General features: G+C 39.6%; 6 protein-coding genes across 11 annotated transcripts; 4 read left to right on the top strand and 2 right to left on the bottom strand.

Annotated features, from left to right (window-relative positions):
• Positions 1 to 5,212: 5,212 nt before the first annotated feature.
• pcgf6 (polycomb group ring finger 6) lies at positions 5,213 to 13,085 on the top strand. The gene is made up of 10 exons (XM_044373298.1): positions 5,213 to 5,827; positions 6,448 to 6,547; positions 7,226 to 7,322; positions 7,532 to 7,587; positions 7,690 to 7,749; positions 8,263 to 8,380; positions 9,126 to 9,153; positions 9,461 to 9,559; positions 11,767 to 11,853; positions 11,961 to 13,085. The coding sequence occupies exons 1-10, from the start codon at positions 5,753 to 5,755 to the stop codon at positions 12,009 to 12,011; spliced, it is 771 nt and encodes a 256-aa protein (XP_044229233.1). The 5' UTR covers positions 5,213 to 5,752; the 3' UTR covers positions 12,012 to 13,085.
• A 1,668-nt stretch (positions 13,086 to 14,753) lies between these two features.
• Positions 14,754 to 21,628, bottom strand: LOC122997256 (alpha-internexin-like). Its single transcript, XM_044373297.1, has 5 exons — positions 20,066 to 21,628; positions 18,841 to 19,071; positions 17,460 to 17,987; positions 15,374 to 15,498; positions 14,754 to 15,258 (listed from the first exon to the last, which is right to left on the bottom strand). Exons 1-5 carry the CDS (start codon positions 20,357 to 20,359, stop codon positions 15,072 to 15,074), a joined length of 1,365 nt encoding a protein of 454 aa, XP_044229232.1. The 5' UTR covers positions 20,360 to 21,628; the 3' UTR covers positions 14,754 to 15,071.
• Positions 21,629 to 26,274: 4,646 nt separating this feature from the next.
• sertad2b (SERTA domain containing 2b) lies at positions 26,275 to 68,270 on the top strand. Of its 2 annotated transcripts, none has more exons than XM_044372767.1 (2): positions 26,275 to 26,486; positions 62,891 to 68,270. In XM_044372767.1, the coding sequence occupies exon 2, from the start codon at positions 62,895 to 62,897 to the stop codon at positions 64,194 to 64,196; it is 1,302 nt and encodes a 433-aa protein (XP_044228702.1). In that variant the 5' UTR covers positions 26,275 to 26,486; positions 62,891 to 62,894; the 3' UTR covers positions 64,197 to 68,270. The 2 variants fall into 2 exon arrangements, with proteins under 2 accessions (XP_044228702.1, XP_044228701.1); XM_044372766.1 differs by lacking the exon at positions 26,275 to 26,486 and adding an exon at positions 52,401 to 52,554.
• A 3,101-nt stretch (positions 68,271 to 71,371) lies between these two features.
• Positions 71,372 to 98,097, top strand: slc1a4 (solute carrier family 1 member 4). Its single transcript, XM_044373054.1, has 8 exons — positions 71,372 to 73,444; positions 82,186 to 82,228; positions 85,446 to 85,511; positions 89,896 to 90,062; positions 90,215 to 90,448; positions 91,546 to 91,740; positions 91,835 to 91,969; positions 94,354 to 98,097. The coding sequence occupies exons 1-8, from the start codon at positions 72,930 to 72,932 to the stop codon at positions 94,583 to 94,585; spliced, it is 1,587 nt and encodes a 528-aa protein (XP_044228989.1). The 5' UTR covers positions 71,372 to 72,929; the 3' UTR covers positions 94,586 to 98,097.
• A 2,148-nt stretch (positions 98,098 to 100,245) lies between these two features.
• smap1 (small ArfGAP 1) lies at positions 100,246 to 212,487 on the top strand. 5 transcript variants are annotated; one of them, XM_044372800.1, is made up of 11 exons: positions 100,246 to 100,557; positions 121,291 to 121,424; positions 124,302 to 124,387; positions 131,395 to 131,470; positions 145,525 to 145,590; positions 148,723 to 148,800; positions 174,354 to 174,417; positions 185,863 to 185,984; positions 200,999 to 201,191; positions 204,400 to 204,635; positions 208,954 to 212,487. In XM_044372800.1, exons 1-11 carry the CDS (start codon positions 100,440 to 100,442, stop codon positions 209,098 to 209,100), a joined length of 1,320 nt encoding a protein of 439 aa, XP_044228735.1. In that variant the 5' UTR covers positions 100,246 to 100,439; the 3' UTR covers positions 209,101 to 212,487. The 5 variants fall into 5 exon arrangements, with proteins under 5 accessions (XP_044228735.1, XP_044228734.1, XP_044228737.1 ...); XM_044372799.1 differs by having other exon boundaries at positions 145,522 to 145,590; XM_044372802.1 differs by lacking the exon at positions 145,525 to 145,590 and having other exon boundaries at positions 100,248 to 100,557; positions 204,403 to 204,635.
• Positions 212,480 to 267,106, bottom strand: b3gat2 (beta-1,3-glucuronyltransferase 2 (glucuronosyltransferase S)). The gene is made up of 4 exons (XM_044372804.1): positions 266,056 to 267,106; positions 238,448 to 238,592; positions 225,297 to 225,445; positions 212,480 to 214,483 (listed from the first exon to the last, which is right to left on the bottom strand). Exons 1-4 carry the CDS (start codon positions 266,587 to 266,589, stop codon positions 214,397 to 214,399), a joined length of 915 nt encoding a protein of 304 aa, XP_044228739.1. The 5' UTR covers positions 266,590 to 267,106; the 3' UTR covers positions 212,480 to 214,396.
• Between the last annotated feature and the right edge of the window lie 21,252 nt (positions 267,107 to 288,358).

The following is a 288,358-nucleotide window of genomic DNA, read 5'->3' as shown; positions in this document are numbered from 1 at the left end:
TGCTACATATTGACATTTCATTGTAATATATGGACAGGTTATACTGTTGTGCTATTTGTGCCCACTCGTTGCTTTAGGTGGGTTGGATTTGGTTGATCTTGAAATAGATTGTTGTCATTTTTCTATTGAAATTCAGCACTGGCAATGCTGCCCACGATGTTACCGTACCATGCTAGCGGCATGGCTTTAGAGTCATTTGGTTCATGTCAATCTCTCAGTTAGTCAGTCTATCAGTCCACCACTTAAGTCTTGACTGAAATATCTAAACAACTATTGGATTGTTATTGAAATGTTGTAAACACATTCATGGTTGCCAGAGGATGAATCTCATAGTAATCCTCAGACTTTTCCAACACCATCACTGGATTCAAAATTTACATTTTTTCAGTTGGTTTGTGTCCAAATGCCTGCAAAACTAATGACATTCTCATCAGTGAGTTGACAGTTCTCACAAATATTAATCCACTCAGGTCTGTCCAACAAAATCTTCATATTTTCTGAATCTTCAGCTCCCAAAGTCCCGAAAAATAATATTTTTTGATCTTGTGCACAAGACCTACACCTTGTTTGAACAAGATAATTACTTTCGAGCAACATATTAGGCTATCTGAAGCTGTCTCATAAAGTTATTTTGTGCACACAAGATAAATCTCAAAACTTCAGCTATTTTATCAGCAACCTCATTTCTCTCAACTCCTGAGTGTCCTGGCACACACAAAAATTCAACATGACAGCATGTATTCTCAATTCTGTATAAGCAGTATACAATCTAGAGCAGGTGAGACTGGACCTTTGTTGGCTCATTTCTCAAAGCCAACAAGGCTAGAACTGAACATATCACACTTCAGGGAGGTTTAACCATCTCAGTGAACCTTATAGCCCATAGAACTACCTGCAGCTCAGTGTTAAAAACAGGTTAATTATCTGGCTGCATGGACTCATCAGTGAAAGTCTGCATAAACTCCCATTGCAATTGATTTAAATGATTATATACATAACTGATTGAAAGGTTATTGTCTTTACTCAACATGCAGCTGTTCAACCACTGTCTAGCTCAGGTTCTTGGAGAAACCAGACTAAACAAATCCAATCACATCATCTTGTGTAAGACCAGTGTTTCCTGCAAGATGTTTTATGAGGTGGAAAAACTTTGTCTTCTCCCTTCCTTAAAATTTCCACCAATCCTCCAAAAGACACTTGACTGTGGTGCTGTATTTATCGCTTAACTCAAACCAATAGTGAAGTCCTAACTTACTCCACCTAACTCTTTCCACAAGAAAAGTTGGCTCAGATAGGTTATCAGTGCCTTCCAAAAAACATATGAGCATTTTTGATCTGCATTATGATGTACATTTGATCATTATGTCACTCAGCTGTGTAAATACAAAGCATGCATGCAGGTATGAAGATGCACATGACTGCTAAAATGCCACACACAAATACACAGACACAAAGCTGTTATACACAGTGAGCAGATGTCTGGAAATTCCCTGCTCAGGCTTGACATTAGGATATTTGCACGGATTTTGCATGACACAATGAGTGTGTCATGAAAGGTTTTTGGAGATTGCTTATCTTATAATATTATCATAACTAATTACATGACTCCTAAAGAAACACTTAAGAAGACTGAAATCCCATTTGTCTCCATAAAAAAACAATACCGTAGAGTGTTTAATTCCATTCCCACACACATCCTTCAGCAGATACAAAGAAGTCCACACTTCCTCACAAAGACATCTCTGAAAAGTAAATGTTTAGCCATAAGAAGTCACAAATATCAGCAAGCGTTCAGTATTCTGCACAAAGACTGACTGATTATATTGAGTCAAATGTAATGTTTGGAGGATAAAGAGGATCATCATGAATGGAGATGACTGAGACTGATCCAACATCTCTCACCAACATTTCTTAGATTCACCAGCTCTCATTATGGATTTATTTTTAAATCAAGCACATATATATTAAGGATCATATTGCTGTATATTAGGCAGCTGTATATTACCATGAACAAACAAAGGCGTCTCTGGGGTCTTTTTTCCCCATGTGTACCTGGTGTCTAAGTAGCTACTATGTGCTGTTTTCTCAGAGTCAGCAAGAAAGCTGATTTTTATCTTCTACCAGATACAAAATGACCTGCCTCTACCTGCATAATCTGACTCTCTCACTCCTGCTGTTGACAGCATTAACAGAAATCTGATCATCCATGAAGCTTAAAAAAGTTTGATACAAATGTTCTCCTGCTTTGCATTATAATACAACATAATATGCATCATGCGTTATTGTTTTTTACCGGCATGACAGGAACATTTCAGTTTAAACTACACAGTACTACATGTTGTCATAGTACAGTACAAGCTAATCGAATGTAATTCCTGCTTCTTACTTCCCAAGAGTCATGCAGATGATAAGTCAACCATCACAAATTTGCAGTGAGCAACTTCATATTTTTCTGCAAAGCTAAAACAGCATGAAAACACAAATTTTTAGCGGGTGGTACTATTCCACTACATTTTACAGGGGAATAGTGTACTTTTTACTGCACTACATTTATCTGGCAGCTATAGTTACTTTTTGGATTAAGATTTTACAAAAAAAGAGAATCCAGAATGAGTACTCTTACTTAAAGTATAGTTAGCTGATGATATTTCTGTTTCTGGTGTTCCAGCCTGCAGCATCTTCACACAGGTTGATTCAGTAACGCTGTAGCAGAGAGAGGAGGAGGAATAATGCAGTGCTCTTAGATCAGATACAGATTAAAATAGAGGCCAAAATTATTATTTATATCTGCAAACACTGAAAAAGTTGAAGTGCAGTATGCAGACTTTTAATTTGGAAAAATAAAAAAAGTTGGAATAATTTGATATTGTTCTTAGATTATCTACAAATGTAGTTGGATAAGTAGACTGATAACTGAATTAGCTCATTTTATCTATGAAGATGACCTTTCTGTGGGACCTCTTCTCTTACTGTCAGACCATCCTTACAGTCCTTAAGGAGAGGAATAAGGTGAGATGACTTCATGCAGATCAATTAGAATCCCGCATTCAAACATAGACTGTAAAAAAATATGGATGCAGTCACCATTACATCACCCATTGTTTTGCGGACTGTCCCACCTCTTTTATAGGATGTTTGTAACAGGTGGAAGGGGAGGACTTGGTTTCCCCCAACTGATGTTAGTGCTAAGGCTTGTTCAAAATGAAAAAAAAAACAAAAAAACATTTTAAATACACAAAATTTAAATACACAAAACACTCAAACATGATGTTTATGTTAGCAGATTGGGGCTCATCTCTGAACAAATTTGACAGATTATGATGCAAAACTGAAGGATGATGTTACACCATCTGGTCATTCTGTCCAAAAAAGATTTTGGTGAAATTGTCATTGCAACATTTTTTTACAAGTACTGTGCTTTTAATTTGTTTCTAATTTTTCATATCACAATATGTAAAATCTTCTTAACACTCAGGATCATAAGATTTACCATGTAGGTGTTGTAAAGCCAGACACTCCCACCAGGATTTGAACCCAGTACTTCCATTAAAGAAGCATTACCAATACACCACACCTGATAACCATGAGCCAATCACGTCCAATTTAAGAGGATGGATGACATCAGCTGCAGCTTAAAAACCATTTTAATGTATGAGATGCTGATGGGTTCCCAATGTCCCATAAACAAAATGATGTAAATCATGAGTTCTTGTGTCGTGATGGAGGAATGCCTGCGCTGCTTCGACATGCTGCTGGGATTGTCTGTTAGGGGATGTCCCGACTCTAGCAGGCATGTCACTGCAACATTTAATGTTACTACAAAGACATAGGTGGGGTTAGCTCTTGATAGAAAGTCAGAGATGTTATGTATGCTTGATTATATAATGTTGTTATGCTTTTATCATGCTCACAGCATAGGAATTATATCATTACTCTGTAGGACTAATCAGACTGCTTACTGCACGAAGCCATGTGCAACTGTAGGAAACCAGATACATCCATATCTCTATGATATAGATGATTGGTGGCTCATGATTCATGTACTGGAATATGCTTGCATTATGAGGCGATAAGATTATGAATTGATTTAAAATACTGCTGTGTGCTTTATAAATTACTGGTTTATAAAGCACTGAATGGTTTAGGGCCAGAATACATCTCTGATCTTCTGCTACATTATAAAGCACCTAAATCTCTCAGGTCATCTATGACAGGTCTGCTTTCTGTTCACAGAGACAAAACTAAACATAGACAAGCAGCATTCAGTTTTTATGCATCACGTATCTGGAAACAAACTCCCAGAAAACTGCAGGTCTGCTTCAACTCTTACTTCTTTTAAATCAAGGCTGAAGTCTTTTCTGTTTGCGGCTGCTTTTGAAAATTTGAGGCTTTTTATTCATTTCTTGCACTGCACTGTACCTTTAATTCTTTTATTCTATTTTAGCTTATTTTATTTTCTATTCTCAGCCCTTTAATAACTATTTTTAATTGTATTTAAATATCCTTTTATAATGTATTTCTTTTGCACTTTGTCTTATGTAAAGCACTTTGAGTTACCTTGTTGTTGAAATGTGCTATACAAATAAACTTGCCTTGCCTATGGGTGAATATTACACACATAAATGCTTAATTTGCTGCTGGAGCCCCTTTACTTTATTATATTACAGGCTATTTACATTTAGCAGAAGCTCCAGGTAAAGAGATCCAGAAACAATCATAAAATACAAAAAAACAAAAAACAGGAATGACTTCTGTTCTTCATAAAAGTTTTTTTATTTTTTATTTTTATTTGTTTTGCAAAATCTAGCATTGACCGTAAATGTATGCTTAGAACGCCCCCTGCTGACAAAATCTAATAATCTAAATTGATCCCCATTTCCTCTTTGAGAGGCGTATGCAAATTTTTGTTTCTATGATGGCGACGGAATGTTCCGAGAAGACCCGCCCCTACGTTGCCTCTGATTGGCTCTCATCCTGATATTCTTACTCTAACCCAACCATTTCATTCCTCATGCCTATAGCCGTATATATGGTTTATACGGCTCTGCTCATGCCTAAATCTAACCAACCTGACCAACGAAGACAACGAGTACTAGCCAATCAGAGGCAGAGTAAGGCGGGTTTTCGCGCCATGCTCCGTCGCCATCCTAGGAAAAGAAGGCGGGAAAATACGTCATTATGCCTTCAAAATAAATGTGTAAAATCAGCAGCTTCATGGGCAGAAAGTCTTAATCCAGTTCCTCACGGTTTGATTTCTACAGTTCGTGGCTTTTAGGGCTTGTATTTTCATTTCTACACAACTGGAGATTAAAGGAGAGCTGGAGGATAAAGCCCGGGCCGGTACATTTAGACATATAAATTATTCTGAAAGACAGAGACAACACAGCAGATAAAGTTAGGAAGTTATCTTATTTCTTCTCTTGTGGTAATAATACGGACTGAGGCACATGCGCTAACCCACCTTGGGTAACATTTGTAACTTTGTGATAGCAGCAAATAATTCGCGCATATATATGTTGATGTTTTGAGCACCAACGATACTTATAACACGCACGTTAAACGTTAGTCAGCTAAACGTTAGCCAGCTAAGTTAGCCAAGCGGAGCTGAATCAACAACAAGTTGACTGAAAACTACAAGTAACTTTGTTTGTTTAAAGCTGAGTTGTACGTTTGAAGGAATTACATAATTTACTGTTTAATTGAGGTAACTTTGAGAGAAAGGCAGGTTTGCTGTCGTTAGTAGCCGGTTGGGATGTCATCGCCTCCATATGGTCACAAGAGTCATGAAGAGTCAACGAGCAGAGCTGACAGCGACTCAGAGGACGAGGTAACTGCGTTTATATTATTATGTCAAAGGTGTCTGGGAGCTTTGTTTTATTCATAACGAAGAAGTCTTTAAACCCTCCATCCCACTGACAGTTATATCTTAAATGTAGGATACATGGAACTCAGTGGTTCCCAACCTGGGGGTCGGGACCCACACAAGTGTCACTGGATTCATCAAAGGGGTCGTGAGATACTAGGACAGGATAGGATACAGAAACAAAACATATTTTTGACACAAAGTCGTGATTTCTTTTTTCAGGCTCTCTTCTAATTTTTGCATAAAGGACTTTAATATTTATTGTAACTCGATGACTGGCTGTTTTTAAACTGAGTGCATTCTAGTTTATCTTTTCTCATATACATATTATTCTAGACATGTTTGTCTGTTGCACTGTTTTGAACTGGGAGGAACAACATTTCGTTTTTATATACGCAAGTACACAAAATGACAAATAAAGGAGTCTTGAATCTAGTAAGCAGTGGTCTAAATACTAACTTGTAGTTGAGTAGTGTTGCTTTTCACTTTTAGACAGACATGAATTCATGTATTGTGGCTGCATTGCCTCTTGTGGGGCTGTAACCCTTGACATTAACATGGTTCTTTCCATATGTCTTCTACAGCCCAAGCTCCCCCTCAATCAGTTCTACCCATACATCCGATGTGCCCTCTGCTGCGGCTTCCTCATCGATGCCACCACCATCACAGAGTGTTTGCACACATGTGAGTTCAAACAGATGTGTTTTCTGCTCTGTGGAAATATCAGGAGAGATTTTGAGAGGATTCAAGGGGTTCTAACTGAACTGGGTGGTATAGTGTGTAGTAGTTTGTAGAGTGTATAGCTGTGGTCAAAAGTTGGCTGGTCGTCTCCTGTGGGAATGTAACTTTTTAGACAGCAGGGAAACATGGTGAATAACGTGCCACACAAGTGTGAACCGGTGATGTTGAGTTTACACGCTATTCCTCCTTGCTCACTAGACTGTCAATACACTAATATTGACATTTCACCCCTAGCATGATGTCCCCGTACCATGTTTCACAGTTAAACAAGACCACATACTTGAGCCTGGCTAGGCCAATTTATCAGCCCATACTACCCTATGGCAGGTACTGTATAGAGGTATAAACATATAGAGAGATGCGTAACAAGAAACGTCAAAGATATGTTATGTGAAATGAAACTGGGATCATTGACAAGTTCATTTATCAACTTCAGAACCTGTTGCTTACTGTATGTCTTGGTCACAGTTTAACAATCAAATGTAAGGGGTCCTTATCAAAAATATGTTTGTAAAAAATAAATATTTGCTGCTTTATACAGTAGGTATAAGATAATTGAAACTCTCAAATATTAATATCCATATCCAATATGTCTTACATTGTGATTGTGTCTCTTCCCAGTTTGCAAAAGCTGCATCGTGAAACATTTTTTCTACAGCAACAGGTGTCCCACATGCAGCATCGTAGTCCACCAAACACAACCCCTTTACAACATCAGGTAGGCCTGTTCATTCCTGTAGTATCTGCTCATTTGTATCACCTTTATACCTGTAGAATGAACAGATGGCTGTCACCCAAGGTTTTGATAGTTGAGAGGGAAAAAGCCTCAGGTCAGACATTTTGACGTAATGATGTCTAAATTTTTGTGTGGAAATTCCAGGATTTTAGGAATAATTCATTGAGAAATTTTCCTCTGTCTTCCTGCAGGCCTGACAGACAACTGCAGGATATTGTTTACAAAATGGTTCCATTCCTGGAGGAGTGTAAGTATATTGTATATACAGTCAGATTAATTTAATTCATCCACTGTACATTATGTCATTTTCAGTTTAAATTCTAATGTGATCTCTTTTTCTGTGCTCTAGTTGAAAGAGAACAAATGTGTAGCTTCTACAAAGAGAGAGGGCTGGACCTGCCAAAACCAGGTAAAATCGCTTCACTTAACAGGTTTGGGGAACCGTTAGCTGTGATTGTACATATGTGAATGTTTGTAACACAGTATTTTACTTTGTTTCTGTGTTAATGTGTTATTGAAGTTTAGTTAAATTAATTGCATCATTAATGCAAGTTGGACAAAACTCCAGTCAACACTCATGTAAAAGGGGACAGGAAGGATATCCACTCACTGAAGATAAGATCATCACAACCTGCTGGTCAAAGACCTTCATCAGACCTGAATGATGCAGATGTCGCTGTTGTGCCCTCTTTGGCTAATCAACGTATTTTGGAAAACGAAACAACTGAAGTTTTATCAAACTGTGGTGTGCTATTTGTTTGAAACTTTTTATTTTATTTTGGATTCAAATCTACAACTTCATGAACTGGAACTAAAAAGATGTTGAATTTCAGGACAATAGAAGCAAAAGCGTGAGAGCTCATCAGTAAAGCTCTTTCCTTCTCATCTGTATCTCCTGTCTTTCTTCTTTCCTGCCTTGCAGTGTCCGTCTCCCCACCAGGTCCTGCTGTGGGGAAAAGGCAGAAGAAGGACAATATAACCCAGTCTGTGTTCACCATCCCTCCTGAGCTGGATGTGTCACTGCTACTGGAGTTTGTAGGGTGAGGATCTCACTGGACAGGCCTCTATGCATTAATTACACCTGTATTGTCTATGAAAGGTATTCAGCCCCTGCACATTTAAAGTCCTCCCCATGACCTGTAAACACACTTTGGTGTGTGATATTGCCCTTTCTTCTCTTTAAGTTCCCCTATAATTACTTGAGCTTTAATGTTCTCAATGGGGAAACACTTCATGGTATTTTCTTTCTTCACTGTGTTAAACTAACCTGACAAGCTAGATGGTTTGTTACACAGAACCAACTGAGAAGTCCATTTTTGTTATCTGTTTCCTAGCAACAGTGTTCATACAAGTAGGAAAATCACAGGTGTAACTAATGACATTAATGAGACCCTTGAACTGGCACTCCTGAATGAAATGAAGCTCTAATTAATGTTTTTAATTACACCTCTATATTTGCTGCTGTGACATGTTCAAATGTCTGTCATGTAAAAGACCGTCTGCTAAACATATTGTCTACTTAAAAAAAAAAAAACAACAACAACTCACAAGTTCTATATGAATGCAGTTGTTTTTACTGTCAGTGTTAATTGGGTGTAAATCGTTCCATAATTAGCAGGGTCTTCTGGCTTACAACAACCATGTCTTCTGCTTTGAGGAAAAACGTTTTTAGCAATGAATGAAATCACCATGAAGTTACATAGAAATGCCACCAGATGGTCCCATAGTCTCACAATGACAAATTAGTTTAAAATGTACTTACGTTGACTCCTGCTGTGTTTTCAGGGCTGAAGAGGGGATTAGCAACTACAAGGTAATTACTTAAAATCTTAAATCTTTATAAAACAGCTGTTCTTATTAGAGTATATGGACTATAATAGAATAGGTTACATGATCAATGTTGTACTGTAAGCTGGATCCAGACCTGCTGATACATTAAGATAAAAATATTGTGTAAAGACCAATGATGATGTGTAGCTAATACGGGAGTTTTCTTTTTCAAAGTTTCATGGTTTGAAACGACACAGCTCCAGTTGTATTATTTGTACCGTACAGTTTTTGATGAACAACATTCTTCTGAAAGACTTTGATTCAGTCTCTTCCACTCTTTCCTTCATTAGCCACTAGAGAGGCGGTACGTCCGTGTTTCAGGCGAGGCCACCGTTCGCCACGTGGAGCTGTTCATCAGGAGGAAGATGGAGCTCAGCCCAACCTGCCAGGTGAGTCTGCCAGGCTTACAGCTAATCAGTCCACAAAGTGTCATGACCACTGTCTTGATCCTGATTGTTGCTTTAGACAGACTTGGAAGCGTGACAGCAAAGGAAGTCGGCATTACAGTGTAGCGTAGGCGTGCACACTGACCAGGGACACACCGGTGTGTGTAAGTGAGTGGGTGAATTTATTAAGAAGACAGAGCACGGACAAAGTGGTTGTGACATTAGAAGATCCCTTCATTATGCACTTACAATGTAAGTTGGGGACAAAGTCCACAGTCCTCCTTCTGTGCAACAATGATTTAAAAGTTTATCTGAAGCTAATATGAAGCTTCAGCATCCAAATGAGTCAAATCAAGTATATATCTTTCAACATTACAGTCTTTTTAGTGCCAAAGTCCCTCTTTTCGTTACTATACTTCCACCACAGCTCAACAGGGAAACACTGTCCAAAGAAACAAAGAGGGAATTTTATGCTAAATAGAAAATAACTTTGTTAATTTCACTAACTTGGACTCCTGACACATCATAGTAGCTTCAGATAAACTTTTAAATACATTTTTGAACAAATCGAGGACTTCTCCCCAATTACTTACACCGTAAGCACATTTGAAAGGGATCTTTTAATGGTCAGTATGAACAGGAAAAATTACAGTTTCATTGTTCATATGAGCACCTGACTGTTGTTTTAAGACAGACTTGGAAAATTAGGGACCTCCTATCCTTTAGATTGGGCCCAGATTGCTTGGCTTTACTTATGCCGAGCTGCAACAAGCCATGAACACTCACATTTCCAGTGTGTCCTCACAGCAGGGGATAGCTGCACTGAGCCGCACTGCTGTGGTCCTCCTTGGCTTTAGGGCCAATTGCAGCTGACCTGTAACAGTTATTAGGAAGCAGCTAAAGGAGATGCAGTGTATTAATCAATTAGCTAGTTAGCTGAGCTTCATTAGCTGTGTTATTCTTCAATGAATCAGGTCTACACACCAAGACATGGACATACTCTACACTATTTTGTCAATCAGTTTTAAACACTGCAGAGAAGATTAATACATGCAGAAATAATGTGTTTAGTTACATGTATTATTTACATTTTATAACAACACAGTTTGGATTTATTCAAAGAAACTCAGTGTTGGCATTATTATATGTGGCGGCAGATTGAATTGAAGATTTGAAGACGTTTCCTCACTCATCCAAGAGGTTTCATCAGTTTTACTGATAGGAGCTTCCTAACATTTCACCTCTGTGGGAGATTTATAAGTAGCCACTTATCCAAGTTTAAAGTTGTCCACCAAAATCTAACCATAGCAACAGTATATACGCATTGCAGCACAGTGAAGAAAGCATATATGTGATGAAACTACTGCTGAATACATACAGAGTCCAGCATGGTGGGCTCACCTGCTCAGGTCAAAACTCAGCAGGCTACCAAAATCTAACGGACAACAGACTCTTTTAACAACGAAATTAATCAAACTATTGTCTGTCTCAGCTCAGTCTTCAGGTTCAAGATTACAAGTATTAGTCTAACACTCAGATCTGTGGTCCTTTCATTAAAACACTGATGAACAGAAAGGTTCATGAGTTCAGTTTGAGGGAGACAGCGTTCAGGTGTTGATGTATTTTGTGTTTAGTAATCCTCAGTAATGGATGAGGATTAGCAGCTTATGCTGATTACCTGGCCTCAGTGCTGCACTGCCCTGCTCTGTCTGGACAAACCTGGAGAGGATGGAGAAAGACTGACCTGGAGTCACTGTTCACTGCAGCAGAAGTCACAACACTTATATAACTTCAACTCAGTTCAAAAATACATTGTTACAACCCTTCTTGAAAATGTTGATCTGACTTCTTTTCCTTTTTAGTCTTCCTCCATCATCTCCATCCAGTTTATTAAATATCCAAGGCATATACAGCATACAGTATTCAGTGTTCTGGTCAATAACTACATTTATAATGTGGCACTGGGTACAGTTGATGTTTGAATTTGGTCAAAATCAATCCATTGCTGTTGTCGTCGAGCCTTTATGTGTTGTTGCGCCAGAATTTGTTTGCAGAGGACCCAAGTTTTGTTTGTCACAATGGTAAATGATGGCAAAATCATCAGAAACACACATACGGTTCTGTGTAGACATTACAAGACCTCCGGACAGATCAGCTCTGTGTGACTCAGTGTCTGATGCAGGGGTCTAAAGTGTCTGTGTGTCCTACAGGTGGATGTGGTTTGCGGAGATCATCTCCTAGATCACTATCAGTCACTCAAAGACATACAGAGCTCTGTGGGAACAGAGGCACTGCAGGTGAGCACCACAAACACACACTCAGTGGGAACAATTTTCATGATATTGAAGGCCTGTAACTCCAGTCATGTTAAAAAAAAATGTTTATTTTTTCTATTTTGCTCCAGGACGGTCTGTTGGTGCTGCACTTCGGTTTGGTCCTGCCCTCCCAGTCTTGAGTCGCAAAGATGGATGCAGAAATACCTGAGGGGACTTTTTTTTTTTTGCATCCTGTCTTAGTGTGGAGTGAAGTTTTCACATTGGCATTATAACTAGTCCAAAGCTGTCTTGGCACTGTGTGCGAATATAAAGTTTAATTTAAATTTCTAACTTAAATATTACTACAAAGTAAATGTAGCAAGTGGCCGGCAAAACATTAAATGTGAAAGAGAGATTCTCAGAGCAATATAGTTGGATTTCTTTACTGAGAAGTATGAAAATGTGTAAACTCTTAATGTTCACACTATAGCATCTAATTTTCAACTCCCAAGATGATCACTTGTATTCAGGACGGCCGTGTGTCTGCTGCAGATTTGCTGGACACAGGAAGTATATATTTAATTTAGTGAAGTGACGTTGTGTTGCAATGAACTTTTCTGTCACGTTGTGGTATGTACCTGAAGTGACAATTTCCTACAGAACTGTGATATCTTCTTTTTTTTAGATATTATTTTGTGTGCTGACACTCAAGGATGTGACCAATACTGTAGCTAAAACTGGACCGAACCACTGTCAATGGATCTTAAACTCCTCACATCTCCAACAGATATAAAAGCAATAGTGTCTGTTCTGAAAAGCTGCATCAGTCCCATCTTTTGGGAAACCAGGGATCTCTCTTAATACTTTTCTATTTATGGGTTTGAGAGTCGAGTTTACTGTCTGGGTTTCATTTCAAATCGAAGATTGTGATCTTAAGGGCTTGACATAAAAGGATTACCACTGCCAAAGGTTTGTGTGTGTGTTTCATAGAGCTTAGATCTACACTGTATCTTTAGAGTGACTCGCTTCTTGTTGATTTAATCGTTTAATTTAACTTTTGTATTGATCACTTATTCATGCTCATGTTGTCTGACTTAAGCTGTTGATGTAAACTGATGTCATTGTTTTGATAAAAATCTGCTTTCAGTACAAATCACTAAAAAAAGCTGTTATTTAAAGGGAGCCTGTATAAAGAAATCTTTGGTAGGGTTTGATATAAAATACCTTTACTACTTGGTTTATAAGTTTGAATAAATAAATGACGACACAACTGAGATGTTTCCCACTTCATCATTGCCTCCCGTGGTTTAAGGTTGATATCAGCATCCATCTGCTACACACATCAGGTAACAGAAAAAATGCTGGTTTAAAACTGAAACATAAAAAAGCATCTTACTGATTACATTTTCATTGTACTTTTTCACCACTGATGCACCCATTCATATTGTACAGATGACACTAGCTATAAAGTAGTGCAAGCCAACCAGACATTTGATTGAAGTTTGGGTTTCTCCCTGACCACAGCTAGAGAATACAACTGAAATGACATTCTACCCTCTTCATGATCTTAACTCTTCATTTGAAGAAGCCTGATATTTCTGTCATTTGCAGGGCAACAAAGTGAGGAATTATTAAAATATAACTGAACTGAGTTGTAATCGAGTTTGAGGCTCTGTACCAATATTGGAGAGTCATTTTTAAGTGGATCTTTAAATCAACTACCCCATAGGTTCTAGCAGAACATATTCTCACTGACTCACATATGAAAGCAGAGAAAACAACTTGCCAGTCATTTAATTTGTTGCATCAGACAGTGCAAATGAAACAACAGTGAGTACAGGAACAACACTGATAACTCAGCCAAGTAAAATGTACGCAAACATTTTGATTGCTTGGTCTACATGTACAATTTAATACTTTTTACTGTTAAGCCGTTGAGTAGATGGTGCTGATAAATCATGATGGCCATTCTTTCTGCCACTACTAACAAAAGATTGCCTAACCCAAAGAACTTGTACTTGCAGAACTGATTGCAGTAGCGATGGGGACCATTTGTAATGCCAAAACCAAAATGGTCCACAGTCTCCCTTAAAATGTTACATAAATATTACTTTTGAGGATGCAAGAACAATATAACTCACTGACCAGCAAATGCAAACAAAACAGTTTCCACAGACTGATTTAGCCTTGACTAACAGAGAAGAGGCACTACACTAGTATTTGGAGTCCATCTATAAGAATACACACACACACAGGTTTCATTGCAATCTGACACAGCAGCAAAATGGAAATTCATCCAGGAAAACTTCAGTATTTGGTCACAGATTTATTACAATGATAAAATATTTGCAACATGCAGTATATGTGGTCCAGGTTTTCAGGTCAGGGTTCTTTAACCTTTTAACATCCAACGGGTCACCCGCAACCTGCTTAAGTCAGTTGTAAGCGGTAGCATCACGCGGTAATGAGTCAAAGCAATTGCCACAATTTGGCCAATTGGAGATGATTGGAGAGGTTCGGGGACACCAGTGACACCACAAACTAAAAACTCACTTGCTCCCACAAGGTTAGGCCTAGAGGTCTGGTGGTGTTCTGCATAGTTCTGGCATATTGCATGTCCTAATCATTGTTATTCAAATATGACTCATTATAGACGATTACCAAAAACACTTTTTTGGGCCTTAATTGAACTGATGTAGTTTTGTGTTTTAGCCACATGCTAAACAAACACATTTCCAGAAACTAGAAGATGTCACTTGTCAAATGAAGCCTAATACATGCATCATGGTCTTACAGTTCGGCTGTTATGAGCTTTTCCATTTGGGTATGCCAAATAGGCGAAAATTCTATAAAAAGGGTGGATGTAAAGGGGTTTATGTTGATGGTTCATATTTTAGTAAAATTGTTCCTTTCTTTGCAAATACAGTAAATGAGTCTGAGCGTTTTAGAGTCCAAACATGGTTTTAATGCTGTTTCAGACTTTTGCAACAGGGAAAACACTAAATAACATTATTTTACATGTATTTTGAGACGAAAATAGTAAAATACAATATATATATATATATATATATTATAACTATAAAATATTTTAGCATCACCCCCAAAACAGTTTTATTAATGATGCCCTTCAAAAATACATAACAGTGAAAATCTACCATCATGTTGATGCTCTGGATCTTATTCTGTACAGATGCAGTATGTAACTATGAACTCCCTACACATATACAACACATCTCTTCTCCCTGTTTGTGTCTCTGTCTTCAGTTGTTGGAGTTGATGTCTGCTTCATCCTTCTCCTCTTCCTTGAAGCTTTCCTTCGTGGCTCCACCTTTCTCCCGCTGGCTGCTCCTGGAGGAGCCGCCTGAGGCTCGTGGCTGGTAGCTGTAGCTGGCCGCACTGAACGACATGTCTGAGTTAAAGTGAGTCTCCTCCCCCTCCAACAGTTTCCTTGTAGGACCAAAGGAAACACATGTCAGTGCTTATACAAGCCACAATGCTTAAAAACGTTTGGATAAGTCTTCTAGTCTTTTTTGTTCAGTCTGTCTTTTCATGCAGTCAGCACCTGTAAGCAGCTATCTCTATGTCCAGGGCCATCTTGACATTGAGCAGGTCCTGGTACTCTCTCAGGTGTTGCGCCATCTCACTCTTCAGGTTCCTCAGCTCAGTATCCAGGTGGCCAATAGTGTCCTGTTACATTGGAAAGAAAAGAGGAGTTAGAGGTGCAGGCATAATTAGTGAGCATGGGATTTCCTTTTTTCTTTTCTTTAAATGAATACACTAACCTCTCAGGCTTACTTAGCCTTACCTTCCCTAAAAAGCCAGTGAGAGCAGATGGCTTTCCTGTATCCGATTTAGCCACGGTCAGAGGTTAATCTAATAGTCATGCAGGGTGAATTCACTAAGAGCTGTTTCGGTCAGTCTCATGGTCACAGACTTCAGACCTTGAACCTGACTTACGGTAGACTTTTTGTGTTACAGATGCTAAACTGTCAAACAATGAGAAGCAGGACTGTATTTGAGACAGGTTATTATATGACACAGATATTTATTTTTATTTTCCCCTGTTGTATAAGTATGTGTTACTGCAAACTGAACACCTTTCCACCTTTTTTAAAAAAATGCTTTCAGTGTATCAGAAGTCAGAGTACCTTCCCTTTCATGGAAGGCTTTTATTGTTTCTGCAGGAAATGTTGAGTGGCAGAATTAATCGCAACTGAGTAATCAGTGAGTGACAGTAACAGTATTTCTGCTATTAAAAATAGAAACTCAGACCATCAAGGTGGTGAGTATGGCATAACTACAGTGTTGTACAGATGGAAATAATGGTGTAGATATGAACACTATGCTGAATTTACCATTTGTCATTACAGTTCAGGTACCAGTAATTTCATTTTTGTTCTGCTGGCTCATATTTGAGACCAAATGATTATTTGAATACTGGCTTTTATTGGAGAATTTACTGCTAGGCTGCAAAATTGACGTCTGTAGAAAAATATTTTTTAAATATATATGCTCCTTAGAAATGAGACTGTGCATAGGGATGATTGTTTTGATTATCAGATTGACAGTATGCTGGATTCCTTTCTTCCTCTCTGGTCCTCGACATATCAGAGTTGGGGCCACCCTGCTGTGTGCAGTTAGCTAACAGCTCTACTGGAGCTGTGAAATAATTGATGAGGAGCTTGATCCTGAGATTTGCTCACTTCCAATCCTATTATTCTGTAGAGTTGTAGACAGTAGACTGTGCTGCATATACAGAGCAACTGGGCAATCAGAATAATTAATAGTGGTACTTCTAGCTTTTTCAGTTCTTTGCTGAGAAAGTGTAGTATTTTTTTGGATATTGGCAATATCCTGCATAATCCCTCAATTTCCAAGGATTGTATCACACTATTACAGTAGTTTTAAACTTTTGCTGTTTTTAGTGCCTGCTCAAAAAGCTACATGGCACTGTGTTTGCTCTATATCTCCATCATTAAATCAAGTTTTTGTGGACAATTTTTTCTTTTCATATTATTGTGTGTTTACATGGTACAATAATGCCACAGCAACTTTGTATGCTAAGAAATGTTTGTGTAATTGTACAGCATATCTGTATTTTTTACATATTAAAGGATTGGTTCACCCAAATGAGAAAAAAGCACATTTTTATACCTACCCCTTCTTATTTGTCCAGTTTTTAACATATCTGATTCTCATGTTTTTTTCCAATATCCCAATACAATGGAGGTGAATGGAACTACTTTCACCTCCATTGTATTGGGGTGGAGGTAGAAATCTCAGATTCAAATATCTCAAAACAAATAAGACAAATAAAATCAAAACTATCTGGCTTCATACCACTGAGAAATATGTGTTTGTGTTACTTGGGTGAATCGACACGAATTGCTACATGTAGTTTAGAGACATTAAAGAATGTTATCCAAACAGCTAGTGAGAAAAGAGCAACTTAACAGCAGCATAAAAACTTCTCACCTTGCTACAGTGATGTAGCAGTGTACTCCAGGGTGTGTCAGTACACAGTAACATCACTGTTGTGGGTGTGGTTGTGATCACACTGACAAACTTTACATTTCAGCCACAGAGGGCAGTGAAACACAGCTCTTCAGCTGTTATAATGTTTTTATTTAATGACTGTCATTACTTGCCTGCATTGCTGTGGCCTCAGTGTTGTGTGCATCCTCCATCTCTGTGATCTGCCTCTCCAGAGACTCGTTGGCGCCCCTCAGGGTCTCTATCTCGATGGTCTTGGACTGCAGCTGCCTCCTGAACTCATTGATCTCCTCTCTGCTGGCCCGCATGGCCTCGTTGCTTCTGGTGGCCTGCTCGCTGAGGCTGGCAAACTTGTTCTTGTACCACTCCTCGGCCGACTGCAGGTTCTTGGAAGCGATGGACTCGTATTGGTTGCGGATCTCCTTCAGGGCTGAGGTGAGGTCGGGTTTGGCGAGCTCAAGCTCCACAGAGACCTGCTGCTCCTCCATCATGCTTCTCATCTCCTGGATTTCCTCGTCGTGGACTTTCTTCAGGAAGGAGATTTCGTCCATCAGTGAATCAACACGGCGCTCCAGGTCCAGGCGGACAGCTGCGGCATCATCCACGTCCTTCCTGAAGGACCTCAAGGTCTGCTCTGCTTCCTCACGCGCCCTCACCTCCTCATCATACTTTACACTGAGTTTCTGAAATTTAGGAATGAGAGGAGAGTGTAGAAATGAGATTTGAGAAATGAGATGAGATGATAGAAAGTAAAGATGATAAGATAAAGATAAAAGATATGGAAGATGGCAGGAACATTGGGATGATTGGGACATGAGATGTTAGATGACACAAAGAGAAAGGTGATTGGGAAGATGAAATAATTAGAGATGGGAAAAACTGGATATTGAGAGGGGTTAGGGGTTTTTCAGATGCATAGACTGATAAAGAAAATAATAAGATTCTACAATCATTCTAGCGGCTCTGTGAAGCTATACTAAGGCACAGCAGTGCTTTAAGCTTACTGCTAATATCAGCATGCTAACATGTTTACCATGACAATGCTGCAGCAATTATGTTTACTATGTTCACCATCTTAGTTTAGCGTATTAGCATGCTAGCATTTGCTAATTAGCACAAAACCAAATGTCATTGAATTGTACTGAACAAATTAAAAATTTGACCTGCTGGTAGTGCTACATGAAATTTCATTGGTAATCCAACCAATAGTTGTTGAGGCATTTCACCAAGAACCACAAATGTCAACATCATGGAGGTGCTAGAGGAAGAAGTCAGGGGTTCACCAAAGTCCATAGGATTCATCCTCTGAGGAACCTGAATGCCTGAAATAAATTTCATGCCAATCCACCACATAATGTTTGAGATTTTCCTGTCTGGACCAGAGTGGTAGAACAACTTGCAAACCGACATTGCCATCCATGTAGCCATGCTGGTAGAATGGCAAAAAAATACTAGAGAACAAAAAAATACTTACATTTTAAATATGCACATATTTGCTTAGTCCTAGTCCTTTTCAAAATCATTCAGTGGTTTTACCTGCAGTTCATCCTCCATGTTGTTCCTCTCGATCAGGATGCGGTTCTTGTCCCTGCTCAGGTCCTCCAGCTGTGACCGCAGCTCCCTCATCTCCTGCTGGTAGATGTGAGCGAGGCGGGATGGCTCGTTCTGCTTCTGCCGCAGTGTCACCAGCTCCGTCTCCAGCACTTTATTCTGCTGCTCCAGGTGCCGGACTTTATCGATGAACATGGCGAAGCGATCATTCAGACCCTGAACAGGAGAAACACATTTATGATCAAAATAAATGTCATACAGTGAGTCAAAGTGATCAAGTCCCTTATCCCTAAACTTGCTATGAAATCTCCTGCAGCTATAGCTACCCAGACCTCTTACATTACATTAACAAGGTGTTAAATAAAGCTGTACCATAAGTTTAAAGCAACATTTATTGATTTTTTTGGCCACTTTGAGCCAGCATTGACATATTAGGGCCTTGTTAGCAAACAGTTGCCTACTTACACGTTTATTTGGAATCTTGTTTCTGGTCACTTAATAAATTGAAGTCCAGTATTCATTCTCCTTTTAGCTCTGTTTTGGTCTCCACCAATTCCTGAGAGAAATATCTGGCTCTATGGCTGCTAATTGCTTGTGTTCATCAGCTATTTGCTAACTTTGTCTCTCTGATGTTTGGCACTGGGCATGTAGTGTACAGTGGGTTTATCAGAGTTTTTTTCAGTGAAAACAGCTGTCTGCTGCAACCGGAAACACACTCATGAGAGCAGCAAAACTGAACCAAAACAGTAAGTTCCTCGCTAAAAACCAAAACAATGAGCTGAAAGATGCTCAAAAGCTCCATAGAGTTTCGGGAGTCATTCTTACTGGGTTCATCGCTATGAATGACTCTTTTCACAGTACACAGTCATTTGATCCATTATTAATATAAATATAGTGATTAGTGTAGCTTTAATTCACAAAATGAAACAGTTGATCAATTGAATTGATCACCTCTGTGGAGCTGATTAGACATGTGAAGCAGTTAAATTAAAATAGTGATTTTAGGGGTAAAGTGTTCTTATAATCCCTGGAACAAGCCGAACCCTGGGCTTACTTCATTCACTAACTTCACTTTATGCTTTTATTGGACTTAAATTATGATTATGAAGAACAGTTTCAAATTATCTGCATTTCTTGTGGAGTAACCCAACATTCAAAAGTGAATCATTTTGTCTCATTCTGCCCTACATGTCATTGTAATCACACCTACCTGCAGTTGCTCTTTCTCGTTGGTTCTAATGACTTTTAATTCATTGTTGACCACAGACGTCTGGGTCAGATCGAGGGAGTCAGTCGACATCGAAGAGAAGGAGGTGGAGGTGCGACCGATCCGTCGGTACAGGCCCACGGATGTCGCGCTGTTGCGGGACATAGCCATGGACCTGTAGCCTGAGGAGCCCCGAGACGAGGCGCTGCTCATGCGAGAGGAGGAGACGGGAAACCTGGGAGAATCCCCGAAAATCTTCCGGTAGGAGGACGAGGTGTAGCGGTCTCCGTAGCTCATCTTTACCGTGAGTCAGAGATAAAACTGAGGGACTTAAAGAGCTTTGCAGACGCTTATAGACCACAGGGCTGCGGCTGGAACGAACCATTTTACGCACGGATGTACACGGTTTAATAACATTTGTGCAGTGGACTGAAGATGTTGAATAAAGTTTTGTTAATTGAAGTGATCAAAACCAACACTGATGTACATTTTTTTCCAGATTTCATCCATCCCTCGAGAGTCATTTTGCGTGCGTAAAATGATGGAACTGTCCGGAGGATCATGACCTCTCTCTCTACGTGCGTCACGTATTTCACTTTTCATGCAGGCAGTGGAGCCCTGTAGCTGCGTTACATCAGCTGTACAATTAAACTGGTTCTGTCAAGTGTGTAGTTTGTGGCAATTCGTTTTCCAAAAATGTTTTGTATTAAGCTGAAGTCTCAAACGTCCAAGGGAAGTGAGAACGTAACATTTGGTGTAGGGGTTATGGTTTGGAGGAGCACATTTGTTTTTCTCCATCCTCTCCTCTGCTGTGTTTGGAGATAAAGACAGTGTGTGGTAGTGTGGTTCCCAGCCTCGCGGTCAGGACCCTCACAAGGGGTCGTTGTACGATGACTAATAACTCAGAGAGCTCATAACCCAAAAGCACGAACTCAGAGGCAGTAGCAGAGTCCAATATATTTTCATCAAGTCCAAAGAAACAAGCAGGGATCACAAACCAGGCAGGCAGACAGAAGTGAGGGAAGCAGGCAAAATCTTCAAACCGGTGATCAGACAGGGTAACAGGCAGGCCGAACAACAACAGGTAAGGGAATGCTGGATAGCGAGGCATGAACTCTAGACAATCTGGCAAGGTGTAAGTGAACCTAGGCCAGCATATGAGGAGTGACTATGAGGATAATGGGATCCAGGTGAGGAGATAGACAGGGCACTCAAATGAGGGGAATGAGGTGATTGCAAATTTCTTTGCTTTTTTGGAGTTCTGATCAGTTTTACCTCTTCAGGGCTCTAAAATGAGAAAAATCTGAGGAGGGACAATCACTCTTCAGTTGAACTTCTCACAGAGCATAGATGCACAGCCTGTGATAAGTAAACATGGCTGTATTAAGGGGTCAAAAGGTTGAGTACCAACAAGAAGAACACATTTTGACTCAGGGTTGTGCTTACCTTTCATTCTGTTCTGCAACTGTATGTGTAGTTTTCTCATATTATATCTGTCTGACTTAACGTCCTCTTTCTTCTTTTGTGGTTTTCACCCTCTGGACCTAACTGTCAATGCTACCTTTAGTTTCTTTTTGGACATAATTTCAAGTTGCTACAGATTAGTGGTGTAAGAATTACTCAGATCCCTTACTTAAGAAAAGTAACAATACCACACTATTAATTCGTCTTGCATTCAAAATTTTACTTAAATAAAAGTACAGAAGTATTATCAGCTAAATGTACGTATCAGAAGTAAAAGTATTCATTATGTAAATGCCACCTTTCAGACTGGTATATTACCAGATAATTGTTATTGATGTATTAACATGTAAGCAAATTTTTAATATAGTTGCTCAATGCAGAACCAATTTAACTATGTATAAACCATTAGGTTGGTATCAACTGTATGATGATGCATGTCATTTTATATGCTGAACAAGTAAGATCTTAAGCTGCAAAGTATCCAGTAACTTTAATTGTCCCTTTTGAAATGTCAGTTTTATATGCTGTCAATTTGTCTGTGTACTTACTACTGTACCCTAATAAAACACACTTAATTGTGGTATAATTGTGGTATAAAATGTATAATTTATACTCTAATTTAAATAAATCATCACTAATTGCACACATAGACATATAAAATATACAGAATATCATACACTACAATGGATTTTTTACATCATTGTTGGGAAATGAATATCTTCTGCTTTACATATTTATTGTGTTGATCTCATGACAATCAAATTGTAAATGCACCAACATATTATCTCCAATAATCAATAATAGCAGAAAGAAATACTTGACCAGGCCTGAAGGTGAAGGAGGCTTCCAACTATTTCAGCTTTCACAATGAGAAAAAAAGAGAAAAATTTGCCTTTGTGATACTGGGTTCTGTGCCGTGGACCACAACTCCAGTATGGAGGTAGTGAGCTGCATACACAAAAATACGGCTGAGTTTAGTTTATCTAGTGCACAGTATTCCTTCTTTCTTCACAAATTGTCATTGATCTTACAGATTTCTTCCAATGACGTATGAAAAGCTCAAATCCAATAAACTTTCTTTGGATATCACTCTGTAACATCTCAATTCACTTTACAATGAAATAACAAACGGGCAGTAATTTAAATACATTGAACATTTTCAATATATCTCTACCCTTTAGCAAGTATGAACGTCGATGGGCTTTAAAACTGTTTATCCAGCTTGTAGTTTATTTTAGAGGGAAAACACCTCCACCCTCCTACAAAGACACTCAAACTGGCATCTGTTGGATCAATGCTCTCATTGATTTCTTGTGTAACCTAATGTGTTAATTATTCATATCTGTCAGAGTCAGTTATGTGTAAACAGGAACAGGAGCTGTTACAGAGAAATAGTGTAGGAGATAAGCGCCATCAGTGTTGTTGCAGTTCTCTCTGACTGCCAGTAGAGGTCAATACAAATCAAGGGTTTACCATCATTTTCTGTCTATAACTGCATGTCAGTCAACAGCAAATACTGACAAACCCATTGGGTGGTTGTGGAGCTGTGGGACGTGAGAAAAAGCAGGTGCGGGCTTGGATGAAAACCAAATGTAGCAGTTATGGCAAGAGGAGCTTCCCCTGCTGCTTCCCATGTCAGCCTGCTCAGTTAGATTTTAGAAGGCAGAGGGCAGCAGACCCTCAGTAAGCACCCTCCATGTGGAAGAACAAATGTACAGTATGTACACTTACTCTGTGTGTGTGTGTGTGTGTGTGTGTGTCCTGCAGCTGACTGGTTTGATGAGAAGCTGAGCAAAAATAATGTTGAACAGAGAGAATTTATGATTGTGAAAAAAGAAAATCACTACAATATTCCTGTAATCCTACCAGTTTGTAATGAGTCTGTAATCTCTGCAGTACCATGGTGACATATGCTGTATTACAACATAGGTTTTATATAACCTGTCAGCCCAAATATAGTGCAAAAAATTGCAAATTGCAAACAAAATGCATTCTTCCTTATAAAACATTTGCAAAGCCATTTTTTAAAGAATATTTAAGAACATTACTGCAACCAGTTGTTGAACAGAAGAACGGTGAGAAACGTTGGCAGGATTGTGTGTGGCATTGTCTATGTGCTAGTAAACAAGATGCAAACTCAGGCCTTTAACATCAAAGGCCTGAGTATGCTTTATGCAAAGTACTTGTCGGATTGTCTAATGGTATCTAACACCACCTCCTCTAACACATTTCAGATATTATAATTGGGGGGGGGGGGGGGCTGCATCTATAATTTTTTGTAACTTTGCAAAACAAATAATTTTGACACGCATGCCCTCTTGGAAGGGGAGCTGTATTGTGATTGTGCCTGCTTTTGCTTGTTCTGACAGAGTTTCTTGGGCTGAGTTTGTAGAATATGAAGGGGGTGGTGATGAGAGTGAACTGGTTCAAGACTCTTCCATCTCTATCTGCTTCAGCTCATCTTGAACCCTGTCATACAGGCCCGGATGTCTGGCTGGTTGGCTTTCCTCTGGTTGTGGTGGTGACTGGTCTGGAGGCGGATCTGGCCTTTGGCATTGATGGACAGCTGGCATTGAGAGGAGGTCCAAGTCTTTCTGGAAAGAGAACTGGGGACATTGATTAGTACCCCCACCCCCCACCTCACTTTTCCCCTGATTTTTGTGTTTTAGGCTGTCTTTCATTGTTTTGTTCTTTTCCCCGTTCACATTTTTCAAGTCCTTTCTTTAATTTCTCAGTTTGACTTGAACTGAAACTGCCGGTTTCAGGGAAACCACAATGTTTTCATCCACAACTGTAACTGCCTACAAGTGTCTGGTTCATGTTTGTCACTCATTATTTTCACACATCCTGTGAACTTTGGAACTTCTTTACTTTGACCTTTATTCATTTATTATGCACTACCCAGAGACCTCACCCTTCACAGACATTTACAGACATTATTCATTCATTCCTTTGTCAATAGGTCATCACCCCTAATGGAATGTCTTTACCTTTCAGACATCTTTCATGGTCTCTAATATTGTATCTTCATTTAATTTCAGATGTCATGTCATTCAGAGGCAGTCCCTTCTCATGCCGGGACTCATTTGCAAGCCTTCCTCAGGAAATGTTGACTTCCTGGGTCTTAGGCATTTTGTAGTCCCTTCACCAGCTGCACAGATTTGACCTGTATGGAGAACAGTCAAAGGAGATTGGCATCACAGACGAGCCCCCAAATTGTTGTGGCAATATACCTCTTGCACTTGACTTCAATGAGGAAAGAGACAACTCTCGATATAGTATTGTCACACTTTTCTTTAATGCTCGGAGCATGGCTCACCCACACTCGATACAGACATACAAGCTGCTGTAGAGGAGTGAGCCCTGAACAGTGGGGGCGAATACTTCTTAATCTGTTTCACACCAGCCTCTAGGAGTTGTTGTGACTACTCTATGCATGATTATACCCAAACAGACATGGCAGGATGTGTTCCAGAATAAGCAAATGTTTCAGTCAAAGTGTGACTGAAGGAAAGAAGTGGTTTTGCTGACGACACACTGTGTATTTTAAACAGTCAGTGGTCTCAACACACTCACACATTCGTATTCAGAGATTCAAGAGCTTTTATTATCACACGCACAGCAACACAGTAGGTAGCAACACTGAAGGCATTGAAATCTGGCTTCCTCAAGCTCAAGTTCCAATTAGAGTATACAATCAATATCTAAAATTATTTAAAAAAAAAAAAAAAAAGAGATAAGAAGAGAGAGACAAAATATAAAAGAATATATACATACAAACATACATAAAAGCAGAATAACCGACACAAAGTATTAAAATATACACAAAACCTTACATTTATGATTCTTATTAAAATCCCTGTATGATGTGGGGAGTGTTTCGGTGACTAAGAAACAGGTTGGTGTTGTTCCTTTCCTGCATTCATTCTGTATGTGATGCAATTCATCTTTCATATGTGTTTGTTCATATCTATGTCGCATATGAATATGTAACATCTAAACCCGCCCACATGCCTTTAATGGTCAATGGGAATGATTTCCGTACATGGCCGAGCGGCTGGCGGCCCTTTAAACTGCACACAGCGGGACTGTGGACTGTGCGTGACTGCTCGCCACTGTGCCCGCTCCCGCACGATCGCGATTGGCCGCCACCGCGGTGTGGGCGGGACACGACGCAGTGACTCAGCTGTGAGTCACCGCACGACATGTCTGTCACACACAGAACGCTGATGCATTCACGTACTGTGGGAAGTTTTAGTAACCGCGTGTTAAAGAAATAGGCTTTTCTCTACACGGAGGGAAAAACAGACACATTTCCTCAGCATGTCAAGATTTACAGGGAATTGTAGGGGACGTTATGCAGACCTCAATGAATAGCTTTTTGTGTTGAATGCACGTAACACATACGTAATTTTCATATACCTAATGGGCTTAGCGGGATGTTTCTGATGGCAACAGTCAGAATTTCAGTAAATTAGATATATCTAAGTTAAATGACCCCTCCAGTGCCCATACTGTGCATTTTAAGTTAACATTCATCATGTCAAAGCCATTATTACACTATTTAAATGGCAGCCAAACCACATGAAAGCTAAGGTGACCTGTAATTTATTATCGCATTTACCATCTAAAATCAAAAGCCAACCGGGATTACAGAAGATATTGACCACCAAACGGGCAGAGTAGTAGGATATTCGTATTTACTATCTGTCTCATGACACTTGAATGCAGCATAGGCTGGCTGGCTGTTCTTACATGACTTCGCATTGGCCGAGATCTGTGACATTGGAGACGTTGGACTGAGTGTGAACGCAGTCCATCAGTTTTTAGCTAAATTAGAAATTAGACATCCTAACAGTAGCGGAGTGAGCTCTCTGACGTAAACTAAATCTCTAGAGCCATTTCTTTTCAAATCTATTTTTCTACTTTAGCACCGTGCTGGACGGATCTGCCATAGAGGGTGAGTGTCTTAAACTGCATCAGAACTCCTCCACGGTTGTGTCCGGTGTTGATTGTGATTGTGAGTTATGTATCTCTATATCTTTAACCGTGCGTGAAATTGTTTACGTCCTCGTGTTTTAAACATTGTCAGAAAGTAGTAGTAGGTAAACACAAGACAGGTTATGTGTCCAATGAATGGACAGCTACTATTGCCTGTCTACATCAGTGAACGCGTTCACAAGAGGAAAGGCGCAGCGTGGAGTTCCCGTTACGCACCATTGTGTCGCGCTTTAACAGTGTTCCACCAGACTGCACTAGAAAAGTAGCTATTTTAACGTTTCTCGCTCATTTTCTAAAGTTGATACACAGTATAACCAAATATATTATACTTTTTATATATTAACAGACGCCTCTCTTTACATCGGCATACATCTGACACACCGAATACGACTTATTATCATAAAATCTTAGATTTCAGAAATGGTGACCCTTGTACCGACTTGCTTATTCTGCTGAAAGAGACAGTGGAGCCGCCGTGAGGAACAGTGTTAATCAATTCTAAAAGTTGTGATTTTATGAAAATATGTAATGTTTGGCACATTATTTGTATGCCGAATTCAGCACAAGACTGGAAAAATGAACAGGCTCTTACAATTTAATTTATAGGCTACTTTACCGTTAGGCAAGAACAATAACAGAGAGCGCAGTTGGAAAAATGTTTCTGTTCAAGAGAGGACAGAACATTTGAACTGATCATGGTGTTCTCTCTTGTTGCTCCGAGGGAAGCAGCGCACATTTGCTGCTGCTGCTGCTGCTGCCGGCATTATATAACCAAGTTGTCTTTAAGCTCACACACACCATCACTGACTGACAGATGCATCCTGATCTGCTGCTGCGCTGCTCCAGTGCAAACCAGCATACACTATCACTATATAGACCTGATCTATTACATACTGGTGTTATACACCAATAGAAAGTGATGGCGTGTGTGTGTGTGTGTGTGTGTGTGTGTGTGTGTGTGTGTGTGTGTGTGTGTGTGTGTGTCATCAACTTCAAATTCCAGGGAAATTGTAGATTTGTGAAATTATTATTTAAATGATATATGTTTTTTCGATTTATATGGGTATCACTTAAGGAATCCCACTGTATAATGTCCCTAAAGTCTGTGTGTTAGTTCATACTTTATAGTACTGTGAGCTCATGTTTTCCTCTCTGGTTTTATAAAATGATATTTCATTGTATTGTGAGCAGTTCATCAGTCAGTCATTCTGTCTGGCCCGTGTTGGCATGTCCTGGCCTGAATGAATCGGCTCCCGTCAAATGGCCTTGGGGGCTGCAGGAAGTTTGTCAACGGGATTATACAAGCAACCAGGCTTCTAATTTAGCAGCTAATCCAGATTAAGGTGCCATGGTCGTCTGTGTTCCCGGCCCGGGGCTCAGACGCTGCGGCTCGTCTGGCAGGCAGAATCAGCAGCCATCCAGCCTTCGCTGTCTCTGTCTGAACACCAGGATGAGACACTCAAGACCTAGACTATGGTCAGGTCTCCTCAGTACATCTGAAATCCTTTGCTGAAGTGGAGTTTCCTAACCCACACTGTGAACAGACTGCAACTGGTCAGTAGAAATCATAGCTCACCTACCGGTCATTTTACAGGCAATGTTGTTCCTTAATGATGCCCTAAAGGATTTGCTTTGATCTCCAGAGAAGAGTCTTTTAGTTTTTGCTCTCTTTTATGATAAACAAAGTCATAGATCCAATATGAAATCAGTTTGGCCTAAAAGTGGCAAGACTTTACCTTGTCATACTGAACTGATGCACATGGTTTGTTCAGAAATTTCACAAGAAGAAATTAAAGCAAAGGCAGGTTTGTTTTCACCTGACTGAATGAACTGAATTTAAAGACATAGTTCGACATTTTGGGAAGACATTTAGTTGGAGCTAGCAGCTGGTTAGCTTAGCTTAGCATAAAGACTGTAAAGAGGGGGAAACAAGCTAGCCTGACTCTTAAATTGTTAAAACGGCAATTCACTGTTTTATAGGGGTTATGTACTGGACTATTTCTTGGGAGCAGTTGCCAGGCAACCAGTGGAGACTCCGGGAAGTTATCCTGTCATGTAACCCCCCCATAAAATGGTGAATTGTTTATACATTCAGATTAAACAAATTAGATATAACGTGAGCTTTACAGGTGCTGACAGTGGATTTTGTTACCTTTGGACAGAGCCAGGCTTGCTGTTTTCCTGTTTCCAGTCTTAATGCTAAGCTAAGCTAGCATTAAGAGCTACACACAGTAAATACTATACAGACATGAGGGTGGTGTTGATCTTCTCATCTAACTCTCTGCAAAAAAGTGAATTAGCATATTTCCTAGAATGTCAAATTATTCATTTAAGAGTTCCAATAAACAACTCCACATATGTGGTGTGAATCCAGGTCGAAATTTGCTGAAACTAAATGTTCTATCGAAACAATAAGCAACACAACTGTGCACAAAGGTGTACCTGTGGCTGCTGCTGGTCCTGCCCACAGGACTCAGACTTGCTCACTCACTTTAAGTAGCTCTGAATGATCCACCAGTATCCACTGAATTATCGACCCATGAATATGTTACAACATGTTCTGACCCCTGTGGTGAAAATTTTACATGCTTCATGCGTGTCATATGGGGGGGACACATAAAGTTAACCGACTTCAGTATTGAGCTCTATGAGAGATCGGGGACAGGTGCTGTATTTCTCTCTTGGGTTTGAAACCAGTAACTGCTGGTTAGCGGTTCTGTTTTTTTCTGACCTTCTCCTTTTAATACATTTGGCATTCAGTATGGAGAATCTGACAGAGAGACTGAAAGAGACACACACACACACACACACACAGAGAGGGAGCTCTGTGAACTATAAATAGACAGTGGGAGAGTGGTTGTGATGATAGCATCACCGCACAATAATCCCTCAGTAGGACTGGCGTTACTCCACTGCACTACACTGGCTCTAACGGGGAACAGGTATCCCCTCTAATTTCCCCTATAAGCAGGGTTATCTCATGAACCGGGACCTCTGACCCTCTGCTCTGTTTCTCTGGGGGTAAATGCTGTATTAAGCTTGTTAATATGGACTTCTGGGTAAAGGGGCATGTTTCAGTCTGTCCTGAACAGTCTAAGTTCAGAATAATCCTTTTAAATTTGTCGTGTGCGGGGGCTTACTGGTCAGTCCGTCAGCAGGCGGAGGTGTAGATCATGTTCCTGCAATGCTGTGGGCTCTAACTGCCATTTGTTGAATGTCATACTGGACCCTCACTGTGACTCCTATCAGCTATCACTCACCAGCAAAATACTGGTTATCATCATCTTCAAGACCTAAAAATATTGTTTTTAACCTTGGGTTGGTTGAGCCCTTGTTGCAAATACTACAAAACCCTGTTATTACAGCGTTATTGTGAAATTGCCTTTCAGAGCTTTAGTGTTTTTTTGTTTTTCTTTTGGTTGGAAAAATAAGGAACACATGAACTTTTTTCTTTCAGAAATAGAGAGTTAACAGAAAGGCTACAAGATGTCAAAGTGAAACTCAAAAATTTGAATTTCTCACTTTTTGAGTAAGTAGATATAACAATACTCTAGCTATAGTGCATATTTTTTCCATGTTTTAAAAAGAGAATAAAAAAGCCTTTGGCAAGCTACAAGCATGACATCTAAGAGGAGCTGTAAACATCTGTGGTACGCTAATAACCCGGAGCATGTAATAGACCATAAATACCCTCAGAACGTTGATACAAAGGTTTTTAATCCCCCTTTTCAGCAAGCCTACATAAAACATCTGTCTCTTTACAATATGCACACTTGTTAGCTTTATATTCCACTCGAAAAGTAGAAGAAGCTAGAAGCTAGTAAAGTGATTAGCTAAGTGCTAGCTTAGCTGTGATTCCCACTTTTCATCTGTATTTTTTAGCTGCGTTGTCATCGGCAACTGCTGCACATTCAGCTCTGCATTCATCGCATATTTTTAAAACAGAAGGGGTTCTAGCTAGCGTTAATTCTTTTTTTCATGGGTCAGTTTTGGTAATGGCACATGACTAGACTGTCAAATCTCATAGCAGTGAGTAGTTGTGTAACCTCAGCACTACCTATGTTACACTATGGTTCGACATTGAGTTATATGTGGAGCTGGGGAGCAACATAAAGAGTGCTGAAATCAGAAGTTTTTATTATTATTCCAACTTGGGACTGTTCGTACATTATTCCAAGATGCTAGCCTTGTAGTCACAGATAAATAGCTTAAATTAGCTATGTTTGCTTTGTCACATATTTTGAGTATTTAGAGAGTTACCAAGTGAAACCAGATACAAATTAATTATGTATAGCTCTTTTTAAATTAGCTGAATTGATGTTATTAGTGTTAAAATTGGATTTTATTTAGCTGCCAGTGACGGTGGTTGTGCAGCCATTTTGCCACCTGTTTGTTGACACCTGTTTTTACCAAGTGTGACAGAAATTCAGATTCTCTCCCTTAGATTTATAACTAGGAAGCTGAAATGAAAGCTGTCCGTACGTAAGGTCTGAATCATAGGACAAAGACGCAGCATTAGCAATAGCTAACAACATCCTAACCCAACTGTCTGCATATCCACTGAAATTTCAGTGATACAGAACAAATTTTAGTGCCCGGCCACAGAGATCACGCACCAATCAAATTACCAGTACTGACACTGTAAGTCTGGAACAGAAATTCATGCCCATTGGAGAACATAAATCTATCATGACAAAGAGATTAAGAGAGCAAAATACATTTCTTCCTTTTTGTTATTACAATTTTTGACCAATAAGTCCAAACACCAAGGATATATATACTGATTTATAGACTGACTATATAAACTGAGTGGTTTGACTTTACAGTAATTGATCGCGGTGAAAGTGACAGATCAACATGACTTGATCCAATCTACATGTACGCTGGCAACTTTTTCATCAAATGCAACGTCTTTTATAATTTTAAGTCGTAATATAGCAATGGATATGAGAGGGTTTTTTTTTTTTTTTACAACATTTAAGTGTACTGTGAATATTTTGTAGGATTTATAGTAGCATTTGCAACTTATCAGTTGCTTTTAAACCAAATGCAAAGATGAGCCATGCAAATTTAGTACGTCCCGTCACTTGTCAATCCACCATCATAATAGGTGATCTAGTGTGTGTGAGTCTGTGTGTGTGTGTGTGTGTGGCAGCTTTACATTCTCAGTGCCTTTACTTTGAGCAGAGTGTTCACCATCGCCCCACCCCTTCAGGCACTGACCTCCTTTCCATTATTCACACGAGCACCACCTTTTCTCGCTTCTTTCCTCTCTCTCTCTCTCTCTCTAATAGTCTGTGTGTGTGTCGCCTCCTGTCTCTCAGAAGTATCAGAGAATCCAACTTTACTGTATATTAACAATCACACAGATGAAATATGAGGCAAAATGTATTGGAAGACAAGACATTTCCACACTCTAATGTTTAGACATGTTATACTTTGCCTTTGTCTTCAGTGTGTGTGGATGTACACTGTAAATATGTGGTGTGAATGTTTAAAACAATTGTCTGTGATAGAGTGCTTCCCTGCTGATTACATGAACACCAGTCTTTTTCTTATCTTCTGAGATCTTTTAACAGCCAGGAAGTGGTTAGAAAGGCAAACTGGAATTGTTTTTCAAAGGCAGTCATAATAATAATTCCATGCTAAACAAAACAGGCTTTAAAATTTCACAATATGCAAAAACTTACAATTAATATGTAGAATTTTAAAATATACTATTAACATTAAGCATGAAATGTCATTCTTGATGTTAAATAGTGGTTTGACAAAACAATCCCACACATAGGTTCACTTCCTGTTGTTTTCTGGAGCTTTCAACAACATCACACAGGCTTAATCAGCAAATGGAGTTTGCTCAGTTGTTATGGAGACAGACATCTGTTGACTTGCAAGTTCAGTTGCTGTTATGATTTCATCCATAGCACCTTTAGGACCTAATGTTCATGTTGCTTTAGAAGTAAAGCTAAAAGTTATTTACAGTGATGTGGTTGAAAGCTCTAGAAAAAAGTTAGTAAGCGGATCTTGAGTTGGGATTCTTTGTCAAACTATTAACTATTCTTTGTTTGTTTTGTTTCAGTATTTAATTATAACATGCTTGTAACATTATATCAATTCAGGCCACAAATTTGTAGTTTTCATTCCTTTTTTATGTTTTTTCATTTCATCATTTATTGCGATTTCTTTGGTTGTAATTATAAGACTGTTATTCACATATGGTGTATTACTGCATATGCTGTGTTTCACCATTGTTATTCACCATTGCACCTATTTTAATTAAACATTAAGATATTATTGTTATTTGGGGCAGCTTTTTAGCTCGTAGGACAGACCTCATAATATCAGCATGCCTCATAACAACATTATACACACATGCTCTAGTCTGCTGTACTTAATGTTTATGATGTGCATCACAATGCACTTAGTGCAGCATCAGAGCTAATGACTGTTGAAGCATTGCAGTGCATTCGGAGAGCCGAGAGCCAGGCGAGACTAAACAAATATAGATCTGAGGCACATATACTGTACATGTAAAATACACACACACACACACACACAGGAACACATAAGCACACATTAGCAGGGGGATCGGATGTCAGAAGAGCAGCGCTTGCAGAGCAGGCCTCTTAACAAACTAATTATTAATAATGTATAAGCCTGCATTCAAAGACAGGAGAGGATAGATAAATACAAACACTGGAAATGTGTAATTACACATTGGAAAAGTAGTTGACATGTATTTATTTTTTCTGTTGTGAACTCAGAGACAAAATGAGCTGTTATGGTTGGCACTTTTGCAGATGATAAAATGACATCCTCTGAACTCTTTGTAACAAAGCCTCACACGCACACACACAGATGTTGAGTCGCACTGTGCCCAGGATGTTATCATGTTACCTCCCTCAGCACAGTGACTCACTGCTCCACTACCTGTATAGTAGTCCATGTTACATCATGTACTCTGTTGGAATACCCCCTCCCACACACTCTCTGTCTCCCACTCTGTAAGTACGTGTGTGACAGTGAGAATATACCGCTGTAAGCTTCACATAATGGTGTAGATTCACAGACATCAAAGACAGTTTGCATGTCTAAGAGCAGCATCATACATCTGAACCATCATGCAGCACAACCTCTAGTGTGTTTCTTCCACCCAACATGTGTGTTCAGCAGCTAGTTTATCTTAATGTCAGCACAGTTTTCAGATGTGATGAACATCTGGACTGTTACATGTTAGATGGAAATTATGATGAACACAAGGTTCTCACTTTCAAATGCTACTAAAGCCAGTTGTCAGGTGGTATCTAGGAATACTGTGTTTGCAAGTAAAATACATTTAGTCAAGTGTCCTTAATGATATATTCAAAATGAGTCACATGTCTTGAATGCATCAAAGTCAAAGAGAGAGTGTCAAAGTGTCAAAGAGTGTCAGTGGATCAAAAAGTAGTGATCATGAACAGCTGTTCAGTCCCACATTTTGATATATTGCTGATGATGCAGGAGGAAGGAAGACTTCACTCACTTATCAAGACTGAGAGTTTGCTAATTAGCAACTTAAAGTACAGCTGAGGATGATGGAATGTCATTAGTTTTGTAGGTATTTGTCATATAAATCAAATCAAAGTAGTGGACAAACAGTAATAGAGCCACGCTGCTAGCATGGCTAATAATTATATGGATGAATTTCCACCTCAATAACCTGGAATACTGGTTGTAAAGATTTGTATTCATCAAAAAGTGTAATATTAGCACACAAAAGACAATCCAACTCAGTTATTTTAATATTTTAAGTCAAGTGATGACTTACATTTAAAGGACTGTTTCACAATTTTTCAAGTCTGTCTTAAAACAACAGTCAGGTGCCTGAATGAACATTGAAACAGGTTCTTCTTGCTATAATCGTTCCTCCTGTTCATACTGACATTAGAAGATCCCTTCATTATGCACTTACAATGTAAGTGATGGGAGACAAAATCCACAATCCTTTGTGCAAAAATGTATTTTAAAGTTTATCTGACGCTAATATGAAGCTTCCAGATTCCAAATGAGTCAAATCAAGTAAATATCTTTCAACATTACAGTCTTTTTAAGACCAAAGTTCCTCTTTTTGTTAGTATACGTCCACCGCAGTTCAACAGGGAAACACAAAGAGGGAATTTGATGCTAAAAAGACTGTAAATGTGTCAGATATCTGCTAAAGCCTCATATAAGCTTCACATCAACTTTTAAATGACTGTGTGGACACAGTGTGGATTTTAGCCTTCATCAGTTACATCAAAAGCACATTTGAAGGATCTTTTAATAGCCAGTATGAACAGGATGAATGATTACAGTGAGGAAAACCTCTTTCACTGTTCATATGGACTCCTGACTGTTGTTATAAGACGGATAAAATCATTAGTGTAGCTGAGATACTTCATGCTTATATGTACCTTTTTGAGTATTTCAGTCAGCAAACTGTTCATGCAGCAGATGCTGTGCGAAAAGCTTCTCTGTCTTTAGGACATTTTGTTATTCATTCAACCCCTATATGGAAAGGTGTGTGCTCAGATATTATCTGTATACTGAAAGTGTCTACTGGGATATTTAAAGTGTGTTGCGTGCTCAAATAACAGATACTGAAAGTGTATATTAATACAGTGTACATACTTAAATGTTTGACATTCAGGACAGCCTGTACTCACACTAGCCTGTACAGTATGACATACATTCCCTTGTACTTGTTACTAACACAATATTGCATTGGTGAGTTTTCAGTGCCAGCAGTGAAAAAAACAGCCGTGGCAATGTTGAATGAGTGCGAGAGTGTTAACAGGTCAGCTCTGATATTGGGATATTTGGCTTGCAGCCGCTGTATGATTATGGCTTAATGATTATATACTTTTGTTATACAGTGCTGTGTCAGCTTGGCAGCCATTCAAGGGGCTGATATCTGTGTCAATGGTGCAGCGTAGCATTTGGGGAGATTACTGTTTGGGTCTGACTGAATGATGGTGATGTGTGTAACACCATAATTTTGGCTTTGTGTGGAAGCAAGTGGTGTGTGTTTGGGGTGGTGACCTCACACAGCTGGTCATGTACTGTATGCACATACAGTAAACAGTTGAAATGCACTGGGCTACTGATAGACGGTGTATTTCAGTGGTTCCCAAAGTGAGGTCAGGACCCTCCAAGGGGTTTGCAGGATAGATCTGAGGGTTTGAGAGAAGATTAAAATCACAGTAAGAAAGGGAAAAGACATTTCAAAACTAAATTATGTTGATTTTTTTCTTGATTTTCACAAATTTAGCATGCTAGGGATGCCAGTTTGTTGGTCCTTCGAGATGGTGGGTAATGTGTTATGGCCCAACACTGGACATATGCAAAATGTGACGATGGGTTGCAAGTATATATTAATTATCTAGAAAGGGTCATGAGCCAAAACATTTGTGAACCATAAAGTACTGTAGTTTGACACTTTCATTTTATGTTTCTCGTTTTCACATCCTTATTAGTCACTCCTGAAGAAGAAGTATTTATGTAAACATGCACATTTGGCTGTGTGTGCTATGTACGTGTGTGTGTGTGTCTGGATAGCTGAGGCCACTTTTCATGACTCTTGGCTGGCTTGTTCTATAGCGGATTTTTCTGTTCAATAATTAATGTGGAAGACATTGAACGCACCGCTCTAGTGTGTAAGGACAATGTGTGTGTGTGTGTGTGTTTGTGTGCTCAGGTGTTTGTGTTTGTGCCGGGTTGTATTGTGTTTCTTTGTATTTACTGGGACTGGTACTGGGACAGTAATCCAGGCCAGACTGGGCTGCGTCAGAGGGATTTGGTTGAGATTGTTGTAGACATGACTGGGACATACTTGTTTGGATCGGACAAATGAATAGTAGCTTAGGTGTACTGGACTGGGCTCGCCCGGTCTATCCTGGACGTAGACCATGTTCGAGCAGTGTGTTTAGACTGGATCGGACCAGATGACTCTGGACTGGACTCAGTTCGGATCATTTTTTTCCCCAATTTTCCATCCAATTTGCTGTTATGTTCCTGAGGCCTGCAGAAGCTGCTCACATCCTCAGGTTTTCCACGTTGTGTTGTTTCCAGAACATCTCACTCCATTTCACTTTCCCTCTGTTTGTTTGTTTGGGCAGTTTGGGAAGCAAAGCATTTTTCTCACAGGTTTGGTTTGGCTCACAATTGCCGTACTGAAGGAGAAAGTTAAACTAAATATTTAGTAGTCCGGATTGTTTTTTTTCCCCACCAGTCATTGCCCTGCTCTGACTGCGCCTGCTCTCATTTGACAAAGATGAATTTTGTTTTGTTGCACAATAGCTGCTCTATTTTAGTCTGTCTGCTAGAGCTGGGCCTTAAAATCATGACCATATGATACAGAAACAACAAAATATACTATCAATAAGAATATAGAAAGTTGAGGTTAGCATAATTCAACATCAGAGAGTGTTTATTTTCTGGACTGCTGCTGTCCAGTTGTTTGGAATACAGATACTAGACTAAGAGAGATGAAGATGATGACGGTGATGGTGATGAAATGAAGATCATGCACGGAACAAAAACAGAACATTTCTGTTTGCATTCCCTTTTATATCTGAGCTGTGTTTGTCCTTTTCCATCAGTTTAAATCAGTTCAATTCACTGACTGTACAGTTTATGATCCAAAGCAGCTTATAACTTATTTGTTTTCATAAACAAACTAAAAACTAGTTGAACAAAAAGTTACTTGACTCAAGGTCCACTTACTATCTGTTTCTGGAGCTTTCAATTACATATCCTGGTCTTCCTCTAATGTTGGGTTTTGTTCAGTTATTGTATAGGACCACCTGTTATCACATCCTCTGAGGAAGACGGTGAAATGTGTCTGAAAGCTAATAAGTGGACCTTTGAGTTTTATTGACTGTTGTTTTCAAGGTCATGAATTAACTTTCACACTCAACAAAAAAATAGCTTTCTGAGCTTTCATAGCACTGGTTAAGTGATATTGTCGATGCTGTGTGTTGAAGGGGTTTTCTAGAAATTAAGTATTTCACTTCCATGAGGTTGGCAGACGTACATGAAAAAACTTTAAAAAGGAATGATCAAACTCGAAGTAGCAGAGGACTTTAAAACTCAAGTTCACCCACCAAAACACCGGATCCTACATTTCCCATAATGCAACACAATGGCATCTTTCATTAGACCCTCCCTGCCTGGTCTTTAAAACTCCACACACGTTTTTAACACAAGCTTTCTGTTAAAAAAATTGTAGTGGAATACCTTCTCACACACAGCTATTATCTGTTTCCAACATTCTTTCAGTCTCTTGTCCACAGTCTTTGCTACTACGCCGATGTAGTGTTCACCAGAGCTGTCACGTCATGTCATGATGATGTCATACACCACTCCCTCCAGTCTTCTTCTCCAGAAGTCCTGTCCATGGCGTCGATGTATGAAAACTGGATACGGAGCCTACGCTCAGCCTTGCTTCCAATTTTTCCCAGTGGCCACTTGCGGTAAAGCATTTTCCCCATAGACCACCATTATTAAAGAGACGTCTGTAAAACTGTTGACAGGACACCTCCAACTGCAAATAAGTCAATTATGACTCTTTTTATTATGAATTTTTAATCCATGAGCGGGAACTTGTGGGCGGGGCCAGCGGGAGAAACACTACTACTGCGCATATTCAGTGAGCCACACGACGTGGAAGTAAACCTGGAGGCTAGAAACGTTTTTGGCTCATGCGCCAGGCGAACAATTCTCATTCAATTGAACAGGCGCCATGTTTGAATCTGGTATCCAGATCTTGTAATACATCCATGGTCCTGTCTTTAAGGTATTTCAATAGGGGCCCACAGCACACTTTTGCCCTGGAGCCCCGTAGTGAGCTAATCTGATCCTGGTCAGACTTCATTTATATGTTTTTAGTCATTTAGCTGGAAGGTGATATTGGTAGTATCATATCCACTTTCATCTAATGTGCATTCATTACAGTAACACTCAAACTGTTATTGAATTATCACTATTGCCCTCTCCACCTACACAGAAAACATCCAGCTGACTGCAACAGTTTAACACTTCTTCACTGGGATTTATCAAAAAGCCTCCTTCATACATTGGAAAACATTACAGAAGAAGCAGGTAAAGGGAAGGTAAATAGTTACAGCAGTCATGGGACACCACAAAATAACTCCTGGAAGGCACTGACCATCACACACTGATAATATACGACAGGATCTCTGGGGGAAGTTTGGCTTTAAGTACAGGTTTCCTGAACTGTGATTTGACTACTTCCAGAATTTAAAATAACAATCGAGCTCTGTTTTGCTGCTCGGTTGCAGTTTTTATGTATGTATCTGAATGTGTGTGTGTGTGTGTGTGAGCACCACAAACACAAACGGTGCATTTACCCTCCGCTTTGTGTCGACTTTTTCTTTAGACCAACACATGTTCATCTGTTTTTCCCCAAATATGTTTTTTTTTGTGTGTGTGCAGAGCAGAGTGTGGACAAAGGACTGGGTGTCTGGAGAGGGTGCTGGGGAGGGGAGAAGGGGATGATGGGTGATGGGTGGGGGACTGGAGGAAGGGATGATGGGTGGGAGTCTGCAGGGGACGGCTGGCTGGCTGTTTATGGATGTGAGTTTGGGGGGCAAAGGTGGGGGGTATGGGTGTGTGTGTGTGTGTGTGTGTGTGTGTGTGTGTGCGTACATTCATCTGCATATCTGTCTGCATGTGTCTAAGAACATGCATATACTCATCTGCTGGTGAACCCGTCTGTGTGTGCGCATTGCCTGCTTGTTCATAGGCTTGTGTGTGTGTGTGTGTGTGTGTGTGTGTGTTCTTTTGTTTTGCTCTGGGTTGCTGGGTGATGGGACCAGCTGGGAGGGCTGAAGCCATTCACTTCCCTTCTGCTACCCTGAAGGCAGCCAGCAGGGAGGGAGGGAAAGAGGGAGAGAGCTACAGAGAGAGAGAGACAGAGAGAAAGAGAGAGAGAGAGAGGGGGTTGAAAGAATGAAACAGAGGAGAAAAGCGAGCGAGAGGTGGAAGGGGGGGATGTTTACATCTCATTGCAAAGAGATAGAGAAGGAGCGATTTCAATCAGACAAAAGAGAAAGAGAGTGACAGAGAAAGCAGAGAGGTGAGGAAGTTTGAACGCAGCTCAGAGTGAATGAAGAGATTCATGAAGGAAACAGAGGGGGGGCTGACGGAGGGAAAGTGTGTCAGGCTGAGTCGTGATAGAGCAGCAGAGCTGACTCAGCCAGTCTGGTCTGGCGTAGGAGGGCAGCAGCAGGAGAAGTAATAGATTACTCTGCATGTAACTGGATTACAGTAATCAGATTACCACAAAAAACAGTGACTGTTTTCTAGTGTATCAACATAAAATGTTTGCATATAGGAGGATTGAGTTATAAATTGACAAACCTGACAAATGTGTTCTGTTACCTTAAAACATATAACAAGATGAGAGTAATCTGATTGCAGAAATTAATAGTGACTGTAAAATCGTTATTCTACAGTAATCTGATTACAACTAAAGTAGAGAAACTGCTCTGTTCCTGGTTGTTGAAAAATGTTTAAAATCTCACATCAGCAACGGTATAACTTGCGTCATTATCTGCTATCTAGTAGTTAATGACAAAACAAAGTGGTCAGATCACATGTGTTTGACGAGGAAAAGGTATTTCCCTATTGAGACAGCAGAAAACAAGAAGGAAACAAGTAGAAACTTGATGATGATGACACTGTAATGATTTAAATTGAGAGACATTACTCATCTGTGTGGAGGTGCTGGATCAAACTGGTTCAGAATGCACCATGTAAGAGGAATTAAATGCTACACACAGTATATATTGAGATATAATCACACACTCCAAAACAGGTACAGATGTTATTTATTTATTTATTTATTGGTGTATAATGGGCCCTGAGTGTGTAGCTTTTCATTCAGTAGTTTCTGAGAGATATATATACAAGGTACACATTTTTACCAACTTTATTCTGAACTATATACAGCAACTATGTACAATTTGTAGTCCTTTAGTCTACAGAAAATAAATCAATACTATCACTATAAATTTAATCTCATTGCAAGTTGACAGTCAGTCGAAAGATATAAGCGTGAAAATAATCGTTAGCTGCAGCACAGTGTTCAGAGATGGGAAGCCAGTGAGGGATCATGTTCTTTTCACGGCACTGTTGACTCCTTCGGGTTGTTCTGTCTACATTGTCTCCCTCATATCTTCCAAATTGTTTGAAACAAAGTTGAAAATAAACAAATACTTAGATGAATATGGCACTTTGGACACTTTGGATAGATGATTGTACTTTCAGAGATATAAATAGAAGGAGTGTAAAAATGGCCTCGCAAAAAAAGGAACTTTTATGGAAAGTTCTGGTAAATTTCACCCTGGGTCTTATTCTCACTAACTTTGCACTCACCACCTCCGTTGTAGAGATTCAGGCAAAACAGTGCTTACTGGGTCAAAGGGCTCAAGCTTCCCAAAGCTTTCTAAATTAACTTCAATTTTACATAAATAATTTCAAATGCTTGAAAATCCAAATAAACACAGAAATTAGTCATCCGCACTTGCTTTTGTAAATAACTGTATAAGGATCTACTTCCATGGAACTTACTGACTAATCAAACTCGCTGCCCTGAAACTTTTCATACCCCAAAAGGAACAAATCAGCTTCAAGTTTACTCTACTTGCTTGTAGCAGAGAAAAGCTCTTTTCTGTCACTTCCAACTCTTTCTGTGACTTTCTGTTATTTTCTGTGTCATTACACTTGAGCACTAAATATGCGTAATTACCGGGTTGCAGTGACAACATTGTGTGAACTGCTACGTTAAAAGACAAAATAATCGATTGTATTAACGTTTTTATAAATCTCTGGTGTGGATTGAAGGCCAAAACAAACAAAAAAAGGCATTTTCCAATGTATCCTCAGAGGGGACATCTAATAGAGTAACAGATAAGAGATGATGTTTGATAAGAAATCTTAAACGGGGTTCGATGTTTTCTGGTCCAATATGGTTCTGTTTTGGCGTCCCCTGACACGAGAGGGTGGTGAAACCCCTGCTTTCCACTCCAGGCTGACCTCTAATGATTTTTTTTGCAATCTATCTGGCATTTTTCTTCCCTTTGGCCAATCATTTCCAGCTTTTTCTACATTGTTCTGACTGCATCTCCCATTAAAAAAAAAGGAGCAAAAAGCAAACGCTAGAGGGGAAAAATAGCTCTCTGTGGATCTTGTGGTTAGAAGGTAGAGGAGGGTTAGTAAAATGAAGCTGCTAGAGGCTGGAAAATCTGAGAGAGAAAGAGGAATAACCAGCTAAACCGTAGTTGCTGGCTGCTAGTCTCTCTAAAGCTGAACTGCTGCGGCTGCTTCCTTGTGCCTGACTTGAGAGTCGGCTCGCTTTCTCCCGAAGATTAATGACCTTCCTGTTTTCAGCTACAGTATCTCCCTCCACAGAGTTTTCACTGCAGTTCAGTTTGACTTGAAGTGCACTTTAAAAAACGCTGCAGAATTTATTGTTAGAGGCAAGACGGCAAAGGTATGCGGAGGGGGAGAAGAATGCACACACACGTATGCAATGATACCAGAATGAGTCTACAGCAAGCAACAGCACTCAACTTTTTCACTATTACTGCAGATATGGCCATTCTTTCTACCGCTATGACTATCACCTTTACTGCTAATAACACCACTTTACCATCACTTCCAGTATTACTACCACCACTACCACTTCCTCCACTCACAGCTTTTAAAGCCGCCACTCCAACTTCTTCTATGGAGCTAAACTGTGACCTAAATTGCAAAGAAGAAAAAGTCAATTCTATGTAACTGTAGCGATTGTGAGACCTGAATTTTCTTCCATCGGTGTGTTTTTGTTGAGTTTTCCCCAGCGGACAGAGGTGTCTGTGTCCCATCTACTGCTAGACTATTGGTGAGTTGTCCCACTGGAATGTGTCACACTCACCAGTTTGCTATGGATGAGTACACACGCACACACACACACACACGCACGCACACACACATATATACACACATTAAAGGGTTAGAGTAAACCTTTTCACATAGCCCCAAGCCAAAAGCTATTAACACATACAACAAAGTACTGTACTGTACTGTATGTCTAAGATGGTGATTATTGTCTCATAACGTCTTGACTGTCTCTGCTGATTTCATATACTCGACTTTAAAACTTTGATGTTTGCAAAGTAATCAAATAATTCATCATCCTAACATGACATTTGACACTGATAAAATAAATACGCCAGTAAAGTCAGCGAACAGGAAGAGAAAAACAATTCATCTTAGCAATTATGAAAGGAGGGAAAAACAGAAAGGACACCAATGAAGGGGAGACGGACAGAAAGAGAGAGAGAGAGAGAGAGACAGAAAGAGAACAACAACTTCTTTCCTGTAAGTCACCTGACACTGGAGGCGTCACACAGCCATGAGTAAACACACCTCCCTCCTCCTCTCTCTCTCTCTCTCTCTCTCTCTCTCTCTCTCTCTCTCTCTCTCTTTCTGTCTTGCTGTCTGGGTCTCTCGTCCATGTTCTTTAGTCAATGCACAGGCCTTCTTCTTGCAATATTAAAAGTTTGGTTTGGAGTGCCCTAACTGTTTTCTATTTATAGGCTTATCTACCTAAATTCTCCACAGGAGAGTTGGGTTCTTTGGTTAAGGTGATTTTATGAAGGAAAACAAAAAAAAGCCTCTTTCTACACAAGGATAAATGAAAAGTTTCCTTAAAGCATAAGGCATGTGTTATTCTATATTTCTATTATTGTCAACAAATCCCATGACAGGACCAAAACCAACAATGTGTTAGCCTGTCTCTCAATACTTTCCAACTTCTCTGCCCTGTATGTGTCACTCTATTGGCTCCTACTGAAGATGGAAATCTTTATAAATGATTTAAACAGCTGGGCACTGTAGTTTTTAGCAAATGTTACTCAAACAGGTTGTTGGGGACTCATTTCAGATGTGGATTAATACACATTTTGTGTTCTAGCAAGTATTTCCAGCAGCAGGATGGCGTTTGTGAGATTAAGTCAAAATGAACTATTGTGTCTGTGTTCATGGTAATGAAGGAACCCAGTGCAACAGTGTGACTCACTGATGTGTTTTTAATCGTTTTTCGGACAACAATGGAGCTCTATGAGCGCTATGGAATGAGATATATCAGGCTTTGGTTACACAGATAAAACATGTTAGTAGGATCAATTCATTGTTGGTTTTAGTCTTTTCATGTATTTGCTGAGAATAATGAAATAAACCTACTGGGAATCTCTTTTTGTCCTTTTTTAAAAATTTCCCTTTCCAGTCACCATGAAGAGCCTGAAATATATGAAACTATTTGAGCGTAGAGCTGTCGACAACTTCTGTAAAATGAGTCCAAATTAGTTCTGCTGTGATACCCTGAAAAGATTTTCTGCTACAACACACAACAGAAGCCTACTTATTAAAATCTCTATGACTTTAAAGGGAACAGTGAGACAGAAAATAGCAACTTGTGCAAAATCAAACTGCTGTTGATCTGTTGAGTAAACGTGTGCATTTACAACAGCCCGATGTGTGTTGACTTAATGACACTGAATGCCAAATGGTGGAGCTGTGAAATCACACGGTTAACTATTGAGAAACCGCAAAAAGCCACTTGTCACCATGCTTGTATGGTCATATGAGTAAAAACGCTCATTAGCCTTTTGACTGTAGCCTCAAAGTGATTAATTAATCACATTTCAATCACTAATGACATTTAAAAATGGTGCACTACCTTTGCCCTCAACTCGACTCACAGCTGAGCTAGAACAACATTGCGCAACTTTCCTAAAATACACAACGCTGCATGTAACGGTATATTTGGAGCAGTGATTGAAACTGATTACAGATAATTTCGACCGGTTTGGCTAAAAGTGCTGCTGTAATCAAAACCGACGAGACATCGCTTTGATCATAAACCATCCATTCTGTAGCGCATGCTGGAACAGCTGCGTTAGCTAATAATATTTTAACACCAGTTATCTCAAGATGATTAATTATCTCATAATCCTCATAAGAATTGTCAAATCGAATTCTGTTTAGATAACAAATTGTCCTTTAAACTGTTATTGCAGAGGTAATAAGAGGATTGACTAAACTGAAAACCGCTGTGGATAGAATACAAAGTGCTTCAAAAAAACCAAATAGCAGCATTTGTCATCTTTATACACCACTGATACACTTAAGTTATGACTATTATAACAGTTTAATGTCTTGAGATGACATCATTAAGCCGTGATCTTGAGATAATAAGCCTAAAAACTATTAGAAAACAATACTCATTATGTGTGTAGAGGAGTTGCTCAGTGTTTGGCTTTCTGTCTGACGTGGATGGAGAGAACAGGAAGATGAAAAGAAAGAGGGATGACATGCTGCTAAAGTCCAAACACACTGAACTGTTTTTTTTCTGCAGGGCCACCACCTGTAGTACTGTTGACTGGTGTTGTACTGTTGAGTTCAATCAGCTCTTTTAAAGAAAAACCACAGCCAAATATAATGCTCCTCTGAAAACACAATCATTTTTTGCTCTCCTTGGTGGTTGTTTGCCTCATGAAGTTGTCCACATCTTCAAGTAGCTTGTTTGTGTAAAATCTTACCACTAGTGAGAAGGTTACGAGCACATTTCGGGAATATATTTGACTAAAATGGCAGTGCTGCAGGAGGTCGACTTGCTTTGCTTACTTGTACTTCCCCTTTTTGAAGTGCATGAGTCAAGGCACTTCACAAGTGTTTGAAGTCTCAATGAAATGAGAAGAAAGGATGATGGAGAGATGTGGAGGGGGGGGGCAGACAAACAGAGAGAGTCCACTTCACGCACTGACAGGCTCTGTATAGCTTTGTGTGTGTGGTGTGTGTTTGTGTGGGGGGGGGGGGGGGGGGTCTTTGTATCAATTAAAACAGTATAGTACAAAATGATGGCACTGATCATGGATATATCGTGCTGTATTAAGGATATACCATCCTGTGTGTGTGTGTCTGTGGTGGGGGGGGGGGGGGGGTGTATAGGACGGAGAGTGGGAAGGATGGACACTAATAAAGGGACTGACAAAGAGACAAAGAGAGAGAATAGGAGGAGGTAGAGACAAAGAGAAGGAGTGAGAATGGGAAAGAAAGCAGATGGGTGTTTTTGGTGTTGAGCCCTTCCCCTCCCTCTCTCTCTCCCCCCCCCTCCCTCCTTGTCTACCCCTCTCTCTCTCTCTCCCTCTCTCTTTCCATGCTGGGCTGGTGTGCCACGCCCTCTGGTCCTCTTCACACACCCTCCCTAAAATCTGCCAGCACACATGGATGTTTTTACTCTAAAAGCTTTCATTCTCAGGACCAAATGTCTTTAAAAATACGAATTCAACGTGAGAACATGTGATATTTGGATCAAAGGTGAAATCGGCCTGTCTGTGCAGGTTCACTTTTTCACATGGGATGCAAGGTTTTCATTGCAGTCATGAACTTTAACTTCCTCTTAGACTGTACCCTTCAAACAAATATATACAGGGTATTTTTTTGCATTAGATGTCCACTCATGGGGTCCAAAAGTAATAATAATGTGGGTGTGCTGTGTAGTGTAATGCTGACTACAACACCACGTACAGTACATGGCCTCAAAACTTACCACTGAGCTCAACAGCTACCTGGCACAGCCTCAACACAAACTGAACATTATTAGTTTCACTTTCATGTAAGTGCTATTGCATCGGATTGCCGTAGAGATGTTCATAATATTGTGTCCACCCCCTCTGCAGTACAATCAACTGCTTTTTCACAGTTGCCAATCTCATTATCCGGTGGTGTCTGTTGATTATGGATTTGGATTTCAAAGGGGTACTCCAGTGATTTAGTATTGCACTTCAGTTAAGTCGGGGCTCCTATGGGAGGCAGATTAAAAGAGGAAAAGCAGAGATCAAGATATCTTACTGTAGGTCAAGCTCCAGAAACGCTGGATCCAGCTTTCTGCTCAAAATTAAGTTCAACATTACTCAAGTGATGTGTCTTGTGTCATTTTTTTCACATTTGACAAAGCTCCTCCAGAGCCACATGAAGACACCGTCCAGCTGTTTTCACAGCCGAAGTAACAAGTAAACTGATCTGTCAATCGGTAGTTAAGCTAATATCACTGTTTCTACTGATTACAGCTGATTAATTTTCTGCATATGAAACTAATCTTGTACATCCAACTTCACGAGAACTCATTTGAGATGTTGGACGTTTATGTGACATTTTGACTCATAATATTGTATTTTACAAAATAAGGTTTAACTGAGTTTCAGGTTAGTCATATAGTTCTGATGGTAAATAGGGATAGGGGAGACATGACTTCAGTGAGGTCTGCTATGTGTGTGATAGAAGCAACCTCAAAAGACATGATGTGAGAAAAAAGTGGTGACTGTGTTCAGTACAATAATAATAGTAGTAGAAGCAGCAACAGTATTGATAGCAGTTGTAGAGGTGCAACAGTGATGGTAACGGCAGTAGCTGTTGTAGTAGTTGTAGTAGAAGTTAAAAGTAGTTATAGTAGTAGTCGGTATTGTAGTAGCAAAAATGTAATGAATCACAATACTACTTACTGTATAATGCAAATAAAACACAGTTGCCAGTAGTGCCTCCTTTACTACTGGGACAAATGCGCAGTAAAGGACGTAATCAATACATTATTCACAAAGACAGAACAGCAGAACAGATGAGTAACACACACACACACACACACACCCACACATGAATCAATTATTCTAGTTGTGTGTGTGTGTGTGTGTGGGTGTCATCGTGGAATTTTTCAGCTCTTGTGCCCGTGTGAATTTATAGATCGTGATGATATAAAAAAATGCATTGTGTGTTGACACAGTGAGTATAAATGGAACATGATGCCCGGTAAACTAATTCTGGTGACAGTCGTAATGCCGTGCGTTGCCACCCAAAGGTGCAACACAGAGATGGATGGAAGTAACAAGTAGCCTCATGTACCGGGCTGAACACACCATGAGTCAGGTTCACAGTGATAGTGACACACACACACACACACACACACACGTTAATACATGCACAGAGAAACGTAGACAACAAGAGCCTGAAAATATGAAGTATGAAGTATTTATTGGTTATTAAAGACCTGCACATGTTCTCTTTATGCTAATGTAGATTCTGCTGATTATGTTACATTTCAAACTTAAAATAAGATCGGGGGGGGAAATGCTGGAAAAGGAAGACAACGGAAGATGCAGAGAAGTGGAAAATGAGGATGAGGCAAAAGCAAAAAGGCAAGAAACAGAAGGAACAGGCAGATTTTACACACAGAGGGAAATAAAAGAAGAGCGAGGGAGAAATAAGACAGATAGAGGGAGGGAGGGAGGGAGGGATGTTGTGGGTGCAGCTCTCCAGTTGGTGTTGCTATGGCCCTGCCCTCACTGCTCACTGAGCCATTTCCTGTTTTTGACCTGAAATCTTTATTTAGAGCCATTCCTCCTCGCTGCTCGGCATTCATGACTCAACTTGGAGTCCAGAGAGATGAACACAGGACTAAAATCAGATCTCCATTCACCACAGATGCTACGTATGCATGCGCGTACAGAGCTACCTCTGCTAACCTGCCTGTTACTCGAGTCCTTACTCGAGCTAAGGCTTCATTCAGGTTAAACTGTGTGAGTGAACATTTGATACCAAGAGATTGAGACTCCGTGTTGCCAAGAATGACAGAATACTCCTGTTTTTTATTGTTTGACCACCAGTTTCCATAAGCTCTGTTGCCTCTAGTGATCAGGCTCTTATAATGAGTCATTTTTAGCCTTTAAAAAAAAAAAAAAAAAATCCCAATGAGATGGCAGTTTGTGTGTCTTGCAATGAAACCTTCAGTCAGACTTCAGGCCTGATTACACCGTTATGAAAATGGTAAAATTTCACTGCAAATTCATTTTCTTCCAAATGAATCGCAGAGAATTGCAGTTTCGCTACGAGGGGTGAAATATATATGTGGGAACTTTTGTCTCTGAGTTCAACTTTAGTGTACGTTGACATGCAAATTAGCACTGTTGAACAATAGCAGGCCGTCTTGACAGTGCTGAGTTCTGAGGGAGTCGGAGAGTCATAAATGGATTACTAAACTTGCTGTGTTGCACCATCCTTCTTCTGTCCGAGTATAAACTGCTCCACAAAACAGGAATAGATTGCAGACAGCAGTGTGGTACTAACATGCCTTTTGAATCAACTGTGTGAACCTATTATCCCATTAGCGATCAAGCTAACAAACTTTCAGAGCTTTTTTCTTCAATAAAACTCTTTATTGAATGAAATGATGTACGATCCTGAGAACAAAATGCCAGGCGGGGGAGTAAACGGCACAATATAGAGTAGTTAAATGGACCAATCAGCCCTGTGAGTTGTCACCACGTCACCAAGCTGCAAGAATTTTATGAAGACTTGTGGATAAATTTCATTGTGCCACTTTCTGGTGTTAGCAGGAGAGTTTTAGTGCATCATGACATCCAACAATTCGGTTCTGTAAATCCTGGACTCCAGTAGATGGAAATATGTGTGACTGCAAGTTGATCAAAGCCTGTCTGGAGAATAGGCAGCTTGTCTGAACAAGTAGGGAGACTCGTATTGTGTCTGTGAGTGTATCAGTGCACAACTGGGTGAGTGTGCAGCGGGGGGCATCAGGGGGCACAAACGGCCTGAGATGCCCATTTTCTGCCCCAGGATGCTCCACCGATCCGCATTGATCGACTCTTCTGTGTTTTGTTTGAGTTTACCGGACATCGCTCTGCCATCTGCTGCCGCCGGCTAGGACGGGCATCATGAAGCAGCCAAACAGCACCATCAGTCCAGTGGACATTTCTGTGACCGCTCACTATTCTTATGTCAGTGTGTCAGAGTGGAAAAGGCTAAACAACAGTAGATACTAAAAATATCTGCTGAATTACCTAAACTGTAAATATTAATAAGAGGCATGAACATTTAAATGATAAGACTATTATAAAAGCACTGGTGGGGCGTTCATGTGAAGGCTCTAAAGCTCTAAACGTGAACACGGCTTGAACTTTATTGTTTCAAAATGCCTGTTTATGTTGTTAATGTTAAATTAGCCAGTCTGATATAGAGATAGAGAAAAAAGAGCTAAAATGTTACATTTTTTTGCCGATTGCTTACACACTGAGAGTGAACGCTTAGACAGAAGCATCAAAACCTTAACTTTTGTATCCATGCCTTAAACAAAGGCACTCAAAGTACACATTTTCTGCTTTGCACTTTGTTTACAACTCTGCATCACACTTCTTGCAGAATACTACACACTGTTTCTGACATTAGACACTTTTCACTTCTATTCAGAATGCAAAACATATCTGAAACTGGCAACAATCCACACACACATAAAACCACTTCCACACTAATTGAACGCCAATCGGTCTGAGCCTTAGCGCTACAAATACACCTCAGGTAAGCTCGCCTCTTATATGAGAACTTTGCAAACATGGAGAAGGAGGAGGACGAAGACAAGAACAAAGAAGGGGACCAAGCAATAGATGGAGACATATTTCTGACGACGATGAGGGAGGCTGGGCAGAGAGTTCAGCCCAACCTGAGCCTGTATGCGGTAGCATCCATAATACAGACATTTAGACTGAAGAACAGGTATGTCTTCAATTTTCTAAAATAAACTGTACCTATGTAGTTGCTGCACATCATTCTGCATCATAGTATAGTCCTACAGTATTAGGTCTATGCTCCTCATTGAACAAACAAAAAAAGGTTCTGTTGATGTTACTATGTATAGTATGACAGTATATAAAAAAGCACCTAACCAATGACACCGTTTTCTACAGAACTGCCAGTTATGACTGTTATGACTACTTGCCATTAAGTGTCACTGCACTAAACTATAACACAGTAACAGCAGTAGATTGTGTCCTATTGGCACTGCATAGATACATTCACACAAAGCAGTATGTGACCTAGCCAGTAGCCCCCAGTCTGGGGGTGTGTGTGTGTGTGTGTGTGGGGGGGGGGTTTGTCTGTGGGGGCACCTGCCTCGCCTGTAGCTTGTAGTTTTGACTGAATGTGACCCAACCCACCCCCATCCTTAAGTGAAAATAATGTAGACATTGTAGTCCTGTGTTTTGAGTTACACCATATTCACAGTACAATGTATGCATTTTGTGTTACAGAGAGTCCTGGACGTCGACGCAGCTGCACAACCTCATGAGTTCATTTACATCGATGAAGCTGGATTCAATCTAGCTAAAACCAAGCGTCAGGGCCAAAATGTTATAGGACAAAAAGCCGTTGTGAATGTCCCAGGGCACCTTGTTTGCCGCCATTAGTCTGCAAGGAGTTCTCCATCACCATGCCACCCTAGTTCCCTACAATACTGCACACATAATCACATTTCTGGTATTGTATTGTTATTCTTTTATTGATTACTGTACTGAAATTCTACTTTTCTTTGTGTTTTCTTGTTTTTGTAAAAACCTGCAATGGCAAAAAAGTAATTTGTATATATTTTTTGAAGCCTTTCTATTGTGTTCACTAAAATGTGAGTAGATGTACTGCATGTATGAGAAAATTAAAAAGGTATACAAAGTGCTAAAGACAGCAGTGTTTTGTGTAAAGTACATCAGTTTGTTGTTGCTGCTATGAAAGAGTTAGTCAGACGGTGCGTGTGTGTGTCCTTTTGTTGCAAAAATGCCATTTTGAAAAGAGATTGTTAGGTTTTGATTGCAGTTTGAATTTTGACATAGAAATGAGATGTTTAGTCTCTCCAAGTATTGTGTATTATTTGGCTTGTGTGTAGAGTTTTGACACAATGAACCAAATTCCGCAACAAGTGTGTAAGCACTCGCAAAAAAACTGTAACAGAACATGCCGTGTGTGTGTGCGTTTGCGCGCGCGCGTGTGTGCGTGTGGTTGTCTGTGTGTGTGTGTGTGTGTGTGGGTGGAGCAAAGCTGTCGACGTCACCTCTCCGGGCAGCTGCTCGGTTTCAGTTTCTCCTGCTGCCTTCATGTGCTCCTCGTAAATTTACTGGCCATTACAAAATGGATTCTGTCACGCTGCTGTCTCACTGATAAAGATATAAAAACAGAAGGGAAATAGTGACGACCTCAGGCGTGCAGTCTGTGTTTTAAGCAAGTCAAAAGCTTTAGTGTTCCTCTGGAATATAAATAAATTCAAGGCTAAAATCTGTCTGCAGCTGTTGCCTTCAAGTCCCACAGGGCAACTTCAAAGGAATGCATCCGCACAAGAGTGTTTCACATAAAAGTCCAACACAGACTGAAGCTTAAAAGATGAAGGTTGATTGCTCAATTGATTAGTTGGTTGATTGATTGACTTTGAACACAAAAGGAGTACTTTACATTCAGTTGGCAGATGCTTTTGTCCAAAGCAACTTACTGTAAGTGCATGCAAACTCAAAAGGAACAAGAGCTAAATGTCATCAAAAACTGGAAATGCAGGTCTCCCAAATAAACTGCACATTCACATTAAGTGCTGCTTATGGCCTTTTTTTTATTAAATGACATTGAACTACGCATTCTTGGCAAAAACGAGCCAAGGCAAAAACGTATAGATTGTCACAGCCTTGTTTTTTGCTCTCCGTCATCTAAATGTTACATCTTGGTAAACTCCCAGATATTTATATCCAGATATTTATATCTTTTTCAGTAATGGGCCAGGTGCCACACGTTAGCCCGTCCATTATAATCCAGTCAGGTCGTGACAAGCAGAAATGGACATATTTACGTCTTTTTTTCCTTGTGACCTCTTTCTGTGAAGTCACAACAACTGCGGGACTTTGACCTCGCAGCGCTCGTCTATCAGACTGCGTCCTAAAGCTCCTGAACGCAGCAGCGCTCCAGTGAGCGGAGCGCAGGCAGTTTCTCCTCCTATCAGCGCCATTGTGTGACAGAGTCTCCGGGAGCGAGGACGGCTTGTTTTTTCGTAGCCGACAGGACTGTTTAAATACCCCCTTCCTCTCTCATCCATGTTCCTCTTTCAAACTCCGGCGGACCTGGATACGGTAAGACACCGTTTCTATCTTTCAAAAAGCTAAAGAAAAACAGTCCGGCGCGGCAGTGTTACCTATAATGAGTAATAGACGCGGTGAAGGCTGCTGTTTTCAGTAGTGCGGTGGGGTAGTGAGCTCTGCTTGGAAAAGTTTTCGTATTAAATGGATAATATCTACCGGTAATTGACCTTTTTATCTCTGTCTGACCAAAACTCATTCCAGTTTCCACTTTCCAGTTCATCACTGCGGAGAAACGTCTGACTGATAAACTTTTTATTTCACCGAAACACATCGACTGCTTCCCTGAAATACTCTCACTCGTCGGCACACACTCCTATAATAAAAAAAACTCCACTTTGGCTTTTCTAAAATGTCAAAAGAAATGTCTGAAATGACTTAAAACGACGTAAATCTGTATAAATGTGAACACTATTAAGTGAAAATGTATTTATGGACAGATATAATGACAATTAAGCCTAAATATTGGAAGCCGTGTTGTCAACAGTATGAAAGATGCACGAAAGCCATTCACAAGCACACATACTGTATATGTGATTTAATTTTCATTGATCTTTCATGTGAAGCTTGTTTCTGTTCACCTGTAAACCAGCTGTGAGGTAGTGAAATGTGTGTTTTTTGCAGCGTACATGAAGTGATTTAGTGTCTAGTGTGGGACCGTCTCAGTCAGTGAGGCTGTTGTGGTGAGTGGAGGGGCCTCTTGTTTCGTAACGTGCACCACAACACAGCAGTCTGCTCTTTCTAATGACAGTGGCTCTTCTTCACTTCTGTCGGCTCCTCGCGCGGTGACCCTCGAGCTGCACGTATGTCACATCTCAGGATGTTTTTCTGAAGGGAGGACACACGACCACGTAGTCTCGCACCAGACCACAGAGTCTGATCAAAAGCTGAAATCCATCTGAGGAGGAGTTGGTAGACAGGTGTGATGCAGTCATACAGCTGTCTGTAGATGAGCAGATAACCACAGTGAGAAGAAGGGAAACCTAGTTTTTTGTTGCATGGGGAACCCCTCGGGAGGTCCTCGGTGTCTAGATAAAAAAAAAAAAAAAACAACGTAGATTTTAAATTTCAATTGAACATTTCCAGCTAAAATATCTATTCTGATCAATTTACAGTCAACAATTTACTGCTGAGATTATTTAACAAAATGTGAAAAAGTAATATACCTTTAATTTGAAAATCCACTCCCTTTTATTCATTTAGCAGCCAGTATTCCCTCCAAATCCCTTAAATATCCTCCCAGCTCACTACTGGTATCTTCCCACTCAACATATCAATACTGATCTGGGAAGAAATTTTTGAATTTAGCGGCAGTTTAACAAAATAAGAGCGTATCTTTAACACATATCCTCACAGGCAGTTTTAAAGAAACGTATGGGAAGCCACAAGAGAGGTTGCAGGCTTTTACTGTCAATTTCTAAAGCAAGAACTCAATGATATGCGAGTTGTGTTGCTGAGGCTACCCTGTGAGGGACGGATGTAGCAGCCTGCTCTATATTGTATACCTTCACTAGCTGAATTCCTGTAAGCAGTAATAGTAATAAGGCTCCCAGTGCAGCAGCAAGGCTCGCACTGGGTTGATAAGGATTATACTTAAGTAATAAGGGTGCTGCCGGCAGGGAAAAAATGATGACACTTGCAGCACTGAAGCATGTGCTGCTGTAACAAGGTGGGCAATGTGGTAATAAGGCCCATACTGCTGTGATACCACGGGCGCTGCAGTAATAAGGCAGATATACTGCAGTAATAAGGCGGATACTACTACACACCCAGTGACCAGACGTATCGACGCCGTAGATTTCTGTAGTTTTCTGAGGCTCCGTCGCTGGAAGTGTCAAGCTGTGTTTTCTCCCTGAAGAGGCTCGGTGGAAAGAGTGGAGCGCTCAACGGCATGTAGACACGTCTGCTGACCTAAATCTGCTCTCTTCTTCTGCCTTTTATTTATAGACTTAAGTGTGTGTGTGTGTGTGAGAGAGAGAGAGAGAGAGAGAGAGAGAGAGAGAGAGAGAGAGAGAGAGAGAGAGAGAGAGGGAACGTTTGTGTGTGAATACACTGCTGACCAGAAATCTGAGATGGACAGTCACTTATTTCACATAATGTGTTTGTTATTGTGTTTTAATATAGAAATTGTGTTAAAACTATACATGATGTAAACTTTTTGCAAAGCAGTGGATCATCCCTGTAAATAACCTTAAGAAGATGTTAAAAGCTTATTAGAAATCTGGATTTTGCTGTGAATGAAAATGATCGCAGAGAAGAAGTGAAAGGATTGATAAGAGCACCTGTCAGGAGTCTCTGCTGCGACTGGTAGACGTGCTTTCTGCCGTAGCTGTGATCAGAAACCTTCTACAGTCTAACACAACAACCCAGAACCCAAAAGTATTCAGCTTATTTTCATATATGACAAACAAAAGCATCAAATAGTGACATTTGACAGTGAAATTCTGACAAATTGGTTGCCCTTTAATTACTGACTGTAGTTTCATTATGAGTTCATTATGAGAAAAGTATTTACAAGTCAATGACTCTGTTGCTTTGCCCCCGACCTTTGCACTCCCTCCTCGCTCCTTACTCCTTCACACTGCTTGTTATGTTGATAATCTGAACCTGAGATCAATCTCCAAACTGCAGACGCCTTATCTTGCAATGCAAACACTTTCAATCAGCTGTAGAAAGAGCCCAGCTGTTCGTTCATACAAATACAAATCGGGATCGCCCTCAAAAATGAATGTTAATGCAGTTTACTGTCGACAAAAACAAGCATTCAGCTCACTTTTAATCAAAAGAGATATCTGAGGATCAAAGAGCGCCTTGGTCAGAATCCTCCAGACGTCACTCAAACACAAACTCCTGTCGTTTTGTTGAATCTATCCTGAGCTTCCCATGCCGGGCGCTCACACCAGTGTCTCTTTATTAATGGGATGCTGCATGTTGCGCAGTAGAAGCTGGGGTGTTTTGTAACCAGGTCCGTCATTATGTAAGAGATCGTAGTGAATTCCCTGTCTGATACCCAGCTGACCCGTGTCATGTGAGCGTTTATGATCACTATGAGGGAACACACGCACGCACACACACACACACACACACACACACACACACGTACGGACATTGTTACCAGCCGCATGATTGGCTTATTTATTTTGCTTCTGACTCTCCTCTACCATCTGTCTGTGGTTGTTGTGGTTCCACAGCAGCACTTCTGAACACGTTTCAGCATATTTCAGATTAAAAGCGCTCGATTTAGTGATACTGTTTAATGTAACTAACACTGGTCTGACTCCAGGCTAGAATATAACTCACAGTCATATTATAACATTAAAAGTTGGCTTAAAAAAACTGCAAAATTAAGCCACTCGAGATAAAAAAAAAACAGATTAAATGATCGTTTTTAATTGTTATTCACCATCTCCATCACACGTATGAACTGAACCTTGATTTTTTTTACCTTGATAAGTCTTGAAAAATGTAACGGTGTCACTTCAGTGTTTCAGGTTTTGGAGTACCACAGAAAGAGCAGCTGTTGGGGGGGAAAAAGACACACATGTTTTCCTGGTGGAGGGAATTTGCCTGTTATTTTGCAGACCAATGCAAAAGAGCGGCTCAAAGATTTCAGAGGAAAAAATAGCTGGCGAGCTTTTCGATCGTGATGGGTTATTCATGAATACCAGGTGTAACGGCGCAGGAACTCAGAAAACTGTAATAAAGCAGTATAACGTGAGTAGATCTAGCTGCGGTGGCGTGTATGGTAGCAGTAGTAGCGGCGGGAGAAACAGTAGTAGTAGTAGCTATCGTCATGGTGTAACTGTATCTTAAGTTGTGTGTGGAAACATAGCTGCTATTGAGTGCAGTGGGTCTGGTCAGGCGAGCACTACAACGCACTATCTCTTCCTCTGGGTTTTGTCTGGAATGTGTTTACTAGTTCTACATTGTGTGTGTGTGTGTGTGTGTGTGTGTGTGTGTGTGTGAGTGTGTTTGTGTTAGGGAGAGACACACACACACACACACACACACACACACACTGAAGAGTGAGTTAGACAGTGTCGTCCTCATGTGCAGAGCTGGATGCGTTACGGCGAGGAGGAACACAGTCATGCCAACGTGCTACTGTAAGAATATGTCATAGTACGCATACAGCACAGTGCTACATCTACCTGCAGCAGTGTAGCACGTGTGTATGTGTGTGTGTGTGTGCGGCCATACTTTGTGCATCCAGAGAACCTGAAATAGCCCGATGTGGAGGTGAGGGGGAGGGGTGGATGTGCAGCTCAGGCATGGAAACCAGCGTATCCGGTTACAGGATCATAATATCACTGCAGAGTCCATCCACTAGCACTGCACTACTGCATGACACACACACACACTCACACACTCACACACACACACACACATACATACATACACTACAGCCAGCTCTTGCATGCTCTATGCATGGGTGTGTGTTTGCAGGCACAGTTGACAGGCGAACACTCTCATGCATGCACACATATTTGACATCACTAGTGTTTTTATCGTTTGCAGCCTCGTTACATGATCAGATTTATACTTTTCATTTATTCATATGTTGCTGCTCGGTTTATGTTGGGCCCACTTGCCTGAACTTTGCACGTAATATTATCGTAACACACACTTAGACACCGGTGTGTCTTTCTGAGATGAAATGAGAGATTTTGATGCTGTTCTACTCTATTGCAGTTAACTCTTACCAGTCCTCTTATGAAGGAGACAAGCGGTGTAAGCCTGGTTCTCTGTGGTTGGTTTTTTTTGGGTTTGTATCAGGATATTTTGGTGATATTTTAGGCTGTAGGCAAAACCAGACAAGTGTTTATTTTGAGAAATCTTGCTACCTGGTGTTCTTTTCACAGATGGGATCACTGTGGAGCAGGCAAAGCTAAATGCTGGATATCAGCTCACATTTTTGCAGAGGACTCGTAAAATAAGATGAGAGCGGAGCTGCAACATAATGATGATTATTTACATCACTGATTATTTTTTCAATTAATTGTTTAGTCTATAAAATGTAAGAAAATTGTGAAAAAAAAATGCACATCACAATTTCCAAAAGTGCAAGGATCATATAAGAAAAGCAGCAAATCCTCACAGTTGAGAAGCTGCTGTAATTTTCTGCATTTTTATTTAAGAAATGTCATAAATAATGATCAATTATCTACACAATTTCATTTTCTGTATTTCACAAGACGCCTGAGTGATTGTATGTATTGATATTGTTACAAGTAGTGTCATATCTTGACACTCATATGATATTGGACTGGATTGAACCTGATTGTAGTGTAATACAGCATTTTCATCAAGTTTCAAATCCATACAGCGTCAGTTTACTGCTGCTACTGCTGTAAATACTCTTGTATTGTCACAAACACTTTGTGTCCAATTTAAAAGTAATGATTACTGAAAAAAAAGCTTATTGTGAGCTTCGGTTTAAAACTATCAGTAACGCCGCTGACTGACCTTCAGAAGTGCTGATTGGTTAACCTCTTGTCATTGCCGGTTACCTCTTTGCTCCAACGCTTCTGCTATATTAACCTCATGGAAAACCTTACTCGTGAGACAGTTTTCAGTGGTGCGTTAAGTCACAGTGACCTTGAACGAAGACCGCGGCTCCATTTTGGATTGCAGTACTCCTCCGCCGCTGTGCGTTATCTACGACTCATTTATGATCTGTTGTGTTCATATCTAGAAATGGCTCATAGAGTGTAGGATGGTCCTGGGCCTGTGAACTTTGACAGTCAAGTGGAGAGGGGAGGGGGAGGGGAGGGGGTGGGGGGAGAGGAGGGGAGGTGAAGAGCAGAGGGAGGATGAAAAAGAAAGATGGAAAAGACATAAAGGAAAGAATGAGTGAAGAAGAGAAGAGGTGGAGGAGAAGGAGAGGGAAGAGGAGGATAATGAAGTGGAATGTAAGGGGTGGGGCACCTCTGGTATGTCAGCCCTGCACTCTGTATGTGTGTGTGTGTGTGTGTGAGTCTAAACACCCTGCCATGAGTCAGTGAGTCAGACATGCGCAGCTGCTTCGCCTCTCAATCACACACTCGCAAACTGCTTTGAAACTAACTCTGTCGCTCTCTGTTTCTGTCTCTCTCTGATTCGCCATTTTCCTCAAAGCTCCATGAGCTGCTGCAGTCAGTGCAGAAACTGAAGTAGTCAGCGGGAAAAAAGTCATGGACACCTAATGCTCAAATGAGCGGAGGATATGCGGTTGATCATAAGAAAGCATTATGATCGGGGCTCGACATTAACTTTTTAAGGCACTTGTCCTTCGCACAAGTAAATGTACCTTTCACAAAGTCACTTGTCTGGGTAAAAATGAGAAACTAAAGACGCTCTAACTTCCCTTTCATTGGGAATTTTATGCTGTTGTTCAACATCTGTGATGTGAAAACATCATTTCCACATTTCCACACAGTGCACTGCAGTGTTTCTCCTGCCGGCTGCAGACAGCACCGTCAGCCCAACAGTCCAACACACTGAGCACAAGTAGTTTATCCGACTTTGCTATTTTATACTTATATGATATTATTGTTAGTGATTGACATTGACATTGTTCAAGGTTAAACATGAAATATAAATATCATATTACAGTAGGGTTTCTTATGTCCTAGGCCTGAAAAACTGTAAATGTAATTATTGGACTGTCTGGTTGCACTACTAGACTAACTTACAGTTACAATGACTGGAGGAATAAATGCAATATAGGGATGCTGAGCAAAACTCGGGAGAGACTCAGCAGCCAGACATCGGCTGAGATTGTCACTAAAATGAGAATAGCTGGTCCACCTTAAAGGTCAGTCCACCTTAAGTGAGCCTGGTCAGGTTAGGCTAACCTGTTGTCACTAACTTTGGGGTAACCCCTTCCCTTTATCAGCAGGTAAGCGGGACACGGGAACTTAAAATAGCCAAGTAATGAGTGGTACATAACCTGAAGACAAACGTTTTTTTGTTAGTTTGTTTTCAATGACTTTAAACTTGTGTGGTGGGGCGAGTAAATTTCTCTTCCACTTGCTCTACAAAAAATCCACTTGTACATTTGCTCTGATGTTTGTCCAGCTCTTGTAGCTCCAAACTTCAATAAAAAACCTGCAAAATCACCAATAATCCTGAATCTATACTAAATAAAGTAAGCTCATGTTAAATGTCAGGATGATAGGAGCTTATATGTGCGTTTGAAGATGTTTTCAATCAGTCTTCCTAGTGTGAATGTCACAGCTCACTGCTAGGCTCCAAATTGTTTCCCTGCTTTGAGGGACTTTTTACTTAACTTGAGCCACCTGGACTGAGATGCATCAAAGAAGAAGTAGGAAGCGACATGGCTAAAACGTTATGAAGAGTGTCTTTGAAAAGTAGATGTACTTTTACTTGAATTAGATGTCTTACATTCTACGTGTCTAACTTTGACATCACCTGTATTATATTTGTTTTCTGGTTTCCCTCCAAGGAACTGAAACACGGAGACTAATGGCAGTTGAAGCATCCATTAGCGGCGCTAACTACTGCAGAGCTCATAAATTTGTTCCTTTGGGGGAAAATTTTTATTGTTTATTGACCCAAATCAACTAATCAGTCAATGTGTTTGTGACAAGTTGTGCTTTGTTTGCAGCTGGTTTATTTTCAAATTATACGGCTAAGAAAAGCTCCAATTAAACCAGAAGTTGCAAAAAGGTACTTTACAGAAACATTGTTCAGTTGGAAGTAATTATTAAACATTTACTCCTCTGAAAACAGTTTCCGTTTTTATGTTTTTCCTTACAGATGTCTGTTAAAGCAAGAATGTTTTGAGTAATGCCGGGATCAGACTACACGATATTATTGTCTTTCACAATGGTCGCCATGTCATAGTCACTGCTCATGCTAACTACTGACCTCTGGTGTCTCATAAAAGCTTACAGTGTTGGCTGCGCTTGCTAGTTGCATGTTAAACAGCTTTTATTTTGCTAAATGCGCCAACTGTATTAAAGGAATAGTTCGACATTTTGGCTTGTTGGCTGTCTTGCTGAGAGTTAGATTAAAAGATAGACACCACTCTCATGTCTGTTTATCAGCTGTGGTGCTAAAGCCATGAAGCGATTAGCTTAGCTAGCTTAGCTTAGCTTAGCTTAGCATAAGGACTGGAAGCAGGCTGAAACAGCTAGCCTGGCTCTGCTCAGAGTTAAAAAAAAATGCCTACCAACACCTCTTAAGCTAGTTAATTAACAGATTGTAACACTTTGTTCATTGTTTTAGAGCAGATACGCAGGCTAAAGACAAAAGGGTCTCAGGATAGAAGGTGTTGGACAGATTGTTAAACCCTCTTAGGCACATTAGTGATTAGTTTGGATCTAAATTAAATTGATTTGACTTCACAGGGCAGTTCAGCTGAGAGGAGCTGGTCCAGTGGTTTTTACATAATGTTAATATGAAACCGCACATGTACAGACCTTCTTAAGTGTCTTGCTCAAAGGCATCTCAGCAGCAGTTGTAGTAGAGAGCCCAGAGAACATCGCTCATTACCCTTCCACCTTTTACAAGACTAATCTAAATCTCTCACCTCCTCCTCCTCCTCTTCCTCCTCTTCCTTCCTGCCCCCCCCCCCAGCCCAGCACCCCCCTCTTTCCCTCCTCCTCTTCTTCCCCCCCCCCCCCCCCTCCTCCTCCTCTTCCCCCCCCCCATCCCATTCTTTGTCATCTCTTTGGGTGAATTCCCAGCTGACTCTGTTTGTCATGGCAACCAACCAGTCGTGGTGACTGGGCCTGCAGCTCACACTTCCTGTGTGTGTGGTTGTGTGTGTGTGTGTGAGGAGACGCATGCGCTGTGTGTCTGTGTGTGTGTATGTGTGTGTGTGTGCAGACAGCGACTGGCTGCATGAGCCTGTCAGCCTGGATCAGACTCAAACACACTGCAGCGATGCCTGTTTTTTCTTTCTTTCTTTCTTTCTGTCTTTCTTTCTTTCTTTCTTTCTTTCTTTCTTTCTTTCTTTCTTTCTGTCTTTCTTTCTTTCTTTTTCTCTCTCTGTCTTTGCCTTAATGTTTGTCTTTGTTCTTTCTTCCTTTCTCTGTAGTAACAGTGACACTATCAGGTAGCTTGATTAGTAAACTGTTGGAATATGTTTTTTTAGGTACTGTGGCTTCATCATCGTGCATTTTTTTTTCTCTTTCTCCTCTTCCACTGTATATCTCCCACCCCCCCATCCTCAACCCTGCCCCACCCCCCCACTAAGTAACTCAATGTGCTATTCTAATATGGCAGGAGGAGGGTGGAGGGGGTTTGGCTTTAAATCTGGCCTATGATCCTGTGGTACAGCAGGGAACGCTGCTATTACATAACTTTGAGTGTGTGTGCAGGGCTACAGTATGCAGCGGTGAGGCTCCCATTGCAGCTGCTCTTGGTTTCAATGTATGTTTTTTTTAAATCCCCTGTTGCAGTAAGCTTGTTGCTTTTAAGCAGCTTCTTGAATTACCGCATTTAAGCTTCTGGGTTTCAGCCGGCAAACTTCACTGCTGAATATGTCGGTGCTTCAGTGAGCTGAGATGTGGTTTGACGGCGATAATCAAATTCTGAGATTTTGTAGTACCACTGGACTTAAATCAAAGGCCAGGCGTGAAATTTTCTGGGAATGTCAAAATTATTTGAGGTGTATTCCAGACAGGAAGGAAGAACAGTTTGTCAAGGAAGTGCTCTGAATTAGTTACAGGAAGCCATTAAAAAGACCAATGGCGGGGAAACCCTGTATTTAAAACAGGTTAAGTTATTAAGAAAGATTTGTTTTTAATATGTTATTCAAAATGTGCTGATTTGAATTTTCACAAAGTTCCCTCTACTGTTTTCTGGCATCCTTAATGTTTTCCCCTGGACTAAGAGGGACTGGCCCAAAAGGGTGTGCTACCATGACAACTCAGTGTAAAATAGCCAAAACCAGGACTATATTATTAATTTCTGATGATATTAAAGCTGAAACGATAGTCCATTAATTAATCATTTGAACAGAAAATTGATCATCATCTTCACAATTGATTAATCGTTTTGAGTCATTTTTTAATCTTTTAAGTCTTCCATGGATTGTAGCGTCTTTTCTTTGTCTTATATGATAGTTAATTGAAAATATTTGGGTTTGGACCAAAATGGACCAAACAAGCAATTTGAATATGTCACTTTTGGCTCTGGTAAATTGTGAGGGGCATTTTTCAAAAAGGATTCATCCAATAATTGAAAAAATAGTCATCAGGTTATTCAATAATGAAAATATTTGTTAGTTGATGTCCTAGATTACAAGCTTAGAAAGGTCACTGATTTCTTAGTCGAGCATCAAATGAACTCCCGTCCTGTCTCTGGTTTTGTTTTCCAGATATATGTTTGGTAAAGGTGCGAAGCGGAAGCTGGACGAGGATGAAGAGGGGCTGGAAGGCAAAACGCTGGAGGCGTCGGTGGCGGGAGGGGGACTAGGCCTCGGTCCGGAAGGCCTGTCCAAGGTATCGTACACCCTTCAGCGGCAGACCATCTTCAACATCTCCCTGATGAAGCTGTACAGCCAGCGGCCGCTTGGCGAACCCAGCCTGGAGCGCCGCGTCCTCATCAACAACATGCTGCGACGCATCCAGGATGAACTCAAGCAAGAAGGCTCCCTGCGGCCGTTGCTCCTGCCGCCCTCACCGCCGCCTGACGACCCTATGGATGAGGGATTTCGCGAGGCACCACCCTCCTTCGGTGTTTTGTCAGCAGCAGCGTCGGCACAGGTGCCCCAGCCTTCTGCGCTGTTGATGCCGGTGATCGTGCCACCGCCTTCACCCCACCCGTTGGTGCCTCCCACCTGCCAGACATCCCACACCTGCCCCGATCGTGTGGAGGCCTGCCCCGCCCCTCTGGAAGCCTGCCTCACTCCAGCCTCCTTACTGGAGGAGGATGGTGGAGATTCAGCCTTTTGTGCTCCATCTCCACCCACTCCTCCTCTGTCGCCTCCCCCTGCGCAGCCTCCACCGTTGCCGTCGGCACTTCTGGGCCAGGTGTCCCCCAGGGTCCCTGTGCCTGCCTCGTCCAATGACGGTTTCGCCTCCGCTCTGAGTGACATGGAGTTGGGTCCTCCCACAGCCATAACAAGGACAGCAGCAGCTAATACTACGACCGTGACTACCTCCCCAACTCCCACGCCACTCACCCAACCCTCCCACTTAGCAGCCCTGTCCCCAACATCCATGGGCCCACCCAGAGACTGCAGAGCCATGGGTGCTAAACCAGAGGCAGCTGGCGTCTTGCTAGCAGAAGGCCGCTGTGCCGAGCTTCGGCCACTGGACACTTTGCCCACACTGCCCACACTGCCCCCTGGCAGCCTAGCAGACATTTCCTCCTCTCCTTCCTCCTCTCCCTCCTCTTCCTCGCCCTCGGGGTTTCTCTCAGACTTGGCGCTGGATGATGTCCTGTTCGCCGACATCGACACGTCCATGTATGACTTTGACCCCTGTACGACAGCAGGGGCCGTGGGCATGACAGCGGGTGGCGGCCTCGCCAAACTGTCGCCAATGGTGACGGCGGACGACCTCCTCAAATCACTGGCCTCGCCGTACAGCGGCCCCACCCCCCAGGTTTCAGCCAATCAGCCTTTCAAAATTGATCTGACAGAACTGGACCACATCATGGAGGTGTTGGTGGGTTCGTGACTAGCAGACACCACCACCTTTGAAACACAAAGACAGTTTAATCCGGAGAACAGACTGGAATGAAAATTTGGGATGGATTTAGGGTTTTTTCCTGGTTGTTCTTTTTATGTTTGTTTTTAAAAAACTCTCTTTAAAGGTCGGTAATTGTAAACATCGATGGTGATGTCAATTAGTACTACTATGACAACTACTACTACTACACAACACTGTGCATGCACTGTGCTCGCCTTTCCAAATATGGAAATGAAGTAACCGGGAAACAAAGACACACATGAATTTGTATTTCTATACTTGTGAGGACCTCCATTGACTACGTTCATTCCCTAATTTAAACCTAATCCTAGTTCTAATCTGTAACACGGACCTAAGCCTTAACCCTGAAAAGTTACTGTAAATAGAAAAAATGAGGACCGGCAAATTGTCCTCATTCTGGAGGATCTTTGCAATCATTCTATCCTTGAGAGGACATTTACTCCTCACAGGTATAGAAATACAAGTGAACACACATAGACATGACACACACACAAACACACACACACACACACACACACACTGAATTCATGGCTTTTAGCAGATGAGTGCCTTTCAAAATGACCACTTATTCAATTCCTGTTTTTACAGTATTTGTTTTTTTTTTCCTAGTTCTTTTCACTTTAACAGCCTAGAGAGGTCACTCCCTCGATGTTTTTAATTTATTCTATTGTATTAAAACTGTTATTAAGTGAGGTAATTTCTCATGATCAAATAATAATTATTTAATCTTTATCTTATTACAGATGCTGTTTTATTTGAAAAGCAAGCATAATAAGTTTTTACAGAATACATTGTTTTACCAGTGTGCTACATATTAGCTTGGCTATATAATTACGCTTCAGCAATAGCTCTAAAACATAGTGGTTTGTTGAAGCCCTTTGATAGAAGGAGGTGTCTGTTCTTGTACGCATCATGTCTATGAATTCAGTTCAGGTCTTGTTTTTTTCTTTACCTTCCTAATTGGCAGGCACATAACTGTGCTGCATGCTATTTTACATAAACACGGTCGTATGGGCTAGTTATCACGCTTCAGTTACAGCAGAATTCAAATGAGCTACACCCACAGGAAAGTGTTTACATTGGAAGCAGCAGCAGCACCAACACAGACTCTCGCATCCCAGTTGGATGGACAAGATCTAAAAAGTCCAACTTGAGCAGAGACTTCAGGCTCCAAAATCCACTCCACCACTTGCTTTTTTCTTTGAGTATTTAATTTGGCTTTATAGGACACAGAACAAATCAGCTATCACAGATTGCAGGGACAGTCATTGCAGCACCAATGTGACTCCATAGATTTCTCAGAATTGCATAAAGAAAAGGAAAGGGTATATTTTAGGGGAAATGCCTTATTTTGGGGGTTTTGATCCAACAGATTTAGCAACGAGTGACAGACAAATTGCAGCGCAAAATTACATATTTGCAGAGTATGTTTACTTGTGTTTAGGAAAGAAGCCCTTATATGCCAAATCTCAGGGTTCTGCTCACCTCTGTACATTGTGCAGGACAGTTTTGAGGTTGACCCCGAACCGCTTGGATGTTTTAAACATATACGATCGCTGAAGGGCTAAATCTGTCTCGTAAATAATTTGAATGTGGATTTCCACCGAAGTAGGAAACCCAAACCATGGTGTTAACCTGATACTGCAACCATGCAAAAGGCTCTGTTGTTTCAAAACACTACTCCCCTGCACAGTCCACTACGCATGAATTTAGGCACAAAAAGACAAAATGTGATGGCTGAGTGCAGCATCTAAGATCTACATGCTGTTTTCCCAGCAGACCACACATGCACACAGTTTTTCATAGAATGGGAGTACTCAGTTTACCAGTCTAATGCTGTGTCCACATTTGAGCCTTTATATGCTGATCTACTGAAGTTAAATATAGTCAATTTTACATAAAATTCCCATTTATATTTCTAAAATAATGGAGTTAATGTCACGTTTAATAATTCAACAACTGAAATACAATTCACAACTGTCCCTAGTACACAGATTTATTTATTAACTGTCATGGATAAAAAATATAGAGGAGGGGTTTGCTATTAAAAGGATTTTTAAAAATAGATGATCTATTAAGTGTTTTAGGCTAAAAACAGCATTACACAGTGATCTATACATTATCAGACTACTGACCTTCATTTAGAGTTTTTTTGTATCATGCATTCTGAATTAGACCAACATGTTGGCACCAGGATAGTTGTCTTTTGATAGTAACAAGGCCTGCAGAGGACACAGACATTAGTCGAAGTAGTTACAGGACAACAAAATAGTACAGGTTTAGGAGACTTCAAGGTGCAAATAAACGGTTAGTTTTTAGGAGCAGAACAAAAAGTTGTGAAATGCCATTACTTGCTGCGATATTCAGAAATATATTCATTATCAATGAATCAGTAAAGGTCAGAGTCATCACTTTGCCTCCAGACAGTAAAAGCAATGTGATTTCATAGGCTGAAATGTTGAAGGGAAAATCCACCCTGGGATACTTCTACAATGTTATTTATCACCAGTCAGTTATGCTCAGTGTATTACAGGACGTATGTGGTGTTTCCTTCACTCAAAACATTTCTGTTTGCTACATTGTATTATGGCTTATTGGGGCAACTTTGTGAAATTGGAATCTCTGAATCTTTGATGAGTTTCTAACATTGTTGAATATCAGTGCAAAATGCTTTTTAAGCCCCCACTGTGAGGGGCTCACACCAAAACCTGATGTTTAAAGCTACATTCATTCTTTTATTGGCCATTTGCGGGCAGCAGAACAAGCTGAAACCAAAATATCTGATATATTATACATCCATAGCATTCATTTGGAGTTGTCATCTGGCCACTTGGTGAACATAAGTCCAATATTCGCTCTCCTTATAGCTCTGTTTTGGTCTCCACCAACTCCTGAAGCAGGCTCTTTAGCTGTGAAAAAGCTCCACTATGTACGCTAGCTAGTAGCTTTGTTTGTAGCTTGTTGCAAGGCATGTAGCATAAAGCGTCACAGCCTTTTCACTAAAAACTACTGCCTGCTGTGGATACGAGCAAAGTTGTTGGACAGGAAACTAAAACAATAAGATAAAAAAAGATAAAAATGTAACGTCAGAGTTTGGTGTTATTGTCTGTGGGTGCATCACAAAAAATATTGATTAGTGCAGCTTTAAATAACATTTTACATCATTTTAGCCTTTTCTGGTACCAGACTCTATTGTAATGCTGTGCAGTGAATCTCATCATTATACATATCATCTATAGTTATCACACAGAGAGACTCTTCAGTGGATTGGAAATATTTAAGGGTGGATTTTTCCTTCAAAAGTAGTTAAGTACTTATTTACCCAACAAACCCTAAACACAGACATGCTGTGTCTGCCAACACAGCCTTGCTATGGTGTAAAATGGTATGTTAATGGTATTTCTAGCAGAATTCCCAGCTGGTGGGACTCAGTAGTTGTTAATGGGACAGAATGCGTTATCTGGAATCCAGTGTGACTCATTTTACTGTGTTAGCCAACAGCAGTGAGGCTGGGGTGATGTTAAAACTTGTTCCAAGGGAGATCATTAGCTCCCCAGCGTGCTTTTGACCTCATCTATTGTGTAAATGAAAAGCATTTTAACTGAATTCAAAGCAGAGTGTGAGCCGAGCAGACGGCAGCACCACCTAATACTGTTTGTAGACGACTGCGTCATGTTTCTTTCACTATGTTTGAATTTTGGAGTGCTTATTTTTTGTCAATGAAGTTATTTATTCATATTGGGTTTTTTTTTCTTTTCTGTGTAAATATATTTATTTTTGATGTGAAGTGAACATTTGGATTGTAAATGCGTGTACAGAATGTGTGGTAGGAATGTACTATGCTCCAGATAGGAATGTATCTGAGTGTGGAAATATGGGTGGAAGCCATTTTTTATATACATAGGTAGTTATATTATCTTGTTTATCTGTTTGTTTGTTGCTTTATTATTGATTTTTTTTTTGTGGGGGTGGCGGCCACAACTTTTTACATCTTTTGTACTCATTTGTTCATCATTTTCCAGTTGAAGGCGAACAGTTCATGCAGCAATACTCAAAAACACGTCTCCAACCTTCAGATGTCAAGACTCCAAAGCCTGTCATAGACACTTCAATGCCAAAAGTAATGTACATAGTATGAACAACATTCGAACTCCTGAGACTTTTTTCGATCAGTGTTTGTTACCGAATCTGCTTTAGCGCTGTCTGGGTGTGCGGCGGTTTGACTCGCCGGGAAAGAGTGACTGCAGTCGAGGCTGATTTCCTCTATGAAGGCTGTATTTTTCACAGACCTCAGAGCTGTGCCTTTTTCTATGCAATAGAATACACAAACACACAGAGAGAGAAACTATCAGCTGTATTGGGATCCAAATGTGGACTGTAGATAATATATATATATATAGTATATGAGATAAATGGACTGCTGTCTATGAATTTGAAACAGTCTTACTTTTGTAGTTTTATATATATATATAAATATATATATACAATAAACTGTAAAAAGAGCAAATGTCTGTTGTGGTTTCTCTGTAACACCGTGTACAATCTTTTTTTGTGACACACATGAACACACTGACCTTCACATTGATTGATATGATGTTGACAAAAAAATCTTACCTCATGGTCCACTTACTAGCTTTTTCCACAGCTTTCAGTCACTTCTCTGGATTGAACACCTGTCATCTCAACAACAACCGAGTAAACTCCATCTACTGATGAAGACAGCTGAGTTGCAGTTGAAAGCTCTGAATAAATTTAGTTGAGTGGATCTTGATGTTTTTTTTCTTTTACAAACTACAATGTCCAAAGTCAAAAATTAACTTTCACACTCAACAGATACTGATATTACTTATAGCATATTGAGGACATATATAGCTGAATTGATGCAAAGAAATCCCGAAGGTCTAGTGATACTACTTATATTTTGTACTTTTGGAAGGGATTATTATACCATCTCACAGAGCATGTGTGGGTAAAATTATGGAGTTATATCTTGAGCGTAACGTTTGCTCTTGAGCTTGGAAACAGCAGTTTGTTAAAAAAAAATTCTCAACAGATCCTACACTTACTTTAGTATGAACTTTATCTAATTAGATGTGAGGCATTAATGTAAAAATAAACAGTATTTGTGTAACAAGTCTTTAAATGCCATGTAACAAAACCAAAACTTATAACACAGACAACATGTGGATGACATACAGGATTGGGACATATAAAGTAAATATGACAGTGTTAAATAAAATTTTCTGGAAATGTATTTCTCTACCTGAGGGTCTAAATCCCATTTGAAAGCTTTCTGCTTACAGAATTGTCCATTTTATTTTGGCCTAAAGTCTCTGATTTATTACTGGAATTAGTCAGTGTAAATGAAATTCGCTGTACCCAAAACCCCCATATTCCCAGAGAAAACATGGCATGACCTCATTGTCCTCAATATCAGTGACGGCCCTGTCTACACACACAGGCTGCACTCTTTTACATTCACCACCAAACATACATAAGATGTCTGACTGTCTGATTGTTGGCTTTAATTTCCTGTTCAATTACCCTGCAGCTAAAAAATGATGCACAATTAAGAGAAAATTCTCAGAACAAGCTGATTTGCATTGGAAAAACATGAAATCATCCAATTCTATTCAAGGCCTTTTGCTTGTTTTAAGAAAGATAAGTGACTCTTTCAAAAGGATATTTACAGCGGAGTAATTTAGAGGGAAATGTCCCCAGGCTGAGGGCTGAAACAGCACATTTTACAACTGCCAAATGAATGACAGTAATGAGTCTATTATGGAGTCCCAAAACTGACAAAATGTAGTAAAAGGTTATCAGAAAATATAACCAAATACATCATAATATTGTTTGTTAAACAATAATAAGGCAGTGTAACTGCCAGTCCCAGGCTGTTATAACCTTACTTCTATCGTAATATTGAGATATAATGTCTGTTGTCTTCATCAACAATAAAATAAGTATTTGACTTCATTGTGCTATGTTTCACATTTTGTAGATGCGTGTAATTTAATGTCTGCAATCTCATAATGTTACATTTCCCTTGGGATTGATAAAGTATTTCTTATTCCTGTTTCATATTCTTTTAAACAATACTAAACACCTCTAATTAGGCTAATAAAGGAAAGCTAAATAGCTAAATAAAAGAAAAGCATAAGGCTTTGTTTTTATACTCCATTTAATTAACAATTTAATCAACTAACAGTATTATATATTCAACTCCTACAATAATCTTTTAGCCTGCTGCCTTTTGTGAGTTTTATGGCTCCATATTCTACAGCTTTGAGTCTCACTGGCTGTATAGGTAAAGAGTAAAATGCATAAAATACATTTGTTGCATTTGATAATAATGTTTTAAGTATCTTTAGTGCCTCCATGCACTGTCTGTTTTTTTCTTTGCACTGGATCTGGTGTGTGTCTTTGGGTAACAGTTCAATAGTCTCCATTATAAAGCTCAGCCTGTTTTGTTTTTTTCTTCTAGTTGACAGCGGCACAGAGCCAACATTTGCCACTGTTTAACAGCCATGACTCCTGATCCGCAGGCCGGTGGTTATTTCCAGCATTCAGGCCACACAGCTGTGAGGGGAAGGGGGACAGTCTGTCTCTATTGGTGGAGGGAGGGAAAGTTTAGCTCAAGTTAGCAACAGCCCAGCTAAGGTCACTGAGGACAACACAGACCAGTCAGCAACAGAGGGCAGCTTCTCTCTCTGTCTACTTTTGTCTTCTCTCTCATTTCATTGGATTAACATGACTTTTATTGCAGATACTGTAGAAAGGCTACTCATTAAAACATCACGGTCTTTTAAATATGCTTTCATAATATGCTCAGCTGGTTTGAATATCAGTCCTGTTTCAAATGTTACTCCCACCCACCCCACTCCCCACCAAAAAACTTGCAAAAAGAAAGAAAAGAAAGTGGGTGAAAAGCATCAGTGATTTTATTATATTTAGACATACAGTGAATTCATAGAGTGAAATAGTTACAACCCATTAAAGATTCATGTTTTAGGGTGATAATAATAGTACAAAAAACTTTCTTATATAGCACATTTCATACAAAAATGCAATATAAGCAACAAAAAATGACAAATTCACATAAAAACACACATTAACATAAAAAAGCACATTGGATTTTCTGGAGACAACAATACATGACGTAAAAAGAACAAATAAGGTAAAGAACGCCTGAAATTAATCATTAGGTCTCATGTCTGAGCTCACTGATTGAACTTTGGCTCAATATTTGTTAATAAAAATCCTTCCTAGCAGAGCCAGCAGTTTATGTGTTACTGTTTTACTCTTATGCGGCCCACCTTGGTCTGCTGTGTGTAACTATAGTTGAATAACAGCTTTATTATGGTGCCATCTTGTGGTCAATATTCAGAGGTGCAACGAGGAGTCACATTTAGAAAACGAGGGACACATCTGATGGCCATAATGTGCAATGTACCAGTCCTTACCTCAACACAGGGGAGCACTTATCTGCACGCTCTGCCGTCTAAAATAACCATCAATTCAAGAAATGATCAATCTCCCTTAAATGCTGCTGGTCTGTTCAAATAAATTGCCTAAAAAACAAACAAAAAACCCCCCCAAAAAACAAAACTACAGCGCCCTCTAGGAGGCACAGAGCGCTGGCCATGGTGCTGACAGCCTGTTTTGGTCTCCATCCATCATCCTCAGTCTGATATGTCACTTACTTTGGGGCCAAATCTCATCTCACATAGATTCTTAAATGCTTACAAAATCTTAAAGTGCAAAGATCTGTAAGGTGAAAATAATGAATGAGGAGCAATGTCGTTAGCAAAAGAAAATGACCAGTACGCCAGTAGTTACTTGTCATGATAATTTATTAGAAATGTATTATTATCTGCACTGAATAGGTCTGACAGGTTTGTGAAAGCATTATACTTAATCTCTTTGTCATACCAGACTGCTGAGAAAGAGCAGCCCTGCATTTCAACTGTCAGTCAGTGGATGAATGTTCAATGCTCACACTAGACATTCACAGAAAAACCTTTAAAATGGTTCTTTTGTCTTGAAAAATAGCATAATCCTTTTGCTTCTGTAAAGAGCAGCGCCTCCACAGAATCACAGGACCTAAGAAGTGTATTTATACAGTTCAGTAGAACCGACAAACACTTGGAAAACCCAGCTTTTATCTATCATTTTGCGCCAAAATTTACGTTTACATTTTAATCTGCCAAACTGCTTCCATTCCAAGGAAAATATTCTCAAAGAGTAGAGGAGATAAAAGGGGTCATAGTGAAGCCTTGTCATCCTTATACAGTTGTATAGGTTGTTGTTTTTTTTTAAATGTTATTAATATTTAGAGGAATCCCCGGACAGAGAAGGTGCCAGACATTTTGGAAGCCTTAATCCTTCTGGTGCTCTTACCATAGAAATGTTTCTTATTCAACGCAGGGAAATGTGTCACATTGCCAGAGACCCCGGCAATCTCCCCTGCTCTTGCATCATTTTCTCACAGTATAAAACACCAGCTTTTGTGCGCATGTTCCACTGGCTTTTTGTGTCGTCGCTCCTTCTCCATTGGCTCTCCGTCCGCTCTGCGCTCAGCCTTTACGCCGGGTCCAGCCTTCGCTGTGCAGAGTGCGTGCACCGAACGTGCGAGAGTACATCTAACCCACGCTGCCTGGAACCGGACTGGGCTTCCCACGCTGTTCTGCTGAGGAAAAGATGGAGAGCAAGAGCGAGATCAACGGGCACGCCATGCCCGGCTCGGCCTCCACCGACCGGATCCTGGACAAAAGCGGGCAGAAGAGCTGCAGGGAAAAGCTGATGGAGTTTCTGAGCAAGAACCTGCTGGTGATCATGACGGTGTCCGGGGTGCTGGTGGGCGTCGGGCTCGGCATGATGGTCCGCAACATGAACCTGACCAAAGCGCAGATGACCTACTTCGCCTTCCCCGGAGAGATGCTCCTCCGGATGCTGAAGATGATCATCCTGCCCCTGGTCGTTTGCAGCCTCGTATCCGGCGCCGCCAGCCTGGACACCCGCTCCCTGGGCAAGCTGGGGGGCATCGCGGTCGCCTACTTTCTGGTGACTACACTGATCGCCTCGGGGATCGGGGTGGCCCTGGCCTTCATCATCAAACCCGGCGTGGGCGCAGGAGCCCTCAACACCAACAGCCTGGGACTGGAGAGCGTCAGCAGCGACAAGGAGACAGCTGACTCGTTTTTAGATCTGGCCAGGTACAGTAGTAACTCTTTAATCATTTTTGCACAAATTAAACACCCATATGTAGGCCACCGTTGAATATGAAGCAGCCTGATGTGATTTTTGTAGTGGTTCTGAGGGGAATTATGGCACAGCATGCCTCGGGCGCAATGGGAAGGTACACACATGAGCTGGAGACATCCAAGCGTGCGCGCACTCACGCTTGTAAAGGCTGATGGGTGTGGAGATATTTCGGGAATATTATTGTTTTAAAACACCCAAAATTAGCCCTTGAGGTTGTCAACTTTTTGTGAATTAATGTAATTCTGTAGGTGGATGAAGCATCATCTTTTGGCTAAAGGACATAATGTCATAATGAACTATTTCAACAGTCTAACTGTAGCTGTAAAGCCGGTCAGTGTGGCCTGCAGTTTATCTGATGATAGTGATGTTTGTTTAGTTATAAGCGGTCAGTTAAAGATCCAGTGACAAAATAAGCTCTCCTCCCTGTTATGTTATATGTTATGCTATTGAGAATTCGCATGGATGACAATGTCTACCTTATGGTTGCTTTAAAAGTTAACTGTGTCTAACTCCTACAACTGAGACTCCACAAACTGCATGAGCTATAAGTTGCAGGAGTTACACACAGCGTAAAGTGAAGTGATGGATGGAGTTGGATAGACTGCATGAAGGATCACACTGTCATTCCAGCATTCATCACCTGCAGGAGGTGAACTTTACATGGAAACAGCTACAACCATCTTTTTCCTCCAGATGCATCTCAGTTAGTGGTGGAAAGTACATTTACTCAAGTACTTTACTTAAGTACAATGTTGTGGTGCTTTACTTGAGTGCTTCCACCATGCTTTATACTTCTACTCCACCTCATTTCAAGAGGGAATATAGTACTTTTTACTCCACTATATTTATTTGACAACTGTAGTTACTTTGCTGATTAAAATTTACACACAAAACATATGACAATCTTATGAAATATGATGCATTGTTACAGATTAAATGACACAAAAGTATATAATGTAGTTATAATTAGCTCCACATTGACCAGCTGCAACAGTAAAATACTGCTTGCACATTAATGCATCAACAATGATAAGTGCTTTTACTTTCAATACGTTTAAGTGCATTTTGCTGATAATACTTGGAATGTGGCATCACTTTTACTCCAGGATCTGATTACATCCTCCACCACTGAGCTCTGCATGCAGTGCGAGGAAATGCTGAAGTGCTACTTACTTACTCAGTCATGCTTTTGAGATAGATAGATAGATTCTTTATTGTCCTTCAAGGAAATTTGTTGCCACAGTCTGTACAGAGCCTCACATAAATACAGATATATAAATGCAGTACACATCCACAAGATTACTATATGAAAGACATGCATACATGCATACATCCACATTCATACACACATACATAGCACATATAAATAAGTTACAGTCATTGGGGTATTTTGTTTAGCAATGCTATGGCAGAGGGGATGAAACTCCTGCCATAACATCTGGCTTTGTCCTTTAAGTGGAAAAGGAAATGTGGGAAAGGAACAGTGAGCTTTTGCAGCTGCATGTCTAGATCTTTGGGGACTAATTGACATGGATTTTAACTAACTTGTTTCAAGAGTTAAGTCAGTGTTCAAGTGTTTGGTAGGAGCTGGGTAAACCTCATCAGTGCCATTCCCAATATAGCAGGGCCATTATTACATACACAGCCAGATATGTGAGCCTGCTATCTGCCATGTTACACATAACTAGTTCTCAGACTGCAGAGTGCGGGCCTCTGGGGGTCCTTGAGGGATTTGTGTTTGATTTACATTTCTAAACGTGAAAACAGTTCACATAAAGTTAAAGAATATAGCTTCTTGCAGCCTCAGCCTATAAATATCAGCATGGTTACCAGCCTTCTGTAACCCATACACATACATGAGATGTCCTAATAATAAATTCTCAGTGTGAGGGAAAGCTGACACCTGTTGAAAGCATGTATTTTGAGGAGCAGCAGCACTGTGGTACAAACTCAACACTGTCTGCTGCTGTCAGCACTTATCTGTCTGCAATTGGCTTTTATTTCTCAGCCTCAGACACTTTTATATAGATTCTATATTTTTACTGGTCACCACATTTCACTACAGATTTTGACAGCTAGTACTGATGGAGTTTTTTTCTTATTTTTATTCTCATGCTGACAGATTTGGACTTAAGTTGACAGTTTGGAGGATGTTTTAAAGGAGACATATTCTGCGGATTTCCAGGTCTATATTTTTATTCTGGGGCTCTAGTGGAATATCTTTGCATTATTTGTAGTTCAAAAAACTCCTTATTTATCTTATATTGACCCTTTACACAGTCCTTCAGTTCAGCCTGTGTCTGAAACAGGCTGTTTTAGCTCCTGTCTCTTTAAGGCCCCGCCATCCAATGAGCCCACTCTGTACTGATTGGTTAGCTTCTGGAAGCTGCGTCTTGGCTGACTTCCGCTGGCTCCAGAGTCTGCGAAAACACAGCAAAGTAGAAAAAACTGTCCCAAACACATTGTTCAGGCAGGTTGAATACTGGCTTTTGACTTGCAGGGAGCATTTCTACATATGTTAAACTCAAGTTTTGGAACTTTGACCATGTTTAACATAGATATCTGACATTATAACGCTATATAAATAACAGAAAACCAGAAAAAGCATAATATGTCCCCTTTAAATTTGAGTCTCTGCTATGCTAAGATAATCTGCTGCTAGCTTCATATTTAGGCTACACACATGTGAGTAGTATCATTCTTCTCATCTAGACTAAGTCTCAGCTAGAAAGTGAATATGTCAGGCAGTTGCCAGTCATACTGAACAATGAGCAAAATTCTTCTGCTGGAATGATTTCTCCTGAAAACTTGTAGTCAGTTTATTAAAGCTCTTGCGTTTTTGTTCTCTGCTAGTCTTTAGAGGGAAAATCCTCTTACATAAAGTGATGTGTTCCATGCTTATAGAAACAACATGGAAATAAATACGGAATTAAATGTGTGAAAGAAACATGAATTCATTAATATTACAGTATGTTGTGCCATACTGCCAACACAAAGAGAGGTGACTAATTAACCACAAAGGTGTTACCAAGACCAGGAAAGTAATTGCAGATTAATGACATAAGTACCCCACCGATTACTCCAAGTATAAATGAGTAAAAAGTATCAAAATTGATGCTGCAGAACCAGAGACATAGCCATTTTGATTAAAAGCATTTTTCTTCCTTGTGAAAACCTGACACCGACATTACCCACAATGCAACTTGATCACGGACAGTTCAGCTCAGAGATCAGAGAGAGGTGTGTTATGCTAGTAGCGGCTAATGTAGCCTGGCTAATGTAGCAGAGATGAGGATCAATTACAGTGGTCTGCTAACCTCACTTCCTTTTAACTCCACTTTTTTTTTTTGCTAATCTCCCTCTGGAGTCACAAAAGATTTTATACAACTTTTTTTCACACTTTTTTCATTTACAGTCGCACTCCCCCACGCATGTAAATACACTTTGATTTGTAAATTGTTGGAGTTCCCCTTTAAACATGATTTTGACTGAGCCACAAGTACAAATTTGTAAGTAAGAAGTGACAACCAATACAAGAGACAGTACTGATTATATCAAGACCAAAAACACTAAGTATACAATATTACCCCCCTAATATTGTGAGGAGGGTTGTTGGGAGGGCACATGTTTCACTAGATATGTTTATTAGTTTTAATCAACACATTTGATGTATTACTCCTAACTAAGCTCCATTCGCTCAAAACTTTCACCACTACTAAACTCATCATCTCACAAAACTAACTGTATTTTATTAATTTACACAAAATGCAAAACTACACAAAAACACTTTTTAAACACTGTCAACAAACTCTCAAACAAAGTCCTGCAAGATGCACATACATGATACTGCCTGCAGTGAACATTTTTAGGCACATTTTTTTTTATTTTCATAAAGATTTCCTCTTCCATTTCAATACCTTATTCAAAATCAAATTTTCCTGAAAACTTTCTAGAAAGTTGTTAGAGATAAAAGGTAGTTTAATGTTTCCAGATTTGCCACACATCGTTATCGTATCATGCCAAAGTCTGTGAACATTTTGCTTACAATGAAGGAAAACATTTCGTAAACAAATTAAGGATAAAAGTCAATAAAAGCAAGTCATGCAGAATGACTATTTCTTTTGTTTTCTTGTTTTGCACAGTAACATAGCCACAAGTATTTGACTCAAAATTTAAGGCCACAAGCCACCAAAAAGACAGAAGCACTCCAGCATCAGCGGAAGAATGGCTGTTTGTGCTGCTTTGAATTGAAAGGATCCTGCATGATGTTTGGCTTCAATGAATTAGGAAATCAAGTTGTTATGTAACAACTTTAAAAATCAGTCTACAGAGAGGAGGCAGTGGGGCTCTGGGGAGTCTCTGTGGGAAAAGCCTGCCAGCTCTCAGCTCTGGTTCCCCTGGATTAATCCAGATCCTCGCCTCAGTCATGTGATAGGAGGAAACGTGACCTCATTCGTGGGAAGAAGAAGAGTGTGAGAGAAAAAGAGTTAACCAAACAATTAATTTCTTAGCAGTTTTAAAGGAAAAGAAATGACCAAGTGAAGACAGCGTGGCTACCTGCCAGTGTGACCAGTGGAGCTGACATATTAAACAGCTGAAGCGGCGTTTGACCCTGGACTGAAGGCGCAGTTGATAGGGGTCAGGGGTTTATGGGCTGAATTGCTTGGCTGTGGTCTGGCCATGGGAATAAAAGTGGGCAAAGTTTGTGTTTCTTTGCACAATGTAGTGTGACCCCGAGGATAATGTTACCACAAACACACACTAATACATGGAAAAGGCCTGCAGGCTTCCAGTAATCCTCTGTGTGCTTTACTTACAGTAGTGAAAATAAACTCCGTATGGTGCCTATACAGACTGAAGGAAAAAGTTTTCATAATGGATTTATAGTAGTGGCCAAAGAGATGATGCACCAGCTATATGTGAGATGAATAATGAACTTTCTTCAAGGCTGAATGTTATCATTTTTTCCATTTTGTAGGAGCAAAATGGTTTTCTCCACAGGAAGTGGAGGAAGGTCCACTCCACAGGAAGGTCACCATGCATAGAAATCCCAAATAATGTTATTTATGAGTTTCAGCTTTAGTGAATACTAGTTTTTTCTGCAAGCCTTTAATGAATATGAAATTCCATTTGTGTTACAAATGTGTTTATGGATATGTTTTTCAGATAGTTGCTATTGTTTTTTAAATGTTTGAATCTTTACACATTTCTTTGCTCTTATACATTGCACATCATTTCTCTTAAATCTTTTTGTCTCTTAGTTATAAAGTTTAGTTTGTGACAAAACATCATTGATGTATACTTTTTTGATATTCACAGCATATATTAATAACTGGAGTTTATATTTGTCTGATATCCCACTGTTTTAAGTGGAGAGATGTAATTTTTGTTTGCTAGAAGTATAGTCAAGTAATGTGCAAACAACTAACAGAAGTTATGGACAAAGTACAGCATAAGTGATGAATTTACTAAATCAAGACAGTGCACAACAGCAAAGTAATGTGCAAATAAATACGGAAACCTTGAAAACAGGATGTGTCAAAATATACAATGTTGATAACTTGCTATTTTAAACCCCTAAAAACACATTTAATTTAAAAGTGATTATAATTTAGTTAAAGTAGAATTTTTAAACCATTTGAGGTGTAATAAATTGTCTTAAAGCAAATACTTTACTATGCTGCACCCTGACAGGCAAACAACAGCAGCTCATGTAATTCAAATGAGGTGAACCAGTCAACTGGATGCTTTCCAGTTCAAATGCAAACTGGCCGGATTAGAAGGATTTCAATCATTCTTAAGTAAGGGAATCCAGTTCAGTTCAGTTGTGATGCCTTTTACAGCTCTAACCAGTTCCTGAAAATACATTTTACTATACAAAAGTTCTTTAGTGTCTTCTATTTGTATGTATTGGACCATTTTAATTCCTATAATGTGGTTCCTTTGATGCACACTGCAGAGTTTTTGCAGATTTGGAGTACCAACATTCAGTGAATGGGCCAAACCAAATGTTGTACATCTTATTCATGGACATATCAGCCTGGGCCTGTACAGCCAGGCAAATAATACCCCCATTTTTGTTTTGTTGATGATAAATAATATTCACTGCAACCTTAAACCTCCAGATTATGACTTTAACTCTTCATCTAAACCCATCCTTACTCTTACCTAAACTTCAGTTCTACACCTGAAGTAAGCCTGTGGGAAGAGAGGACCAGTCAAAATGCCCATAGCTGTAGGCCTACTGCTTAGATGTCAAACTGGTTTGGATAAAGAGAAAAGAACAAGGGCAAACATGCACAAATGAGGCTTTATTAACTAGTGACAGTGCCATGACACTAAACATGCTGTTTACACTCATGCATGATTGGCTCAGGTGTCTACAAACAACAGAGGACAGTTGTAGACACAGTAAACAGGGTCCAGATGAATGTTTGACCCATACAGCCTTCCTTGTTAATTTTGACCTGTGGTTAACTCTGAGCTTTGGTAGAGTCCAACCTGAAGGGAAGCAAGTGGTTCTTGCTCGACATCCTACCAACACTGTTTCATGTCATTTTAATATTTAATTACATGACCTATTATTTGTTAAAGGGTTAAGTATGTTTGTATTAAACCTCTGTGGTTAGCTATAGACAATGACGCAAAATCTGCCCAAAATTTACAGATTAGATTACTCCCTATTTTTATCTAAAGAGGGATAATAAATTATATTTTCAAAGGGAATTCGTTATCCTGCCACAAAATGCAAACACAGTCACATTTATGTTTTTTCTGGTTGCAAATGGAGTCACAGAAAGTAATTTAAATTCTGCTAGGTTCTCCTATCATTTATTTTCATCCTTCAAAATGAAAAATCCAATTTTTGGCTGATCGTTCCACTGGCTAATTTTCGTCCTTGAATAATGAGAAAGACTTTTTTCCATGTATGGAAAGCAAGTTACTAGCTTCTCCATACTAACATGTTAGCTTACACTACATTTGGAAACATGCATATTCGTTTGTTTTCTTTCTTGTTCAAGAAATAGTTACAGCATGCAACTCCCCCTTATAAACCACAAATTGTCTTTTTGACATTTATATTTGTGCATGGATTATGTATGTATGTATGTATGGTGCTGGTAGGTGTATTTTTTACCTTTGGAGAGAGCCAGGTTAGCTGCTCTCTTGCTATGCTAAGCTAGGCTAACCTCCTCCTCTGCCGCCTCCTCTGTAGCCCCACATCTAACGGACAAATATGAATGTTATCGATCTTCTCACCTAACTCCTGGTAAGAAAGGGAATAAGCATATTTCCCAAAATATTCTTTAAATGTACCATGGCATTAGATGACTGGTAAAGAGAGTAAAATGAAAACTTCAAACTAAGGTCAATCAATCAATCAATCAATTTTTATTTATATAGCGCCAAATCACAATAAGAGTCATATCAGGGCACTTTTCACATAGAGCAGGTCTAGACCGTACTCTTTAGGTATGACAAATAATACAAGTTGTCATACCAAGATGGCAAAACAGAGTCATATGAGTGTTTTTTGAGCTGCTGACCAAAACAGTTTTGTTTTACATATATCATGTATGTATTATTTATATACCTGGTGATCTTGGTTAAAAAGTAATGATTAAGGAACGTTAGGTTGAAAAGGGAACGCCAGTGATTTCATGCAGTCTATTTACAGATTTTGGGGAGTACTCTAGTATATATAAAGTAGTATAAAGCTTTTTGTGTCTTTAGAGGGAGCTGTAAGCATCTGATATTGCCTCAAGTGATGTCATTTGAGTCAGCGTTGGTTGGGGCTGAAGACTACAAGTTTGAAAATGAAACAAATCTCAGGGTGTGGAGTTAGAAATCAGTGAGGTTTCCAGACCTCTGTAGCTGCTCCTCATCTCTACTGGAGGCTAGCAGCTCCAGGCTACATTAGCCGCTACTAGCATAATACAGCTGAATTGTGTGTAATGTAGGCGTCAGGTTTTGACAAGGGAGAAGAAAACATAGAGTCCAACAATGTTATAGGAGTGCAATGTTAAATCAGTTGAAAACTCTTTTAAGCAATGAAAACTACTAAACTACTAAACCAAAAGAGTTTTTGGAAGAGCTTTTGTAAGCATGTCATACTTCCTCTATGTCTGAAGCTGAATGTGAACAAAGGTTGTTTTTAGCTGATTGAACAAGGAACCAATGCAGTCTTAGTGTAGATGACTGACTACGGGGAAACAAACTAAACCTGTGTGTCATCTTTGTCATTTTACTGAATGCCTCTTGACAAGGAATTAAATAAGGGAAAAATGAAGTGTAAATGAAAGGTCCAGGAATACATAATCCTTGTTAAAACCTTGCTGATTTGTTTTAATAAAAGATGAACCAGACAGTAGATTGGTGCCAGAACAACTGCTCTGTCAGGGAGTTTTTTTGGAACAGTGGACTTGATGGAGGATCCAGGGAAAAGAGCCAAAGTGCAGGCAGTGTATGATCACAAACCTGCCCTGTGAACAATTCAATGTTCAGATGGGTTCACCACATCGCTCAGTAAGGCTTGTCAACTTCTGAGGACAGTGTTGAGCTCTTGTGATTTTTTTTTAACAAACCACTGGCTTAAACATTAACAGAACATTAGGTCATTTTCTTGAAATAAAATAGCAGTAGGATGGTTGTAATTTGTGAATCTAACTCTTTTTTTTCCTTCCTCCCTCAGGAATTTATTCCCAGCGAACTTGGTGGCTGCTGCTTTCCGTTCTGTGAGTGCCAGCACCTCACTACACCACACTGTTTTGTCCTCACTTTTTCATCAACTCACCCTTTTCTTATCACCACTTTCTGTCTGTTTATCCTTACCACCTGTGTCCTGTGCGGACTGTTCATCAGAATTTATTTCACCAACCACGCGGATGCCACTCCATGTTCATTTACAGCGGCTGTAAATCCTGGCTGGAGCGCTGAGAGCTTCATAATGCCTCTTAATGAGACCTTCAGAATAGAGACTGCTTCTCTCCCCTGCTTGCCCAAACGCCTCTTTTCCTTGTCCCTTACCAGCCGTTACCATGGTGAAACCATTCCATTCCAGCAAGCCTAGCAACCCACCTCGCCTCGCTGCTCTTGAACACGGCCTGCTCCTCTTCCTAGAATTATGATCGTGTCTGTTAAGGTTAAATAAGAATCAGGAAAGTTCAATATTTGGGAACACAGAGATACAAAATAGGTATGCACACACACAAAAAGGAAGGCGTTCACAAACTTGCACGCACACCTGGACACACAAACTCACATAATCAGACCAATTGCCTTGATAAACTGGCTGTAACCAGGCTAATGAACTATAAACTCACAAACAAGTTAGCAACTTCTCTCAGGGAGAGTAAATGGAGTTTCAAAGTGCAGCCAGGTTACGGAGTTCAATATTCACTCCCCCCCGACCAGCCTGCCTATACTGTGGTAGAGCCCCTGTGGAATGGGTCCAACTGTGGATTAAACCAAGATAGCAGAGGAGAGGGGAGATTTACACAAAATGACAAGCAGATAGGTGTTTAAACAGACATTTAAATTGATGAAATGTAAGATTTAGTTCACGGAGGAGGCTGACCATAGTCACATGTCTCTGCATGTCCAAGTCTGTTTCAGTTTTTACAGAATGTATTAAAGCTGTTGGGAACCTTGATCCTATAGGGCTATTTAAAGAAAGGGAAAGCATTGTAGCAGCTCTGGTTACTGAAAAGACTCTGTCTGAACTTGAATGGACAGCGTTAAACTGGACCCCAATTTCACACACATGCTCACTGCATTCCAATATAAGAGCATGACCATTTCCTAACACTGAAAACTCTGCCTCACAAAATAAAAAAGCACTGATAAGCAAAACAGATATACATCTGTCAGATTATAACTGTATTTGTAAATGATTTATGAACACAATACAAAATTATCTTAACCATGAAAGAACCCTTTTATCCATCTACTCAATAGTGACAACATTTAAGATTAAATGGTTTAAGTATAATAATAATAATAATAATAATAATAATAATTTTATATGTATAGCACCTTTCATACAAGAAATGCAGCTTTACAGCAAAAGAAATTACAGGCACCAAGTGCTTCACATGAAAAGGTCATAAAAAGATCATAAAAGAATGTAAAAAAAAAACATTAATGTAACATAAGATGGAAAATAAAACCCACTTGATAACATTAATAAAAAATAAGATAAAATAAAAAGAAAATACAATACATAGAATGCGTACTTGGGTGGTGGAAATTTGAGACTTAATAAGCGAAAACTCATAAAGTAGTTCGCCATGTGTACAAAATCTGTAAATCGGTGGCTAGGTCTCTGAAGCCATAAGCAAACAGAACCTCGCTTTTCCCAACGGACACAGACTGACCACTGGTCTTGATTAACCGAATAAGCCTCTTTCAGCTTACCCCAGAATGTCTTCCCACAGGTTTAACCTCACTGTGGGTCTTATCTGTGTCAGGCGCAACCCAAAGCTGCCCCAGAAAGAAACCACCCTTAGTGGTGCTGTGGGAGTTAAAAAGACACACAACAGTCTTTTCTCAATTTTACACTCTACTTAGTATCCCGGTCCTGAGTCCTAACATGGTTGGGATATGACATTTATATGGAACATAAAGAAACTTTGTTATTCAGTTCCTTATATACATGATTCAAACAAGGGCTGCAACAATCATTTGATTAATTAATTAGTCCATCAACAGAAAAATAAGCAGCGACTATCTGGATAATCAATTAAGTCATTTTAAAGTAGAAATCCAAACATTTTCTTGTTTAAGCTTCTGAAATGAGAAAATGTGCCTCTTTTCCTTGTCTGAACATTGTAGTACATTGAATATCTTTGAGGTTTTGGACTGTTGGTCCAACAAAATAAGACTTTCAATGACATTACCTTGAGCTCTAGGAAGTTGTCATGGTATTTTTTTTTTACTGTTTTCTGATGTTATATTGGCCAATTGATTAATTGATTATGAAAATAATCATTAGAGGCAGCAAATCCTCACATTTTAGAATGTGATTTTAATCCATCACATTTTAGACGCTGGAAGCAAAGAATATTTTTGCTTGATGATTGACTTGAATGATTAACTGATTCTCAAAATTGTTGCTGATTAATAATTAATTTTCTGTTTGTCTTTGGCTGCATTTATTGCTTGACTCAGATTCTCTGTATGATTTTCATTAAAACACTAGCAACAAGTGCCACAAAGGGCTTATCCTCTATAGATTACCATTTCAGAGTTATAATTTTATTTTAGGGCATGAATCATCACTGCATGATTTATCATATTTTTTTGTGCTACTGACTAACTACGACTAATGACATACTTTCACAGATAGGAATCATAAACCTGGATACATGCCACAGTGTGCCAGTGTCTGTCAATGAAAGATAGGGTAGATCCGTATGTGACATACCTTCCCATTCATTTGAATGAGAAAGTGCGTCCAAACTTTTGACTGGTTCTGTACATGAATGTAATGAATTGATAATAAAGACAAATAATATGGACACTATGGACTATACTGTAGGTTAATGAAATGATTAAAGTTAGTGTTTACTAGAGATTCTTTTTATTTGTTCACATAGCAAATTCATTAAAATATGAATAAGTTGGACCTCTGAAACCAGGATATGATGTGTCCAAACAAATAACTGCAGAACTCCAGAAAAACTTATCCAAATAACCAAGATGCAAGTGTGCACATGAACACACTCATTTACTTAAAACTTTCATTAACATGACCTGAAATGCAACATCAGTGGCCTCTGGTTTCAAATTAAGACGTTGTAACCAGGATACAGCACAGGAATTTGCAAATGTTTACATGTCACATAACCAACATAACATAACCACACATTTCAGCACTAGAATAAGAATTTGTGAATAACCAGCATGAAACAATTAACTACAACAAGTTTTTTCTCGCCCTCTCTGTTGCAGTATGCCACTGACTACAAGATGGTTGCTGTAGGGAACGACACCAACGGGACCACCCTCTATCAAAAGGTAGGAACAGGAATCCTCTCATGCATACAGTGACACACATAACACACACACAACCACATACAAGTACAGGAGTATTAAAATCAAAAAGCAACATGGGAAGAGTTTAAATGTTGAAACACTAACTGTGTCAACAGCAGTCTTTACAGTGGTCTCCTGTGCTCTAATACTAGATATAAAGTATACCAGGGTATCTAATGCCAGACACTGGAAAAAAATGCTATGAATTGCACCTTTAAAAAGGAAAAGAAAGTTAAAAAAAAAAAAGATGGTGCTCTCATCTGTGTTGAAATAAGTCAAACAGTTATCTAGGCCATATAAGAGGAGGTAAGGTTACTATTGATCCCTGGATAACATGTTTGCTTTGTGTGTGTGTGTGTGTGTGTGTGTGTGTGTGTGTGAGAGAGAGAGTCACCCATGGGTACAAACCATACTCACTGAACAAGCACAGCTGGGACTAATGGAAGACTTGGTTTAGGGAGAATGGGTTCAAAGTTGATAATGAAATGCTGACATTTTTAAGAGTGAACTTGGTGATGTGAGCGTCATTTTGTCTTATTGGGCTGTGCTTGTGTTTCAGACTCAGCTCATTGTTCTTTATTTAAAGATTATAAACTCAAGGCACCGAAAAAACATGAGAAGAAACTCAAACTCACTCACCCAATCATTTTATATAAACCAGTGAAGATACAGCACTGAAGCTTTACTACAAAGGGGGAAAAGGCTTTTATCTACTCTGCTCTTGTGTGCAAAGATGAAAAAGCAGCAGATGAGATCTTATGTAGCCTGTAAATTTCAATAATCAAACAGTCTATTTGCCATACTTTATTTACATTGAAAGAGTTATTGGTCCCTGTGATCATTCCTCCTCTCCATAGCCAACTGGCTGTTTGTTCAACAACTATGATGTAAAAATCAGGTACAAACTGTTCTCGTTCTTTCAAAAAATGCACTCTAAATTTCAGCCAAAGCTAATATGATGCGTCAGTATTCCGAGTCAGCCTGGTGGTTGTTTGTTGGTTCATTGTCAGTGTTTGGTTGTTCCCTGTAATAAACCTAAAGGTGACTGCCAGAACTTATCTCTACCTTATTGCTCAACAAGGAGACGCTGTCCAGGAAAACCAAATGAGTTTTGTGTTAAAAAGACTGACACTCAGGAAGTTACCCACTTGATTTGGCTGACTCAGACTGCTGAAGCCTCATATTAGCATCAGCAGCATCACGCAATGTTTTCCATGCTACAGATCGTGTTCAGGGGTTCAGAAAGGTTGAGTGCTGTGCTTCTTGGAATGCAGTCACAATCAGACTCAACTTTTTGTGGTATTGTCTATGTGACCGGCAAGACTGAAGGATAAGGTATTAATGGGTAATAAGCCACACCTTAACCTGGGTTAAGCCAAGACTAGCATCTATGTACAGGTCAGCTATACAAATAAGTGTAAAGAAAATTAGACTTTGACTGCAATTGTAGAGGTTTTGCTTATGTAGTCATTAAATGTTCTACATGTAGAATTGTGAAGCAATTTACATGTATTAATGTTTTTTTTTATTGCCAATGAGTGAATGGGTAGTAATATAACGTGAAAAATGAAACCTTCCCAGACTTTCTCGTTGTCTGTCACAGCCTCTGGACTGATTTCTATGTGAAGGACCCGAGCTGGATTTTTTGCAAAAATCCAATGGAAGTGATATTTTTTTGCGCCCCAGAGTACCTTGCCTCTCTTCTGCTAACATCAACAAATAACCAGCATAACTACACAACAACACAATAAAAACGGTACTACCCGACTAGAAACACCCTGCGTATTAGCTCTCCAGCTAATGAGACAGCTAGCTGCCTCCGTCAACCGCTACACATTTCACAACAAAGCACCCTAAAGTCGCCCATTCCCGAGCACACACAGCTAAAACAACAAACAACATGTCCTTAGCAACGGAGCAGAAAACAAGCTCCAGAGCGATAGCAGAACATAGCGTACCCCTTTTATTTTTCCCGTTGTAATCCAAAGGTCATAATAAGTACACATTTCACAACAAAAGTGCAGTGTGTTGCTCCACAGCGACAGCTCACTGAACCTACTAGTGTTTAGTAAATATCATTAAAAAAAAGTTGGTGGTGTGGATTGGCTCTCACCGGCCAACGGCCACAGCGTAGCAGAAGCCTCTGTGTGTGTGTTTGTATGTGAGCGTGTGAGAGATGATTTCCTGAAACACGATGCAAAACACAATGTTAGAGATCTTTTATGTAATTATGTGAATTGTTTGTGAGGAAAAAGACATTACCTGCAATAGTCTCACGCCGCGAGCATGTGAGTGCGAGCACCAGGATTTTGCCTGCAGCTCATTTAATGGCCACAGATGTGTTATGTGAAAGGTGTCAGTCGTAGAGACAAATCCACAGAGAATTATCACACAACTCTGATGTTCTTTTCAGCTCTATGGAGCATTTCAGTGTCTTTTAGCTCTTTGTTTTGGTTCACTCTCACTACTACTACCTACTGTAGTTGCACCAAATGGCAGACAGACAAAGTTACTGACTAGCTGGTGAACACAATGGAGCAGATACTTTCCCTCAGGAGTCGGTGAAGAAAAAACAAACAGCTAAAGAGAGACTGAATAATGGACATTCATCAGGTGGACACAGACACCACTCCAAATCAATGCTAATGTTGCTCCATGTCTGCTGGATGTATGAATAGACAACTATTTGCTAACATGTTTGGCATAGTAACTTTATAAGGTGATAATACGTCAGTGTTCACAGCTTGTTGTGCTGTCTTCAAGTGACCAATTAATCAATTAATGTAGATTTAAAGTGTCTCTTTATGATGTTCTTCTGGATTCACAGATTCTTGAAGTTCTCTGTGTGTGAGCGCTTCAGAAATCATGGTTGGGCAAACATTGTACACCTTGCTGGTGTCAAGGAAACAGTTTTGGACTTAGCTGTAAACTCTTGATTTGTCACTTCCTATGTACATATTTCACACTAGTAACTGAACCAACACATGACTTCATTTGTAGCCAAATAGAGTTAGAGTCACATTTATATGGCCCTTTGCAGTGTAGCTTCAAAACAAGAGTGGTTAGCTTGACCACAAAACATATCTTTTCAGTTTCTGTAGTGTTATGAGCTTTCAGTCAGTCAGAGTGTTGGCCATTTGACAGGTCAGCTTTAGCCACTAGATAACCACTGGTCGTGTGAGGAAAATAATGTGTTGGTCTAAACAGGAAACAAACACAGCCTGGCAGAGGGCTGCAGGTTACAGATTTCCACTGGGCCTTTGTTAGATGTAGTGGATGTTGGATCAGAGATAAATGCATAATGAGTATGGCCCTTGCTTGCTACTATTGACCCAGTATGGCAGAACAGTTGGAGGATCTGATCTTGGCATCAGCCCACGGTATTTTTCTGTTATGGGTCATGGTGGATCCTCCCCCAAGTGTCAGAGGATGAAGCTGGTAGAGCTGTGGGAGAGCTCAGGACAATGGGAGAGGATTGAGCTCAGGATTTGTCCCTGTCCTTTTTCGTTATCCATCGTCCAGTTCACTGAATCCCTAAACTGCCACCAGACCTACGCACCCACACACACTCTGTAACAAGAGGTGTTGTATAAACTACTGAGAGAATATCAACACTATTGTTTAATAAGCTTAGCTCTCCATAATGTCATCTTTTCATGACAGGCTACTAATGAGGTCCCAGTTTTAGTCCACTCTTATGCATACAGTGTTTCGCGATCTAAGAAAACAAAATTTTGTTGTAAGTATGAACACCATGTAGTTTTGGCCACATTAGTTGGTTGGTTAGTCAATTAAGATTGAAATATGTCAACAAACAGTGGATAGATTACTGTGAAATTTTGTACAGAGGCTCATGGTTTCCAGAGGATGAATCCTGATGATTATGTTGATCCCCTGACTTTTCCTCTAGCACCAGCAGGTAGATATTTTTGGTAACGCAAATTAGCAGTGTTAACTGCAAATTAGCAGTGTTTACTGCTAATTAGCATGCTAACACCTTAAACTAAGATATGAACAAAGTTAGCATTGTGCCTGCTAAACATCAGCATGTTAATATTTTCATTGTGAGCATGCTGCCAAGTACAGCCTCACAAAGCTGCTCGCAGGGCTGTAGATTCTCAGTCTTCGAACCAACTTTTGGAAGGCTTTCGTAAGTCTAAGGATGGTTGTTTTACAAAGTGAGTGAAAAGTGAGTAAACTCTTCATCTCACACAGATATGTAACCTGGCTTATTAAACCTGGAGTCCTGGAGGACCCTTTCCATTAGTCTCATTCCCCATTTTCATCATCACCAACATCATCACAGCCAGCTCTCCTCCCCATAATCTCTTCACCAGTCTCCTACAGACTCTCCTGTGTGTTTTAGGTGCCTGTTGGTACAGAAACAGATGGCATGAACATCCTGGGTCTGGTGTTATTCGCCATGGTGTTTGGCGTGGCGCTGAGGAAACTGGGAGACGAGGGGGAGGAACTCATTCGTTTCTTCAATGCTTTCAACGAGGCCACCATGGTGCTGGTATCCTGGATCATGTGGTGAGTAGAATTGGATGCATATGGGGTTTTAAAGGGGTATTTATAGCATACATTTGGACTGAATTTGATTACAATTGTGATAATGTTCCAGTCAAACTTTTCTCCCTCTGCATTTTCTTCCTTGGTAAACTCTGTCCTCTTGTCTCTCTCAGGTATATCCCTTTTGGCATCATGTTCCTGGTTGGCAGTAAGATTGTGGAGATGGAAGATGTGGTTCTTCTGGTCACTAGTCTGGGAAAATATATCTTTGCTTCGATCCTGGGCCACATTATCCACGGAGGCATCGTCCTGCCCCTCATCTACTTCGGTTTCACACGCAAGAACCCTTTCAGTTTCCTTTCGGGCCTCATCACGCCCTTCACCACCGCCTTTGCTACCTGCTCCAGGTATAGTGTCACATCACAGGGTCCCTAATAAACTGTTGACTGTACCAAGATTTTTGAACACTTTCACCCTTTTCAGCTTTTACCTTTAGATTTAATCTTGACACACTGATTGTTTCTCTAGATCCACTACCAGGTGAAAATTTACATTTATACACAAGAAAGTCAAAATCTGCCAGGTTGCCTTTAAATTTACTGAGCATATTCCTTCTCTGCAGAGGACACACCCTTTTCATTGCATAAGCTTTCCTCTTGTTCAACACTCAAGAAAAATGTCAACTTTTCATAATTAGTTTTTCAAAATAACTTTACATGATCAAATAAAATATTTATAAAATATAATATTTGGCCCAAACAATATTCCATGCACAATACAATTCTGTCAACCCATTCATAAAATTACCCAACAACATGGTCAAGAATCAATGATTTTTGTGCAGTGTAGCATAATCTAATCTAAAGAGGCCCTTATAGTCTCTTAGATGACATTCAATAGTTCTTTGCCAGGAAGCAGCACATTCATTGTTTTGAACTTCAAAGGAGGGCCATACATACCTTTTCAATGAACATTTCAGTTCATCAGTTGGATTTTGTAATACCATATTTTCATTTTGATAGCAGGAAAACCATTTTGCTCAGGCAGGTAAAATGTGCACATATTCTCACATACTCGCAAGTTGTAAAACTGTCTTTGCAAACTACAGAAACCGGAAAAGCTGTTGTGACCTGGAGCCTGTTTCACCAAATTTGCAACCTAAGACAAATTCCTTTCCCCTTTTGATATGTTTATCGAATCAACAGAAACATCGTACATGCAACCCATGCATGAACGTGTGAGAGCCCTGTAGGACTCGGAAATTGCTGATAGATATGCGAGTCTAACCCTGACAATCTTGCAATTGTGAAATGGGCCACTGGTTAACTGATCCTAACATTGTGATAATCCAATTAGGGCAATATGGACATTCTTATGGCTTATTTGGCATTAGTTTCATCTCAATGGCTGATAAAGATTCAATATTTATATACTGTATATATTCTGCTTCCAAAAATGTAAATATACACCAAGAGAAAAATATTCTTTGTCTTTTTCTCACCAGTTCAGCAACTCTTCCCTCTATGATAAAGTGTGTCGAGGAGAACAACGGTGTAGACAAACGAATCAGCCGCTTCATCCTTCCCATCGGGGCCACAGTTAACATGGACGGGGCAGCCATATTTCAGTGTATTGCTGCAGTCTTCATAGCTCAGCTCAACAATGCTGAGCTAAACGCCGGACAGATCTTCACAATCCTGTGAGTTCAGGCGATAAGACAACATTTCTGTTGCTTCTCTTATAGTGGTGTCAGTAGCAGTTTATCATTCATATGATAATTGCAATGTTTCTAGGGTTACAGCCACAGCCTCCAGTGTCGGTGCAGCAGGCATCCCAGCTGGCGGCATCATCACCATTGCCATCATCCTGGAGGCTATCGGCCTGCCAACCAACGACCTGTCACTCATGCTGGCTGTTGACTGGATTGTGTGAGTAAAGCCTGTGAACTCACTGACACTAAAACCTAGAAATACCGCCTTGTGGTTGTATGCCTCCGCCAACCAGTCAAGTTACATTCATGTCTGTCCAGACTCATATAATATTTGTGGTGAAGACGTGAAGGTATTTAATAAAAGGTATTAAATGTGTAAAATGGAAGTTATCACTATATTGACATGTATGGTCCCAGTGAATAATTTCCAGTGAGAAACATGCTGTCTTCACTTAAAGACTATTTTTACAGAGGCATGCAGAGGACTGGTAGAGAGCTTCATCACATGGTGCAAGAATAATCACCTGAAACTCATTATCAGCAAAACCAGCTGAGCTTGTAGTGGACCACCAGAGGAACAGGAGGCCCCCTGTCCTGGTTGTCATCCATGGAGAGGAAGTGAAGAGGCTGGACTGGAAAGCAAAATGCAAAGAAGCAACGAATTCTAAAATGTGGATGCTTCACACAAATCTTCAACCCAGCAGCACAGAGGATCTATACAATCACCAGTTTCAAGGTGGGCACCCAAGATTAGTGTCACCAATAATATGGTCACAATCTCCCCTTCTCTTCCTGAGTTATGGTGCTGAGTAATGGCTAGAGAAGTGTTTTTGCAGAACATTATGATGTCACAGTGAAGTTGACCTTTGACCTTTTGGATATAAAATGTCATCATTTTATCCTTAGACATTTGTATGAAACGTTGTTATAATTAGAGTATCAATTCTTGAGTTATGGGCAAAAATTGGTTTCGTGAGGTCACAGTGACCTTTGACCTTTGACTACCAAATTCTAATCAGTTCATCCTTGAGTTCAAGTGGATGTTTGTGCCAGATGTAATGAAATTCCGTCCAGGCATTCCTGAAATATCGCCTTCACACTGCCTCCGACCATGGCTGTCCCCAGCGCAGAGGCATAAAAACAAAACAAAACAACATCTGATCACGTATGCACGCACATTACCAACATCACTGCAAGCAAAACTAGATCAGTGTTTCCCAACTGGAGGGGCAACAGGGGAGAAACAAAAGGTAAAGAGTAAAAAAATCACTAAAGTCAGACCAAACACACAAACACTTACACACACACACACACACACACACACACACACACACACACACACTCACACACACAACAGCAGGTTAAACATGAACAAGCTGAAATTCATGACTGCTTTCTATCTGAAACAACAATCCTGCTTCATGTGACCCCATTTGGTGTAAAAGTCTGGCTTTTAAAACTCATTCCAGGGCTTCAACAAGTTCTCAAGTTTTGGAACATAAACATCTGAGTTTTGAAGATAAGACACTTGGCATTAAGCAGAGTGAGTCCTGTCATTATTGCTGCAAGTTCATGTCTATGCTGGTCAGGGCTGATAAGGAGTATGTTGTGCTCTTTTTTTTATATTAGTTTAGTTTTTATGCCTCTGCACCAGTGATAGCTCGTCCCCTTCTCGTGAAGGCGATATCTCAGGAACACGTTCAGGAAATTATTTCAAATTTGGCACAAATGTTCACTTGGACTCAAGGGTGAACTGATTAGAGTTTGGTGGTCAGAGGTCAAAGGTCAAGGTCACTGTGACCTCACAAAACACATTTTGGGCCATAACTCAAGAATTTATACACTAATTATCACAAAGTTTTACACAAATGTCTAATATTATAAAATGATGAAGTGATGGCATTTTATATCTAAAAGGTCAAAGGTCAGCTTCACTGTGACATCATAATGTTCTGCAAAAACACTTGTCTAGCCATTACTTAAATCCCTAACTCAGGAACAGAAGGAGAGATTGTGATCATATTTCACATTTGGTCGAATACTGAATTTGTGACACTAATCTTGGGTGCCCACCTTGAAACTGTGGTGATTGTATAGATCTTCTGTGCTGCCAGGATATGTGTGATATATGTGAAGTATCCACATTTTAGAATTTGTAGCTTCTTTGCAGCAACATCCATATCTGAAGCTTTGCCTGCTGTCATGGCTCCAAATTTTTTTTACTCAGAATCAGTGTCTTTGGCCAAGCATGTGGACACATACAGCACAAGGAATTTGACTCTGTTTTTTGTTTCTCTCAATGAACTTACACACAATACACATGTAAACTGCAACTTGACTGGTTGGCGGAGGCATACAAACGCAAGGCGGTATTTCTAGTCTTAATGAAGAAATACTGCAGATATGTTTCCAAATAAGAGACTATTCTTGTGGATAAAATGCAGGTGAAATGCTCAAAATTCTCAGGTGAAAGTTGATCAATCTTAGGACTTTAAAGGTTAGGAGTTATTTTAACCATGAAATATATTTTGACATGTCTGCTAAAAGTAGACCAATGGTTGTCTGTCTCTTCTGTCCACTTTGATTTATCTCTTTGTACAGGGATCGTACCACCACAGTGGTGAACGTGGAGGGCGACGCTCTAGGCGCTGGAATCCTTCACCACATCAACCAGCAGGAGATGAAGAAGCAGCCAGAGCAGCAAGAGGAGCTGGCGGAGGTCCGGGTGGAGGCGGTGGCCAATGTCCAGGCAGAGGAGGAGACCTCGCCGCTTGTCACGCACCAAGCCAAAGCCTTAGCGGCCATGCCGGAAGCCATAGAGTCAGTCCTGTGAACTCAAGGAGACTTTTTTTCTTGCCCACTGACCTTCCGACACATCTATACTTCTGACGTTGCTGCTGATGGGACACCAACCTGACTTAATGTCCGTTCAAAAAAATGAGGCCACTGATGGTTTCACCTGTGAAGAAAAACAAAGTGCGATAGTTCCAGTCTGTCTAGAGCAATGACAGTCTACAGTGCACCTTGTGCTGCTGATGTGCTTTTGAAATTCAGTCACTTCAGGCCAATTTCTCAATAGCTGGGTTTCCATCCAAGCATCTTAAAGTGGATTAGGATTAATTAATTAATTAGTGAATTAATTACTGAAATTTGATAATTATTCATTTTGCAAACAATATTGCAATTTTTTGTATTTTTTTAATCTTGATTTAAACATTTTGTGATAAACAGAGATAGAAACACACTATGTGTAAAACATCTGTAAAACATTCCCGTGAATTCTGTTTGTCTCGCGTGTGAGATTCTCCAGGCCATTAGTTTATATGTTCATACATCATGAAGTACATTTGTTTATATCTTCAGACAGCAAATACAATTACCATCATTAACTATGGACCTCTAACAACTGACAAAATGCTGGACAGTGTCTGCCAAACTTAATTACATTTTAATGACACGTTTAGGATGCCTGTGCAGTCACTTCAGCTTAGCCAGTGGAAATGTTTGTATTTGCATTTTATTTGTTCAGCTCATTTGCTTTACAGCATATCAGCTGGATGGAAACAACAACTATATCTTTCAAAGTCAAATAAAGGGATGTTTAGTACCAGGTTTAAAATTGTTGATGCCATAATCCAGAGGGATGTTAAAAAGTTGTGCCCAGACTTGTGTTTGTTGACCGTCAGCAAACATTGTCAAACATTAATCCTTCAAATGACAAGTTAGGACATTGACCTATTTTGTACCAGCCTCTGGCAACCTATTTAACTAGTGACTCATTGGCCTATTATGGTAAAGCATGTCCAGTGTTGGACCATGTGACCATTGTGTTAACATGCATACATTGCCATTATGGCTTTACGTGGGAAAGACCACTATATCTCCCATCTTCCCACTGATCCTATTTATCCCTGAGTAAACAGAACTTTGTGTTATTTACATAACCGTGGTTCTCAGTTAACTGCAAACAGAATAATGTGCATTATGTTTCCTGTCTTAGTTTCTGAGCTGATATCTGCATTTTCCAAGCCTCTAATTTTGTAAAGGCAGCAGTCCATAATTACATTGGAAATTTGCTCCTGGAATCTGTGGTCAGGCGGCCACTTTCAACTAACTCTCAAAAATTGCATATATGCATCAGCCCTTTTTGAATTATACCCCTTAGTGCCACACATTTGTTCATGTTGGCATCATTCTTACTTATTTGTTACAAATACGTTAAGCCTAAACACTAATGTTCCCATAAAAGTAGCTAGTAGCTTTGTTGCTAAACACTTCTGAGGAATATGTCACCAGGGAGAGTGAAGTCTGTTTTGGGCTTTCTTTGCTAGCTAATAAGCCTAATAAGCTAATTATACGAAGCGATGATAATATGCAGCTACCAGTTAGCTACTACTGGTGCTATTTAGATTAAATTATGGTTAGCTAATCTGATGATGCAGCTAGCTAGCTACTGTACTGTAAGAAACTAAACACAAAGTCAAAAAGATTTATTTTATGATATAAAGATCGGTTCACTGTCAAAAACAGAACAGAAATGCCCTTATCTGTTCATCCTGTTGAGATAGCAAAGTAGTAGCTGTGAAAATACAACTCACTAATGTTGCTTGACAGTCAACATGGCCACCAGAGGATGAATTGCATTGTTTGAAGGCTTCTTGGTGAACTAATGGGATACTGTTAAGACATAATTACTAGCTGTAATTACAGTTCATAGAACATTAGTGTGCAAGTACTGTAAACACACTTGTTTGCTTGACATCATGAAAACACTCCAGTCTCCTATTTACTAAAGAACAGACAGTTGACAGCAGGGTCAGTAGTTTCAGATGGTTTTGTTCTCAGCAAATCCATAAGGAATTCACTTAAAAAACAAAGATTCATAAAATGTTTACAGACAAATACTGGACCAAAATGCACAATGAGTTAAAATCATATACTATATGTCATTCTTTTGTGAATCCATCCTTTGATTTCAGAGAGATTTTTCTCAGTGATGTGTCAGAGGCTTGCATCAAGAAATTAGCCTTCAGTGGAGGTTATGTGATGTTTGCTATTTGTATTTTAATTGTTTTCTGCATCTGAGGTGATGGCTCAGTGCATACCATGCTACAGTGCCTGAATCTTACCACCAAGACCTCTGAATTTTTTGTTATTTTGGTCAAATTTAAGGGTAGATATTAGCTCAGTAACTGATGACTTACAGCATACGTTTATGCAGTCAGTGTGATAAATTATCAGCTTTGTGGTTGCAGGATTATTTCAAAGGGAACATTGGTTGGTGCCATAATCATTGGCTCAATTGGTCAACTACTCCAAATTACTGGCTTTTGTTTTTAATTGATCTTTGCTTTACATTATTGTGATAGGAACAGTAAGACTGGACTTGCACCGTGCCATAGTTGTTGTCCATGCTATATGATATAGTCTTTGACATGAAGGAAGCTGTGCCAAAGTGTTTGTGGTTTCCCCTTGCAGGACGGACAGGATGAGCCTGTGCTGTCCTCTAGTGGTGACAGGCATTAATGTGAAGGCTTAGAGGGCGATAGCATCTCAGAGCTTGGGTGAAACATTTTTCTGTGTGTCTGAAACACTTGTAAGTTCTCAGCTGGCTTTGTTGAATGATAAGTGTGGTAATATTTCCTATTTATTTGATCTACTATTTAGCATTCATAGGGAACAAAACGTAATGAGACTGCTCCAGTCTTGTGAGGCATGTGAAAGGAATTGAATTCATGTTGCTGTCACCTGATGTCTAAGATGCTCATAATGATGTGCTGGTTCTTTAGTGTATGCAGTGTTGGATCATGGTGTGCATGTTGAGACTGTCTGCTATAAGCAGGAAGTAAACTAGTGTGTTTGAAAATTTCTTACTCAACAACATCATCAGAGATTTCACAAGATGTCTTTTCTAAGCTAACAACTGCTCTAAAAACCTAAAGCAGAGTTTTATGACTAGAGTTTTGTTGAGTATATCTGGTACAATCACATGTAATTACAGGTAATGTGGTACATGTACTATATACATATATATATATATTTGATATTCATTTATTATAATTATTTTAACCTTTCTGTATTATTTGTATTTTCTTCTCTTAACACTTTCCCTCAGTGTCAAAATTTTTATTGTTATGATACACTTTTTAAATGAATTCTTACGCCAATGTTTCTGATAATCTGTTGTTAGAAATGTACTTTAATTTTTAGTGTGTGTATGTTGGTTGTTTTTGGAATAGCTGCTACCTTTCCTGTGCCATGTCACTGTCTAACACTGTACAGCTGCGTCTTTGCTGTTGATCCCGCTGTCTGTCAACATTATATAAATTTTTCATGCAACCCAAATGAGAACACCACTGGGTTTTTTCTTCCTTATTGTTAGGTCATAGTATTACTCAGGGCATTATGGAGGAAGGTCCATCTTTGTCCTCACTTGTCAACAAAATCATCACTGAGCTTCAATGCCAGTGAACGAAAAGGTGGAGCCAGTCAGGTGTGTTCGATGAACAGGATTTAATCTCTTTACCCTGAAGAAATCAAACACTACCTCCCATCCAATACATAGCACTATGACAGTTAAATCAATTGAATAACTTTACTCTGAATATAAGAAGCTGAATTTAGCAGGATTTATCCACAGCTACATCCTTGATACATGAAGCTACAGGGTTATAGTAAAACAAATCTCTTCAACAGCATCTTCTCAGTTATCACTTGAACACTGATCGCAGGCAGGTGAATGAAAAAGGGGAAGCTTTGTTTATCTTAAAGGAGTTCAAAAGCAAAATAAGGGTGTACTGTCCTTTAAAGGGTTTTGTAGAACCAGGCCCACAGTAATATTTGATGTTACACTATTAAAAAGGTAATCATTTTTCTGACATGTCTTACACATCAGTGTAGGGCTGATGAGGTTGTTGTCAGTGATTACTTGGTCTAGTGCTGACGTTTCTGGATTTTTAAAATTATTTTTGCCTGAATTTTGAGCATTTTTCCTTATGTAGCAACTCAAACTTGCCAATGACAAATCTTACATAATTATTATTATTGATCATCATCATCTTCATACATTTTTTTAAAGGAATCTTCTGAAAGTAGATTATAAAAGCATAATTTAATTGATATTACTGTGGCTGCACATAGGCATGAAACATCCTCAGAAAGCACAGATTGGTTAGCACAGTGTTATAATTTAGACCTCTGTGTTGCACAAGCAACACAGGTCAAAATGTCTGCTGTGAGTTTAGTTTGGATGTTATAAGGTGCACAGTTGTTCTGAATGCAGTATAATCTCTGTGTCTGGCTTCAAGGCTTAATGAGGTTTTGACTTGACGTGCACTTCAATTAAGTGCAGAAGGGCTTAAGCCTCACTGACTGCAAAAAGAGTGAATTTTAAAACAGGAGTTTCTCAGCCCTCTTGTCAGCCCATCTGCATATCAAGTGACCCCTGAAGACGTCCTAAACAAAAGGCTGAGAAATACTGATGTAAGTGTTCTGATGGGAACCTTTGGAGCCTTCCACGTGGATTATAAGGCAAAAACACTCCAGTCTTCAGAACATGAGAAAGGGTGGTGCCATTCATCTGATCAGCAGAAAATGTACATTTTAGAATATTGTTCTTTTCCATTTTCCACATTTAAGTTGTTGAGAAGGTAGTCTAGTTAGTTAGTCTATTTGTTACATATGCATACAAGTATGAATACTGAAATGTTGTTGCGTCAAACTCCCAGGCAGTGCACAATACAAGTACAAGAAATAATAAAAGCTTGGTTAATATTTACAAAACCTATACCTGTATCTGTGAATGGAAGCACCACCAATAAAACAATTTAAAAAAAAAAAAACTATTGATGAAGAGCAAAAGTGTAAAGATGGTTGTAAAGTGAACAGTAGATAAGCTGACAACAGTATTTAAATAGCAGTTGTGCAAAATATAGAACTGATTTGAGCAAAATGGTAGAGGAGTAAACATGGTTATAAAGTGAACAGTGAAGGTAAGGAGGCAACAGTATTTAAATGGCAGTAGTGCAAAATGTGCATAGTACAGTGTGGCGTCTGGTTTTAATAACTATGTATTATTATTATTATTATTATTATTATTATTATTATTATTATTATTATTATCATTATTATTATTATTATTATCATTATTATTATTATTATTCTTATTATTTTATTTATTATTATTTTATTTATAGAGCACTTTTTAAAATTCAAATTGCAAAGTGCTTCACATAGGCAGCAAAATAAAACAGACGAGTCAAAAAAAGGTTTTAAAAAAACAGATAAAAGAAACACTTGTGTATTAAAACCAATTCAGTGTAGGAAAAGGCAAGAATAGAAAAAAAACATCTCAAGTAAAATAAGGAAAAGCTCTAAGATAAAAGTGTGTTTTCAGAGAGTTTGACATAAGAGACACAAATAATAACTGCTAAAAGGACATTTTTCGGCCACACAGTCATTTTCACACTTCTCCTACATTCATATACTGCTGTAAAAATTCCGATAGTCCTGAAGGCAGCACGGATGATGCTGCCTTGGATCCATGTTACCTTGCTAGCAGGTTGCAAGCTAACTGAAGACAGGCTGGGCTACTCGGGGATGTCCCACCCTTTCTAATCCAACCTGAGGACTCTGTGGCTTTTACCGGCTCTACACAAGGCAGGACTACACTTCCAAACTGTAGCGAGATGACGACACGGTCGGAGAGAGAAAAAGCCCAGAAACTGAATGAGCAGCATCAGGCCATTCTGTCTAAACTGCTGAGAGAGGACGACAACAAGTACTGTGCTGACTGTGAGGCAAAAGGTGAGCTCTGTCGTGAACCTGCGTGTGAGAAACCTGAGTGTGAAATGATAACATGATGTGTGAACCCGGCTTGCCAAAGACAGCAGCATAGAGACGTTATTCTGAAGGGAGTTACTCATGTGTGGCTGTGCTTCCATCTTTTTAGCTTAGTTTGCTAATACCTAACGTTAAATGTCTGACGTGAATTCAGCTATTCTTTTCATTCAGTATCTATACGTTGTGCAATGCAAACGTGCTAAGTTGTGGCTTGTACAGTCACAATTAATTTAAAATGAATCATATTGAGCGACATTTGTCCAAGTAACCACAAAATTCACTCAACTTCCGCTTAGCACTTTCAAAGTAAAACTATCATCGAGCACTTGTATTGTAACATGGTGGTGATAATGATGATGATGGCGATGGTGGTGATGATGATTGCGGTGATGGTGGTGGTGGTGGTGGTGGTGATGATGATGATGATGGCGATGGTGGTGGTGATGATGGTGGTGATGATGAAGATGATGATGTGGTGGTGATGATGATGTGGTAGTTATGGCGCTAATAATGATAATAATAAATATAATAATGAAAATAAATACATTTTAAGGCCACAAAAAGCAACAGGTAATTAAGTGTATATAAATGATATAAAGAGATCACAGTATGTGAACAATTGTGATGTATCAGTGTAACAGTGTTGATGATATGGTGATGTAATTAACACTGTAATGTGATGATTCATGTCTGGTGTCTTTATATATCTTTGACAAATTAAATGCTGATCAGCATTAGGATTTATATGTAACATTTAATGTTTGATTGACTGTTTGATTATTCAGTGTATGGCATTTAAGGCACATTTGTCTTGCTCACTGTGTATGAAACTTTGTGCTTTTAGAACTTTTAAAAGGAATTAATTCCAGTTTCATTTTTAGGAATACTGAGACGCTTTAACTTTGAAATCAGGTGGCCTCTAACTCCGGTTTTGTATTGTACAACTGTGAACAGCTTGACGCAGATTTTGCTCGACAGTATCGATGTCATGTCCTTGACTGGTTTATTTATGAGCGGAAAACGTGCGTGTCCTGTGTGGGCAATGTTAAATTAGAGGTGTAGGTTGCATTCTGGATGTAGAGAAACATCAGATACTGGAGGTTTGATGCAGCCAGAAGCCTGCAGCCAACACCTCACCTCTGACCAAACACACCCACCAAATCCCATTCAAAAATCAGGACGTTTAATCCTCCCTTGCACACAATCAAAGATATCGTTTGTTTGAAGAGTTTTTATAAATCCTTAGAAACCACTCTTAAATTCGGCATTGATCCAATACATCAAATAGCAATGTAGACCAATTAAACGTAAACTTTTTGCTTTTTGCTTTATGTTTCATCCACCAGAATTCCCGGCGGTATCAACTTAAAAATGCTATATTAATGTAAAATGTTTTGCACAACTGATCCAGCAAAAATGTCACGTAACTCTTACCTAAGCGTCTCAACTGATGTGTATGTTTGCCTGTAAGAATGGAAGCATAAAATCCCACTTTTGAGTGGAGTTTGAACGGCTCGTATCGGGGCTACCTATGACTGAGATTAAATGCCTTTGACGTCATCACCATGCCTGTGCTGCCCTCTCATAGCTGTAATCTGTAGTACCAGACCTCCCTCACTCCCTGTCACTTTTTAGTGTTAATGCTCTTTGTTTTTTCCATTCCATCTAAATCTGAACTGTTTCAGCACCTCTTTTTTTGACACTCATCCCTGATCTAGATATTCATGATCCTAGCTTGATGTTAGCTCTCAGCAGGCATACAGTGAAAGATAAACCCCTATTTCCCATTTTTGTGTTTGTAAAATCCGCCACCCGTTCAGGCCAAAATACATCTTGTAGTACTAATACTATATTTGTAATAACTGGGTGTAATATACTAGTTCTCTTAGTTGAATTTACACTACACACATTACACACTGTCAATCTCTGTTGCTGGTGATTAGGTTGACATGGGACACCGTCAAGCTCTTCTGTCAATATGAATATCTTGAAATGATCATTTCTTAATGAAAGCATCCTTGTGGGTACTTTAGATAATGACTGTGTTCGCTGTTCTGCATTGTTAAATTTCAGGTATTTAGTTTGCACAGGAACATCAGTCTTAATGTGAATGAATTTACAGCATTTGTAAAGCACTGTTTCTGTAAATCCACCATTTGTGTGTGTGTGTGTTAGTGGGATGTCATTGCTTAATGTAGTTAAATACTGATTACTTATTTCAGTTTGCATAGGCCTATTATAAGATAACTTGAGTGCTTGGAAGTGTTTATTATACTGTTAATAGATCTAAAGAATATAGCGAGATACGTTGAATTGAGCTTCATTTTAATCAGAGGATACACAACAAAATAATGATTATTAGTAAATTTGTTCCAGTATTCTGCCCAGTCCTGCTAATGGAATCACAGAGTCGGTGAAAGTACTGTGAAACAAGCGTGTGTGTGTGTGTGTGTGTGCAGGATGTGAGAATGAGTATGCATAAAGAAGCAGAAGCTGCTGCCTGCTTGTTTGCTCTGGGTCTTCAGTCCTACCTTTCCTCTCTGTCCTCTGCTGGTTTTTGGTTTCTGAGCATAACCTCACCGACTTTAACACATTTTCAGTGCCCACACCACCATGCAGGTGGTTGTGCTAATCTTCCATTTGAGCCAGTGCATCAGACAGATGTGTGAGACGTACAATTAACCGTGGTAATTTTTAAGTCAGAAAGAAATTCACAGTGTCGTCCTTTAGGGCACAACATCCCAAAATATTGATTTGGGATGAAAATACCCATAAAGATAGTTTCTTTCCAGCTACTCAAATGTTCAGTTTTATATCATTGTAAACTGAACATCTTTGAGTTGTGGACAGATGTTTGGACAAAACAAGTCATTTCAGGACGTCATATTGAACTGAAGACATTTTAGAGAGTAATCAATCAGTCAATCAATCAATCAATCAATCAACAAAACATTGTTAGTTGCAGCCCTAAGTTGGACACATATATAAATAATAAAGTGTATTGAATCATATAAATGTAACAGAAATCACAGTATTTCCCATCTGGCATCTTTTCTGATCCTCTCAGGAATGTGATCATGTTGTGTTCAGTGTTGTTATTTAATGTCACTGTGGTTCAAATGAACTGATCTCCAGTAACACACAGTCCAACGCTCAGTCAGAGCTGTCAACAGACCACTTCATTCATAACCACTTCACCATGTCATCATCTGGGTAACCTGCGTCCCAGTCACTGACAGCAGCCTGCTGCAGCTCTAGGCTGCTACTGGGAACAATGGTTATTGGTCAGTGCTCCAGTAAATTAGAGAAGCAGGAAAATATGACCAGTTGATGTCATAGTAGTCATTAGATAGGGGGATGAAAAGCAACTGCTGTATGTACGATGACTTGGTTTTAAATTTGGTAGAGACATTCTTACCAGACAGCCAAATAATTGTGTTCTTGCTCTTTATCACTCTTTTCTCTGTTATAGGCTCTATTTCCTCTATTTTTACATTTTATTTTGTTTTAATACAACATCTAATTAATAGCCTATTTAAAAATAACATATAGACTGGCACAATAAATGTTACAATAAAATATATGTATGGAAGCCTGTAGGTAATGTGCTGCTCTGTAACTCACAGCTGGAAGGTTTTCAAACCTCACCTGAGATTCTTCTTCTTCTTTCAACTGTTACTGACACTTTGCTTCTTCTTTAAAAAGGACCAGATGTCTTCATTTGATTTTGGGAGGAATTTTCACCAACAGTAATAAAGTTGTTTAATTAACAGCACGTCTAACACCTATAATTAAATATAATATCACATGATCTTAGTTTTGTTCAGTGATTTCAGTTCTGTTACATTCAGAAGGTTTAAACTATAAATATTAACTGCTTCAGATTCTCCACCTCACTGACTCCACTACTGCTGCTGCTGCTGGTCAACCATACGTTCAGCCTGAAGTTGAGGGTTGCCAGATCAGCAGGTCAAGTATCCCCCATATCCTGATCTTTCACTCTTTATCATAATAGCACACTTTTTTGCAGAAAACACACAAACCTGGCAACCCTGCAGAGATCTTACTGTCAACATTACGTTGAGTTAAAGTGGCTAGCTTGTTTTAAATTTGTAAAAACACTGGTCCAATACAATCCAGCAAAACCTTGTTATTAGGATGGACATGTCCCTACCATCCACACCCAGATCTACACTCATGACTGCTGACTTCATACAATCATAGCATCAGATGTGTTTTAACCATTAGCAGCAGGAAAACAATTAAACTGTGTTTTCTTCTTTAAAGTTTATGTTCTTGCTCACATGCATTTTGGTCACATGCAACTATGATAAAATAAGATGACCTAGTTAACACAATCATGAGTCACTGTAGATAAACAGACAACTAGCGCACAGTAAGTAGGCCAATGTTAGCAGCATCTTTTGACTATTAATCAAATGCAGAATGATGACGCACATAATTAAAAACTATTTTGCCAAATGATATCCCAACATTTCTGATGTCTGACAAATGTATATTATCTGATGGTATATAATATATAAAACTGCCATCAATTGTCTCTGAGTCTCTGAAATTAAAATGAAATTTTTGTCTTTTGTAACTTATGCTACAGATCCCACAGAAGTTGTTCTGAGACAGACACAACTTGTTTTTTGATTCAGTGACACACAACTACAGCTGGGAGACACACTGTGACCCGATGAATGTAGAAGTAAAAGACTTTTATTGTTCAAAATGTATTTTTAATGAGGTCAAGTCAAATCTCAAGTGCCCATCTCTCCTGCACAAGTACATATTTTATCCCACAAAGACACAATATGTTCTTATTCAGACTCTATTATATTATATCAATTGATTAAGCAAACATCTGTTTTAGTGAAGTGCAGTAAAATCTGATCTTCTGATTGGTGTTTTCTCCATCAGTGAGTGAAACTGCTGCCTCAGGCTTGTTTACTTACGTTAGTCATAAAGCAGCATCATGCAGTCTTGCCCTATGACTCATATTTGCTTTGTGGCAGCTATTTATATCCAAACAATAAGGAACTCACTGTAAGGAAATGACTGTCTGAAAAGTTTGGGAATCTTTCACCAAATGTGTCCAACATGGCCCTTATCAAATGTCAGTGGCTGTCAGCTTTGGTCTGTTTTTGTGCTTCCTTATTCCCTCACAAATATGAACGTATTTAATGAAAAACACTTCATAATGGGAAGGAAAATGATGAAGAGGCTGCTGCCATCCAGAGAAAAAAATGTCTCAAAAGTGATGCAACAGCTGTGAAGGAACTATTGGATCTATCAATGGGGTTTAATGTATATATCTTCTGTTTATTATCAGTTAATCATTCCCTACATCACCCTCATAATACAATCAAATAAAATAAAATGACCAAAACAAAAGACACACTGCTTGTTAACAGTCCTTCAGGTCTGTTGTAGTTGTCTTTGCTGGTTGCTCGGCACCTGGAGAGGGTGTTTCCTGACTTTGGTCTCCTTTTTCCCGATAAATAAACATTGTCCGTAAGATTTTGTTCAACCTACTTTCTTAAAGTAACAAAACTGTCCCTGAATCTTGGGTGGAGAGAGGTGGCTGTGTTCAGTATCAGCTGCAGGTGCCTGTCCTCATATCTTTGTCTGGGACCTCCTCTGATATTTTCTTTACGTTGACATTTTAGGTTGCTGTCACTTTCCTCAGCTGTCAAAGCAGCTAGACAGCGCTCCAGACACACAGTCCATATCCAGACCCTTGTTAATGGCGTGCAGGTTGTGCCCAGAGCAAGGGGGACCCATGTGAAGTCCTGCTGAAATGCTTTCTGCATACGCGTTATCAGTGGTGATACCAGCCATATTTGACATGTACCATCTTCCATGTTTCATGTGCCATCTCCTCCAAAGTCTCCCTCAAGCTGTCCCCAGTGTGTTCAGCTCAATACAAGCCAAACAGCAGCTCTGCAAGTCCCAGGGTTCTGATATAAATTGCGGAATTACTGCCGTGAATGTGGATGTGGCTCTGCTGCTCCATAGGTCAGCGGTGCATGAAAAGATTCTCCATGATAATATCTTTTGTTTCATTGTATAGGGCAGGCACTTCAGTGTGCATGAAATGATTCTGTGAAGAAAGGGCAAAGCTGTTATTTAACTGTTCAAGAACTTGTCTGAACCCAGGTTTCTCCACAGTATACACACTGATCCATGCATACTGCATACGTGCTCTGCCTCAGCTCTGTTCAGTTTGTGTGAGCGTGTTGTTCTCACTGCAGGTCGATTCACCTCAGCTTCTCTCTGCTACTATAAGAGAAATATCACACTCTTCCTTTAGATCAGGCCTTTAAAACTAACTAAACTATCTAATTAAGTAATCTTATAAATGAAGTAAAGTCTGTCTGCTAAGAACAACAACATCTAAGTATTTTGCTATCAAGTGAAACTCAGCTGTCTGAGATTCCTCAGGCTCTGAGGGGATTAGTTTAGCTTTCAGAATTACAAACGGCTGTTGGGCCAACAACAGGTCAACAACAGTTTACTGGGACATATTGGTTAATGCTTGAGTGATATTGAAATGGAAGCTTTCACCAACCTCTCCAAATTCTTTATAGAGGTCAGCGTGTCAGTCCTTCAGTTGCTTTGCTAAATTTGTTGTGTTAGCATCTTTCATTTGCTTTGCTCTGCAGCATCACTTGCATATGGGATTGATTGTATAATAAATATAATACAACTACTGGAGCCAATGAGATGAGTGTGTGAGAGGAGGCGGGGCAATGCGGACACTGCAGCGGTGTGTATGTCAAATCACTGTCAGAGAGGAGAGAGAAAGTGCAACTGGTACTAGTGGATAGTGCAGAAAATGAGTATTGAAACTGTTCCAAATATTAAGAATCAATATGTATCAAAAAATTGATGATTAAATTGATTATAGTATCCAAAGTAGTCACAATTAGCCCTACCTCTAACAGCTGCAACATTAAAGTGATGCTTACACATTCATTCATCAGTAATTATAGTCCAGTAATATAATATTTATTATACAAAAGTGGAACATTCTGCACAATGAATGCTTTTACTTTTAGTACTTTCAGTATATTTTAATGCTAATACTTATGTATGTACTTTCATTTAAGTAAAATTGTACTTCCACTGAAGTAAAAGTCCTCCACTCAAAAATGTGTTTTGCTTATTGTTACTTGAGTTTGATGTTTGAGCTTCACCATACAGAAGGATGTACAGTATGTGTAGAGTGATATATGTGACACTGTTTTCATATTCGTCTGCTGAAAGGAAGGAAAGTTTCTTTGTGCTCATTTAGAATGCACCCAGGAGCAGGAATTGTGACATCACAACCAGTTTGGAACCAATCGTGTTCCAGTATCTAACTTACATAAGTCTGATGTGGAAACTTAAAGCCTCCAGTGCACATACAGTATATTTGGAAGGAGAGGCTGTTGGCGTGTGGAGTGGTGAGTGGTAAGCTTTTCACTTTAGAAGCTCAACAACAACCAGCTCCATCAGTTCATGATTCTTCTCATGAAACAAGATAAGTTTGTAATAATATGCTTGGTAGTTGTACCATGTAAACCATATATAACATAACAACAATTTAAATTAACAGAGCAAAGCAACAGTGGTCAGAAAACTGTCAATTTCAGAACTTAAATTCTAAAATCTTCAGTCTCTGAGCTTGAACATGATCATCTCCACTGGATGCAGTTCACTGCAAACACAACGGAGACAGTGTATTAGCTTTTATTGATTTTTTTTTTTTTTTTTTCAAAACAAGCAACCACTGCATGGCTGATTGACCACTCAGAGCACAGAGCTCCGATTTGATTGATCAGTTTGTTTTAGGGTTTGCCCCGAGAGATACTAGAGATACTCCGTCCTCCATGCTCTCCGCTGCAGTCGGCATGTCTGGGTGTGGCGGCCCGGCTATGACCACTGCTGCAGTGTGGTGACTCACCTTAGCCTCTCAGCTGTAATACCACCCTCACTCCTGCCTCCTGTCTACCTCTCCTATCTACACACATTGCCCTACCTTTGCTATGTGTGTGTGTGAGAGAGAGAGAGATAGAGTCCTTATTGATTGCAATCCCATTTTCCTGTCTTCTTCTGGCATCTCAGTCCATCCACCACTTAGAATCCAGGCTATAATTTTCACCTTTGGTTTTGACACCTATCACCACGGTCACTCAGATGCAACACCAAGCACACACACATACATACACAGTGGCAGAGCTGTGATTTGTGGGTGGGGGGGTTGCTCTGAGCTGGCACATGCTCTCCTCTTTGCTGGCACAGCAGATCTTGGCGAGTACCTGCAGGACACTCAGTGCTTTGACGACCTGTCCTTGATACCTCTGTGCTGTCGTGCCCATAAAATACTGGCACAGGCACACACACTCACACTTATTTGGGCCCACACACCTGCAATTGTACACCTTTCAAAGCTGTGAAGGACAGGTTAGATTTACAGTGTTGTCACATTACTCATACTGCATACAGTGTTCAAACGGTCAAGTGGATTGTAAGCAAGCTAGGTGTGGTTTTGTTGTCTATGTTGAAGTATTTATAGTGTCTGGACGAGGGCAGATTTCCATCAGTTAGTGGAAGGAGGCTTCCAAGAATTGATGTGTTGTTATTGTTTGAGTGAATGTCAGCTGTGAATCATACTGATACAAAGACATGTACTTCAGCGTTCTCACTCAACAGCTAACGGCCATGAAACCGTAACAATGACATCGTCTCTGGCTGTAGAGGACGGATTCTGAACATATGAATCTAAAACCACTTTTAAGTCTCACTCCACTCAAAAAGTTTTTCTTCTTCTTGTTACTACTCTTGGATGTTTGCAGAATGACGTACGTGCAGAGTTTGTTTTCACATTCAATCCGCTGACGGTGGAAAAGTTTCTCTGAGCTCACCTTAAATCTCAGTTTAAGACGAGTGTGTTTTGTGACATCATGACTAGTTGGGAGCCAATCACTGTCCAGTATTTATGGAAACTTGAAGCCTCCAGTGCACAAACACGGACTTTACAATGACGTAGAAGCAACAAGTCCTCCAAATTAAACATCCAAATACGTTGTGTGACCATGTGACTCCACAATGACACATAGGTTTTCTAATCTAGCACCCTTATCAGAGTCAGCAGTAATCAGCAGGACAACATCATTTGTCTTTGCTTTCTAAAACAAAAAATAATTGTGTTCATGATGGTGAAGGTCTGGTTAGGTTTAGGGAAAGATCATGATTTGAGTTAAAATGATGGCTTTGTTAAGGTTAGAGAGACGTGGTGTGGGTTAAAGTAACTACTTCCTTAAGGGTTCCTAAAACATGGAAACACTGTGTCATCGTTCCTGTAGCAAAAAGTCATGAACGAGCTTAGACCAGTTGTTCTCACCTCCTTGGTGATGAAAAGCTTTGAGAAACTGGTCAAACAAGAGATACTCAGGCAAGTGGAAGTGTAAGTTCTTGACAAAGATGTGTGATCCTCCACCGGCTCTCCTCAGGGATGTGTCCTGTCTCCTGTTCTGTTTATCTCATACACAAACTACTGCAGAAGCACTCATGATCACGTCTCTTAAACGATTACGAGTCTGCACATGGACCGGTTGTTGATGATTTTGTGACTCGGGTGTAACAACTTCTGAATCAGAATAAATGTATCAAAAAGCAAAGACATAATCATTAATTTCAGAAGAACACAGCCCAGTGTTACTCACACAAGCATTCAGGATGCAGACATTGATATTGTTCCTGAGCAGCGTCATCGATAACAAGCTTTGTTTCGAGTTGAATACTGATGCCGTCTGTAAAAAGGTTCAACAACGTTTGTTCTTTCTAAGGAAGAGGATTTCTTCTCAGGTGTGCAGTGCTCTTATGACTTTACTCTATCAGTGTTTTATTGAATCTCTTCTTCTTTATTGTATTGAGGTTTGGTTTGGCAGCCTCAGTCTGATAGATAAAAATAGGCTGGCTAAGCTGGTCAAGGTGGCAAGCAAGGTGACCGGGGTGCAGCAAGCTCAGCTTAAAGGTGTTTATTGTAAAGGGGTTATCAGAGAGGCTCAACTGATTCTTAACTGCCCTGATCACACACTTCTTCCTTCACACCGCTGCTACAGGATGCTCAAAAACCCCCCCCAAAAATACAAGACTAGCACACCTGCACTTAATCATACCAGGAACTGCTTTTTATTGGCTCCATATTTGACGTTGGTCCTGATCTTCCACTTTATATATACAGGATGGGAGGGTTTCTATCTTCAATGATCTCAACTTGCGGTTGGAAATGTGACACTCGTGGTTAGAAACGGGAAACTCTGTCGGGTTAATGCAAACTTAATGGCTTTATGTCCTAATGTAACAGTAGTGTATGATGGCATTAAAGAGTCATGTTGATGTTCTCTTTTCTTAAAGGAACATTGATAAATTGAGCAAACCTGCCAATTTACTGTGCATGTACTGTAGATTGTTTGAGTGCTGGGGAGGTTTATTTAAAATTCTAACCCTGCTCTCTGTTCATCAGTCAGACTTCTTCGATGGGTGGCGTGAGAGATCAAACAAATGAGTCTGAACAGCTTTTAGCAGTATTGATGAGATAAAACTAGCAGCGTTGGGTCGTTAATACTTTTATTTCTTTGGCAATTTGGTCGAAAACCCCCCAAAGATATTCAGTTTACTGTCACATAAGACAGAGAAAAGACAAACCGGAACAGAAAATGTCATTTTTGCGCAATAAGTGACTTAAACAATTAATCAGTCATGAAAACGGTTGGTTATTTTTCTGCCAATCAACAAACGGATTAACAGACTAATTATCTTAGATGTCACATCAAGAACACTAGTCTCAAACTGGCCATGGCTGAGTCCACTACACTGCCTTTTATCACCAGCAGATGGAATCCCATCCTCACTGCATCCATCCATCCATCCATTACTTCACATTAAAATGCTTAACAGACAGGCCAAAAGACTCCAAATCCTGTGTCATCACTGTCCTGTAGCAAACAATGAAACAAACCACATGCCAGAATTGTTATTTCACCTCCCGTGTGTGTGTGTGTGTGTGTGTGTGTGTGTATCCCTGTGTCTGCTTCACTCTTTTATTACCTCTGAAAATGTTTTTTATGTAGAATCCATCTGTGGTGATTTACAGTCTGTCTGGAGCTCAACGTTCCCGCATTTGTTCAGGAACAGTCAATAAGAGCAGATGATGATTTTTTATGAGGTTTTTCTGTTGTAATAATAAAAAGGAGACGCTGCGTCGGAGAGGGAAACATTCCTCCTGGTAGAAGAAGTCTATTCACTCCTCCTCATTACTGCTGACAGTGAATCACAGTAATGGACCAGCAGGGAGCAGCACAGAGCTTTTTTTATCTTCCCCTCAGCGTCCTGCCCGTCACTCTCTGAGTCTCCATTCTCCTGAAGATTTTGGCAACCTTCGGGTGATTTACTAAGAGGACATTCTATTAATTAGGAAATGGAGGCTGCTGTAACCTTTTTTTTTTTTTTTTTTTTTTTTAAAGGAGAATACCACTGAATTTCAGCTGAGGGATGCTTTTATTTCCTCGCTTATAGCTTTTGTTCCTCACAGCAAGAGCTATAAAGGAGAAGAATGAAATTGGTTTCATAAAACAAAACATGTTTTAAAGAAGTTATAAATATTCTATGTAGAGCTCTGGTATAGCTGAGCCTTCTGTGTGTTTTATAAGAGGATATCAAGACAAGTAGTACAATTTAAAAGAAGATATAAAACCTAAAGAGCAATTAGAGTAACAATGAAAAGATGATTCATATGGAAAAAGGTGGGGAGCGTGTCTGTGACAGTAGCCAGCAGTTCAGAACAGATAGAGACCGCTGTATTATTAGTCCCGCAGGATTTGTATGAGTCAAATCTGACATGGTTTAAGTCCACAAAAGTCTGCTTCTTTCAGCCTTAGAGCTTTAAACTTTGTATCTTTATTCAGTCCCTGAAGTAGGAGCCGGCCCCGCTTCTCTCTGCCGCAGACTTTTGTTCTGGCTCATAAATATTGATCGAATAAGCTCGCAGGAATTACATCAGTAAATTCAGATGTTTCATATTTTATTTTTTCTCACTTGTTGTTTGCCGCTTTCAAATTTTTCACTCAAAGTCCGTCCACGGCGTGTATTCTGCAGGATTAAAAAGGAGATCACAGATTCATCTCCACGGAAGAGAGCAACACCCCACCTGACATCTGTGGTCGCTGTCGCTAACTTACAGCCACCGTCACACGCATTTACACCACACACACATACACACACACACACACACACACGTCAGTTGGTGTCCTGACTGTCCTCAGGTTGACAGTTGGAGCTTTAATTTCATGCTCGGCTGACTACCCCCCCCCCCCCTCCCGCCCCCTCCCTCCCTGTTGGAAAGTTCCACTGTCACTCATCGAGCTCCAGGGTGTGTGTCTCTCAGCTGGGATGACTCTGTTTGTCTGACTGTGCACATGTCAGTGTGTGTGTGTGTGTGCATGTTTATGAAAGTGCATGCACAGGGGTGTGTCTCCTTGTGTCAGTGTACTTGTATGGCTTGTATATTGGGTTGTATTAGTATGTGTGCATGCATGCATGTATGCAGGCTTTGTTCTGCTTGACGTTTCAGTGTTTATGTGTGTGTGTGTGTGTGTGTGTGTGCTCTTTTTAATGGCTTTATTCATAATATGCATGAATTTACCTGCATGAAAGTGTGTGAGTGTATGAGAAGAGCTCATTTGTCTCTAATCAGGTCAGCAGTCTACAAATTAGCACTGGTGTGTTTGTATTGAGTGTGTGTGTGTGTGTGTGTGTGTGTGTGTGTGTGTGTGTGTGTGTGTGTGTGTGTGTGTGTGTGTGTGTGTGTGTGGGGACTGCAGGGCTCATGTCTTCTGAGAGAACTCAATTCAGCTGTCTATTTTTGACTTCAATGCAGAGCAAGTGTAATGATGAATTGCATAATAAACTGTTATTGAATCTCAATTATCCACATGAGACAGATTAATAGAAGCAACCTCGCTGCTTTATCCATGCACCGCTGCATTCAAAGACAAAAGGTTATTTTTATTTTTATTATTAGACAGATTATTTTAAAGTTTGAACAACCAATATATATTTTTTTGCATTTTTTCTAGAGAGGCCAGACTCATATATTTCGATTGACATGGTTCTATTGCCTTTTAATATTTTAATTTTAACTCTGTCAACTGTAAATTATTGATGATTCTGAGAAACAACAGTTAGTGATTCAGAAAAGGTTGGTAGATACAAACAACTAATTCAGCATACAGTAGATTAACGGATACAGACCAACGTGTAGATCAGTGCTCAGGTCAGGCTTCTCTTTTAAACATTGCTGTTAAATTGCACCGGTCACAAAAGATCAGCATTACACCAAAGTGAATGTAATTCAAGCCTGGATAAAGATAACTTGTGTTGCTCATCCAAGCAGAAGTATTTGTCAGTTTAGACCCATCTCTTCCTCCAAACTCATCGCCCTCATTTTTCAAGTTTCACTTTTGTTACTGATGTTAATGAACAGACTAAAACCACTGAAGTTTTAACGATTGGTTAAAAACTAACTTGAACTTGTCGCATATTGGGGCTTTTGACACATTGTTGCGTTTAGATATGTCACAGACATTAACTGGAAGTGTGGTAAAAAGAAAAATTAATGACAGTGTTGTTATTATAAAAGGCCCTGCACACCCACACAGGTGATTTCTATTGCGGCTGATTAGACCTCTGCTCAAGTGTTTTTTTGAATTTTGAAACATTCTTTTTTTACTGATTGGTCTAGATTTAAACCATTTAGGGGACGACATGTTCATACCCTGTTGTGTATGTTTTTAGCTATTTCTACCACAATTTAGAGTTTAAGTTAAATTGGCCTACTTGGCTCTTAAGAAGCATTTGTTGTGGTGCCCAGCAAGGACTCTGTAGCGCCATCTTTGACCCTAATACCAAAATGAAAAGTGACTTTTGAAATAATCAGACATGCTAGCCAATTGCTGGACAGTGACTCCATTAGAGCTGCAACGATTAATCGATTTATTGATTAGTCATTGCCAACTAATTTGATACTTTACTTATCATTAAGAAAAAATGTACAAATTCTTTGATTCAAGCTCCTCAAATGTGAATATTTTCTGATTTATTTTGTCTGGTATGATGATAAACTGAATATCTTTGGGTTGTGGACTGCTGGTTGGGACAAAAGAAGACATTTGGGGACATCACCTTGGGTTTTGAGTAACAGTGATGGACATTTTTCACAATTTTTTGACATTTTATAGACCAAACAACTAATTGATCTATCGAGAAAATAATAAACAGATTAATATTAATCAGTAATGAAAATAATGCACACAAGAGACCAGATTAATGTGAGAAATCAGAATAAAGCCTGAAACCTGACAGCACAAGTCCAAATGTGCAACGCCAGTTTATATCAAGTTGGTTTTGCTGCTGTGTTGTAGCGCATCGGCATATAACTGTATTTAATAACAGTAATGTAAACAGTAATGTTTAAAGAAACCAGTTTAGTGGTGTATTTCTGCCACTCGGGAAGTTATTTAAATGTTCTGACCACCAAAAGGGTGACACAGGAAGAGTACATCCCTCATAGGACAGTAGTGAACTTTAAGTTAAGTTTTAAGGACCAGTATGTAGGATTTAGCGGCATCTAGCGGTGAAGTTCCAGATTGCAACCAACTGAATACCCCTCCCCCTCTCCACCACCTTCCAAGCGTGTAGGAGAACCTACGGCGACTGCGAAACTCTCGAAAAACGTGGAAAGCCCTCTCTAGAGCCAGTGTTTGGTTTGTCCGTTCCGTGGGTTTCTGGGTTATAGCTGTGCCTCAATTCCAGGGGCCGCATCCTTCAAAGGCTGCATTTGAAGACTGAATGCATCACAGCGGCGTGACCGAGGCTGTCCCATTTCAAAGGCTCTTTCAAATTGCAGCTGAGAAATGTAGCCTTCTTTTCCTGAATTTGGAGGATCCAATGGATGGATCCTTCACAGCCCAACCTATCCCAAACCATTTAGATTCCCAATATGTGGTCAGTTTATCCGAATAACGCCTGTTTGTAAATCTGCTGTGACATTTGGGGAGATGTGAGGAGCCGCTGGCCAGGTGAGACCAACAGCCCGACTCCTGCCTCGTCATCCCGGGGAGAAAATGATCTGATGAACTGATCTGTGCAGCTCTTTGATGATTTACTGCTGGCTCTAATGTCTCCGCAGCATTTTGGTATATTATATAATTCCTTTTGGAAGATAGATGTTGGTCTCACAGATGAAATCTAATCATTTTAGTTGCCACATTAGTTTGTCTGAATGTAAAGTGAAGCTTCATGTTTTTACCGGACAGAACAGCGCTGCCTCTGGAGGTCTATATGTACAGATATCAGCACATCTCAATAAACATAAATGTATTAAAATGAACAGATCAGTCTATATTCAATTTTGTTTTATTTTATTAAGCTGCATAACAGTTTGGATTTTTATTATAGCAACATTACAGACTGAATATCATTTACTGCATCTCTCTGTAAATGAGGTTTGTGAGATAAAAAGTGTTAGTGGAGCTTTGAGTTGAGATTATTTTGTCACAGTACAGTCAGGTAGGTGTGTTAAAGCTGAGCTGCTGCTGTCAGCAAGAACGCTGCTGTTCCAACTGCAGAATGACCGTACTGTGTCCTCCTGTCCTCGTAAGCCAGAGCCACTTAAGATAGAGAGAGAGAGAGAGAGAGAGAGAGGCTGAGCTTCTTCAGATCATGAAGGAAGACATGAGGTTGCAGAGAGAGGCAGAGGGGAGGAGTGAGAGAATGGAATACTCAAGAGAGTAGTTGAAAAATAAAAAATATTTAATGAATGAATTAAAATAATTGTTAAAGTAATTGTAAAATACATTTACAGCGGTCTTTACAACTATTTACAGCATAAATAAAGTATATAAGAAGTGGAATATCAGGGTGTCTGCAGGTCCTTAAAAAGTCTTGAATTCAGTTTTATAAATATTCAGCCTTAGAAAATGTGTTTATGCATATTTTGGTTGAGCTGAGCAGAGAGTCCCTGGTGGTGCTGCTGGACCTGGATGATGCCACAATAATAAAAAGTTAAAAGTAAAAAGTTCTGGCTCCATTTCTACTAGCTGTGTCCCGATTGTCAACTGCAATTGTCAGGGTTGCTAGGTGACAGGAGTGGCACTTAGCGACGCAAGGGTAAGGGTGGGAACAGCTGGTGACGCAAATAGGATATCCTCCATAGAGCAGACCGTCTCATTTAACAACGCACTGTTCGGCCATTGTGGTCTACGAAGGACCCACCTTTGTAAACCACGTCCTTTGAAGGATGCGGCCCCTGAACTGGGAAAGTTGATCAATCTCAGACAAAAATGTGATTGGCTGGTTGAAATACGCAGCACAGCTTAGCATGTAACACACATATTAAAGCTTATATTTTTACAACAGAGTGCTTTTTATTTAGAGTGTAATTAGTGTGAGCCATTCACTTTTCTATATACAATCAGACACTGCTGAACTGCCCAATCGATTTTCTTAATAGAAATACTCAGAAAGCCAATGAGATTCCATTATGAAACCTACTCTTTAGAAAATTCCAGTGTACCTGAATGCTCTGCAGCGTACCAGAAATTGATTTCCAGCCGCTGCAGGCATGCCGTGATGCGGGTATGCATGTATGCACACACACATGCATATATGGCTTGCTGTCAAAAGACTGAGGTTAATGGACTGTTTGCTGTACGTTGATGGGATTTTCACACATCATGTGAACAAATTAAGAAGCCCAGTATGTCACTGTATGTAGATGTAGATGAGACTGTTTGATGCATTTATTTTGGGGCATCTTTTAAAAAGGGGCTATCTGAGAGCAGACCAAAGTGAAGTCCAATCCATACTGATAGATATCCAGCAGATAGAGTCCAGCTTACAATGGCTGAGCTGGTTGATTTAGGCTTAACACTCAGTCATCCCTGCTTTAATGCTCCTTTAGGCTGTCTAGCGCATTAGTGCCACTGCATTAACACACTGATGCTCTTACCCGAGACCAGCAAGCCCACTGCACCGCTTGCTCTGCCGCTGCATCCAACAGAGCCCCTTGCACCACCATTATGTCGCCTGGATCCATAAAAGTTGATCCTTTGCACTTGCTGTGTTCAAAGTTGCTTTCAATCATCAAATTGACAGAAAGTAAGCCGCATGGTCTGGATGAGGACGCTGAGGGACTGTCGCCACTAGCCCATTAAAATTATCTGACTGTCATTTCCGTGCCATCTCCTATTCATCCCCATGGAGATTTGGCAGAGTGAGAGTTGTTTTGTGCCACTTTATATTTGACGGATGATGCATTTGGTTGACAGCTTTCTATTAGATGCTCTTAACCTGAAGATATTTTTAACAGATTCCACAAGTGTGCGTGAGTGTGAGTGGGTTTCTGTTAGTTTTGTGGCTTAAGACTATCAGACAAGCACTTTGTTTGAAACATACTAACAGTGTCTGAACCCTCCCTTAAATGTGGTGAAAATGGGTAGAGCTGCATCTGATAATTTTTGTAATTTTCTGGAGCATGCAATCTGACAGTCAAGCCCATTTACTGACTTAAGGGGCTGGTATGCTTCAACAGACGTACCTGTTGGATGGTCCAACAGCTTTGTGGAAACCCCTCCTCCTGACACGCTCCAGGATTTAAATTTGGCGGGGCTGCTTACAGCAATTTCTGCAACTTTCAACAATACCAACAATCTGACATTCACACCCACTTCAGGCAGTGATTGGCCAGGTGAAGGCAGAGTTTGAACTTTTCTACTAAAGCCCCACTTCCACTCAAAAATGTGTTCTTCTTCTTGTTCCTCCAGTTGAATTTTTGAGCTTCACTGTGCAGAATGATGTATGTGCAGAGTTTGACACTAGAAGACTAGAAGTTTCTCTGTGCGCATTGAAAATCAGATTTTTAGGAGTAGGCCTACAAGCATGATTGGTGACATCACAAGTAGTTTGGAACCTATCGTGGTCCAATACTCAACTTAAACAAGTGTGATGTAGAACCTTGAAGCCTCCAGTGCACAAACACTGAGAAAGGACTTTGCAGTGAAATAGGAGATATCTTGTGTCCAGCAGTTAAACTTTTGAAATCAACAATATTTACATATTCAGAGATTCTTAAATTTTTAATGAGGGAGAAGGAGTAGATGTCATTTTAGGGATTTTAAAGTGGTAATTATACTTTTTCGTGGAAAAACCATATGAGACACACGTTATTGTTCTAAGCAAAGTATTTCTACGTGTCTTAGTACTTGTCTGGAGGCGATCTCTAAGGTCTGTATTCATTCTTCACAAAACTACCTCTGTCATTTTTCATATGTACAAACAAGTGCAACACCAAGAATGCTTTCGAGGCGAGACTGTGTGTGCACTGTTATTTCACTTGTACCATTTATTGCTATGAGTCTGCAGAAAGGCTATGATGACCGATGTGGCCTTTCGGAACACTTTGACCTTCAGATGTGGTCAAACAACACATCGTACAAATGCAGTAGTTGGTACAGTATCTTATGCTGATGAGGTAAAGGTCATAGAGTACTTTGAAGATGTTAAATGTTGTCTCATGATACTTGTTCTATGAAGGATGCTCATGGCCTTTTTTCTTCTTCTCTACCAGGGCTTGTATATAACCCCATAACAACCCCATGTTTATTGTTTCTTCAGTGTTCTCTGTCTAACAAGAAAAGATACAAAATCCAACAGATTTAGTTGGTTTTATCTCTGTGAAACTTTGTACTGCACGCAGAAAGAACAGGATTAGATCTGCAGTCGCCATGCTGCATGTAATGGATAATTTGGAAATTTTCCTGTTTTAATTTTGGTTAAAAATCTATGACCCTTGAGTTAATAGAAGCTTTTCAAACCCAGGTTGTTAAACTCAAAACGCCTTTTATTGAGCTATAAAAGCCTTTTTTCGTAATACCTTTCATTTTTGGAAATAAGGTTTTAGTGAGAGTGACATTTTATTAAAGCTATTAATCACTAAAGGAAAGTAATTGAGAACACATGCAATGAAAATGCTTGGATTTTATAAGTCTCTAGTTTAAAGACTTGATATAAAATTATATTAAAAAAGTCTGTAACAGTTTAAAAAAAACAACTTTCTGATTTGGAATGAATTAAATGCACAATATGTCATTTCTGCTGCTAGGGCTCTCTCAGTCAAAACAATAACAAAAGATGGAGTTTAATGACGTTGTGAATTAGTTTGGGGTCATGGCAGTTCTTGTCTTGCTAATGTTAAACAACCACCATTGCTGTCATTACAATCAGCTTCTCCCAGTTAGGATTCCTTCAGGGTTCATTGTTCAGGAGGTTTTTATCAGGAGGCAAATGATCCTCAGAGGTCTCCTCCTCCTCCTCCTCCTCCTCCTCCTCCTCTTCCTCATGTTAAAAATCAGTGTTTCTCCAATGCTGTTTGGCAGACACAGGACGTTGGGTTGGGCTGTAAGCCAAGCTGCTGCTAACGTTTGCTCAGCTTGTTTCTCTGACAACTTCAAGATGATCCAGATGTCTGATGACTAAAATCTTTCATCTGGTTAAAAGATATACTTAAAAAAGACCAAGATCCAAAAAGTTTATAGTAAAATGTGGCTTAAGACTGAATAAAAGTCCATTTAAGGTCCAGTTTGTGGTGGACAACCACAATACTGATGTATTATCTTGTATACAGATACTCTTTGGTAGACTCCATTGTGGCAAACAACCACCACTTCGATGCATGCACACAGGATGATTATCATCCTGTACGTGTATACTCTAAATGAAACGGACCGTTACCTTGATTAAAATTACAGATTTTTCTGGGTTTGAACATTGTTGGAAACAATTGGGATAATCTAAGGATAATCTTGTAAATATATACAAGAAATACAAGATATGCATGCTCCTTTCCTTTTGCTTCAAAATGACTGATAACTGAAGCATGCTTCTGCTCTTAGAGAGTAGAATATATTTTTTTAAACCACAAGAACTGTGATCAAATGATATCCATAAATGATACAAACTGCACTATGCTGTATTGTAAAATCCCATTAAGATGTATTGAAGGGATTTGAGATTCTACTTCCCGAGCAATTTTGATAAGCGTGTCTTCAAAACGTCTCACGATAACCTCAAGTAGAAGCGTGATGTACACAACGGTTTTTCCAGGTGAGACAATTTCACCAAAGTAAGTAAAGGCTTTAAATGTTTGGACTTGATCTTTTTATATTGGCTTCTTGGATTTCTGTTCAATTCTGAGAGTACTGTACCTGAATGCAGCTGCTCTATAGAAATCCCTTGTCAGTCAAACAGTTTGCCTCTTAACTTGAGTTCCTGTGAATGGATCCTTGTTCTTAAGACCTACTAGTATCTCAAAGCGCTTATGCAGTGAATGTAGGATGAGATGCAGAAGCAAAACGGGATGTTAGGTATCAAAGTATTTGAAAACTGTATGTAGCTTCTGCAAGTGGCAGTTGGAGCCACCTTTTGAATTTTTGAAGCAGATTTGTGAAGGACTGTTCTCAATTGGTGGGGACGATATACTCTTCTCTGCAACAGAGTTGAACTGATAACACGGCAGGGTTTTGACATAAAATGTTCACCAGTGCAGCTTTAAAACAGAAATATCTTTCTCTCTCTCTTTCTCTTCAGGTCCTCGATGGGCGTCATGGAACCTCGGGGTGTTCATGTGCATCCGCTGTGCTGGCATCCACCGCAACCTGGGCGTCCACATCTCCAGAGTCAAGTCTGTCAATCTGGACCAATGGACCCCAGAGCAGATCCAGGTACACACACACACACACACACACACACTTTGAACACAAAACAGAATAGAAATGCAAGAGTGACAACTTGAATATTAATGTGAAGAATCCACTATAAATGATAATTCACAAGTTGTTACTGTTTCCACTAATCCTAATTACTGTAGCACTGTTTTAATTTGTAAATTTAAAGTAGTCTCTGAAGAACATCACATAAGAGAAAAGTTATAACTGTTATACTGATTATATCTGTAATTTATATCTGATTCTTATCGAGGTCTACAGGCCAATAGAATCATACATTCCTTTATCAAGCTGTTACTGGATGTTCCCATTAAGATTATTTCAAACGGTTTTAACTTTTACATTTGAAATTATATACATTGGGAAATAAATGGCGGGGTTTCTTTATCTCTGTTATGACTGTGAAGGCCATGATGGTCAGATAGGGAACTATGATGTTGAAACTAAAAGCCAAGTCAAGTGACTTCTAGATGAAAAATCAACATTTTGTGTTTCATGATAACCGAAATTGTCTGCTACTATTAACAACAATTACTAATGTATAAGGCCCGCTAAAAGCTTAGGAAAACAATCATGCCAATGTAGTTATTGTGTAGTGTTAATCCCTGTATTGAAAGATCTGTCAGTCATTTTATAGCAGGTTTCAGTCTTGTGTTATTGGATCATTTTGTTTACATATAGATTACAGACTGTGCCTTTAAAACCAGTACAGTTATTCTACATGCAGCTGTAAGTTAGACCTCACCTGTTTTTCTGCCTTCTCAGAATTTGTACATCTCTATCCATGACTTGTCTCTTTTTATTCTTCACTTCTTCTTTTAATCTTGAATTAGTTGCACCTTTTTTTTTCATTTCCTCCATATTTCTGTCTCCTCTGTTGCGTCCTGCATGTCTGCCTTATCTCTTTCCTCTCTCCTCATCCTTTCATTCACTCTCTAGAAATATGATAAGTCTCCGTTTTAAAATTCTGACAGTGCACAAAGCACTTCACAAACTTGTAAGGTGTTAAATTAAGCAGCTCTGGAGTCACAGAAGTCTGTGTGGATGTGTAAGCTGTGTCGTTAACAACCAAGCTAACAGGAACTATCAAGTTACGGTCCTGTAATTTGGAGCAGCAATGAACAAATTTTTGACTAATGTTAAAATAAAAAAAATAAAAAAAACCTATCTCATTCATTTCAAATGGAAAGAAAAAGTCAAAATCTGCTTTTACTTTTTTTTTTTTTTAAACATAAAAACTGTCCTAGAACATCTGTGGTACCACTAACATGTTAGTTATGACCCTACTGAGCCCTATGATGTCATTGTTTTCAAGACACGTGACCGATAGATCGCAACATGTGTGGAGAAGGTGAAATGCATTATGGGATGCTTTGTTGATGCCTTTTTTTTTTCAGCGCTCTTAGCCCATCTTAGCCTCAGGTGGTTACGAGGTTACTTAGGTTTTAGAATGTTTTTTTAGAGGGCGCCTCAGGTCATAATGGATTAAATGAAAGGAGTGAAAACTCAGCAAAACCAGCCCTGGATTCAAAGGTTCACATTTCAGTGTTATAGAAATACTGCAACATAAATACAGAATTCAGTATGTATTCCAGTGGACAGTACACGTACGTGTGTAGGGAAGATAGACAGCTGTAATTAGCAGGGGTGTAACTGCACATGTATTCTTCCTGAACCATCACGGTACGGACGTTACAGTTTGGTACATGCAGTCGTACCATGAATAGGCTTTGTGACCTAAACAATTTCATCTCCTCATCCCCCTGCCTCCTCTGCGACGGTCGGCTTTCACTCTGCATTTGAGTAAAGCTGTTCAGAACATAAACACATTTGATTTCTGACGTTGTCAGACAAACACGTTGTAAGAACCAGCTCTGAGAGAGAACAATATAGTTGAAGTATTGCAGTAAAAGTAGTGATTTAGTCCCTCTGACTGATATATTATTATATATGACATCATTAGGTTATTAATACTGAAGCATCAGTGTGTAAGCAGCATGTTACTGTTGTAGCTGCTGGAGGTGGAGCTAGTTTCAACTAATTTATGTACAGTTAGACCCTCAATCAGCATAAAACAGCTGTCAGCAGGTGTCCCGACTCCCTGCAACTAACAGAAAGGTAGTTTTCTTTTTCCACTGCAGCACAATTAAACTGTTTCAGTAATCGTTATGACCAATTAATTCAAAATAAAAGACCAAAATGTTATTTTCTTCCTTTCTTTTTTTTCCTGCTCTACTGAAATCATACTGAACCGTGACTTTTGTGTACCATTACGCCCCTAGTAATTAGTCTGTATATATAGGTGTGTGTTTTGTGGATAAGTAGCATGTCACATTGATTACATTACACACAGTACATCAGGAAGAGATATGTGTGTCTGAAACTCACCTCAGCATGCCAGTAATCTATTTAATCATCTAGCAGTTAATACATCCAATTGTTGTGTGTGTGAGTGTGTGTGTGTGTGTTTCTTCAAGGCAGTGCCTATCCATCAGCTGAGTGTGAGTAGAAAGAGTCTCACTCTGAATGTTAATCACTGTTTTCAATGACTAATTAATTCTGGATGGCTGATTATTCCGACTCCGTCTCCTCCACTTTGCCTATCATCACCCCATTTATCACCCTCCTTTTAATTTAGCCTTGACACATACGGCCAGTGTGTCTTTCACTCCGCATGTTTGTGTGTGTGAGTGAGTGCATGGAGACGAGTCGAGTAGGGCAAATCGAGTTGAATGCAGATGTATTGTATGAAAGAACTCGCTGTGTGTGTTTGTGAGACACGCTCTCACAAGTGTTTTACCAATTGCCTTCCATGTATTAAGGACACATTTCTTTCTCTTTTTCTCTTCCTTTTCTTTCCTCCTCTCCTCGCAGAGTATGGTGGACATGGGCAACAACAAGGCAAGGCAGCTGTATGAAGCCCACCTACCAGAGAACTTCAGACGGCCACAGACCGACCAGTATCCTCCTCCTGCCTGCTTTCTGTCATTTGCTCTCACACACTGTGTATTTATTGGTCCCAGCATTCATTCAACTCTACATTCATTTACATAAAAACTTGGTTTGTCACCATAAACCCCTTGTCACTGAACCCTTGCCTATAAACCCCTGCTGGCATCGTACATGTGCATAAAATCTGCCTGTCACCATGCATGAATGTAAAGCCCTCCATGTCATCTAGTATGTCACTATATATTTGCATAAGAACACACTATATCACCATATATATGTCATTATATATTTACAAAAAACCTTGAAAGCTCCCCGTGTCGCCATATATTTGCATACAAACTTCATATGTCACCATACATTTGCATGACTTTTGTCACCATACTTGGGTCACATATAGATCTTTGACAAATGCAATGAAAAAACAACATGAAGTTTTTCCCTTTATGCTTCCTTTCTTTTGTCACTCATATTAGTAAAGTGCTACGAGCCACCAAAACAGCTTCAGTGCTCCAGGGTGAAACCTCTACAAGCGGGATGAACACGATTCTTCCAAAACATATTCCCATATTTCCTCATTTAGTGTTTTGATGATTGTGAGAGCACTGTCATACCTGTTGCTCCAAAATGTCCCATGGGTGTTCGGTTAGGTTGAGATCAGGGATGGGTTGCACCAACTGGTCTTTAATAAGCCTAGTCCTAACTCCTAAGTCGCTCTTTGTTAAGACCAGTCTTTAGAATGGACTTTACAGTTGCACCAACCAAACCTAAGCTTAGTCTTAACTACACCCGGTCTTAGCAATGCCCGTCCATGTGAATGCCCACGCGACTATGGCTATTGGCCAACAGCGTGCGTTGCTAGGATCCATTGTTAACAATCTCCTGCTGTCTTGCTAATTTGTAGCTAATAATTTCTAATTTGCGGCAACAATATGGAGGATCAAAGAAAAAGAAAAGGCAATTTCACGGACATTGAGATAAGAAAATTAATAGAGCAGTACAGCCAGCGCAAGCAAACGCTGACTGCCAAGCAGTCCAATGTAATACCAAATAAGAAGAAGCAGTCGACTTGGAGAGAAATAATATCAATGATTGCTCAGACTTGGGCTCAGAAAATGTTGTACGGAAAAAGTGGAAAGACCTCCTGAGCAAGGCAAAGATTTGAACTTTACGCCTGCTCCTGACAAGGTGTAAGATTTACTCCCAGTCTTAGTGAGTAGAAGGCTTAAGCCTGACTATGAGGTTGGACTTAGAACGCCAAGTTAACACCAACTTAGCTTAAGACCAGACGTGAGCCCTGTTGGTGCAAATGGCCCCTGGTGACTGTGAAGGCCACAGCATATGAGTCACATCATTTTCATGAGTCCTCGTAACCTTTGGACGGGGCATCGTCATCCTGAAAGATACTACTCCCATCAGGGTAGAAATGTTTTATCTTAGGATAAACTCACTTTGATCTGGATCCAGAGACAAAGTCAACTGGGCATGCTCAGCATTTTTGTGCATGTCACAGAGCACAATAGAATGTAAATTACTTGATCTTACAATACACCTGTATCTGTTATGTTTCACCACTCATTTATTGAGTTTTTGTCTTTAATTTGTCATCTACCTAGAATACTACATTTTACTCTACATTTATATGAAACTTCTTATGTCACCATTCACTGGCATAAAAGCTAAATTTCTGATCGATCATCAGCCAGCATAGGATAAGGCTGCTGTTATATATTTTTCCCGTTGTCAACAAATCCCAGGAAAGGAAATATCTCAAAATATTTTGACTTCAGCATGTCTGTTGCTCTCAGTCCCAAACTCATTCATGCTGAAGACGTGAATCTTGGAAAAATGTGTCAAAAGTGTATATAGATTTTATCTTTTTTAACTAGGCTCAATAATTTCCTAAAACAAAGGGCAACTGTAGTTTTTAGTAAACCTTACTCCATCGGGAGTAAACAGTGCATTTGCTGAGTTTTCAGCTGCAGAGTTAGCTATTGAGTGTTTACTGCAGCAGGACGGTGTATGTGATAATGACTCTAAATAAACTACAGCGGCTGTATTCATTGTAATGAAGCAACATGTCACCCGGTGCGACAGTGTGTCTAATTGATGTGTTTTTAGCTGTTCTCTGTGGATGGCAATAACAGCCAGTAGGTCCACCACTTTAACCAGACTTAAATATCTCATTAACTATTTGATGGATTACCATGAAGTTGTGTACAGACATTTGTGTTTCGTAGAGGATGGATTCTCCTGGCTTTGGTATTTCCCTGACTCTTTCTGTAGTGCTAGCAGCAGGTTGACATCTTTGGCTTTTAGTGAGCTGTATTGAAAACTATTGGATAGATTTCCATGAAAAGTGGTACACATATTCATGGTCCCCAGCTGATGAACCCTACTGACTTTGGTGATCCTTTGACTTTTCCTCTAGCTACAATGAGGTTGACATTTTGGTTGTTTAGTCAAGTGTGTTGACAACTATTGAATGGATTCTCATAAAATTTGGTACAAACATTCGATGAATTCCAATAACTTTGGTGATCACCTGACTTTTCATCATCAAAGTATCCATTACTTTGGTTTATAACTGAACACATGCAAAAATAATCACATTGCCCCTCAGCCTGAACTGTACTCTCTGTGTTTAGTGATAATTAGCAAGTGTTAGCTATCAGCATTAGCATCGTCATTGTGAGCATGACGGCATGTTGTATGGCTGTAGACACGTATTCTTGTTAATGGTGTTTGGACAACAATGGAGCTCTATGACCATATCAGGGTTTTGATACATAAATAAAATGTGAGATGAAAGTAAAGTATAAATGCTGACAAACTGTTTTCATATAGCTGTGATCAGAGAGTGAACTCATCATATAAGATGTGAATGATGCTGACTTCCTAATATCCTTTATTCAGTATAAATATCAGCTGACACTGTAAATTACAACTCGAGCGAGCTTAGTATCAAGACGGAGAAATTACAGCATCCAATCTAACTCATCGCCATCAAACTTCTGCTTCATCGGCACATCCGCAATCATTTCCAGCACCAAATAGGACGTGACAGGCTCGCCACGTCAGCGTCATTCCACACATTTAACCAGGACACCTCCAGCGGTCTGTCTATCCATCGGTGTAACAGCGGTTTCCAGTTTGCCCTTTTCTGCTACACAAGACAAGACAGCTGTGTGGTTAACACAGCAGCATATGTTCATATTTCCACCACCAGACTGAAATAAATAATCTCCCTGTTTGAAATGCTGCTCTAATACCCTATCTTGTATCTGGCAGGCCCATTTGTGCGGGTGGTCATCATTCTTCACTCTTTTGAAGTCCATTAGTCGTTCTGACAGCAGCGCCGCTGGCTGAAAACAGCAGATAACAGACCCAGGATTAGGAGCGCAATGGCCTGAGTGTGTGTGTGAGCGGTTCCTATGTGTGCTTCTGTGTTTTTGTACTCACACATCATTTTGGCCGTGTTATTTACTGTGGTTATATATGTAAATGAGAAGGTGCAGTTTGATTCCCTCTATTTGTTTTTTTGTGTTTCAGCCTCCTACATTGGTGTGTTTGTGTGTATTGGAATGTTTTTACACAAGTGCAGACATGTTTTCTTGGAGTATTTACACTTATTACTGACATTAATGCAGACTAGAATTACTTATTGTAATTCTAATATGGGAATGGGAATATGCTCTTAAAACTATGGGTTTTAAGGACAGTGCAATTGTTATGTTTAGAAAAATTCAACTGACTACTTTTACTTGTAGTATTAAGCTGTAAAAATATCTTTAATTTAGTCTAAAAAGGCATGCCGTTTGTCCAATGTTTATACCAGAATTGCAACTCAAAAGATTATGTGACACTAAAGCTGAATTTTTACTTGATGCAAGCGGTCAACAGCGGTCCAGCTGCAGACGCTGCACCTACGACGTAGATTTTGATTTATAGCTCTGCGTCAGATGTCTCCTGTTGATAGCACTGCTGCAACACTAGATGGATGCATTTACATTATTTCAATTACTTTGTGATACAGAGCAACAACGGGCTACACATGTACACATAGAACCGGAGTTATATCCAGGTAACTTCTGTTTTGCCTTTTTCTCTTTACTGGTTTAGGAGTATTTCTATTGCTGTACCATTGCAGTGTTTACATAGTTTTATTCACTGAGAGAGTAAAAAAGAAAGCAGATTCCTGAGCCTTTCAGCCCCCAGCGCCTCCTGCCCACATGTTGAAGGGTCTTTGATAGTAGTGTCTAGCATTGTGGAAATTTTTATTTCACATGAAACTAGCTGCCTGCAGTATTAATACATCTGAATGCTAGCAGAACCAAGAATAGCTTGTTTTTTGCTCACCAGTATGGCAGCAACTGCAAAACCTGAATAGAAATAATAAAACATATCAGCACACTCAGCTCAGGTCTTCCCGCTGATACCATTGACTTGTTTTACAGTATAATAAATATGTAATCTCTTGAAGTGTATGACATCATCACAGCTGTCCAGCTCTGACTAGACCGGATATGACTGATGTCAGAGGTCAGCAGTGGGCTCATATATCAGTCTCTATGGTGTGTGTTTTGCAGATCTTTCATTGGTGTTGCATCTACCTTCGTCTAACGCTCATTCGTAGTCATGTATACATAACCACTTTGTCATTTGCCACACATTTATTCACAATAGCCCTCGCCGCTGTGCTGAGTATCGTAATGCAGCATCCTATCCGCTCTGCTGTTTCTAGTCAGCAGTACAGAAATAAATAAGGCGCCGTGTTTGAGATGCAGCCCCAGCAGCAGCCTGCCTCTTCCAGCCTATCTCGTAGCTCGACTCGAACGGGTGGTCATCATTTTTCAATCTTTTGAAGTCTATTACTCGATCTGACAGAAACGTTGCCGCTGAAATAGGGAGATAAGAGAGTCGAGATTAGCGCTGATGTAGCGCCTGGGTGTGATGGTGTTTTGGACTGTGTGAGTTGGAGTTCATGAGTGTGAGGTTCAGTGTGGAATCCTAATGTAAACACCACAACCACACATAACTGCTCTTATTGATAGACTGATGGAATTAAGTTAACTGACTTTGATTGAACAATATTAATAATGTCAGTGCGGTTAGTTAAGGGGATACAGATCTGATGGCTTTTAACAGGGTTCTCAGTAATCATGACATTTTGAGAGAAGCATTGCACAGCATTGCAAAAAAAAAAAAAATCAGGAAATACTCTGAGAAAGGCAAAATCAGGGTATTCAATTTGAATATACAAAGGGGGTGGTTTCAGGAATATACTGCTCTTCTTCAAATTCATTTTCACACGTTTTAATTTGGTTTTCAGCTGAACATTAACATTTTTAGGTCTTGGGGGCACAGACTGTGTGGTTGTCTCCAAGCGCACCTATAGTGCATAACAACAATGAGTCATCAAACCAATCGGCTTCTCCAGAAAATCATATAGTTATCTGAGCAGCATGACATGAACACACAATGACAATAGAAATAAAGATGTAAAATAAAAAAAAGGTTTGGTGAAGCTGTTTATATGATCATGTCAATCCACCGCTGATTCAGCATTAATTCTACTTTATCCCAGGCATGTTGTAAATGGTCACATCATATTGTAAAATGTAGAATAAAACAAGAATAAGACATGATATGCTTTTGCTTAGAAAAAAGCAGGATTGATGAGCCCTGGTAAACTGATGTCTCCCTCAGAAACAGGCAGAATATATAGTTAAAACCGTCCAATCTGATGTATGATACAGTATATCAGAAAAATGAATGTAAACACAGTGAATGACCGTCCATAATGACACTGCGCTCTGACGCGGCGCTTCTCAAATTGGAGGCTACAGATTTATCAACATATCTGATCTCTTGCCTTCAGATGCTGCAGGGATTTAATGAATTGAAGTATACAATATAAAGCAGCTGTGCACAACAGATATTGTAAGAATCACCCTTAATTCTTAATAAATAAATGCAGCTCTTGTTGATGTAATCACCAAATCATGACGTTGAGCCTGAAACGGACGTGGTTCATCTACGATCCACATAAATAGCAGAAACTCACTTTAATCTGCCTCATTTGAATAAACCTCTTACCTGTGCACTCTGTGCTCTTTGCTGGGCACCAAAATACTATACAGATGGGCAAAGCGAACTTCAAGGTCAGGAAAATACTAAACTGTCAGAGTGCTGCATTTGCCTGCTGTTGTGCCTCCACAAATATAGGGCCCAAGGGCGCGTTAAGACTTTTTTAATGGACTGTTTGCTTCTCTGCTACTGTTGTGTGCTTGCATGCAGCATTATTCAGGATAATTCACAAAATAAACATTCTGTACCATTTAAAAAGTGACCTGTGTTTGAACATGCATTTCATCTGGTAATTAACAGAGAACAGCAAAAAGAAACATATTGGTAGCAGAAGGGCTGGGCAGTATGAAACTAGATATCGTCTTAGATTTTGGATAATATCATGATATGGAATAAGTGTTGTCTTTTCTTGGTTTTAAAGGCTGCATTACAGTAAAATGATGTCATCTTCTGAACGTACCAGACTGTTCTAGCTGTTCTATTATTTGCCTTTACCCACTTAGTCATTATATCCACATTACTGATGATCATTTATCAAAAATCTCAGTGTGTAAATATTCAGTTAAAGCACCACTAATCATCTCTACAATACTGTCACAATATTGATGTTGAGGTATTTGGTCAAAAATATTGTGATATATGATTTTGTCCATATTGCCTAGGTAGCGGTGAGACTGGCCCTGGTCTTAATGTACTTTATTAATTGGGTTGAAAGCAAATATTTTTGGTATTGCGTACCCCTATTATCCATCTACCCAGACTTATATCAGGTATCTATACATATATAGGTATCTAGATATCTACAGTATCACACACTAAAATTATGAGGTTGTTTTTAGTGATTTTATTACATGTATGTGCATGATGGATGTACTACAGTATATTGTTATTCCTGTGCAGTATTTCAGTCCTTAACTCTAACCTTCAGAGCAGTGGAGGTCTTCATCCGGGACAAGTATGAGAGGAAAAAGTACTATGACAAGGAGGCTCTGGATGCTGCTCCTGTGAGTATCAGCGGTTACATTTTTATATTTTGAGGATTTTGCTCTGCCTGTACATGTTATTGTAACAGTGTGCACACAGCCGCCGCAGTTGGAGGCCATTTCATATAACCTGTACATCAGTGGTTGTTTGTTTCATAGGTTTGATGTAAAGCTGTTTGATGCTAGTATCTGTTAAACACAGAAACCAACTTACATTGAAAATGACAGCTTTTCAATCCTTTTAACTTACTGAAATTTTTCTTTTTTTTTGTTGAAAGGCTGCCCAGTGTTTTTTCTTATCACCTAAAAAAAAATTACAAAATCTACACACACACACACTTTTCTTTTAGGAAACTTCATATTTATGATTGAATATGAATGATGTCCCATTGCTTGCCCTTTGGCTAAAAACTATATCAAGGAGTGTTTGCATGGTTTTGGCTGCTGTTGTGTAAAAAGTTGAGTCATGCTACTTCATATTTCTTACACATTTAAATGAGTTCCAGTACTGACTTTTCAGTGCCAAGGGCTCTTGGTTGGCTTCCAGCATCCTTGTCTTTCACTCATCAAACCTGTAAAGTTTGTATTTTTACAGCTACGACCTTTCCTGAACTCTAATCTATCACACTGCTGGCTGTTAAGCTTAAATGTGTGAAAAAACAGTGAAATCCTTTTCATCCCTGAAAACAACAGCCTTGTTGTATCTGATCTCAAGAGTTGGTACACACAGTTAGTATAACCTTTCAAAAACACTGTCATCTTCTGATACCAGTCTTTCTCAGTAAGTAGAGATGTCTGTGTGTGTGTGTGTGTGTGTCAGAGTCAAGCATCAATCTCCTTTTCGGTGGATGAAGGAAGAGAAAGGATGTGATTGTGTGGGTGTGTGCGTGTGGTCGGGTGGGTGCATATCTCCCTTTCTTGTTTCCAGAGAGATTATCTGTGTAAGTTGTGTGTGTTTTTGAGTGTTTCAGTGAGTTACTCCCATACTGTGAGTTATGCAGGGTTTTGTGAATGCTCATGAAAATATGTGTGATGCAATCTTAGTGTGTAAATTCAGATCTAACCGCCTGTGTTTCCCATAAAAAACTACGAGCCGTTACACTCGCCTGCATTTTGACTCAGCTGTCCTGGATGTGTGTAAGAAGATACGTCAATACAGGTATCTATTTTCAAAATTTCTGATTTGGGATTAGGATTCAAATTAGGATTATTATTTTATATTTTAAGCCTGTTTTGGATGTCTACAGAGTATTAAACATGGGAAAAGAAATCTGTCTAATTAATGCAGTTGCTTGTTGTTGAAGGTTAATGAGGTCTTCCTTTGATTTGTCAACTTCTAAGTAAAGCAAGCTAGTTTTATATAGACTAAAGCTGGTTTATGGTCGATCAGAACTACTTCACCAGAAACCAGAAGTGTTTATAGTTGTTTGGAATGAGCACACTGGAAGACAGAGTGCAAGGACGGCTGTCATAGAGGAAGGGGAGACGTAATAATGTTTAAATACAGCGATAACGGCGCATATTTCAGACAGTCTCTCCTTGAAGGCTTTCATAGCGTTTCACTCGGTTGTTCACTTGAAAAGTGACTGAAATAGTTGTGTGAAGAAGAGAGCTGCAGAGAGAAGTTCAGAGATCAGCAAACAAAACAAAGCACAGCCCACTCTCTATCTCTCCAAACATCAAAATGAAATGTTTCCTGTGGGACAACACTAACTTTGGCGGAGTGTAAATAATAGTTTAGCCCACTCATGTAATTAATGTAAATTAGCTACAGCTGACTGTGCCAAACGCACCACTGACACTTTCAGCATTTTAACGCTAGCTGATTTTTACTGCACAGTTAAATTTGTGATTTTGATTTAAAATGATTACAGATTTTGCCCGAATGTAAGAGATCAAAGTTATAAAGTACACACCGACACCAACTGAACAGCGTTTAAAAAAAAAAAAAAAAAAAAAAAAAGTTGCAGAGAAAGGAAAACACTCTCAAGCATAAACACCAAACACATTACATTAATGCGAAATGTCTTGTTCACAGCAGTCTCGCGCATCTTTATCCCTCTTCCTCTCATTGTGTCTCTTTTTGTTTCCCTCATCCTCTCCTTCTTTCTCTCTCTCTCTCTCTCTCTCCTGCCTCACTCCTTGTTTTTTCTCTGGCTTTCTCTGAAGCAATGCCAGCAGCCAGACTGTGATCTAGGATCTGTTTCTGCCACCCACACAGACGGCTCGGCTTTTATATGCAAATTAATTATTAAAAACAACTCATTATCACTTTAAGCAGTTTTCCTGCAAATGAAGAAGGAGAGGCAGGCTACAGTAACCCTGAGCTATATAGTTTGTGTGTGAGAGCGAGGGATGTGTCGGTGTGGCTTATTTGTTGAGAGCTTATAGATGAACAGTCTCCGCGTGCTTCTTCACTGGAGTTACATCATCATACTGGTTTTCATGTATTTACCAGTAGCTCAGGCTATTTACCCTCAGATGAAAACTGGATTTGTTCAGTGTTGATACTGTAACATGATGGATATTAAGATGCAGTTGGATCATCGTTGGTTGCATAACAAATTGCAACATTTTCAAAGTGCTGAATGAATTAAGTGATTTGAAAGTTTTGGGTCTTTTTATTGTATTTTATATAGACAAAGTTCTATAACAAAGGTAACATGAAACAATACTTGATGTGAGAACTTTGTTTTTTGTTACTTTTGTGTCTCATATTATAATGGCGTGATGAATTTCACTTCATTTCCCAAGATTATCTTGAGTCTGTTGAGTTAAACTGCATTAGTTGTGATTTTTTTGCTACTTGGGGCCAAACAATAAGCTGTAAATACAATATGGTCTCAAACTGTTCCTTATTTACATATCGAGCAGATACAGAGCAACATTATAATTTAGTTGAAGTTATGTTTGTGTCCACCTTGCAAATGTAAATCCATGTTTTTGTCTCAACTAACACATTCATGGGTTCGTCATCACGAGCAGCTCCTTTCATATTTTTGAACCGTTGTTAATGGAAAAATATTGATTAGTGCAGCTTTAAAAACATCATTATTACAGTAGGTGACCGGACTGAGTGAGTGGAATGTGATCACAAGCAGGACACAGAATATGTTCTGGTTTTCCTGTTTAATATTATCTGTGACATAATAAAAACAGGAAGCTTTCACACAAGTACTGTAGAGCCATGAAGTCAGCAAACTGGCTCAGTAATGTCAGTTAAACAGCCGTGTCTAAGATTTGTTAATATTAGCTACCATAAGATAATGCTTAATAAAGAGAAAATAAGACTGTAGCAGCAAAACCCCTGAATGTGTTGAACTGAATTGAATTGAATTGATATTTTATTTGTGAGAGGAAGACTGGCTTATTCCTTCTTTCAAACGTTATGTAGTTTTGCTTTAAATGTTTTTGTAAAAAAAACAAGTTTATATTCACTAAAGGAAAGTATTGAAAAAAAGCATTGCTCTGATATCAATACTCATCCTCAGATTTTACTCTGACACTGACATGAAAACATTTCAAATGATGCTTGATGTTTCATATGCTGTTTGGACATTTTAGCATTTCACTTCTGACACTTGCTTGGAATGAGTTATTTATTGTCAGAAGCTTCAAACCAAATTTATGGCATTCAGAAAGCTTTATTGGTACAAACACTGACTGCAAATTTTTGTGCATGCAAGAGTTTTTTTTTGTGTGTGTGTGTGAGAGAGAGAAAGAGATGGCAAATGTGGGAGAGGGACTGTGTTCTTTTGTAATGGGCAGCTTGCAGTACTTTGTTCACAGTGGAGTACATGAGTGCAGCCACTCCATTTCCATTGCCCATGCAGCATGAGCTTATTGTTCTGCCATGAGTGAATCAGTGGTACTGTGTGTGTGTATCAGTATATGGACCACAAATTCACAATGTTATTGGAATCAACAAGGCATCAGAGTGCTTCCTGCAAACCCTCTGTGATGAACCCAGTGATTGGCCTAAAAATGTCACAAGAGAGCAACACAGTCACCCTGGAGGAAGCCTTTGCTGATTTTCGCCCTTATTTGCCTGTGTTAGTCATGAGGATGTCCTGTATGCAGTGTCCACAGAGCTCGCCAGTGTTCTATGAGTTCCCGCAGCCAACTGTGGCAGTTTAGTTAACTTCTGCTATCCACTGACATATTGTATTCTGACATCAGAGCTGCAGGGAGAGTGTAGCTGAGGTCGTTTGTCTTTTTGTTGAACGGGAAAACTCAGACTCCTCTGTCAGAGTTCACAGTTAGCACAGACTTGATTGTTATTATCTTTTTTCACAATACTTCTGCTGTCAATTTTCATTGTCTCAGCCTGTAGCTAAGTTTACAAGAATTCACCAAATTTAAGATTCATGTCAAACTAAGAACAGTTAGGCTACATACAGACAGCTTTTGTTTTAGCTTGTTCGTAACAGTTCGCTATTAGCTTAACAAGCTGTGGTTGTGTAAAACACACCGGGAGACTGTGGACAGAGCAGGTGGAGATATGGCTTTTCTACATGGTCATGCTTGTTGAACAGGTGGTTTGATAAAGTACATATTGCACTTACAGTAACAAGCATAGTTGTCGTCAACTCGTATAACTCGTGTGTGTATGTGTATCAAACACAAAGAGGAAAGGACAGAAGCAGCATGGTTAGGGTTAGGGTTAGGGTTATGGTTAGGGTTATGGGTAGGGGGTTAGGGTTAGGGTTAGGGGGTTAGGGTAAGGGTTGGGGGTTAGGGTTAGGGTTAGGTAAATGACAGCATAACGCAGTCTGTAAATGATAGCAAAATGTGGTAGAGACTCTCAGCATAGTTTTTTTCTGTTCACTCAGCTTAGGCACTGCACCTGAGTCTTATAATGGTAGGGAAAACCCTGAGTACCTTGACTTTGTTGATGAGCCTCCATGTAAAACGGTGATATATGTTTCCGTGTGACTGGTGGAGGCTGTGCAGCCATCAGCCACTATCGGAGCTAAGTTCTGCCTATTCCGATTGTTTGTAAAACGTTCTATTGGCGCTGATTAATCAGCCAAACTGATTACTTGGTCTATCTGTAGTACACATATTTATGTCCCCCTCAGAATGAACTGTAATCACTTTTCATCTAATGCCAACATCAGGTCAAAATGTCAATTTGTCCGATGCTTACACAATACAATACAAAATACTGTGCCTGCAAAACTATTGACATTCTCATTGGCCTTGATTACTTTGTGTTTGGGGAAGTTTAGTGACATTAAAATGTGGATGTTAGCATTTAGCTTAAAGTGCTGCCTGACTAAACCCAAACAGAGCTGTTATCAGGGCTGTAGACTTTGCTTAAAGTTTAACTTTTAGCAAAGTCAGAAAGACAGAAATGGGCCGTTAGCGTAAGATCCATGTTGTATCTCTTGTTGTCATTAAGTTGTATAAGTACACCCATTTGTCATTGCAAGGAGATTTATGATACTTAATGCAACCGTGCCACAAAACATGACTCAAGGTCATTCAGTTGGCTTAATATTCTATGAGAAGACTGCTGAGTTATATTACAGTTATATTAAACCCATCCCTCAGCCTTCCTAATTCTTGTTTTATTAGTCTCTGTACAACGATTCGACTTTGCTTCAGCGAGTGTCCTCTGCAAGAGTACAAATGAAGCTGTTAAAGGTCTACCCAGCAGACAAGTTTCTGTTAAGATGTTAACCATCTTTCTCTTTCACTATCAGTACTCGCCACGGTGGAGAGCCAGCACTTCTATCTCTAAGTCCTAATATCTATTCAACCTCTGTTCATCCTCTTTCACCCAGCTCGCACTGCTCCTCTCCCTCTTACCCTCCAGCGTCTTTTCTCTTTATCTTCATTATCAGTCCATCTGTGCCTGTTTAGTGCTGTGTCGACATCTCCGGCAGCATCAAAGTCGGAAGAGGAGGAAGTTTTGAGAGAGAGAGAGAGAGAGAGAAAAAAAAAACCAAAAGACATCAACAGAATAAGTAGGGGGCTAGGAAATGCTCTGAATTCACATCTCAGCTGCGCTCTTTTCACCACCACAGGCAACAAGAGCAAGCAGTCGTTTGATGCCTTAACAGTTGAGGAGGGAGGGAAAAAGATGGAAATGTAGAAAGCATTCATCTGTTCTGCCCTAAGAAAGACACAGCCAGTGTTAGTTTGTAACCTAAGGTAGTTTAGAGAGCCAAAAGGAGCAGGGAAAGAAGGTGGTGAGGAAGGAAAGGAGGAAGTCATGGTATGAAGGAGGTGAGGAGGGGTTGATGTTAGTAATGTAATGTCTTTCTGAGAATTCATTTTTCTTTGGCTGGCTTTAAGAGTTAGCTAAGGAATGCTTGGTGTATTTTATCAGCCATCCAAAACAGGGCTGTAATACAGTTCCATTACAGATTTGCATTGCTTACTTTCATTTAAGCTTCAGACAGAAGCAAATGCAGCAGAGTGTGCAGAGTTATAATGGTGTAACATCCTCTACTACTGGAACTCTGCAGCCTGGCTCCAGGCCAAGCGGCAACTATCAAGGCTTAAGGTTGAAGCCAATGTGGAAGTACACGAAATTCTAATGCTAAATGCTAAATTGAGGCCCTCTAATAAGTGTGCTGGTGGTCATTTTGGAAATTATTGCTCTGTTAATAAGATCTGAAGACTTATAGTAGCTTTGATGTCTGCCGTGTGGGTGTTGATTGACAGCTGTGATTGACAGTTGGCTCACCTGCTGCTCTCCCCGCCTCCGGGACTTGCACTGAGCCAGACTATTATCGCAATATTTCAGTAAGTTTAATGTTACTTGACTGCAGTAGCTGCCCTGTTAGTACAACTTAGCTAAAGTAGCACCACTCAGTGTTCCCAGTAAGCTAGTGTTTGCTTCAGTCTGAGATAATGTTGTGTTTCCAGAGCATTAAAGGCAACACCTGCACTCCTTATTTGAAACATCCTAGCTCCAACTCTGGGATTCAAACAGCTCCAATGTAAACCAATGAGTGATGTCACACCTTGCTACGTTCATCTTGTATACAGTCTATGTTCCAGACCCTCAAACTGACAGGACACATTTCCATTTTTTTTTTTAGCAATTTAAATAGTAATAATGAGTAATGAAGTAAAAACAATATTCAGAAACATTGGAGCTTTGGCAACAATGCAGATGAACAACACATACATAATGTCTCCATGAAGAATTTGATCACTAGTTCAGATTTTTGGATGTACAGTACTATGGTATGAGATGATGCTGGGACATTAGTTCAAGTGGTGAGTCTTGTGGTCAAAGATCTTCCAAGCTGGTGACTTGGACCAGTAATTAAGAATGTTCAACAATACTGATGTTCAGTATATCAGTCAGTGTGAAAAGCGGTTGTCTGGCCATTGACATCTCTAAAGTTAGAAAGTATTTCACAATTATAAAAAGACCAGTGACTAGAAGGTAATTTAAATCCATCTGCTGTGTCTGTGGATTTAAATAATTATTGAATGTATTGTATCTACTGTGTACCAGATCTGAGTGAAATACACAGGAGTTTGCAGAGGTCTGTGTGCACCTCTGTTAATGAGCTGTTCTGAGCAGTTGAAAACACATACAAATACTATCCAAAGACAACATTGCGAGTTCTGTGGTTTGGCCTCCATAATCTGCAAGTGTCACTGTTTTTTTTTTGTTGTTGTTTTTTTTAATATTTAACATTTATTTATGTCTCAGACTGTTGTGTGCTCCCACCATTCCTGCTACCCCAACTTTTGCCTTTACTACACATGCTAGCAGCCACCACCGAGCCTGTTTGATTACAGGTGCGGGTCAGGTTGTAGGTCTTGCTTTAACAGGTCGGGTCGGTTTGGAATTTATTTAGAGATACAGTAATGAGTAAGCAGGTAATGGGTTGGTTACAGGTTTGCAATACTGGACTCATGCAGGACACCTGAACCCATGTGTGATTCGCACTGCAGAGAGCTACTGAAGTTGGCAATGGAGCTTAATGAAGACTTCCATCAGAATCGATTTTCTCTTGGCACTCTTAATCCATTTCAACAAGGACATTGTCACCTTTGTTGTCATTTTCAGTCAGAGACTTGTGCATACCAGCTTCACCATTAGAGGTGATGATAGCCAGTGTGAAGTAGGAGTAGTTGTGCGGCCGGTGTCGTGTACCCATGAGCACCATTTTTAACTACCCCTTGAACTACTGTGTATTGGAGGGGTGTAGTTCTTTGATTCCTGTACATTGTATTCAAAATTGTCCTCACAGTTTTTACAGACTTAAGTTCGAAACATATTTTCTGTTTTTGCGTAGCCATTAGGGTTAAGTGACGTAAATTTAGCTCAAAATTTTTGACTGTACCTGGCGTCTATCCTGAACACTGTTTCACCACCATAATAAACTGCAAAGAAAACATACATATTTCAAGTTTTAAAATGACTTCATTACATTCACCATTTTTTGGAATGATCCAATTTGTTCTGCTGTTGCGTTAAGAGGCATAAAGTGAAGACGAGGCACAAATCTCAAGGGAGATATCTGAGGCTGTGGCGCATGTAGAAAGGCAGCAAACAGCCAGATGGCGAAGAATAAACAAGGAAATGATAAAGATGAGGCCAAGGTAGCATCACAATTGTTTAGTTAAATCTGACTAGCATGTCTCATTGCAGCCAGGAAAGATTAAACAATTTCTGTGGAGAAACAGCTGATGGGATATTTATCAGGTTTGATTGGGGTAATTCTGAAAACAGATTGACAATGGCAGTAATTAGTATAGACAGTGTGTGAAGTGTGTGTTCATTGTTTGTTCAGAGACTGCTTTAATGACAGACTTTGTGTATGCCAAGCTGTGGCAAGCACCAGACAGGCTTTTGACCATCTTAAAGAAACAACTTACTTTAAATTCTCTCGAGTCTCCTGAACATGAAAGTAGTAGTAAGCCATGCATGCAAATGTGGTGTTGGGAATGATCTTTTCTTGACTTTATCTTTTTATATCTCCCTCCCGTCCCCATCTTTCCGTCTTTGTGTTTCTGTCCATCTGACACTGTGATAATCTCTGTCTGTGGAGAAATAATAGCTGTCCGTGTGGATAACAACACCACCATCCCATGGTCCTGCTCCGTCACCACTGTAGCTCTTGAGGCTGCCCCTGGCCAGCCTGAAGATCCCTGGATCCTCTTGGGAGCTAAACCCAAAACTCCGGCCAGCTCTACCCCCTATACTGAGCCTGCAGAAGGTTGATCTGTCATTGGTGGAGGTAAACAAGGTGGCAAGCGGTCTTAACACTCTCAACAACCTCAGGAGATCCAGCTTGAAAATAAATTCAACAGTGCCGGTGACAGGCTTCTCTGTCACCTCCCCATCTAATGCCAAACTGCTCTTGGGCCTTCCATTAGGGGAGGGTTGTAGCTCTGCTGCCTCCTTTTTGCTGCCTTGGGCCGCAGGCTGGTGCAGCACACAACAAGCACGGTGCTGGGTCCAGCTCCGCTGGTCAGGGAGAGCAGCCAGCAGTGACTCACCTGGCTGCTGCAGACCGCCGGGATGCTGCTGCTGATTGCCATACTGCTGCTAATGCCACCTCTCCACAACATCCCCATAAGCCTCCGACAACGCTAATAATCAGAGACTTGATTATCAGAAACATGAGAGTTGGAAAGGCACATACTTTCTGTTTCCCTGGCGCCAAAGTGCTTGACATTTCAGACAAAGTTCCAGACATAATAAAATCCCACCCTGAAGTAGAAAAAAAAATCTGCACAAATGACATTCCCAAGCAGCAGTCTGATTAGCATGAGCACCTGGCTGTCCTCTGCTTGTGACACTTTCGGTGTGGATTTTATCAATAATTTTAACGTCTTCTGGGAAATTGTTTGGTCCAGATGGTCTCTACCCGAACAAAGCTGGAGTTTGGATGCTATCTGCCACTTAAGCATATGGAATCCTCCGTTCAGGCGCTCCTCACAGAAACCAACCATGTCATCCCGCAACTTTCGAAATGACCGGTCTGTCAGTGGTTCCACATTTAACAATTGTAACCCTTCCATTGGACTTGGACCAGACAGACATTTTCATCATCAACGCCCTATGAGATTTGCAGTCAAACAATCTGGTGCATGCCCCAGGAACCTCATTTCTGTTAATGTTCAGCCTCAAAATCGCCTAAAGCCAGTGCTTTCACTTGACTACTTCTGGGTCTTCTCGTCATTTCCGACGCTAATTTAAATGATTTAAATGATCCTCAGATTTTCAAGACTAGAAGTGGTTTTGGTTTCTTACATCTAAATATGCGTAGTTTACTAAGTCATAACTAATATGATCACTAAAGCATCCTATTAACTCAAACTCATCTGGATGTTATGATTTGAAAAGACTTGGCTGAAGAAATAGATTAATTATCAGATTGTTTCTTTCAGTGGTTTTAATATTTTAAGAGCAGATAGAGCTGGCAAAGGAGGTGGTGTGGCAGTATATGTAAAGTCATCTCTCTCTGTACTTGAGCTGACAATTCCTAAATATTTGAATTTATCTCCTTGAAAATTGATATGAGGCATAATAATTTGAAGGAGTAATTGGGGTCTACAGACCTCCTTCTGCCCCCTGCCCTAGAAAAATTTGGTGAATTAATTGCACCATTGATTGATCAAGAGGTGATTATCCTTGGTGATCTCAATTTAGACTGGCTTATCTCAGCATCCAATAATCTTAAAGAACTTTTTTACAATCTTAATTTTACACACACTCGCCCACACCTGAAGGATTCCTCTAAGTCAAGCTTAATTATTATATTAACAAACAGACAGATTGTTTGCATTAGAAATGTGAAACAGAGGAATACTAATTCACACATAGTGGTCAGAAGAAACTTAAAAATTTTTAATGACCAGGCCTTTCTGCATGTTCTGCATGGCCTTTACAGGTCTGCCTGGTCATTAAATTCAGTCCAATCACCGACTCTCTCAAAATACCTGATCCTGACCAAAGTTTTTTTTTTTAACTCAGTTTTAGAGAAGCATGCACCTTTTAAAAAGAACAAAATGTAGCTCTACTCCCTGGTTCCCTGCTGAGCTTTCCACCTTATTTTATTCAAAGCAACAAAGAAAAAAAAGCATTGGCTCTGGCTAGGCACACCAAAGACCCTTGTCATTGGCTTGCCTTTAGACAGTTGAAGAATAAGTGCACTGCTGCTGTCAGAAATGCCAAAACTGACCATGATCTGCACTCTTTTACTAATTCCTCTTATAACCCCAGTAAATTCTAGAAAATAGTCAAATCTAAAAATTCTAACACTTCTCTACCTGCCTATGTTGTTAATGGCTTTACTCAGATAACTGATAGCTATGAAATTTGTGCTGCTTTTAACAATCATTTTGCTGCATCTTGTCAGGTATTTGACAGTCTTAGGGTTGGTCCTAGTGAATGTGTGGAATAACATACGTCATCCTTCCTTAATACTACTGCTGAAGTAAACCACTCCTTTATCTTATTTCCTGTCTCCAGTAGGATGGTAGTTGATGCCTTATGCAATATTGATGTGCAAAAATCAACGAATGATGACAAACTGGAACTGTTTGCTGTGAGATCCTCAGCACAGCTAATTTCTGAATAACTCATATTTTCAATCTTAGCTCTACATCATTCCTACAGTTTGACTGAAGTTTGCATACGGCCTTCCTCTCCATAACGGTGGTAGCAAATCTGAATTAAATAATTATTGTCCAATCTCAAAACTATCTTGTCTTGCAAAAATACTTGAGTCACTTGTTAATGAACAGTTGAAATCATTTTTATCCACACATTCCATACTAACTCCATTTCAGTCTGGATTCAGGCCTAAGCATAGCACTATTTCTGCTACTCTTATAGTTATTAACAATATAATCTCAGCATTAGATAAGAGAAAACACTGTAACTGCTGTATTTATTGTTTTAATGAGAGCTTTTGACACAGTTGACCACTCTCTGCTTTTACAGTGACTTTCTTCTTTGGGTTTTGACAATGCTAGCTGCCTGTGGTTTCAGAATTATCTCTCTGATAGATTACAGTATGTCAAGATAGGTAATATCCAGTCCTCTTTTCTCCCCATTACAAAGGGAGTTCCCCAAGGTTCTGTCCTTGGACCAGTTTTATTCACTATTTATATAAACAATATTATGTCTTCATTGTACAATTGTAATTTCCATCTATACGTGGATGATACGGTCTTTATTCCTGTGCAGATTCTATTCATGCTGTCACTCAAAATCTATAGCTATCATTTAACCTCTTTCAAAAACACCTTCATAATTTGAAACTGGTCCTAAACTGTACAAAGACAAAATGGATGTTGTTTTCGAATGCAAGAAATATTGACTATGGTAGTTTTGAAATTTGTTTTGTTAATAACACCATAATAGAGAGAGTGCAGTACTATAAATATCTAGCATGTGAGTCAATAAAAACTTACTTGTTGTTATCAAGGCTGAGATTGAAATTGGGCTTTCTTTTTAGAAATAAATCTTGCTTTCCTTATTTACGAGAATTGTTGAAGCAGTTCTCCTCTCTGTTTTGGACAACAGGGATGTTATTTATGGGTGGGCGGCCAGTTCCACTCTCAAACCTTTAAATGTAATATATCACTCCACATTAAGATTCATCATTGGAAATAGTTATGGGACAGACCATTTCCTACTATATCAAAAACTGGCCTGTCTGCTCTATCAGTGAGGAGGGATCAGCATTTGTTTTTATTTATTTATAAGTACCAAAAATTCATACAGAGTTAGGAAGATCTGCTTTCTGTTACTGTGCCCCACATCCTTAGAATATACTTAAAAAAAACTTCAAGTTGACTTCATTGATACTGTTGAGTCAATTACAAGGTTTAATTGCTAATTTTATTGATTGTAACTATCATTGCTTTTAATTTCTTAATTGTTCTTATTCTTCGCTTTCTTCAAGGTTTAAATAAATAAAATGATGACGATGATGATGATGATGATGAAAAACATTTTGAGCTTGGCTGCCTTACTGTACATCTGATACAAAGGAAATGTCTATGCACTTTAAATACAAAGGAAATTCCACTTGTAAAGCTGTACTAATCTATATTTTTATATTAACAACTGATTAAATGAGGTCTGTCATTTTATAGATATTACTTCTATTAACAAACCCACAGAGAATATGCATTTCCCCTTAGCTTTACTCATCTTTTTAACCTCTCATAGCTCATTGTTTGGTTTTGTGGCCCATAGCTTTACTGATTTGATTTAGTCTCACTACTCTTATCAGCGTAGGCTCCAGCCACAGCAGGCAGCTGCTTTTAGCTACCCAAACAGCAGACGAAGTTAGCGGCTATCTGGTAAAGTCAGACCTCTTTCATTTGATGGTAATTTTGGAACCTGTTGTGTGTTGTGAGTGTAGAGTAACAGGTAACTCACTTATTGGACAGTTTATTGTATATCAGCATCATCAGCGTTTCATGGACCTGCAGGGCAAAATAAAATTCTGGTGGCCAAAACAATCAATGATGCATCTTTAAAGTAAGGAAAAAAGAAACGACTGTGCATTCACCTTTCTTACCGTTCACATTTGTCTAACTTGTCCCACAATGGTCGCAGGGTCATAGGTTTGCCATCACCCTGATAGATCACTGTTTCCCACTCTACAAAACACTGATGAGCAGGGAAATAAAAAATGGCCTGTGAAAACAACCAGCTACTGTTGCTGGTTGACTGCAGAGTTCAATTCAAGCCCTGCTCTCATTCTTTCTCACAGGTCAACGGCAGATTAATAGAGGTCTTCTGCACACGCTATAACTGTGTGTGTGTGTATGTGTGTGTGTGTTTGTGTGACCTTATTTTGACACCATTCTTCCTGTGCGGCTTTAAGGTTGAATATAACCTTGGCTTGCAGCATCTACTGAAGCGAAGAGTTCTCTGCTGTAGTGGAGAAAATCCTCCTCCATTCCTTCTAATTAACTCGGCTCTCTCTCTGCTTCACTTTCCTCCCCGTGCGATGCTCTCTCTTCCCTCTCTGTTCTTCTTGTTCCTTCTGTCTTTATTTATTTGTCTCTTCTTCTCTTAGTCCCTCGTCTCTGTCTCGCCCTCTGTCTGAAATTCTCTTGTCTTCCAGCAGAAGTCATCTGAAGCTGCTTCTCTCTCCACCTCACCGTCCTCCCAGGCTGACAGGAGCAGACAGGAGGTGCAGGTCTTCTCTGTGTTCTGTGGTGTGCTGGTGACTTGCTGTGGTTTTCTTCTGTTGCTTTGTTGTGGTGTTGTCATGTAGATTTGTTGTGGTGTTGTTGTCATGTCCTGTGTAAGTGTTTTTGTTTAAAACTCAGAGATTACTGAACCTCATAAAATGTTGACATCATGACAATTTTTTTTCTCTTGCTGTCAGCTGGCCGGAGTTTTTGTTTAAAGGCTTTATTCAGGCATATTGTATCTTGTCACATGTGGGTAAATGTTGCTCAGTTTAAAGATGTAACAAGAAGAAAGAAGATGAAACATCTTTTTCATTTCTCTTTGTTCTCAAGCAATTTCGTGTTGTACTTCCACAAAGTTGTGACTCGTGAGAGACAGATTAAAGGTGCCCTGTGGAGTTTTTGACTACCACGTATTAGTGCTTTATCACATTACACACACACACACATTACTGCTGACGGACTCACACTGTTCTGCTGATTGACAGTTGATAGTGGTAAGGTCCAAGTAAGTGTAACAATGTGCCCGCAAAGTCAGTGAAGAAGACTTATTTATAAGACCTCAAGAATGCACAGAATGCGTTACGTCGACAGGCAGTGAATGTAAACATATCTCTGTTTGCAGGAAAACTCCACAGGGCACCTTTAAAAACAGAAATGTCAAAATTGAAGCAGCTGAGGCTGAGATATCCTGGCTTTCTTTCCTTAGTAATGGTCAGGCCTCAAAATGTCCGATCCTACATTTCCCATAATGCAGCCGGTAGCATTTTTTGTTAGACCTCCCCAGGTCTCCCCACTAACTCTGTGCCTCAGTCAGTAATGAAGCCCTTCCATTAAAATTCGTAGCCTTCAAGCCCAAGATGATGTCTCTGTGACATCATCAGGGTTATTTTCCATAGTGAGCAGTAACTTGAAACACTGTCATTTGCATCATCGCTAACAGCTGTAGTATCACATTAATTAATTTATAATTTTTGCATCTATAAAATGTGACACATTGCATTGTGGGATTGTTAGCAGAAAGTAGTCCGTGCCACGGTGGATTTTTTTGAGGGCACGGTATATTGCATATATTTCACACTATATTTCACAGAATTCAGACAGTAAAATAAAATGATACAGTACATATGATACACTATATAAGAAATAGAGACTGATTTCATACATGTGGTGTTTAGAAGTGTGTTGTAGATCTCTGCTACACAGGATTATTTGCGCCTTTGCACAGGATCAGTGCTCCTTTAAGTTTGCACTGGCAGTGTAGACATGAAGTGATTAAATAACCAAAGTTAGAAACATAGCCAACATGATATGTGGAGGAGGATCCCATCTGTAATTAGCTGTGTTTTATTAGTGATGATCAGATGGAAGTATAACAGCCTGCTAATGCTGTTGGAGCAAATTGGTCAATGCTAGCCTCATTAGCTCATAGTACATAGAGCCAGAAACTTGTTGCCTCAAAGATTATATACACAACTTTCTGATGGATATTTTAACAAATATGCAGCCAAAATATAGCTCACCAGCTGTTTGTATGCAAGAATATTAAGTCAGAAGTCATTGTAGTCATGACCAGTTTAACCAGAATAGAAGCCAGTGTCTTATAATTCTGTTCATATGTCAACAGTAGCCATTGTTACCTTCATTCTCCTGTCATAAAATCTTAAGAAATTAAAATTCAAGCATAAAGGAAACTTTTTTCCTCCTTCACTTGCCTTGACATTTGACCGAAGCCTTATGTGTGTGACTGTTTTTATAATATGCTCTGTTTGATTTTTTAATATTTATAGTCTAAAGTCCAAAAACTTCTGACCCTAAGCATGCTCACAATAGAGCACAGAAGATAGTGACTCTAGAATAATAATTCACTGCATGTTCTCCATTTTAATTCTGTTTTGCATTATTTGAAATATCGATGATTATGCACTATTGTTTATCATGTTCTCAAGACAAATAACCATCTCAGCATAAATAACAATAAACAAGCCAATAAAGTAATTGTGTTGTGAATTGAGACAGAGGGAGACGCATAGAAAAACAGACTGTTATTGTTACTGTAATGGCTTGATAGTAGGCTTCACCCACTAAGCTAAAGCTTTTCTCTCTGGCGTCCTGACAGTCATTAGCTAAAGCCTGTTGGTGGCTGGCATCAGCGCTGGCTCATTTACATATAACAAAGCAAGACAGATCCATCAACCTGAAAAAACTACATCAACTCTCCGCACGCTAATAATGTCTGCACATTAAATCTGCATCGCGAGCACATTAAAATCACATTAAGGAATGAGATCTAATTGTCTTCAACCTGCTATGAGGTACAGCCAATCTTTACCATCAGGAAGCATGTTTCCTCCCACTAAAGGCTCCTTTCTGCATGCTTAAGCATGATGCTAGTTATGGTATTGCAGGACAGGAACATGTCATTTATTAGTGTGACATACTGCATCTATACTGTATCAGCCTGTTGAAGAAGAGATGTCAGTTATTTCATAGTGAACAATGCTATGAATTTATTTCAAACTGTTTCATTTGTTTATTCATTTACACATTTTTTTTAATGTTTAAAGTGAAATAAATAAATTAGGCTATAAGAGCTTGATTCCAACAAAAATACATGTGTGCTGCCTGACTCATTAATCCAACAAATCCATATTGTAGCCCGATATTATATGTTGGCAATTGAAATAGGACACAATTCAAATCTTGCATCATATGCAGCTTTTATTATCATTTATCGATTTTTAAATGCTCAGAAAATATGCTCCCACGAGTCTGTTGTATTTGACTGCATGTTCACGTGATCGAAATCATTACTGAAACTCATGCTAATGGATTTTCTGATTGCCAGATAGTCCATATGAAAAAAAAAGGAATGAATAGTCAAATCTTTGTATTGATCAGCCAAATCCGATTCAGCTGACAAAATTCTGAGTTGGGTACGGCCTTAGTGTTGATTATATCCTCCTTGTTTATTAAGAGATTATATATGAATAGGCTGCATTATTATTGCTAATGTTACCCTTAACATTAAATGCTCAACATTGAGGCTCCACAATAACTCTGCCAAGAATAGAATATTGAAGAGACTGAAGGGATCTTACATCCTTTTCTTTCTTTTTATTTCTCCACAGAAGGAACGTGAGAAGAAAAAAGAGGAGAAGAAGAAAGAGAAGGATGCTGATAAAGTGGAGAGACACAACAACACAAAGGTATAAGCACCGTTAATAATTACATTACAGTTAATATTGAACTGAAATCATTTAAGTAAATAAACTAAACACATAGTAGAGATCAGGATCAGAGTGTGTTAGTTAAAGGTTTGCTAATCAGTTTATAATCTATAACAATTGTTCCAATAACTGTATATTATGTGAAAGTCATAACTCATAGTTTCAAACCTCTCAGCTTTACAGAGCATTTTAGCATCTTTCAGCTCATTGTTTTGGTTTTCCAGCTGGTAAACCTCATTTGAAAAAGCTCTGATAAACCCACTGGAGTTAGTGGAAACCAAACAAGAGCTAAAAAGATGCTGATAGTGAAAATAGGCAACTGTCGTGTCCCTCCACTTAAACACAACAACACACAGATCGACACAGTGTTGCACCGTGGTTGGGATCTGATGTCACTTCACACTGCATACAGGTTGTTCAAGGCTTAATCTGATATATATGCTGTGATTTTAAATGCTCAATGAGTTGGAGGAAAAACTAATTATATGTAGTCACACAATTCCACAACTCCATAGTTAGTCATCATCTGCCAGATGTTATGTTTTAATCTTGCTCCGCTGCCACATGTGTCCATAAAACCCAGATATTGGATTGAATTTATGGAGGTGCTTTCAGTAGTAGCTGCTGTTTTTATCTTTAAGAGCTCTCACGTTCAGTTTTGGCCATGAAAAACTGACACATCAGAGCGTCTACAGTAAAAAGAAAAGTAGTAAAGGAGAATATGAATGAAGTGGAGCAAGTTTAGAGAAATATTGTCCAGCGACACTTATCATGCTTCATGTACGTTGTTGTGGTTTTTGTCATGAAGGCTTGAATGAGGAGGACGAGAAGCCTCGCTCGTATTTGTGTGTGTCTGTGTGGTGTTATGAATGCATGATGTGTGACAACAGAGAGGCTGTGCAGTCGCTCCACCTCTGTGGTGCAGGAACCGAATCCTCAAGGGAAACTCCTCATAAACATTCATGTTGCTCACAGATGCTTTGGTTTACCTCTGTGATCATTTCTCATTCATGCACAGAGATGTAAACATGTGAAGAAAAAACTGTTAGAAAAAGGGAAAAGTGTTGTTGTGGTAATAAACTCACTGGAACTTGACCCACAGCTGCAACAAACCAATTAGCTTTACCAACATAACTGTAATAACCGTTACCCTCACAACACTCTGCTTCTTGTCCTTCAAAAAAAAAGGCCTTCTGTCACCCAGTGTGATGAGTGAAGCCCTTGCTGCTGGCAGATCTAGCTAAATTTAGCTTTTTAAAAAAGTAGACTGTTAACGCTCACTGCACCAGACAAAGATGCCCTAACATCACAAAGGACAACTCGCATAACGTTGTGATTCAGGAGAATATCTGGAAAGTGATGGAAAGCCTGAACATTGGCGGAATGACTGCTATTAACCGAGATAGTGCAGGTTTGACTTGCATGTAATTCCAGCTCTTCCCGACGTGAGAATGAGCTGCAATTACCGATGTCTGTTACAGAGGTTAGTGTGTGTGTGTGTGTGTGTGTGTGACATGAATACTTTTTCAGTGGAAGACAGAACGTGTGTGTATGTGCAGGCATTGGCTTTGTACTTAGTGTAGTGTGTTCATGCATATCTACTGTATAGTGTGTGTGTGTTCTTGTATTTGTGAGTGAGTGGTGGGGTGGGGGGGAGGAGGGGGGAGAGGCAGCACAGAAGCAGTGAATGTGTGTGTTTCTGGGTCATGGTTAGTAAATTCATAGTATTTCCATGGCCTGGGAAGCGATGAGGGAATAATGTAGCTCTCAGCGGTGCGGTGCCGCTGTATGCGTGTGTGGTAGTGTGTGTTCAGATGCTCTACAGGGAACAGAAATGTAGGCTGTGGGCAACTGTACCCACTCAGAGTGAAATGTAACAACACAGGGGTCTTCACTCTGTGGCATTAACGTTGCTTACTCTACCTCCGTCTTTTCACATACCGGACTCTGCAGCCTGTTTATTACCTTTTTATTGTCATCTTTCTTTTCTGTTGCAAGATTTCTGTCCTGACTTCCAACAAAGAACTGATCTACCAAGCTGTTTCCATTTCAAACTCAAAAAATAGCTTCATTTCCACTCACCAAAAACATAAAATACTGCAAAAACGTTTTAACGCTCGGCCGAGGCAGAAAATGTCAATGTATTGATAAAAGCTAAATGCGACAAACTGCAATGGAAACAGACTTAGACAAATAAATGATGATGTATGGGACATGAACATCCAGCAGCAGACAAAAACATCAGACCTGTGTGGAGCGATGAGGAGAAATATCACGTTTCCACCACGTTTTCTACATCGTTTTTCCATCGTTTGAGGTTTGACTGCTGCTCGTTGCGCCTGCTTCTTCTGCGATGGTTTAATGGCCCCCGACCGGATGATAAGTGCTGCCAGCTGTTTATCTTGATGAAGCAACTCCAAATATTTGTATAATTGCAGTGGATTGAAATGTGCATCAAATCAAACTTTCTTTTTTGTGATTTTTCTGGAAATTCGGTTGAAATTTGTGCTACATTTGCATGGAAATATAAAAAAACTATTGTGAGTAGCAGTCTGAAGCACCTCTTGAATAATAACAACCTCTCCACTGAGGAGGACATATGATGATTGTGGTTTATAATGCATTACACTGGATTCTATAAGGTTCACACAATTTTCAAAGGTTACTGTAGACTTTCTGTGGAAGATTCTCTGCCTGTAAAGCGCGGGTGAAAATTTCCACGGGTTATTAAACAATTATTGTGTCTACGGTGCGGTTTCTACACTGCCTTTTCTACTCTGCTTATCCTGTGCAGGATCACTGGGAGCTGGAGCCCATCCCAGTACACGCTGGACAATGGTCTATCACCAGGCTAACACTATAGACACATTCAAGTTCACATTTAGAGGCTACGATGTTTGTCAGACTTCTGTAGAATAAAGTTTCTCATGTTCTTCCAGCTGTATGAATCCTTCATGATGTTTGTTATATTATAAAACAGGTCAAATGTAGTTGGAAGGTGATCAGAAGAAGCTGATGTCAATATTCACAATGCAATATATCCATACTTCCAGTGCAGACAGGAAGTTGAAAGACAAAATTATGGAGTTGGGGCACTACCTTGTTGCTCGAACACATAAGATCAATGCAGAGTGAAATGATGTCTTTGGTTTTGAGTCTCAGATGTTGTATTTATTCCTTTTATATCTCTGGATGCATCAGGCCTTTGTGGGCAATGTTGCAAATCAATGCAAGACTGCTCTCTAGCAATATTGCATTTATTTATTATTATATGATTTCTGCATCATTGTGATGAAGATCCTCAATTTGACGTTTTGAATATTTACTATATTATTACTTTCATGTATATGACATTGTTAAAACTGGAATCACAGTCTTAAATCATAATTAATATCATATTATTATCTTTGCAGTTTGTACAACAGTGTGTGAAAATGTCTGTACCTGCTGTTCATCTCAAGTCTTATTTTTAGTGGAGCTTTGAAATCATTCGTGTCGGTGGATTCAAAGCTGATCTGAAGAACACTGTAGTGCTGTAAAGAATTTGCTGCAGTGTTCTGAGAAAATTGAATGTTGAAAAGAAATGTTGCACTTTGCTTTTGATGTCATAAAAAATAATCAGCATATAATTATTCCCGATTGCTGAAAATGCTATTTCTTACACACTTTTTGAATATTGTTACACTTCCTGTCTTCACATGTAAACCCACAAATTCACTTCAAAAGGTCACAATGGACGGATTCAGCTTGAGTCTTATTTGGCCTCATAAAAAAAATGGATCCGTAATCAAATAGAGCGTTTGATTATTCTCACTAATTCACTTAAAACTTGGAAACTGAATTGAAATTGAAAAACAAAGGATGTAAATATAAAAAAAAACAATCAATACACAAATGAATCAGTGTGCGTAAGTGAGTTATCTCACTTAAAAAAGAGTGATTTTCTCATAAAGTAATGCGGGTTATTGTGGTATTGCATTTATTCATTTTTTTATTCATTTATGTTCAATGTATATATTATATTTATATTCATTCATCTGTTCAAGTTGTTTCAAAACATTGTTACAGAGAAATTATGTACATTAACCGAGTAAATCCTAGTTTATCCACTATATACCTTAAATTGCTAGGACATTTTTAAAAAAGTACAATTTTCTGATGACATTTTCCAAATGTAGTCGTCCTTGTATGAACTGAGGTTACATAAGAAAAAGAGTAGACAATATCATGTAAGTGCAGAGCTCCTCTTCTACCTGCAGCTCCTGTTCAGCCTGCATGTGCCACCTGTTGGGAGGAAAAGTACAGCAGCGGCAGTTCAGACTAAAGACGGAGAGAACAGTCGAATAAAAGAAAGTACGGCTCCCTCTTGTATCTGTCTTGTCTTAGAAGGGCTCATTTACTCTCCTGGTCATGTGGCTTGTGGTCGGTATAGTTTCTCATATATTTTAACTGAGCGTGAAAAATCATTTTTGACCTTAGAAACAGTAGTTCATCAAAATAATGTTGACTCACAGTCAGTTTACAACCACAGCTCATGTTCTGAGAGACGCTGTGTGGGTTTTTTTTTTTCTTTTTTAAGCTCAAAGGACAGCGTCTTAACTGTTACTCTAGCCTAGACCAATGCATTTGACTTGACTGCTAACCTGACACTTTTATTGTCAGCTCGTGTGTGTGTGTGTGTGTGAGAGAGAGAGAGAGAGAGAGAGAGAGAGAGAGAGAGAGAGAGAGAGAGAGAGAAAGGAAGACCTTGCCTTGAATCAGAAATTAGGTTGCAGCTTCTCGGTTGATGTATGTGTGTGTTTGCGTACTGCTCTGTGTGTGTGTGTGTGTGTGTGTGTGTGTGTGTGTGAGCAGAGATATGTGGCCTTGTTCATCTCCTTTTCTTCCTCCTTATCAGCTGTGCTCCTGCTGTCGATGAGCCCCAGTGTCAAGGAGATGTTTGAGGACATTTCTGGTGTGTGTGTGTGTGTGTGTGTGTTAGAGAGAGAGAGACTTGTTAGCCTAAGTGTATGCTGACGTGCCGAAAGCTGTTTAATCTCCACTATAGCAGGAAACGTGCTGACAAACATGTTTCTCCCTGTCTCCCTGTCTCTCTTCTCACTCTTTTCCCTTGTCTCTCACTCACTTTGTCTTTTTTTCCCCCTCCCTCTCTCACTCTCTCCTCGTCTCACTCTTTCTCCTCCTGTTCTCCCCCTCCAGTCTGATGTGTGCCCTCCTCTCTCTCTCTCGTACAAAGAAACACTTTATCACGCAGCGGCACCTCTTTCATCTTTCCATGCAGATAATATACTGTACATATCTGTAGAGGAGACACACACACACACACACACACACACATTTAGTGTGGAACAGTCCGACCTTTAATCAGCAGAAATATTTCATTTCCTTTCACTTCACTTCATTTCCTTTCCTCTTCAGAGAGTTTTACATAAGTAGCACTTTGGCTATTCTTTCCTCTTATTAAAATCGACACAAAAACAAAAAACGAGTGTAAAATACACTGAATGCAGCACATGCTGAATTAATTTACAGTGCAATACAATAATATGGATTTTTCAAGGCTGATTCCAGTATTGTTGGATTGCAGCTGCTAAGAGACAGTATTTTGTGCTTTTAATTTGACAATTAATTTTTGTAGTAGAAAAAATAACCAAAATATTACAAGAATCCTCACAGAACTGTATGTGTGTTGAGTCAGATGAAACTATGATCAGTTCAGGTTGAGGGTTTCAGACACTGCAGTATTGATCAATTCAATTAGCTAATGATGACTAAATATTGTCAATTAAAGCACACTGTCTTTTAAAGGGGTGCTCAGTTTAGTATTGGGGGGACTCACAACAGACAGACTGGTCAAAACTGAAGCAGCAGATATGGTGACTTGAAGTCTCTGGGACTCAGGCTCCTACATCCTGGATACTGCACCGCCTGGTAAATGCTCACATCATTCAAACTCCACATTATCAGTTTGTAACACAGACTTTCTGCTATAAATTCTTAATCTCCTCCAGAGCCACATAAGGCATTACAGCACAGTTTTCACAAGCTTAAAGCTTTTTCACAAACTGAAAGGTGCCTTGTGGATTTTTATTGCAAACAAAGTTTCTGTTTACCTTCATTGTTGCTCACCAAAACACATTGTTTGTATGCTTGAGGCCTCAAAAAACATGTTGAATCCATTTCCTTCCTCACAAAACATTTGCGGAGACATACTGCACTATAAAGTACTAATACACATAAACTAAGACATCTTCCAAGAGGGCATCGGTGTAGCTCGGGAGCCTGTCTCGCCACTGAATTAAAACAGATGATCAGTCCAAAAAAAAGCATCATAAAGTAAGTGATGCACCTTAAAACAAGGCAATAAAATCTACACTGTCTCCTACGAATTATTTTACCCTACAAATTTGTTTTCCCATTCATGTTGTCCAAATAAATGTTATTGCTTGCCTTAATTTTGTTACCTGGCAACCTCTTTTTCAAGTAGAGGAAGCATTATATTGCTTATAGTACTTGTATTACTAATATATCACTGTTCACATCCTCCGTGTTTAGGCGACAAAAGCACTTTGATTAACAGTAGGGAAAAAATAGTGGTTTTAATAGAATGTCAATACAGTACAGACGTCATATGTCGTGCCTAAACATGACCATAAAGAGTGCTTTCATTATGCTTTGGTTACTATCATGTATTGTGCTGTATTAATGGAAACTGCGGGAAAATAAATGAAATATGTTATCAGTGATTGTGCTGATGCCTACTGTACCCACGTTGTGTGACATGGAAAAAAAGATGTTAATTAACAGCTTTCACTGACTTAATAGAAAATGTAACTCCGGCAGCATTGTAATTCCTTCTAAAATGTATCTGCTGTTGCAAATTATATATCAATGTAATGAAATCTTTAAAAACACAAATTATAACAACCATACATATGAAATAAAACCTAGAAAATTCATTTCATAAAAACAACCGCAGAATCACCAAAAACTAGCAAATATACCATGACATTCATAAGTGTTTTATAACTGTTCTGTGGAGCATCTGTAACTGCTACCTTAAAAATAAACTTGATTAGTATTAATTAAATGACACCAATATGGCGGTTGAACTTTGCTGTTCTCTCCTCCTTTCCTTTGTGTTCTGAATAATAAAGAGAAGCAATAAAACAAAGGGATAATAAAAAGTTTTTATGTCCTCAGAGATATTTACTCTAGCGCGTGTTGCACTTGAACCTCTCATTTACTGAACTCCTTGGAGCGTTGTATGTGCTCGAGCAGAGGTAATATTCATAAAATACCATGAAATAATTTAAAAGTAAATTTTGTTGGTGTAGCACTCAGCCGGCTCTGCTTCATAAGACTTTTAATTCAGAAGATGATTGAAGCGTTGGTTATTCCCCTGCAGTTTTTTGCAGTAGTGTTGGTGGGGGGTTATTTGGGTTTTGATTGCCCGTCCTTTTCTGTTTCGATTCAATTTAATTTTGGTTTTGGTGAAATTTGTGTTTGGATAATTGATTATTAAAATTTGGGCTAGTACTTTTGTACTTTTTGTGTTATTTGAGGACGAGAGAATAAACTGCTGCGGGGAACAGTGGAGTCAAGCATTAGTCAAACTCGTCCACAACACGTCATAGGTTGAATTGCACTTCAGGCCCAAGTGAAAGGCTGTGCAGAGGTCAGTTGAGTTCAATAGTTCAGTCTTGCAGTATCCATTCACTTCATCTGTAGAAGTTCATCAATCTGATCCAGAACCTTCACCTGCTTGCTTTTATTCTGGATTATCAGCAGTAAATCTTAAATATAAGATCTAGCTATTGTTCTAAAGTTTGCAACTATTGAATCCCTTTTCACTTTTCAAATTATGAATTATTCAGTAAGAATTCATTTCACCTCATTAGTTCAGTAGAGTCTGCCTTATTTTTCTGTTGTCTGTGTATCCATACAGCAGTCATCAGCACTGATATAAACTGAATATAAATCGACACGTTGAGGTTTTCGGATGCTGACCTCTCGGATTTTCTTGAATCCTAAACATTTACTGCAGAAAGTCTTACTAATGAGGCCGACTGAAACACACAGCACTGTGAGCTGTACAGTTACATTGATCAGCATATTGCAGAACTATCTCAAAATGAAGGCTATATTAGCCCAAACATGCTGGTTATATAAATGATGCTGTCTTCTTTACTTCTTAAATCAAGCATACAAAATTGTTGATTTTTCCCCTAGCGTACCGTAACACAGGTGTTCAGACAGATGTCGTCCCTTCACAGCACGTCACTGTGACAGTGATTGAAACTTGCATGCTGTACCTCGGCATATTGGTCTCCCAACAGTAGTTTCACTTGTGCATTCATCTTAACAGCTCTCATTGTATTGTAATGATAGAGTAGCTCTGCTTTTATGGCCCATAGTTCAGCTGCCTCCACCAGATAAGGTGGAGCGGGACTAAAGGGGAATCATAGATCTAGAAAGATACAGAGACACATCAAGTCACATGACGTAGATGTGAGATATGACCTAATCAATAATGCAGAATGTGAGAAATGAGGAACTACAACTCCCTGAATATTTATATTAAAATCTATCGCCTGAATGACACTTGCATGTTCTTTTCCATTCTTAGAATTCATTCAAATTGTAAATACTTGTACTTACTATAAAAATGTCTGAATGAACTTTATTGTATTGTGTATTGTGTGATAATGTCATAAAACTGCACATAACTGGCTTGTGACACGTCATACCGAAAGTACAAGACAGACGGCAGATTAAATGTTGATGAGTCCAGTTTTCTCTTGATGAAGAGCTCCTTTGTTGATCTTTCATCAAAAGTCACAGTTGTATTTTGTTACAGTTTCACTTCTTCATCTTTGTGGTTGAAGAAGTGTCCAAACATGACATGTCACATTCAGTCCTCAGATCTGCACATCCCAGCTGCTGTGCTTTGACTATATTCCTTGTGTCCGTATCGATTGACACAACGCTATGTGACGCTGCTGGTGTGCGTTGCACTTGCTCTCAGGCCAGTTGGCAAATGCGATGCTCCCAGTGAATTCCTACACCTGCCTTAAGGCTGAAACATGCTTCTCCGGGCTGCACACTGGCAAACATGCTCAGGGGTCCTTCGGAGAGTCCAGTCAGAAATTTGTTCAACCAACCAGCTTATTTGATGCTCAGATTTGCTTGATGCATCATTGAGATTTGGAAGATGTGCACGTCTGCTCCTCCTACAGTTTGCTATATCATCCTTCACTGGTTTGCAGAGACGCTTAGATGCGTACGCTTACTGTACTTAAATACAATTTTGAGGTATTTTTCCATTTGATGCTACTTTATACTTCCACTCCACTACATTTCAGAGGGAAATATTGTACTTTGACAGCTTTAGTGACTTTACCTCTTACAAAAAAGCAGTCTGGTTGGGGCTCCTTGTTAGTTTCAGATGTCTATGAGTTGTTAGCAGCTCCACCAAATAGTGATTTCCACTCTAACCTTCTCATGGTTATCACACTACATATTTTGCTTTTGATACATATATACTTTTACGTAAGTAGTATTTACATGCAGGACTTTTACTTATAATTAAGTATTTTTGCATTGCTGTGTTGGTACTTTTACTTAAGTAAAGGATCTGAATACTTCTTCCACCACTGCGTGCATCTTCTTAAAAGCATAATTCCAGTTTTAGGGTCCCTTCTCAGTCCGTTGTGCCTGGAAATCCTGCTAATGGAATCAGCCAGAGGGCAAGTGAAAGGTGCAATGGTTTAATATCCTTCCAAATATTGAAGCCTCTCCAAATTACTAGACTCCTTACTCTGTCACCCAGATTGAATGCCAGCCACCCTGCAAGAAACTTCATTTTGGTCAGATGTATCCGCAGTTCCTTTGATGAGGTTTGGAATGAAGATTTTTGCTTTGTTGCTCATCCATGTTTTGTACAAGTGCTGAGTCCTTGAGGTCTAGAGGTGGTTATCCTTTCTCTACATCAATGAACTGTTTAATGTAATATATTTTGCCATTGCAGAAGATGTTTGAATGAGTTCCAGCAGAGCATATGGCCTCTAAATCTACTTTAATAGTCTTCTATTCATTGCAGAACAGTGATACATATGAGAGACACTGATGGATTTCTCCTTAAGTTTGTAATATTTTTGCACCACTACTCATTATTTTCACCTGGCCTTTTTACATGCCCTGTTGTATTTGCTTGTCAGGAAAAAATCTCTCAAACAGTGTTTTGACCTTCAAAATCCACTCAAATTCTCTCCTCACAGACTAAATAAATTCTTTACAGTATGTTTTGCAGCTCAAGGGCAGGCAGGGTGATGTATCTATTCACTGACAGGAGGAACGCTGGGATATGTTAGGCATTTAAATGAAAAATTAACAAGAAGCACTGACCTTTCTGCCCAGCCATCTTAAATTAAATAGTAATAACATATTCACCAGCTGTGGTCATACAGAAATCTCCATATCAGAGGTGAACGTCGAGAGAACATAAAATTAAATATACAGCACGATACTTTAGGCAAAGATATACATGATATGGATAAAAACTGCATACATACATGAATTGATTTAAATGTAGACAGTCATGCACAGACATTCAGCCTGACACACACACCGGAATATCAAGTAGTCATTTCTCTGCATTCATAGGAACCGTTTTTATTCATACCAGCTTGATTGGGGTTGTCAAAGCTCAACTTTGTCTCCTTTTTCTCACTTCCTGTGCCATGCCTGCCTGTAGGCACCAATTAAACTACAATGTTGATTGGACGCTGGCATCTGAGTATGTGTGTGCTACGTACTTGTGTGGTCACACTGATAGAAAGCCAAAGAGCTCCACCAAAATGATGTTTTGCTTCACTTTGCTTCCTGAGGAGTCTTCATTCAGGTTTAAATGTTAAGAAAAGGACTAGGTGTAGATGATGGTACCAGCAATGGTTAGACATGTAGAGATGTTTAATCATGACTGACTGTCAGACTGTCAATCTCTGTCAGACTGTGATTGTATTGGTTTTTTTTTTTTGTTTTAATTTGGAGCACTTCTTGGGTATTCTCTAGTAGATGTGATATAATAATGTGATACAATAATAATGAGCACAATTGAAATGATTTCCCTAGGAATGATGATAAAAATGTATTGCCGCTCTATCTGACAGCATCAGCTCCTTGATTGATGGCCTATCATACTGCTCAAATACATTTTGGATTGGCTGTAATCATCCTCCGGTCTTTTCAGATCCAGTCTGACTGTCCTTGGGTGCCTTTCAGATCAGGCCTCTTTTAAAATAAAATTATTTATGCATGTCAGGTTCAGATCATCCATTTCAGACGGGTCCAACCTGTGAAGACCTGTGCTCTGAGGCTTTTTAGCCAATGCCAAATTATAGGAGGTGGTTTGGAAGTGGTACAAAACACATTCCCTGACTCACTATATATTATAAAATGGAAGGCCTAAGAGCCTACATCAACACTGTCATTCTCAATTGAAGCCCATATGCTAATAGTACCTGATCAAAATATATGGTTTAGATTCAGGGTAATTCAAAGGTTTCTCACAGCTGACAGCGCTGATCAATTGTATATAGATAAAACATAAATTCAACAATTTGCATCATATGTAACATTATAGAGATGAGCAACAGACTGATTTAAAAGGCCAGCTTTAATGGTGGTGTGACTCCTGATTGAGTAAGTGGGATGATTTGTGTAATATGGAGATTTTTGGATCAGTATTGGGTTGAACCATATTCTAATTTCAAACAATTTTCCAAGCTGGGTTTGAAAACAACAAACCAAACTAAAGGAAAACCCATTCTAAGTTTTTAGTAATTGAAACAGGTCTGAAAATACTCAGACACTGAAATGATGAGTCGATTAAAGGTTTAGCCAATCAACAGAAAATGAATCAGCAATTAATTTGATAATCAATTCATTATTTCAGCTGTTTTTTAGGCAGAAATGCCAAACATTCAAAGTGAGGACTTGCTGCTGTTCTTTGTCATACAGGTAACTGAATATCTTTTGATTTTGAGCCGTCAGTCGGACTAAACAAGATGTCGCCTTTAACTCTGGAAAATGACAACAGGCTTTTTTCATTATTTTCCAACCTTTTAAAAACAGAATGATAAATTGAGAAATTAATCAGCAGATTAATTGATAGTGAGAATAATTGTTAGTCGCAGCTCTGCACGCTGAGATGCTGAAAAGCATTTTAAAACTGACACAGTCTATTTTTTACTGTAGCATTCCCTGCTACCATAATAACCTAAAATAATGTTTGAACTTCATTCATCCAGTCAAAGTCATATTTCCTCCACCTCCCCACTCCATGTGAATACAGCTAAACATTTACATGCAGAACTACTCGCTAACAGCCGACGGAGCAGGTGAGGATGATACTTCATACGGTTCTGTTCTTCTGGAGGTTTGTGAAGCTTATGGCGATGACAGACGGTGGATGGAGTAAAAAAAAAAAAAAAGTTTATACTCTTCAGTGAAGCAAAACTGAAAGCAATGGTGAAGAAGTCTTAACTTCAAGTAACACATGCATTAATGACTGCATGAAACAGAGGCATCTCCTTCATGGTTTCATTAGACCAAGATATGAATCAATTTGACAGTGATGATATCGACAGTTCTGGTAAAATCAGACTGACTGACGCATTTGTGTCCAGGCTTTGACACAAATCTATGATTGACAATAAATCTGTGGTGTGATATATATCACAAAGCTTTGAGCTGTGTAAATGCCAACCAGCTCAGTGGACATGGCTCACTCTGTTTTGAGAGGTAAGCTGGGATATAAGCGTCTCAGTGGCACATAGGCTCTGCTGCATCACAGTGGGGGAGATGTGGTTGTGTGTGTGTGTGCGGGATGGGAGGGGGGATGTTTGTGTGTGTATTTGTGCATCTGTGCATTTATAGAGGGGGAGGGTGGATGTCTTTGTGTGTGTGTGTGTGTGTGTGTGTGTGTTTTCTTGGGAAGCAGGCTTGAATCTCTTCCTCCAGCAGTGCAAATCCAGCTTATTGATTAGCCTCATTGTGGCTACGCTATCGATCCTTTGACTGCTAGACCTCAGAGAGCACTGCTGTCCATGTGTGTGGCGTGTGTGGCGTGTGTGTGTGTGTGTTTGTGTGTGTGTGTGTGTATGTGTGTGACGTTATTAGTCACAGAACGCTGCTCCTTTGGCTGCCCTTCACACCATCCGCTCAAACTAACTCCAATCGACCACAGATATGCTTTTAGCTGCTGCTTCTACTGCGTGTGTGTGTGTGTGTCTGTGTGTTTATGCATGTGTGTGTGTGTGTGTGTCACATCCAATATCGGGAACCTTCGAGAGCCCAACACAGTCCAGATGTACGGAGCACCTAGCGATAACACACTCCCCAAATCCCTGCACTGAATGAACAAAGATACACACAAACACAACTACACACACACACACACACACACACACACTCCTTCATTTCTGTCTCCAACAAAGGCACGTGCCAGTGTTTTCCATGAAGGAAAGCAGCCTCTTGTTCTCTTTGATAATTTATTCATTTATTCATGGGCTGAAAAGAAAAAGACAACATACACCAGCAGTCCAACGGGACGACAGTGATTTAGTGTTTGTAGAGAGAGCGACAGACATGCAGAGAGCTAGAAAGAGAGAGGAGGAGAGAGAGAGAGAGAGAGAGAGAGGGAGAGGGAGGGAGGGACAAATGAAGGAGAGATGGAGATGAATGGAGGTGAGGAGAGGGTGAAAAAAACCAGAGAGATAATGAAGTCACCTCTTTTCTAAAAAGCACTTTAGTTCTTTTGTAGTCCATGAGCTCGGAGTACACACTGTCCTTTCTCATCATGTTCCTTAACCTTTATGTGTTTACCCAATGTGGGATAAAATTCCATTTTTTAAAAAAAAAATATATAGTTTCTAGTTTTCTCCCGACTCTTTTTCCATACCAGAAAACATGGAGGAACACCTTGGAGTAGTGTAGTTACTGAACATAGAAACACAAGACTGACCCAGATAATGTAACGATCATATAGGTTTGAATAATGGCCACCAGTTTGAATTATTTCAACATAGTTTCTGAAAAATCATGTTTTGTTCATCAGTTTGGTGGCAGGGACATTGGAACTATTTTCTGGCATGGAGTGCTGTAAATATGTTTGTAGTTTTAATCAAGGTAACGGTCTGTTTCATTTGGTCGCCTGTCAATGGCATCTTAGCCCTCTACCAAATAGTACACGCACACAAAATGATAATCATCCTGTGTGCATTGTGGGTGTTGTGGTTGTTTGTTGCAATGGTGTCTACCAACAAGATAAAGATAATATGTTGGCGTTGGTTGTCCGCCAGAAACTGTCATTAACTTTTATTCAATTTTAAGCCATATTTTTACAATAAACTTTTTAGATCTTGGTCGTTTTTAAGTATGTCTTTTAACTGGATGAAAAATTTGAATAAAAAGTGCAAAATCTAAAGTCATCAGGCAAATCATCGGCCTTTGAAGGTACAAATACTACTGAATGAAGGCTGGCTATCCCCTATAGTCATATATCTCAAAAATAGATTGCATGAAACAGAACATGAGGCCAAATGAAAATAGGCGGAAATAGAAAAATAGGTACCTGTAGGTAGCTCAACTGGTGCATTGAACCTTCAGCATACGTTGAATTAAACTTTATTAACATGGGTCAACAGTTTGTCTTGCTATGTTGCTAAGAAGCCCTTCTTGGCTAAAGATGATGCGACCCGCACTGGCCTGGCTGTTTACATAGTTAAATACGCATGAAGTGCTTTGAGCAGGAGACAGGCTTATCATTTCTGACAATCACATCACGAGGGTATGAAAGCATGTATTCTTTATGTAAGGAAATATGAAAGTCAGACAAATGTAAGCTCTAAAATGTTTGTTGCAGTAAAGAGAAGCTGTCGAAACTGTCACACCCCCCCCCCCGCACCCTCTACTTCCAACGTCTCTGTTTGACAGATGGCTGAAAATATTGCAATACCCATGAGTGTCAGCTGCCATTCTTATGGAGGAAAAGACAATCAGAGGAGCAAATCAGAAAAAATGAATTCAAAACATTGAGAACAAAACATAACCCTGTAGTTGCTGAATTCATCCACAATTTACCAAAAACTCTAAAGTGAATTGATTTAAGCTCCAGATTGTCCTTTCAATTTTCTCAACATCATCATTAGCTGCACACGTAACACGATTTTAAGTTCGGTGATTGGATGTTTCTTGCCGAACTGCACCTTGGGAGTCAAAATTAACTTCTACCTCAAAGTTTTTATGTACACAGACTTGTACGTTTAACTTTTTATCAAAGAACCATGGCTCCAACATGTACGGATGTATTTAAGAAGCTGACATTTCGAGTATCGAACGGGAAAAAGTAATGAGTTAAATAATGAAGCTTTTGAACTGTAAATCATGCAGATATTCCAAGAGCCCCAGATTAAAGATATATACCTATAAATGTGCATAATATGTCCTCTTTAAAATAGTTACCTCACTAGTTTTAAATGCAGGGAATAAAAAAATTAAATACATACAACAGAGATTCCGGGTTTGTGCTAAAGTCATCTTTCCAACACTGCAACTTTTTCATTTAGAGCACAGTGTCGCAAACATACACACGATCACAAGCTCATTCAGGTTGAATGCTGATTCACACATCTAACAGATCAGATGCAAAAACTGTTACTAAAACACCAACTATCTCACAAACACGTCGCTAACACACACATTCAGGCAATTACACTCCTCTCACTTTCTATATTTTAGACACACAAACTAGAGAGTTGTATGTGTGGGGTTATCTGTGCAGTAAAGTTAGGACACCATTCAGTATGTAAAACACTATAAACCCAATTACTTTATGCAAAACGCTGCAGGTGGGTTTCACAGCAACAACATGAGGTCCAATCCTGTTTCTTCTCTGCTGGAACATGAGATGCTATGAGGGAAAAGACTCTAGCAAAAGTAGCCTTAACTAAGCTGTAAAACACTCTCACAGAAAGTTATTAAAACACCAAAAACAACAGAAAAAGTCAGTAGATTGTTGCTCTAGTATTCCATGTTAGCACCAACATGCTAATCCAGCACGTCGTGTGTGTCCCTCCCCCAAATCTGTGTGTGTGTGTCCATGTCTGAGTGTGTGCATACCTCACATCCAGTCTGTCAAGTGTGTGCTTCCCAAATTCAACCCCAAGTGGGTCCCATAAGACTAGCTGTGTGTACTCTGAATCAAAGCGGCCGTTCAGTAAGTGTGTGTGTGTGTGTGTGTGTGTGTGTGTGTGCGTGTCCCTAAAGCCAACAAACAAATTCTAACCTGAAGCTGGCTGCCATTTTCTCAAAATCACAGCCTAACAAGAGTGTAGATGCTCTGGAAGCTCTCCTGTTTAGTGACAAATAAGAAACACTTCTGAAAATACCCTGTTTAAATTAGTGTGTGTGTGTGTGTGTGTGTGTGTGTGTGTGTGTGTGTGTGTGTGTGTAGCCAGTGTTTTGATTTGATTAGGTATTCTTTCCCTGAACGGCGCCGTCACGCATCAGCCGTCAGACCACACCGTGACCTTCCTCAAACACTCGAGAGTGTGTGTATGTGTGTGTGTGTGCGTGTGTGTGTGTTGTTTGTGTCTCTGTGGGTGCATACATTTCAAGTGAGCGCCTGTGTAACAATGTGTGTGAGTTCATGCTGTGTGTGGATGCATATTGGCATTATTTCTTGAGTTCGAGTGTTTGTTGTTACCTTTATTTGCATGAGTGTGTGTGTGTGTGTGTGTGTGTGTGTGTGTGTGCGTGTGTGTGTGTTAAAGTGCAATGGGTTTTCCATGACTGTCAGATGAGTGTAACTGGGTGGAAGAGATGGTTGCGTGTGGCAGCTTAAGATCTCCCCTCTGTGACAAAACCTTTTTAGATTGTGTGTGAGTGTGCACGCGCATGTGTGTGCATGTGTGTGTGTGTTTGCGTGCGTGCGTGTGTGTGAGTCTCTGTGTGTCAGTGCCACCAGCTGAGTGACAGATCGTGTTGAATGGTGCAGAACTGCAGCAGCCGGCACACTTAACAGCCTCTGACTTACTGCGGTGACACACACACACACACACACACACACACGCACACAGAGTCTTGTGTTGTGTGTTGTAGAGAGTTGGGGGGCTGCAGACTTTATGATATGGACGTCTCAGCCTGTATTGATAATGCATTTTCAACACACTTCTCCTCACTCCATGCACACACACCTAGCACATAAACACAACACACACACACACACACACACATCTGGCCTCCTGCCCACTGTGTCTTTTTATCGCCCTCCTCTTCTTCTCTGTCCATCCTCATCTTCTATTTCTTCCATCATCAGTCTTTATGCCATCTTTCTCCTTCATCCCTGTCCTTCCCTTCATCATCTCCCCCTCTCGTCATTTATCTTCTTTTTGTTACTTTTTCCCCGCTTGTCCTCCCCGTAATTCACATCCTCTTCCTCTCCACCTTCACTGCTTCCTAACCCTCTTCATCTCTGCCTTGCTCCACATTCAACACTCCTCTTCCTCCTCCTAATTGTCCCCCTGCTCTCCGCTTTCTTCATGCCTCCCTTTCAGCCCACTCCCCCCACCCCCCACCACCCCCGGGGCTGACCTCCATATCCTCCCCTTCCTCTTCGGTGAACTCTCTGGTTCTCCTCTTCTTTCTTCTTCCTCCCTCCACTGCAGCTGTCTGTCTTTGGCCTCACTGGCTCATCCATTCAGTGGCAGTTTTATTATTCTCTTTTATGTTGTTAATAAGGCAGCTGTCAGCCACAAGAAGACAATCCACTCCCTGCAGCGCTACCAAGACCATTAATGTACTAACTGCTCCCACCATAGCAGCTACCACAACTACCAGTAAAAGCCCATATTCAAAGAATCACCAAATCTCAATGGTAGATTCAGCATAATGTATATTACAGTTCCACAGCACTAACTCCATCACCATAAATAGTAAAGTCCTAGTCCTAGTTACTGTTTTTAACAGATATGGGGTCTGTTTGTGCGTGGAAGTTCATTGTTGACCTTTTAATGTGAATCATGTGTGCAGGAATGTTGTTTGACTGTGACTTAGCTTAACACCGAACAAAAAAATGGCATAGTAGAAGCTAGAATTATGGAAATTATTGGTAAATAGGAACAGTATGACAAAATATTCTCAATTCAGAGTTTGCTTACTAGCCTTTGTGGAGCTTTCAACTGCATCTAACAGATCTATATCAGCAAATGGAACAGGCTCAGGTGTCATCACTTGACCTAAGTGTGGAACAACGGTCATGTGTTAACAAGTGGTTGTATATGGGTGGGAGGCTGTAACCCCTGTCTCGGTTCAGAGATGGTCTTTGGAGACTGATGTGAATGTTCTCCTTGATCTTTCTAATCAATGCTGTGACTGTTTTTTGTCAAAGCTCCCAAAAAGCTGGTCAGTGGACCTTGAATTGAGATTATTTCAACAAAGCTGTTCTTATTCACCAATTTAAGGGTGAGTTATTCATTAGTCTCTTTTCAGGTGTTGGGAGAGTGCTACTGCATATTAGGGGTGTGCCCAAATCCAAATATGTTATTTGGCAAAGCACAAATAGTAGGCTTTTTACAAACATTTATTTTGTGCAAATATTTTAAAAATGATTTGTTTTCGGGAAGAAAAACAACTCATGTCAAATACCAGTGTGCAGGTCGGTTACATCGCTATCTCAATCTCTCTCCTCTGTTCTGCTGTCTCAACATCTACCTGCTACATGAAGCACATTTCCTTATTTGGACATAACTCAGAGTTGGGGATGTTCCCCAGAGATAAAGCTGAGCTACTGACACGCAAAGTTCTCTCAAGGGACTCTCCATAACCTGTTGTTCCCTCTCTCCTTTCCACAAAGTTAAGTTGTAAAAAATAGGCAATAAATGAAAAACGCAAAGCAAGAATCACCTTTGAAGCTCTTGCCTACATGTTACACACTGTGCTGTCTCTGTGTTATGGGTGCATAGACAGGAAGAGGTCTGTCTGTACCATTGCAATGACCAAAGTTTTATCTCAGTAGTCAGCGCAGTCGTCTATGATCTGGGAGACTCTGGTTCCAGACCCGATGTAGTGACCTCCTTTGTAAGATAGTTTATTCATAAACATTTATTTTAACACACTAATATCCTAAAATTAAAAGTGTAATAAAAAACAAAAACAGGATTTTTACGCCTATTTCCACTTTTATCTAAATACAAATACAAATATAAATAATTTTGCTGCCTCAACAAATATAGATACAAATACAAATAATGGGCCCTCTGCATATCCCTACTGCATATATGCAAAAGAGTTGTATAAAGCCTTTAGTGTCTCCAGAGAGAGATGTGTGAAATCTGATAAATCAACCTCTGTAGCTGCTTTTCATCTCTGCTGGAAGCTAGCAGCTCCAGACTACATTAGCTGCTACTAGTATAACACATCAGAATCGAATATGAGTCAAGTTGCATTATGGGTTATGTAGGTATCAGATTTTGACAACGATTTTCAATCCTTTTCTTAAAAACTGTCCATCCATCGACAGTGTTATAGATTGCAATGCTAAATCAATTGAGAACTCTTCCAATTGGTCATTTTTAGTTTCATTGACTTGCTGGACATAGATGGAAAAAACAGCAAAGTAGTCACAACTGGATATGTTTAGTATCTGTTGTACTGATGGATTTAGTGCAGTGGACACGTACATTGTCCTGAATTTATCAAGACGCCTGCTAAAAATGGAGCAAGTGTTGAGTTTGCATTAACAGCAAACTAACAACAGCAAATTAAAACGGAAGACGATCATAACACAGAGAGGTTTCTCACTAAACATGAAGAAATTTAGTTACAAAACCAGGAACATTTCGAAACAAAGGTCTCTATAATAAGCCTGTCTCAAATAAAAGCCTGTGTATTTTAAATAAAATCTTTGAAAGATAGATAAAACTGTCTTGGAATTGAAGGTGTGGCTAGCACTGCTGCAGCTTCTGCCACCTCTGCTGCTGGTATAGACTTACTTGTCAGCCGCACTGTCTGCAGCCATCTGTCTTATGTCTCCCTCAATCATCCTCATGTTTATTCTTCCTCATGCTCTCATTCGTCCTCTATTTCCTGTCCCTCTTGTATCCGTCCTCTGTATTTTTCCTCTCCCCGACGCCCACTCGCTCTCCCCGCTAACCAATTTGCAGCCCTCATCTCCCGCTCCTCTCCCTCCACACTATTTGTTTTTCCTCTCCCTCTTTTAGTGTTGTTTGCACTTTGTTTGTTCCATCGCCCCGCTCTGCCTCTCCTCGGAGAATAAGACGTCTGTTTCATCTGCCTCGTACGTGTGAAGGAGGACAGTGGAATGCTGTGTTGCGTAAGGATGTTGAGTACAGTCTCAATGGGTTGCCAGCTTCCATAAAGAGCGGGAGCTGCAGGTGTTTGTGTATGTGTGCGTGTCTGTGTGTGAGTTTTGTGGGTACCGGGTTTCATCATTTGGTGCAGTGGTAGCTGGTGATGCAGTGCTCGATTTAGCATTGTGCTCCTGTAACATTGTCATTGGACTCCCTATGGAGAGTGCTGCATTGATCTTGAAAAAGATAAATATAGATAAGATTTTTTATTCCATGCATTCTTCTTCTTTGTCAAAGCTACCTGCACCTACATTCCACACAATGCAATTTGACCACAGACAGTTCAGTGGGAGATTCAGGTGTGTTATGCTAGTAGCGACTAATGGAGCCTGGAGCACCCCCAGATTTGTTTCATTTTCAAATTTGTAGTCTTCAGCCTCAAAAGACTTTATACTAAATATTTATACTTTTTTCACATAATAATAATAATAATATAATTTACCCACGGCTACAAACCAACTAGTAGGAATACAGCATTAAATGATGCAGAACTGCATGATACAACATCGTGCATATTTTTTAAAAAGTTTTTAAAAAGTCATGTGGCTGTAGCTTATCAGTTATGATAAGCTTATTGTTTACAGTTAGGCACTGCAGATGGATGATGCAAGTTGATGATGTGTCCTCCCTTGGATTTTTTTTTTCAAAATTGCCCCGTAGCCCCATGATTAAGAAGGCATTTATCACATGGTCTGATATGCATCAAAACCGATATCAAACATACAGACACAGATTGCAACCGAGATTTTATTAGACCTATCCTGCGCAGTGTGTGATGCAATGAACCTGCAAGATCTTTGTTACTGCACAGACCCCTGGGCCACTGTGACACCCCGCTATATGAGTGCTATTTGTATAATTCAAAATATAATGAACGTCACATTAAAGTAGCGCACATGTAATAATACTTTATTTGTACGGCACTTTTCTTAACATAATTGCCAAGTGCTCAAGCAAAGAACGTGAGACACGGTAATAAGTTTATACAGTGAAAAATAAAACCAGATCAAATTAAATAAATATTACATAAATAAATCAAACAGCATAATGTGTAGAGATATAAATTTATACAAGTCCATTAAAAGACGAGTACATTTAGCTGATGAAAATAGAGAAGTAGTGGTGCAGGTTGTGAACTGTAGTCATCCCACAGTTTAGTTATAGCAGATGCACTCTCACCCAATCTTGATTTAGGAAGAGTTCTTTTCTGCAGACCTTCCTGTGCTGTCATGTGCCTATGAGTTTAGTAGGTCAGAGATATAGCTTGGAGCCAATCCATTTAATGCTAAGCAGTAAGCAGCATTTTTGAAGCGACTGGAAGCTAATGAAGGCATATTATGATTGGGGTAATGTGTTCTCTTCTCTTAAAGCCGAGCAGCTGCATTTTGGACCCAACTGCAGACTTTCAGCATGTTGTTTTTTTGTGTTAAATATAGAGCATTACAACAATAAAGACGGGATGAAATGAAAGCATAAACAGCTTCCTTCAGGTCAGCAGCTGACAGAAATGGTTTGATTTTAGAGATACTTCTCAACAAGCAGCAAGACTGATAACCCTTGAACTCAGTATTTACTGTGAAGTTCAGATTTGACAAAGCAAAGTGCAGACCTGTGGAAGTGTAAGTAAATTAAGTTCTTTATCCAGCTGTTTAAGCTCTTTACCTGTAGATTTTGACAGATTTTTTTGAGATCACATTCACTGTTTTGTGTCATATTTATTAAAGATATCTCTTAAAGATCATCTGTTGTTTCAGACTGAGTTGGGGGATGATTCCTGTCTGAGAAACATGCCCTTTTAAATTTCACTATGAAAAGCACATTATGTGCTCATTATTTTATTGTTATTCACCGGCCCTGACAGCAGCCTTCTTTCATGTATTTTGACCTGTTGTTGTGCAGGTGCCGGAGGTGGTGGAGATCTACAAAAACTAAATGTCATGCCATAGTGTGCATGTTCAGTCTGCTGTTTTTGCTTTTAAGATGTCAGCCTGTGCTGTCCTCTTAATATAAGCAGCAAGCTGAAGTATAAATTCCAGATACACAAGCTGCTGTCTGCTTTCAAACTGCTGCTTATCTGCTCATCAAGCACTTTTTATAATAGCATTATCTCATGCTTTGATGTAATTAGGATGCCACAGGTACCCGGGGGATCTTAGGTCCAGTTTCTTGTACTTAATGAATATTTATATACAGTATTACCATTTCTGGCAGCTCGCTTCCCCGTCTTGATTATTCTAGTCCCTTGGTGTTTGTTTCCGAGTTGACTGTCACATGAATTAATACATTTTTCAAAAAAAAAACAACAACAACTGATGAACTCATGGTTTTTGTAATATTAGGTGTTGAGTCTTTGTCATAGTGATTCTTGTATGATAAAAGAAGAAAAAATGGGATTCACTGTCACTCCTCTCGTCTTGGCCTCAGCAGAAGCCGTCGTGTACATCAGGGTTGAACTTACAGCAGACTTTGCCCCCGTTCAGACATTCAGCATGACAGATGTCAGCACATGTGTTTGTCTGGCGTGTATTCTGATGATAGTGATCTGATGTGACAGCAGTCATCAGAGGGGTTTGCTCAGTGGTTTTTCATTCAAACTGGCATGCATCACCATCAACTGAGGACTCTATTCACCTGTTGGATGGGGGGGGGTTGGTTATTGATTTGTAGCCTCCCCTCCAATTCCACTTTTTCTCTCTCTTCAAACAGAACTGACCCTGACAGCCAATCACAGTCTGTCGCTGGCTGTCTGTCAGTTGCATCACTCAGTGTCACCCCAGATAACTAATTACATGGGATGTCCATTCCTCAATAACCAGTTTGGAAGCAGGCAAATCCAACATGTCTGTCAGAGTTTAGAGATGGATTTTGGCAGCACGTCTGTTCAAATCCTTCTGAACATACAACGGGGAACTTAAGCGTTTTATGCACAGTGATATTTCTTTCTTTCTTCTCTGTCCCACAGCAGCTGTGTGGGATGTTGCATTGAAAGGCTTTTTAATCTGAATTTTGTGTGCGAGAGTCTGAAATGTCTGAAATCAAATGGACATGCTACAACAATTTTTTTTTTTTTCTTGTTGCACTTTACATGCCAACACTCTTAATGGAGGTGTGCGCTTTTCTGTGGAGGATTTTTCAGATTAGTGTTTGACAAATACGAGAGCTTTTTCTTCTTCGGTTTTGTTTTGTTTTCAGGATTTGTAGGCAGCATTTTGCATTTATTCTAGTGCATTATCCTCCTATCCAGGGGAGAGAGGGGGAGGGAGGGAGGGAGGGGTTTAAATCTTGCTGTTGACATGGCAGTTATATGTTATGTGCCTTAACCTCTAGGCAACGGATGCCTTGACCAATGAGTTTGGTTTAGGATCAAACATATATGTATTTTGCATTTGTATTGTATTAGCTGCAAGATTTTTAGAAGACAACTTTTAGATTTATAGCTTTTCATGACAGTTTTATTTTCCCCAAAAACTTTTTTTGCTGTGACAAACAGCTCGATAGCTTGCTGTCTGTTAGTTCCCCACACTTTGTAGACCACAGTTTTCATCTTAGGAGGATGAAATTTGGCATGAAAGTCATGTGTGTGTGTGAAGGTGTGTGTTTGTGTTCATGCCAATTGGCTAAAAGAGGGCGCGGCAATGAGAGTGGCTTATTGCAAAAAGGCAAATAACTTCCAAATGTATTCACAGACTTGCAAGAGATTTTGTGGAAAGGTTGGTCGTGAGCCGAAGGACAGCTGATTAACTGTTCATGCCAACTGGCAGTGGGAGTGGCAACAACTTTCTATCTATGAGGCTGAAATTTGTGGTGCAGGTCAAGTGTTGGTGAGGTTGTGTGTGTGTGTGAATGCATGAACTCGTGGATGCATGTGCGTACATGATCGCAGCTATTGCGAATTTGCACTTTTTCTTGTTTCAGTAAGTACAAAAAATCTCTAAACCAGCACTGAAGAATCTCATGCAACACAATGCATTGCTTTGAAAAGAGTACCACTGGGGTTATTGAACAGTTAAATTGATTGAATCTTGTAGTTTAATAGCACAAAAACCTCAACAAGGTCACAGGTTCAGTTTTTGTATCATATAGGCAAAGACACCGTGGTTTTATTAGTGCTTTCTCTATCATTCCTGTTATTATAGACTCCTGTATAGCTGCACTTCACTGTCGGTCAATAGAAATGCACAACACAGACCAACCTTTTGCTGCTGTACATAAACGACCAAAGCCTTGCTGCAGTCCCAACACACATCAATTCGCAGCCAATGCATTCTTGATTAGGCGTGGACACTGTAATTGTTTTCATTGCCTTGGATTGGAACGACATTGAATCTAATGTGGTCCATCGATCTTTTGTTGGGGGGAAATTGGGTTTGTTGCCAGCGTTGTAGATCTCTTGTGGCCCACGTGTTAGCCTTTTATACTCTCTCTCCCTCACTACGTTTTTCTCTCCAATCTCACTTTATATCTATCTATCTATCCCCCTTCCTCCCTTCTTCATTCCTGTCCCATCTTTGTCATTTCATCTCTTCCTCTCTCTCTCTCTCTCTCTCTCTCTATCTATTTCTTTCTGCTTTTTTTTTCTCCCTTGCTTTCCTCCTTCCTCATAGAACATTTTCAAAGGATTTTCTTTCCACACTTTTGCTGGTGCATTGCTCTTTTGTTGTTTGTTTTTCATGTGTTACCGCCACCAATTGTTGATTTGTGGAATCATACAGAAATGTCAGCAGGGATGTGTGACATTAATGCCTTCATCCATAGAAGAAGAGATACAAATAAAAACAAGGGCCTGGTCATTAAAACGTTGCTCCATAGAGCCACTGCTGATCAGAAAATCCACAGGGTACCTGATAAATTAATATCTATATTTATCATCTGTAACTGTGCCAAGGCAGGAACCTTCATCATTATGGCTAGTGGGCTAGTTTTTAATAAAGGTCAGTATTGGTTTGCTGTATAAAAACTTTAATTGGCAGGTCAAATCATTGTATATAACTGCCCGTCTCTATAATAATGTGAAATTAAGAACACATCAATGTGAGCTGAGGTAAATTGGACATTATACTAAATAATTTCCTCTCACCTTTCTCTTTGTCTTTTTCTCAGCAGTCAGAGTGCAGAGCCAGTCCCAAGAAAGGCACAGAGGCGGCCGTGGACCTGCTGGGCCTTGGTAAGACATGCGCAACCCTCTACCAACTTACAATATAATAACTTGTCAAACTGTATTTAAATGTCTGCCTAATGTGTCAGATATGTAAATGAAAGCAGTTATGCCGGGTGATGTAATCACATTTTAAAATTGATATTGTAATTATTTCAGGTTAAATAACGTCTGACATTATCAGGGGGAAAGTTGAATGCTGCCAGGCTTTATTGAAGTCATGAACAGAGACCTTTTGTTACGTTTGATGACTTATTATATCATCTGGCAGTGAATACATCATTAGTGGCTTCAGACCGCCATGCCTGACATTACTGTGAGCAGACTACAGTTAAATCTACCCAACAGTCCAGTCACGTAATGGAATATCTAAGTATGATTTGAGGTGTATTTCAAAAAGGGAAAGAATTTTGTTCTGGGGGAATTGGGGAATATCTGTGAATTATATAAATGAATCATTTTACTGGAACCTAGCAGGATATTATATTTTACACTCAGTATCACTCACTTTAGTAGAAGCTATACTAATTGGTAGAAAAATCAAGTGCAACAAATTAGTTATGAAACATCTCATGGGACTTTACTGGGTCTTTGTTGGGATATTTGTCTTCAGCTGATTAGTCATAAATCAAAGCAGTGAGAGAGCTGGCGAGGACAATTAAACTCTAATAGGTCTATTATTATGATTCTAACAAGATGTTAGTTTACAGATAGTTGTTTGCTAGCTAAACTGTGATAGTGTTGTTCTTATTCTGGCATTTTTTGGCAGTTATCAAATTCAGATGCATTACAACCACCCTCTGAACTGGAGTGGGGCTGACTCAGATTTGCTTCTATCAGATTTTTGATCTGACCAATGGATGTGACTAAGTGTAAATGAGAGTGTTATAAATCTTGTCTGGATTGTATTGGAATATGAAAAGACAAGTGGAAGTGGGGCCTTAGAGATGGTGCAAATGGACTGACCGTCAGAGACATGATTTTGTGTTTAATTGACCCTTTGAACCTGGTTGAGCTTTTTTGTGTCAAAAGTCACCCTCCTCCTTCTTAGTCACAACTCAGCAGTGTTAATTTTGTCAACAAAAATGACCAAAAATATTCACTTATGACCTTTATTCACAATGAAAACAAGACTGAGGGCCATGTTGTAATCATCAATAAGTGCAAAGTGGTAGGTCTGTCACACATGAACAGTGTGGGTGTCTCCTAGCACACCTGCTATTTTGTTTCATATCAGAGCAGCAGCACCTTGTTGTCTGCATGTGTGCGGAGCATCACGACATGAACACACAGAACAACAAACCTATAGCCACAGGCTGTTTGCGTGGGTTTTATAGTACAATGATTATAGAAAAAAACATATTGGTGAAGATGCTTATTTAGGTTGTAATTCCACTTTATTTGACGTTATAAATGGTCACAATGTGTTGTACCTGATGTGACAGCAGCGTTTACACTGTGATGCATTGATGAAATAAAACATGAGTTGCCACTTTTGCTAAAAATAAAGTTGGCAATGAGGCAATGATGCATAGGATTGATGAGCCTTGGTAATCCCACATAATCAGGCAGAATACGGTGTTTAACAGACCAGTCTGATGTGTGCAGAGGTGTGTGTGTGTGGTGAGGCTTGTGTTGTGAATGTGCTCTGGTACAGCACTTCTCAGAGGCTGCAGATTTATCAACATATCAGTCCTGCTGCCTTCAGATGCTGCAGGTATGTAATGAATTGACAGAGCTTTTCATACAGTATAAAGCAGCTGTGGACAACAGATACTGTAAAAAATAAACCATTTTATATATTCATTTATAGATAAATGCAGACTGCTTCATCGGTGTTCCTACTGTGACCACATTAGACTTCATTTTTTGATGTCAATTTTAAACATATCTATTGAATGGAGAATTTTTCGTTAAAATACCCTCACTGACCACTTTATTAGGTACACCTGTACAAGCTAGTGCAATTATATGGCAGTTCACTGTGTTTACCTTCATTAAACCACCTGAAAATGACACCAGGCTGCTACAGAATAACCACACACACCTCTACACACATCAGACTGGTTGGTTATAACTAGATATTCTGCCTGTTCATGAGAGAGACATCGGGTTTTTAAGATTCATCATAGCCTCTTTTCCAACTTTCATTTTAGCTGAAGTAGCTATTCTTGAAATACATTGCGTGCAAGCGCTGTTGTGTAAAATGAATTATTAAACTATGTGACCATGTACGAGGTGAGATACATGAGAATTATGACTGAAATAGCGCCGGTCTGATGCAATCATAGAAACGGCTTTACCAAATTTCTTCTCCAAATTTAATCTTTATTTCTATCATTATAGTATTGTGACTAACTGATGAAAAAACTGCTCCGTCTGTGTTTTGGTGCAAATTTGTGGTAATTTGTGTTGCTGCATGCTGTGATGCTCTGAACCATCCAGACATTTCCTGAAGTAAAGTTTTCTGTTTGTTGAGCTGTCTTCATGCTTAACTGTGGTTGGCACAAGTGTTTCAGAGCTATGAGAGCAGTGATGTGACTGGCTGAAAGAGTATTTAATAATCACCACACCTGCTGATCTCTATTCACCTTCATCCAGCCCTTTTGCACGTTGCGCTGCTGCACATACATGAACCAAAATACATTACAAATATATTCATTTAGAGGCAGAACTGAACGCGTCTCATTTATCTACTGCATGTTTGCATTTTAATAGGATTTCAGCTTTATTGAAAAACATAACAGAGTCGCTGGAACGATAGAAAGCACCAAGGATATGGCATTCAACAAAGGTCACAAGCTGTATTCAAACCTGTGACATTTTGAGTACATGACATGTGCCTTGGCCCGCTAACCACCAGAATATTGCCCCGTGCTCGTTGACCCGAATCCTTAGTGAAAAAACATAGCAGAAAAAGGGAAGAGGTGGGTTGAGGGTTTTCACCATAAATTTGTAATATGCAATCACCTGGTGTTGTTCCAGTGCAAGGCTGTGTTGTGTTAGATGCTAGCCGAGGGTAAGCTGCACCGACAGAAGAAAGAGATGGTGGACACAGCATTGATCAAAAATTCCCGACCACAGCATGGAAGAGTGAGAGTGGATGCCCCGCTATAAATAACCAATGCTACGCACCTTGCAGCCATGTCGAGTGGATGAGATTTCACACATAATCAATAAGTCAAATACGTGGCAGTATGCCTTCAGCACTCACATCCCCCCTCATTCCTCCATCCATCCCTCTGTGTCTCTGGTTACCTCACTCTGCAGCCGTCAAACAGACACTTTCTCCCTTTGCTGCTGTGTCTGTGTGTATGTGTGTGTTCTTCTGTCAATTTCTTTGTTCAGTTTAATTCAGTTTAGCAGGCTGTGTTGGAATAAAAGTAAAAACAACATGGTGAGATGATCCAGATAAGCATTTCTACATGAAATTTCTGTTGGTCCTTGCACCCAAAAATCTGGCCAGTATTAACTTTTCATTAAACATCTAATGTGAGCCAGTTTCATGTAGGTTTCTTTTGACTACAGCAATACAAAATTTCATATTTGATGTATTTATTTCAGGTTGTGTTGGATACTGTAGGTTTGGTGTCCCATAAGCATAAATGCTGTTACAAAGATGTTCCGTTCGTCTCTCCAGAGACTACCAAATCAATTAAAAAACTTTTACTGATGGATCAATACATTTTCTGTTTCTGCCTGTCTCTCACTGCTACCTCCTTCCCTCGCTGCTGTAATAGTCTTGATACACTGAATTGACACTGGTTTCCAGAGAGGTGCAGAATAAACAGGATCCTATCTTCATGTTGTCTCCTCAAATCTTACTCCAGCAGCAGTGTTCACAGTCAGACCTGGCAGCACGACTGTCCTTGTTTTGGTCCCAGCTGTATTTCTAGTAGAAATGTTAAGACCTCACTTGTTTTAGTAGTTTTAATTTGTGAGAAACATACATTTTGTTGTTGTTAACAGGGATGGAGCAGGCAGGCAGTTCCAATTTAATTAGAGTTTTTCGCTCAGTTGTTGTTTTTCATCCGTTAAATGTTAGATCACATTGTTCCTAAATGCATGATCAAACATATTGATTTTTTGACAAACATCTCCAGCCTCTTTACTCCAGAGAGAGAGAGAGAAAGGTGTATTGTATAGCTCCTTTGAGACATGCATCACACTATGTAAATGTGATCAGAATATTTCATGTCAGTCTCATGTCTAAGTGCGTGTGTCACTTTCAGGTAAAAGTCACAACAGAAATCTTACCAGGTCTTACCTTCAGCACGGCACAAGTCTGAACTGAACGCTGAAAGTTACAGAGCAATTCATTGCATGTCCTGTTCTACCTTCTAAGATTTCTGTTAGATGTCAGATGTTTCACAAAAAATGAGTTTTTCCCCTCACTGATTCAAAAAAAGGACCAAAATAAATGGCCAAACTCCAACTTAACCAAAATAATAATCAGACCAGCTGGGTCCCTCTATCAGGTTTCAATTTGCATCCATGCCAAGTGCATGAACAGCAGAATTCTCTTTCTAATAAATGATGATGTCATGAAAAAAAATGATAAGGGAAATAACTACTCAGTATCGGGTCATTAATTAAGACTTTAATGGCAAAATAAGTTCCCTCATGGGATTCCTTTCCAACTCACCGCTTTTCTCCATCAGTAAGTGACACGGCTCCTTCTCGTGGGCCGGATTCCAAATATCTTGCAAGCATTTTGTCCCATTCTGTAACTGTCATCTCATGTCTGAATAAAGCTGAATGAATGTATGACAAAAAAACTATTAGATAGATGAATCCAGCAATGTTACACATTTCATGCATGACAAAGACTTCAGTGTAAATATGGGAGAAGATGTATGAAGCAAGGTCCTCCAAAACCATGAAGATCAATATCAAGTTAAAAAAAACATACAACAGACTGAAGGGACTATTGCTAGGCTTCTGTCTGATCCAACTTTGTATTAACATACTTAAACTGTGTGCAAATTATCCACCATTGCTGTCCAGTGGCTTGATTGCAGGCAACATCGACATTTGGTTACATAACTTGTGGAAATGCAGGTTGTTTTTCCAGAGCATGGACTCCTTCTGAAAAAAACATAAATAATATTTGGCAGAGGTTTCATCAAAACACCATCAGACCATAACTACTAGATTTTTATGTGCACCATTTCTTATTAATGCACATTCGGGAGCACTACGAAAAGCAGAAGGTGGTTTCTTACTTCCTTTATCACCTGTAAACAAACATACTGTAGCATTAGCAGGTCATTATGTGTCCATTTTCCACACTTCCCTCTCTATAATGACTCTTCCTGCCAGCAGTTAATGGCTGCAGTCACCAACTGGGCCTGTGTTCCCTTTTCTGGACTCTCCTGTTCCCAGAGCCACTCACAGGGGAGCGGGCAACCTTCATTTCATGCCCTAGTTGTGACTTGTGTTTTGTTGGGGGGAAAAGTGGGCTGAATTAACATATCTTTTGGTTTATGGCTGTATCAATACTTCAAAGACCAATAACCAATGAATTTTTATCATGGACAGGATGGAAAAGCATTTTGACCACTGGGACAACTCTCAGTAGAAACCATGGATAATAATCATAGAACATGTTCACATATATTTGTGTGAAATGTTTGAATTAGTGTGACCAATTAGAATCAGTTCAGAGTTGAATCAGCTCAGTTATTTTACCCCTTGTGGTGATAGTCAAATCCTGAATGTGACAGTCTCCCACTGCTCAATGAGGCTGCTGTATTCATTGCGTTGTCACTTGGAAATTGTGTGTGTGTGTGTGTGTGTGTGTGTGTGTGTGTGTGTTCGGGATGATTATAAAAGACACCCCCAGCCTGAACTATTGGTCTGTTTCCATGGTGAAGTTGAGAGTGCTCTCAAGAAGCGGCCCCATCCCATAATAAAGGGATGGTGGGCACATTGCCCGACATGGCAGTGATGATGATGATGATGATGGGCCCTTTTCTCCCTCCGGCACATTTCCATGGCGATGGGTGAATGAGTTTTTGGTAAGAGGGGGGGATTAGAGTGATAGGAGGGTAATTTATGCACATGAAATCCTATTTTTCTCTCTTTCCAGTTCAATATGTTACAATGTGACTCACACCTGTCATTCTTGTCAGTCCCTTAAAGAGCTAATCATAATCATCACAGCCTTTATTCTGTGAGCACTTTTTAACAGCAATTTACAAAGTGATTTTACAATCAAAATAAAAGCCAGGCTCATAAATGACATGAAGACATCACAGGATGGATGGAGGGCAAAAATCAATAGTTTAAATATTGGGATGGAGGACGCCACAGTCAAAGTAATTCTTGGAAAATGAGTTTTATTAAGTGGTTTAAAAGGATGTCGAGTGGTCTTTCTCGCCGTCTCACAGTAAATGATTTTCGTTGTACCCTGCTGTCTGGCTAAAGGAGCTCAGTCCTGTTCACACTTTAAAAGGGCTAAATTATGGATGTTTCATCACTGTGGTTATATAAATGACCTCCACTGCTCGCTCGCTCTCAAACACACAGTTTACTCCCTTTTCCCTTTCACTTACTACACCTCCCCTCCCCCTCTCTGCCCCTCCATCACGGTCTTCCTCTCTGTGTGTCTCATACAGTATGACTGTACATTGTGTACTGGGGGTTTCTTTTTCAGCGCCATGGGAACAGATCTCTCTCTCAGGACAACACAGTCTTTCCATAATGATGCTGTACTTTAAACAACCTAAGGATCAGCTTGAATATTACCATATTTTTAATTTAGCTCCTGTGTTAGATGAAGGAAAGACAATTTACCCATCAGAGATGACAAGAGGCTTAAATTTGACTTTGGCTGCTAAAGTTTTCCTCTGTCTTCTTGGGCAGTAAGCTTCAAATAAGAACGGTAACAAGAGATTCACCATTTAGGCTGCAATGTACAGTACTCTAAAGGACTAGTTGAACTTTTCCTGGAAATCTGATTATTTTCTGTCTTTTAGCCTAGTTCAAACACACTTTTGTTTGTATATTTTGAAGTAATGTCTAGTGTTAATTTGTATATATTCATTAGTTATTATAGTTATTGTGTTTTGGCATCCGTCATGTGTAATAAGGATTTAGCCAGCTATCATATATATTTAATTCATGTGTTATTCAGTTAGGTTTGTTCAAGTCAGTGTGCTCAGTTCTGTTGCAGTTCAGTTTCAGTATTTTGCATTCAGCTTTGTTTTGCTGTTGTTTTCTATTATGGGCCTAATTTAATTAATATTTACTTCTGCATTGTACTTTCTCATTTTTTGGGTAAACAAAACCCCACATTTTTATGCCTTCAGATTAAACAAACGAGATCATGTTAATTGGTGAGCTCAGTGGCAAATTTTTGATTTTTGCAGAGAGCCAGACTCGCTGTTTCTTCTTGCTAACCATGTCCTGACCCCATCTCTGAGGTACTGTGTACTTGCACAGACATGAGTGGTATTCATCTCCTTCATGTCACTCTCAGAAAGAAAGTGTACAAGAATGTTTCCCAGAATGTTGAACTATTCCTTCAACTTTAAAAATCACCATAATATTTACTGATGATTTACCATGGGTAAACCATAAGGGGAACAAGCACTTAAATGAACAAACAGCAGTTGAAGACTAAAATTTACTAAATTTAACTTGTGAAGATTAAAAAAAGAACATAAGCTCTGTTCTACAAATCAAGAGGTAGATAAACAGAGGTTAGACTTGTTTTACCTACACAAAGTCACTGATTACTAGTTATTCACATACTGGAATATAAATGTAAAAATGATGATGTTTTTGTCTCGGGTGCCATTAATTTGAGCAGTCCAGTGTCATGTCATTTCCTGTGATTCGGAAAGTTAAAGGACCAGTGTGTAGAATTTAGTAGCATCTAGAGGAACAGACTTGGCATAAATGGAATAAAATATTCATAAGTCTGTTTTAATTAGTGTATATTAACCTGAAAATAAGAATCGTTGTGTTTTCATTACCTTAGAATGAGCCCTTTATATCTACATAGAGAGCAGGTCGTCTTCCACAGAGCCCGCCATGTTGCACCGCCATGTTTCTACAGTAGCCCAGAACGGACAAACCAAACACTGACTCTATAGAGGGCCTGTCAGGTTTTTCGTGAGTTTCACAGCCATAGTAGGTTCTCCTACATGTTTGGAAGGGGAGGGGTATTCAGTTTGTTGCTATCTGCAACTTTGCCGCTATATGCCACTAAATCCTACACACTGCACCTTTAACATCTGACTTATTCACCGCAGACATTTGAACTCGTCAGAGCAGGAAACAAACAGCTTAGCTTAATAACAATAATGATGGCTCTGTTCCATCTAGATGCACCATGTCAGAGAGTCAGCATACACCGGGGGCCTGCATGTAGTACGCCTCAATGGACTGCAGCCAAGGGCTTAACTTTGGGTTGAACATCTCTACCCATGTAAGGGGGGCAGGAGACATGCCCCCCAGGAGATTTTTTTGCAAATAGGCTGTTAAATGGCTGTTCCACATTAATTTTAAGGGGAAGAGACATATCAAAACAACATGCTCTACATATCCAAACTAGTGCAGTTGAATAGCATAAAATCACTCACTTTGTATAAAAGCACCAAATTTGTAACATATCAGTTTGTTGTTCCAGTATAAGCAAAATGGATATTTATCACTTCCTGAACATATCTTCAGATATTTGGTAGGTATACCACAGTTTAACTGTACTTAATCCCTAGTATTCTGTGATCATTACTGCAGCATTGTTGGCTGTCAAGACCCTGGCAGCTGTCAAACACTCAGTTACTTTGCACTGTTTTGTATCCATGTAAAAAACAATCTCAAAGCTTTAAAGATTTGATCAACTGTATTGACATGGCAACTATACAAGCCTAGTAAGCACAACATTCATTAGGCTACATTACAACACAATACATCTCATTATGATTCAAATAAACATACAGGATGGTAGACTGAAATGAACAGGCTTCTAATTATAGGTCAGTCCCTCTCCAAAGACAGGCTCTATGACAGGTCAGCATGATGGAACTTTCCCTTAACCATCAAAGATTAATATTAGAGTGACATCTCATACAGTGAGTGAGAGTGACATTGGGGGATCTAGCAAGAGATGCCACTTTTCCTTCAAAATGTGACCTCAAATGATTTCACCTTGCATTACATACAAAATAACTATCTATTATATAACTGCAAATGCATTTCTAACTTTAAACCACATTTGACTGATAAATAAATTAATAAAAAAAAATCACATTTAGGTAACTTTCCTGACTGTTTGGATTTGTGTTTTCATAACTGTGTCCTTGCCAGTGCATTTATGTTCTCACCTGCACATCTGAAACACCCCTGCCTGCCGGACCGCTGCCCTCACCCCGTCTCTCACTGTGAGGAAACCACAGGGTCCAGAAAAAAACAGCCACAGCATTTTAACTTTTTGACCTCATTACCTGGTCAACTGTGCCTCCTTCCCCTCTCTGGTCACTCTGCCTTCCCTGCTGCTACATTCACCTTCTTGGATCTGATGAAATATAAGATACAACTTAGAAATAAGAACCACAGCAGTAGCATACTTCCTGTTGGGAAGAGATTTTTCTCTTTATGTTGCTGATCAACCAACAGCTTAGAATTGTTAGTTGGTCTTTTGTCGCTCTTCTTTTCATTTTGTATGCCGGCTTGCTATTTCTCACACCTGCAGTTCCTGCTGCTGGGAGGATGGGTTGGGTGCAAACCAAGTCTCACTTGCAGCACTTAGAGCTGTTGGTTTTCCAGTGTCATTCTGGCACTAGAAAACCATCTAACACTGTCTCTTGGCTTGTCAAATTCACCTACAGTTTTTTTCTGCTGTGGCCACTGTGCACAGTGTTCTAACTTGTTGGACACAAAGTACTTTACACATCCACATACTGGTAAAAAAAATACTCCATTAAATTCTTCATTAACTGCAACAGCACACATGTTGTCGATATGCTGAAATGTCCCTGTGGTCTGGTTTATGTCGGACAAAGAAAAAGAGCTTCAAAGATTTGCACATCTGAACAAAGAACTGCAATCCCTGCACAAAACATAGATTATGCTATTGCTCGACATTATACACTGGCTAACCACGGCTCTGCAGCATCATTAAAGTTCTGGGGAACATAAAAAAATTTCACCCTCTCCTAGAGACGGAGACATCATCAACTCACTGCTCCACAGAGAGCCCTGTTGGATTCACACTCTGAACACAGTGGAGCCCTTTGGCATAAATGAAGAATTGAATTTGTCATGTTTCCTCTAATTTGTCACACTTGACAGATGTTTGTACTTGTACTTTTTGTGCTTTTATCTTTTCTTTCTGACATGGTGTTAGGACACTTGGACACCGACTATGGCAACTCCCACCCTTTGATTCATTATCCAATAGATTTGTAACCCTGTTCATCCAATTATCCAATGACATTTGTTCACCTGTTCTAGGTTGACTATATATGTTATTTGCCTCATATCTTTGTCCACTTTGACTCTGATGAAGGCACAGTAGTGTTGAAACGTTAGTCCGTTTGCACAATTAAAAGGCTGTGAATTAATTGGTCCCCTTTTTCATCTGGAAGTTTGCTGTCCTCGAGCTAAGGAGCACTCGATTCAGCTGCATTTAGCTGGAAGATGCGCAGAGAACCCTGTTTCAACATGCTGAAAAGCTTTTCAAAGCTTTTTTTTTAAACTTTATGACAGACAGAAAGTGCCTTTTTAGAGTTTTACAATATTAGAATCCTGTTAATCCAACTGAACTTTAATGAAAACACCCCAAATTAAACCAGCACTGTGTCACAATGTCAAATATACTATGTGTGCAAATACAGGCAATTAATTAGTAAGAAATATTCTGAGGGCAAAAAGTGGAGCATAAATGATGTAATTTCTCAACTTCTGAACGAGTGTAGTCATCAGAATTCTCTTGAGGATGTTTCCATTAACAAGCGTGGTAATTGTAAATTAAACTGTGCGGGTGTTTTGGAAATATGTGTGAATACATTATAATAAATGCAGTTTGCATGTGTTTGTACTGTAAAGGTCATATTTTATAATTTCTCTTTGTGTCAGTTCTTCACTTTTACTGTTTTTCTGTGTATTAATCTGCTTTTATATCTCTCATTAATTCTCTCTCTCACTCTTTGAATTTATCTGACACTGTGTCTCTCAGTCACAAAATGTACAGAAGGTTATTTACAACATTTGAGTGTATAGCTCAAGAGCACATAAATAATCACCTGCCAACTTAGAAAAAGGATTACAGAGATTATAGCAGGTGTCATAAATATGCAAAATTTACAGCATCTCTTTAAATTGAATGAAACTCCTATTTTTTATTTCCTTGGTAAAGGAAATAAATATACAGATGATGAGTTCAAGAATAAAAGTCAGGAAATACCAGAGTTTTCAGCAATAATAAAACATTCTCTCTCTCAGATGCTCCAGAAGCCGGTGGGAAGGGCTCAGGCAGTGCTGCACCAATCAGCGATGAACTGGACATCTTTGGACCAATGGTCTCCAACCCTCTCCCCTCCTCCAACAACACACAGCAGGCTCAGGTAACACACACAAACACACACACAGGCTGTCATCATCTGCTTATCACTGCAGGCAGGCTGCGACACAGGGAGTCTGTAGAGACTCCTGTGATGTAAACACACACACACACATGGACATATTCACAGACACTCCAGATACACACACTCCGAGGATCATTTCAAAGCAAACTGTCACAGATTCTCCTTTATTAAATTAATTTGACCCACGTCCTTTTAAGAGAGAGAGAGTAGGTCTAAAGTATCTGACAGAGAGAGGAAGATTTGTGAACTCTACAGTCAAGCAGCCGGGAGACATAGAACTCTAGTAATAACAGTAATACTTGTATTACATTTTTAGAATATAGTTATATTGTAATTCACTGTTATTTGTCTGGTATAACTTTAAGATTAGATAAGAAATAAAAAATATTTAAGTTTAAAAAAAAAAGTTGTTTAAATGTAATGCAGCTGACCAAATATCACACAAGTAAACAGTGTGTGGAAAAATGCAGAAGGATGACTTTCGCATACACTCACCAGCCACTTTATTAGGAACACCTGTGCAATCTCATGCAATCCAATACAACAGCTCTGCCATAAATTCTACATTTATGAAGCTTATACATTTTCAGTTTTTGTTGACATAGTCAGCAAGGTGATAATTCTACTTTCCCCCTCATGTATATTGATGGAATGGACAAAATATTAAGAAGGCTTTTCAACATAATGAACCCCAGTACACCACCACCACCCACTATGACTTCAGTAATAAACATAAAGTAGAATTATCACCTTTCTGACAATGTCAACAAAAACTGAAAATGTATTAGCTTCATAAATGTAGATTTTACGGCAGAGCTGTTGTATTGGATTATATCAGATTGCACAGGTGTTCTTAGTGAAGTGGCCACCGAGTGTATGTTCATGTTAAAGAGAGATAAATGTTTTTGTGTATATTTGCTTTTATAAAATGAAAACAAGAGATGAGAAAGAAAGATTGACGAAGAATTAAGCTAAACAAAGACAGGAAAAGAACAATGAAAAAAGAAAAATGAGAGTAACTGAGGGAGAGAGAGAATAAAATGGTGCGAGCTAGGCCTGAAAGATGAATCGATTTAAACATGCAAATGACAAATTGCAAAGGCAGTGATATTAATTATATCTCACGATACTAAGAATAACATCTTAACAATCTGTAACAGGTAAAAGTATTAGTCGACACACTTTAACACAACCACAGTTTGCAATGATTCAACAGACTTCCACAGCTGCAGCTGAGCGGCGCTGCCAGCTCCGCCACTGCTAGGTGGCGCTTTCTTAGCATGTCGAGTTAAATACAAATCCAAACATTCAGAGAAGTGACTTTTGTTTATATAGTATGTTATTAGGACTAAGTAAAAACACTTATCATGAAAACAGAATTTAACAATTTGTAAAGCGATCCAATCTCAAATATTTGAGGGGGCACGTGCCATCACGTCATTATCAGGTATGTAGCTTACAGCTAGCTCATTAGTAGGTGGTTGTAAATGACTAACAGCTGTTCAAGTCAACCGTATTCAGAATCTCCTACACTTTTGAATATATTGTTTAGTACAGATAGTTACTTTTATACTTATTATCTTAATACTGTAGCTCTAACTGTGGGCCTCAGCTAGCTTAGCTAAACTAACGTTAGCGTAGTGTAACAATATGTATTTGTTTCCAAACTATTTGATACAAGTCTGGTTTGAGTGAGATCCACCCTGACAGGTTTAGCAGTTGTTTGTTAACTATGCTAGTTGGGTTGTTATTAGCTAACTACATGGTTCAACATCACTCACCAAAAGTAAGTTATTATTACCATAAGTAGACAATTACAGTATGTAGTTGCTTTTCAGTGCCAGCACTACATCTGAAAATGATTTTTTAATGTCAAGTATATAATATACTGCATAATATATTTCTTAATGTGAGCTAATTTGGGCAATTTTTCACTTATAAATTGACTTTTCTCTGATTGGTTTGAAAAAAAAAAACAGCTAGAAAAGCATGGGAAAAAAAATTCTCATGTCATTCAGCTCTTGCGAAAGTATTTTGCCACAGTTTTGAGAAAATATTGAGGTCAGGGGTGATGATTGAGGACAAAGTGGAATAAAACAAAGTGACAGAAGCTGATGGAGAGGAGCGGAGATGGAGCTGAGTGTATCCAGTGAGTCTCTGTGACCATTACGGATGGTCTTTTCAGGGTAAACAAAGCAGAACAGGGTGTTGGTATGAATGAGAAGAGAGAGAAACACTGGAAGAACAAAAACAAAAAAGAAGACATGATGATGCACTTGACTGTATTTTCCTCACTCAGTTTTTCTTCCTTCCTCTCTCACTCCCTCACTGACTAGTTTCAGGGTGACGAGTGAGGTCTGTTGAATTAAGCATTTTCAAGAAGCAGCGTTGACTTTGAAATGCTGTTGTGGTCCCTCAAGTGTGGCCTTTGACCTGCAGCTCAGCTGGAAATGAGGACACATACATTCATACAGACACACATAAATATACATTCACCAGCCACTTCATTAGGAACACCTGTGCAATCTAATGCAATCCAATTCAACAGCTCTGCCATAAATTCTACATTTATGAAGCTTATACATACATTTACATGTTCTTAATATTTTCTCCAGTCCATCCACACTTTTCAATATAATGCACTCCAGTACACCACCACCACTCACTATAACCTCAATAATAAACATAAAGTAGAATTATCACCTTTCTGACAATGTCAACAAATACTGAAAATGTATAAGCTTCATAAAAGTAGAAATGATGGCAGAACTGTTGTATTGGATTGCATCTGATTGCACAGGTGTTCCTAATGAAGGCTGGTGAGTGTATGTACTCTTTTTGTTTGACACACATACACTCAGAAGATGCATGCATGCAGTTGTATATTCCTACAACAGGTGGTGGAATCAATATACTACATACAGAAAACACACAGGTGACATTATATGCATTCAAATTCATTCTTTCACTCTCTGACCTATTCTCAGGTTTCAGATTGTGTATTTCACTCTATCACATATGCACACACACACACACATCTCCGAGCCTCCTGGGACTAGACCAGGCAGTGACTCGCTGGAGACCCAGGCATGAAGAACAATTACAGGCTGCTCTAACTGCAAGCTCCCCCTCTGCCACTACCAGCCTCATACTTACCCTCTAATCTCCCCTCTGCGTTCACCTCGTCTGTGACTCCATCTACTCTATTCCATCTGCAGCTCTGTGTCTACCTCACACCTCCTCTCATCTCCATATCCATTACTCCTAAAGTCTCCTCCTTTTTCTCTTCTCTGTTAAGCCCCAGAGTGGCTACTGATGATACAAGGTAACATTAAACATGCAGTCCTCCTTTTGGCCAGTCAGTTGGAGCGTGTCAATGACAGTAGGTTCTGACCTGTAGATGAAGCACTGATTGTTTAAAAATGAACTTGTCAGCCAAATTCATTCATTTTCTGCAGGGTTTGTGACTGATCTCACCAGAAAGTGTCATATTAAGCTTGGTGACTGGTGCAGTGGCTACCAGTGGTTGTGGCATTTTTGTTCATGGCAAAATGGATATTGGTTTTCCTTCTCATTATGCAGAACAGGGTTACATAAATTTGGATGGTGTGACACACTAATAGCTTCTTCCATTTTGGACCCTCTGGTTCTCTGTTTCCGCAAAGGTCAACACAATCAAGTTTTTGGACCGACTCCTCTCCCAGACAGAGAATATCCAATCATAGCTTAGCAACCATAATTAGGCACAAGTTTAGGCACAGGCGGAGTAGCTCGAGCAGCAAGTTAGCAGAGCAGCAGTGTCTACACAGGAGGCATTCAGGCGCAGTATTGTGTGTAGGTCATCCATGTTTTGGAGGCACCCAAAGCCCAACAATCCCTGTAGTTATATGCATAAAAACAGAAAACAGACTTAAAATGTAAAATTACCTTTTGGGTGTCTGTTCAATCAGATTCACATGAGACGGATGACTGAAAAATGCGACTGAAAGACTTTGTGTCGACAGTTTGTTTTGTCCAATGTAAGGCTCTGGATCTGTTTCAACATAATAGCAGATAAAGCAGGAATTTAATTTGTGTAGCTCACTCAAGTAACTTATTATGAGGGCTAACTAGCTTTACCATGCACCCAATATTGAAGTTCATAAAGAAGCTTTTTGTTAAATTTTGTTTTATCTATATCAATGCTAACAACAACAGTTAGTATCTGCTTGCTACAGTAGCTGTATTAAAGCATTGAGCAGTGTAACGTTGTAAAAGGCAATGCAAAAGCAATGAAAGCTCCATGATTTACTAGTTTGACACATTGTAGCTGCAAGCCAGTGCTCAGCTTTAACTGAAGGTTCATGAGAGTCGCCTCTTATTGATGTATCATTCAAGTGGCGTAGTGTGTGAGATACATCATTTCTAGAAGGTCTGTAAGTTAGTTTTACACAAGTAATACAAGTTATTAATAATGCTACGCCATAGTTTCTTTCCCCTACCTTTCATGGATTACACTCCCTGCCTGCACCTGATACCTTTCTTCACCTTTTCCGCAGTGTTTTTACGCTCCATTATTCCCATATATGTTTTCTTTCCTCTCCTCTGCTTTCTTGTTCTTTCTTTCTTTGTCTTTACTGTCACTCTCCTTTCATTCACTCACAAGAATATTTTTTTTCCCTGAATCTACACATACAGCGCTGTATGTTCCTCTCCTTGTTGCCCTTCATATGTCCTCTTCCTCCTCTCTTATACGCTCCTTTCCTTCTTGGCTTATCATCACAATGCTCTCCCTTAGATCTGTTCTTACCTACATTTTAGGTTTATTCAAATATATGCATAAATCAGACGTACTGTACAAGTATATCTGAGGAAAGAGTGTTATTTATGAGCTCGGACTTATGCTTAGATGTGCATAAATTCAAACGCAGCCGAAACCATGTAGATCAGTTCAGTTCATTTCAGTCTCTTTATTATTATTCCAGATGGGAAACTTGACTTACAGTCAGGGGCGTAAGATAAAAAAAAACAACACAAGTACAAAAACAAAAAGTACAAAAATGTTTCCTGTACATACAATATACAGAACACAAAAATACAACAAAATGAAGAATAAATGCACTCTTGTTGAGGAAAGACTGAAAATATTTTTTACAAAAATATGTTAGTTGCAGTAGTATACAGTTGCTGAGATAACAAGAGCATGTAAACAATCAAAATTATGTATCATAATCTGCCTAATTTATGCCTCTTACTACATAAAATTGTAATGAAAAAGCTTAAAATATATATTTTTTCTAATTTGACATCTATTGGGTTTCTGACACCACTGGACAAAGAGACAGGACTGGAATCTCACATCTATCATAAGCTGCTTTGAACCATAATTTCAAATAGGCGAATAGTTTCCCTACAGTGCTGCACAACACGCAGCAAAATCCTTACCTTTAATTACTACAGGTGTACCATCATCCAGCAGATAAAATGATTTTAACACACACATGTAATCTGTATTCAGCTGTGGTAAATGTCATCTCTAAATGGTCAAGAGTGACTCACAACTCACTCGTAGAAAAGACCTCAGTCAGTCACCAGACAGTAGCCTTTGTGATATTCTGATGTTCCTAGATAGAAAAGATAAATTATTAGATTGAGTGTTATTATTTATCAATGCAGTAGAGCTGGGCTCTGTTAAAACCTTGGACAAGTTACACAACACTTCATAGCCTGCAAGTGATTGTTCAATAGCGGCTGTTTGAAAGCAGACAGGCAGCTCTCACATGGCCGTCCGCCTGTGGCAGCACCGCCTGTCTTGCAGACTGTATTATTTGAATGTCAAACAGTGCTTTTTATTTCTGCCACAGTCCACAGTCTATTCAACAGACAGGGTGTACTGCAGATTTCAGGCACAGACAGACCTTTTTTTATTCTCTTTTAATTGTCTACCACCAAGGACTAAAGAAGTTCTTTATGGTTTACCTTCAGACTCAATTGAAAGTTCTGTTTTTGTATCCGGAAAGATCTTTGCCTCTCTTTGTTTCGGCCACGTCGAATGGAAGGTAGCTGACATTAACTGACATTTCCAGTAGCATTTAAAGAAAAGGTAGTTAGTTACCTGACAGTATGTGGATGATAATTGCCTCTGCCTTGGTGTGAAGGTTAGCCTGTGATGGCCTCTTTGTGTTTTTTGTCTGCAACCAACAAATCTGACAAACTAACAGCCTGTGTATGTTCCTGTTTCCCAGAGGAAGTAACCAGTTTGGATTTTGGTGACCTTTTGGCCTTTCGTCTGTTGCCACCATCAGTACAAACTCTCAGTTGCATAACGAGTGTTTCTCCTGATCCCTGACTCACCCAGACAGAAAGTTAGTGTGCAGATTCATGCTCCCAGGAGGAAACTCCATGAGCTTACTTTACCTGCAGCATCACCATTGTAGTGTCAGCTGTTCCATTTTTAGATAACTTTCCTCTCCTATACATACAAGCAGTACACACAAGGAAATCGTTTCGACAATCAATACACATCCACCCACTCTTACACACACACACACACACCCAGGGCTGAATTTGGGATTCAGCAGGCGGATATTGCTTTACAGCTGTGATTAGCTGGGTGCGTGAAGAAAGAGGAAGCCGGCAGCCTGCTGATTCGTGCAGCTATTAACCGGCATCGGGGAGCGCTCACCTATCTGCGCATACGTCAATTATAAAAATGCGATTACAGCCTTGTAGGAGGGGAAGGATTTGTGTTATCCCCAGCTTTTCTTCTCTCTCTCTCTCTCTCTCATACACAGACACACACACTTTCCCTCCATGTCTTGTCCTCTGTCTCTCATTCACCCCACCCTGAGTGAGGAAAAGACTGTTTTTAAATAGGTTTTTTTACAAAGAAAACACAAAAGAATGGGGGGTGGGAGCATTAAGAAAGCAATAAACATTTAACCTGAAGTGGAGGGGGGAAAGAGAGAAGGGAGGGATGAAACAAGTAGGGGGAGAAAAATGATTCAAAGTGATACGTGCATGGAAAGAGGGCCGAGTGGGTGGAGAACAGGTTAGGAGAGGAATGAATGAATAAATGAAGGTAGAGGCTGAGGCCGCAAAGGACGTGGAGCGTGAAGTACCACTTGTTCTAAGAGGATGAGCACGACACACCAGAAGCACCAACTTAAATCATCACTGCTTACCCTGTTTCTGTCTTTGCCTAAAGCTACTGGGTTCACACAGGTTACCCTGGTTTGTGAGTAACCAGTGTTGTTCTTTAAAAAGGAAAATGGTTATTAGCATCATTCCACAATCATTAACTGTTGTCACGTTGTGTTTTATACAGTATTTTATTCAGATGTTACAGATTTATGCTCATAGTTCACAGTTTCCATTGTTTTTGGTCTTTTAACAACCAGATCTAGATATTGACGAAGTCAGTATGGTCCTCTAGGCGTAAATGTCACAGTTGCTAGGGCTTTTAGGATGAAAGACTCATCAAAGCATCAAAATTTTTTTCCAGTTGTCTGTAATGATGTAATGAGGAGGTTTAATGAAGCAGTAGGGGACTAAATTGATCTCCTGAGTGCTGCAAAACTACCCTAGCACCAAATTGCAGCTAAATTGAAAGTTCCTAAACGGGCAGTGCAACAAACGCTGAACAGATTTTCATTTTTAATCTAAAGCAAGACCAGCAGACATCAAGTCAGCATACCTTTTGAATATCAGTATATCAAGGCAACATGTTTTTGAGACATCTGCACCCTAAACACAAAAACAACTGATCAAAGAGCGCACTAGTGAAGTGAAAGTACAATCAGAAGATTGGCAGAGTGCTTCTGCAAAGACAACAAAGCAAAGTCTAATCATCAAATAATATAAAATATCACCGGAGACTAGATGAGAACTCATCTCTGCTAGGAAACACACACTGGAGGTTAATGCAACTCTACATAAAACATAAAGTCTTTTACCTGTTTCAGTGTTTGTTACTTGCATAAGATTAACAGCAAAAAATGCATCTCCATTATTTATTGCTTGTTTTTGGCCAAACACAACATTTATATTGAGTCATATTTCTGGCCATCTGATAGATGTATGTCCAATATTCTCTCTCCTTTCAGCTCTGTTTTGGTCTCCACCAACTTCCGAGGTTCTTAATATTTGCATCTTCAGCTGTTAAATGCTCACCTGTTTTCAGCCAATAGCATATAGTTTATTTATAAGGGCTTTGCTGAAAACAGCTGTCAGTTGCTTGGTGAGACTGAACCAAAACAATAAAAATAAAAGATGTGGGCCATCAATCCAAAACAATGAGCTTAAAGAAGCTAAAACACCTTTGCAGAGCTGAGGAGGGTCATAATTCTCTGTGGGTTTATTACCAAAAGCGACATCTTTCACATTACACTTTTCCCCCACTATTCATATAAAATTATTAATTTGTGCAGCTTTAAAGTTATGAGGGGGAGTAATTTTCCTAATGTAGCAGCTAAGTCCTGAACATGCATCTATGCTGTAACCATTGTTGAGGTCCAAGAACAAGGAATCTGCATGGCTTTCAGTCCAGTCCAGAAGAAAATACCCAAAGCACTAAAAGTGTCCACATGCTGCAAATGTTGTGTTAACACGGACAATAAGTGGAAGCGGAGGCTGTTATGCAAGTGCTCTATGTGTCTGTGTTTCTGCACGAAACAGGATGAAAGAGAAAAGAGGAACAAGAAATGACTGAGAGAGGATGAAAGTGAGGGATGAGAGTGAAACAGGAGAGTAAGGAACAAGTGAAGGAAAGGAGAAGGAAATGAAGGCAGTGGTGTGAGACAGGAGAAAGAAAAGAAGGGAAGGGCATGCAATTAATTGCTGAGGGGATGTAAGAGTTGAATGCAGTTTGTTGAGAGCAGAGGGAAAGGCTGAGGGAACAGAGACCAGCGAAGAACTGGCGACCGGCAATTGATTTTTTTTTTCTTTCATTCTTCCTTCGATTCTTCTTTTGTTCTTTCTTTCTCGTTTCTTTATGGCGCACTCTTTTCTCTAATTCACATTTCCAAGGAAAGTGTTGCTTTCATTTTCAGTAAATTAGCACAAATCCTTCAGCACAAACACACAGAGCCTAGTGTGGTTTTAAAGCCGCAGATGGTCTATCAGAGGGGAGTGTATGAGTATTTCAAGCAATGATGGAAAACGGTAGGGAGAAAGATGTCTCTAGTGTGTGTGTGTGTCTGTTTGTGTGTGTGTGTGTGTGGGCTGTAGAGGTCTATCAATAGCGACAGTGAGGAAAAGGCTGTCAGAATGGTAATTCAGAGCTCTGGCTGCACCCATCAACACCAACATTGGGTGAGAAGAATGGAGCCTTGTTGAAGAGGCTTTCTATTACACAATGTGCTGCTAGGAGCCCCGCTACACATCACACACTATGTGGACGTTATGTATGTGTGTGTGTGTGTGTGTGTGGCAGGGTATTAATGTCTGTGTGGCTGAGAAAGACAAAGAAAAGAAGAGATGCACATGTAATATACTCTCCTTGAATTTCTCTACCGTTAGATGTGAGGTTAGACTATACCACTGCATTTCACATTGTATGCCACCTGTTTGTCTTTGGCATGGATTCTGTTGGATTGCTTCACATTTCTTTCAGTGCAAATAGAGCTAATGCTGCTGGAGTGTTTGGCAATCGCAGAAGGTAGAAGAAGGGAAAGGGTGATGGAAAATGTTTGGTCTCCTCAGTAAAGCTGAGGCAGAATGCATCTTGCAGAATGCAAGAGGCTGTGATTTTAAGAAACACACGGTGAGGTCATCATCTTTACTGTCATTTGCTAACACTTCATTTCACAATTATATTTTACATTTTAAAAGACTAAACATTTACTTCTGATAATGCAGTTTGATTGACCACATATTGTAGCTCAGGTGGTGCGCTGGGTCGGCCATTAATTCTCACATACCGAACCCCAAACTGCTCTTGATTAGTGTGGATGTTTATTATGATCCAAACTTTATATTGGTTTCCTGATATCATGACACAATAAATGTCGTTTCATTTGTATAATGTCTATTACGGCTGTTACTTTTTCAAAAAGTTCAAACAAATTCAAACCAACATACTTTTTCAAATTAAATTATACACAATCCACATCACCTGTCCTAAATTGTCCTACATTGTGACTGCGCTCACACAGAATTTCACCATTCATGTCTATGAGGAATGGGGTGATTGTCAACTTTGTGGAATGCTGCTGTTAGCACAATAGCCGTGATAGCATCCACAGTTTATGCTTACAACCCTGCCTAAGCTCATTCTGCTTCAACACCTTAGTCAGTTTCACCTGGCAAAATTCGGCTTCACCGCCTTCAATTCATTTATGGCGCCTCAGCAGCCTCACAGTGACAGACCAATGTTACCAGAGAGTACTGTGTTTTGATTGCTGGAGTACAAGTGTTGTGCTTTGCACTATTTTGAATTTGAACAGAGTGAATATTTAATTTTCTCACGTTTGAATTGTAGTTTGAATTTTGAATAAAAACTGACAGCCCTAATTTGTATACTTTGATTTGCCCTGTTATTGGGCCTTAACATTAAAAATGATAGTAAGACTTGCAGTCAGCTTAAAGGATGACTCTTTATTGCAACTTTGTTATTTGGTTATTTTCTTGCAGTGTTCCCACATCTCAGTAATTACTGTACTTTGTTATCATAGCTGATAGAAATAATGGCCAGAAATTAGACCAAAGTTGTACTAAACCATTCCATCGTAATTAAAGCTGTACACAGTGAAAAGTTAATCACCATATCTCAGTGTTAACTTAATGAAACTACCTCCAAGCAGTTTCATCATACATGCTCCACGTGTTGCTGCTCCCTTCCTACATCATCCTCGGTGATGGTTTTATCACACAACTTCAGAGCCGGGAGACTCTGTGTGAGTCACGGCGTCCATTCTACAAACATGTGGAGGACGGAAGCCGAATGGATAACGATTAGTGCAGTTTGGGGAATTTGAAGTCTGTTAAATGTGTTTTTCATCTTGGCGAACAAGCTTAACAGCAAATAGGCTTAACTCCTTGATGGAGTCATGTTATATAGCTCGCTGACACCAGACGGATCAGATGAGGACAGTTTTGTTGCTTGTTCTCACCTTCCATTCAACTGCTCTGTTCAGGAGCCAGTATCATGCTAATGTGCTGCAGCTATTAATAGGAAGCTCCATCCTGCCTCCGTGAACACCTGACTCACCTTAACTGGCTTCACTTGAGAGAAAATGGACCCTGTGTGTGTGTGTGTGTGTGTGTGTGTGTGTGTGTGTGTGTGTGTGTGTGTGTGTGTGTTGGCATGATTAGCCATCCATCTTTTCTCCTCGGCTCTGTTTACTCCTTCATCTACCCCTGCCTCCTCTCAGCTCAAATTGCTCTTTTTTTCTGTTTGTCCTCCCTACCTTCCTCATTCTCTTCTTCCCTTACTTCCTTTTTCAGCCTTTTATCACTCTCTCCATCCTCTTTCTTTTTCCTTTTTCCCTACCTCGCTCTCTTCCTCTTCTTGCATCCATCCCCCTTCCTTCACCTTCTTTTCCTTCTCCCCTCACTATCCTCTGTCTCACTTCCTCCATCCCTCCTCTTCTTCTCCAGCCGTGCCTCCGCTCTCCCTCCTCCCTCCTTTTCACCCATCTTCCCCTATCTCTTCCTTCGCCTTCCTCCCTCATCTCCCCCCGCCCCCTCCCCTTCTCCAGTCAAAGAAAGTCAGCAGAGAGAGACAGAGGGGAGCGGCGCTGCCTGCTAAGCAGTTGAGCGCAACACATTCTCAAAGCTTTTTGTGTGTGTGTGCAGGGGCATGCACACTTGAGTATTAAGTTTGTGTTTGTGCGTGACTGAGAGAATGTATAATTTGTGTGTATACCAGTGTGGATGAAGTGTACTCGTGACATTGAATGCAGGGTGTTTATTCACCAGAGAGAGAGAGAGAGGGAGAGAGTGTTGCACTGTTTATCACACTGTCTCTACTTATCTTATTCATGAAGTCCAGCTGACTATCGCCTCCCTACTCCCTCTCTCCATTCTCTGTCCCCTCTCACTTCCCTCAGACTCTCTTACACACACACACACACACACACACATACACACACACACATACACACCATGGGGGTGGAAAGAGTCCTGGAGGATACGTACATACACTTGTGTGATCATTTACTAAAAGTCCCACATGTGCGTACGTACGTCTGTGTGTGATTCGTACAAGTTAGCCATGCACGTGTGACTCCTAACACACAGGCTTGCATGTGTACATACGTCTGCATCAGAAAACAAGTAGGCTTCGTACGAAATTATGAACAAATATACTTATGCATCTTGTCCTCCGTGACCCTTTCCACCCCCCATACACACTCACACACACACACACACACACACACACACTTGTACTGAGCTCTTAAGCAGGTGTTACTTTTTTGTCAGCTCCATCCATTAGACATAATGGGTGTGCTCCTGAAAGGTTTTTTTTTTTTTTTAATAAAAAGGTGTGTGTGAGCAAGACTGTGTGTGTTTCTGTGTGTGTGTGTGTGTGTGTGTGTGTGTGTGTGTGTGTGTGTGTGTGAGTCCTGTCTGCAATTGTTCATCTCTACCTCTCTTTGCAGCAGCCTAATTAATGTCATCTGTCTCACTTACAGCAACAATGCTTCTCTTCTATTTTCTCCTCTTTTCTTTTCTCTCCTTTATTCACATCTTGCTCTTCTCCCCTTTTATTTTTATCTTCTCTCTCTCTAGCGCTCTCCTCACTCCTGTTTTCTTGTCTTGTCTTTCCTCACCCTGATATATACTCGCTGTAGGAGTAGAGCTGCCGTGGTATTGATTTCTTCCTTACCGCGCAAGTTAGTGAAGCCGTTCAAACCGTTGCGGTAATAAAAAATAATAATTTAAACCTCAGATGTTATAAAATAATTGGTTCCTAAATACCGTATCGGCCCAAATATAAGGCGACCCTGATTATACCCCTTTTCCAACTCTTGTTTTTGGAAAACTACTTTTTGAATATAACTTACATCATAGTATAGTTACATACTCACACACCTCTCCTACCAGGCTTTTGGAAGCAGTCACAAATAATTTTCTCCAGCAGTTAGTTAGTTATAAGACTGTTTGAGCTCCTTCTCATCTGGGACAGTGGTATTTGGCAGCTTGACATATTCCGTCACTGCAGCAGAGACGTCGGAAGACACTTACCATGAATTGATTTCCTCCGTGGCAGAAAAACACTTTACACGAGCCTACAGAGACTCCAGCAGCTTAAACTGGACTAACGAAACACTTTTAGTGCTGACTGACTATAAACAGACTTTAAGACACTCACTAGCCTAGCAACATTAAGGCTACAAACAACCCATACTGCAACACGCACTAATCCATTCAAAAAGAAGATCTGATGTTGTGAACACATCATTTTCTAGACCCTGAATATAAGACGACCCCACTTTTTCGGACGTAGTTCCAGGGAAAAAAAACCCATATTCGGACCAATACAGTAAACTTTTCGAATGCATTTATTCCCGTAATAGTCTAATCTTTACAGCGTCTACAGTCTAAACATCTATGTCTTATGTCTCTAAATGTCTTACTCTCTTAGCCTGAGAGAATAACTAATGTCCCATCACTTGAGCCGCTCACTCAGCGGTGAAGTGATGATCAGCTTGACTGAGGTGGGTGTCATGTGATTGCGTTACTACGGTAACCGCGGCAGCTCTATGTATGAGAGAATGTATTTTCATATTTCCAGTCTATCTACAGGTTTTTGTGTTACATATCTAGACTTAAGGCAAATATGGTAAGCTGTCAAATAAAGCTAATGGGTGTTTTTGGAACTCTAAACGACTATGTATATTTATATAATATAATATAATTCATTGTTAGGGCAGCCCTGTTAAAGGACAATATACTTTTTTGGCACAGACTGAAATGTGTTTGTTGCCTCAAGTGAATTGAAACCAATTGAAAGCTTCTTCTTTGAACAGAATAAATGATGGTTAGTTGCCATTTTTTGATTCTTTCATTTAGTCAGAGTTCTTGTGTGAATGCTTGTGTCAAGGCAACATTTAACATTTAAGAAGTTTGGCTTTTTTAGTTAAATGAGAAAAGTTTTCTTTTGTTAAATATGTTTATACTGCAAGTTCTCCAAAAAAGGGTATTCAAATAATCTAGTCTAGTCATCTAGCATAGCCTCTAGTCTGCTGGGTTTTTTCCTCACTAATTGATTCTATTCATTCTTTCAATCAGTGTTAAGCACCATCAGTTAAACTCAACACTTCCTGCAGTTTCACATGAGATTAAACAGCCCTGCGTTGGTGGGAGCGTGTTGGTTCCAGTATCTGGGAGATACAATGCAGGAAGTCCAGCTTGAGTAACAGATCTGTGAATCTGACAGCGGTTTATAATACTCAGAGACAGGATCTTACAACTGTGGAAATTTATCACGGTGCAACTATTTCATCTTTCATCACAGTGATCGTGCGGTAAACAGTAGAAATACGGCATTCACCTTACAAAGTAATCTACTAGAACTGTGTGCTTGCATGTATGTGATTGGTCAATGCAGCACCTTACTGGATGACGTCATGTTGCGACAAAAGTTGAGCCTGGTTTAACTTTTTTGCTGAACGACCCTGTGTTTTCTTGCCAGAGCCGCCAGACTGCCCCCATTAATAAATGAGAGGGCAGTTGTTGGGTCTGAACGCGGTCCCATACCCTTGGAGTTACTGTAAGGTTTTTAATGTCAAACATGTCTCTAATATAAAGCTTTTCAAAAGTTTTACCAGAATATACGGTATTTCTGAAAGTGAATTATCAAAAAAAAGGATTGTTTTGGTATAATAAAAAAACTGAGGTATTGCATCCACACTGGTATCACACTGATCCAGCCCTGCACTGTATTATACTGTATGCGCATACATAAGGTTGCTGAATGCAAGTCATATATAAGACACTGTAAGATCCAAAATACACTCGGTGAAACCATCAAATTGATGGCATTTCTCATCCTTCTGTCTCCCTGACAGTCTGGTTCCGGTACAGCACCTCCGCAGTCGGACCCCTCCACCTCCTCCTCTTCTTCCTCCTCTACCTCCACCACTACCACCACGAGGGCGGAGGAAAAGAAGCTTTTATCTAAAGACTCCATTCTGTCTCTGTATGCCAGCAGCTCAGTGGGCAGTCAGCCGCAGAGCCAGCAACAGCCGACTCCAGGACAAGGTAACACAAAGGCACACAACATATTTATTAAGCCTTCATCATCCGGTTAAGAGCCTGAACGGGTCATTCAAAAACTCCACATATTTACATTTAGAAACCAATAAGCAAACATGTTCAAAGCAAACATGTCAAGCACGTCGTTCACTGCGGTTTATTTGAGCTGTGCAGAATTTACTCATTCATTTTAGCTCTTTTGGAGCTATGTCGTTTGAACATGTATGACACTAAAGAACCATGTCTGAAAACACAAGTCTGTGTACACAGCAAACTGTGTTCATATTCTGTTACTACCAGTGTGCAAAGTATTATGATTATAATGGTGCAGAAATAACCTTTTAACCTCAAAGCTGTCACGGTTGGCAGCTAGAGAGTGTAACAAGCCTCATCCCAACACCAGGTACCAGCTTACCTATATACAGGTGACAGTATACAGTCAGCTCTGTATTGATTCTTAGCTTTTTCATCTCCTCCAAACTGTGAGGCCATATTATTCTGAAAATGTGCAACTATTCCTTTAAAATAAATCAATTTGTACGTGCAACTCTTGTTGTCACAGATTTCTTATGTTTATGAGCTGTGACATGTTTGGGGAGTGATATTCTCTCACCAGGTTGTTTCATTTAAATACATTCAATATGGAACAGATTAAACTATCAAGAATTTCAAAATCTTGGATAGTTTTAGTTTTTCAGAAAAGCAAAGATTAGAGACAAATCAGAATAATAAACACATTTTGTACAGCAGATATATGGTATGTTTTCTCTTCTCATGACCTCCCAGATTCATCTTGTGACCCCACCCAAGTTGTGAACCAGTGATGTAACATACATCCTATTGACTGTTTAAATATAAAAAAAGGTATATTAATGGCAGTAGTTGAGATATGATAAAGCAGTGTTTTTCAGAGGCTGGATCTGAATGCACAGACTGGCAGGTCAAAGGACTCGATGTGTTGTATCTGTTGAATGTAAACAAACTACTATACCTGTAGAGTGTCACATAGGTGGGGAAAATGTATAGGAGCACGAAGGTGCTCACACTCACAAATAGGTGTTCGTACACAAACAGAAACACACACCCACACACTTTCACATGCGCATCAGAGCGAAGATGCATCATAAAAATGGAGCAGAGTGAAGGCAGATGGAAGGTCAGCGTGCTGAAAAGCAGGCAGGTCCACTCCACGCTGCATTTACCAGAGTCCCACTGCAGGCAGTAAAAATAGAGAAGTGAGAGCAGATTCACACTCATCTCACAGTTATTATGTGTAAAGACTGAGGTGCCAGAACTGTTTATATGTGCATGTAGGCGGCGGTTCATACATACAGACATATAAACCTGAGCATGTTTAGAGTGTGTGGGTAAGAATTAAGAGTTACATGTTGTGTGAATGGTTGAGAATAGCAGGCAGCAGATTAGTGCAGCAGGCACATGTGCATATTGATTATATTGCTGCATGATCATGCTGATGTGTATAGAGGATTAGGATGGAAATCAGGATGAAGGGCTTTCTGCTGCCTTATTGTCCTCTCTGAATCCAAATAAATGCTGATGGAGATCAAAGCCAAAAGAACCTTACCAGGCTAATGTCCTAAATCGCTGACTTCCATCCTCTGAGTGTGTGTATGTGTGTATGTGTATGTGTGTCTATATTGTAACAACGGATGTGGCTCTAAGTGCAACTAATAACAAAATGATCCAAATTTCAGAATACTCTGAAAGTACAAAATATTAAGGACAGTCCCTCTTTTCATGACATACATTAGAAAGTGAATCCATGGATCCTTCACTGATCCTTTGTTGATGTCCATTTTTACCAACTGAGTACATGTAGCATAGATACAGAGAAGGATTTTAAAACTTTAAAACATTGTCACTCAATATCAGGTGGAAGTTGCTAACATTTTGTCCATGTACAAGACTAATATCAAAGGTTGTTTTAATTTAAATTTCAAATCTCACAGCTCCTTGAGGTCTCTCCACTCAGTAAAAAATACTGATAAATTTGTGTTTTATTTTGCCACTTATCACTTTCCCACAGCACAGTCTCAAGCAGTGCTGATGGGCGAACGGGCTGATGGTTGATATATGTTGATAAAAATATGACTGCGGCTTCAGATAAATCTTTAGAAGCAGTAATTAAAAAAAAGTGTAGCTGCCTTTTGGTGTGTTGGAATTCTCCAACAGTAGTCGAGCAAACTTCTAATGTGGTTTGTCAAAGATTTTCGTTTCCACATTTATGTTGGTTATAAAATTTGTCTCGTATTACTTCAAGCTGACTGTAAAGTAGTTTTTAAAAATATGCCTGGACCCGCTAAACATCAAAGAATCTCACTATTTGTAGGTTGTGTGTTGCTGGTGACTTAATCATTTTATAAACACCAATTGTTTTCCAAATGAAGGGAAGTAGAGTACAGAAATAGCAAACACAAAGTTGATGTATTATAACTTTATGAAATCATTATGGCAAACATGGAAGCAAGCAGTAGTCAATTTACATGTGCAGATGACATGGAACAACATTAACATTCATTTTGAGTCATGCTTCTCTCCACCTCATCAGTCTAATATTCACTTTTGTCAGTTTGCTCTCTTACCAACTCCTGAGGGAAATATCTGTCTCTTTAGCTGCTAAATGCTCCACTATGTTCACCAGCTAACACTAACATTGTCTGCTGTTTGGTAGCAGGTAGCGTACAGCTTTTAGAGCTTTGTTTAAATAGGGTGCATCATTAATAAAAGGCACAAAAATGTGAAAAATGAGTTCTCATAAGTATTTACATCTACTGTGAAGCAAAGTTAAGACAGTTCCCCGCTCTTTGTAGGCTCTGTAGTTTTAGCATGACAAAACTACATTTTGTTTTGTGTGTGTGTGTATTTTGTTTCCTACAATGAAGTCTTTAAATGACATGAATGAAGCTTTATATACATTTTACATGAACTTTAGTTTTTAATGTTTTTAAAGTGTCTTAAACCAGCTCGGTTGTGTGGAAGTTTGGCTCTCCAACACATTTTTTTATTTGGTCTTTAAATAAATCACTTCTCTATATTTTCTTATATTGAATCAAAGCTACATTGCATTCATCGCAGTTTGTAAGGAAACCTTTTTATTTACTTTCACCCTGCTCGCCTCTCTTTTATGTTTAGTTGAAAGTATCCACAGTGAAAGTTATTAACTCTGTGTGTGTGTGTTTGCTCTGTGCTCCAGCAGGTATGTACATGGGCCAGCCTCAGATGCAGTTTGTTCAGCAGGGCTTCACCCCAGGCATGGGTGGTGCCATCCCACCCACCACCATGATGGGCGGAGGGGCCATGGTGTCCGGCATGGCTCTGCCCAACGGTGGCTACATGGGCATGCAGCAGGGTGCGATGCCAGCCAACCAAGGACAGAACATGTACAACATGCAGCAAGGACAGCAGCAAGGACAGTGGAACATGAACCAGGTAACTCACAAAAACATATATTATCCATCTAAAGCGCACCCTGAACGGTGGTGATTAATTTTAATGTGTTTCAATACATTTTAATGGTAATGATTCATTCATTTTAGCATGTAGCTCATTGCAATTCTAATCCGGTTTCTCTGCATATAAATCTTGTAGGAAGCACTTAGCTGTGTTTCTAGTAACCTAAAGAACAGTCTCATAAATAGTGCACTTTTCTCCTACACCACCTGTGAAAGTGTCACAGTCCTAAAAGTTAATTTATGGTCTAACACAATCTCCTGCTCCCTAATTCTGTGCACACCCCTTTATCAGTAATGACCTCACCTCTCCAAGAAGAGCAGGTTTAATCAACTATTCAATCTTTTTAATAACCAAGGTTATTGTACAATAATATTTAAAAATTCTGTCGTGTCACTCCCGTTTGTCCCTTGTCCCATGAAATGATTAGCAAGTATATAATGAACTCAGCACCATTAGGGAGTGGTGGCAAAGTCATTTAAAAACTTGGAACCGGCTTGGGCGGGCACATAACAAGGTAGTGTAAAATAATAGTGTTAGTTAACAAGAAGCAGTGTCATTCAACATGTGATTTAGTTTATCATTATTATCATTATTAACGCTGTTCAGCTCATCAGTTTTGCAGCCAGCGATTAAGCATGTGATTACAGCCAGCAGGGTTGGAACAACATACAGTATGCAGCCAATACTGGCCCTCTAGTGAAAGTCCAGTCTGCTCCAGTCAGTGCTGCCCAGCTGTAATATGACAGATGCGATGCAGTTTGATCGATTTGAAACAAACAGAACCAAGGACTGCAGCTCAGCTCCAAAGTGCTCACCTCCCTTATTCCCTGTTGGACTCAACAGCAACAAGCTGAGTAACAAACAGTAGCTGCAGAGTGTATTTACAATTGAAACTAGCTGAGAACTGGAGTAGCTCTGTTAGCAGGTCAGTCTGTTCTGTGTCATTGTCTTTTATTCATGAACTGTCTCCTCTATCTGGTATTAACATGTGTATGTATGTAGATAATGATGTCTGACCACTGGCCTCTGCATTTGCATCTGGTATTAATAAGCTTTCTTATTATCACAGTTCTGCACTGTGACAGGATGTCAATATGCAAATGAGGGAGGCGGATCTGGCAGACAAACACGGTGCATTCCAGGTCAAGGGAGTGATGCTGCTGTAAAGGCACTACTTATTAGTGTTCATTTTGGGACCCGGTTTTGATTTAGTTTTAGTCGTTTGATGAAAATGTACATTGGTTTTACTCCAATTGTTGTCATTAGATGTTTTTTTTATGTTTTTATGACATTATAGTCTAGTGTTTGTCTCCTTTTTAGTCTCATTTTTGTCATGCACTTGACATTTTTATGTCCTCTAAGCATTTTGAGACAACAGCTGTCTCCATCTTTGTTGTGTACAGTTACCACGGTCACAGGTGTCATTCTTGTCTTTTGCGAGGCTTGTGGAAAAAGTGCTGTTAACTTGTTCACACACACAGTGTCCATGTCACTCTGCTCTGCAGAAACAGAGTGACATGTTTGAGCAGAAGTGCTCTCTCCACTGCAGAGCAGCTGTTCATTCAGAAGCTGGATTCAGTCCCCTGTTCACTAAAATACTGCTCGATGTCTGTGTTTACCTTGAGAGGACAATCTACAACATTAGACAACATTAACTATGTGACATTTTTAGTGAACATGTAGAGGAAGATTTAAATGGTGACTGCTGACATTAATCTAGGAACTGACTAATTCCCTCTGATAGCAACAGGAAAGATAGTCGACTGAACATATTACAACATATTGAACAACATTAATGTTACATCTGCATCCACAGCACTTGATAATATCACAATAACTCACCTTTTCATAAATGTGGCTGTGCTGCTGGCATGTTTTCCTCGTTTGTCCAGCTGTTTTGTTGCTGCCTCTTGTCTAATTCTCAGTGGATTGTAGATGAATTTAGTCCATAAATCTGTTTCTTCCAGGAAGTGGATAATCTTACTGAGAGACAGAACATTACTGAATGCAAGATGCTTTTTATTAACGGTGGTGCAACAGGTCACATCAACTTCTGAACTGAAGATATTTCTAGGTGGTGGAAGTGACTGTGTTACTGATCAAGAGCTACAGTGAGTGAGTAAACAGATGCATGCAGGTTGTTGAAGAAGACTTACAACAGCAAATAATTTGTTGGTCCATTTGTCCATCACATTATTCTTTTTATTCCTTGATGAAAGATGGAATACATTTCACCATAGTTCTTGTTTTCAATATTTAATTTTTATTTAGTTTTAGTCTCATTTTCATTAAAAAAAGGTCAACAAATATTTTTTATTTCATAATTTTGGTTGGCGAAATCAACACTGCTACTTTTTTCTTCCTTTACTGTGGAAGGAGTGGTCTGTAGATAGCAGAAGGAGCTGCAGATAGGTGACCTTTCAACTGGTTGGGTGGATTGTTTCAGTAGGAATGTGGCCAAACTGTGCAGATTGTGATGCAGTCACAATGTAAGCCAGACCAAAACCAGATGGTCTGGTTCAAATGTCCGACTGCAATATGTTCATTGTCCGTCTCCAGATAAGATATCCATATACAGACCACTGATGTTAACACCAAGTTTATATCTGCTCTTACTTCAGACTTTTCATTTCAATCCAGTAATTGAACCAAACTGACCTGGAATGTTTACAGTTAGTTTACAAAATGAAGCTGTGCTGCAAATTAGAGATGTAATTAAACAAGATGCTGATTATCAGCCCAAGTGGAACCACGACTCTGTTAATAAGAACATCAGCTTCTCTAGATTCATGCTAAACAATACAACTAGTTTGTTAGTTAGCATGAAAGGAGGAAACTTTCACTTATAATGCGTGGCATATTCAATTCAATTCAATTCCATTTTATTTATATAGCGCCAAATCACCACAAAAGTCATCTCAGGGTACTTTTCACATAGAGCAGGTTTAGACTGTACTCTTTAATTTATAGAGAACCAACAATTCCCCCATGAGCAGCACTTGTTCTTGCGCAACCAAGAATATCTTCATATTCATCATCTAAAAATCATGTAGCAGCACTTTACATTCTCATTCAAAAAGGCAAAAGGGAGAAATAAATAAAAAATACAAATAGTGAAAAGTTGTGAACATGACTAAACTCACCTGCACAGTGACATACAGCACATACAGCTGTATCTATAGTGGATCAATGCTGGAACGTCAGTCAACACATCTGTCTAAGCTTCCCCTTCATAACACACACACACACACACAGCTTATATACAATCCCTATTGTGTGTGTGTGTGTATGTGTGGTGGCACTCAGAACTGTTGTCAGTATCTTGACAACTAGGGAGGTTAATAAGAAATCATAAATCACCACTGAAGTGCACACACACACACACACACACGTACATCACTGCCTTTGAACAGTCAAGGTGGGAGGTGGATGAAGAGTGTGTGTCTCTGTGTGTGTATGAAAATACATTCACTCACACAGTGAGTATATATCAGGGTGAGAAAAGACAAGACAAGAAAACAGGAGTGAGGAGAGCGCTAGGGAGAGAGAAGATAAAAATAAAAGGGGAGAAGAGCAAGATGTGAATAAAGGAGAGAAAAGAAAAGAGGAGAAAATAGAGGAGAAGCATTGTTGCTGTAAGTGAGACAGATGACATTAATTAGGCTGCTGCAAAGAGAGGTAGAGATGAACAATTGCAGACAGGACACTCACACACACACACACACGTGCACACAGTCTCGCTCACACACACCTTTTTATTTAAAAAAAAAACCTTTCAGGAGCACACCCATTATGTCTAATGGATGGAGCTGACAAAAAAGTAACACCTGCTTAAGAGCTCAGTACAAGTGTGTGTGTGTGTGATTATGCATGTGTGTCTGCCAGGACAGGACATACATGCAACCAAGCACTTGTTCATCAACTCACTATTCCATCACATCTTTGTGCACAATGTTTGCACGCACACACACACAGAGCTCTTAGATGAGCAGATAAGCGAGGAGCGCTGCACCAAGGCACATTTATAATGGATAAGACAGAATGGAAGGAGGAGGGCGAGCAGGGGAGCAGAGGAGGTGGATGGGGGATGGAGGGGCAGGTGATGAAGAGTTAGAGCAGAGGAGTGGGTAAAAAGTGAGGGATGCAGGTTAGGGAGTGGAGCTAAAGGATGGTGAGCCCCACCCCACCCTCTCTTGATGTCTATTTTTGCTCTGATGAATTCTAACAGTCTGTCCTGATCTTTCTGTCTTACCCTCCATCTTTCTTTTTGTCTCTCTTTTCTTTTCTGACTTAGATGACCCAGCAGATGTCAGGTATGGCTATGAGTGGTGGAGGGCCAACGCCAGGCACTTTTAGCCAGCCAGGCGCTCCCGCTGCTCCCGGTTGGCCCGCAGCTCCAGCAGCTTCCGGCCAGACCCTCAGCACTCAGCTGTGGAAGTGACGAGGAGGACGTCCAGAGGATGAGTGGAGGGTGAAACAGAGGGAGGTCACATGGCAACAAAACAGCCAAATGTGCTCCCATAAATCCATCTCCACAAATCTCCAGCGGACAGAACGCACAGCAGGGGCAGTTTGACTGCCCTCCCAAACCCAATCCCCCATTCACCGTGGTTCCTTTAAAAAGCCAAGATGACATCTCATTGGACAAAATCTCTCGCTGGAAAAAAAAGAAAGATCGGCAGCTGTCGTGTCCCGTCTTTATTCAGTTTCTTTTTTGATTTCCTTTGGTTGTTGTTGTCTGTAGAGTAAGACAAAAACAGCATAATAGACAAAAAAGAAAGCTGCTGGACCAATAACAAGTGTCTATTATAGTAATGTTACAATTATATCATTACCCAAATGGATAGTTAGTGAATAGTATTTCAGTACCTGCAGTAGATATGGCTATCTTGTGGTTGGTCTATGCTACCCTGTCCCCACCCCTCTCTCTGCTGTGTATATTGTAACCCCCTCCTCCCCTCCTCTCCTCTCTGTAGGCGAGCAGAGCCTCGTAGCAGATAATCGTCTGAGCAGTACTGTATTTATGTGAATATGATGTGAACCTCCCTCTTTATCAGAGCCATAGGAGAGCAGTCGATGTTTCGACTCTCAGCAACTTTTGTTTGGTTTTAGTTCTCTCCATCGTGTGACACTCCACGGGGGGAAATTATTTGGAGACGAGGTTCTCCAGTTTACTTAAAAGTATCCTGTGAAGTTTAGCTTTGCTAAATAGGGTTTGACTGACATGGGTTTAAAGCTGCTTATACAATAAACGTTATTTTGCACTGATAGTCATTGTCATGAAACTCTCCTAGAAAGAATATTCAGAGTATTACGTCAAACAGTGTCTCACTATAAGCAGTTTTTTCCCCTCAGCTACCAGGTGATATTAATTTTGCCTGACTTTTCTTTAATCTTTGCTTTTTTATTGTGATATATTAGAGAGATTTACCTCTCAGTCCTCAATTAAACAATTTAATTAAACAGTGTGAAAAGAGGGCATCTCTCACTGTTTGAATCCCTCCCAAGACATGAATAAAAAACATATACATGACATACAGATGCATGCACATGCAACCTGGGAGAAAAGGCTTGCAGGTAGGGCCGGGCAATTATGGTCAAAAACTAAAATTTGTTTTTATCTGCAGGTCTTGAGAAATCTGAAGCACTGAATTCAGTTTCCTAAAAGAAAGATCTGTATTAAAAAGTCTACAATTTCTTACATATTTTGTTTGAAACACCTATATTATAAGGCCTGCTTGTGAAAAACATAACTATGTGAGCAGAAATAACAAAAGAACTACACCACATGCAGGGCTTAACTTGAACTTTGGAGAGAGCCAGGCTAGCGGTTCCCCCCTGCTTCCAAGTATTTATGCTAAACTAATCATCTCTTGGCTCTAGCTCCACCTGGCACACAGATATTAGTGGTATCAATCTTCTCAGTAATGTTTTTCATCACATTTTATTCAAAGTCTACTTACTAATTTATCTGCCTCTGCAGTTTGTTTCTTGCTATCAATATGATAGCTGCAGGTAGCTTCTAGCTAGTGTAGCTACCTGACTAGCTAGACTGAAAAAAGTAACATTTGTACTCTGTTCAGTCCACTCCCATGGCTTTATCTCGTCAACAAACACAAACGGAGAGTGCAGATCAGTGTGTAGAATATGTTTTCAGTCTAGCCCTTGTGTAGATGTTTGCCAGATTTGCTACAAGATAGCTAGACCCAGCTAGCCACCCTGAGTTGCAACAGTCCTGAAAGCCAGCTGTCACCTAAGTTACTCTTTAACTGAAAGTAACCTTTTGTGCACATTGTAGTAATTCTGTTTTTACAATGCAGACATTTTAAACATGCTTTTAAAGCAAAAACGGCAACTAAGGTTTTGCTTTTCTATTCTAATATTCATTTATAGGATGAGTTTTTAAACATCTGTCCAAGGACTACAGATGGAAAATAGCCCCTTGGCTACTTGGTGCATTTACAGCAATATTTATTAATGTGCACTGTCCCTGTTAAATAAACCAATAATTACATAAAAATTTGATTTATCACCCAGCCTTAGTACCAAGTAGACATTATTTTGCTTAGAAGGGTCAAGGACCAAAAAAGGTATGAAAACACCACCTGGCCAGTTAAAAATATTGTTATATTGTATCAGCAGACATGTATGTATTTATCGGTCCAACCCTGTTTCTCAAACTGCTCGATGGTTAAAAACAACCCCAGACTCCAAATGTCAAGGATTCCCTTTAAGTCTCAGTAATTGCTGGGCGGCCCTCCGGTCCCTTGGGTGTCTTTGGTCGCCACTCTGTGGTATTTTGAAGTCTTTTAAAACCAAACGAGCTGGGTTCACTGGAAACTGGGCTCCGACCCAGTTAACACATTCCTTGTTGTTGGAAATGAGCTGTTTCCCCCGCGCACCCCGAGGCAAATTAAAGCACCACTGGAATCACAGCGGTTTGTCTTACTGCACTTTAAATAGCAGAGCAGGTACTGTATCTCTCGCTGTGATGCAGTTTCGTCTCTCAGATCGTTGTCGGGGAACAGCAGAGATAAGTGAGCTGTCACTTCACTTCCAACTGCAGGGTATATCCACCAAACTTTTTTTTTTTTGTTAAATTATTTTCAAAACTGGACCATTGTGACACCCAAAATGTTGCCCCCTTCATATACGATGCTGTAACTGTATGTTCTGCCATCTGCCATCTTTATTGTGGTGTTTTGTTGTGTGCAGTACAAGAGAAGCACAGTTAGTCTGAAGCAAATAAACCTGGACGACCAATCAGAGGGCTAGACTGGCAGGTAGAGGATGATGATGAGGAGGAACAAGATTGGACAATGCTTGCAAAAAAGGGACCTGTATGAAAATGCTGGATGGGTCCCGTCATCACTGTCCAGTCCTTGTTTATTGCATCTAGAAGAGAGAATGATGGACAGAGGAGCAAGAGTAGAAATGAACAAAACACGCACACAGAGCTACAATCACACTGCCGAACGCCGGTGCAGAGATTCATGTCCATATGTACAGGGTCCCTCTGCCATGCAATAACTGTAGCGCTCTGTTACTCACGTGGTTAGTGTGAAAGACACAAACATATTCAATAAAGCTAATGTCCTCCAGGTTTATTTCCAATGTGTTTACATTTTCTGGTGCCTAGTACAGAGAAAAAAGTGGTTTCCATGCATTAAATAGCCAGGAATTTTTCTGTGTTCACCTTTGTCCAATGACTCTTTTAACTGTAAAAGTACTGTTTAATCTTTTGGGAATTTTATTAGTTTGCTCCTTTTTTTTCTGTTCTAAGTTTTACCAGAGGGTCATTTGGAATAAAGGCTGTTGAATCCTGGAATGAATTCTGTTTTTATTTCCTGTGTTTACATCATTCATGCCCCATGTAACCTTCAATGTTCAAGCCAATACTGGCGTTAAAACACAGTGATGAAAACGGTTCTCTACAGATTTGAGCTTTGAAACTAGCGGCCTAACTCATGTGGTACTCAGTACTCAGTTCATTCCTTTTCATTCCTCTGCTGGCAGGCGTTTTCATTTGAGGTGAGTTTTCTTTGTTGTCGGCCCACAGGCTACATTATTGATGGAAGCTTGTCAGGAGAGATGTTACTTGTTACTTCAAGTCGACCATTTTCAAACCCAATCACATACATAGAGGAAGGCAAAGGTTGCTCCAGTTCATTATATATGATCAGTTCAGGCTGATTTAAAGGAGAATTATGTAGCATTTAGGCATCAATAAATCATTACCACGTTAAGCTTGACACATTAATGTGATTCATTTAAACAAAGAAAACCAGTGCTGGGAAATGTAGCTGCTTCTGTCGGCCTCTGATCGGAATCTTACATGTGTGAGCCACCATGGAAACATGAAGAGGGTACTCTTTTTCCAGAACAAATACAGCAAAACTTCTAGCAGATCATAAAAGAAGTGAAAAATTTCCTTCCAACATTTTAGTTAGCTCAGTAAAAGAGGTGTGGTCTTCTTAAATGCTTTCTATATGGATATCATATCTGTGCAATAAGTATGGAGCTGGAATTGGGACATTTTAGCCTAGCTTAGCATAAAGACTGGAAATTGGGGGAAAGAAATAGCCTGATTTTAATGTCCAAAGTGTAAAAATATGTCCATTAAACACCCCTAAAGATAACTAACAAACTCGTTCTATCCTATTTGTTCACATTCACAAAATGTAAAGATGATGATGTTTGGGGATTATGTGTTGAAACTACTTTTTAATGAACAGTTTATCCATCACACTACTGTGCTGCATCTACAGCAGGTTGCCAGGTACAACCATTGAACACAGGTTTTGGTTTTTGGTGTCTGTACAGACATGATGTTACCAAACCTGGCAAACTCACTGTGACGCCAAGACATTGGGATATTGTGCATAGTCACTGCGTCTGGCTATTGTTAGCCAAGAAAAAGTTACTGCACGGAACTCCCCCTAAAACAACACATTTTACATTTCTGTTTATGTACATATAAACAAATGAGACATTATGTGTTACCAAGTCAGTTTTAGAGGTGTTGGTAGGCATATCTTTGAACTTTGGAGAGAGCCACACTAGCTGTTTCCTCCTGCTTCTAGTCTTTTTGCTAAGCTAGGCTAACATGTCCAGCTCTGTACTTAACGCAACCACATGAGAATGGTATCAATCTTCACATCTCACTCTTGAAAGGAAAGCAAATACGTGTATTTCCCAGAAGGTTGAAAAATCCTTTAACATAGAGAAATTCCAGCATTACAATACCACTTTCATAAGCTATAGGCAGTTATCAATTAATGTATCTGGACCAGGCGCCTTGATTGTTTATGGTAATTATGTCACAGTATCACAGTTTGACAATGATGTATGAATTATTCAAAATTACATTAATGATGCAAAATGACTGACATGGTGCATTTAAATTCAGCAACATGATTTTTTTTTATATATATATTTTCTACATCAATATTTCACTTTTTTTACACCAGCAAGCTGTGGATGGAGGAAATGAGCAGTCCAAGTCGTCTCAGTTTGTAAAATGAACATATTCAGTGCTGTCCATTTCTCACAAAGCATGTCTGACAGACAGCCAGAAGTCTTGAATCATGCAACTTCTCAGAGGCTCTGTCCATCGTGAACAGATTGTATTAATCCGATAAAGAGGGAAAGCAGGGTGCTGTCATCAGTTCCGGCCATGAGATGATGAGCAGCCAGACCCAGCTTCTGGTTTTGGATCTGCTCCTCATCTCGTCCTCTCACACCTCGATGACTACAGTGTCCTTCCGATGTTTGGGCTCATTTGCGAGGTGTGGTTTCTCTGTGCGAGTGTGCCAAACCAGCACCTGAAAAAGAGACAAAGAAGGGGATGAAGATGAATTAGAGAATCTGCTGACAGTGGAAAAGCTGGGTACTAAAAAAAGACTGAACAGGCCGTGTGCTTGGATAAATACGGCAAAGATGCAGGTGGATGGCGGTTTTAGTGATACAGTGGAAGACTCAAGATTTAAGTTGGTATCTTCTGGATTTAGGCTTCTGACACCAGATATTGTGTGGCACAGATTTTTTGTGTGTGTCAGTGAAGAAAAATGCCTGAAAAAGCTTTTAGGGAAATCATGATATATTAAAGCTCTAAGTCAGATTATTCAGTGGCTCTTAAAGGCTCAAAAACCTATTTTCTCAAACAGCTTCTTACTCTGAGCGATGGGGTCATGAATACAAAGGTTTCTGCTAAGGTTTTGGTTTGGTTTGAAGTAGGTGAGGCTTTGTTAGAGAAAAGGTGATGTCACTTGCCTCAATGCAATCAGGGCTTAAAATGTGGACTAAAATGTGCTGACGGTTGTGGGGTTGTTTACCTGTGTTTCCACCATTAATGGCCATTGACATGAATTCTGATCAAACCACACCCACACAGCACTAATACTTTTTTGTTGTTGTTTGTTGTTGCTTAATGGATAATTCCAGTATATTACAACTATTGTTTTGTTCTTCAAGTTAAAGGTCATGTCTTCATAAGCAGGTTCCCATTTTGTTTGTATTTTACACTTGCTCACAAGGACTCACAAACACAGGTATGTATGCCCTTGAGTGATACAAACTTCTGCCAATGTTTTTACACTATTCAACTGATTGATGGTGGTGATAGCTTGTTAAGAAATGTAGCAAAACACCAGCAGAAGGTGCAGAAAAAGAAGACCGCTGGCTAGAAAGCATGGATGTAAACAATGTACAATGTATTTTTAAAAATCACCTTTGCAAATGATTTATACATAAAGAAAATGCATTCAACTCATTTGTTAGACTTCAAGAATACACATAATGCATTTTGGTGAGAAAAAGTGAATGTAAATGTAACTACACAGGGTTCCTTTGATTGCTGTGATCTAGGAACGCAGCAGTGTTCAATGGGGAAAGGGATGCAAGCAGTCAGACAATCAGGCCAACCCCCTTGTTAGTTAGTTAAATTATTACCCAAACTGTGCGTCATACATGTCCTCCACAGTTTACAGACCAACTTGACGTGATTAGACTGAATATCATTTGGACCAGCATGACTAGGACCTGGATCTTGATTGGTAACAGTATGAGTTACAGTATGAGAATGTGACCCAAGTTGTAATAAACTGTATCCTTCAAGACAAACTTCAGAGCAGGCCTGAAGTTGAAAAAAGAGAGTACATCCATAGTGAGCAACACTTCCCTTGTTGAAAAACACTTTCTGAAAATAAAAAAGGTTTCATTCCTTGATGATTCTCTGATGAAATATCTGTCAAATGAAAGACTGCTGTACTCTGAAGCTGCTTTGAAACAGATATTGCTTTGTATCGTCCTGCTGTTGAATGTGATGCTCACCAGTCTGCCAGGAGGGATTCCACTCACAAGAAACAGTCTGACACCTCCAGAAATGGATCAAATCAAAAGCAGCACGCACATCACTGCAGCTGTTTGTCTTGTGTTTGCAGCCAATTTCACAGCAATATATTGGTGAGAAAACACTGCAACAGATGCAAAGATTGATATTTTCCTAGAGCGAGGGACGGATTTCATTTCTCACAGATTCAAGTGAGGTTTTGAGTAAGGATGTGGTTTTTTTTAGCCTATAGTTAATGAGCCTATAATTCAGGTGTATGACATTTCTGTGTCCAAAGCAATACACACACACACACACACACACACACACATACACACACACAGAATCGCGGTGGCATGATTTATTGCTGGCTGTGAATACTGCTGCTGTCTCTGGGCTTCTTCAGGTGGAACATGTCACTTCCTGCACGCTGTGCTGCTAATTGGCCCACTTTGCATATCTAACGAGGCTAATGTAGCAGCCACTAAAGCATCACTCCAGAGCTGTGGGGAAAATGGTTCTGTATGTGTGTGAGTGTGTGCCCGTGTGTGTGTGTGCACGCACCAATTATACAGTCAGAGTTCCCTCCCTGTTCCCCTGGACTCACACTCCTCTCTGCCTCCTTCTGCACCAGTCTCTTTCTCCCAGTTTGCTCTCGAATTTTTTCACATTCATCACATAACACTTTTTCTCTTATGGCTTTGCTCTTGTTTTTTACCTCTCAGTGGTCTCTCCTGCTCTCTCTTTCTCTCTCTCTGTTCCTCCCTGAGGCAACTTGGAGAGAAATTGCTTTACCAGGTTATAGTTTTTTTTCCTCCTTAATAGCGTAAGAAGACAGCCTTGTTTCTCCCCATCAGAAGAAGGAATTTGAGGAGAAGCAATGAAAGGACAATTGGTGGAAGAAGCAAGTACCAATACAGCAATGTAAAACTACTACTCCATTCCAAGTAAAAGTCCTGCATGAACATGAAAAGACAGAAGTATTAGCAGCAAAATGTACTTAAAGTAAATATATTCATGTGGTATATGATATTATTAGATTAGCAGCATGTTACTGTTGTAGCTGTGGGAAGTGGAGCTAGTTTGAGCCACTTTATATGCAGTTAGCTAGTTAAGTCCAGTGGCTTCCAACCTGGGGATCAGGCCCCTCAAGGGTCACCAGATAAATCTTAGGGGTCGTGAGATGATAACTGGGAGAGGAAAAGAGAAAAACAAATATGTATTCTTTTTTTGGACTGAATTGTTGCTTTGTTTAGAAAAATATTGGGTGATTTTACATCTTTGGGCCTCAAACAGTTATTTATATGAAACCATGTGAGAAGTTTAGAAGGGAAATGTCTATTTAAAGGAACTATAGACATCTGAAACATGACATGGTGACACAACTATACATCGATTTTTTGTAAGAGGTAACGAAAAAACGGTTGGACACCACTGATTTAATCTTTAACAATGTGTTGTATTTTCTAAACTTACCATATCTTTCCTATTTTTCTTTCTTTCTCTCTAAATAGTAACTATAGCTGTCAAATAAAGGTAGTTGGGTAAAAAGTAGAATACTTAAGCACAGTGCCTGAGTAAATGTATTCAGTTATTCCACCAGTGATAATCAGGTAGCAACAGTTTCCAGTTTTGTCTTGAAATGAACACAGATCTTGGGTGAGTGCACTTTAATTGCAGTTTATTGTAACTTGGATCTTATTTTCATAGCTTTGGCCCTGGATCTCCTCTTAGTTATTTAGAACCATGAAGACTACAGTAAAACTGTGCACATGTATAGTAGGTCAAAGTTTAAAAAAAGAAGTTGGCTTGTAAACCGTTGAACCGTCGAACACTATGCCTTCTACTATGTCTGCCTTCCACAACTGTTTGGCTTACCTGGTGGTTGGTTTAAGACCTGTCTGATCATCTGACCGCTTATGTTTCTTGCATGTGTTTTTAGAGATGTCCAAGATCTCAGCAAGGGACTTGGTGAGTACAGTGTTATTATTACCAGAAATACAGGTCACTCTGATCTTTCTCTTGCTCTATCAAGTAAACAAAGCTATTACTGTTCTCTTTGCTAATAAAAAAACAGAGGAAACTGCTGAATTCATGTTTAACAAATTGAACAACTTTTGAACAAACTTTTAAACTTTCCTTAAAAAAAGTGACAGCACCTAATAGACATGGTGTCCAAAATTACAAAAATAACACCCAAGTTGACAAAAACAATCTCATCACTAGGTCCATTAGTAGCTGTTCTGGAGCTTTCGATCATATCACACAATCATCCTCAGCAGATCAGCAGGTAGAGTTTTCCGAGTTGTCACGGAATATTAGATGTTCAAATTTCTGTATTTCTGAGCACTTTAAGGTAACTTGAGACTTCTTTTGTCAACTGTTGTTTCCAGGTTCAGGTTTGAACTTTCAATCTCAAGATCCAAGTTGAAATAAAGTGCAATTATCCTTTAATGGGACAGACAGAAAAAGAAAGCATCACATTTGTAAATCCACTCAAAATGCATTGTGGATCAGATCACACAAAACCAGACCTAGTAGTGGTCAGAAATGCATTCAGCCACATTAATGAAATAATAATTACATTTTGCAGGAACCTGAGAGCCAATGCAAATGGAATAGACAGCAGGATAGTTTTTCAGTCCATGGCAGCAGACCTCCTTGTGTCCCTTTCCCTCTGTGTCATTTGGTCTGTCTTCTTTTTTAATCTCCACCTTCAATCAATCCATCTATCTCTCCCTTTTCTCACTACACAGGCTCTTACTCTCCCTCCTCTCCTCCTCCTCTTCTCTGTCTCCTTTTCCTCCTGTGCTATCATCTGTCTCCATCTGTTCCTGCCTCCCCCTCCTTTCTTGTCCTGTCACTGCTGTCTGTTGCCATTACTCTCCTGCTCTAACTACATTACAGCTCCTGTCAGTCGTCTCCAGATACTGACCAGGCCATCTGATGGGCATTTCTGCCCTCCATTGTCAAGGTCGGTATTAAGGGTCTGTGATCTGATCCTAGATACCTTCCTCAAAGCAGACAGAGCCTGGAGTTAGGGTGTGTCACAGCTGCTGGAAAGGGCATCAATATTAAATCATTTCCATCACAACTGTGCAGACCAGCCTGAATCAACCAGAAGATGTTTGGATATATCAAGGTGACATATTATGCTTTTTTGTGATTTTCTATCACTTTCATACTATTAAAATGTTGGATATCTATGATAAACAGGGTCAAAATTTCAAAACTTGAGGTGGAAGTACATAAAGGTGCTCCCTGCAAGTCAAAAGCCAAGGTTTCAACACAATGTTAACGCTTCATTTGTAAAGTTACCTCTGCTTCCTACTCGTAATGACATCAGATTGTTTGCACATTTTTGCATATTTCGGATTCGAGCTCAAACATGTACGGATGTATTTGAGAAGCTGGAATTTTGAGTAAAGATATAGAAAAAGTTGTGAAATCCTACTCCTATAATTTGTTTTCGTAGCCTCCCGAGCTCCTGAGAACAGAGTGGGCTCCTCGGGAGGGGGGCCTTAAAGAGACAGGAGCTTAAACAGCCTGTTTCAGACAGAGGCTGAATTGAGGGGCTGCATATATAGTTGTATAAGAAGGAGTTTTTTGAACTGTAAATCATGCAAAGATATTCCAGTAGGGTCCCAGAATATAGATATAGAGCTGGAAGTGTGCATGATATGTCCACTTTAAATCTGTCGAGCACAAGATGGAGAAGCTGTGATATTTACAATTTTGTGGGGATTTAGCTAACCGATCAACAAAACAATTTGGTTTATTTACATGTATGTACTGTATCTTTTGTCTGCACAGGAGAAAATGTCACCACACAATGATTTATTAGTGGTCTGTCTGGACAGTCACTGGTTGTGATTCATTCCCTGGTTAGAGAAGTTCCCAATTGACTGGAAAGAGTAGTTTGACATTTTGAGAAATACGCATCTTCCCTTTCTTGCAGAGAATTAGATAAGAAGACTGATAGCACTCTCACCACTGTACGGTAAATATGTAGCAGCCAGTTAGCTTAGCTTAGAATTACGAGGGAAACAGGGGAAACAAAAGCAGTTTACCAGCACCTCTAAAGGTCAAAATTAACACATTATATCTAGTTTGTTCAATCTGCACAGAAATCAAAATGTAAAAATGACACGTTGTGGTTTTACAGGTAGGGAGGTGTATTTCCCAAAATGTCAAACTACTCCTCAAGTTGTACTAAAGCTTGATTTAGGCTACTCTTAGTACAACTCAACTTTGCATAAGGGATTTTTAGTTTTTTCATTAGTTTTACTTGATTATATTTTATTCCATTTTATATTAAATTGCCTGTATAGTTGTTTTTTGTATTGGTTTTTTTTTTTGGAATAATTTCACTTTCTGTACACCCAAATCACTAATCAGTGATGATGTCATCTCTAACTGCACAAGCACATTTCCTGATGTCATCACATTTTCTCTCTGGGTGATCTAAACCCCAGTATGTTACAAGTCACAAGAGTTATGATGTCACATCTCACACTTCCTCACTGCAACTACATAAATGATGATCAGTGATATCATAGCTTCATCCTGCATACACTGTCTGTCACATCTTCTGACTACACAACAGTGGCCTTATGAGTGATGATGTCACATCCCGCTGCTTTTTTAACTGTGACGTGATAAATGCTAATATCACATCCTCTTGTCTGTGTGGCACTGGGTGATGACTGATGATGTCACACCCTGTTAATGGCCTGTATTAATATCAGTGGCGAGGCAGCTCCATTATGGTAATGGGGCTGATAATGATGATGATAGTTTCAACACAGAGCTGTCTGCAGCGGCAGCAGCAGCCAGTTATAAATGATGATCCAGCAACACAGGAGGGTCTTTATCCTGTTCCCTGCAGGAAATGTTTATCCATAACCCACCAGGGACTTACAGTGTGACCTGCATATGCTAACCAGTGAAATTAGATTTTTTATTTGTTGATTCCAGGTGAAGCAGCAGCCTCCTGTACTCTTCTCCACAAAGAATGGAAATACTATTTGCAATGTTATGAAAGATTAGTTCATGCAGTCTATTGGCCTGAATATTTATCAAAAGAACTAAAAGCCTATGAAGCCTTGCCAGCGCCCCCTACATGCTGCAATGTTCATCACACCCTACAGCATGATATTACTGGACCAAACAAACAACATCCTCACAGTTGGGTGTTCTTAGAGCTTCACCATCAGCAGCAGTATAGCACGAAACTAAAGCCCTGACCATCTGCTGCCTCATTGGACCCCCTTCATCTCTTAATACATCCACTCTCATGTACACGTAACTAATTCAACAACTTATCATATGCATCTGTGTTCAGCAAAACACACACATTTAAGCAAATATTACAAAATAAACCAATCTGCCAAGTATGTTTTTTAGTCACAATCTGAATTCTCACTATATTTCATCTCTCCACATAGTGTATAACTGCAGTGAAACATTATGACTATGGGTTTAGCTTGGAGAGAACATCATTTTAGAGTTGAAATGATTAGTCGATCGATAGTTTAGTAGTGGACTGACAGAAAATTAATTTGCAACTATTTTGTTCATTAATGATTGGTTTGAGTCATTCTTTCTTGCTCCTGTCTTTCTTTTTTCTTTTTGTAGCCTCACTTTTTTGGAGAGACATGATTGGCTGAATGATCCATCAACATAAGTACGATTACCTCATCTGAAGACAGATTACTTTTGTCCAACCCATCTCCAGGAGTGGACTAAACCATGTGCACTTTTGGGAGGGCAGAAGCTAGCTGACAGGCTCTACTGTTGACACAAACAATTGTCTGTCAACAATAATGATTACTTATAATGCTAATAGCAGAAAAATAGCAGAAAAAAACCCTCTTAATTATTTGTGTCTTGAGAGCCGTACTTATGTTTGAGCCCTTGGTAGTTAGTTCCACTATTCCCTCCACTGTGATGCCCCTGAGCACAAGTGGGAGCATGCAAGTGTTCAGCAGTTTCATGGTGATCTGCATATACTCATAACAAATCCTGAGTATAAATTGACGTTGTGGCCACAGGTTGAAGCAACTGTCATGTAAATCAGTGGCAATCAGTTTTTGAGATAGCTTGTCATGAATCAGATTTGACCTGAGGGTGGTGCTATGTAAATGTCATTGGGTCACCAAAATCACTCAGAATCAGCCTCTAGGTGCTGAGAATTTCATAGCAATATGGCCAGTAATTGTTGATGGATTTGGTCTGGATTTAAGTGTCTGACAGACCTAACCTAGTTCTGGACCTCTGAATCACTGCCCACATCACATTGCCTGGGTGGATACGTTAAACACTGTTGATTGGTTAGAACAAATTAACATCTCCTCCCAAACAGAAAATGGCTTAAATGTGAGCTGAAATGATTAGTCGATTGATAGTTTAGTGGATTGACAGAAAATTAATTTGCAACTATTCTGTTTATTAATTAATGGTTTGAGTCATTCTTTCTTGCTCCTGTCTTTCTTTTTTCTTTTTGTAGCCTTTTTTTGGAAAGACATGATTGGCTGAATGATCCATCGACATTAGTACAATTACCTCATCTGAAGACAGATTACTTTTGTACCCAACCCAACTCTCGTAGCAATGTGGCCAGTAACTGTTGATGGATTTGGTCTGGATTAAAGTGTTTAATTGACCTAACCTAGTTCTAGACCTCTGAAAATGGCTTTAATGTGAGCAGGATGTCAAGCTAAAGAGTGAAGTAAAACAAAATGCCAATTCAGTCTGAATCTCAGTCTTTGATGGACCAACAATACAATCACCAATATAGCCAAAAACACGATCATGAAAGGAATTTACAAAGCAGTTTTTAAAATAACCCTTAAACACCTGTAAATGGATTGAGACTTGTAGACTTGGTGCTTGTTTGGAACAACTGGGGACGTGACACTTTTAGCTCACGTACGCCTTGAAAGATAAAAAAAGAAGTAATAGAATCCATTTCTCACAAAAGTCCTTTATGGCGGCTCTGTGATGGTTGTCAAGAGGATGAGTGGCTTCATAAAACCAAGTGCCAACAGGGGCTGTGGTGATTTGAGATGAGCTGCATCGATCTAAGCTGTCTAAGCACAGAACTAGAATTGATAGCGTTATAACACCATTTCTATCCAATTCAAGCTGTGTGTGTCTAAGTTTAGACTACGCCACGAGCTTAAAGCATTCATGCTGCCAATAGCAGGGAGAGATGCCCCATGGTTAGTTACTGCTGTGATGGTAGCCTTTATTATGACTGCAGTTTAATATCTCCCCCACACACTCACACACACACACAATAGATTAAGACTGATAAATTGTGCTTTTATTAAACCCCAGTCTGTGTCATCCATCTCCAATATGCAGGTCAGAGCAATTTGATTACATACTTATTATATAACTGATCACCCCCGCCCTTTGTAATCAAACCACATATTTCCTTGTTGTTTAAATGAAATGTAGACATGACTGTCAGCACTTAAAAAACAAGTGTGAGGGCACGAGTATGCATGAATTTAGGGGTGTAAGGCAAAGCTACTCTCTGAATATAATAAAAATAAAATATCTGTATTTGAATTTATAGTGGAGCTTAAACTGGAGGTTTTTAGAAATTGTTTTTCAAATTGTGTACACTGCTTAATTTTCTTTGTAAAATGGTTTTCTACTGGCATTTATACTCCTCATAAGTGCATGAATAAATTTAGCTGCTCACAAAATATACCAAATAACATATCATTTTAACCATGTACCTAAATTAATCAAATAATACAGTGTGATTTGTATTTGAACCCTGCCTTCAGAGGAAGAAAGAAAGTCAATCTAAACTCTAAATCTCAGCTGTATAACTGTTGAGGATCTGGGCAGAAATGAATAATTGAAATAGAACAGGAGGTTTTAAAAGTGAGAGTACAGTCAGAATTGCATTGGGCCAAAATAGCTCATGTAAGTAAGGCCACATGTAAATTGTGTATGCACTATGTTTTGGTTTGAAGTGCACATTCTACACAAAATCCTACACTGACCAACTCATCTGGTGAAAACTGATGAAAAGTTATTGAGGATGAACTGAATATCAAAGTTAAAGGACAGGTTCACAATTCTTCAAGTGTGTCTTAAAACAACAGTCAGGTGCCTACATGAACAGTGAAAGAGGTTTTCCTCACTGTAATCATTCCTCCTGTTCATACTGACTATTTAAAGATCCTCTTCAAATGTGCTTTCAATGTAACTGATGGGGGCCAAAATCCACAGTGTGTCCACACAGTCATTTTGTCAAAAAATGTATTTAAAGGTTTATCTGAAGCTTATATGAGTCTTCAGCAGTCTGAGTTAGTCATATCAAGTGGATATCTGACACATTTACAGTCTTTTTAGTATCAAATTCCCTCTTTGTGTTTCCCTGTTGAGCTGTGGTGGAAGTATAGTAACAAAAAGAGGAACTTTAGCACTAAAAAGACTGTAACATTGAAAGATATTTACTTGATTTGACTCATTTGGAATCTGAAGCTTCACATTAGCTTCAGATAAACTTTTAAATACATTTTTGCACAGATGGAGGACTGTGGATTTTGTCCCCCATCACTTACACTGTAAATGCATTATGAAGGGATCTTCTAATGATCAGTATGAACAGGAGGGATGATTAAAGCAAGAAGAACCTGTTTCAATGATCATTTGGGCTCCTGCCTATTACTTTGAGACAGATTTGAAAAATTGTGAACCCGTCCTTTAAAACTGTCTACACCTTTGTGTTTTCAGCCTATAGCATATTTATATAAATTTTCACACACCTGCATCAGGGAAAATCACACTGCTTTCCATGAACTATCAGTTCCTGTTTGCACTGTATAGACATCAATCACCTAGACTACTTTGATACTTAAGAAAAAATCTGAATCTGATGACACTGAGCCAAGATCTTAAGATCCTGTCACCACTGTCGAGAGTGATTTATCAATGTGTGTATGATGTCAGTGTGTTTAGATTTGACTGAGTTATGACTCTGAGAAGAAGTGTGATGTTGATGCCAAACTGTGTACATCAGGTCAGTGGAGGAAAAGAAAAATATAACTGCAAAAGTTCCAATGCTGTATGTATTCATATTTGTTTACAGCCCTAAGAGACGAAGACTGGCATTATATGAAACAAATGGCAAATGTCCTTGACTTCAGCATGAAGCTGTGAGCTGCTTTCATGATGGCACAGATGCTCGCTCATGTCAAATGAGGCCCTTGACCCACATTGTTGCATAGTTAAGAGTATACTCAATCTGTTACCACGGTAACAGTGGTACCTTAGTTACTAACCCGGGTGCAATTGTTGGCCTTGGGCTCCAACTCAGTGACCTTGGTGATCTGCTTTAGGAAGTCGGACTCCTGCATCCCCGGCTGGGAGCCACGCCGCTTGAACTGCGCCCTCGGGTTTGCCAGGATCACCTGGAGGTTCACCGCGAAACCTGAGGGAGAGGACGCAGGGAGGAAGAAGAGGAAGTGAGGGGACAAAAGCAGAGAAAGGGTGAGGAGGTTAGCCAGCATGCATTAAAAGCACATTATGAGACTATTATAATCACACCAGAAAATGATGGAGTGCGTTAGTGTATCTAATGACTATGATATGGCTGATATGAAATTCATTTACCACAGGGGTCTACCATTCCCCTGTGATAATTGCACTGTAGATGAGAAGGAAGGGTTTAGAAAAGCATGAGAGGAAAGTCAGAGGGAAGTCAAAATACTCATGATTCCAAAGCAGAGGTGGGTTTAATGGTTGGTCTGCACTCACATTTAATCAATCTGATTAGAACAATTGGTAACTGTGGGGGATAACTGGCTATCTGACACTACCTAATTACTTTGGAAGCAAAAAGTACTCTAATGGTCTGAGAACCATTAATATGTTTGAAGGTTGAAAAGTAATTCTGATTGTGAGATTCGGAAAAAAAACAAAAAACAGTTCTATTGCTGCAATTAATGACCCAAATCATGTGTTTGCATTGGAAAATCAAAGATGACTACACAAAAGCTAAAGCTAAACCCTGCTGCTGTACTTTAACCTTGTCCTCATCAATGTGTGTGTGTGACGAACACATCATTCACACATCCGATGTGTTGTCTGACCCCAGGGCAGAACTGTGGAGGTGACACATGATGAGTCTCTTTTACATCTTTTTGCCCCCACCTCTGGCTGACTCTTACTGATGGAGCAAACTGTTCAGAGACAGAGCTGTGAATAATGCTGGAAAAAAACAAAGAATTGAAGGGACAAAATACAGAAACACCTCATCGATGAACACTGAGTAAATATTCTGTCCCTCTTTGTCTGGTCTCTATTCTTCTGCCAACAGTCGGCAGTTTGTCTGTGTGGCATGATTGTTGTTGCCACATTAAGTCATTTTGCATTTTTATTGACTGATGCTCGTAAAATTTAGGACTCTGGCCTCTGTGGATCTCTATAAGCCATCGGTTTTGAAAACATAAAACTGGTGATTGTCAGACCTCTTTCAAAGCTGACTAATGCTGGTAATTGGCCCACAGCTCAGTGTGATTGACCTTTTTATAATATTTGTTGTTCAGTTAGTCGGCAGACATTTTTCATGTGGTGCTCCTGAGAGTATGTCCTCCACCCAAGAGGCAACTACCACGGCTTGAGGCTAAAGCCAATGTGGGAGTCCCTTAAAGTGCAATGTCACTGACGGCCGCTAGATGCTCCAACTGACCCCCATTCAAAAAGCCTCAACCTCTCTCTAGAAATACTAAGTCAACTACAGCAGTATACAGCCATGCTAGCAGCTATGTGAGTCTGTGCTTAGATGTAACGCTGCTTTGAGCTAAATTCTCACGTCGGCAGCTAACATGCTCATATACTTAAAATATTAACGTGCTTTGCTTTAGTATAATATTATACTATAATGTTTACCAAGCTCATCATCTTAGTTTAATGTGTTAGCATGCTAACATTTTTGTAGTAAACAAAAAGAAAAGCTGGCATGAATGTCAATTGTATAGCACAAATTAAACTTCTGACCAGATGATCCACCAAATATTTGTCAGGATATTTCACTCTGGACCAGCAGACATTGTGCCTGGTCGCTATGGCATGGCTAAAAATCTCTTTGTATGCATGTAGACTAGTCTCTGATTCTCAGTACTGTGAATACCCTTATAACCAAAGGATAAATTGTTGGAGAACTAAAAGTTAGAGAGCTTACTAATTATTGTTACTGATCTAAAGTGAGTTTTGGCTGTTTTAACTTCCAGTCAACATTCAGCATGTTGAAGGTGTTCCTGTTCACAAATATTCACTAGATGGTTCAGATATACTCTGCATAGTCTGTATGATTTCTTGTCCTGTGTGGCATTTCCCTTTAAGACCCCACACTGCAGCCTCAGGACACCCCCACTGGGATGAAAACAAATCCCATCAGCACTTTCTCTCTTTCATTCTGCCTGCTGTGTAACTCTCTCAGCCTTCCTGCTGAGTCAGTAGACAGGAAAAGGAATAGAGAAATAGACCTGCATTCACATAAATTTAACTTGAAATTAATTACTTGGGAGATGAACTCTGCACCATTGAAACATTCAGGAGTCCATTTTGAAATTCACACTTCTGCTATGTGGTTTGTATTTTACAGTAAAATTATATCAAAAGCTCTCTCTGTCAATCAACAAAACATAAGAAAACCAGTTGTCACAGTGGGTCAGTGTTCACTGCCTTGTTGTAAACATGTCTTTGCTCACAAGTTAAACCTTGAGGCTTATACAGTGTAATATTAATGTAACATCAGTTGCTTAGCTAAATTGGCCAGGCTAGTGAGCAAGCTAACAATGCTTAACAACCTTTTATTAACTGAGCTCAATTTCACAATCTAGTATACAACTTTTACAACACACTGCTTTGTGGAGAAAATGAATCTCCTCATCTCCTAATTGCATATTTGAGCTCTGTTTGTTAGAGGAGAAGTTAGATTATAGATCAATACCACTCTTGTGTCAGAGTGTTAAGTGCAAAGTTAGAACTGAGAGGTGATTAGCATAGCTTAGCATAAAGACCGGAAAAAGGGGGAAACAGCTAGCCTAACTCTGTCCAAAGTTAAACAATCTGCCTACCAGCACTTGTAAAGCTTACTAATTAACATGGTATATATGATGTCCTTCAGTGGCCTAGTTAAGATGCATACCACATTACTGCATGTCATTACCCATCTCTCTCCTCATTTCCTGTCATCTCTCTCTACTGTCCCTATCTAATAAAGGCATAAAATGCCCAAAAATATATTTTAAAAAAACACGATTTATTTAATTCGTACACAAACAGAAATGTAAAAATAAATTTGTCCTTTTTGGGGGAGTTACAAGTGGAAACTTCCTGGACTCTTGTCATCACAGTGAGTAAGGAATCTGGGAGTTATCTTTGATCAGGATATGTCCTTTAACTCCCACATAAATCAAATCTCAAGGACTGCCTTTTTTCACTTACGTTATATCACAAAAATCAGGCACATCCTGTCCCTAAAAGATGCAGAAAAAACTAGTTCACACATTTGTTACTTCTAGGCTGGATTATTGCAATTCCTTATTATCAGGCTGTCCTAACAAGTCTCTAAAGACTCTCCAGCTGGTCCAGAATGCAGCTGCACGTGTTCTGACTAAAACTAGAAAAAGAGACCACATTTCTCCCATTTTAGCTTCACTACATTGGCTTCCTGTAAAATTTAGAATAGAATTTAAAATCCTTCTCCTAACTTACAAAGCCCTTAATGGTCAGGCACCATCATATCTTGAAGATCTCATAATACCGTATTATCCCACTAGAACACTGCCCAGTATGCAGGCTTACTGGTGGTCCCTACAGTCTCTAAAAGTAGAATGGGAGGCAGAGCCTTCAGCTATCAGGCTCCTCTTCTATGGAACCATCTACCGGATTCAGTCCGGGGTGCAGACACCCTCTCTATGTTTAAGAGTAGGCTTAAAACTTTCCTTTTTGATAAAGCTTATAGTTAGGGCCGACCAGGCTCGCCTTGGATCAGCCCTTAGTTATGCTGCTATAGGCCTAGACTGCTGGGGGACTTCCCATGATGCACTGAGCTCCTCTCTCCTCCTCCTCCTCTCCATCTGTATGCATTCATGTAACATCAATGCATGTCACTAACTTTGCTTCTTCCTCAGAGTTTTTTTGTGCTTTCTCATCTCACAGGAAAACCTGAGTCCCGGGCCGAACCTTCGCGGTCCTTCACAGTCCTGATGGCATCCTTCCCTGGCTGTTGCTGCTCGTGCTTGTTGTTGTTGTTGTTGTGATTTTTTTCTTCTGTCCCCCCTCCCCCTTTCTCTCTCTCAGCCCAACCGGTCAAAGCAGATGGCCGCCCACCAAGAGCCGGGTTCTGCTTGAGGTTTCTACCCGTTAAAGGGGAGTTTTGCCTTACCGCTGTCGCCAAGTGCTTGCTCATGGGGGAATTGTTGGGTCTCTGTATATTAAAGAGTACGGTCTTGACCTGCTCTATGTGAAAAGTGCCTTGAGATGACTTCTGTTGTGATATGGCGCTATATAAATAAAAACTGATTGATTGATTGATTGAGTGAGGTTACTAGTTAAACGGAAGTGCTGGGCGGATGGATACAATCAGGTGTCTCTGCAAGTTGATTTCCATACAAACTGAAATCGGTGTCTGGATGGCAGGAACAACATATTGAAAAATCTCAATACCAGTGGTGTAATTTATCTGTAATTTGTAATAAATTGGCTAAGACATATAAAAACACAGAGTATAGTCCTTAAATGCCCAATCAAGAAAGCAAAAATGAAAGTGTGGGTGCAGTTAGTAGAACAGAATTTCACTGAGGGAGCAGTAGAGACATTAAAGTTTCTAGTTTTGAGCATTACAGGAGGATATTTTCAGAAATGGTTGCGATCCTCCATGCGCAAGTTCTCTGCATAATTACTGAATATTTATTTATGCAAATCGTTAGTGGGTGGCACGCCTTGGCAATCAATGTGTTAGTGTGGGAATTCAACCCCAGTAATTCACCATCCTCACCTCCTCTATTTTCCCTCTCCCCTTGGCTAAGCAGCATTTTCTAGGCTGCAGCTATGCCGAGGTACTGACACATGGCTAGCAGACCGCAGTCCTCTGAGTAATGTGAGAGTCAGCGCGGGTCACAAAGAGAGAAAATGTAGACATGCAAATGGATTTGGCTTATCATCCCCTTATAGTGGTTAAGTTTTCTACATTTTAGGCCAGGTCAGCCATCACAGACACACCCACTCTCTTCATCCTGTTCTCACCTTCACACATACAGACACAAATATACACACCAGATTGACTTATACAGAAACGATGTTTATAGATTGGAGGTTATACTGATGTCCACTACATTTTAATTTGACAATTTTTTGTGACATTTTAGGGTATTATTGTCTGTGAAACTAATTGAAACACTAAAGGAGTTACAAAAACCATACAGAGAACTTTACAGAATACCTATACAGTTATTAGGTTACGCTGATATCCAGCTTATTACTGCTCTGTGTGCGATACTGCAGGCTAATCACAGAGATAAATGCAGCTCAGGTGGTGGAGCAAATAGATATGAGAGCAATTACTAGATATACATCTGCTGACCTGCAGCTAGCCTCAGTGATATGGAGATCACAGCTGAAATAAAGCCATGTTTACCCAAGACGCTACTGTCCAGACTCTGCACTAACTTGTCCCACTTTACTCCTGACCCACTCTAGCTGACCTATATGACTGCATGTATCTATTGCATGCGGAGCTCATCCTCAAAATACTACATTGCCATTTTGGAGAAAAATATCTACCTGTAGTTGCATAGAATTTAAAATGTTTGTACAACTCAACTTACCTTGATCTGCATTAATAGCTAGTCAGACCCCATTTACGTCTGGTAATAGCATGCAAGATGCATCTGGTTACTTTATACGTTGAGTATGGGGCCTTTGCATTCACACCTGGTATGACTAAGCATTCTTGCTTCTTGATTCAGCCTGCATTTTGATCGAATATCAATATGAAAACTAGGTAGGCATAGCTGGCAGACTTGTTAACAAACATGGTGTGACCCAGGTCCAGAGAAGTGATGCAGGATAGTCTTGAGGGAGCAGTTCAACACTGTAGACAGGATTTTTGAAATACTGAGGTCATGTTTCCCTCCAACACCACTCTCAGAAAATTTTGACCAGAAACTAAAAACCAAAATGAAGGTCTGAAGCCTTCTCCATGTACTGAAGGCACTGCTGAAGACTTTATTTATTATTTTGTTGGCCTAAAAGTATTCTAATTTAAAGCGGCTATAATAAATATTTTTCTAATAACAATGTGTGTAATGTGTTGTGTGTGGCTCTTAGTGATGAACCTACAGAGAATTATCAGTGACTCTGCAGCTCCCCTCAGCTTTATGGAGCTTTATAACAAGTTTTAGCTCATTGTTTAGCTGTGTGGCTGCAACTTTACTGTTGTGGTGTATTCTCAGTGCTCTCATGGTGTCATTTTTGCCTGCAGCAGGCACCTGTTTTCAAAGAAAAAGCTCTAAAAGCTATACACTACCTGCTCAGCACCAAACTGCAAACAGAAACAGTTAGTGACTATCTGGTGAACATAGTGGACACAGCATTAATATGTTCTATTCCTTATCCAGATAAGATATCGAGATCCTGATTGCATGTTAATACCAGGTGTACATGGGGTATTTCGATGCCACATACTGTACACTGTTCATGCTTTTTCATGTATGTAAGCTTTAAGTTTACAGTCAAGTCTTTGTCCTGCTATCCTGCAGGCCTGCAGTTGCTGATGACAGAGAGTCAGTTGTCAAAGTTGGATATCCATAGTTCCTAGTTCCATAGTTCCACCCGGTGAAAATTTCCCATTGACCAGCACTTTAATCCATGACAACTGATCTCAAAAATCTCAATAATCTCAATAATGTTTTTGGGGATCCCCCTGACTTTTCCTCTGGTAACATCACCAGCACCAGAAAGATCAAAATTTGATGAGCAAGTTGTCATGAAATTTACTGGGCACCTAGGAGATCACCATGTTTTTGAGATAAAAGAGATGAAGGAGAGGAGATAAACATTTTAGATATACAGTACCAGTCAAAAGTTTAGACACACTTTCTCATTCAAGGAATGGGAAGATGTGTCAGACATGATATGAAACATACAGTACATGATGCAGTTTGAAGAGGAATAAATTTTAAAAAATGAAATGAGATTGAAAACACTGCCTGGTTAACTCTGCTTTATTGATTTATTTTACTCTAGTGTAACCTGAAGCTTTGATAGCCTGAGGGCACCATGTGATGTACTGTTGTCCTCTAGGGTTACATGTGAGCATGCAGCCAATTTAATTTGGTTTCCTCCCTCTATACTTCCTTTCTGTCGCTGTTGCTGCCCATTGCTCTGTTATTCATTTTCAGTTCAGAGGGTGATGCGAAATAGAAGAGTTAACTGCCAAGGCAAAAAAAAGAAGTGAGCACACTTAGCAGCCGTCACACGTGGAATTAAATGATACACGTAAACTAAATGAACTGTTTGGTAACCTCTATCAACAGTGGGATCCACTCCAGATGTTTAGCAGATCCTCCAACAGACAGGCTTCTTGTTTGTTTTGAATAAAGACAAGGACAACTGAAAACTCAAGGAGCGAGGTGTCACAGTGCCACCCACACAGTTTGATTGACGGGTGACCACTTGTTTGTTTTGAATAAAGACAAGGACAACTGAAAACTCAAGGAGCGAGGTGTCACAGTGCCACCCACACAGTTTGATTGACGGGTGACCACTGGGACGTGCGGTGGAAAAACACCATGGCAACGAGCACCTGGAACCAATGACTGAGACAAAATCAAACAGGAACTACCACCTCGGAGTAGTGAAGCCAATGTCCATCTAATGGTCACTAGGCTATAGGTCCAATAAACCACTTGTGTATTGAAATCTATTCAAAAACCATCCCAACTTCTCTCTGAAGACATTTATTTTTTCCACTCAAAGGGTCCCCTTCTTTAAATGTGTCTGTGTGTTGATTCCAAAGAACTTTTGCTCCTTTCAGGGTTACGTATATTTAGGGTATGTTTGATGGATTTACAGGTATTCACAGTCAGCCATAGTGGTTGCTGCTCACTTGTCCCTTCTTAGCTCCACACGGATTCTGGATTTTCTAGCTCCAAGATGGCCACAAGTAGTAAAACATAATTCCAGGCCTCCAAAACAATGTCCCTTCAGAAACCCATGGGTGACATGACAGACACTACCTCTTTGTTTTTCTACAGTCTACTAGGGGAATGTAAAATGAGGGACGCACAGATTTTTACAGATTTGATTCAAATATCTCAAGATCTTGTTCAAAAGTGAGGGTAAGACCGAATGTGAGATCGACAGGTGGATTGGACCGGACTGTCGAACTGAATTAACAGGTTATCTATGCTCCAACCCTCACCTATGCTCATGAGTTTTGAGTAGTGGCCAAAAGAATGACATTGCAGATAAAAGCAGCCACAATGAGTTTCCTTTGCAGGGAGGCTGGGATCACTGTTAGAGATCTGGAGGAAGCTCAGGGTAGAACCGCTGCTCTTTTGTATCAAAAGAAGCCAGTTGAGGTGGATTGGGTATCTAGTAAGGACCTCCTGGGTGCCTACTTTTAGAGGTTTTGCAGGCATGTCCGACTAGGAAGAGACGCCAGGAAGACCCAAACAAGCTGAAATAAATACATATCTCATTTGGTCCTGGAACATCTTGAGACCTTTCAAGAGGAGCTTGAGGACGTGAGTGGGGATTAGGACATCTGCCTTGCTTAGCCCACTGCCACTGTGATTCAGACCCGGATGAGTGATGGAAAATGTATGAAATTGATATATGGAAGATTACTCCATCAACAAAAAAATGAAGCCTTGCGGTAGTTCAAACAAGCACGGAGAACCAATCAACTATAGATATTGGTGACTTATCTCTAACATGAGGTGTTTCATATAAATCTAAATTTGAAGGTTCATTCTTGACCTTAGATATCGTAGTTTGTTCTTAACTCAGGTCTACTTAGTAGACTTTTTCTATAGCACTTAGCCACCTCTCAACGTTCTATACTTCAGTCACTGATAAAGACCACGAGATGTGGCTGAAAGCTCTGGAAGAAATGTAGTAATGTAACGAGTTAAGAATGAACATTTGGTGCATACACCAACGCTGATCTCTACATTCTTGCTGCTTCACCACCGCTTGCTTTCAGCATTAACTCCCTCCGCCTCCTCCTACATTTAGTTGTTTGTAAATTTTGAAGGTTACTGTCCAAATGTGTTTTTGTGAACTCAGGGACAGTCTGTGTCAAGCATGCTTAGATTTGTTCCAGAGCATCACATGAACACAGCAAGAATTACAAAATGTGTGTTATTGTTGCAATAAACACTGAAGCCCTTGACATGAGCGTTTTGACTGAATTGTACTAATATTTTCCAAGGACTTATGATCTACAATTTTTAGTTCTCTGTTCAGTTCATCTTACGTGCTTAGCTGAACTGAGCTTACTACAGTACCTCAGTGCAGGATGATGGGTATTTGCTTTGTCTTTAACTGCTCCTGCACACTGTCTCTATCCTCCTCTTCTCTCTCGCTCTCATCTCACCATCTCAGGAGCAGGGTATAAACACTGGGGTTACTGGGGGTTAAACACTTTCATGTCCCCTTCTCAGGAATACTCCCAAGGCACAAGTACCACTTCAAGGTACAACCATCTTTGTGTTGGTGTGTCTTTTGTGTGTGCATTTTTGTGTATATTGAGTGTGTTGCCCTGTTTTGCAGAGATTCTGCTCTAATGTGCATTTGGAAAACTGCATGTATGCATGTGTGTCCGTGTCTGGGAACATGTATGCCTGTCCACTTGTATCAATTCAAATGCTGGCAGGTGTGTTCCTGCGTGTCTTTCCAATAGATGCATGATGAAATTGTGTGTGTGTGTGTGTGGGTGTGCACATGTGTATAATCACAGACACACACACACTGAGGTGAATAGTACTCCACACCATCATTGTCCAGGCTCCATTGTGTCTGGCTAAATGAGACAGAGCAGTAGATGGGAGGCTTTAGTGGTCTGCTAACAATACAGCGCTGTATAACACAATACTATTAGGACACGCACTGGCACTCACTCAGCGCTCTGCAGACACCCCATTGTAAATCCTATGAATAATAATTTAAGAGTGAATAAAGTTTGGGCCGTTTGCACAGTGCAGCCATTGTTGTTTTTACAGAATTTAAAGCAAAAAATGCTGCGTAATACAGCCGTGGCAGTAAATCTTAGTGGTGCAAATTGACAGTGTAATTATATAGCGCAGTGTAAAAGTAAGGCTGATAATTACAGTGTGTGTATGTGTATGTGTGTGTTTGTCTGTGTGAGTGAGAGAGGGAGATTAGGTGGAATGGGATGGTTGGGGGGAGGATGTAGGGATGAGATCTTGCCCGTGGTGGAGCAGGAAAGGTGGAGGAAAGAAATAGAGAAGCTAACTCTTGATATCACGGTTTAATTAACAATAATCCCAAGGGCAGACCTGTGCATGTGTGTGAGAGAGTGTGAGTGCATGTGTGCTCTGCAGCAGTGCCCCCGGCTGTTTCGACATATGTGTTTGGAAAGATATACAGTAGGCATGCAATCATCATTTGTATCTATGGTAAAACCCTCTGAAATGCAACACTTCTACATTTAGAATTATTTACCAACAAAAACAGGCTTCATCAGAGTCTGAACGCAGTATATGTGTGGGTGAAGTGGAATAATGAGAGCTGACTGACAGGGTATTATTATTTGGTCAGTGTGATGAATTGTTTTCTCTCAGGTCAGAGGGAACATTGGTGCTCAGTGCTCCTCTGATTGGATTTTTACACTGGAGATGTGGAGATGTAAATAGATTTATGATGATGTTTGCTTAGTCTTCACTCTCCATTAGGACAATAATAACGACAAGAAAAATTTGGACTCCATCTAAAAATGGGCTTACCTAACCAAATGCATTCATATCCCTGCAGTATTGTTGTGGAGTTTGATTTTAGATTGACCCCATCCTAAAGGTTGATCGCTCCTTGTAGTAATTTGGTTTTGTTTGAGCATGAGCATCTTTTGTTTGAGTGTGTAAGATTAAACTAACAACAACTAACAACTAAAACCACTTGTTTAAACCAGCATTAATAGATTTTTGGCCACTTGGGGGTTGTGCAAGCTGTAAATACTGTACAACATTGACATATTGTCACAGTTGAAAATTGTTATGGTGGACAAACATTTTCCTATGTTGGTCAGTCCGCTACTTTGGTTCAGATGGAAAATTTCAATAACTATTGGATGGATTGGAACAAAATTTGTATTTTGTACAGGCATTCATGATACCACACAATGAATCCTTATGACTTTGGTGATCCCCTGAATTTTCCTCTAGTACCATCATGAGGTAGATATTTGTGGTTTTTCAGTGAAATGTCTCAATAACTACTGGATGGATTGTTATGAAATTTCATGTGCCTTTATCAGGTCAAAATTTTTATTGGTCCAATTCTTTGACCAAATACCTCCAGAGCTAATGACACTCACATCAACTTCAGCTGTACTTTGTGTTAAGTGCAAATTAGCAATTGTTAGCATGCTAATGCACTAAGATTGTGAGCATGGTAAACATTATACATGCTTGCATCACCTTGTTAGCATTGTCATTGTGAACATGTGACGTAAGCATTCATGCTGATGTTAGCATGGATGCTAACATCGTGCCTCACACAGCCACTAACGTGGATGGCATGTTTTTTTTTTTTTTTTACCTCAACTTAGTTTAAATATTTAGGTTGATGCTTAGATGCCTGCTTCAGGTCTTAGTGTCAATTCAAAATGTGCATATAATACAATGGATAGAAATATAAGTAGTATAATGTACTTCCCATGTTAATGTGATAAAATGATGGGAAAAAATCACCATGTATAAAACTTTCCTTGATTAGGTCGAATTGTCCAGTCAGACAATGTAAAAGCCTTTGGGTTTTGAATTTCATAAAAAATAAGTTGCAACATTGTGAACACTACAGTTATTTTAGAAAGCAAACGCACTAACAGCAAGGCAAGAAAAAATGAAATGAAGCCATCATAGGAGGTTCAAGATCATTAATAAGTCTGAAAAATGAAATAATTTTAAAGATGATTCTAAGCCTCTCAGTATAGATAGAAGTCACTGTTGTATGTGCTGAACTGGTTTAAGAGTGCAGGGCAGACTTGTTGGGCTTTATATTGAGGCCTGGGGAGTCTTTCTGAGACAACGGGCTGTATTCAGAACACATAAAGTGTTCAGTTTCCTGATGTCTCAGGCTTTCATTTTAAGGCCGCAGGGTTCCTTAAACTCTGATTCCGTCTAATGTGTCGCCTCTCAGCACAGTTTTGCTCAACGAGACTCTGCAACCCTGCTTTGTGATTTATATCAGGAATAAACAATCAAGCAAAGTAGCACAGGAGCTCCTGTGTGGAGGAGTAACAGAACATTAAATTGGAAAGATCATATCTCATTTTATGGCAAATTAATCCATGAAAAAACAAAAGCTCAATAGAAAAGCTGTCTGATCTCTTCAGGTAAACTCATAGAAAGAAAGAGCACTGCTTATTGTTTTCTGTTTGTTCTCTAGTCTGATGAAAGCCAACAGACCAAAACAGTCAAGTTGACTTTAACCGTTCACTAATCAATGACCTGATCAATAAAGGCTTTTTGAGGTTTATACAAAGCACTGGGAACAAAAACGGGGAACAAGATTTCATTCACACCATTATTTCCTAAACAGCTAATCTGCAGTATAACAACAGAACCAGAGTAACTACAATAAACTCTCTACAAACGCCTACTTTTTCAAACAAACCACTCCTTTCTCACTGTTTCACCCACTGTGTTTGAACCTCCAGATAACAACTGATCCATTTGAAGGATTTTATTCCAGCTTTTAATGAAAAGAAACAAGAGGTTGTGCAGGCTGAGTAAAACAATTTCATTTGTTTCCAATACTAATCAATTCCTCTAAAGCATTGTCTTGAATTAGCTTGAGATGCCCTGCAAGATATGTTATGATGTCTTGCCTTTTGAGTTTTGAAGTGTTGAATAGAGGAAGGATAACAGCCGTCATTGCCATCTTTGAAGGACTAGTTTGACATTTTGGGAAATAGATGAGAAGATCAATAACACTCATGTCTGTGAGAGTGGTATCGACTTTCACATCAAACTCTGCAAAAAAAGTACGTAATTGTATTTCCCAAAATGTCTAACTACACTTTTAAGCACTGCCTCTAGGACTGACAAAAATATTGTCAACACATGGGTTGTGTGTAAGGTGATTTGGATTATGAACATTCTGGTTATTTTGGTAGAACGAAAAAGAAAATCTACAATCAGTTTTATTAACAAAATGGTGTTTTTTGTGTTGCTCATACCTGCCATGTCGGTGGCGAAAGGGCGGTCCGGTCTCCAGCCGGTGTACCAGCCCACAACTTTTCCCCCCGACACCAGGGGGCGTTCATACGCTCTGCCACCCACAAATCCAACAGGCCACACAGACACACCTCGAGTGCTCCGCATCTGCAAAGAAGAGGGAGGAAAATGGTTAGTTCAGTTAAACATCTGCATTCATCCAAGCTGATGTACAAATACAGTACACACACGGCTGGGTGATATATTGAATTTTTGTTTGTGTGTGATGTGGAAATTGTCTACATTGTAAAAACTGAATTATTACAAAAAGGGTTAATTTTAGTCAGGAAGAAAGGTAGATCATAGCTGGCTACATTAGCCGTCTTGAGTCATGACAGTAAACTAACAGTTACACTACAGTTTATGAGACCGTTGTGACTCCAGGTGGCCAGCCGGCTCAGGCTGTGAATTGAACTGTTGCTTCTACAAGAGAAATAAACTAAAAAAAAGATGAGGTATCATCTCTGGTTAAGAGAGGTCAAGCCACGGGAGTCAGCGGGACAGAGTGCAGGTTCTACTTGGTTCAGTTTGTCTCTACCTGCTGGTTAGCTAACACTGGCTAGCAGCAGTCCGCAGATATCAGGCTGATGTCAAGAAACAAAAACAGCAGGTGCAAATGAATTAATGGGTTCTGCTCTGTCGGTGCTGACACTGGCTATTAAAAAGGATGTCCATGCTATACTTAGTTATAGTAATAGCAGTCCATGGGATAACCTGTGTTTTTTGAGTATGCTTTTTGGCCATATCGCCCAGCACTAAGTAAACACATAATTTCGTACAGTATTTAAAGTTGGCTGGTCATCCCACATGCAACTGAGGGGTAAGCAATAAGCTGTCCAAAGACCCCTGAAATTCAGTTGTAGAAGTAAAAGTCCATCAGACTTTTCATTTCATTTTCAACGCAGCCTCCTGTGTAATGAAGTGAAACCTGACCAAAGACCAAAGGCATTTGACAGTAGTGTCAGTTTTCTGGTTAATCACAAAACAATTTCTGCAGACGCAAACCGGACGTGATGTCTGAGCGAGGTGAGGGTGGACACCATCAAATCAACAACCCCAGAAAGTCAACACTGGTGATGTTGGTGACGAAATGAATTACTTCTGTGTCAGTTTGCATGAATGATTAGAGATCTTTAATTTCATCTGAAATGTGGGTGAGAGCAGCATACATGGACTCTGTGGCTAACTGAATGTAAGACTAAATGAAACTGTGCGGCGTGGAGCTGCCTCCCATTTTCACAGTGAATGAATTTGCACACAGCCGGAAGCAGTGCGACAAGAAATGAGACGGAGAGAGGGTGAGATAAAAGACAGAGAGATTGGGTGGGGGGGATGGAATGAGTGAGGACCGCAGAGTTTTGTGTTGGGAGTATGAGACATCTGTATCTTGTCTTTGTGTGTAGATGCATATATGTGTGTGTGTACATGCTTGTGAATCTGTTTTCCAACCCTGGCCACCCTGAAGCCCATTCATTCAGACACTGCTCCTCATCGCTCACTTAAACAGCCTCCAGCCAGTCGCTCATGACAGAACAACAGAACAAAACCAAATCAGTAGGCAGCACTGCATTACTGCATCCAGACATCACTGAGTTCTAGCTTTTAAAGCCACGGGAAACCAAGTATATATACTGTATATATATGGCACTATATATGGAGATGATTTACACTTCTGTTACAAACTTCCAAGCAATCATTCAGTTCAATTCAAAATACTTTATTCTTCCTTCAAGGACAGAGGTATACTGGAGACCTGGATGTGTGCACAGAAAGGCTGAATGCATTAGTTACCCCAAAACAGAAACAGAGAGCCTAGAAATGTAATTATTGGTCCATATTTCTTTTCACATTTCTGCCTGTCTTTCCAGTTTAATGAATGTAAGCAAAGCCTAATGGCAGCCCAGTGAGCGGTGTGTTTGCCCATACAGATATAGAAAGGGTTCATGTTGATGTAACAGTGATGAGGAGAACTGTCAATCTGCCATTGACAACCTAATTAAATGATACTGCCTCCAGCAAAATGCATATTGAGTCTTGTCAGAGATCAATGAAGAAGCAGAACTGTAGACTGCACATAGCGGGCTAGCAAATGTAAAAGATTGCTGATATGAACGTGCAGCTGCAAATTATTTGTGTAGTAAAAGTTTTTAGTAGATATCTTTACTGATGTGCAAATGTAGAAGAAAGTGACCGAAATGATTAGTAAGGATGTAAGATGTTAAAGGGAGGGAAGAAATCATGCAAAGTGTCAGCACTGAGTTCGTTACAGACACAAAGTTTCAGCCATGAACATTTGTCAGGCATTAAAATTCATAATGTGAAACAACACATTTTTTGGCTGTAAAATCAAATCTAAAAGGTGAACCAAATCTCAAACCCCTGAAACAATTATTCCATCAACAACATTTTGATGTGAGATTAGGTCCCCCTGTTGTTTCACATTATGAATTTGATGCCTGATGAAAGTCCATGACTGAAACATTTTGTCTTTAATGACCTCAGTGCTTTTTCCGCCGCAATTTCATTTTCCTGCATACATATCCACCTTCAGTTACCTTCACCAGCTTCAGTGGGTAACATGTTGAAATTTTCCAAATCTAAACTATTTTATTTTTCAGTGGAAAATATATTTTGGTCAAATCAGTGAGGATAATAAACATATTTATTTCATTCTTCTGATGCAGATTAGTCCCAATTTTAGAAACACAGTCAGCTTCTTACAGCTACTGTGACTGGAGACATATACAGTATAGTATACTTCAAATATGGCAGCCAAAGTGTATGTTGCATCATTAAGGGTCCATGTTGTAGTATGCTCTATCAGACCTGATAACAATATCCAGCGTTGCCCATTTTGCCCTTTGTGCGATCAATAATGCCACAAATTCCATACTGTACGATAATTTGATCATTTTGCGACACTTAGTATTTGTAATCAGTCTAGGCCATCTCATTTTAATTCATTTCTCAGGATAGTAAAATATGGATCCTACATCTGTATTTATGCATGTCTTCTCACGTGATGTCTTTCCAGCCAATCATGCTTGCTGTGATGATGAATGTGACTCATGATCACGACATGAGAGATAGCTTACTGCTGTAAAAAAGTAAAGAAAAGGAGTGCTGATAAAGTAAGCATGTTATTTATTTAATTTCCATGTAGATGCTGAACAGGCTACAACTCATGTTGTTATAGTTTTCCATTATAGCCTTTAGTTTATTGAACAGCTATGCTTTTGTTTTCAGTGTTGGGACATTTTTATTTGAGTCCTGAAAAACTACCCCCTTCCACGCACCATATAACTACATCAATAAGTTTCAATTTTTTTAGTCGTTCATCTCAATAAATATCTGTTTTCTGAAATTACACATTTACACCCATGTGTTCTCTTGGTTATGACTCTCATACAATAATTTTCCTCAAAATTTGATCATTTTAAGCCTCTGGTATGATACTTTAACATTTTCCATCTGGCAGCACTGACAATACCAGATGATATCCTGTTTCTCTTATTGTAGATGTTGAACATCAAATACTAGTTGTGTTCAACCCAGGTTTTACATAATGAGAAAATTGCATTATAACACTATATAACTATATAACTCTATACATATACAGTACTGTGCAAAAGTTTTAGGCACTTTAGATGTTTAGTTTCTTAATCATTATGCAGTACCATCAGACAGGCATCTGATCAGTCCCAAATTCAGTCTGCAGCATGACAATGACCCCGAACATCCAGCCAGAGTCATAAAAAACTATCTTCAGCAACAAGAAGAACAAGGAATCCTGCAACAGATGTATGCCCCCCCACAGAGCTCTGATCTTAACATCATGGAGTCAGTCTGGGATTACATGAAGAGACAGAAGCAGCTGTGACACCAAAATTCACAGAAGAACTGTGGCAACTTCTCCAAGATGCAGGAACAACCAGCCTGCCAAGTACCTCGAAATACTGTGTGCAGGTATACTAAGGAGAACTGCTGCTATTAAAAGGCAAAGCTGCTCACAGCAAATATTGATTTTCTGTTTACTGAACTTCAAGTTCAGTAAACAGAAACAACCTGAAGTTAATAGATAAATAAAAACTATTCATGACATTATTTTTGCAAGCATCCTCACTTTACTTTTAATGCCTAAATTGTGCACACTACTGTTCATACACTAAATTTCGCCACTTGTGTATCTCTGGAACAAGATCTCAAATGAAGGATTTCTTGGTACTTAATATCATGGAGACAACCACCAACACCTCTAAAGCTCACAAGTTTGTTGTTTCTTCTCTGTTCATCTTGGTAGCTATGTTTTTCACCCTGCTCCTGGTCTTTATGCTAAGCTAAGCTAACCACATCCTTGCTCCAGCTCTACACAGACATAAGATTTATATCAATCTTTAATATAAAACTCCTGAATGATAAAAGGAAATGTCTTGCAAATTCCGGACAAACTGTCAATGTAAAACACATCACTTCTTGTATATCAGAGCAAAAAGGCTACAGGGAGTTTTGACCAGCACATGTGAAACATAATGTGGAAAAACAACAGTGACAGAGAGTCACTGTTGTTATGGCAGTGGGTTAAAGAATAGGAAATTGACATTTATTTATATAAAGCTGTCAGAGATGATAACTTTAATGAAGAGCATGAAGTGCAAGGACTTTATCTTTAGATCCTGCAGAAGGAAAGGAAGTAGATAAACTGAACATTGAGTTAAGAGTCCTCACTTCTACCTCAAGAAGAATGATGAGCATCTTCTCCTTTCCTTCACCTCTCGCTTCCCTTTCATTTCTCTTCCTCTTTCTGCCTATTTTACCCCACGCTCCAGCACCTCTCTCCTGGCTGGGCCCCTGAGCGACGCCAGCAGCTTTGAAGCCCTTTCCCCGTTAATACTGTGGCCCCTTGAGTTCACCCATGTGACGCTAAAACCCTTCCCCCTCGTTTCTCTTTTGCTGTTGTCTGCCTTCCACTCTCAGGTCATTTTTCAAAGACTCTGGCTCCACTGCTTTGTAAAAACACAGATTAAAAGAAAACAAGAGGAAGAGGAAGAAAAGAGAGACTGACTCTATGTGCTGGTCGTTCCCAGATCATTCCTGGAGTACGATCGTTATTTTGGCTTAGCGTTTAAGACCTAGTTTGACTGCTAATGATCCTCTGGTTTGAATGCTGCGCCTCAAAGCTCAGCGCATTCTGACACATTATTAGAGAGAGTTAGAATGGAAACAGTCCATGCAAACATATTCGGAAACTGTGGCTGGACTTACAAGGGGCCCAATTTTCAACAGTTAGAAGACCAACATTTGATTTAGGCTTTGGAATATTTTTTTCCCTCTGCTTAGTCTGTCTTTAGAAACTAGAGTTGCACTATAGAAGGCTGAAAATTCATACAATTTCCTGCTTAAATGCATTACGGTAACAGTTATCTTTGCTGTCTTCAGAGGTTTTCACAAGTCATTTTCAAGCACTTTCAAAGTGTTTACAAGCATGTTGCAGTTTCCTGAAGTATCATCCAAGTCAAAATATTCATATTTTTTTATATGTTTCTCTGCAGTGAAGAAAATAAATGATTGTTTGTTTATATCCTCTCAAAGGTCATGTCTTCCTATAGATGAAATTGCCTTAAACATCTCCACAAGAAAACCACCATAAAGATTAAAAGGGATTCAGAGAACGCCAGCAGAATGTAACTTTCTACTGAATCTTTATCGTCATGTCACACACTGTACTGAGTTGGGAATGAGCAGCAAACGCCATAGAAAAGAAGTAATATTGTATTTTTTTAATGCAAGTTTGGTTGTCTCATTTGATAAACCCTGAGTTATTCTCATGAGTTCATATAAAGCTTCACACAAATTTCAGCTTTTACACTATTACATGCTCTCATGACGGTATAATGTAATCCTAATACACGACAATTTTACTGTTCATTTACACCTAATGAAATCTGCCTTGACATGTTTCTGTCTTATTGTTTAATGTCAACCTGTCTATTAAAATGACAGATTAACAAATAACACCTAATGACAAACATCTTAAACAGACATGATTCAATATAAATGTTCTGTCAGATATGTTGAAGACAAACATTCACTGTGAATCAACCAAGCTCTATCAGAAATTATGTTGGACCAATCAGAGAGTGATCTGTAATGTTAAATGCACAATACATAATTTTCTGCCGGTAACAAAAGACAGAGTTTGATGATATTGTGAAGTAGCGTGGGATCATGGGAGTTGTTGTCTTCATTGTTTAACACCCACCATTGCTGTACGGCATCTCCCAGTTAGGATTCCTTCAGTGTTCATCATTCAAGAGATTTTTACTGGGAGCCAAATTATCCAAGGAGGTCTCCTCCACTCCAAAACACTGACTAAAGCAGTTTCATGTAAAAAAAACAGTGTTTCTCCAATGCTGTTTAGCGGACAGAGGACGTTCAGTGTTTTGGTTTAACGAGTGACCGTGTTAACTGGTGACTCTCAGCTGGGTGCTTGTAGTGACGGCAGCTGGCTCCTCAAAGCCTTACCAAATTTATGTTAATCAATATATATCTTTGTTTATTATCTACACAAACCATTTACGTAAGTTAAACTGTGCTCAGCAAGAAGCATTCACCTCATACCATTTCTTATAATGTGGGAAACAAAATGTAGCTATAAGTTCGCAGTGCAGCTATAGTCTATCTGGATTTCATACAGTTATCCTCAACTGGAAAGTGGCTCATATTCAACCAATTAACCTGCTTTGTCATTGTGTACACACAATATGTTCAGGTAAATATTGTGTAAATTGTGTGGTCCCCCGGTTTGACCAGCCTACCGTCTGTTTAACTTGTGATCATCAGTTTGGATACTATAATACTACTACTCATAATAATATACTGCAACAACGTTCAGCATTTCCTCTAACTACTCTTGACAAGCTAACATTTAACATTAAGAAATATTCTTATTGGTGACACATTCAATTAACATAATGTTAGACAAAGAGGGCAAGATGAATATATACTGTACTGAACATTCATTTTAAGATAATATAAGGCATTTAAGAAGATAACTACATGTTCTGTTCGTGACTCCATCACTGTGACAACCATGGCGCATCCAGCTGAAAGTCAGTTAACATGGTCACTTGTTAAACCGAAACACCGGAGGGGCTGCGAGCTGACCTGCTGCTAACATTTGATCAGCTTGTTTCTCTGATAACTTAAGATCCAGACATCTGATGACTAAAATCCTTCATCTGGTTTAAAGATATAGTTAAAAACAACCAAGATCTAAAAATGTATTGTAAAAATGTGGCTTAAAACTGAATAAAAAGTGAATTTATGACAGAGCTTCTGGCGGATATGGCGCCACTGACAGGTGACCAAATGAAATGGACCTTGATTAAAATTACGGATTTCTCTGGGCTTGAAAATTGTTGGAAACATTTGGGAGAATGTAAGTACAGAACTCAACAAAATATATAGTCTGGCCAACTAGGGTTGAGGTGTTATGAGATTACAGAACCAGCAAAATCACACCCAGATCCAGATCTCTCTGTTACTGAATCTGAGGAAAAATCTGAGGAAAATCACATTAAAATGACAAGAGCAATCTTTGACTCAGCATACAGAGCAACATTTGACAGGCAGAGATGATCAGGAGGTGTCCAAATTCAGTTCATTGATTTTATCAAGTTCAACTCTTTAATAAAATGATATCATAGCATGATAAAAAGTTATATTACATCAGCTTTGTAGGCAGTTTGGAGCTGATATCAGAAAGATACAGTATTTTGGTCCTGATGCAGGTAGCATGACTACAGATGTTGTCTCAATTTTCATTTTCAATGTCATTGCAGGCCGTCTTATCAACAACTCAATGTCAGAATGTTTGCTGGGAGCCATACAAAGCCATGGGGGTGACAGTGCTTAAACAGATGGTACATTATTCTGCTCGGTGGCGACTGCTTTATACATGCTGTTTTTTGTGCCACCATCTGCAGAGTACTGCTGGCACAGGAAAAGTTTGCAGCACAAACTTCTAGTTATACCTTTATTCATACAGGGAAGGTTGCCTGAGCATATAGTACAAGCTGTTATACAGCAATGCCCTGTTGGCAGTTACAATGAAAAATAAATCAAATAATGGTGTGGTGCGGATGTGCTGACATGCTGCGGTAAGCGTATTGTCTCATTTCAGTTCCGTGTTATGTTACTGATAGCGTTTTTGCTGCTCTCAAGTCAGTTAATTTTACTATATTCTTCACTACCTGCTGTACATTTAAACTTACACTAGTTCTGCTAAAGCACTCTTAGCACTCTCCTTCTTTTAGTGACTTTCTTGCTAAACCCATAGTTGGTTACACGCTATTCAGATCTGCTAGCTGCTTTAGCTTAGCAGTTAGTGATGGCTTCTCTCTCTCCTTCTCACTCTGCACTCTCTTCCTCGGTGTGTCATATGTTGAGCTATTCCTCTGCCTCCTTTAGTGATAATAGTACATGTAAAAAATGTAGTTTATTTGCAGTGTTGGAGGCGAGGCTCAGTGAATTGGAAGCTTGGCTCCGTACCATGGAAAACCGGTCATTGCCTACTGTAGTTAGCCAGCCCTCAGTAGCCAGTGCAGGCCTAGCGTAGCTTCTACTCCCCTGGTAGTTCCTGAGCTGCTGGGAAGCCAGGGTGGCTGGGTGTCTGTCTGAAGAAAGCAAAGCCCTAAACAAAAGCCCAAGGCTCACCACCAACCAGTTCACATGTCTAAGAGGTTCTCCCCACTCAGCATCATAGTAGCTGAAACCAATTGTGATTACTGGCAACTTCATAGTGAGAAATGTGAAGTTAGCAAAACCGACAACCATAGTCAAATGTGTTCCTGGGGCCAGAGCGGGTGACACAGAATCCCACTTAAAGCTACTGGCTAAGGATAAGTGTAAATATGGTAAAATTACATCAGAAGTAACGTCTCCTAATTATGCCAAGCGGAGGTCACTAAAATTAATGTTGTATGTGTGTACATATGCAAAGACAATGTCGGATTCTGTAGTTTTCTCTGGGCCCCTGCCAAACCTGACCTGACATGGGCTTTCTGGGGAAGACCTGGTCTGATTAGGAGATACAGCATACATCCCACTTTGGATGGAGCTGCTCTCATAACCAGAAATATGGCTGAGTCTATTAGTAGGTGAAAACCATGACAACTCAGAGTTGAGACCAGGAGGCAGAGCCGCAGTCTTACACGCTTCTCTGCGCTTCTATTAGGACAGTTATCCACCCAAAACCCCATGGAAACTGCTCCCTGAACACTCAAATCAACAAAATCTAAAGTAAACAGAAGAGGAGTCATACATAAAAATCTAATAAAAATTAACACCACCACTGCAATAGTACAACAAAGTAGGAGAATTAAATGAGGACTCTTAAACATTATATCTCTATCATCTAAAACTGTATTAATAAACAATCTAATATCAGATTATCATACTAAGTTTAGTCCCTGATAATCTTGTTGATAGTGCCGCAGGCATTAAGGAACTGCATTAAGCTGGTTTAAGTCCTATTTATCAGATCGATTTCAGTTTTGTACACACTATGGATGAATCCTCCATGCACACAAAAGTTAGATACAGAGTTCCACAAGGTTCTGTGCTTTGACCAATACTATTCACCTTATATATGCTTCTTTAAGGTAATATTAGGGAACATTCCATAAATTTTCATTGTTATGCAGATGATACCCAATTATATTTATCAATGAAGCTTGATGAAACCAATCAGTTAACTAATCTCCAAGCATGCCTCAAGGACATAAGACCTGGATGACCTGCAATTTTCTGCTACTAAACTCAGACAAAACTGAAGTTATTGTGCTTGGCCCTAAACACCTTAGAAACACATTATTTAATGATATAACTACTCTAGATGTCATTGCCCTGGCCTCCAGCACCACTGAAAGGAATCTGGGAGTTATCTTTGATCAGAATATGACCTTTAACTCCCACAAAATTTCAAGGACTGCCCTTTTTTCACTTACGTAACATTGCAAAAATCAAGCACATCCTGTCTCAAAAAGATGCAGAAAAACTAGTCCATGCATTTGTTACTTCAAGGCTGGATTATTGCAATTCCTTATTATCAGGCTGCCCCAACAAGTCTCTAAAAATTCTCTAGCTTGTCCAGAATGCAGCTGCATGTGTACTGACACAAAACTAGAAAAAGATATTCCTAGAATCTCAGGCTCCTCTCCTGTGGAACCATCTTTCAGTTTTGGTTCAAGATGCAGACACTCTCTCTACACTTAAGAGTAGGCTTAAAGCTTTCCTTTTTGATAAAGCTTATAGTTAGGGCTGGCCCAGGCTTGCCTTGGACCTAGCTTTGGCCTTGGATCTTCCCCATAGTTTTGTGCTTTCTCCTCTTGCAGGAAAACTTTGACTGCGAACTGCCTGCTGTCCACCGTGGTCCAACTTGACGCCCACTGCTGCTGCTATTATTATTAGTCATATTTCTATTATTATTATTGTTGTTATTGTTATTGTTGTTGTTGCTGTGCTTGGCTGTGTCTCTCTCTTCCCTCTCTCCCTCGCTCTTTCTCTCTCAACCCAACCGGTCAAGGCAGATGGCCACCCACCTAGGGCCCAGTTCTGCTTGAGGTCTACCTAGAGCCCAGTTCTGCTTGAGGTCTAGACCTGTTCTATATGAAAAGTGCCCTGAGATAAGTTCTGTTGTGATTTGGCACTATATAAATTAAATTGACGACTAGAATTGACTTAATGTGACAACAACAGACACATAGAAAATAACAAAGAGAGAATGGAAGCTCAGTAAGAGGCAGGACGGCATTGTTATTGAGAATAGGCTGCAATGGTTTTTTGGGAGGATTTCAGATGATTCCACAGGAGTGGTTCATTAATACTAAAAGCAGACTTTCCTAAATCAGGTCTGGTATAGTGTGCATAAAGCATCAACTAGAGTTCAGTATAGAGCAGCATAAATGAGATAGATATAAGATGGCAATTTTCAGACATTAGGGCTTTTATAATACCAATGGTTATTACATTTGCACGCAACAGTGAGTGTAATTATCTCCAGTAATGAACCTAAGAGTTCAATTGTAAAGAGAATCTAAAAGTGAAGGCAGCAGCATGTCTATAAGCGTCGTCTAAAAAATACATAACTAAGAGGAAAACTGCTTCAAAAAGCTTCTTTTGCAGGTTGTCTATAAGATATTTAAATGTACATCTCTCATAGCGCCACATGTCAAGATATTTATATTCTCTGACCCTGTCGCAATAGTGATATGCAAATTAATTTAGAACAGAATGAATTTTACTTTATTGGCATTAAGTGCCAATTTAAATTTAATAAGAACATGCTGCATTACCTTTATGGAGTTTTAATTTATCCATGGTTAATTTAACAGATTCTGCTGCACAGTACAAAATAATATAATTCCTTTAAATATAAATAATTGGCCTCATGCAAGACATGCTCATACAAACAGATTTATTCTTATATGGTACATACAAGTGTTTTAAGAGAACTTATCTCATTCACAGATTTTCTCTTTTTCTGAATTTTATCTCAGGTATGAACAAAATTCACAAGTTGCCTGGTCTGTCATGTGAGCCATAGTTTCCCCCTCTAAAATACTATAATTACAAGACATACATATACATGCAAAATGTATATTCTGTTCACCATATCATCAAAGCTTGCCAGTTTACTAAGAATTTCAACAATGTCTCTATCTCTGTGACCAGGGGTTAAATTGGGCCGAGGCTATCCAGGGCTCAGCCCCCACATATATATATATAATACCACTGCTGACACTGCTAAATTTGTTATGTTTTTGTCTGATGATTTCAGACAGTCGGACTTTGGCGATCTGAAAGCCTTCTTTTTCACTCTTGAGTAACATTTTTGTGAGAGAAACTTGAGGTGGCAGGCATTGCCTTTTTTTTTTTTGCAATTTAGGGATGTTGATTAAGCTAATGACCAAATCTCATGAACACACACCTACTCGTGAACAGGTGGCATTTATCAAATTGAAATGTTGCAGTTTAAAGACTTGGAACACTCATACTAGCAAGCCTCACAGTAAAAAACAAGAGATTTAGGATAAGAACACAAAATGATCTTGCATGACCATATAAATGGTAAGCAGCACAGGCCCCAAAACGGTTCCATGTGGCACGCGATTAGTAGCAATTCAGACTGGGCCATTTCAACCCTCACACACTGATGAAAATCATCTAAAACACATTTAACAGCGAAGAGGTTGCTGAGGTTGGTATGGACATAGGTGGGCGTCCAATAGAGTGAATGCCTCCATTTGATTACTGATAAGCAATTCCAGGAATCTGACAGGCAAGACAACTTGGAAAATGGATGATTTTTATTAAGCTCACAGCCATCTTATGAAGACGGACCACTTTTTTTCTGGTAAGCATGCAAGACAACATCAACAACATTTGCAATGAATGACCTAACAGAGGTATTTTTTAGGAGAGACCTTGTGTGAACCAGTGGCAGTAAAATGTTGAAAGCTGATTACAGATTATTCTGGATTAATGATAAAGAACTATCAGATTTCACATCAGTATATAACGATTTACTTGTCTTCCAGAATTTAGCAGGTCTGAGTAGAAACTAGAAAGTAGTATTCTGACTTGGCAGCTCTAACTGTAAATGTTCATTCATTCCTTTAACACCTAAATACTAACCAGTAGGCTGGTTCCTCTGCCTCTGGCCCTTACCCAGGCTTTCTTTACTGCCAATTCAGGTGTAAACCAGGAGCCCAGTCTATCTTTTATCCATTGATTTTAACATCATCTTGTTTTTAACACTCACCAGACCAATTTCTAAACAGATATAGCTACTTTGATTTTTTTACTGTTAGGGCATATTATATTGCAGAGAAAAATGTTATTGTTTTGAAGTCCTATTTAGGTTTTACAGTATCAGAACGGCAGAGTTTCAAACACTCTCCAACACTGCAACAATCTTGGGAAAGTATTGAGTCGAGCAAAAGAAAAAATCAATAAAGCCTCGAATGTAATCCTCTGCACAGAAAGGCCTCTATTTTGGGAAATGTGTGCATGTGAGTGTGTGATTTTTAATGCTTATTGTGTCACTGGAAGTTTAGTAAAAATCCATATTTTCTCAACAACATACAAATATTCGTTACAGTGGGAAGGAAAGTGCACAGCCCATCTTTTTAGGCTGGCATACAGCTCCATGAAATCAATATAGTGTATTCATCACAGCAAACTGATTATGTTGTGTGAAGAAAGGATTTTAAAGGGAAGAAAACAAATATAAGAACAAAGAATGTCAACTTTTCTGGAAACATATCACATTTTTTAAAATATATTTGCGATTGCTAGCTGCCCTGCATGATCTCAGTCTCATTCTATGCAGCTACAGAGCAGAAGCAAGTCCTACATTTTATTCCTACAGTCCGCAGTAAATCCAGTCCATATCTGAGAACACGAACAACTCTCAGGAGGCTAGAAACCCCACATCTCAACCTTGTGATCAAGTTTGTCATCAAGAACAAACTGCAGCTTCAGGGACTGACTTGGGGAAGAAAAATAGTAAAGGTTGCAGCGAGAGTACACAGTGGGATTTTGTGGAGATAAAATGTCTAGTTCAGGAGTGCCACTACTCCACAAGAATAACTCTGTGGGTCCACAACAATCAGGCTCATAGTCACACTGAAGAAGAACATACAGTCATCGGACACAGTAAATTTAACCTTGTCTGCTTTCACACTCTGTTTTGTAGAGGTTTGCAGCAACAGTATTCTGAAAAATGTCTGACAACTTGGCTACAGGAAACATTGAATATATCGATGTCATTGGCCTGAACGTATCATATGTATCATACAACAATGTTGGTTAGGGCTTTATACTCCTGGCTGTAGACAGATCTTATATAGAAGGGACTTCCTTTAGATTGTCAGAATACTGCATGATACATTTTGATATACCGATTGCCTGCCATTCTCCAAGCACTTGTCGATAAATACTTATTGAACCTTCAGTCACTCTCCAGTCATCTTTGTATCGCCTCCATCCTGGGTAAAGAAGGAAGAATCATTTTTATCTATCAGTTTCCAATATAGTGTATGAATTTAGTCCTCAACTGTTGTCTATCTAAAGGAGACTCTCTGCAGCAGGCACATCAGCCCTGTACTCTTTATCTGGGTGTCAGTTTGACCAGGTTTCTCAAAAGAGAACAAAATAATCTGTTCAACAAAATGAAGAAATCTATCAGACCACATTCTGTGACAGTAACATACAATTAATTCACTTCTTCTTAAATCTTAAAATCCACAATTCATAAATGCACATCCTTTGTTCTGATGCTGCTTTGAATAGGGCCTTTGAATATCCATCATTGTTTATTTTCAAAATTTAAAGGACCATCTGGACATTTTCCATGTAGATTCAGCACATCACGCAAAATCATGGTGCATAGTGATAACATATACTACAAATAACATAATATATCTTTAGTTTTGCCCATGTAAAAAGTATTCCATTCAGATAACGGCATAACTTCATGCAGCTTGAAAACAAGATTCAGTGAACATCAAAGTTGCATATCACCTCATCTGTGGCAAGACAATTCATGGAGTTTTCAATTTTAGATTTAAAGTCGTAAATTTAAAACTCATTGATGTTGAAAAAATAAAAATAAGTCAAATGTAGAAAAATCTCTATTGTAAAGAGAATGATTTTGGATACCCTTAAAACTTTACACTTTAATGATCTGAATGAAGAATACAATGAGTTTTTCTGTATAGTATTCACTGTTAAATGAACGGCTCCTTGCTTGATGTCCACAGTGTGTACACTGTACCAGTTCTCTTCATATTCTCATGTAGACACTGAGAGATACTGCTTTAAGTGTTCTTCTTTTTGTGATTAGAATGTGTATTAAAGGTCCAATATATGACACTGAGCCTCACTGGATGTCCAGCAAACAACTATTTGCTATGTAAAGATATAGTGGAGTAATGGCGACCTGAGCAGTGAATGAAGTCACACTCCCTCTATGTGTGTTGTTATCTGAGCTTCTCTGCTCTTTGTTTTGGTAGCTGCACCGGCCGTGCATGCTTGTTAGTGTGTGTGAGCGTGCATGTTAGTGCATATGAGTCCCTCCGTGTCTTCCATGTCTCTTTCCAAGATGGTGGCTACATCACAAACTTTTTCAAATTACAGCAAAAAAGTACACCAAAATATGTTTCTGAAAGCATTTGAAAAATAGGCAATGCAGTAACAGAAATTTGATCTATATTTGATCAACACTGCCTAGATTGACAGTTTGATCTGAGTTTCATGAGTTGTCACTTTCTTCCTATTTTTTCCCAACTTTATTGAGTAAACGACACACATTTGTTATGGTGTGAGATGTTGGTGCTATAGTGCGACATCTAGTGGCTGAATGTCATGTATTGCAACTTTAACATTTGATATATGAGAAAATTTCATGGATGAGTCAGTGGTGGATTTTGCTCACATTTCCAGTTTCCACCTTCTTCCTTGTTCCAATGAATGCTCATTGATTGTTGTGTTATGTATCTGATTACCTTGCCAGGTGCCAAGTATCTTAAAGTATCTTAAACTCACCTGCATGTTTCCTATTTAAGAGGCATTTATTTTGTGTGGTTTTGACATTGATGAAGGAAAATGTTTTGTGTATTTGTCTTCTGTAAATACAATGACTCCTTGTCGCTGAGTGCGACCCCCCTCTGTCATCATTAGTCATCATTATAAGGATTTTTTTTCTGAGCGCAGTGACTCAAACATACCTCCAGTAGTGGCAGTTAGTGACTTGACACCAAGAGAGACACTCACACCAACAGCTACTAAAAGCAACTAGTTGCCTTTGACTTTGCTGCTGCTGGGATGAAGTTAGAGAATACAAACTAGGTGGGACCAAAACCATCTACAGTAGAATAATGAATATTTACATTATACAAGCACCAAAGATAAAACCCAGAAGAAGAATACATTTTTCCATAAATACAGATTCCTATAAATAACTAAATGCCACACAGCAATCAGTCTACTTACTAGTCTTACTTACATTTGTGCAATTCTTCCTACATACACTCTGTTGTGCTAATCGTTCAATTCTTCAACCTCCCTTAGTATCCCTGATTTTCACTGTTGTCACCTGGTGTTCTCCTTAGATTTGGGTGTTGTCGTGATTCAACAATGGGAATGATTTCCATTTTCTTCTGCTTCAACTTTTCTGACTAGATCACAGCAGGCTCTCTATTCTGACCCTCCACAGTTTCTTTGCTTCACTGATAAAGCTGTAAAGGCTGTTCTGTACTGTACATTAGTTTAGGGTGTATAGTATGGAGCCCACAGTAGACACTGTTATACATTAAAAACTCTCTGTAGCTACTGTCTCATTATCAATATGGATATCTTCACTAGAGGGCAGACGCTGCACTGAGATAACAAATAATTCATCTTTGCCGCACATGAAAAATAATTTCAGATGCAGCCGACTGCACGACAACCTGTAAGTCCTGACAAATGATAGCACCGGCAGCTCAGTCAGTAAACGCATGCTATTTACAAGTAAACAAAAGAAAAGCTGGGGGTGAAAAATACAGCGCTGAGAGGAATCACATTTCATTTGACTCGTAGCCAGGACACTGTCTCGGAGCAGTGCGGCTCAGTCGGGTAATCAACTCTGTCTCCCTTCCCTGCAAACAAATAGGTGAGAAGTGAATTGTGTGTACACACAAAGAGACTCTTAATGATGAAGTATATGAAATCCATTATGGATGTTCTAGTTTCCTGCCACCTGCCCCGGAGAAAGAACCATCATTGTGTTGTTTGCACACCAGGATGAGTGTTCAGGTGGCTGGGCTGGGTGTGATTTTAATCAAGCGTATTTTTATCTGTGCATTATTAATATGCATGGCAGAGGCAATCTGAGAAAGGGAGGAAAGAAATGAGCTGGGAGAAAATGAATGAATCAAATTAGGGGGGCTGGGGACGGGCTATGAAACTGTGATGCAATGGTGCATGATATGTGCGCAGGTTGAATGCTTTATGGGTTTATGTGGAGAAAAAAAATTAAAGAGATGAAGGTGCTTGCATATTGAGTATATAGATGTGTGTGTGGAGGTGCATGAGTATAAATGAGTGATTTCGGTGAGCATGCCCACAAACCCGAACACATACTGTACTATAATGTCGCAATGTTTCTTGTCTTGCCAACTGTGTTTGTGTTTGTATACTGTACGTGCATTTGTTTGTGTGTATATATTCTGTATGTACAATGTAATTTTATGCAGAAACAAAAATATTTATAATGAAATCCTGCAGTCTTGTCACCCAATTCACAAAGTGTTGCAGTATCAGGAAGTGCAAGAACTAGAAGAGCCTCTAACTCTCGTGAGTTACAGTTATTTTGATTATTTGTATTATGTGGCGCATTAAATAGTTGTTAAGTTAATAATAGTTTGCCAGTTTTGGAAAAATGCTTAGCGTATTTCCTCAAATAAAAGACGGTAGTCAATTAAACCCAGGTCTCCAATAATGGCCGGGGCGTGGTTGACACGAACAAATAAAGGCTGGCCCTAAAAACAGGCCTGGAAAAAAACAAGGGTGGATAAACTCCTGGTGCCTGTTATATAATGTGCATACCAGTTAAGCATAAATAGTAGTTATCTGGATGTAACTCCAGTTTTATGAGTACATGCGTTGCCCTCTAGCTGACTGTTACAGAGAGAGGAGGGGAATGGAGGAGAAGCGATATCGTTTAAATACGGGGATAACGTCAGCAACACTATGGGCATGGCAAATCACGGTAACTTGGCTAAGTTGGTGAGCATAGATCTATGAGCATGCCACCCGCATGCTACAGCTAAGTAGTGCACTTCCAAAATGTTCTGGGTGGAAGTCAAGTGCTAGAATTATTGTTCCACTTGTCGGAGTAAGGGGACTCCCGGTGATGTAGTAACAAACATGTAAGAGAGCAAACGGAAGCAGATCAGAAAACAATGAGGCTTTGTACTAAAAGATGAGCAAATATACTTATCAAACAGACTGGATGCATAGGAAAACAGCTACCAACTAAAGCTAAAGAGACTTTTAATGATGAATAGTCACTAACATTCATTCATCAACATTTCTGAAAATGTTGCTGCCTTTGTTAGCCACCCTGCTACTTTTCAACTGTAGCCCTTTTGTCAAAATGTTCTAAAACCAAGAAAGTGACATTGTGTGACAAGCTACATTGTGTAAATTAGACAGCCTTCGAGTTGTATGTATATTTTTTCACTTCGGACAGTGCCAGGCTGGCTGCCTCCACTCTCTATGCTAAGCTAGACTAATCCCATCCTGACTAAATTTCCATATATAAAACAGACATGAGACCAATATTAAAGTGTACTTCCCAAAATGTTAAATTATTAATTCAAATCTCCCTTTAATGTTGCACACATCCTAAGTCAACATGAGTAATGGCCAGTGATCTATATGTTGAAATCAAACAAAATTCATCAAATAGCAATAATAAAAGGATACCACAAACCTCCATCATTACTACAGCATCCATATTCAGCCCATGCCGAAAAACCCTAGTTACGGGTCCTAAAAAAGCTTATAAATTGTTCCTTGGCCCAAGGTAAATCTGTGCACCAGAATTCATGGGAATTGAAATTTCTGAGATATAAATAACCTCCTTGGTAGGAGTAATACACTGTAAGAACAGGTAAACTGACAACACAGGTAAAAGACATATTTTGGCACGTAGCCCTCATCAGAGCCTGTCACAAGGCCTTTTGACAAAAATGCCAATTTTATTTCAATTAGTTTCAGTGACTATGAGCTTCTTTTAAATGTGTCCCAGTCACCGTTGGACACAGTGGTGGATGAGGGAAAAAAGGGATTTGATGAGGGAGTAGAAAGCACAGGAAAGGTGTTCAGTCAAACTGCAAATTCAGAAAAAAGATGGCTGTGGAAATAAGTGGAGAACTGGTGCATAACACCTTTTTACATTTACATTGGCCCTTAAAAGCCTTCAACCTTTCCGTCACCTTCCTCTCTCCTCCATCCTTATCCTCCCACCAGCCCGACCACAGACAATTTCTCTCAGCAAGGTTCGTCTCCTTTCTGGTTCGCTTCCCTGACATTACAACCCCACCCCCCCTCGCTTCTCCCACTACACTATGTAATTATGATAATTGCTCATAGGGGTTTGAGGAAATTGAATTTCCCATTTCGCTTTGGTTCCTTTATCCCACCAGTTTCTCTTTGTGCTGCCTCCCCATCATCCTGCAATTCACTCCAGGCCTGGACTCTGCTAGTTGGACACTTGATCAAATACATCCTTAATGTTTGCATGTCTGTCTTTGGACCATTTCCTCTAAAAATAGAAAGTCTTTTACCCAATCCCCTACTACCAGCTGACTCCTCACTGAGATGTATAACATGGAGAGAAGGAAATATCCACACCATGAAAGTATAATGAAATTCAAAATTAATTGCAAAGATGAATTATCAAATAAATTGAATGTAAGCACACAGTCTTAAAGTTTCTGTGGCGTCTGATTTGAAATTGAAAAGATCTTAGCTGCATTTCAGCAATGCAGTGGATTTCCACCACTATTATACAATCTGAGAAGCCATCACACCATATCAAAAGTAATAAATGAACACTAGACCAAGTATGGCAGCCTTCGAGAAAGGTATCCTGAGTCACACTTCAGCATAGAGCATTTGCCACAGTACCTGCTCCCTAAAATAGTCAATGTGACTGATGTGGAGCTCTCAGGGCCGGGGGGAGTTCAATTATTCAAAAAAGGTCTGACGAAAGTCTTGCCGGCTGACAGACTGCTGCAGCTGAATCAAACAGCTCTGCCATGCTGCCGTCAGCTAAAAAACCCTCCATCCCCAGAGTCAGCTTTTCAGGAATGAGAAGGGGAAAAAAGCACAACTTAATTTCCTGATTGCTTGTTACCCCACCGAGTCTGAATGGGTTCCTCGGCTGTGAAAGTGACCCAAAACAGAGTTGGAGTCAAAACAATGAACTCAGACTTGCAGAACTAGTGTCTTTCTTTAAATCGCTTCTACAACACATTTCTCTCAAAAGGCTTTTCAAAAATCTCTTTTAAATGTTTTATTCAAAAAATGGTTTATTATTATTATTTCGCTTTGGAAAATGTGTTTTTACCTTATTCCCTCAATTTTGGAGAATTTGTCTGCATGTGTTTGTTGTTGTAAAGCACTTTGTAATCTCTGGTTTGAAAAATGCTATATAAATAAATATTATTATTATTATTAAATATTCTCAGATTCGCCATTTATACATCAACAAAGAGGCATTTCATGAGTTCTTTTGAAGGATGTCTGGTTTATTGCAACTTGAATCAAATTAATTTTTTTCCTGTGGCTGCCTGAAACATATGAATCTATATATTTTGAAACTACATACTAGTGACAAAGTAATGATATCGACCAAGGACACAGCTTCAATTTTGAGATGACTCACCAGAGGTATTGACTGGAAGCCATTGCTGCTGTCACTTACTGTAACTGTTCATTGCAAGTTTTTTCAGCTGCTACTGGTTTCTGTTTTGCTGTTGATTAAAACAAGTTATTTTTAAAAAGGTGGACAGGTTGTGTTTAACGTGTCATCTTGAGTTACTGTGCACTTGTTTATCATACATTCCCCCAGAACCAGTTAGGCTGGTTCAAAAAGTAATGCAAAATGACACCTTTTATATCACTGGTGAAGAGGTAAAAACCTGTAGGGCATTTTCCGACAACCCCAAGTAACTTAAATGTAGGAATGGACACAGATTTAGTTCACAGTTAAAACTGTATCCATTCCTTTTTTTAGCTTCTTCTTGAATGTTACCATTCATCCGATATGGTCACCTCACAGTATGATTTCCCATGGGGGCCAAAGCTTCCCAGCAACCACCTAATTGGTGCCCATAGTTATGATAACTTGCACTCATCAAAGTGATAGCTGAGATCTGGGAATACAGTGACATTGCTGCAGAGAATTTTGATGGGGTAAAAAACAGATGGTCAGTTTAGCCAGATTATTTTAAGTGTGCACCCAAACTGTGATAATCCTTTGTTGTGTACAAAAACTGTATGTGCTCAACTACACTAAGAACAGTACAGGTCAAAGTTGTGATGGACAGTGATGGGCAGTTAGGGTAATAATTTTACCGTTTGCCTTATGGGGATTTGTTTAAAACCTGTTGGATCATCTGACTGCTGATCCAACAGTTAATCCCTGCTGCTGAAATACTCATCCACGCCTTCATTTTCTCCCGTCTTGACTATTGCAACTCCCTCCTCTACGGCATCAACTGCAAAATCCTGGTCATCACCTACAAAGCCCCTCACCAACTGGCCCCCCCATATCTCACAGACCTCCTCTACCCCCACCAACCCTCTCGGTCCCTCAGATCCACCTCTGCTGGCCTTCTCTCCACCCCCAAGTCCAACCTTCCCAGTTTTGAGGACAGAGCCTTGTCTAGGGCAGCTCCCAGGCACTGGAACTCCCTCTCCAAAGACATCAGAGACTCAGAGTCCCTTACTGTTTTCCAATCCCGCCTCAAGACCCATCTCTTCTCCATGGCCATCTCTTAGTGCCCCCTTACCCCCCTCCATCCTTGTGCGTCAGTGTTATATTTGTCTACTGTTTGTCTCACTAACGCTGCCTCTTAGGAGCTCCCATGATGGGAGCACACTCACTCCTGAGGGCAGAAATGCAAAATGAGTATAAGAAACCAACAGGAAGCAGTATGTGTTAAAGGGCAATCAAGGTGTAATTGCATGGAGGACATTAAATGAGCAGTCTTGCATTTTCTGACACCTTATTGACTGCTGGGAGGTGACTCAGCCGGAACGTGAATAATAAACCAGGCCAAACTGAGACCTGACTAACCTGCGGAAACGGAGCACACACCCCTTAAGTCTTATCTTGATGCAAAACGCCTTTCCGCCTGACTTCTCTGCTGCTCGACAGTAAGAGGAACGTAGGGAGGCTTGTTAAACATTTGCTACGTACCAATGTTTTTTTCATAAGGGGGATGCAGGGGGTGGTAGTTCGTCGCCCACTCTTGAAGCAAAACAGCCTGGGCTACATCATGTAATCAACAACCCAGAGTCAAGAATGAGGCTGATTTTGTCCCAGCTGGGGTACCTCATTTCTTAATTGGGCGACTGCAGGTCAGAAATGCCTTGTCTTTTGTTCTATAGTAGCTAATAGAATATTAAAATTGGTTAAACTCAAAATATTGAATGAAAAATCATTCTTTTGGGTAGTTAAATCAACATGGCTATGAGTCATAATTCATACCTGTGCTCATTTCTAAATATACAGTACATGAATTACCAGTTACATAATTCAAATGAAAGAAATGAGGGGGAACATGTTATAATTATCTCTACTCTGCTAAATCGGCGCATAAGCTGGGGGTTTAAGAAGCAGAATCCAACAATAATAACATATATTTCTATATTTGAGTTAGCCAGATCAGTTGGGTATCTTCCAATGTTACATTTTTTTTAGTTCAAAAATCCATCTTCGTCTGTTCACCAACAGTGTTTACTTGCTGAGCTGTGGTGAAGGGAAACTTCCTGGTAGTCGCATTTAGGTTTGACGCCAGCACACAACACCAGCAATAAACCCACACATAGCTGCCAGGAGGAACATATACTTGATTTGGCTAACTTAAAGGTACCCTGTGGAGTTTCTGACCCCTAGAAGCACTATGGGGCAGAATTTTTATGAGTGGGTCACTGTTTCGTTTGTATTGTACACATGCAACAACAATCAACAATGCAGGACTTAAAATACGTTTTTACTCTTCATGGAACAGATAGCTTCCATTTTATCAAATATAAAGGCTTGTCTACACACAGGACGTGTTTCAGGCACATTTTTCACTCATCTGTCTCACACATAAAGTATTTTTACAAAACAGATAGCTTTCTATTAATAATCAGTACAGCTGTCTATACTGACTGTGTAATGCTGCGTTTCACAGATGCATAACTCAACCTGAAGCTGTTTTTATATATTTAAATCTGTTTACCACTGTTCTTTTACATGTATAACTACAGGGATTGTGTATTATGCTGCCAAAATGTAGTGATCTGCAGTTCTTTAGTTTGTTTTTTTTAATGGTCCAAGTTTTTTTTCTCTGCTGCGCTTAGTTAAGAGAAATTGGGATATAAAACAGGACATGACTGTGAGATTTGTGTAGTCATGCTATGAAGGTATTGCTTCACAGCCCCGGAGAAACTTTTGTTTATATGAACTTATGGCAGTATTGTATTAAAAAAAATCTGAACCTAACCTTTTAATGAATAAACCTATCCTGTTCCTACAAAACCATTGCTGGCATTGTATGAAAAACCCACAATGGATTACTGTAGAAATATTATTACAAAAGGTCCCATTAAAATAATATTTGAGCTGCTTGAATCCTACTTCAATAATTTTTCTTCCCAGAATGATATGAAGGTTTCTCATATGAAGCTGCCACCCACTATAAGCACAGTAACTGCCATCAGTCTAAAGCCTGCAGACAGTTTCTGCAGGTTATTACTGCCGTATGACAGCCTATTATCTCTCTATGACAGGCCATTACCTGCACAGAGGAGCTAGGTAATGAAATAGGCAGGAGGACAGAGAGAAGACAGTGTGCTATCAACAAATCGAACAGATGCTCTTTACACTGAGCCGCAGGCATGGAATCTAACACTGAGACTCTACGTCAGAGTAGAATCGACTACAGCACACTCGCATCACAATGCTGAGTATTTATACCCGAGTGTTGCTTTCAGGGTTGCATGGAGGGATATGCCATCGAAAGACAGCATAAGGTTCAGGATAAAGCTGCATTTCTTTAGCCCGAAACAATGTGAACATTTTAACTTCAGCTGCATTTGTTTTGGTTTTTTTTGATTGATTTTTCATGCAGCCAAATCCTAGGCAAGTTATCATGATATTGGAATTATATGGTTCTATCTACAATGTGAGAGATTTCCATATACTGAGGTTAAAAGTTTTTATATGCTAGATAGCAAAATTGATATACAGTAAAGTTCTCTTTTTCTGGTCTTTTTCAGCCTCTGTCTGAAAGAGACAGTTTTAGCTCCTGTCTCTTTAAGGCCCCCTCCCGATGAGCCCACTCTCTTCTGATCGGTTAGCTTCCAGAAGCTGCATATCGTCCAACTTCCATGTAAACAAACTATAGTGGTAAGATTTCACTTTTTTTTCTCTTTACTCGAAATGTTAACTTCTCAAATCCATCCGTACATGTTCGAGCCGAAATCCGGAATATGACAGTGAACAACACAAACAATACATGGAAAACAACCTGTAGCTTAAGAATCAAAGGCTACTGAACGGACAGCTATTTATGGGCATGTGTTACGAGCTGACATCATCTCATCTGTATTGCAGAAAAAAACATCACAAACCGAGCAGAGCTGGATGATGCCTTGTCTTTTGATATGCAGCGAGCATTTCTACATACATTAACCTCAAGTTTTTTAACTTTGACCATGTTTAACATAGATATCTGACATCATAACAGTATATAAATAACAGTGAACCACTCTAGCTAACTATGATGGATTTGCCTTCTCTTTGCCATAAACAACAATATCAATAAAAAATAACAATATCTTGTTGTCAAGAAATGAAGAAAACGCTTCACATTAAAACCAACCCAAACTGCAGTTTGTACTCAGTTCATTTTAGTGTTAAACCCTAACACTGGCTACTTTTTTCATAAGAGACACTCTTTCTACTAATGAACAGCACCAGGCTTCTCTGGTCCAACACTCACATTTTCAGTCGCCAGGCTTTGTTCTTTTTTATCCAAACAAGCAAAAAGAAGGAAAGCTGCAGAGCTCAAATAAAGTGCATCAATCACGCTTAATCTAAACGTACCCTCGGTTTAACCTGCTGTTTTCAGAACATACTTAAGATGCAGGTGGAAGATGCATTCATAGACAGAAGGAAAAGGCCTCCTCAAATTAACATGCTGCAATGCAAACATACAATTTTCATTCTGTAAAGGGCCAGTAAAATACTCAAGTAGAGGAGAGAAAAACATTTTTGAATGGACTCATCATCATTTCTTTGGTACTACATGTAAAACAAACTCTCCAACAATCAAAACTATATTCTTTTAGTTTTTACTACATTCTTCAGTGCAGAGTTCTTAGCTAATTTATATTAAAAAAAATCTCAATATTTTATTTTTCCAGAAAATTATAGCAATTTCAGATGTGTGGCCAGCTATCTTTCAATGGCAGTAATCAGAGTGAGCAATCAGCAATCAGAGTAGCATGTGTTCACAATGTTTCTGTGCATTTATTTAGAATGAGAGGATTGCTTTGTTGCCTCTGTCGCCGCTGCTGCTGTTGCTATTGACTCGTCTTTCTTCAATACCTGGAAATCTCGAGTGCGGTGTAGTGACGACAATGTAGTTTTAACATAAATGGTAACAGAGATGTACAAAGAGATCCTTCCTATGCATTAACATATACACTCTCAGACATAGACTTGGCTTACGGTACATGGACGTATCAGCTTTCCATTATTCAAGGTTGTTACTGGCATGTCATCCTGTCTGTTGTTTAGCTCAGGTTTGCAGACTACAGCCAGTCGATATGTTTTTATCAGTAGTTTATATCAGAAGTCCTTCAGTGTCTCATATTGGTCTAAATGCTTCAGAGGCTTTAACTAAAGATAAGAATTTCAGGGCATGAAAAGGGTCAAACTGGACATCGTTGAGAATAAGAAAAAAAAAAATTAATTTTAATCCAAAAAAGACAAACGTCTTTATCAAACCATATCAATCCTACCCTTCTATAAACTCACACACACAAATACATACACAGTACAAGGTCAGCGAGCAACAGCAAACAAAATAATCACACCCACACGATTCTGATTATTAATTATGAGCTGGAAAGTGGATCATTAGAAAATTGAACAATGGTGCTGCTGACAAAAAGATTTGAAACTGGAGACCTTCGTGCACCAAAACACCCTGAGCACCATCACTGCCACATCCATCTCTCATCTCTCTATCTGTCAGTCAGTCACTTCTCTCTCTCACACACACACTCCTCTCTTCATCTGTTTTTTTCTCTCACTTATTTTCGCTTTCACTCAACTCCCACTCTCTGTCTTTCTCTCTCTCACACACAAAGACTTACTCCTTTAACACCAAATGTCCATGCAGTTTTACCAGTTTCACTACTAGAATACATTGGTTTAATAAAGACCCCTCAGGTGAGACAAGGTGTTCTCAAACCAGGGTCTGGAGCCTCCCTCGGGTTCCAGTGGGATCCCATCAACATGAATCTTTGAATTTCTGTGCTTCAGTTCCTTTGAAATTATCCCATTTGGGGAATGCCTGCGAATGACTTTTCCTGTGCAGTTTAATGGTTAGAGCACGGCACAAATATAGTCAGAAAAGGGGAAAATAGACCCTTTACCCTCATAGTGTTGATGCTGTGATGAAGGTGCTCAAATAGCACATGCTATAACATCAATACCTAAATCTGTAAGTTCTGTCTTTACTTAAATACAATTTTCAGGTACTTGTATTTAATTTGATTGTTTCCATTTTGTGCTACTTTATACTTCCTCTCCACTACATTTGTCTGACAGCTACAAATTAATATTTTATATACAAAACATATAATCAACAAATAAGATATTGTTATGGATAAAACATCCCAACAGTATGTGAAGCAGTTTAACTCCATGCACATCAGCATATCAGCTACGACATTACAATGCTGTTGGCATGTTGATGCATTAATATTCATCATTAGGCTATATAATTATATGACTTTGATAGCGGCCATTCTGCATAATAAGTATTTTTATTTCTGAGTTTAAAGCGAGCCTATGTAACTTTTGATGAAAGGCAGCCACTGTGACCACAAGTGACAATTATGAGACAATGATAAATTCTAAAAACAGTGGCACAAGTAGAGAAAAGTCCTAAAATCAGTGAACTGAGTCAGTATTGGCTGCTGCACAACACTAGATTACCATAAGCTATTGGTCATACCAGAGCATCTAAGATTGTTGCAGCAAAACTGATTGTTTCATTCCTTTTTTTTTTTTAACTTTTTATTTGTAAAATAATGTTTTTGATATTTCTTCTTTCTGACGTACATAGTGTTACTATATTTTGCTCATAGTAGGCTACGTAAGTTAAATTCTCATTTCAGGACTGTAACTTGTAATTGGACATTTAGCCTTTACTGTATTACTTTTAAGTCAAGGCTCTTAGTACTTAACAACCGTTAATTTTAACTGTTTTTGACCAAAACAAAGCTATACCGAGCAATGAAGGAACTCAGTTTCTTAATAAACCTCATGTTTTTCAAACAAACGCACTTATAATTAATGTGTTTTAATTACTTATTGGTTTATTGTAACTTTAAGAATACTGTCAGTTAAAGGTGAATTCTACCTCTTGATGTTATTGGTCAGCTGTAAGGTGATGAAGACCGATTAGGACAGTAGTCTAATAACACATAATAACTGTCGGGTTACCTCTTCAAACAGCTCCAGGCTGTACGTGTTGTCGTCATCCGCGAAGAAAACCACCCCGGCGTCCCGTCTGGTCCGGTGCTGCCGGAGCCACGCGAGAGCCACATTCCTCTGTTCGGTGGCGCGTGGCATCCCGGCGCGCTTGAACCTGCGGGGTGTGAACACATGCAGGTGCGTGTATGGCACGCCGCACCGGGCCAGGAAGCGCGCCACCAGCTCCGTGCGCGCCGTCGAGTCCTCCACTACGATCCAGTGGAGTCGGGGCACCTGGCGGAAGGCGTGGGCCAGCCGGGTCAGCTCCGCTTTCTGCACTGGACGGGTGTAAGTCGGAGTGATGGCGTAGATAACCGGCAGGGCGGACTGGTTCTGGGTGCCACCTACCCCCGGTGCGCCAGTTCGGGCCGCCCGCTGCGCCCTGCTGGTCCGACCGGCGGCCGGAACCCGGATCGTCCTTTTACTGTCGATATCGATCATGATGATGACAATAAGGACCCAGGGCAGCAGGATGAAGAAGCGGCTGAAAAACACTGATTTCATGGCGAGACTGAAGTTACCGTGCGCCCTCTCTTTCACTCCATCGCAAACGGAAAGGCGCTGATCGCAACTCCTGGAACCCCTGCTTTCAAATCCTCTGGTTTTATTTTTTTTTATTCACGATCAAACAACAAAAAACAGCACGTTGAGTCAATTTCAAACTATGTAAAGCACAAAACCATCCGTTGTGGTCCCCCGTCCCGGCGGGACTGTTTCCCCGGAGTCCCCCTCCTCCTCCTCCTCCTCTTCTCTCGGATGGGACTTGAGCGCTTCTTCACCGTCCTATCCTCCTCCAGCTCACTCTCACCAGCCCCGTTAAATTCCCATCTCCAGTCGTCCGTCAGTGCGTGTTTCCAGAGGAGAAAAACAAGCCGGAGAGGTCCTCCCTGCAGCGGGCGGTGATAACCCACCGTTGTGCGCCGCCGAGGAGCATCACTTGGCGAGGACGGAGCGCTGCTCTGAGTCTGAGGATAATAAGGCAGGAGGGGAGGAGCAGGTGCAGAGCAGAGGAGGGGAGACGGGATAGAGGAGAGGACCTGGGGAGGGAGAGAGACATAGACAGAGAGGACAGAGAGAGAGTAGGAGAGAGAGAGCACAAGAGGAGAGGGGGGGAGAGAGAGAAGGGGGGGGAGAGAGGGGAAGAGAGAAAGGCCTTGTTATGTTGTGCGCATCAGTGTCCGCTGAGAATAAAACCAGCTGATAGAAAAGCATACACACACACACACACACACACACACACACACACACACACACACACACACAGAGGGAGAGAGGGAGAGAGAGAAGCCGGAGTTGCCAAAGCTCATGCTGTGTTTGTCAAGAATAAATTATTGAATAAAAAAATAGGCGGACTTGATATGAGGACTCAAGGGACCCAGATTTCTCCAGGCGTCCTTGAGTGGGGTTCCAGGGGTCTGCATACTGATAAAATAAAGAATAATTTAGTCTGAGAAATACATGAATTGTTTACATGTATTTCACTTTTATCTTTTCACATTAAGTTTCGGTTATGCTACACTGTAAAAACACCTAAAAGGACAACAAAACATTTTTAAAAATTGGGACAAAAGTATAAGAAATGGGCCATTGGGCATAATATGTATCCTGTATGCACTCATCTAATATATAATGTGGGTTTTTTGTGGCTTTATTGTATATTTCACAGTGTAGAGGGAGGGGTATTACATGTACATTAGGTTATAGGGGAATATTGAATTTGGAATTTGTGGTAATATAGCATGAATCCTAAACCACAATAAGCTACAAGGATAATGCTGAAACAATTAGCTGTTTAATTGTGTGGCAGAAAGTTCTTCTGTAACAATTTCAATATTTTGATTAACCATTCATGTAATTTTAAAAATATTGGGAAAAAATTGCTGGATCCAGCCTCTAAAATGTGGAGATTTCCTTGTTTTCTCAGTCCTTCATGATAGTACAGAACAGAATATCTTTGGGTTTAAAACTGTTGTTTAGACAAAACGAGCATAAAGACTTTGGGCTACAAGAACTTGTGATATGCTTTTCTCAATCTTTGCTGACATTTTATCAAATTATGAATCGATAAAGTGACAAAATATTTGGCAGATTACTTGATAATAAACATAATATTATGTAAACTGGGACCTGTGGACCTCAAGGACACAGTTCTCACCTTGATTTTTTTATTTATTATATAGATATATACATACATATACACATATACATACATATATACACATATATATGTGTGTGTCTGTATATATATATATATATACTTATATATGTACTTTCCACATTGTAAGACAGGGAGGAAATGTACAATGGGACTACAGAACAGAACATAATGGCCCAACTGAACAACATGTCTTGTTGTTGTGTACAACATTGTGTGCAACAATTTTATTTGTATCCATTTTATCTCTTGTAGTGTGCCACAATGGAAGACTGACTGAAGAAGCATTGGGACACGTCACAGCGTTCCAACAAAAAGACTAGTATGACAGAATGTTAACGCCTTCTCTCATCTATTTTGACAATTTCTACAATGTGCTTTGTGATGTTGACCAAAGGAGCACAGAGCACTCCTCCATGCACAACTGTAAACATGCTGAAGCAAAAGAGTTGCAAAATAATGCTGTTGGTCCCGTCAAGTCTAACTTGGCAAGAATGAATGATTCTACTATCACCTGATATGACACTCTGACCATCTCAAAAGACAAAAACATTGTGTAGTCTGATCCTGTCATAAGAATAACTGATGATAATAATATAGTTACCCATCTCCCTGACTGTACAATAAAAGAGCTGATTCTCAGATGGGGTTCATCTGAATGGACTTGGATCAAACAGGGGTCAGTCGTCTCCTGTGGATTCATTTAAGGGTCCTTCCATTTAAGCTTCCTCCTGGCTCACTAGTGTTCTCCACTTCAGCTGAGAAGCCAATCATTGATGGCTAATTATGCACGCAACACGGATCAAGAGATCTGTCGGGAGGAAAAAGAAGAGAAATCACTGAGGCACGCTAATAGAGTTGGTTCACACCAAACTAATTGCAAGCAAACAAGCTCATAATTTAACAGGATGAAAGCACCTTTGATTGTTTTGAGGCGGTTGTGGCTCAGGAGGAAGAGTGGGTCCTCACCACCTGCAGGGTTATGGTTCGATTCCTCAGCTCTCTCTGTCCAATTGTCAAAGTGTCCTTGAGCAAGACAAGTTGCTTCCCCGGGCACCCACCATGGCTACCCACTGCTCCCAGTGTATAGGATGGGTCAAATTTCGTTTCAATGTATGTAAGTGTTGAGAGATGATAATGAAGGCTGGAGCCCTCTTCTTCTTCTTCTTGGATTGGGTGGTGCCTTGGGAATGCTGATATTTAGGGAGGGAGAAGGAGGAAGGGAGGGAGAGAAGGAGGTGGTGGGGGTGGGAGTAAAAACCAATCGTACTTTTTAGCACTCTAATGTTTGGCTCTTTGAGAGTTATTGGGTATTACGTTGTCCTCAAACAAAATGACTTTTGGAGGCTTAATCAATCTCACGCTCTGTGATTTGAGTGAAAACCACATAATGGGCTTACCAATGATAAATCACTTTTAAGAGACTGATGTGATGACAGTAAATGGTTTAATAGGCTCTATTGCAATATTAAATTGTCATGCATTATCAACCTTGATTGCATGTTCGTCCATCTGTTCACACACAATGAGCAATTTGGAAGTTAAGATGACTCATCAAGCAAAATGCAATTTTAAATTAGATCATTTTGATTGAAATTGCTTCAGATATTATTAGTAGCTAACATGGAGGAAGGACAGCATTTTCATTTCATGTAGGACCTTGAAAACAGGATGGAAAACCTCAAGAGGCTTGCCATCCTGAAATGGAAATTGGATTATCTTTTCAATTTATGTGTATGACCAGTAATGAAAAAAAAAGAAGTGTTTCGAGATATGTTTCTTTTTAATTTGCCTGGGTGGAGCATGTTGAGAGTAAGATGTAATGTTTGAGTAATTAGTATCGATCAGCAACTCCATAAACTTCTTCCATTTTATACCATGGTATAAGAACAATCATACTGCTCCTTTAAATCCTGCTGTCAAAGGTTGCACTCATCATCTCATTCCAATGTCAAGTCATGACACGCTACCTGAGACAAAAATCTTTGTAAAATCTTCTCCCATCTCCGCCTCCTGTCATACTGTCATACCTGTCAATCAGCTGTCATGCTGCCCCGTCAGTCACCTTGCTCCAAATCATAAATGCTGTTTTGTTCATGGGAAGTGTGTGTGCCTGAGTGTGTGTACATATGTAAATGAAAGACATCTGAAAGGACAATTTGGCCAAAAATAGATATAATATGATATAATATGTTAAAGTTTACATAATTGTAACTTTCTGTACAAAAACAATCCTGCTGCAGATACTATATGTTCCGACAGCTCTGCAATGTAAAGCACGAGGAACTGAACAATAGCTATACCTCAATAGAATTACCTCAGCATGAAGTTAATTCTCACAGCTAAGGAATCATTTTCCAAATTAAATGATAATTTACAAAAACAAAACATTGTGAAAAACAAAAGATTTGTCAGTGGCAGAACTGCTGTGGAGACCGAAATAGACAGAAAAAAGAGTAGAGATAGTAGACAGAAGCCCAGTAAACCATTCACACTAGCTGAAAGCTGGTTATTTGCAAACTAACTGACCCACAAAGATCAATAATGTCATGTTTATGAATGAATTAAGATGTTATTGTCTCTTATATTTCTTGAGATACATTAATTTATTTATTTTTGGCCACTTGAGGGCAGCAGAAAGAGCTAACACATTACTGACACATCACAATACAAAATTGTTATACCAAATGTCAGCTATCATGTGCAATGGAGCAGTTCACTCCATTAACATACATGGGAGGGGCAAAATATTAGGAACACTTTTCAATATAATGCACTCCAGTACACCACCACTGCCCACTATGACCTCAATAATAAACATAAAGTACAATTATCACCTTTCTGACAATGGGTCAATAAAGTAATATCTATCTATCTATCTATCTATCTATCTATCTATCTATCTATCTATCTATCTATGTCAACAAAAACTGAAAAAACCTCATAAAAGTAGAATTAATGGCAGAGCTATTAGATTGCATTAGATTGCACAGATGTTCCTAATAAAGTGCTTGCTGAGTGAATGTATATATATAGTGCATTTTGTACAATATATGACATACTCCATGCTTCAAGAGATTACACTGAGATACTTCCCAGATTACACTGAAACCCACTTTACACTGATTAAAATGAAAATACTGATTAGTAGTTTGAACTTGCAGTATATGTATACCAGGTTCATTTGCCATTAATATTTGCCAGTTTGCAAATTTGTGCCTGTTCCTTGTGTTATGAAAAAGCTGTTAAGGTTTATACCAGCCAGTGTTTTTTTCTATTTCAGCCCCCAGAGCAGGCCAGAGAATTGTTTGTACAGCTAAAACTCCAATCTGCCCAGCATTACCTGAGCAGTTTGTCAAAGTATGGTTCACGCAGTAAAAAACAAAAGCAAAGTTCCTTTTTCAAGAAATCCAGTCCATTAAACGTTCACTCTCTCAGTGCATACCGCAGCCCTGGCCGGCTCTCATGTACCAGTAATTAAGCTGATCCCAGTAAAGTCAGCCTGGATGATGTGTTTTCCAGCAATATTACCTTTGACACAGACTTGAGTCAGCTTCCTGTTACCAGTGTAGGGTTAGATTTGGAGATGCTGTTGATTTGACCCTGAAGGCTTGGCTATTACGTGAGATCATGTCAAATGTCAGGAATCTGTGTGATTGAGGGCAGCCAGGGACACGCAGTGAGGTGACACACAGTGATGTGGATGGCTGAGGACTCGGCTGCTCGTGGCAGAGCGCTGCTAGAGGACGGAGAGCATTGTCTATGGAGGAGACAGCGCGCCACTATCAGAGACAAACTGAGGGACTGACATCAATGCACAAAAGTATAGGTACACAAATGTACCTTTATTTTCATGTGAGAATTTTCATATCTATGCTGATATGAAATCAGTCCTGGCGAAAAAACACTGGGTCCTTTTAATATTTTTGATACAAAAATGGTCTGATTTCAAGATCCATATCTGTTGATGCCCTGCACATATGTAAACACAGGCACACACATACACAGTACAGTATATATTGTATTGTATTGGAAAGATGATACACTGAAGCATATAGAAAAAAGTGATGGACAGAGAATATGTCAATGGCATGTGCTGGAATAGACAAAATAACAATGACAGAGAGTGTGTGTGTGTGCGTCTTCCTGCTATGAAGGAGGCAGAGCTACTATATAACCCTGAGGGTACCTCACTGTCATCCCTTCAAATACAGCTGAGACAGATGACGGAAGATGGAAAGTATAAAGGAGCGGGTGAAAGCATCGCCAGCAGAACTGGAAAGAAGAAAAAAAAACAAAGAATGAAAGAATGAAAGCAAGGAGGACAGAAAGAAAAAAAGAACAAATGAATGAAAAATGAAAGCAAGAGCAGAAAGGGGGGCAAGGAAAAAGATTGATGTTTACTGGGAGAGAAACATCCTGCAGTGTTTGGAGTCAGACCAGCTGCAGAAATGCCACGACCAATTAACTGGAGCACACCGGTCCTGATGTGCACATAAATCACGCCTGAAAATGTAATTATATGATAATTCACAGTACAATTCAATTCAGGGGGACAATTCAAATCCGCTCAAAAATGGCAACCAGATCACAACACATTTGTCAACACCATTAGCATAGAAATAAGTTTCTGTCCAGCACTTCTACAGATTGGTGGGTGACCTGATACATTCTGCGCCGGGATGAAATTCATCGGCGCCGCTTGACATTTGATGGCATCAGCACTATAAAAGTCAGGAGTGTAATACTCCATTAGGTGTTAAAGGGGTCGGGCTGACTCCTGACCTTCTCTTAAATAAAAAAGAAAACAATAGATGTAGATTTAAAATGTATTTACCAAAGCTCTTGGTTTACAAGGCTGACAAAATAATGGTTTGACTTAATAACAATTTTGAATGTCATATACAGAAAAGCACAGATAAGATACTGATAATTAACATCGTTACATCTAACCACATGTATCAGATGCAAAACTGACTATTTATTGTGCTTAATGAAACAATGAAAAAAAAAAAAAAAAAAAAAAGAATCTTGCCATGTTTATTTATTTCTGTCTTGACTTGCATCATCTACTGATTCTACAGCAACACAGCGCTGCCACATGTGACAAAATAACTCAAGCAAGAATTCTCAAACTGTGGGCAGGGCCAACCATGCAGACATAGAGACTTTTTGTGCTACATACATACTAAGGCAAAAAAAGGGAAAAAGTGAATGTCTTTAATGTACACACAAAAAACTACAAAAAAGTAAACTTTCATGCTAGCAAGGTTTAAGTTCTCAAGATTTTTCAGACAAGAAAACAACACGTTTAAGGAAAACAGTTCATTACAACTTTTTTTTGTAACTCTGACATGAGAATCAGACAGGTTGTATATAAACCAACGGCATAGCTATTCAGAAGAGAAGATGAAGGTAACAGTAAAATCCCTATCTAGATTATTCATTGTAAATATCTGTCATAGTTTCTTAGTTCATCTTTTACCTACAGTACTTGACATATAGTTGTGTTCATGTAATGAGGGATTATTAGCAATATTATGGGTGTGCTCACTATCAGTTTTACATCCTAATAAAGAGGTTTAGCTAATTTGGCCTAGCTGCTGGCCTGTTATAGCCTGATGTCGCCACACTTTGAGATCTCAGCCATTACTTTGGTGAGTACCATGTTAGAAATGATGCCTGGAGCCACAAAAGGGAAACCCAAGTTGTAAGACACTGTAGCTCTCCTTACGAGATGGACAGATTTCTGACAGGCCTGTCTCGCTCTCGGGTTAACTGTCAATGTAACCGGGCCGCCTTGTGCCTTTCAGATGAAAATCTCTGGCAGCTCAGGTGGTGTTAAATGTGTATTGAGATAATGGTATTTCCATAAAGTAACATTTATTATTGGCTCATTTTGATACTAATTCATAATGGTAGAAAAAAATTAAACTGGTTTACAAAAAATGTAAGAACCACTGTTACGTACTTACAGTATATTGTTGTAATGGGAAGTTTCTTGTTAAAATGATAAGGTACATGTAATCAACAAGAGAAAATGTGGATTTCTTTGCTTCATTATAGTGAGAAGCTTTTATCATGACACTTATCAATAGTTATAATGACAACTGGATCTTAGACACTACGCTGACAGCTGAAGTTATTGACAGAGAAACAACAGGGTTTCCTTTAATAAGAAGACACTTATGTCACAATAATAACATAGTCATCAATTACAGTAATTAATTACATAGACAAATTTGCCATCATTGACGTTCAATCTAAGCTTTCAACTTTCAGATTTGCATGGACAAGCTCGGCCACTTTGTGATGCTTTTTTGCTTGATTCTGAAAATTTAAGTGTTTTCAAATGTTTCTTTGTGTCAACTTGACAGTCAGATTCCACAAAAAAATGTCACTTGGACCCAATAGATTGAGTCTTTCAGGATTGCAGGATTAAATTGTGACCTTGAGAGACTGGCTGAAGAAAGTACTTCTGGGTTTTTCTGATTGTCTTGTGTGCTTCCCTGCAAAGTCTGGAACACATTTCAGCTGCAAATGTCTGCAGTTACCTAAATATCCATCCAGTGTTGTAGATGTGTTACTTTCCATTTATTATATCTTACTGTGACTGACTAGAAAAGTAGAAGCCCCTGTACATTGTGATGCAAGTTGTTGATGCAGCTCTATAGGAATTAAACAGTAGTTTGTGGAGGTGGTGTTGTATGTAACTGTCTTACATTGAAAGTTCCAAGTTTAGGTTGAATTTATAACAGGACTTTTGTATCGGATTGCATTACAATGTTTTTTATGTAGTGTAGGTATTGTTTCTGTGCTTTATACACTGAGTACATTTAATGACAAATAATGTGGTAATACATCAGCTAGCTGAGGGAACATGACTTGTATATAATACGTTTCATGATTTGTCAGGTGTTTCATGTGACAGCCATTTGATTTTAGAGCTTGCCAGGTATGTTAATGACTCCACTACAGTATTTACTGTGATCCTTTATATTGTCAAATCCAATTCTCATACAGTATGTATTAAAAACAGGGAGCCAGCTACAGTCTATGATGTGTGCATCTGTAATCTGTGTGGGGCTGGAGCACTGTTAAAAGCCAAGCCAATAATGGCGTTGAGAAAGGGCATGACCAGTTGTCAGTAATAACACCACCACCATCTAAAACATTTACACCATGATCAGTGTGCTTCAAACCAAGTGCAGCATCTGAAACCTCCTTTCTAATGGCGGAATCGATCAAGGAGGGTAACTTTATGTAACAGACAATCCAACAATCATGTCCACTTTCTGCAGAGATTCAGCAGCTGGCCAAATTGCAGGTGTCTAAAGGCAGGGTTTGAACCTCTCTTGCAAGCTGTCTTTACTCATTTTTTCAAACCTACTTTCCACAAGGTCCTCCAACTAAATCCACAAAATAGGTTGTTGGTCCATTCACTCCAGAATGACACATACAAGCATTTTCTTTTTCTTCTTTTATATCTTTTTTTCAAAAGAGACACAATACAAACATAGAACATGAGATCAAGAGGAGTCACAGCACATGTAATAATACTTAGATTTACACTACACACTATACTTATATTACTAGTAGAGTAGGGCATTTGCAAAAATGGGCTAAAAAAAACCTGTCTATTTTCTCCAGTTTTTCCACTTTTTCTTTTTGTAGCCTCAAATTATAGGTCGGCTACTCCATCCGATGTAACTGAGTCACTATATTTATAAAAGTGTCCACCTGAGAGCAGCATTTTGCCAGCATTTTATAACAGTTTTCTTGTTGGTTGCCATAAAGAGCTTTAGGAGGTTCACTTTTATTTAAATCCTTTGGGGTAAATCCATACAGACATTAAACCCAGTGTTTTTGACACCTCCCCCCAAAATGGCTTGATAAGGGGACAAGTCCAGAATATATGTGAGTGGTCCACCATTGTCCCACATTCTCTCCAACACGGCAGTGGAGGCCCCGTTTGTTTGGATTTTTGTTTAGGGGTGAGAAGAAATGAATCATGTTCTTCCAGCAAAAGTCTCTCCAGGATTAAGAGTTTGTGGAGGAGAGTTAGGTTTCCCAGGCATCAGTCCACATCTCTTCTGTTATTTCTATTCGCATTTCCTTTTCCCACATTTGTTTTACTCTGTTGAGTGTTTGTTAAGGGATAAGATGACAGAATATAAGCTGCTTATAATACCCTTGTTACTCCCTGATTTATAGGCGTCAATAAATATTTTGGTAAGTATTGATGGTTCTTTTGGATTAAGGCCTTTTATCTCTTTCCAAAAATAGCTATGAAACTGTAAGTATCTATAGAAATCCGTCCTACCTAACTCATATATCTGGCATAGATTCTGAAAGCTATCTAGCTCCCAGTGTGTAACAGTTCTGCATAGAGCTGCAATTCCATATTGAGACCATTGCCTGTATCTAGAGTATTGGGAATCTGGATCATATGCTGGCCAACTGACATTCTCTTAACTTGATCTCTCTTTGAATCTGAAATCTCTTAACTGCCTCCCTCCACACTCTAAGTGAGGAATTAATCCATGGGTTTGAACTCGATGCCAACTCCTCTTTCTCTTTAGGGCAGCCAAGTAGTGACTGTATTGGTGTGTCTATATTTCAGTACTCTTCCATTTAGCCAACTAAGTGGGATTACACCAGTTTACTAAAGGTCTCAGCTGGGCTGACAGATAATAATCCCTTAAACAGGGAAGGGCCAGGCCCCCCTTCTCTTTTTGTAGCTGAAGTGTTGACTTTTTCACCCTGGGTTTCTTGTTATTCCAAATAAAACGTAATAAATGCTTATTCCACTCTCTGAATTGTTTGAGAGGGATCTCTACTAGGAGGGATAGGAATACATACAACACCTGTGGCAGGATGTTCATTTTAACTGCTCTTAACTGCTCTTAAGAGCTCCATCTAATGAGATCATCATATGTATATTATTTTGTTGATATATTAATAATTAATGACATTTTTGGTATATATAACTAAATACTTGATATGTGATGAATACCAGTTGAAGTTATATCTATCTATGAGTTCTTGTTTTTGAGTATAATTAAATATCAAAGCCTGTGTTTTGTGCATATTAATGACATATCCATAGTGCCCATATATTTTCAGAATGTTCATCAGCTGTGGTACACTGGAGCTGGGTTCCTTGACTGTGATCAGCATATCGTCAGCATACAATGATATTTTATATTCTATCACTCCTATATATACAGTATCATGTATATAAGGATTTGTTATAGGTTTCAAAGGCTCTCTGGATTCCATCCAAAGTGTTAGTTATCTTATTGGTAACAGGGTCTCTAATTCTATAGATTGCTCTTGGCTCTGGTAATTTTGCCACTTTTGAGCTTGCTTCATGGAACCTCTGCTTCATAAACCTTTTTTTTCCCCTTACTTCTTCACACATATTTTTATATTTCCTGTCTAACTGGTTTTCAATCAACCAATCAAGCAAGCAATCAATCAATCAATTTTTACTTATATAGCATCAAATCACAACAAAAGTAATCTCAGGGCACTTTTCACATAGAGCAGGTCTAGACCGTACTCTTTAATTTACAGAGACCCAACAATTCCCCCATGAGCAAGCACTTGGCAACAGGAAAAACTAAGTAAGGAAAAACTCCCCTTTAACGGATAGAAACATCAAGCAGAACCCGGATCTTGGTGGGCGGCCATCTGCCTTGACCGGTCGGGTTGAGAGAAAGAAAGAAAGATGAGATAGGGAGAGGGGAGGAGGGGGGACAGAATAACAACAATCATAACAATAACAATAACAGGGGGACACCGGGGAAGGACACCAACAGGACTGCGAAGGACTACGAAGGCTCGGCCTGCAACCCAGGGTTTCCTGCGAGATGAGAAAGCACAAAAAACTCTGGGGAAGAAGCCAAGTTTTATTTTCAGTAAGACGGTAGAGTCCTTACTTGTACTGTGTGTCTGTTCCAAATTCCTAAGCTGTTCTTGTAAATCCAATAGCTTCTTGTTCTTTTGTTTCTTTTGGAGTGATTTCTTAGCTATAATGGATCCTCTAAGAACTGCCTTGGCTGCATCCCAGAGTATGGGTGGGTTTATGTTGCCCTTATCATTTTCCGGTATATATAAGTTCAAATATGTGGCCATTTCAGTTATGAATATTTGATCATTTAACATGCTGGTATTTATCCTCCATACTGTGTTTTTCTGATTATTTTCTAAATGTTTTGTAAAGTACACTCAAGTGGTCTGAGACATCCCTCTGGCCTATTCTACAGTTCTTTACTCTGCACAGATCTCTATTATACATGAAGAAATAATCCAACACTGGAGGAAGCAGCATGCCAGTTTTAATAAAAAGTGTATTCCAATTCAGATATGTATGTCTCACCACACATCTATTAATCTGAGGTCCTGAAGTATCTTGGTGACCCGTTTCTCTGCGGAGCTCTTTTTTCTAGTCTGATTAGTTGTATCTTGTATAGGACTAAGAAGCAGGTTGAAGTCTCAGCAAAATGCTATCAAGTCAAACACCTTTTTTTAAGAAAAACTATATTGTTTCCAGGAGGGGGGGGGGGGGACATACACATTAAATAAAGTTATCTCTTTATGTTCAAGTTCACCCTTGACAAGAACAAATCTGCCATCTTTATCTTTTATTTCTGAAATAAGTTCAAAATTAAGAGAATTTAGAATCAATATGGCAACTCCCCTCTTTTTTATCATTTTTGTAGGAAGAGAAAGTATTTCTAAAACCCATTAGTTTCTCATGTTCAGAGGCAAATGTGTGTCTTGCCAGAATGCAATATCTATCTTCTCCTTTTTCATTTTTGCTATCATTTTGCTCCTCTTAATTGGATTATATAGCCCATTTACGTTAAATGAAAATATTTTATGGTACAGACTGTGCATTTATCGCACTCTAAGAACATACCGTTCGATACCCCAATCCTGAGCTCAACAAACAGGGCACATAATAAACTACAAGAACTGTGATACAATACACAAATAGTATCAAATAGTACTTCCAATATAAAAGGTGACATATCACCTTTGGTAAGAAGGGGAACAGGCCACAATCTGAAGCCCACAAAAAAGGTAGGAAAAAAAGGGGGTAAAGGGGGAAAAAAACGTTGTGACTGACCTTCCGCGCTAGCATTTGCCTTGTTAAGGCTAAAACATAGTCAATTAGAAGAGGTTAGTGTTTTCCTTATGTTAGAAGATGTTAATTGGTTAGGTTCAAATCTCAACACCAAATTAACTACAGGGAATAATATGACTTACTCCAGTCCCATTAGTGAGGAGGAAAAATATTTTCATTCATCCATTCTTGCGAGTTGCCCAGTGGAATCCTCTGAGCTTCTCTTGAATTTGTTCCTGGTGATCTTTCCTGCTCTCGCATCTGTTTGCTCTTACTGTATTCTATGGCATAAGTTTATGCAAGATTTCTTCTGTTATGTCCCAAGTCTTATTCTGGTGGAAGGGCTCATCAAAGATTAAGCCCCATTTTCTTAAGTCCTCTGCCACTTTTGCTGCACTGTGGTAGGTGACTGTGCTGGTACTAAAGTGAACGATCATCCTGGTCTGTGGAGTTTGAAAGTGAATGCCTTTTTCCTTCAGCTTCTTTTAAATTGGGATGTATTCCCTTCTCTTTTTCAGCACATCCCCCACGTAGTTGTGATTGAAGTACACTCGCTTGTTCTGGACGTGAATCTCTTTCTTCCAGGCTGCGTTGAGGATTTCCTCTTTGACTGTGAATTGTACAAAGTGGACTGCAATGGAGTGAGGTGGTTTTCCTGTGGGAGGATGCAGGGAGAGTGATCGGTGAGTACGTTCAATACCCAAGTGGTCCATTTGTCCGAAGCTGAGTGTGTCTCCTAGCTCAGTCTTTAGTAGGTTTTTGACCAATTTGGCAATTTACGAGGAGCTTTGCATTTTCTGGCACCCCATAAGATTGAACGTTATCATGCCTTGAGCACCCTTCCAAGTCAGTGATTGGGGAGTGAATTAGGGGATTTTGCTAGGCCAATGCCGGAGCAAACCAGCTATTTGGCCATAACCTGACTTGCGCCACTGGAAGTCCCACATTACAAGCTTTTCTGATCATCATGGTTGGAATGACCACAGTGTGGTTAAGGTTAGGGGCCGATCGTGGTCATGGTTTTTAAGAAACATGTTGACTTGTGGTTGGAAATGGGAATTGAAGTCCAAAATTTTGTTGACCCATTCATCCACCCCACCCTCCTCCTTACGTGGACACAGTCGCTCTATAATAACGTCTCCTGATTTCCTTCTTTATTCTTATCATAATTACTACAGCCGTTAGGGGGTTTCTGTCACTTGAACGTAAATCGGTCGTTTTGGGGCACTTGCTTAAACGACTGATCCTGTCATATTTCTTGGTATGACTGTTACTTCTGTCACTTTTTATGTGTACAACTAAGTGCAGTGCCATGAATGCCTTTGAGGAGAAACTGACTGAAGGTGTGGTCTCTTACTTCCATTTAGACGACCAAGCACATTGAGACAACAAATACAGTTGTTGAAGTTGTGGAATGGCAGGCTTTTTCACCCCACCTTGGAGTGAGACCATTATGGAACAAGTATAAACACTTTGGCCTTCATACACATTGAGACAACACAGTATACAACCAGGTTCACTTGAGTTCAGAGTGAACCCAACCAGTGTATTATTGATACATCATTAAATTTGTAGTCAATCATTCATGGGCAGTACTAAATGTCCAACCGTGGACAAAATATTGACGTTATGGTACACCAGCTGCTTCTGGACTGATTTTGAAATTGAAATTTCTCAATTTCTTTTTTGGGTTTCAGTAGACTGAATCACTGCTGATTTTGCCACTATCCATGAACAAAATACATTTATTGGTTTGAGACAGTCTGGTTTTTGGTTCTAATGATACCTTTGACCATTTATTCAAAAGCTGAACAATATTAGACCATGTGAGATAGGCCATAAAGAGTAAAATTGCCTGTGTACTACTACTTGCAGTGTACTGAATTTATTCTCTGCTTCTAAAACCAAATCTCGAAAAGAATAACCCTGTTTTTGTGCATCCTTTCTCACCAGACAAACTGGATGAAAATGCAATAAAGATTTTCTCTCACTGTCTTCCCTGTTTATCAATTTTCTCCCCCTTTCTGTATCTCTTTTTCCTCCTTGTGCCTTTTTTAGGCTCATCTTTTTTCAACCTCCCATTCCATCTCATTCTCTCTCTCTTTTCTTATTTCATTTGGTATTAATCTCTCTTTCTCGCTCTCTCTTTCTGAGAGCGCTGAAGCAATCTAAGCTGATTTGTCTGAGAAAACAGTGCAGTCTGAGGAGACAGTACAGCGCAGAGGTTTGGGAAACACAGTCACACACACACAGTCATTTAAAACTCATCCAAAAAGGGAGCTGTGAAGACATCGATTTGGGCGACTGACATTGACAGAATGTCTATCAGGAGCCTTCAAGTGTACATACTTGAAGGTGGCAAAATCTCTCCCTCGATTTGTCTCACACACATGCACACACCCAGCTTATACACTCCATACTTTTGCCTGTGACTACATTCTCTGCTGGCTCACCGCCTGGCTTTTTCTTTGTGTACAACCCAAGGCTGGACTGGGAAACAAATGCTCTACCTCGTGCTGTCTGTGCAATGACATTGATGGCTGTAGCTCTGCCAGCATGTTGTCGAGCCAGCACAGGAAAGTCTGTAGAGCGTGCCCAGCAACCAAACAATCTGCTGTTTGACTAACCTTGAATCACTGGCAATATCTGCCCTCATGAGCATAACAGAGGAGACCTTCCCTTTAGAAATGCAGCGTCAATGTAAACTCTGTGCGCAGTGCGTGCATGCGATGTTAACTACATGTTGGGTGATGGGAGAGTGAAAAAGTGTTGTTTGGTATAAGTTGAATGTGATTGTTTTAAATCTTCTTTTCAGTCAGTTAGCAACCCATTGAGGTTTAGTATTTTGTTTAAGGACACTTTGACTATCTCTTTCTAGTTGTGGGACAAGGAAAGAAGACGCTTAAGTGTGTGTATTTCAGTGGTTGTAAATAATATATGCCTCTCAACATACACTGTAGGTGCTGTTAATTGAGCTGGTATGCTTAAATGATTTAAAGCCCCTCTGTATAGGATTTGAAACATTCTGACTCTGGAAACTCCCAGTGGTAGTATCAAAAGTCAGACAAAAGAAGAATGAACTCATCCTACTAACAACTAACATGTGTATCCAAAGCGTGCTATATCTTATTCCTCTGTGCTGTAGACCTCCATTGTTGTCCAGACACTATTAAAAACATGTCAATGAGCCACACCACTGTAGTCAGTGACATGTTCCTTCATCCCTGAGAGAATTGTTACCGTAGCTTGTTAAGAAATGGCTCCAAAGTGTAAAAATCACAATAAGGTAGTAACTTGCCACTGCGCATGACTGGAAACGCAGTTTCTGAGCTTACAGAGCTTGGAGTTCTTTGAGAAATTAATAATTTAGTAAGTCAGGAGGTTGTGTTAAGTAGCACAACAAGCTACCGAAGCTGTAAACGGAACCACGTTTCCGTGCATACACAGTGGTGTCTGCCATACTAGGAACCTCACTCACTTACTATCTCATTGATGTTTTTAGTCTTTGGAGCCCATTTCTAAACAAGCTATGGTAACCATAGGGACAAAGGAACATGTCATCCAGTGCAGCGCTGTGAGTCATTGACAAAGGTCTACAGCACAGACGAACACAATATATCAGGCTTTGGATTCACACACAATACTTGTAAGTAGGATTAGTTCATTGTTGGTTTGGCTCTGCACATGAGATTTGTTGACACTGAGAAAAACAGAAAAAAGCCAGCCTTATCCTGTAATCAATCAAACTTCTTTTTGTTCAACTTTACTTCTCACAACATAGTGCAATTCAAAATAAAATGCTTCACAGATGACAGACAAGCAGGTAATAGAACAGAGCAAAAACTGTAAAACAATTTGAGACTAATGCACACAGTAAATAAAAATGATGTAGTACTAAAACCAATAGAATAGGTTAATTAATTAAAATAAAATAAAAAACTAAATAAAAGACAGACAATGACAAAAAAAAAATCAATAAGTTTGAATAGAACATTTTAAAACATGAATACAATAAAACAAATGATTAAGTAAAATAGATAATGTCCATAAGATATTCTGATCAAAAGCCAGGCTGAAGAGTTAGGTTTAAAGTTCATGTTTAACGATATCAACACTTCCAGCTGCTCTCAGTTCCTCAGATAGACAGTCCCAACTGCTAGGAGCGCAGTAGCTAAAAACTGCCTCACTTTGGAACAAGTAAAAGACTCGTGCCAGGGGACCTGAAGGGTTGTACTGGTTCATACCTTACAAGCATGTCAGACATGTAGGTTGGTGCAAGACCATGAAGTGTTTTAAAAACAGTAAATAAATGTGAAAATCCATACAGAAACTGACAGGCAACTAGTATACGGACTTTAAAACAAGGGTAATGTATTCTTTCCTTCTGGTCTCGGTCAGCACCTCGGCATCAGAGTCCTGAATCAGTTGTAAATGATGTATAACTTTTTTGAGTAGACCAGATAGAAGAGTATTACAGTAGTGTAGTCTGCTGGATACAAAGGCATGCATTAGTCTCTCCATGCCACTAAGAGAGAGAAATGGTCACACTTCAGCTATATTTCAGAGATGATGGAAAACAGATATGGTGACATTCAGTTAAATCAGGACAGGTAAGTCCCAGGTCAAGTCCAAGTCCTAAACTTTGTTTTTTTAGTCTTGAGTCATTGTTCATCCTTCATCAAATTTCAAATTTTTTAAAAGTTAATAGAGTAGATTTACAAAATTAATGAGTGCTTTTTAAGCAGTCTCTCAGACTGATTCAAGGAAAATGAGGAGTTGAATTGTGCTTTTAGAACATAATTTTAATTTGGCTTGGGCAGGATATACATAAAGTAAAGCAAGTAAAAGATTAAATTCCATGTGAAATCATGAATAATTGGTGTTAAAGTCGAGTTCCTAGGCTCTTCTAACTTTGTCAAGCGAATGATCACATTCATTACATCAGTCTTACTCGAGTCCAAGATGTGATTCAAGTTCACAATGTCCTTACTGACATTTATGTCCTTGAGTGAGAGTGGTTGGGAATGGGAAGTTGTGATTTCTTTAAAGCTAGCATCTTGTGGCCTTGAGTTTTACTGCATTTTAAAACACTTGGTGCAAAAGTGGCCCATTGAAATTTACCTGGCCAAAGAATAAAAAACTCTTAATGATATCATGCCAGACAAAAGATACCAGATTAGCCAGTAAGACATTATAGAGGACGGTGATTTTATGATAACTGTGCAGGTTCATCTTAATCATCCAGAGGTAACAATTAATGGAGGAAGTACAATTCACTGCCCTATCTAGAATGCACCAAGCCCTCTGTTTTTTTTTTTACCCCCAACCTTGAGAGAGTCTGTGCACACCATCTTATCTCAAACTGTATCTCAATATATCACCTTCCAGCTGTCTGTATGTTTCACTGTGCTTTCTCTGTCTATCAGTGCGCCGTGAACTCAGAGTAATCCATCTTCACTCTGATGCTTGTCATTCTGTCTGAGCTGAAAAACTTCCCTCAGAGAGAATTCAATTTATCAATGTAATATTCTAATTCAAGTATTAATCTAGAGGTTTGAAAAAACAATAATGCCTCAGGCATCAAACTGGGTATCATCTATCTATTGCAACAGCACGCTATGAGATGATTGGCATGGGAAAACCAGAAATTAAATGATGGGTTCCACCACCCCGCTACATAGTAAACACTGCTGTTGTATGAGGGTGTTTGAATATAATTCTGTTATTCTTAAAGCAGCAGCCTTTTTGTTTGTAATTGTATGTGAAGAAAAACAACTTCTCTGTTGTCCCTAACTTGTAATCTACATTTGATGGGATTCATTTGATTAATTTATTAGTTGATGTATTGATTTGGCAACATTTGGAGCTAGTGGCTGATGTTCATTTTCCACCGGTTCATCTTTTAGCCATTGTGGATGCATAATTTATCATGGGCAGCATTCACGCCTGTAGCCTTTAGTGTCTGTAAACAGGTCAGTGTAGACAGCAGCCTCATCTGTTACACTGACACTTAGTCGTTAGCCATGAGCCCGACTGTCTGGCTGAGAGATTAGCTGCTTGCGCACTGCTACTTAAAAGCTCTGGGGGAATAGAAAATGGAGGTGAAATTCAACAAAATATATTTGGATGCGACATGGAACAGTTAGAAGAGAGTCTGCAGTAGTGTTTGGATTGCGTTTGACAGATTTTCTAAGCATTATTTAGTGGAGGAAGTTTTTCAACAGAGCTTTGCTTCACACACACACAGCTGACTTGAGATGGGCTAGAGGTCCTAATTACCAAAGCGGAGATAGTGATTTTTTCATGAGCTGTAATCTGCGCTGATTGCTGATTGTTAATCCTAAATGACTTGACACAGCGCTCTGAGATTGTGACAATCATTTGTGTCTGTTCTGCATGATGATAATAGATCAGGTGTCGTTAACTACAGCAAAGACTATTTCCCTCTTTACATTCCCAAAGCCATTCTTCCTGTGGTTGCCAGCATCACATAGTTACAAGTTGAACCTTCTAAAAAGTATTCTATGCTCTGAACTAAGAAAAATGATTTGTACCATAAAAAAAGAGAATTCTGAGACGAATAAGTCAGTAAAAGGTGAGGCTGTCATTTACTTTTACTCCACCACCATCTTATTGATAATGGTCACTAAATTCAGTTGCTACACTGGTCTATATTTTTACTATGTCCTAATAATGGGTCACTTGACAATTTTGTAAAGTGAAGGGGGCCGCTTTACAGAGCATGTTAGCATGTTTTAGCTCATTGTTTTGGTTTTCCGACCTGCAACTGTTATGTTTTGGATCAGACAATTCCTATCAACTTTATTTCAGATGCGGCAGGCAGCTGTTTTCAGTGGAAAAGCTCTAATAAACCCTTAGAATGCAACCTCCTTATTAGCGACTAGCTAGTGGAGCATTTAGTGGCTTAAGAGTCAGAGTTTGTGAAGACCAAAAAAAAACTAAAAGAATGAACATTGAACACAGTGACTGTCCATTAGCAGTATCTGACACACTGGCTGGCCTATTGTATGTCCCATGCCCACACACTTTGTAAAGGCAGGGAATGAGGTTTGTTCCAAACCAACAAGGTCTTGCAGTAGCCATTATATTTCAGGGTACATAATCCAGAGTATGTTTGGCCTGTGAATGAGTGGGCGGAAGAACAAAGCAACGGGCTAGATGCTGGAAGAGCTTCTGTCCACCCAAAGTGGGAGGTTGATTTATTTGAAATAGTACACACAACTGCAGACTGTGGAGTGTCTAGAGAATGATCCTTTTCACCATTCATGTTATGATCTTTTGAATATCTGCCTGATGTCTGGTAAGCCTTGGCTGGAAAAATACTTATGATGCGAATGAGAAGGTTAAGATGATGTCACAGCACTAACACTTTAAATTGCCAGCATCAAGGTTGATGTAACCGCTGCTACCCTAAACTCCCTCCACACGTAACAGCAGCCCTGTCAGGAGGAGCTCCACTCAGCAGGCAGCAATGTCATCGGAGTCCCTCATGCCAGCAAGGACTTAGCCCCATCTCTGAGTGAATCCACAGGTCTTATTTCTGCCAGCAAGAAAAACAGCAGCACTGCAGCACTCATTGAACCAGCTCAAAAGGCCACTCCTGAATTAGCTGGGTGATTGAATTCCTGTGTTAAGATGGACAGAAACACATTTGTCTCTGTGACATCAATACAATGATAACCTTGCTGAGGACATCTAAGAACATAATCAAATAACTAAACTGTTATACGAACAGTGACTTACAGTGTTGTATTGACTATTTCGTTTGCCATTCAGTTACTCAAGCGCAGCATCTTACGGAGCCCCCCTGGGGTCAGTTTAAAGTCTGTCTGCACAGTTTATAATCCATGCCCTGAAATTACAAATCCATGCCCTCGGATTTGCAATCTATGCACTCACATGTCTTTTGGAGGTTTCACAGCTTTCAGTGTGTAACTTTGTGTTTATTGTGCTTTTCACTGCAAAACCAACCCAGGGTTTGATATAACTCATGGCGTGATGGCCCAGGGCTAGTAAAGGTTTATGCAGAGCAAGTTGAGAGTCTGCGATGAGAGCACTTTTTAGGAGATGTTATCATTTTCAAGACACATGACCTATGAACTGCATTGTGATTCACTGAAGTACACATGGCTGCACTCTTGGCCTGCTAGCTTCTTACCAGTGAATGTGATGGGTCGCCAAATACGGTGTAACACTGGTACTTGAAAAAAATGTCAGTGAAAGAAACTAATGAGGCCACAAAAAGAAAGAGGGGCTTTCTACTGTCATGGAAGCAATAATACTTCTGGGTGAGCAACAGTGAAATGTCTTGTACAGTCTGTCAGCTAACTCGCTAGCCAGTTAGCATCCTCACTGCATAGTTATGTGCATGTCTTCTGTGTGACTTTGACAGCAGCAGCCTCTGCAGGAGACACAGCTCTCTGTTTAAGTGTAAATCACCAAGGTTTATACACAACAACATATGTAGTTTTGTGAGAATCAACAAAATGCCAGGTCATCATGACTGTTTTTTATGACATTATTGACATTATCTCATTACTGCCAGCTTTGTCAACATCTGCCACAGAAATCTCTCCTAAAGTTCAGATACTACAGCTGTTGCTCTCTCTGTTTGTTTAACTGTGGTTAATAAAGGTTTAAACCTGAAGTAACAAACCTGAGTGAACACAAACAAATGCCATCATGTTCTTTCTCTCACTGTTCACTGTTAGTACATTTCTGCAGATCTCTCAGCATTATTTAATCGTTAATGTTGATGTTGTTAATTGAGTTTATTATGAAGGTCATCCATACTTGCTGAAATGTTATTATCATAAACTCTGTTCTCTTCTCCCTATGTGTTCCATACTATATGGCTTTACACAAAATATGGAGAAACCTTTGTACAACATTCATTTACTGATCCAGTATGTGCCTAATTTTATATTTGGCATATTTGTGTAATATATCAACATTACATATCC

The sequence above is a fragment of the Thunnus albacares genome, chromosome 14 (assembly GCF_914725855.1).
Source record: "Thunnus albacares chromosome 14, fThuAlb1.1, whole genome shotgun sequence".
NCBI lineage: Eukaryota > Metazoa > Chordata > Actinopteri > Scombriformes > Scombridae > Thunnus > Thunnus albacares.
Note: the sequence above shows the minus strand (reverse complement) of the source record. Positions and strands in the feature narration are given on the sequence as shown.

What these genes read in the sequence shown, in the direction of transcription:
- pcgf6 (XM_044373298.1), top strand. Translation starts at nt 5,753, where the DNA reads ATGTCATCGCCTCCATATGGTCACAAGAGTCATGAAGAGTCAACGAGC. An exon ending in CTGCTACTGGAGTTTGTAGG is followed by an intron (nt 8,381 to 9,125) that starts GTGAGGATCTCA and finishes CTGTGTTTTCAG; the next exon opens with GGCTGAAGAGGGGATTAGCA. An exon ending in AGGGGATTAGCAACTACAAG is followed by an intron (nt 9,154 to 9,460) that starts GTAATTACTTAA and finishes TTCCTTCATTAG; the next exon opens with CCACTAGAGAGGCGGTACGT.
- LOC122997256 (XM_044373297.1), bottom strand. Translation starts at nt 20,359, where the DNA reads ATGAGCTACGGAGACCGCTACACCTCGTCCTCCTACCGGAAGATTTTC. An exon ending in ACGAGAAAGAGCAACTGCAG is followed by an intron (nt 19,072 to 20,065) that starts GTAGGTGTGATT and finishes TCTCCTGTTCAG; the next exon opens with GGTCTGAATGATCGCTTCGC. An exon ending in ACATGGAGGATGAACTGCAG is followed by an intron (nt 17,988 to 18,840) that starts GTAAAACCACTG and finishes CCTAAATTTCAG; the next exon opens with AAACTCAGTGTAAAGTATGA.
- sertad2b (XM_044372767.1), top strand. Translation starts at nt 62,895, where the DNA reads ATGTTTGGTAAAGGTGCGAAGCGGAAGCTGGACGAGGATGAAGAGGGG.
- slc1a4 (XM_044373054.1), top strand. Translation starts at nt 72,930, where the DNA reads ATGGAGAGCAAGAGCGAGATCAACGGGCACGCCATGCCCGGCTCGGCC. An exon ending in CTGGTATCCTGGATCATGTG is followed by an intron (nt 90,063 to 90,214) that starts GTGAGTAGAATT and finishes TGTCTCTCTCAG; the next exon opens with GTATATCCCTTTTGGCATCA. An exon ending in GGACAGATCTTCACAATCCT is followed by an intron (nt 91,741 to 91,834) that starts GTGAGTTCAGGC and finishes CAATGTTTCTAG; the next exon opens with GGTTACAGCCACAGCCTCCA.
- smap1 (XM_044372799.1), top strand. Translation starts at nt 100,440, where the DNA reads ATGACGACACGGTCGGAGAGAGAAAAAGCCCAGAAACTGAATGAGCAG. An exon ending in CGTGGACCTGCTGGGCCTTG is followed by an intron (nt 174,418 to 185,862) that starts GTAAGACATGCG and finishes TCTCTCTCTCAG; the next exon opens with ATGCTCCAGAAGCCGGTGGG. An exon ending in ACAACACACAGCAGGCTCAG is followed by an intron (nt 185,985 to 200,998) that starts GTAACACACACA and finishes TCTCCCTGACAG; the next exon opens with TCTGGTTCCGGTACAGCACC.
- b3gat2 (XM_044372804.1), bottom strand. Translation starts at nt 266,589, where the DNA reads ATGAAATCAGTGTTTTTCAGCCGCTTCTTCATCCTGCTGCCCTGGGTC. An exon ending in GCCTGGAGCTGTTTGAAGAG is followed by an intron (nt 238,593 to 266,055) that starts GTAACCCGACAG and finishes TCTTCTTTGCAG; the next exon opens with ATGCGGAGCACTCGAGGTGT. An exon ending in AGGCCAACAATTGCACCCGG is followed by an intron (nt 214,484 to 225,296) that starts GTTAGTAACTAA and finishes TCTCTTTTTCAG; the next exon opens with GTGCTGGTTTGGCACACTCG.